At 37.5% G+C, this 288,358-nt stretch overlaps 1 long non-coding RNA gene across 4 annotated transcripts; it reads left to right on the forward strand.

Annotated features, from left to right (window-relative positions):
• The first annotated feature begins 14,372 nt into the window (after positions 1-14,372).
• Positions 14,373-134,813, forward strand: Gm39380. Of its 4 annotated transcripts, none has more exons than XR_001779238.1 (5): positions 14,373-14,473; positions 42,423-42,513; positions 43,446-43,489; positions 46,095-46,170; positions 134,539-134,813. It is a non-coding gene; the product is annotated as a predicted gene, 39380 (long non-coding RNA). The 4 variants fall into 4 exon arrangements; XR_870944.1 differs by lacking the exon at positions 134,539-134,813 and adding an exon at positions 112,588-112,735; XR_870942.1 differs by lacking the exon at positions 134,539-134,813 and adding an exon at positions 46,946-47,389.
• The last annotated feature ends 153,545 nt before the right edge of the window (positions 134,814-288,358 follow it).

Genomic DNA, 288,358 nt, shown 5'->3' on the forward strand with positions numbered 1-288,358 from the left:
ACTGACTGTTCTTCCAATTTAATTCCTGAGTTCAATTCCCAGCAACCACGTGGTGGCTCAAAACCATCTGTAATAGGATCTGATAACCTCTTTTCTTGTGTCTGAAGACAGTACAGTGTACTCATATAAATAAAACAAATAAATCTTAAAAAAAAAAAAACTACTCGTTTAAAGAATGTAACTCTCAAGCTTATTCTAAGTATTTGGGAGGTCTGTGCCAATTTCTCTTCTAATCCTCACTTCTCCAGTTTTTGAAGCAGAGGCACATGGTTCCTATGCTTGTGCACGTTCTGTGAACTCCATGAGACATAGGTGTCCAATGGTAAGGGGGATGGTGCCAATTCTGCTTGCGACTCCAATGAAGCAAAGAGAAAGAGCATGATGTTTGAAGCAAACTTAATGATTTGGGGAGAGAGCATAATGTTAAATCGACATGTTTGTGCCTTGCTGTTTTTTTTTTTTTTTTTTTTTTTCTGTTGAGCAAAACATTAGGCCTAGTCAATGTCACCATACCCGGGTGCTGGTGGTGTTTGTCATTGCTTTGAGAATCTTGTCTGTGCTAGCTTTTACTTATCTTTTTATTTATTTTTTTTAAGTCAAACTACCTAAAACATAAGCAAACTTTCCCTTCTCTGTACTATAAAACCTGACTTGAAAATGGGCACAAAATATATTGTGAATTATGTTCCATTATTCAGACATGGAATGTCATGTAATACTTACAATTTCCCAGTGAGATACTCCTAGACTTTGCAAAATGCCTTTGACAAGGTGCTTTTCCTAGGAAGCCACAAAACACAATGCTGTGTGACAGCAGACCTATGCCAGGGACACCCTGACATCAATTAGGTACCAGATCACGATCAATACTCCTCTCTGAAAATATTTTAGAGGAAAGCTGAGAGTCCCAGCCACCTTAAAACATAGCTGGACTCTAACTTATCACATAATTTATTTAACTTGATGGAGTAAGCTATAGGTATTTGAATGTATATTTCTCAAGGAAGGGTCTGGAATTCTGGGGCAAATGGACTATTTAAGTTACATACAGAAAAATATAAAATTGCTATATGAAGTCTAGAAGCAATGGTCTGCGATGTTCTTTAAAGTCATTGCTTTTCATTGAGAAAATTCTTAAAAAAACAAAAATAAGCATCACTTGGCTCTCTGCCAGTGAAGGAAGCTGGCTTGCAGAAGTCATTAGGGGGCTCCCTACAGGTTGACAGATGGAGCTGAACTGTCAGACCACGTCTCAGGACAACCACACACTTCATTGTTTCCAGTATCCAAATTAAACCTGACTTTTTTTTTTTTTTAATCCCAGGTGTCTTCATGTAAAACCAATACATTCTCTGCAAATGTGCACTTTGCAGGGATTGATGGATGGTTAAACAGTCTGCAGAAATTCTCTAGAGTTGTGGCACACAGACTTCCTGGAGACCTTGTAGTAGAAACTGCCTTCGAGGACAAATGGCATTGTAGGGTGTGCACTGGTGTAATTAGTCATAATGCAGAAAACAGCAGCAGATGGAAGTGCAGCGTTCACTGGACTAAAGCAGCACTGAAAAATGATGTCAGGAGTTGCCCAGTGACAGGATGCAGGCATGTCATCTTACCCAGCCATTCTAAGAGGCGGAGGCCTCATGTGCCTGTTTTCTTACTCATTTAGGGGCAATAAACCCAGTTTCCTTCTGATAGTCATAAAAACTAAATATGAAGGTGATGAATCTTAGGAGCCCTATTCAGTGTATGAAGTAGGTCTTGTTAGTTGCTTCACAAGACTAATCCCAAACTACAAAACATGTATTATTATTATTATTATTATTATTATTATTATTATTATTATTATTATTATCATTATCAATTTATGTATGTAAAAATAACACTCATTCTTTTAGGTTTTCAGAGTACTTGGTGTACTAAAGTTATTTATTATAAGCCTTTATATCATATATGTTAATTAAAAGAGAAAATGGAGAAGCAATTTCCCCTTAGCTCTAATAATGCAAAATGTTAATTTACATATTTGTACTGAGAAATAGAACTTGAGATACCTAAGAACCCAGAGCAGATGTGTGAAGTAATCATTTGGATTTGGGGTACAAATCTGGGACTCACTGTCAAGGACATAATGATTGAATGAAATAAACTCGATTATTCCTTTTCTTTCCCTACCCACATTCTGTGGCAGACAGAAACCTGGGAAGCATCAGTGGATCCCAGAAAAGGAGACTGCAAACGGCTCTGAGAAATTGTCCAGGTTAGGGAGAGGGAGTCCTGAGACTGGAGTAGTTCCTGTAATTAGGGGTGGTAGAGATGCTAAAGAAATGCAAGGTCAGTGACACAGGAACTGAGAAGTGTCATTGGGTATGTCAAGAGGCTGGTCCTGGCATGCACAGCTCACATGAGATCCGGGTTGAGATGTGTCCGTGTGTGGAGGCTGCAGGGAGGAAACGAAGGTGACGGGATATACAAGCAGTCCGATTATTGTATTACTACTGACATGGGCGTTACAGTTCTTTATATTAGTGTTAGTATTCAGGGCAGGGGAGAAGTCAGGTTCAAACCTCATTCTCAACAATAATCAAGATGTTAGAAGAAATCAGTGGCAGTAACTGACTAGCAAAGTCAAGCTAGGGACTTTGTGAATGTTGTAGAAAGTGGTCAACGGCCCAGCTATGTTTGTTAATTTTCTGAGAAAAGCAAGCAATTTTAAACAGCCAGCTTCCTTTGTGCTTCCCCCCCTCTTAGGTCACATTAGGGATCCTTTCTCCTCAGATCTTTTTTTCACTCTATCACCCTCTTTCATATTATTTCTGAATAGGCTATTCTGTATGAACGAGCTCTATCATTGCGTGTCAGGCCTTCTAAGTTGCATTCACTAAACTCTGAGATCTGCAATCTACTCATATGGCAGCTTACTCCCAAATAAATCTCTCTCCAGGAAGGGAAGGAGAATTTCGAGCCCCAAGAGAGAAACACATGCTAATACATTTGGGAAAGGAGAAACTTGGGATACTCTAAGGCCCTGCCCCAACATTGAACTGCAGAGAGATTATCAGATTTCTAAATCTACCTGCAAGGCAGCTTTTGGGAGTAATTACCCATGTTGAGAGCAGGTTTTTCAGTGATCCAACTGCTTTAATTTTTTTTTTTAATTTATTTACAACCCAGCCTTTGCCCCCTCCCCTGTTCTCCCTCCCACAGTTCATCATCCCATTCCTCCTTCCTCCCATCTCCGAGAAAGGTGCCCCCCCCCCCTCAAACCTCCCTCCTTCTGGGTCCTCAAGTCTCTCAAGTATCAGGCACATTTTCTCCCACTGAGGCCAGATCAGGCAGTCCTCTGCTATATATGTGCTGGGGGCTTCAGAGTAGCTTGTGTACGCTGCCTGGTTGGTGGCTCAGTGTCATCTCTGGAGTGACCTGTCCAATGGGGTCCTGGAAACTTGACCAGGAAAGAGGGGGAGATTAAGAAAGAAAGACACAAATTACATAAAGTTAAGACTGGGTGGGCCTTGAGCTTAGAGTCTGGTCACCAGCATGTTTATTATATGAGAGGGGAGGTGGTTTAGCTAATCTTGGTAGAGGGTCTCTGTGTGGAGAGGAGCAGTCTTAAGTGGCCATGACTATGTAATCACTGTGGAGGAGGACGCTGTGGTCCTACTTTTTGCAAGTGCTGTTTTATCTGATGGTCAATTGTTTACCAATGCATATAATTCAATCTGTGAAAGTTCTTGTCATTCCCATGAGTATGAGGCCCTGGGAACCTGGACATGGCTGTGCTCAATCATGTCAACAATACACATTCACTAAGGATTTCATCTGCTCTCTCCCACCGCTGCATTTGTGTTGATAACTCCAATCAAAACTCATTGTTTCACCAAGCTGGGTTTTTCTGGAACCATTATTTTGGTCTGTTCTGCATTACCTATCCATAACAAATAGGTGTGTGTGTGTATATGTGTGTGACTTCCCAGGGAAAGTCTCTCATACAACTGTACTTCAGTACGAATGGATGGAGGGTGTGAGAGATAATGAAACTGGCCTTTGAAGTTGCTGTCAAGGACCTAACTTCCTGGTTTTGATGGGAGTAGGGGAATAGTTTCTCTTTACTTAGTGAGTTTCAAGGAAGCTGAAGTGTTCTCATGTAGAGTGTGAGAGAGTGATGCACTCTAGCTTCAGAGATGTACTCCAAAAGGGATATAAAGGGCAAAGAGAAGGCTTGGGCTGGAGTGGGAGGAGCTTGTGTCATTCCTCAATTCCTTTTTCATTGCATGTTTCTGAAAGTCATTTTCCATCCTCAACTGGACTGGACAGTGTCCTTGAGGGCTTAGACCTGGAGCTCCTGCTTCTTCTGCACCCCTGCCATTCTCCTCAAAGAGTGCACAGTGGGGTTGGGAATCTACACTCTTCTTTGAAATGTATTTAACTATATGTATATATCCCATTAATGACTCTAGCTATTGTAAGTGGACTATCTTCATAACTACCTTATTTTGGAGTACTAAGTCTTGCATGTGGTTTGAACATACTGACATTCAAGCAATGGGAAGGTTGAAGTTTGAGAAGACTTAGGGGTGAGAAGTTAGAAGTTGACCCAATGGGCTTATAGTTCTAGAATGACACCGAATTAACTCATTGGCTATAGAGTTGATTAATATACAAATTCAGAAATCTGGCAGAAACCTAGTTAGTCAAATTATTGATATTTATAACTTTTAGTTTTTCTTCATCAAAATTTTACAGGAGTTTCAAGAAATTTATTTGATAATGCCTATTGTGACATTCTGATATTATTTACTGTATTCGTAATTCTTGGAATCAAAGGCACGTCCTAAATTATGACCTTGTTTACTCCCCAACATGCTATATTGATTATTTCATGTAATCAGTGACTCTAAGTTTGCTTGTGGGTTGTATTGGATCCCCTCTGTAAATTATATAATCTTTTCTTAAAAGGCCTGAAATATTATAGTGAGGTAGGATACAGCATTTCTACAGACTATATTCACATGTCTGGACTCCTCTTACATTTTTTTGGTCATACCATATACAGGACTAGCATTTAAATTCTGCTGATGTTGTCCTCCCAGGATAGGCAGTACCTTTGATGAATTGACCTTCAACCTGTCTAACCTTTACATATTGACATAGTCAGCATTTTTAATTAAAGATAATCACAGAGATACCATTAAATTATGAATTATAACAAAATACCAACACTTTATCATCAAACACATTGTGTTTGCTTGGTGCTGAAATCATAAATTTTTAATGAAAATTATGTGTTGTGTTCTAAAAAGCACAGAGCGTGCCGCTCAGTGACCTTTCTCGCTTGATCTGTTTTCAGATGTGAGAGTGGAAGGATTTCTATGGAGAAGGAAATGAAGAGACTTTGGAGAAAACTGCCAAGTTTATTTCCATAATATATTTAAACAAGAATGACAGAAATATAACTTATTATTCATCTATATGAAGAAAATAAAGAGAAAATTTAAAAATTAGCTAAAATTTAACCCTGATCCTTCTCTTGTGTGTGTTATGTGAATGTGTGTGTAAATGTGTGTCTGTGTGGGGGTAATGTCTGTATTTCTTTGTGTGTGGTATATGTGTGTGTTTATGTGTGTATGTGTGTGTTTGTGTCTGGGTGCATATGTGTACATGTGTGTTAGAGCAAATATATGTATGTTTATGGAGTCTAGAGGGTGATGATAGGATTCTTCCAGTATCACTCCCTACCTGAACTTTTAAGATAGGATCTAGAGGTCATTGATTAGCTAGCAATCCCTCAGCAAGCTCTGCGGATTCACCTGTCCCTTTCTTCTCTAGTGTAAGAATCACAGACAGACACTATACAGATGCCCAGACTTTACATGGGCGCTAAGGATCTGAGTTCATGACTTCGTTCTGGTGCAGCAGGCATTTTATAGATGGAGCCACAACCCCAGCCCTTTGAAAACATTTTTAATTAAAAACTTTTGTTTGATGAGAATTTCATATGTGCTTTGATCATATTCAAATCCCACTGCAACTCTTCCCAGATCCATCTTCCTAACTTCTACACGTAAAAAAAAAAAAAATAAATAAACCAACCAACCAAAACAACAACAACAACGACAAACTAACATCGAGATAAATTTGTGCTGCTCAATACTCTTTGATGTATTTTTTTCCCCTCTGGAGAGTTGTCAACTTACCAGGGAATACACTCTTAGAGCAAACTGTTTCTCTACCTCCCAGCAGCTAACAATCTTCAAACATGGCTCCAAGGCCTGAGGTGTGATTTCTTGCCAGAATTCCATTTCTGTTCTGGGAATGGGTCTGGGTTGTGCTTGAAAGGTATTCTGTATTGTTGAGCACCAGGCCGATACAAAACTTTCTCAGAGGTCTCATGAAAAGACTAGGGGAAGCCGGGTCTGTGTCATTACCCAAGGGCAAACTCGGCACAGTCCAGTCTAGGGCTTGGGCCTATAGGGTCTAGAAGGAACTAAGGTTTTGTTTCTGTGAACTTGATCCCCCCTCCACCCAGAATGGAGTTATCAGTTCCAAGGCTTCTGTGTGCTCAGTCTTGGATGCTCTTGACTATTTTGTGTTCCCATTGTCCACTGCTGCTTGATTAGCTCTCTGTGGACTCTATCACATTTCTCCCCTAAGTAACTATATATAAGTTGCTGTTCTTTGGCCTACAATTTGTCTTGCCTGCAAGATGTGCCTGGGCAATAGTGATGGAGAACTCTGTGTGTATGGCCAACCAATATCTGTTTTAACTTGAGACCCATGCTGAATACTGCCTGGGTTCAGGCAAACACAACTGGCCAAAACAAAACAAAATAAACAATGAAATAAATCCTAGTGATATTCTACCATACTCATAGATTGGTGTCTTGTCTAGTTCCCTTCAGAGAAGCCTCCTCCAGAAGCGCCATACATTATATGGAGAGAGAGAGAGAGAGAGAGAGAGAGAGAGAGAGAGAGAGTAAATTAGAGGTCTCCAGTGGGTCCCTCTCCTCAGAGATGGGGAACCTCATGGAGAAGAGGAGGAATACTATAGGATTCAAGGGGCATGGAGGACACCAGAACATGACACACTGAGTCAACTCAGCAGGGTTCATATGAGCTCACTGAAACTGACTCAGCAAGCACAGTGTCTGAAATGGTCTTTACTGGGCCCTCTGCATATATGTTCTGGCTGTTAGCTTGGTGTTTTTGTGAGACCTCAGTCTCTGAATTTTTTTTTCTGTACTTGGGATTCTTGTCCTCCTATTGAATGGCCCTGTCTAGCCTCTATATGAAGATTTTGCTTTGTCTTACTGTATTTTGTTTTGTCATGTTTGGCTGTTGTCTCTTGGAGACCTGCTCTTTTATGAAGGAAAATGGAGGGGATATGGATCTGGGATAGGTGGTGGGGAGCTGGGAGGAGCAGAGGGAGGGAAAATTATGATTGGGATATATTGTATAAGAGAAGAATTTATTTTTAGTTGAAAAATGTTGTACTCCTTGGTATGTTTGCTTGGCATAAGCCATAGATATTCAAGTCCCCTGAACACAACCTTTTATATCTTATTCATCTTCTCTTCTCCTGGAAAACTTCCCCCTAGGCCCCCATCACTGAAGAATGGCCTACTGATCCAGGTCAAGGCATACCATTGAGAACACTGTCCAAAAGACACCATTTCCTTGTAGTCATCTACTAGTTCCTGAACTCAACACTCTTTTTATTCCCTTTTCCAAAATGATCTTTATGCCTTAGGAAGAGGGGTTTTGGTATACATGTCCCATTTCGGGCTGAACATTCTATAGTCAGTTACTCTCTGCACATTGGCCAGTTGTGGCCTTTATATTAATCACTATCTATAAAGAAGCTTCTCCAATGTGAGTTGGAAGATGTACTGATATATGGATACAACAACAAGCCATTAAGAGTCATTCTATACGCGAATTTAGCCACATAGTAGTCACAGTTTTACCCTAGGTCTTATGCCCTGTCTAGCCATAGGTTCAGTGATATCCTGATAGTGGTGCCAGGTATGGATTTCATCATGTGGAGTAGGCTTACAATTCAATTAGAAATTTGTTGGTTACTATTATGATGTCTATGCCACTGTTGCACAGCGCAAGTGGCTATGTCTGGCTTGCAGGGTTCACAGCTGGGTATGATTGATGATTCTATTTCTCTACTGGCAGTGTGTGTAATACCTTCCAGCATTATGAAAGCTAGCCAGGAAGGTTGAAGTTTCCAGGTGTGCTAAGTTAATTTTCCAATATTCTGTGACTGTTCAGCAATACCATCAACTTCTGGAGGGTAACAAACAGCATTGGCAATAGCCTTTACACTTTGGCAGTCTACAGGACCTCATTGGCCAACAACTTCAAATTCAGAAACACATTCTGGAGACTGGGATTTCTATTTGTTAGCTTATTGTGCCCAGTTGGGGACATTGTTACTTTAGTATATGGCAACTCTATTTAATGCTTATTTTATAATATAAATAGAATCTTTTCACCTAAAATCAGTGATCTATAGAAAGTAAATTTCCTAGATATTTTTGTGTGTGTTATTTGAAATAGGGTACTTTCTATGCAATGGTTTACAGCATGAAGGAAAACACAAGTGACTTATTGCCCTTAAAAACTGGTAGCCATCTTCTCCCATCAGTTTTAAGAAATTCTATACATGTTCCCATCATAGAGTAATAAATTTATCATTTGTAGAAAAATCATATGTGTAATACACACAGGAAGATAACACTTTAACATTGCCCTTATTTTAGTCCCCAAAAAACTATGTCTTATCACAAAGAGAACTAATAACTTTCTATGTATCAAGAGTTGTCAGAGGTAGGGACACATAAATGAATGAACTGAATTTTTTTAAAGATTTGTTTATTTTATGTATGTGGGTACACTGTCACTCTCTTCAGACACACCAGAAGAGGGCATTGGATTCCATTACAGATGGTTGTGGACTACTGTGTGATTGCTGAGAGTTGAACTCAGAACCTCTGGAAGAGCAGCCAGTGCTTTTAACCACTGAGTCATTTCTCCAGCCCCTGAATGGACCAATTTTAACTTAAGTGAAGAAAATGGTATTTTTCCTCATTTCCAAAACTCTGTCTAAAGTTATGGATGGTTGTTTTTATATTCATCTTGGTAGTTAGTCCTCATGATCAATCTTATATGTTTGCTGAACAAAACACCCATGGAAGGAGTTACAGAGACAAAGTTTGGAGCTATGACAAAAGGATGGACCATCTAGAGACTGCCATATCCAGGGATCCACCCCATAATCAGCTTCCAAACGCTGACACCATTGCATACACTAGCAAGATTTTGCTGAAAGGACCAAGATATAGCTGTCTCTTGTGAGACTATGCCGGGGCCTAGCAAACACAGAAGTGGATGCTCACAGTCAGCTATTGGATGGATCACAGGGCTCCCAATGGAGGAGCTAGAGAAAGTACCCAAGGAGCTAAAGGGATCTGCAACCATATAGGTGGAACAACATTATGAACTAACCAGTACCCCGGAGCTCTTGACTCTAGCTACATATGTATCAAAAGATGGCCTAGTCGGCCATCACTGGAAAGAGAGGCCCATTGGACACGCAAACTGTATATGCCCCAGTACAGGGGAACGCCAGGGCCAAAAAAAAGTGGGAGTGAGTGGGTAGGGAAGTGGGGGGGGGGGAGGGTATGGGGGACTTTTGGGATAGCATTGGAAATGTAATTGAGGAAAATACGTAATAAATAAATTAAAAAAAACTGTATTAATACAACTAAAAAAAAAAATCTCAGAGGACAGAGTCTGTCAAGTCAAGAGTTCATTTGTGGCAATACTAGGATTCAAAACAAAGTCTCTATGGATGCACCTTTAAGAGACCAAACAACTCTAAGAAGAACAAACTACAATAGAAACATCACAATACATAACATAAATCTTTGCTACTGAGCATACTTAAAAAAATAAAGAAAATCAGCATGAGGTTGGCACAAAAAACAAACATGTAGATCAAAGGAATAGAATAGAAGACAGAGAAACAAACCTATAGAAGTGTGGCCACTTGATTTTCAACAAAGGCATCAAAAACATACTCTGGAAAAAAGCTTCAGCAAAGGGTACTGTAAACACTGGATATTCTCCTGTAGAAGAACGAAACTCAATCCATGTCTATCACTCTACACAAAGATCAATTCAAAATGGATCAAAGACTGAAATGAATATAAGACCTGAAACCTTGAAACTGCTAGAAACAAACAAACAAACAAACAAACAACTATGGGAAACACTTCAAGACAAAGGCAAGTACTTTTAGGTAGAGCCCACCAGCACAGGAACTGGCAAGTAGAACTGGTGCCTGGGATTCAATAAAATTAAAAAGAGCTTGCACAGCAAAAGAAACAACCAGATCTGACATGTAAGAAGTACGAAAATTAAACACTCAATCAACAAAGTGTCCAATCAAAAACTTGTAAATGAACTGAACGTACAGTTCTCAGAAGAAATATAAACCACCGGTATGTATTTAGAAAAGTGCTTCACATTCCCAGCCATCAGGGAAATGCAAATTAAAAGAGCTTTGAGATTCCTACTCAGTCCAGTCAGAGTGGCTATGATGGACAAAATAAAAGGCAACAGATGTAAGCTGGTACAAGCACTATGGAAACCAGTGTAGTAGTTCCTCAAAAATCTATAGAAACCAGCAGTACCACTCAGGTATACTCAACTTACCACAAAGATTTCACACACTATGTTTATTCCTGTACTCTATTCACAATGACCATAAATAGAACCAACTTGGATATATTATATATATGATAAACCATATATATATACACACACACACATACACACACACACACACACACACACACATATATATATATATGATGGAATTTTATTCAACCATGAAGAAATATGAAATAATGACATTTGGAAGGAAGTGAAAAAATTTAAAGTTATTATGTTAAAAAATAAACCAAATTGAGAATAAAATTTCATATATTTTTCTCATATTCACTCTAGATTTAGTTTGTATACACACACATATATACATATAAAAGCAAAGATGGGACTATATAAGAAAAGAAAGGCATCTTGAGGGAGAGAGGAAGAAATTATAAATATAAAGAGACTAATGGGATAACTGCCAGGAAAACACTATTTTGGGGTGGATGGAGATCTACAAGAAGAGAACGGAAATACTGAGGAGAACAGTGGGGGGGAAGTATAAAGAGATAGTAAGTATGAAAATGTCATATTGAAACATTCCTTTGCATACAAATTCAAAAGTAAAATAGAAACACATTACTTTGCATGTAAATTAAAAAGTAAAATAAAACCCCTGACCGCTGAACTCTAACATTTATGATCTTCATTGCATTAGCTTCCTTTAAGAGTGTTAAGTAGAACACTACCAATTTTAAGTCTCATCCCCTAAGGATTTCCTACTGGTGAAGACTGAGAACATCTGTAGGAGTATGATGCTTGAATTTTGTTTAATCAGAATGGCCTGAACATTTTCTTATGGAATCTTTTCTTTATGGATTATGTTTTGTGACATTAATAATTTTCCACAGGAGTTTTTAACTATGATCCTCTGTTCATAAGAGCTTGGAGTTATTTACATTTTGAATGCTGAGCTGGGCATTGCTTTTGCACATTTCATGTTAATTAGTAAATCTAACTGTCTATGGATTCCATTGTGGTAGATTATAACTATGGTGATAAAGTCTTTGTAGCTTTTTTGATGATGCCCTATAGAAAATGTAATGTGGTTAAGGTAATATATCAAGCCTTGCTCCCTCTTGGAACTTTAAAGGTGGTCCATCATAAAAGGAATCTCCTATTATGTCTTAAAACACTAGTGGGCACCTGGGAGGAAATTGAGTGATCTTTCCTCTTAGTACCCACCAACTGGGTGACATAGGACTGAACCCCTATTTTAACCTTCAGCACATTCAAGCCTTTCTATAAACAACCCTGTGAAGAAGCCTGCAGAGCTAAAAACTTGGGGAAGAAGACAGTGGTTTTCTGTTTTTTAATTACCAAATTTTAGGTTGATTTGATTATCAGAGGTAAGCACTATACACACGTAAAAAACATACCTGATAATTTATGAACATCAATATTTCCAGGTTTAAGTTATTTCCAAGTTATAAGAATTGCCTGTGTTTTTTATATTATTAGTTACCTATTTTTATTATTTTATTTTAGTCACATTAACCCTCCATCCTTCCTCTACTCCCCCAGATCCACTCTCTCCTTGCTATCTACCCCCCAAGCATCTTTTAGTTAGCATTATTTTTTAGAAGATGATCCAGCAGCAGTTGTCCTGGTTTTCCGGCTCTTACAATCTGTATGCTTCCTTTTCTACAATATTCCTTCAGACTTAGGTATAAAAGTTGCATTGTAAATGTACCAAATTAGGGTTGGGCACCCCATCATAAGTTGTTCTTTGCATTTTGAACAGTTGTGCCTTTCTGTAAAGGTCTCAGTCAGCTGCATAGAGAAGCTTCTTTGGTGACAGACGAGAGCTACACTAATCTGTGAGTATAAATAAGGCTTTATATTTAGGATGTCATCAGAGTTAGATTTGTCTAGCTGAATGACACTAGTTGGTTCCTCTCTGGGTTCTATGGCCTCACCTGCCATGAGTAGCTGACTAAGTTTACAGTGCCAGGCAAGAATTTGCTACTATTGAATGGGCCTTAAATGCTGTTTTTAAGGTGGCTGTTGTGCGTATATTTCTTATTCTACATTTAGTCTTACATTTGTTTAATGTAAAGTGTTAAAAACATTTATGTTTTGCACGTTGTGTGTGCTGTTTGCTAGGTAGTTCCTCCTGGGTCTCCCGTGTTTCAGCATGGACTTTGAGTACTATGCCTTTTGTTTCACAAAATTTTCAAAGATATTTGCATAGACAGTATCTTGGGATGACAGAAGTAATATTTCCCAGTGGGACAGAAGTGAGATATGCTTTTGCCTGGGGCAATAAAGTAATGCTCTCATCTGAAGCCATGATTTGCTTTAAAAAGATTTTTCAGCTCAGAATTGCCTCATTTCAAGTTTCTCAGTGGTGATGGAAACCCACTTTGTGAGCAATATTTACCTTGTTTTGAGCAATATTTACCTGTTTTTCTCCCATACTTCCAACCCTTTCCAGGACTTAGAAACTGTGGGGATTCAATGCCAGTTTGGAAACCATGTCGCCTCGTGTCCAGGAGTGGAAAGTTCTTGTCTGTGACCCAGGCATCTCATTGTCTTCTGATTCCATCAATGAAACTGAACCAGACTAACTTGTCAGCTTTAGCACTTAGAATTTCATGCTTCATAATTGTTGACATCTACTTTGAGCTTAATACAGTACACAAGATACTTTGTGAAAATTGTATGACCTATTGTCTCTTTCTCAGGATCAGATTTATTCAAGTCTTTTTATTCCTTCATAAATGTGTATTTTTCATAAGAAGATATATGTGGGTTTCTCCAGAATTCAGTTATTTGACTCATTAAGAATTATACAGAAATGAAATGAGCTTATGTTTTATTAGTGGCTATTAATTCAGAACACTGAATATTCTGCTAGGTATGGCTTGCTTTCAGTAATTATTTGATATTATTTGTCTCTCAATATATTATATGTACATTTCAGCCTTCCTTTATCAGTCCCTACCAGCTGTTTCTCTTTTATTTTAATTCTAGCTTTATGTTTAGATTAAATGCTTAATTTGTACATTGTTTTTACTCTTTTGGAGAGATTAGTCTTATAATTCTTGCTCTATATTAAAGGTTTAAATACACAGTAATTTTTTAGTTACTAAAAAATTCTGTTTACAATTTTTCATAGTGAAGAGTTATGTGGATTTTTTTTTTCAGTTTTCCTCACAGTGGTTTTTGTTTTTATATCCTTGGAGGCAATGTCCTATGATCAGGGAGTCCAGTTGTCATTGTTATGAAGTTTTGGACATTTTGGAGAATTTCTCTATGCCTAGTAGATGATCAACATTTGAAATTATTCTAGAGACCTTTAAGAATCAGTACTTTCTCTGTGTTCCATGTGAAGTTTCTTAATGCAGGATTTCACATAGAATAGGCCCTAAATCTCGAGTCAAAGGATAATCTATTACAAAGCATACTGCTATTTCAGTTTGAATGTTCCCATTAAAACACATGTTGAAGTTTAATCATCTCATGAGGTAATAGATGGAAGCAGATGGGACCACTAAGGGATGACTATGTCATGAGGGTTTGTGCTTCTATCCCTGTACATCCATTCATGGGTTAATGATTAACAAGTTAATGAGTTGATAAGAGTTTGTGTGCTATGAAAAATACTTTGGCTCCTGTCTCTTGGTACATTCCTTCATGCTATATGGTGTCATGTGCTACCTTAAGACACTGGGGAGTCTCTGCCAGGAAGAAGGTCAAAGGATCGGGCCTGCAGACTTTGGTCTTGGTATCATCTAGAACCAGGGTAAATAAATCTTTCTTCTCTATAAGTTATCTAGCTTTTAGTTACAGCAACAACAGCAATGAAATTTGCGCCAACCTCCTATGAAACTTTTGTGCATATGTGAGATGTATAAAATGGCAAGGCTGACCTTTAAAGCAGCTTTACTATAATTGGTTTAAAAGTTGTCACCTGTGAAGGTGTAGCACTATACTGGTTCTGTTTTCCATCTGGAATGCAAACTTAGATGAGAGGAATGTTTAAAATACTCAGTTTATCTTCTTATAACAAAGTGTTTGGTAACTAATTTTGGAATCAGACTCTTTACCTAATTAGCTCACTGCAGCATTTATTGTTTAAATTATCCACACGGGAACACGGATGTCCTTGCTCAGTGGTAGCATCTTGGGAAGTTCTATGAGGCAAGAAGACACTGGTGCTTTGGACTCAAACTACTAAATACAAAGCCCGGTTTTTTGTTTGTTTGTATTGATTCTTTTTTTTTTTTTTTTTTTTTTTTTTTTGAGATAGGGTCTATTTATGTAGCCTTGGCTGTCCTAGAATGTGCTATGAAAACCAGACTGGCTTCAAACTTGTAGCAATCTGGCTGCCTCTGCCTCCCTAAAGCTGGGGTTCAAGGCAGCCCTCTTCTGCTGTTCAATTGTGTGGTGTTGGCTGAAGTGTCTCCCTCTGCTTTTGCTCTTTCTTTAAAACTGGAATAATAACAGCACGTTTTTTGGGATTATTGTGAGAACAGTTTCAGTAGGTATGGAGGTGACAAGTGAGTGCCAGACAGGAATGTCTCTGAATGCTTTGCTTGCAATAATATCTGCAAACATTCATCATTAAAGATTAAAAGCAGCGTTTAGATTTTAGGGGAGAAATATTCCCTCTGGACTGAAAAATACTTTTTCTTTTTTGTTTCAGATTTTGATGATTATTATTTCAATTAAAATGTATAATTAAAGTATTTAATTAAACCACCACACAGATATTGATGTGTAGCCTGACACTGAGGCTTTGCACTGGCAGTTATGGCTGCCTTGGAATTCATACATAAAGTTTTATTCTGAGAATTCCAAGTGTTGACAGGAAATGCTAAAAATGAGATAGGGGAGTGCTAGGAAAATGCAGAAAACAAACTGCACCCCATGCATGGCTGTTGGTGAGCCACAGGGCAGCTTCTGAATGGCCCTGACTGGAGTTACTCCTCAGCAAACTACACAGACCTGTGGCTTGAATTAGCATGGGCAAGTGCCAGGCTAGAGATTTCCCTTCAAGAGGTCTTCAGGTTCCAGCTGTTAAACTATCAGGAAGCCTCAGACTACTTGAAAGACACAACACAGGAGGCAGAGTCCCTTTTTCTGAAGATTACAAAAACTCGCCTGTTCCTTAAATAGAAATAGCAGATTTATGTGAAGCCACTGATCAAAACCTCCTTGAGCATGAGCTCCAGGAACACCCTGTGTCAACACGGTGAAAACACCCTGCGGATGCCTCAGGATCAAAGTCCCCTTTCACAGCCACGCTTCCCAGAATGACCCAGATCCCCTATTCCATGCCGTCCTACCTGTTAGGTTATACAGGTGGAAATTGAGAGTAATGTAATCCACCTCAGCACACAGAACAGAGCCAACTTTCATTCCTCCAAAGAATACAGCTTGTGTTTTGTTTAAAGGTGAGATTCTAAACCACTGGTAGATGGCTGAAATATAGCTTTTTTTTTTTTTTTTCTCTTTTGAGTAAGGGTGGTAGTGAGAGGTTTTGGTACCAGTTTCAAGAATAGAGTCCTTTATATTTAAACGTTCTCAGAGGATCAGACAAGCAGTAACAATTTGTTCAAGGTCAACTTTTTTTCTTACTTTGTCTTAAGTCTTTCTTACAAAGCAACTATAAATATGAAATTTTCTCTGAGTTAGCTTTCTTCCTATCAAATCCATCTATGGTAGATACAATGAATTCTTGGTTTACAAAGCTCCATGATTCTGGGTAAATCTGTTGATGTCCAGATAGTGGACTGTACAAAGCTGATGTAAGGGGCTTCATTTCAGAGCAGTACCTGAGCAGTGAGGAAGAGAACATAGTCTTGGGCCATGGCTATGGGGACTTTCAATGTAGATTACCCAGTTTTGAGCTACATAGCCCATTCATAGACACCCTGAGCATCTTCATAAGGCTCACATTATAAGAATGGAAAGTTAAGGAGCAGTGGCAGAGGCTGGGGAAGCAACTCAGTGGTGCAGCACATGCATCATGCTGCCAAGACCATGGATTTAACTGAGTTCTGAGATAAGACAATTATAGTGATTATGGTTAGGTCATAGGCACCCATCACTCTAGGAATTCTGGATTGGGTCCTTATGCTCTATGGAAAGCCAATGGAGGGTTTTAACTGATGTGCTAACTGATGATTTTGCTCCTTTCCTATGAGCACATTGTGCAGACCAAGTCAAATGAGAGAGATATAGTGGAAAAACGTGAGAAATCTGAACTAGACATTTCTGTCTTGAACAGCTTAGCAGCACTTGTGAACAGTTGGTGGCCAGCGTCTTTGCTTCCACATTTAAGCTGATCATTAGATGCTTTTAACATTCTGCATCTCCACCTTAGCTATATTCATTAGGGAGTCAGGTCAATGTTTTCTATCAACTTTTACAAATATCAATTAGTTTTGATTTTTAAACCCTTACCATTTTATTTTGATAAGTGCATAAGGTTGCAAGGCAATGACTGTGTCGTACTAAGAGCAGACTGTGGGGGAGGTGAATCCACTCGGCCAGACATTGAGATTTCATGGCTTAGCCTAGCAGACGAGCCTGCTGAATGCTGCAGGTCTTGAACCGCACTCCAGCTTAGACTGTTCTCTTCCCCTGGTGTGAGATTGACTGTTATGGAGTTACTAGCCGTGCAATTCAGAAAGAAAATGTGCCCTAGGTGGTTATCCTCCCGCTTCTGTTCCTGCTTCTGCTCCTCTTCCTGCCTAGCCCCCCCCCCCTTCTCTCCCTCTTCCCTTCTCCCTCTCCCTCTCTCTTTTCTCCTCCCCTTTCCTCTCTTTTCTTCTTTTCTGGGCTTGCTGTGCATGCATGTCTAGAACTGAGGTAGTTTACAAATGATTTTTCAAAATCTCAAGTGCATAAATTGTTGCTGAGAACCAGCACTGTTCTTTGAAAGCCACACAAATAATCTCACGAGCTTATTGCACCTTATCTTTGTTAGAACTAAGTCTAAAAGATGAGTTACAGATGACTGAAATTAATGATTTACTAAACAGTGCTTTACGTATTTTGCTATATATTTGATCTAGACTTTAAATTTTTCATATATAGTACCATAAGAGATGTATTCTTGTTTCTACTGTTTTATTAATTATTATTATTATTATTATCATTATCATTATCATTATCATTATCATTATTATTAATTTGGTTTTTTGAGACAGGGTTTCTCTGTGTAGCCCTGGCTGTCCTGGAACTCACTCTGTAGACCAGGCTGGTCTCGAACTCAGAAATCTGCCTGCCTCTGCCTCCCAAGTGCTGGGATTAAAGGCGTGTGCCACCACTGCCCGGCTGTTTCTACTTTTCAAATGAAGTCAAAAGAAAATTTGAAAATGTATTCAAGAGAACGTGAATATTTGCTAGTAAGAGTTTTTAAAGTTATCATTGTATATCTAAACTGGTATGAGAAATAAAAAACAATCTGAATTAGGGTGTAAAATAAAATAAAATCTATGAAGGCAATGAACTGCACTTCAGTTAACAAGAAAGGAAGGTTGTGTAATATCACAATATCACGTGAGGTAGTATAGAATCTGATCTTATACAAAGGCCATGTAGACAAGAGATGGAATACAGCTATTAAGTGGTAAGGTAGAGATTTTGTATAGTGAAATAGTTGTAATTTGCACAAAACCTTGGTTTACATGTTGAAATAAGTGGTAAATAACCTATCCTATGTAAATATTTTACGAACAATATACTGTCTTAAATTATTAAATCAGGATAATAATGCCTAAGATGTGTACCAGTATCAGCAGGAGCATGATTGGAGTATCTGTTTATTACCTTCTTGAGTCCAGGTTTATAATATGCTTAAGAATATACTCACATAAGAATAGCTAATAATTTTTGAAATTAATATGTTTGGAATAGGCTTCACTCCTTTTGAAGACATTCCATTGATATGTTATGATTAGAAGGCCTTTTCTTTCACACTATTTTCAAACGTGGCTTGGCCGCACTAACAGCATGCAGAGTTTCAAATGAAAGGAGCCTATCATTGACTATGTTCACCATATTATTAGTTGTGCCCCCAGTTCTTTAGAAGCTCTGTTAAAACCTCACTAGCCATAATTGTTCCTGTCTGAAAGAACTACAGGGATGGAAATGGAGAGAAGCTTGAGGAAAAGAAGGTCCAGTGACAGATCCAAAATGGGATCCAGCTCAAGGGGAGGTCCCACGGCCTGACACTATCACTGAAGCTATGAAGAGCTCACAAAAAGGGATCTATCATGACTGTTCTCTGAAAGACCCAACAAGCAGCTAAAAGAGTCAGATGCAGATATTTGTACCCAACCAATGGGCAGAAGCAGCTGACCCCTGCTGTTGAATTAGGGAAGGTTGAAAGAAGTTGAGGAGAAGGGCGATTCTGTAGGAGGACCAACAGTCTCAATTAATCTGGACCCCTGAGATCTCTCAAACACTGGACCATCCAACAGACAGCATACACGAGTTGATATGAGACCCCCCAACACACGCACAGTAGAAGACTTCCGGGTCTGTGTTCATTCAGAGATGATGTACCTAACCCTCTAGAGACTGGAGGCTCCAGGGAGTTTAGAGGTCAGGCGGGGTGGGGGGCATCCACGTGGAGATAGGGTGGGTTTGGGAGGAGGCTTGGGATGTGGAGCAGTCAGAGGGTGAATGGGGGGCATTGGGGAATGGAATATGGAGTGCAAAATATGAATTAAAAATTTAATTTAATTTAATTTATAAAAACCTCAGTAGCAAAGTGAAATCCTTTCTTATATCAAGGTTGGTTCTACAAAAAAAAAATTGGAAGTGAATTGAGTTGCTGCACATGCACAAATGCGTGGAAACCACCACCACCTCCTCCTCTCTTTTCTCTTCCCCCTTTATACTTACATATTGAAAATAAGAAAGCAGTTACATACTAGACACAGCCACTATAGTCCTGTAGGAGTATCTGCATTGACATGCATAGTAATGTCTTCCTTTATACAGTGAAAAGTCGAAATAAGGAAATCAATAGAGGGAGCCACTTGATATTCTCCATACAATACATTTACACGCAGCCATCAAATTATATTAAAATAATAGTTATATGTATATTTATTGAATAGTTACTATATCCCACTCAATGCACTGAAAAATATGTTTAATTTTAACACTCAGAGCAGCCCAATACCTTCCACAGCACACCTGAAAGCCATAGGTTAAGTTGATGGCTGAAGTCAGATTCAGTCTGACTCAGGTGTGACTCAGGTGTCCACTGGTTCCAGCCTATCTGAGCTTATACATATTTAATTGCATAGGAAAATGCATAGAATTTGTTAAGAGAAATCTCAGGAGGTTCTAGGCATAGTGTTATCATGCTAGACATCTTTATGTGTGTGAGGAAAAATAAAAACCAAAATAAATAAATAAATAAATAAATAAATAAATAAATAAATAATTAAAAAAACAAACCACCTAGGGATGGTGAGAAAGTCTATACTTATAATTAATGTTTTACTTTGTTTTCTGACTTTTGTGCAGAGAACATTTAATAATTTTATAGTAGGAAAATAAAGTTTCTCTCCCCCCAGTCCCATGCCTGAAATGTTAATTGTAACATTATTTCTAATATAATTGGGAATAGTTTGAATGTCAAGCAATTGTTCAATGAAACACAGCTCACCAATGCAGGGAAGCAATTTAAAATAAGCGATGTATATTAAGCATACCTAACAAATAGAGATCAAGTTAAAGTAATATTCTTTGAAATAAGGGGAGGCAGTAAATGTTTCTCGGAAAAATTATCACATTGGCTTATACTATGGTTATGATGTAAATCCTTGTGTGCAGTGAAAGGCCACAGTGTGGGGGATAAAAATGATTGAAGAGTTTGCAGGATGAGGAGTGATAAGACAATTTTCTTTTGTGTTTTATGTGTGAAAAATACTGTCAAGTATACAATCTCCGTGTGATAAACTGCTGGATTTATAAAAGCAGAGGTGTCTAAGTGAAATGCTCGATTTCCTTTACTATGATTCAAAGTTGCGCACCTCTCAGGCAATCAGATGGGTGTGGCCTTAACTTTCAAAATTTCATTCTCAGTATCTTCAGCATCATCGGAAGGGATATGTCGGGCACGGCTCCCGCCGGTTTCCTTTCTCCAGATTGCTGCCATCTCAAATTAGAAAGCAACCTGAGTAAAAGGTCCCCAGACAGGTTGTCTCGGTCGTTTTGACAAATACTGCATATTCTGTCCCCCCGGGGTCATGGCGAATGACAGGATGTGAAAAGTGAATAGAAAATGCTTCTCTGGTGCTCTCTCTTCCCTGATTTGCTGAGTAAGGCAAGCAGTGCAGAAAGCCTGCGGCTTCTAGCTACATAGTTCCAGAGGGCGTCCACAAAGGCAAACTGTGTTTCCTGCCCAGAGGTGGACGTGCCAGCTCAGCATGTGTCATGCCTCTGGGGCAGCAGAAGGAAGGTTGGCTATTTGCCCAGTTTTCTTTCAGAGCCCAGGTACAGAAGGAGGCCAAATATCAAGCTGTCTGTTTCTGAACCAAGTGGCTTGCCTGTCTCCTTTCTTCTCTCACCGATCTCTGATCCAATGCAAAGATTGTTACTGGTAGATAAAAACGCATCACAGCAGTAACACAGCCGGGTTCTGTAAGAGTAACCTTAGCAAGCCATTCAATGTCAGCCAGTACTGCCTAGTTTGTGTGTATGCTTTTACACATTTTAGCACTCCACTGACCTTTTTCATGAATTATAATTGAATCGTAGAAATGTTAACTTCTTTTGCTTCTGTGACAAGTCAAGGAAGGGTTTTGATGATCTTAGGTCTCCTAAAGAAAAAAAAAAAAAAAAAAAAGAAATGTACTACACAAGCCAGGTGCTGCTTACTGAGAAATTTCGATCTAGAAGTTCAAACCGTTTTGCTAACTAGATCTTACCCAGGTGATCATGATTTCTCATGCCTGGAGTGTCACATGTCTGAAGTGGAAAAATGATTGTCCTAAATATTTCACTGTCAAATCTTCAGGCTGCAAACATCCTTAGGAGCTCTGATCTAAGTGTATGGGTTTGGCATCTAAGGTTAACAGGCAAAGTAGGTGACTCAATATTTGATACTCTTCTATGGCCTTAAGAGTGGTATTGAATTCAGTACTGTCAAGTGGAAGTGCCCATAAACATGTGAAAGTAGGTTTAGGGGTTAGGAATGGATGCTATCACTGGAAACCCTTCAATCCCATAAAATAAAATAATAGCTACAGATTTTAGTGGACTGTGTAATTCTAAATCGTTAAAAAGTTGAATGGCTATGAATAACTTATGCAGAAAACCCAAACCAATTCATGACAAGCTTTTGTCATTTGTTGTATTAAACTGTCTTTCTTAGTTAAAAAAAAAAGCACTATTTACATTAATTAATTTATTTATTCACTTCACATTCTGATTGCAGCCCATCTCTCTCCTCCAAGTACCCCCTCAGATAGTCTCTTCCCCATCTCCCTTCATCTTCTCCTCTGATAAGGGACAGACTCTTATTAGGAAGGTGGGTATCAACCCACCCTGGTCCTTCAAGAGAATGAGGCACATCCTCTCCCACTCAGGTCAAACAAGAAAGCCAGTCAGAACAACAGGATTCATAGGCAGGCAACAGAGTCAGGAACAGCCCCCACTCCAGTTGGTGTGGGACCGACCAGAAGGAAGACCAAGCTGCACATCTACTAAATGTGGTAGTGAGGGCAGTAGGTCTAGCCCATGTATACTCTTTGGTTGGCAGTTCAGTCTCTGGGAACCCCCAACTGCCCAGGTTAGTTGACTGTGTTCATCTTCTTATGGAGACCCTATCCCCTCTAGGTCTCTCAATTCTTCCCCCTATTTTTTCACAAGATGCCTGAGCTCCACCTAATGTTTGGTTGAGGGTCTCTACATCTGTTTCAGTCAACTGCTAGGAAGATTCTCTCAGAGGATAACTATGCTAAGTTCCTGTCTACAAGTATAACAGAATACCATTAATAGTGTTAGGGATTGGTTCTTGCCTACGGGATGGGTCTCAAGTTGGGCCAGACATTGATTGGCCATTCCTTCAGTCTCTATTCCTCAATCTCTGCTCCATCTTTGTCCATGACATGTGGGTTGTTTCCATTTTCTGGCTAGTATGAATAAAGCTACTCTGAACATAGGTGAACAAGTGTTCTAATGGTATGGTGTATAGTCTTTGGGTATATGCCAAGGAGTGGTATAGCTGAAAAGTTCTTCAGGTAGAACTATTCCCAGTTTTCTGAGAAACTGCCAAATTGATTTCCAGAGTGGTTGTACAAGTTTGTTCTCTCAACTAGGAATGGAGGAGTGTTCTCCTTACTCCATATCATCACCAGCATGTGCTGTCTCTTGAGTTTTTGATCTTAGCCATTCTGACTGGTTGTCAAGTGGAATCTCAGAGATGTTTTGATTTGCATTTCCCTGATGACTAAGGATATTGAGCATTTCCTTAAGTACTTCTTAGCCATTAGAGATTCCTCTGTTTTGAATTCTCTGTTTAGCTCTGTACCCCATTTTTTAAATTGGGTTATTTAGTTTCTTGGTGTCTAACTTCTTGAGATTATCTATCTATCTATCTATCTATCTATCTATCTATCTATCTATCATCTATCTATCTATCTATCTTTTTCCTATCTATCTATCTATCTATCTATCTATCTATCTATCATCTATCTATATAAAATTTGGATATTATCCCTCTGTCTGATGGAAGGTTGGTTAAGATCCTTTCTCAAACTGTAGGCTGGTATTTTGTCATATTGTCAGTGCTCTTTACCTCAAGAAGTTTCAGTTTCATGAAGTCCCATTTATTAATTATTGATCTTAGTGCCTGAATTATTGGTGTTCTGTTAAGGAAGTTGTCTCCCAAACTGTTCACTTTGCTCTACATTTCTCTACATTAATTTTGGTCAAAACATTTAAACAATAAAATATTAACATCTGTGATCTCAAAATATGATATTCTAAATTTAAAAAGGCATCAGTACAACTGATGGAAAAAATGTGAAATATGGCATAGTCTTGAGTTTACAGAGATTGGCTGGGAATAAATAGCCATTTGAAATGTCTTTACTTTCTTAGGATTTATTAAGCAAAAGACTTGTCAACCTCAAACACAATAGTGAATGTTTTTTTTCCCCTTGTGGAGAGTCTGTAAGGAAGGCCTCTACTGTTTTATGAAGCAACATTAATCTTAAGTCCACATGGGATTAAAGATATTTTAATTAAGCATATAGCCTGGCACTTTATAACCTCAAATTTGAAGATGATAAAGCATTTTATAATGGTCATTGAATTAAGCACTCCTAGGACTTTTACAGACACAAGTAGAGAGGATAATTATCCAATTAGTCTAGCTCTAGACCCAAAAGATATGCAATAGACAGTATGAAAGTTGGGCCTCTTAAAAAGCTTTTCTTCCTGGAAATGTGGTTATAAATTTGCTGATCCAAGAGGAATCACTTATAATGTTGGAGCAGGACTCATATGTAATCATTCATTCAACAAATCTTAATTCTACACTTATTCTTTTCATTTTTCTAAGCACTGGAGACATAAAAGTGAAAGAGTTGTTGTACACATAGATTTCTGCTGGAGGAGGAGAGAGAACAAAGCAGCAATGCTCTTGACTAGAAAGGCTAGTATTGGAAAAATGTGTTCCCCTGCAATTAGATGACAGTTTAGACATATTTACACACACACACACACACACACACACACACACACACACACACACCTACTAGAAGTTATCGAGATACTAATACATAAGTGAAAATCACAGGGTTAAGATGAAGTATAGATGTCTTGGCAGTAGCCTTGTATTTAAGGCCACTTGTTTCCCCTCACTTTCCTTGTGTGGGGATGTTTACTGATTCTAAACAGGTAGTGGAGAGTGGAGATTTTGATTGCTTCACAGCCTAGGGGTACAGTTGGTAGATAAAAAAAACTGTCAATAAGCCCAAGGCTAACCTTGATAGCACACATTTACAACAATGTAATTACTTTGGGTTTAGAATACACACTCTTTTCCACTACATGTTGAACACTTGCATATATTGGTCCATAAAAACTACCAATGTCTTTGAAAGGATTGAAGCATACACATAGTGTGATGCTTTGCTATAATGAATTTGTGTCAAAAATCAATAGTATAAAGATAACTAGAACATTACTAATATACTTGAAATTAAAAAATGGATATTTGCCAGGCAGTGATGGTGCCTGCCTTTAATCCCAGCACCTGGGAGGCAGAGGCAGGTGTATTTCTGAGTTCGAGGCCAGCCTATTCTAAAGAGTGAATTCCAGGACAGCCAGGGCTATACAGAGAAACCCTGTCTCCAAAACAAAACAAAACAAAACAAAAAATGGATATTTAAGAGACCCATGGTACAAAAAACATACGCGATGGAAATCAGAAAATAACAACTAATAAACTCTTGGTGAGACTAGTCACCCAAGGGATCACCCAAAATAAGATCCAAGTGCTCAAATATCCAATGTAAGAACATTAAAAACACATCTAAGCAGAGCCTACAGATTTTTAAATAATATGATAATGTTGGGAACAGTTTAATTAATTAATTAATTAAGGTCAATTTAATTAAGTTTAACATTTATGTTAAATTAGAAAATGTAGAAAAGGCATTTCAACAAAACTATTTCTAAAAGGAAATATAAAACCAAAGCGTTTAGTAACTATGAAAGTAGTTAAATCTATGATTTCAAACTTCCCACAGGGAACTCTTTCATCCACTATTGGCTGGTTATAACATATTCCCTTCTCTTTTTGAAAAATTTATTTTCTTTCCTTTTTGAAATTATAATATAATTACATAATTTCTTCCTTCCCTTTTCCCAATTTAAATTTTCTCATGTCCTCCTTGTTCTTTTTCAAATTCATGGCCTCTTATATTATTATATATATATATATAATATATATAATATATGTATATATAACTAAAAATAATCAGTTCTGTCTATATTATTTATTATTTCTATGTTTTCAAGTCTGATCCTTTGATATATATATACTAGTCTCAATCAAATTAATGTGCTTTTCCCTGGAGAAGACTATCTTACTATCAGCATTCCTTAGTTGACTGAATTTTTTGTGTGGTATTGAGGCCACCTGGGTTTTCTCTGGTCCATTGTGACATGTCTGTTGTCCTTGCTTACCTCATGTTTAGGCAGTCATGTTGGGAGACTTGTGGGCATAGCTTCTGGCATTCCTAGGAGATACAATCTTACAGTAAACTCCCTGATCCTCTAGATCATACAGTCTGTCTTTCCCCCTTCTTTTCAATCTTCCTGAAGCCTCAGTTATGGGAGTATTTTGTAGCCATGTGGGAATATATATATATATATATATATATATATATATATATATATATGAAAAATATTTAAATGGAGTTACTACATAATGGTGGAGGCAATGCCACTATACCTAGTGTGCTAGGTATGTATGGGTTACATCTTCTTGACCCACAACAGAGGTTTATCTGCAAGATATATTGGTGCAATAATGACACAAATGTTATGGGAGTACACAACCATGTTTACAATTGCTATTATTGGATTTAAAGGCCACTGTATGAGATGAAACCCATTCTTGACACCACTGAAGTGACTAAGAACCAGAGACTAGGTAGGTCATAGAAAATGACTTCTAATCACATATTGCTATACCCACAGATCATATATCACTCAACTTCATCAGAAAGGCTTCTTTTTTCAGTAGATGGGAACTAACACGGAGGACCACAACTGGGCAATATATAGAGAATGAGAGACTTTGGAGCACTCAGTCATAAATAGAATGTCTTTATCAGACCCCTCTCCTCAAGGCTCAGGAATCCATGTGGAAAAGAAGGAAAGATTATAAGAGTTAGAGACAGTAGATGTCTCCAAGGAAACAATTTCTTATGGACACAGCAGGACTGATATGCATATGAATTCATAGAGACCAGGACAGCTGAGAAGGTTTAAATAATTGTCCAAACTCAACTGCAAAATGCTTGTCTCTCTGAAATGAACTTGGCCTCACTGCCATCCCTTCCTTCAGTTTTACTCTTCTGAGCTGCAAGCATCAACTGGTAAGCCACAGGGAGACTCGCCCAGACCCTTGGGCTTTGCTCTTAGAATGCTTTGTCCATATAGAGTGTGCATGCAAAGCTAAAGGAGTTTTTTTCCCCCCCATGTCAGCTATGATGTTGAACAGTTCCTTGATTTTTTTTTTTAATCTCATGTGTTTTAAAATCTACAGGGATATTTGTCCTAGTATTTCCCACAGAAAATCATCATAAGGATTCTTTGAAAGTAGGCCATTCGATGAATGGTCTTCTCCATTCTTACTGTCTGGTGTTCAGTCAGTGCTTTAGATTCTTCTTATGTGAATGAAATGATATAACATAAGTATGCAGACTGAGCTTTGAACATTTTCTTATTGTTTTTATTTATTGGTAAGAACTCTGAATGGTAGCTCCTGAAATACAGGCATTTTCTGCTTTTCTAAAATGATCGCCTAAGCTGCATGATTCCCAGCAAGGGAAACGTTCATCTTGTTTTTAATACTGACATCACTATGGGCCCCTAGATGCTAATATGATAAGAGCCTTCGAAATAAGCATTTTAGATAGGACTTTACTGCTTTAATAAATGTTTTTCTTATGACTCCGATTTCTCATTTTGATTAGTGATACAAGAAAACACCTAGATGATATTGTCAAGTCTCATCCATCATCAAATATGAAGCAAGTAATCTGAATAAAAATCTCTAGACACTTCCAGCAAATCCATTTCTTTAATCATGCTGCTGGCTTGGTTTCTAATATCTTCAAAGTTTCTTGCTGACGCACTCTCTGCAAGTGATAAGGAGGCAGTTGACTCTCCTAAGTGCTGCTGTGGAGAGCTCCACCAGCCCTCAGTCTATTGTTCTGTGTGTTCCTTAGTATTCACAGCATTTGTGAACCCAAGGGAGGCATCAGCAGTGGGAAGACTCCACAGCATGTGATTAAAGGAGTGGGAAGTCTTCAGCTGATTTTCACCGTGAATCACGAAAATCTAATCTTTTAGTTTTTCAGGATGTTACATGTGGGAGAGCGTTATTTTCTCTTAGTGTCAGAGTTAAGTAAATGTGCTTATATTTTCATTGTCCTGGATAACAGGCCAGAGTAAATCAGCAAGCATTCACACTGATTGTTTCTCTGCATACATATTAAAGAACTACGTATAAAACTAATTTTATAAATTACTGTGCTCATGAAGAGAAATAAGTGTTAAGGTCCCAGTTCTTACAGATTCTGATTTAAACGTGTGAAGCCTCAGTTTCTTCTAGAGTTCTGGGAATCAGGAGCGCTATCATTAGGCCTTCAGTTAAAGTGGCAGACAGTGACAGGACATAGTTACCCTTTCAGGTCCTCCATAGCCTGCAACCTTCCTGAAAGACAATGCCTTTTCAGCCTCCAGACCAGGGAAAGAGTCTTTGAAAGTGGGAGAACTTTCAGACCTTCAAAATGCTCTTTCAGAAAAGGAATCTATGTTGTCAATTTCTGTAGCGAGAAGTTACATCAAAGTAAACAAGAGAATTCAAATCAGAATTCAGCTCTTACACGAGCTAAATTGAACTCCCATTTTATACCCCATCCCATCTCGCTTTGTCTGTTTCTCCCTTGACAGAAGCACAGGAAAATAATTTTCACTTTTTGGAATTCTAGTTGTTTAGAAGAGTTCTAAGAGCTTTATGAATTCCATTTTGAATTTTAACCAGTCTGCTCTGAATTAATCAGGATGAAATTGAAATGTGTCTTTTTCTGTTTTTTGAGTTTGATTTAAAGATCATTATTAGTATTCTAAAGAATTGTGGACAGTCCTCTGATTTACTGGAAACAAACACACGAACAAAAAGTTTAAATAGCATGCTGTGCTTTTACAGAAAGTTTTCTTTATTGGCAAAGGGTTGAGATTTGTTTAGGTTCTCAACTTTCTCCCAGCGCTAGCTACATGTTTGCTAAAGGGTCCTTATTAATATAGCAATACAGGAAATATAAGTTGTATCATTACCCATTAAGTGACAGTGAATATTAAAAATTTAACTTTGCTCAGTGGCAGTATCACAGCCAATAAAAATTTGTCTGAGACATAGTCATTGCTAATTATTGCTAATAAATATTAAAAATTTAAGGAATTCATTAGAGTTATAGATTATGTTCTTTACAAATTTTAAATTCAAGCGTGTTTGCACAATCAGCTCATAATTTGAGCCCATGCCTAGGTCTTTAGGAGTGAGGGAGGATCGGTGCAGAAGCATTGCTGAGAGCACTCACATCTGCTTCATTACAGCTGAAATTTAGACTCCTGCATCTGAACTAAGCCCAAACCTCCAAGAAATCACCCATTCTCGTTCTCAGCCACCCTCCTTTACCTGTCACTCTTCCAGGCCACAAACAGTTTGTGGTTATTAACTTTTGTGTGCAGTGAGTTTAGCAGGTCTGTTGTACTTAGGTGTACTCATGCAGGAATGAGCATGGACATATATAATGGCAGGGTAGGCTGCTTGATGTTGCCCACTTAAGGATTCATTTCAAAATATGGAAACAACTCTTCAAATGAATGAACTGATAAACTGGAAAATTCATACATTTTAGTTAATATGTAAATATTTGCCCTGTATGGACACTTGCCGGACCTTATGAATAGGGTACAGGCAGTGAGTGACAAGAGACATTTAGTGATCATTAATAGATGTAAACACGGCTTCCCTCTGCACACAACATGGAGCACACACCAAGCTGGAATATCCAAAACATATACCTTTCATGAAAAGGTAAACTTTACATACTTGTGCATTTATAGGAAATTGTCAATGTATGGTTTTGGTGGAAATAAAATATATTTCTGAGAATTCATAGCTGAACAACATCTTGAGAGAGATTTATAGCCAGGATTGATGCTAGTTCTATGGTTTGAAGAACAAATCATTCATTCATTTAAGAGGAGTCTGAGTTGACTTTCTCAGAAACTGGCAAAGGCAAATACAATTACTTGTAGAAGAATCTATCTTCAACACAGGCTTTAAGTCATCTCAATAGCCTGGCACGATGCCACACATCTGTTATCATAGAACTATGAATGGGGAGGCAGGAGACTGTGAGTTCCAGCCAACCTTAGGTTACACAGTGAAACTGTCATAAGTCATTATGTTAATTAATAGTTCTCCGTATATGAAGTTACACAAAATACACACTCTCAGTAGCTCTTTACAAAAGAACTGATAGAGTAGAATGAGAGAAAATCAAAAGCAACAGAAATTAATAGAGTTTGCATGTTGACATTTTAAGATATACATTATATAAGTTAGAATGCTTAAAATATTTAAAGACAAATTGAAATGAAGGAAAAAATGGAAGTACAAAACAAAATTTTTGAAAGTGATCAACAAGTCTCTAAGAGACCTTAATAGAATTTCTAGAAATAAAAATTATTTCCAATCAGTATCAGTATCTAGTAGATATTTGATATATATATATATATATATAATGCAAATTTTGAAAACAGAATTTAAGATTGTTCATACAGAAAGGAAATAAGTACATGTTATCATGTGTAAAAAGGAGAGGAAGGAAAATAGAGTGTAGAAACATCTGGAAAGTTTTCTTAAATGGATGAAGACCATTAACTCAGTGAGACTCTCAGATACAAAGCAAGATAAATCCACATGTAAACACATTGTACTAAAATTGTAAAACATCAAAAGAAAGAATGTAGCTACAGAGGTAGAAAGATCTTTAGCTGCGTGACTGTGACCTCCATCACAATATAGAAAGAGGGAATAGAATATGTCAATAGGTTGAGATACAAATGCAAATGTCAGTCTTGCATTTTACTCACAATGAAAGTATCTGCCAAGCACCAGGGAAAAATAAAATAGGTCGGAACAAACAATCAGTCAAACAACAAAATAGAGCACACACAGCTAACAGACAATGACTCTGAATAAAAGAAGATCATCTTAATTAGAAGAACTATGCTGAGAGAATGAATTGTAAGGATATTAAATTGAAAAGAAATGTTGACTTTATAAAATAAAAGCATGAATAGTAGCTTTGCAGATAATACCTTCTGTATGGAGCTTCTGGGGTCAAGGTGCTTTAAAGTACTTGAATTGCTTGAGTAAACACAGACTTTAATATGTTTTGTAGTTTGATAAACAGATAGGATAAAATATCTATACTTGTAACTATGAACAACTATATAAAATAGAAACTATATATGTGATTATTTACATAAGTCAGTATCCAAAATAGTAGGAATAATAAATAATTAAGAACAGAGAATTAGTTGAAAGTGGAAAGAAGAGCAAAGACCATATTGAAAAGAAATGGTAAGAATCAGCATTAAGAGTGCCATTAAAATGTGCTAGGGATCACAGTAACATTGGCTTATTAGATTTAATCAGTCAGAGATCTTCTTTCACAGAGAATTGAAAGATGATACACCTGGAACACTGAGGAGCAGAATGGTTTTGAATAGGAAAGAATGTCAGGTTTGGTCTGTGTCTTAGTTAGGGTTTTACTGCTGTGATAAAAAAAAAAAAAAAAAAAAAAACAACATTTAATTGGGGCTGGCTTACAGGTTCAGAGGTTCAGTCCATTATCTTCAAGGTGGGAGAATGGCAGTATCCAGGCAGGCATGGCGCAGGCAGAGCTGAGAGTTCTACGTCTTCATTCAAAGGCTGCTAGTGGAAGACTGACTTCTAGGCAACTAGGGTGAGGATCTTATACCCACACCCACAGTGACACACCCATTCCAACCAGGTCGCACCTATTCCAACAGGGCCACATCTTCAGATGGTGCCACTCTCTGGTCCAAGGATATACAAACCATCACAGTCTGTGAACACTACCAAAGCAAGTTGAATTGCTGAGTTTTCTCTTCTCATCTGCATATTTCATGATGTCACTTGTTTATTTAATTTTTTCACTTTTACATTTAGAAGATGTAATGAACATAGTTTTAAAAAAATGTTTTTTTGACATGCACACATAGCTTAAGATCCTTACTACATCCAAGGCTGCATCTGAGAATCAGAACTCAAGGACATCACTCACTCAAGATAACAAGACACAGTCCCAGAACCCTATGATGCCCACTGGATAGTAGATAAAGAGAGACTGTGAGCAATGCTCTACTCTGCACATCTGGAGAGATGCCACCTTGATCTGCCCAGTGCCTGAAGAGTCTCCTCAGGGACCTGACCCTCACATAGAGAGTTCTATTAGAAACTGAACCTGACCTTCAGCTAAGATACATTGCATAGGTGAGGAGCTTTGGGGAGATAGATAGGCTTATGATCATAGTTAGGAATTTAAAGTGTGAATCTTGTATGATGACTCTCAGCATAATAAAATACAGATTTTGTTAAACTAAATATGTGTATCTATCTGCTTGCTCGTAGCAGATGGTGTTTATAGTTTCTCTGAGAATTGTGTCTGCAGAACCAGACAGGTTTCTGGGTTTTGTTTTGTTTTGTTTTCCTTACTATGTTTTTCAATTTCAGGTATAGTAGCTCCTTCTTTGACTCCACAGTTACTCAGGAGTACACTATCAGTTCTCCCTCACTTGTTAATTCTCTACAAGCCTTCATGTTTCTAGTTTTATAAAATTATGGTTGGAGAAAGTACTTGTCAGAATTTGAGAAAGAATAAAACTTTTTAATTTTATTTCTTAACTCTTATTTTATGCTCCTAACGAATGAGCTGTTCAGAGAATGCTCCATATGCAGTTGTAAGGGATATATAATCCATTGCTGTTGTGTCTCTGAGATACATTTGATGCATTGATAAAGTCCAATGTTTCTTCGCTGATTTTTATTCATTATCCAGTGTTGAAAGTGGGATACTGAAATCTGTTATGATTGGGATGTAGTCTGTCTTCCTTCAGGCATTGTACTGTTTCATGTATTTAGTTGTTCTGAAGGTATCCCCTCACCACCACCAACAGAGTTGGCATACTTTCTTGATGAACTGACTCTGACAGCACCACATAATCATACCTTCTGTTTTACTTTGTATCTTTTTTTTTTTAAACCTAGGGTCCACTTGGTCAATGATAATCTTGGCTCTCTGGGCTCTTTTGTTCCATTTCCACAGGATGTCTTCTTTTATTCTTTTTAAAATATCTATTATCTATCTCTCTATCTCTATCTACCAATCAATCTATCAATCAATCTATCTATCTATCTATCTATCTATCTATCTATCTATCTATCATCTGTTTCTTCTCTCATCTATTACATCGAAGTTTATCCTCCCTCCTCTCCTACTATTCACCCATCCCTACCTCTCCTTTCCCCCAGATCCACTCCTTCAAATGTAGAAGAAAAGAGAAGGCTTCTCAGAGTTATAAACTACACATGACATAACAATTTACAATAATATTAGCAATGTACCTCATATCAAGATTGGATAAAGCAACCCAGTACGAGGAAAAAGGTCCCAAGTAGGCAAGGGTGAGAGGCAGCTCCATTTGAGTCCTATACAAATACGAAACTATACAACCATAACATATAACCACATAGAGGACCTAAGTCAGACACAAGCTGGCTCTCTGAGTATTGATTCAATCTCTGTGAGTCTATATGAGGTTTTATTAGTTGATTCTGTGGGCTGGATACTTATAGTGTCCTTGGCACCTTTGGTACTTACAATTCTTAGTTTCCTGGAGCTGTGCCTAATGTTTTGATGTGGGTTTCTGCATCTGCTCCTATCAGTTGCTGGATGAAGTCTCTCTGATTACAATTATGCTAGGCTTAGGTTTGAGTACAAGAAAATGTCATTAGGAATCATTTCATTAACTTTTTTTTTCCAGTTATGTTTAGTTCTATCCTAGGTTTTTGGGCTATCCAGTTTCTGGTTTCTGAGATCCTCCAGGTAATGGCAGATTTGGGCTGTCTCTCTACGTTGGGCATTCTTACAAGTTCTGTGCCACCTTTATCCCAGTGCATATTGCAGTCAGGACAAATTGTAAGTTGAAGGTTCTGTGGCTCTGTTTGGTGTCTCAGCCCTTCTACTGGAGGCCTTGCCTAGTTACAGAAAATGGCCTGTTCAAGTTCTGTATCCTTACATTACTAGGAGTCTTAGTTAGCATCACCCTTGTTGATTCCAGGGGAGTTTCTACTTCACTGCTAAAATGGTTCCTTTTCCAGTCATCTCTTCCAGTATGCTTTCCCTTCATCTCCCCCAATCAAACAAGAGTACATAATAATCTACCTATCCCTGAACTTAGTTCACAGCATGAAAATACATAAATCTTGAACAGACCAAATACAATATCAAAGGCAATGTTGAAATAGTACTTCTTCATTTTAAATTACATTACAAATATATGTAATGAAAGCATGGCACTGGAGTAAAAACACATACACTGAGCAGTGAAACAGAATAGATGGCCCCAAAATAAACTCTTTAAATATAACCAAGAAAGTTTTGAAAGAGCCACCAAGAAAATTCAGTAGGGAAAATATTCAATAAATGTAATTGTTTTAGGAAAATATAGAAACATATGCAAGAGAATTAAGCTAGATATTTTTTATCTTATACTCAAAAAAAAAAAGCAAAACCTCAAAGTAAACTAAAAATTGAAGTGCTAGATTTTAATCATGAAACTGTTTAACAAGAGCATAGGGAAAAACTTCCATAATATTGAGGTAGGCAGTGATGTGTTTTATATGAACCTAAAAGGAAAGTAACCAACACAAAATGGACAGATGGCATTGCATCAACTATAAAGAAATGTGTAAAACAATGGAAATGATATACAGAATAGATAATCTGTTTAATGCATATAATTTTTGCAAATCTTATACCTGCTAAGAAGTAAATCTCCAAACTACCTAAGGAATCTATACAACTCAATATTAAAAAGTCCAAATACATTAGTTTTTCAATGTATAAAGTACTTAATACATTATTTTTAAATACAAGTAAGTGTACAAAAGATATATATGAGAAAATATTGACTTGATATTTGGAAACTCAACTCAAGTCACTATGGGACATAACCAGACATGTGCAACAATGACTGTTATTAGGAAGAAAAGATATAACAAAAAATAAAGAAAATTTCATAACCCTTGGTGAATCTATACATTTTAGAGCCATTTTGGAAAACAGGATAGAGTTCCTCAAAAAATGAAAAGACAACTATCATATAATTCAACAATCTCTCATCTGGGTTAACGCCCAAGTAAATAGAATTGGAATCTTCACTCCTACATACAATGTAGCATTATTCATGAAAACCAAGAGATAGAAATAATCTAAGAGTTAAGAAAATGAATGGTGGTTAAACTTGTGTAATCCAACTACTCAGAAAGATGGGGCAGGTTGGTGGAAAGTTTGAGCTTAGCTTGTGCTGTATAACAAGAGCCTACCTCAACAAATCAATTCAAAACAAAACAACAACAAAAAGGGTAAAGAAAACATGGAAAATATATCTAATGGAATATTATTTTGTCTTAGAATTGAATGAAATCTCAGTGTTTTAACAACATAGACAAATGAACTGATCAGATCATACTAGGGGAAATAAATCAAATGTCAGAAGATAAATGCTGTATATTTTCGTTTGTTATAAGATCTAAAAATATTGATTCATAGAAGTAAAGCGCAGAATGGTTGGTATAAGTGGCATAGCAGTGGGAGAGTGGGAAGATGGTCAAAAGATATCAGGCTGAACTTTGAGGATGCCCTTAATGATATAGATGCAACATGGGGACTGATGTTATAACATGTTATTATCTGCTGGAAATTTGTTACAATAATACAATTTAGGTGTTTCTACCACGAAACAAACTAACATAAAACACAACCAGGAAGGTACGAGTCCTGGCAGGCTTGTTGATTTGCATAACTGTAGCCATATCTTCATTAATTACATGTCTATATCAAAGCATGTCCTACTTAATTCTTTTTTTAGTTTTTAAAAGACAGCAGAAAGTTCTTCACAGCTTTGTGAAGTCTGAACTAATCATTTAGTGCTTATCATAGTTAGGACCTCCATAATTCACTGGGCAGACATCACCATAAAATGATGGGATTCTACAATTACGTGTTGGATGCTCAACTGACAGAGCTGTAATTCTCTGTGTATGTTTTCTTTATTTCTAGTTAATGGAAGATAGAAACTCCATCCCAGTCTCTGAACACATGGTACTTTCAAAAGTACGGAGCTCAAATAAAGAGCTAAAGGAACCATAGACACTGTGAATAAAGCAGGAACTTGGATCCAGAAAATAGGTTAACCCACAGGGCTGCTCCACAGGGTGCAGATTTAACTCTCTTTGGAGAAACTAGATGACATCTAGGTGGTCTTTTTTCCAAGTAAGTTTTATAGTAAGTGGTAAGTGAAACAAGACAATGATGTTCACTGAAAAGCCAAAACACTCAGTCTGTTAGAGGTGAAATGATATTTGTGTTTTGAAGCCATTGGTGTAGAGGATATTAGAGTATATTCCTGGCAGCCACTTCCTTGTGGGAAGATGTGATAACATAAGGAGGCTCAATGATACTTTAAGAATTATTGGTCTCAGTTATCATTGGAAGGCCAATGATTCTGGAGCTGTTCATGGTCCACACTGTCACCAGAAACCACGTGGAACTCTGTGATCCAGGGTCCCTGTGACTGTAAGCGGCAAGGAACTGCTTTTGCAGTGATATTGATGACTGCAGGCTCACAGTTGAGAAAGAGGGACATAGCCCTATCCCTGAAAAAGAGACAGTCTAGATAGAAAGCCATCGAAGAGAACTCTTTAAAAAGTGTGATAGGGAATGTAAAGTGTAGCTCTTCACAGTTAATGGCTTCTGTCAGGAGTAGGGGTGGGGAAGGAACTGGCCATTGAGAGTTCAACTATGCTCCAGTGAGTATATGGGCAACACTAATTGGACTTGACTTTCTTCTTCCTTTTTTGGGGGTGGGGTGGAGTGGGGGTAAGGAGTCACACGGGTCTGAAGGGTAGACCAGAGAGGATTGAGAAGTGATGTGATTGGTGTTCTTTATGTCAAATTTTCAAATTTCCAATAGAAATATTATGTAAATAAAGATCAAGAATGTAATTCTCAGTGCAGGATGGTGTGAAGTCATCAGGGGAAGATCATCCTGTTCCTGCAGGTTCACTGATGTCCCTGCACATATACTTTTAAAATTCCTGTGCCTGTGCCTGTGCCTGTGTCTGTGTCTGTGTCTGTGTCTGTGTCTGTGTCTGTGTCTGTGTCTGTGTCTGTGTCTGTGTCTGTGTCTGTGTCTGTGTCTGTGTCTGTGCCTGTGCCTGTGCCTGTGCCTGTGCCTGGGGCTGGGGCTGGGGCTGGGGCTGGGGCTGGGGCTGGGGCTGGGGCTGGGGCTGGGGCTGGGGCTGGGGCTGGGGCTGGGGCTGGGGCTGGGGCTAGGGCTGTGTCTGGGGCTGGGGCTGTGTCTGGAGCTATGTCTGGAGCTGTGTCTGGGGCTAGGGAGATAGCTGTTAAAGGCTCAGGCTCATATCTAAAATTCTTAGATTTTGGACCTTCAAATGTGTGCTTTCACTTTAGCTCATTGCCTCATTCCTATTTTCTGGAGGGCTTTCCCTTTCTTAAAAATTACCTCCATTTCTATTTCTAAGAAGATCTTATATTTTAATAAATTTAACAGTTCTTTACTAAATAGCTTAAATCATCATAATAGCAAATGTCTTAAAATGCACAAAATACACAGCTACAAAGAAAAATTTTGGTATCTAAATTAAATAATTTCTAAATACTTGTACTATAAGAGAAATGTATTAAAATTAATAGGCCAGATAACTAAATTAAGATGAAGAGCAATGGGATCAAACACAAAAGAAATAGAAGGAAGGAAATGACCAAGACAATAGATATCACAGGGAGTGCAGTCTCCCATGTCTTTAGAAGCTTCTACATGTAGCAAATGAAGACGAACACAGTGACATAAGATTGGTCAATACACGGAGAACAAAAGACTGAAGAATACTTAACTGTAAAGGGAACATATATCTCTCAATCCCTAGACCAAAGCTCAGGAACTGCAGTGGAAGAGAATGTAGAAAGAGGGGGTAGATTATGCCAAGGAAACATTTTCTTTTAGAAACAGCAAGGCAGCTATATTTATGAACTCATAGTGGTTGTGACAGCATGTACCAGGCTGTGCAAGTCCCTGCCAAGTCAAATTCCAGTGATGAGAGAGGAGTTGGGTACACAGTCCCTCCTCTAGCCATGGGATTCTCTAGTCATAGGGATCATGAAGGATTACAAAAGCACTGGTGAGTAACTTCATATTAATTCACTCTGAAAATCTTGAGAAAATCAGACAAAAATCCATTCAGAATATTGTACTCAACGAAAATAACTTAGAAACCCCCACAGTATCTATGTAACAAGAGAAAAAATTTAAAAAACTGAAAAATAAAACTTTAATTTTTCTTTTTCTGTAATTAAATAATAAATTTCCTTTTTAAAATTTTATTAGAAAAATTTTTATTTACGTTTCAAATGCTATTCCCTTTCCTAGTTTCCTCTCCAAAAATCCCCATGTTCCCCTCTTCCTGCTCCCCAACCTACTCACTTCTGCTTCCTGGCCCTGAAGGAGTTAGAGAAACTACCCAAGGGGCTGAAGGGGTTTGCAGCCCTACAGGAGGAAGAACAATATGAACTAACCAGTACTCCCAGAGCTCTCTGAGACTAAACCAGCAATCAAAGAAAACACATGGTGGGACTCGTGTCTGTAGCTGCATATGTAGCAGAAGATGGCCTAGTCAGCTATCCATGGAAGGAGAGGCCTTGGTTTTGTGAAAACTTTAATTTTTTAATTGCTTATTTTTAACGATGGTTCTTAAAAACACTTTAACATCTCTTTTAGCCTACCACCTACCAGAGGTAGTGGGAAAGAAAAAGCTATGGGGGAAGAGGACCCATTTAGAGAGGTTTTTTTGGAGAACCTTCTCTGTTGTCTGGAAATAGGCTGTTCAGTTCACAGGTTAGCAACAGCAGCTTGATCTACTTGCAAACACTTCAGGGATACACCAGCAGTCCAGTTTTGGAGAGTCTGGATAGCAAACATGAATCAGCAGTGGTGACATGACCTAGCAGAGACAGCCCGGCCTTAGCTTCAGCACTAGTCAGTAGGAGGGACCAGCAGAAATGCCAGGAGAAGTTCTTGGCTGGCCTGTCTCAGTGAAACAAAGATCAATGAAGACTCAAGACCCACAAGCTTTGAACAGCTAACTCTATAAGCAAGCCAAGCTTAGCCTCTCTCAGTGTCTATTTATACCTTCCAATCATCATGTGTCGACCATGTGTCTTGCCTCAGCACGTGTTCTGCCACAGCAAGCATCTTGTATCAGCAGGTGCATCTGTCTCAGCTGATGTCACTTTGCCAATCTGCCCTGAGTCCAAGAAAGTGGCAAGAAACTACAGCATATTACTACAAGTTTCTCTCTACAGAGTCCCGAAAAATGCAGCTCAACTATGAAATGTAAAGTGGACCAATATCTGAGTCATTAGCGAAGCATCACATCCCTCATCACATATCCTTTCACATGCTTGCTTTAGCAGAAAATCCTCTCTCCTATGACTGATTCAGCCAAACGTTCCTTCATGAGTCTGCTTTAGTCTTTCACCTAAGTGTGCCCACTTCAGAAAAGGACCCCTTCATGTGTTTGCCCCAGTAAAACACCATCCAACACAACTGACTTTACAAAAAAAAAAAAAAAAAACTCTTATGTTTCCACTTCAGTAAAATAAGTTCACAGTGCAAATATAAGGACCTGAATTCTTACCTGTGAATTCTATCAGAACTCAAGAAATGACTATATTGTAAAACTACTGTACAATATAATCGAGGAAAATTGTGTGGTGCTCTACTCCTCTTAAAGCTAATATTATTTTGATGTGAAGCCGAATCTGGGACTGTATGAGCATGGTGATTACAAGCAATTCTATTAACAAGTATAGGTATAAAATTAGTAAAATAATCTATTAGCAAACTGATTCCAACAGTGTATAACATAATGGTGCACAGTATGTAATTTTAGAACCAGTGTTGAAGAGTTGGCTTGATGCTATTATGTAATTTAAACCACCACATTAGCAGGTTAGAGGAAAAGAAACATTGCATGATCCAGTGAAGACAGGATAATTGTATTAAAATTCAATGTGCATTTATAAAAGTACCCTAGGCCACAAGCAAAAATGTAGACTTCAATTCAGAGAAGATGCTCACAGAAAAGCTACAGCAAACATTATAGTATTGTTAATGACTGACATCAATCCATCTAGGGTGAAGATAAAGAAAGCAGGGAACTGGGTAGGTGGTTCAATGGGTAAAGTACTCAGAGCATGAGGATGTGAGAATGTGAGGATGAGGGTTCCAACCTCCCCTCCCCCTGAATAAATGTAAAACTACTATGTATTATGCCATATATCCATGATGACATGGCAAAACTCGCTATGGAGAGACCACCTGACATAGAGTTTTTTTCTATAGTATAATTGTAAACTGATCTATAGAGTTGATGAAATCCCAATACAATTCTCAACAGGCTCCTTGATGGAATTCGGTGGACTGATTCAGGTATTTAAAAGTGAGTGAGTCCACAGGGTGCCAAAATACCCTTGAAGAAGTACACCATGGAAAAGCTTGCCTCTGATGAAAGAAAGTTACCATAAATTAGGGAGGATAATGTCAGTGCAGAAGGAGAGAGAAAAAACAAACAAAATACAAACAAAGAACAGCAACAACAAAACAAAATCAGTACCAGTGGCTGTACTGCCTGATCATAGATACACATAAACACATCAGCTTGATTCAGTCAAAATAGCATAGCAACTAAACTGAAAATAAAGGGGTGTGTGTTTGTGTGTGTGTGTGTGTGTGTGTGTGTGTGTGTGTGTGTGTATGTGTGTGTTTGTGATGATGCCTACATGTTCACTTGGAGGCCAGAGGCCAGACAATTTCAGGTGTTGTCAGGAACCATTTACCTTGTTTATTCTTATAGACCTTTCATTGTTCTGATGTTTGCCAAGTAAAGTTGTGCTGTCTAGTGAGCCCAAAAAGTCTGCATGCGCCTCCCCCAGTCCTGGCATTGCATATGCATGCCATTATGTCTGGGTTTTTTATTGTAGACTGTGGAGATTGACCTTGCATTGTAGTGCTTGTGTGGTGAGCACTTTACTGACTGAAATGTTGCTACCTCAGACCAGGACATTTTCAAAATGACACTGAGGTAGTTGAGAAGACTATGAAAGTTTAAAGACCTAATGTGAGAAGTAAGACTATAAAAGTTTTATAAGACGAGATGGGAAAACATGTTTATATCCTAAGGGTAGCAAAAAGTTGCCTATACAGTGCACAAAATTTGCAAATCAGAAAGGGAATGTCAGATGAATTTCACTACATTGAAATTAAAAAGCTTCTGTTCATTAACAGATTGTGTTAAAACAAAGAGAAATGGAATCCACAGAGGGAAGGAAAATATTTACAAGCATGGAACCAATAAAGAATTATAATTCAACTCAACCACAAAAAGATAGCATAATAAAAAAGTGAATAAAATATATACATGAACATTTCACAAAAGAACAAAACTGAATGGCAAATGATTGTGTGAAAATGTGCTCAGTCTCAAAGACTATGGGAATGCAAATTGAACTGAGAGGAGGCACCATGCCCTGGCACTTTGTGAAGAGACACTCCACTGCAGAGAGTGGAGGGAGTCGTCCATTTGTACATGCTTTAGGAGGTAGGACCAAGAATGTTCTAGGCAGAAAACTCAGATAGTTTTAAATCTCAACAACCAAGACAGATAAGCAAATGAGAACTCATTCACATGATGGAATAAAGAGGAGGTATATCTATTAAGTCACAAAATTGGTGATTCTCAGGAAGATATATGTGATGGAACATGCACATGATTTTATCAGAATACCTTCATGCATATCAACTTATAATGAGCATGTTAACACTTTAAAGAAAAGCCAGGCACTGATTTTTGTGAACAGTAGTGAGTCCTCTCAGACAAGTACTTGAACCGTTGCTTTTCACAACTCACAAGCATTCAGTAAATAGCTCCTGTATGTAGGCAACACTGAATAGAAACAATGAAGACAAATTGAAACTGGAGAAGCATAGATGGTTGTACAAATCTTGATTTTTGGGATACTCAGATATGTACCTTGGTGCAGAATACCTAGTGTTGGTTTTGTGTGATTACCTTCTCACATCGGCTAGGCACTGGAGAGTCTTGTGCCTATCCATGTGCTGTCTTGGAATAGTTAGGGATCTTGTCTTCCACTCAACTATGAATAATAACTTTATGGCAGTCTTCTTCCTCTATCTTCTCATTTTATTTAAATTTTAACCCAGAAATAGGGAGACAACAAATAACAACATGAAAAAAATACAATGGAGAATAAGTATCAACGGAGAGAAAGCAACACTATCCATGAATGAGCACCCCTCTGATTGGAAGACCTGGACTCTGGCTTCTGCTACATTGATAATCATTCTTGTGTAACATTGTCTAAGACACAGATCTCAGGAATCAAAGGTCCTTGGCTCTTGAACTGTCCTTGTAGATTAAGTGTTTTAAATAACTTATCTTTGTTCTTTAAAAAGAACTTGAAATACAGTAACCATGTGCTTTTCCTACTCTGCAGATCAGGTTAGTCCAGTGTCTCAAGGACAAACAGCTGCACAATGGCAGAAACAGAAGCTCAGCCCATTTTCCATGACTCCAAAGTCCTACAGGTAGGTTTGATCTTTTGTTACTTATTCCTGGAAACCAGGGCTCTGGGATAAAAGCACCACTTCCTGTGGTTTCTTACAGCTCCCAACATACAGAGTGGCCAGAACTATCCACATTTGGCACAGAATAACCCATCCTTATGAAAAGCTTTCAAGCCTATAACACTGAAATTACTGATGTATAGGAGTTTGTGCACTGTAGAACTCAGCTTGCCCACTGAGCTGTAAATAATCAACCAAGCTGGTTACAACTGCCATTTAAGGTATTTCCTTTTTCCTCTGCTCTAATCATTCTGAATTTGAAGAATCAATAAAAAGTCTATTATTTCTAAATCAAGAAGAATTCTTATGGTTTGGTTTGGGGAAAATGAAAGCAAAGTGAGAAACCAACTTTCATCATGACAGAGTTGCTATTGCTAAGGCATGTCAATATTTTACTGAGGGAAGTCAAAACATTTGAAATTAGGGTTTCATGGTTGGATACTTAATTCAAATGTGTTTTGGTTTGGAAAAAAATGAGGACTTACAAGAGAGAGGAAAATCATTTTGACTAATAAAAATCTATATCTCTGGATGTTTGGGAGCCCTGCCAGTATGACATATTTGTTATATAAAATATACTACAAAATTTTTCTACTTATTGAATTTAATTTCAGTTTGCATCAATTGCTTAGAAATGTTCCTAAATATTTATTTAGTTTTCTAGAGAGTGGAAAAGTTTGACGCCAGTTACCTGTCTCTGGAAATTCATTTCTTAAAATGTAATTTTTAAATACATATTATGTATACTATAATTATGTCCCCTATTTCATACACACACACACACACACACACACACACACACACACACACACACACACACACTTCTTTAACAGTAATCATTTAAATGGTACTTTTGAACATGAGTCTACACTCACATCTCTGTTTTTTGACAGGTCAAGCTATCCTCCCTCAGTCTTCCTTTAAATCCATGATATGGGTAAGCTTGTTTCTGCTTTTCAGTTTTTTTCCCTTAATAAGAGGACTAGAAAGCATTTGCAAGGAGATTTCTCTGAGAAGCTGCCATGAAGGATTGATGCTACCATCATCGTCATATTCTGCTATTATTACTCATTGTGTTTCTTCTCTATGGGATGACAGTTTTGGGTTCAATGTAAATGCCAGGGCTATGTTGAGCCTCTGGGTCATTAAGGCTTTTCTCGTCTAGACAATTTTCAGCAATTGGTTTTCAATTCTTATATGGCCCTGTATCATAGAAAAGGAGGTGTCAGAAGTGTCAGAGGCTGTGATCCTCCCACTCCTCCCACTCTGGGTTTAATATCAGTTTTCAGGTTAATTGAAACAGAAGCAGCCGCTTCTACTGCTGCTTAGTTCTGGTGACTGGGCAAAGTCCCTTTGTCTAGTCCATGTGATGTAAAAGTCACATTTCTTTTGAATTTGACTAAAGGAGCAAAAAGATTATCATTATAAAAATTTTGGGTGATGTCTATAGTCTACTCTGTTATTATTCTTTTTCAAAGTAATTTTTTTTTCTGAAGGGAATGGTCTGGTTTTCAATTCTGTTAGCAAATGGGTGGTAGATACATCTGAGAGATAAAGAGTATAAAAGTCTTTAATGAAATATAGAACCATGTGCTATGTGAGTAGAGAGGGGACTATTGGAGCAAGAAAGGAGAGAAGAGAAGTGCAGGGTGGGGAGAGGGATGGGAGAGAGTAGGGTAGGAGGAGATCATTAAAGCAACAAGCACATGAGAAGGGCATAATGAACACCATCACCTAAAATGAGTCTAATAAAGCTTTAAGAAGAAAAAGGACATACATAAGCATATCTCTATGTACATAAATAAACACACACATACATACATACATACATACATACATACATACATACATACATACATATCAACCTATGTAAAATACCTTTGATTCCTTTCATACTATGGAGAATATGATCACTGTCCTTTAAACATCACATACAAAAAGGGAAGAGGCCATTTCACAATGATTGCAGTCTAAGAGTAAGGAGAGCATAGTAGAGATAAGGGCAGTGGAAAAGGAAAAGGGAAGAGCTGAACAGAATCCAACTCAATCAAACAAGTACTTTCTAAGTGGTTTCCAGGGATACACAAATACAATGCCTTCATTTAGAGGGTGTGAGTGTAAAATAAACAATTAAAATTGAATGAGTGTGGCAATCAAAAAAGACATCTGCTGTTGTGCTCACTGTAACTTAGGAGTGATCAGAGTATAAGTGGTCACCTCAGGATGGATGAAAGAGAGGAGAGTTCCAATCTTCTTCAAGTGTGGGCATTGGACCACTGGTGTGCAGGGTAACCACTGAAGCATCCCAAGAACTTACTGTCTCTAGGTAACAACTGGGTCATCTGCACAATGAAAAGGTACAACCAAATGAGACTGAAGTTCATTTAATAAGAGAGTGAAAAAAAGTGGGTGACTCATTAATTATGTTCAGAAGATAATTCAGCATAACTTTCTGCTGCTTAGAATTCCGATATGAATCCATAACACTTCCTTTATTAATTTAACATAATACTTTAAACATGAAATTGATTCTAAGTTAATATCAAGAACATTTGAATTCAAAGCCTTTACACTGGGATTTCATTGGTATAATGGAAAGAGTGTAACATTAGAAGTAAAAACCATCAGGGTTTCCCTCCTCTTGCTACCATGTGCTAAAAAAAAATAAATGAACCTCAGGTGGGTTCCACAGACTTGTAAAGCATTGCCAGAGAATTTTTAAATTAAGGATGTTCTTAGCTCAAATCTCAGACTTTCTAAATTAAAAATACTGTGTGCGGAACTACTATGGACTACCTGCCACTCTCCACATCCCTAATAGTGATATCAGCGTACTTTAGAGTTTGTAAGTGGGCACATCATACAGGATTAGTTATGTGTCTTTTACTTTTTGTGCAGTGATTGTCAGGTTTTCATTCCCTGACACACTGGTCTTCACCGCATCATTACTCTTTTTCTTTGATATAAGCACCATGTAGAAATAAAAATCACATCCAAATTTAATACTCACTCTATTACTTTCAAATTTAAGTCTATGCTTTTTTTCTTAGCTATATTTCTGGGGCAGAAAGCATCATGTCACGTGGATTACATAACAGTTTTCTAGACAGTATAGCTCTTTTACACTAACTGTTGGCCTTTTTACTGTATTGGTGCTGGGTCCTGAGCATTTATGGAGGTTTGAACACCTATGATGTATCTGTTTCCCTTTGGTCTGCCACGTTTCCTTGAAACATGTGAAGATTCACAATTGATTGCCAGTACTAAGTGACTATGCATTTAAGCCTCTTGGGCGATAGTTTTGTGCACTGCGTATTCAGATGCTGATTTGTAAGCCCAGAGATCTGGTTGCAATCTGGGTATTGGCATAGTCAAGTATCTCCTGTCTAATGGGTAAAATTTGTTTTCCATCACCTCTGGTTGGTTAATAAAGAGCCGACCAGACAGGAGAGAATAAGATGAGACTTCTGATCCCAGGAGAGGGATCTCTGGTGGGACAGAGAGAGAGAGAGGAATTCACCATGAGTATTTTCCATGAACAGGTGGCCATGAGAGAATTGAGGAGGACACTGATTGATGGATGGAGCAGGAACAGTAAGGACAAGACTACGATGACAGGTAATGCCATGTGGATGGGAAGTAGGGCATGGCAGCATAATCAGGTTAGAATAGCTCAGTATCTGCCCATCCAGAGTACAAGAAGCTCATAAAATACCAGGTCTCTGCCTCATTATTTTAGAGCAATGTCAGACATAGATAAGCCACGTACATTTATATAAGCCAGTCCTGGAACTGCAATGAACTTTCCTCAACTATTAAATTGTACACATAATATCTCCTTGTGGGTGGCTGGCAATCAGATGAGAGATAAATTGGATAATTTGGTCTTTGAGAGCCTGCCTTCACTGAACATATCTACATTCTTGTTCTGTAGAATAGAATCCTTATTTACTACATTGACAAGTGTTTATTGAAGATCTTTCAGCAGGTTCTACACTGAAACATTGCAGAGACAGGCAGAAATTACCCTCTCAGTTATTTATAAAATGTTTATCTAATACCAAGGGACCAGTTGTGGAATCATAGACATATAACTTATGTTATACCAGCTGAACACTGTGTGTGTGTGTGTGTGTGTGTGTGTGTGTGTGCGCGCGCGCGTGTGCACGCACACAAAGCAATAAAGTAAAAAATGACACAAATTTGAGAAAGAGCAAGGTAGGAGAGACTAGAGGGAGGAAATTGAGGAGGAAATTATGTAATTATATTTTTAGTTCAAAAAACAGTAACAAATGATTAGAAGCTGCCTTTAAGAGAAGTGATTGAAAATGTGACCTGAACTTAGTTATGAGGGCACTGAGCCCTCTACTGAGACACTGTATTCTCTCCTTAGAAGCTTAATATTAAAAGGCTTAATATTTGCTGAGAGTGACAAGAAATGACAAATCACAGATATAACATGGTACATCATTTCTGAAAAATAATTCATCAGTAGGTGTCTGGGCCTTCAAACTACATATTGCCAACCTGTAATGGTTTGGATAAAGGTTTGACTACTGGGACAATTGATGCTGGTTAGTTGGAGCTAAGAAATTAGTGGCAATTAAGAAGAGCCCCGCATCACAGACGTAAAATCTTCTGGGAAGTGTTTTCTGAGAGCACAAACTGTGTTCCAGCGATAGCCAAAGTTGTACCTCATGCTGCAGCTGGACTTGGTAATGTGTAAGAGTGATCCAGGTGGTATTGGCTTTGAAGGCAAGAAGGGTCATTGGGAGCAGCTGAGGCTTGGCACTGTGAGAGGCCATGGAAGGCCATTGGTGAAGGTATAGCCTCAGTCGAAGTTGATGGCCCAGGACTGAAGGGGTCATGCAAAGGAGTTGAGACTTGGCACCATGAAGAGAGCCTATGAGAGGCTATTGGTGAAGGTAGTTGCAGCAAAAAATCCCAGTGCACTGGAGATGCCAGTACCATGGAATGATCACCAAGAACAGCAGCAGCAGTGGAGTGGATCAACCTGAGCTTAGAGTGCTACAGAGGACAGAGCTGGAGAAGTGATGACAACCCTTTGGAGGAGTTCAGGAGGTCATGTGTAGATTCCAGACATTGAAACAGGAAGCTGCAGCACCAAAGTTGCCTTGGAGACCCCAAGATGTTCGAGATGCCAGAGCTGTGGGCTATCTGCTGGCAGGGATAGCTGCTAACAGGGAGTAGAGCCAGTCCAGGAGAAAGAAGTTTGTTGTAGTCAACAAAGATGAAAAAGGAGTTGGAGATCTGAAGACTGCTTTGACACCAGACATGGAGATGTAGAGTTTTGGCTTTGCCCAGCTGGCTTCCTGCCTTTCTTTGGAATTTCAGTTAAGTGATAAGATGAATCTCAGAAGAGACATTGAACTTTGGACTTTTAACATTGTTGAGACTGCTATAGAATATGGGGACTTTGAAAGTTGGACTAAATGTATTTTGCATTATGGTAATTTAGGTATGGCCCCCATGGACTCTTATGTTTGAACAAGTCTATGGGGGCCAGGAAGTAGAATGTGATGGTTTATACATGCTTGGCCCAGGGATTGGCACTATTAGGAGGTGTGGTCTTGCAGTAGGTGTGTCACTGTGGGCATGGGCTTTAAGTTCCACTTCTTAGAGGCTGGCAGATGAAGATTTAGAACTCTCAGCTCCTTCTGCACCATGCCTGCCTGGATGCTACCATGCTCTTGCCTTAAGGATACTGGACTGAATCTCTGAACCTGTCAGCCAACCCCAATTAAGTGTTGTCCTTATAAGAGTTGCCTTGGTCGTGGTGTCTGTTCACAACAGTAAAACCCTAAGACATGATTAATTTCAACCTATGGTCTTTGATGATACTCTAAGAAAACAGGGATATAACAAAGATTTAAATAAACTCACTTATCACTCTGTCTCAATAATGAGATATCAGAAACAAATCAATAACAGCAAGGAGGTGATGAGTGAGCTGGGTTGTTAAGCTCAATATTCATTGCTGGCTTTTGATATTTTGTAGACTGTTAACAATCTTCACAGCAGAAAACTGGAAAATAGGTAATGATAGACACATCCTAGGACTAAAAGTAAAAAGGTCTGTATTTCCAGTGCAAGGCAAATCTCTAAATAGTGGCAGGTGTGAAGTGGATTCTTGGAGGAGTATTTTGTTCCTTGTTCTTTTCTGCATTTTCTGATGTGGACATAGTTTTCTTTTCTAAGCCTTCCCCTGATCCTCTTCTGTCGGTTGTGCAATCAGAGCACCAGCTCTCTCCTTTCTCTGGCAGCATTTATAGGCACAATCAGGTAGCTTCTTAGAGATGTCAACTATTAAGCATTCAGCAATGATTGTTTGAATGGGAGAGATTTCATTCAGCAATTGAGGTCGTGACTCAGAAACAGGGTTACCCATCTTGACAAATGTCATCCACACTTTGCAAATACAAAAGGCCCCCATAGAACCCGCTTTAGACCAGGCAATCCTTTCTTAGGTCTTAAATAAAATGACAAACTTCGCATCTTGGCCTTCTGTGTGCTTTTATGTGCTTCAAGGTTATTTGCCAGGGCAGTTTGTGAAGGAATTTGGCCTCTGGAAGGGTTGTTTGCATGAAGCTGATAGGGCAATACCATTTTAAAGATACAGTCTCTCAATTAAAAACATTAATTTAAAAAACTGAGATGTACTTATTAATTTTTAATTTTGTTTGTGTATATGTGTGTGTGTGCTTGTGAGTATATACCACATTTGTGTGTGTGTGTGTGTGTTTGAGAGAGAGAGAGAGAGAGAGAGAGCGAGAGAGCGAGAGAGCGAACACATATGTGCATTCACAGAGACTAGAAGAGGAACTTGGGTTCCTTGTTGAGCTGCTCAACATAGGTGCTGGGATTCAAATTTGGGTCCCCTGGAAGAACAGTAAATGCTCTAAACTGATGAGCTGTCTCTCCAGCCCTTTTTATCCTCAATTTTCAAAATGTACATTTTATCTATCTATCTATCTATCTATCTATCTATCTATCTATCTATCTATCTATCTATCTATCTATTTATCTATTTTATCTTTTATTTATTTGTGTGTGCGTGCTTGCACGTGTGCACATGTTTAGTCAGAAGACAATATGCAGAAGTTGGTTTTTTTCTTTCTAACTTGCTTCTACCATATGATTCCTGAGGATTGAGGATTAATCTCTAGTCTTTAGGCTTGGTGGTATAAGCAGTTTACCTGCTGAGCCATCTTGCTGGTTAATCCCATACATTTTTTAGCACTCATAACTGTAGAAGGAGGATAGCAGAAATGGTCATTTGAAAATATCAGAAATTTTTAAAGTAAAAAGAAGCAACCTTAGATAAAAACAATTGTCACCTAACAAATATCACTAAATATTTTGAGAATCATCTGGTAAGAACATACATGTCTGAGTGTCTATAACATCATAATACATACTAATGACTGAACATGTTAGAGATGCCATAGTCACATATCTACTTAAGCTGAAGCCACTCAGTTCATCACTTCTAGTCTTCCGGAGGTGGGTGAGGGCCTGTATCAGTATCGCAAAAGCTGTCACACTAGCTCAGGCACAGCTATTCACAGGAATTCACGTCTATGCCATCGTGGTCTGCCTTACCTCAGAGGTCTTGGTGTTCTGTGTATTCCACAGGCTGAGTTTATTTGTCTTATCTCCCCAGAACAAACACACAAAAGCAAACACACAAGAAGTCCTCTATGTTCTATAGCACAACCTACAATTTTTATTAGCTTATTCCTCAAGAAAACCTTAGGCAGAAACCTAGGAGAGCCATGATATCTGTGAGGTCATATGGGTCTCAGTAGGTACCACCTCTTGTGTCTACTCACTACTCTTTCCTAATGTGTCAGGTGATGAGTAACCCCTATGTTTTCACCGTCACTTAGGGACCATGAAGCTGGTAGTATGAGTTTCAGGTTGGATTCCAGTAAACAGCTTGCCTTTAAACTGTCCAGCCACGATTTTTACTTTGAGGCTCAAGGAGTCTGTGACCAGAGTTTTGGATGCTTTGGAAAGCAGCATTTCTAGTGTCCATCCATAGAAATGAAAATGAATGACAAAAAGAATGCTACAAAAAATCAATTTACCCAAGGAAGACACTTAATTCTTTCTCTATCCTTTATGTTAATGAACAATTATGTTCAAAGGGAGTCAGGGTGGGGTTTGGTGGCAGCACCAGGTTCTGAGTACAATGTGAATGTAGACACCAAGCTTTCTAGTATTCAATGGCGTAAGACCACTGTTTTGGGTCCTACTTGTCTGTGAAACTGAATGTTTCTTTTGATCTGATGCCTTGGCTAAAACAAGAAACACTGGTTGCATTTACCAGGCACAGGACACACAAGGTTCAACTTTTATCCTTTGCACAAAGGACATATAAAAGCTGAATTGCTGTAAGTAGAATTTCCTTTTCTGACCCCTTTAGAAAACATCAGAAAACTATTTTATCGCCAAGTCCTAAAACTAGTAATGATAATAGTAATGTTCATAGTGAATATTACAGAACTCGGAATTTAAAGTGCTGTAGGCAGATGGTTTGCACAGCAGTAGCCATTTCTCCCGGTACCCACTTGAGAGCCTGGCACATTTTGCTCTTCACAGTAGGACCAGAGAACACAGGAAGGATGTTACAGCTCTCCAATGAGCAAGCTTTAGGGATGGCAGTTTTTCCTTCTCATGAATAATTCCAATGATTCTTGTTAATACCCACCACCTACCTCTCCTCATAAGATTTGCCAGTCTGCAGATTTCCATGGATACTTGAAAACTGGATCTCTCTTCGGGTGTCTTATTAATTTCAAGCACTGTGAAGACTCTTAAACTCTGCCTGATCAGGGCGGCGCTTTCATGGTCTTGTTCTTTTTCCATGCTCCATTTATTGAATATCCTGTCTTTTATTTTAACAATGTCTCCTGGTTTCCCCCTTCTTTTCTTTATTCTCATTGTCCTCGAATAACTCAGGTCACTTCCCGCTGTATTACACTCAGAGCAACCACCCTGGTGTGGCCTGAACCAATGAGAAAAGGGTATCATACTTTTGTACTCAGACGCAATTACCCTTGATTGTAGGAAAATACTCTCTCCCAACGCCAAGGGGAATGGGTGTTTCTCAGAAATAAAGGATGATGAACTAAAATGTAACCTTGACTCAATTCTTTCTAAATCCTACGCGTTTATCTTTAATTTCTTATAATGGGGCATAGCTCATTGCCTCCCTGTTTCTTCCCTGAGACTTGGTGCAGATAATGGAACAACAGACTATTCAGTAGACGCCCTTCCTATGGCTTTCTGACCTCCCTTTCACATGCTGTGTAACCCAGAAGGCCAACCAGTCTCTCTTATTCTGCTTGCAAGTGGACAAAGTCCACCATTGCTTTTCTTTGCCATGTTCTGAGAGGTAAGACTGTAAGAGGGATACTAGGAATCAAACTTTTTGGAAAATATTCTCTAAAATTTTTTGTTTAGCAATATTTATCCAATTTCCCTCTAATTAATAAAAGACATTATTTGGTGTTTACCCTATGTGCATAAATCACCATATGGTTTTTCTCTATAGAACATGTAATCTCTGTGACATAAATCACAGTAGTTTACCTTTAATCTATCTTGGGTTATTGTAAGTAATGTATTTGTCCCAGAAAGGCATGCTACTACCTAATTAGTTTTCAGTCTTGAAGTTTAAGTTATCTACAGAACCTAGAAAAATCAAAACCCATTTTTCTAATGCAATGCTGTTGTATTTGAGTGAACAAAAACCCCATTTAACAACTGTGAATCATTTGTAGTAGGAGCTGGAGGCCACACTGCTTTTTACCTTCGCAGCATCTATATAGACATCCTTTAGCATCCTTCTTAGAAAACAAGGACTGACAGGATGATTCATAAGCCCCTGACCACAGTATTCTATCTGGAGCCCTTCGATACTGAGAATATTTACTGATCAGATTTGAGGTTTATATTTGCCCTCATGTAGCAAATATGTCACGAGATTTTGCCTGGGAAGTACTTTAGTTATTATTTCTTAGACTGCGAGTCTAAGATATTAATCAATCCATTCAAAGGACAACAAACATTTGCTCTGTGTGAAGTAACTGAACTCATCATACAGTCCACTAAGTTCATGTGGACAATGGTGCCTGTATCACCCCACGAGTGCTCCTCACCATTGTGTGCTGGTCTCCATGAGAACTACAGCTTGCTGATATGGCCTTGGGATGCTCTCCATCCCTTCAATGCAGCCTTATCTTCTTCTCTCTCAGCACAACTGCCTCACCCACTGTATTTGTTGCCCTTACTGTTTTTCACACATATGGAAAACTCTCATCTTGCTGCATGCAGAGGACATTTCAGCTCATCTAATACCCATCTTTCTTCTTCTTCTTCTTCTTCTTCTTCTTCTTCTTCTTCTTCTTCTTCTTCTTCTTCTTCTTCTTCTTCTTCTTCTTCTTCTTCTTCTTCCTCTTCTTCTATCTGTTTCATTTCAAGTCTTAGACACACAGTATATATGGCCCATGGTCTTCAACTCCATTTCATAACTCTACAGTGTCTTTTGGCTAGAACAAATAAAACCTAAGATTCAAGTATCCATTCCAATTGTGATTTATTAGCTTTGGAAAAGCTAGAGTTTGAATTTTTTCAAACATGTATAAGACAACCTGGACCTGGTGGTGCATGTCTGTAATTTCAGCTGTCTGAGAGTAAGGCAGAAGCAATATAATTTCTGGACCTTTCCAGGCTATAGAGAGAGTTGAAGGCCATCCTAGGAAACATAACAGAGACCTAGCTTCAAAATAAAAAGCAAACATTGGCCAGGTATACAGATCAGCTTGTGAGAGACCTGGATTTAATGTTATGTTTAACAAATATAAAGAAAAATTTAAAAAAGTATTCAAAGACCAACATGGCCAGATGTTGACAGAGCCATCACTGTCAATGGCTTTATAATTTGTGGTTCTCTTTCAAGGCCCATACCTAAACATGATAAAAGCAATCTACAGCAAACCAGTAGCCAACATCAAAGTAAATGGAGAGAAGCTGGAAGCAATCCCACTAAAATCAGGGACTAGACAAGGCTGCCCACTTTCTCCCTACCTTTTCAACATAGTACTTGAAGTATTAGCCAGAGCAATTCGACAACAAAAGGAGATCAAGGGGATACAAATTGGAAAAGAGGAAGTCAAAATATCACTTTTTGCAGATGATATGATAGTATATATAAGTGACCCTAAAAATTCTACCAGAGAACTCCTAAACCTGATAAACAGCTTCGGTGAAGTAGCTGGATATAAAATAAACTCAAACAAGTCAATGGCCTTTCTCTATACAAAGAATAAACAGGCTGAGAAAGAAATTAGGGAAACAACACCCTTCTCAATAGTCACAAATAATATAAAATATCTTGGCGTGACTCTAACTAAGGAGGTGAAAGATCTGTATGATAAAAACTTCAAATCTCTGAAGAAAGAAATTAAAGAAGATCTCAGAAGATGGAAAGATCTCCCATGCTCATGGATTGGCAGGATCAACATTGTAAAAATGGCTATCTTGCCAAAAGCAATCTACAGATTCAATGCAATCCCCATCAAAATTCCAACTCAATTCTTCAACGAATTGGAAGGAGCAATTTGCAAATTTGTCTGGAATAACAAAAAACCTAGGATAGCAAAAAGTCTTCTCAAGGATAAAAGAACTTCTGGCGGAATCACCATGCCAGACCTAAAGCTTTACTACAGAGCAATTGTGATAAAAACTGCATGGTACTGGTATAGAGACAGACAAGTAGACCAATGGAATAGAATTGAAGATCCAGAAATGAACCCACACACCTATGGTCACTTGATCTTCGACAAGGGAGCTAAAACCATCCAGTGGAAGAAAGACAGCATTTTCAACAATTGGTGCTGGCACAACTGGTTGTTATCGTGTAGAAGAATGCGAATCGATCCATACTTATCTCCTTGTACTAAGGTCAAATCTAAGTGGATCAAGGAACTTCACATAAAACCAGAGACACTGAAACTTATAGAGGAGAAAGTGGGGAAAAGCCTTGAAGATATGGGCACAGGGGAAAAATTCCTGAACAGAACAGCAATGGCTTGTGCTGTAAGATCGAGAATCGACAAATGGGACCTAATGAAACTCCAAAGTTTCTGCAAGGCAAAAGACACCGTCAATAAGACAAAAAGACCACCAACAGATTGGGAAAGGATCTTTACCTATCCTAAATCAGATAGGGGACTAATATCCAACATATATAAAGAACTCAAGAAGGTGGACTTCAGAAAATCAAATAACCCCATTAAAAAATGGGGCTCAGAACTGAACAAAGAATTCTCACCTGAGGAATACCGAATGGCAGAGAAACACTTGAAAAAATGTTCAACATCCTTAATCATCAGGGAAATGCAAATCAAAACAACCCTGAGATTCCACCTCACACCAGTCAGAATGGCTAAGATCAAAAATTCAGGTGACAGCAGATGCTGGCGAGGATGTGGAGAAAGAGGAACACTCCTCCATTGTTGGTGGGATTGCAGGCTTGTACAACCACTCTGGAAATCAGTCTGGCGGTTCCTCAGAAAACTGGACATAGTACTACCGGAGGATCCAGCAATACCTCTCCTGGGCATATATCCAGAAGATGCCCCAACAGGTAAGAAGGACACATGCTCCACTATGTTCATAGCAGCCTTATTTATAATAGCCAGAAGCTGGAAAGAACCTAGATGCCCCTCAACAGAGGAATGGATACAGAAAATGTGGTACATCTACACAATGGAGTACTACTCAGCTATTAAAAAGAATGAATTTATGAAATTCCTAGCCAAATGGATGGACCTGGAGGGCATCATCCTGAGTGAGGTAACACATTCACAAAGAAACTCACACAATATGTATTCACTGATAAGTGGATATTAGCCCCAAACCTAGGATACCCAAGATATAAGATATAATTTGCTAAACACATGAAACTCAAGGAGAATGAAGACTGAAGTGTGGACACTATGCCCCTCCTTAGATTTGGGAACAAAACACCCATGGAAGGAGTTACAGAGACGGAGTTTGGAGCTGAGATGAAAGGATGGACCATGTAGAGACTGCCATAGCCAGGGATCCACCCCATAATCAGCATCCAAACGCTGACACCATTGCATACACTAGCAAGATTTTATTGAAAGGACGCAGATGTAGCTGTCTCTTGTGAGACTATGCCGGGGCCCAGCAAACACAGAAGTGGATGCTCACAGTCAGCTAATGGATGGATCATAGGGCTCCCGATGGAGGAGCTAGAGAAAGTAGCCAAGGAGCTAAAGGGATCTGCAACCCTATAGGTGGAACAACATTATGAGCTAACCAGTACCCCGGAGCTCTTGACTCTAGCTGCATATATATCAAAAGATGGCCTAGTCGGCCATCACTGGAAAGAGAGGCCCATTGGACTTGCAAACTTTATATGCCCCAGTACAGGGGAATACCAGGGCCAAAAAGGGGGAGTGGGTGGGCAGGGGAGTGGGGGTGGGTGGATATGGGGGACTTTTGGTATAGCATTGGAAATGTAAATGAGTTAAATACCTAATAAAAAATGGAAAAAAAATAATAATTTGTGGTTCTCACTACAGAGTCTTAGGCACTTTGTTCTCATCAGCTGTATAGTTTGGCTACAATCCAAAAAAAAAATTGGCTTAAGCCATGTCTGGATATAATCACAATTATGTTTACTTTCAGATTCACTTCCTGTGTTTACTGTGGTGAAAGTACAGGCTTAAGCATTTTCTCATAGTGACAGGCTGAGTCTCAGTTCAGTGAATTCTAGCAATGTGCATATATTAGAGTGGCCATGTAGCATACCTGTGATCTTGGATTTTGCTTATTAAGTAAAGATTTTATTGCCTTCTGTGGTTTCATAAACATTTACAACTTCAATTTAGTTACAAATCTTATATAAGCAATATTATGTAATAGACACAATAAAGATAAAGAATGATATGTTTACAAATCGATGAATTTGCATATTATCTGCTTTCAAATCTTTGTATACATAAGTCACACTACTATAATCATGAACATATAATTGTGGCCATTTTTTTTAATGTTATATACTTCTATTGTCTTCTAGAATTACTGTGTTTAATGACTGCAGCATATGCTACCCAAAACATGAATAGCATTTATCTGAACTTGTTTTGCTAAAACACTACCATTTTACTTCTTAATCTGAATAATTCTACAGAGAACCTTGTTCTAGATATTACTATTTGCATGTTTCAGATGTTTCTTTCTTGTGTCAGCCTGTTGCAACAAAGCAATATTATCTGTATATTTGAATCATCTGGAGACTTCTTTTTAAGGTTTGCCATAAAGATTCTGGTTAAATTTGATCATGTTAAATCATAAGTATCAGGATTTAATAATCTTACCAGTGTCTAGAGATGGGGGAAGGAAGAGGTATTGAAGGAAATAAGGATCCACGGGAAGGGGTTTATTGTCAAGTTATTTCACCTTTGTCTCATGTTCATATGTCATTGTGTCCACTCCAAACCCAGTCAAATTGACCAGCTGCTGGTTTCGGGGCAGGGCATATCTCTCACATGTGTTAGGGCCACAAACATTTGGGCAAAAACCTAAGCCTCTTCAGTCACACCTACATCACAGAGTCAAAATATATGTGTTTAAATAGTACTACAAAGTGCCTGTGAGCTCCAGGGGAATACTGGTTTCACTTCTACTGGCTCCAAAAGGAAAATGATTCTCTGAGTTCTATTTCCCCCATAATGGAGGAAGTAGAGTAGGGGTATCCTCAGGGAGCCTTTCACAGACCATGTTAGTAGCCAGTAAGATAGCATATCAGAAATGTTTTATAAAGCATAATGCTTTATCGCCATGTATACCAAGCACTATACATTAACATGATGTATGTGTATGGATTCATATTGGTCTAATATTCTTATCAATTTAAAAATCTGTAGACAGACCCTGGCTCTTTCTTATGCTGGTGTTCGAGTTCTGCACTGACTCCATCTTCAGTCTCTTTCTGAACCTGTAATCAATCTCGGAAAGTCCTGGGAACTGGTTGATTGAGAGTACAGATACTAACAGGATCATTCTTCACTGGAGTTTCATTTCCTGCAAGTAGTTGACAAACTCTTCCTTGCTCTTTAGTCCCAGGTGAATACAAATGATTTTCATTACTTGAAAGTCACAAGAACCAAGGGAATTCAGAAGTGAAGTCTGCGCAGCAAGTATTCTGTGTGTTTATTCAGGCTGGGACTTTAAGTCACTCACTCTATACAAATAAAACCCAACTATTTATTGTTCTGCCATCACATAGAGTTATAGTTTGTTGGGTTCCTTTCTGACAGGATGAAACTCATGCATTTGACTGAAGTGCATGACATATTTTCCTCTATTACCCACATCTCCACATTATTTAAACCCTGCTATTTCTGGCTCTCCAAGGTATCGTTACAAGGAACGAGGGGAAGAATTATTGCAAGGCATAGTTCCAGGGAAAATGATTTGTCAGTTTATAATATATATTACCCTGGGCACATTCACCTGATAAGAATTTACATAGCCCTGGGCTAGACAGAAGATTATCTCTTTTTGTTGTAAAGGGCTCAGCATCTATTAGCTTCAGACAGTTTTCTGGTATTTCTCGAGCGATGGAAGATTGGTATATGCTTTTAGGTCTGAGCTAGATGTGCGAAAGACTGGCATGCTTATATCACATTAAGTCTATAATCTGGCAAACTACTTCTAGTACAGTTGCACCTCAAATTCTGTTAAACTAGAGTTAAAAGTATTCTGAAGAGAAGTAGGGGGAAGTGTAGGTTGGGGGGGGTAGAGGTGGGAGGGAGGGGCTTGGAAAAGAGGAGGGAGGAGAAGTAAATAAATAACACAATCAATTAAAAAACAGATTAAAACAACAACAACAACAATAACAATAACAACAACAACAACAACAAGAATCCTTTACAGTTCTGGTGTTTAAGTGGCCAATAGTGCCACAGGTTTGGCAGATTTTAGACTTTGTCCTTAGGAAAAAACTACTTTAGAATTCTTGTTTTCCTCAACCTTTTCAATAAAATAGTATATATTTAAGTTAAATAGAATATATGAAATACCATTCAATGCATGCCAGTGTTTGACTGAAAGAGAGGCTTTGAACAAATAGTAGGCTCCTGTCCTTAGGGGGGACTCTTTCTAATGTGATGGTTACTGTGAGCTTTTGAGAATAGATGAGAAAGCCACATACACAGTAGGAATCCTGGAAGGCAGAAGAGCCTGTCCTGAGTGACCTGCTGAGGTCACTTGCTGTGCTGGGAGCAGCCATCAGCAGCCATTTCTCCCAGAAGCTGTGAGAGATTCTGGTTTCTGAACCCACGAATGCTCCTGCTGTATTGTTGCTGTATTCTCACAAGCAATATAAGAAAGCACATGATCTAATATTTTGTCAATCAGAAAATCCAACTGTGAGGCTGTGATTCCAAGTCCACCTAAGAAATATTGAAATATCAGATGAAAATGATCCAATGTAATGCCTTAATTTAAGAACTCATAGTGACCAAATTAAAAATTATCCACCCCAGGGATATGAACAATGAATAAAACAAAGCATGAGTGTGGTCTAAGTCTACTATATGCCAATGACACTGCCAGACAAGAGCAAAGAACAGATCTGGAGAGAGATGGTTGGGGAAGCACGTGAGTGTCTTGTCTTCTCACTGAAATGTTTACACACCCACTGTATAGAAAGCCTCCGATGCCCCAATGTATGGGAGTGCAAGGGCAGGGAGGCAGGAGTGGGTGGGTAGGTGAGGAACACCCTCAAAGAAGCAGGTGTAAGGGGGATGGGATAGGGGATTTCAGGCAGGCTGGGAACAGTAAATGGGGTAACTTTGGAAATGTAAATAAAGAAAATATCCATTAAAAAAAGTTCCAGCATCTAACTTTAAACTAAGACCAACTGTAACAAGGAGCGAAAAGTAGCAGCTCTAACTTCAGCTGGAGGCTGACCCATTATAACCAGGAGCTGTCTTTGAGTTCTAAAACTTTCCTTCCAATTTGTGCTGCAATATACAGGAACAGGGTAGTTTTCATGGCAGTGTGTGATATTTGCCAGAGCGTGTGCACACATGGGGCACATCTGCTCTCAAATGTTTAGTTCTGAGTGTATACACGTCGAGATGGATAAAACCGGAAAGATATCCACTGAGAACTCTATAACAGACTCCTTCATTTGTAAAACATCAAGTTTGTAAACTAGATGATAGGAAAAATTAGGGCTATTGACTCAAATCATCCAAAATGCTTTCTATGTCTTGACATATTTTAGAATCTGTCTGTCTGTCTATCTATCTATCTATCTATCTATCTATCTATCTATCTATCTATCTATCTATCTATCTAATTTTTTGAGACAGGGTTTCACTGTATAGCCCTGGCTGTCTTGCTCTATAGACCAGACTGGCTCTGACCACACAGAGATTTACCTGCATCTGTCTTTTACATACTGAAATTAAAGGTATGTGCCTCCATGCCTAGCTTGTTTAGGTCTTTTAATAGGCATTATTTTTAAATGTAAAAAAGTATGAAGCACATTTGTGATAAATTCATAATCAAACAAAATAGGAAGCATGACAGATCTGAGAAAGATAAATGTATTTTTAAATTTTTATAACACTTATATTTTGTGGGACATACAACATATTCACCAGTCTGTCTGAGACCTCCATTCCCTTCTCAATGGCCACTTTCACGTTTAAACATAGTAACGGAATCCTGACTTTCCCAGGTGGTAATGTGCTCAGGCAGATTGCCACATTTCTCACTTTTTCTTACAGCTGGGTTGGTCAGTTACACTTTAGAGATTTCCAAAGGTGTCTAAATCTGCAAGAAAGCAGGAACCTGTTACATTGTTTTCTCCTTTCCCCTTTCTCTCCTTCTGATGCCTGGTGAGTAGCCACATGAAAGGAAATCCAGCAGCCTTATTGGACCAAGAAGTAGCCTTGCAGTTGAAAGCTATGAATGTCATGTAAAGAAAAACACAGGTTAGCATGACCAAGACTATCTTAAACACTCAAACATTATCTAATACCAGCCTTTGATCTCTTCTAAAAACATGTAACTTCTCCACTCTGTTTTGAAGAGATCAGCAATCTCCTCTTTTGAGAGAGATGAGTGCTACGCTAATTTCTACAAGAAGTATTTAGTGCATAGAGATGATTTTCCACATTGTCAGCCTCTTTCTGCATCTTCCACTGACTCATCCCAGAACGTTGAATCCTCTTGTCTTAACATGTGGCATGAGAAAGAGGGACAGCAAGATAACACGTGATGAAAGTTACTCAAATGATGAAAGACTTCAGGGGAGGTGATATGTAAATTACCTAGGAGGCTCTGGTCTTGTGGTCCAAAGCTTTTGAGGCAGAGCTTTTCCATCTGCACTTTAGCCCATTCTCTTCTCTAGAATTTATTTCATTTTCTTAATATTCTGTCTTTATTTTACAAAAAGAAAAACATAACCTCACATTATCTAAAATGGATTAGAAAAAAATAGTCCCTTTTCTTAAAATATTTCTAGAATTCAATTAGACCACATCTGGAAAAGATAAAGGAAATGGTTATGAAGGGACTTAGGAGCTCTAGGAATTTACCATCATTGGACCTGAGTGGGTTATACCTGGGGACCTACACAACTTACCTTCTAGTCTTTTTGGAGGGATGTATTTTATCTTCTATACGTAAATTAATATAATCACTCTGCATGTATGGTCCCTCTCATGATGTTGTGTTATGACCATGGTAAATTCTAAAGAAGCAACTATAATTAATGTTGAATAAAGTAGAAAGAAATGATTTCATACAGCAAGAATCCAATTAGCTCAACCTTTATCTTCTTTCTCCACTGCCTTGTAATTCAAATGCTTGTTATTGAACACCATCTATGAGGACAAGATTTCTGTATTTTAAAATTCAGCTTTAATAAATAATTAATTCTTATAAATAACATCACCAAAATTCTGCTTTCTATACTCACAATTTTATAATTTAAATTTTTGTAATGGTTTTAAAGCACTGCCCTAACTCCTCATTACTGAATATGTAACTGTATAATTGTGCTAAAATTTCCCACGATCAAAAGTTCCACACACCTAGACAAGGCTGCCCACTTTCTCCCTACCTTTTCAACATAGTATTAGCCAGAGCAATTCGACAACAAAAGGAGATCAAGGGGATACAAATTGGAAAAGAGGAAGTCAAAATATCACTCTTTGCAGATGATATGATAGTATATATAAGTGACCCTAAAAATTCCACCAGAGAACTCCTAAACCTGATAAACAGCTTCGGTGAAGTAGCTGGATATAAAATTAACTCAAACAAGTCAATGGCCTTTCTCTACACAAAGAATAAACAGGCTGAGAAAGAAATTAGGGAAACAACACCCTTCTCAATAGTCACAAATAATATAAAATATCTCGGCGTGACTCTAACTATGGAGGTGAAAGATCTGTATGATAAAAACTTCAAGTCTCTGAAGAAAGAAATTAAAGAAGATCTCAGAAGATGGAAAGATCTCCCATACTCATGGATTGGCAGGATCAACATTGTAAAAATGGCTATCTTGCCAAAAGCAATCTATAGATTCAATGCAATCTCCATCAAAATTCCAACTCAATTCTTCAACGAATTAGAAGGAGCAATTTGCAAATTCATCTGGAATAACAAAAAACCTAGGATAGCAAAAAGTCTTCTCAAGGATAAAAGAACCTCTGGTGGAATCACCATGCCTGACCTAAAGCTTTACTACAGAGCAATTGTGATAAAAACTGCATGGTACTGGTATAGAGACAGACAAGTAGACCAATGGAATAGAATTGAAGACCCAGAAATGAACCCACACACCTATGGTCACTTGATCTTCGACAAGGGAGCTAAAACCATCCAGTGGAAGAAAGACAGCATTTTCAACAATTGGTGCTGGCACAACTGGTTGTTATCATGTAGAAGAATGCGAATCGATCCATACTTATCTCCTTGCACTAAGGTCAAATCTAAGTGGATCAAGGAACTTCACATAAAACCAGAGACACTGAAACTTATAGAGGAGAAAGTGGGGAAAAGCCTTGAAGATATGGGCACAGGGGAAAAATTCCTGAACAGAACAGCAATGGTTTGTGCTGTAAGATCGGGAATTGACAAATGGGACCTAATGAAACTCCAAATTTTCTGCAAGGCAAAAGACACCGTCAATAAGACAAAAAGACCACCAACAGATTGGGAAAGGATCTTTACCTATCCTAAATCAGATAGGGGACTAATATCCAATATATAAAGAACTCAAGAAGGTGGACTTCAGAAAATCAAATAACCCCATTAAAAAATGGGGCTCAGAACTGAACAAAGAATTCTCACCTGAGGAATACCGAATGGCAGAGAAACACCTGAAAAAATGTTCAACATCCTTAATCATCAGGGAAATGCAAATCAAAACAACCCTGAGATTCCACCTCACACCAGTCAGAATGGCTAAGATCAAAAATTCAGGTGACAGCAGATGCTGGCTTGGATGTGGAGAAAGAGGAACACTCCTCCATTTTTGGTGGGATTGCAGGCTTGTACAACCACTCTGGAAATCAGTCTGGCGGTTCCTCAGAAAATTGGACATAGTACTACCGGAGGATCCAGCAATACCTCTCCTGGGCATATATCCAGAAGATGCTCCAACTGGTAAGAAGGACACATGCTCCACTATGTTCATAGCAGCCTTATTTATAATAGCCAGAAGCTGGAAAGAACCCAGATGCCCCTCAACAGAGGAATGGATACAGAAAATATGGTACATCTACACAATGGAGTACTACTCAGCTATTAAAAAGAATGAATTTATGAAATTCCTAGCCAAATGGATGGACCTGGAGGGCATCATCCTGAGTGAGGTAACTCATTCACAAAGGAACTCACACAATATATACTCACTGATAAGTGGATATTAGCCCAAAACCTAGGATACCCAAGATATAAGATACAATTTCCTAAACACATGAAACTCAAGAAAAATGAAGACTGAAATGTGGACACTATGCCCCTCCTTAGAAGTGGAAACAAAACACCCTTGGAAGGAGTTACAGAGACAAAGTTTGGAGCTGAGATGAAAGGATGGACCATGTAGAGACTGCCATATCCAGGGATCCACCCCATAATCAGCATCCAAACGCTGACACCATTGCATACACTAGCAAGATTTTATCGAAAGGACCCAGATGTAGCTGTCTCTTGTGAGACTATGCCAGGGCCTAGCAAACACAGAAGTGGATGCTCACAGTCAGCTAATGGATGGATAACAGGGCTCCCAATGGAGGAGCTAGAGAAAGTAGCCAAGGAGCTAAACTGATCTGCAACCCTATAGGTGGAACAACATTATGAACTAACCAGTACCCCGGAGCTCTTGACTCTAGCTGCATATGTATCAAAAGATGGCCTAGTCGGCCATCACTGGAAAGAGAGGCCCATTGGACACGCAAACTTTATATGCCCCAGTACAGGGGAACGCCAGGGCCAAAAAGGGGGAGTGGGTGGGTAGGGGAGTGGGCGTGGGTGGGTATGGGGGACTTTTGGTATAGCATTGGAAATGTAAATGAGCTAAATACCTAATAAAAATGGAAAAAAATAAAAAAAATAAAAAAATAAAATAAAATACAAGTACATGTTGAAAATAAAATAAAACATTAAAAAAAAAGTTCCACACACAAAGCAAATGGTAACTTTTAGCTTAATGAAATTTGTAATTATAATTTTCCTGTTGCCCTTAAGAGGAATGTGAATTATCTGTTTTGAGTCCATGTTAAGGATCTTTACAAACATTCTTAGACAAAATGGTGGGCATTGCAGCTGAGATACAAAGTGCAGTCTCGTGAACACAATGGCTATTGTCTCTGCCTGCAGTATTCCTTCAGTATTTACATGCTGTGTATCTTCATTTGCCTTAGGTGGGCCTGTGCATTCAGAATGTGGAGAACAAGTTGTATCTGGTATACACCACTGTGTGTACTGTGCTGCAGGAAGTAAACTTAAGAGTTATATTCACATGGTAAAACCCTCAGACCTTCACCACTTTTGTGAGAATCTTCTACTAAAATAGAAACAAGAAAAATAAAATGGAATTATATATACGTTTGGAGAAATATTACTTTTTTAAAATTTGAGGGCCACTGCAAAAAGTTTAAACTATTTAGTTTCAATTATTTCAACTAATGCAAGAAACTTTAACTATCTAGACTCTTTTCACATTGGATCAATTTTAAAATGTTAACATAATGATTTAGTCTCTGCTGATTTATGAAGAATAAATGACATTTAATATTCTAGGTTGGGGATCAGAATTACCTGTAAACATCAGTCTAATAAATCAGTCCCCAGAGTGTGAACAATCTTTTATGGGCATTGTAGTAAGACTTATGTATGTAAAGTGAGTATTCAGAAGGTATAAAACCCCAAATCTGGTTGCAGAACTCAATGAATGCTAATGCATCTTTACTCTACTTACCAGAATGCTGACTTTATTGCTATATCTCTACTATAAAGTCAAGGAATCTAAGAAGTTGTTACTAATGGGCAATAATGGTGCTATGGATGTCCTCAATAGGATAACTGGAAAAAAGCTGTGCATCAGTATTAATTGATTATTGAACTAATTTAAAATAGGGCTTTGTACTTCTACAGAAGTTGTTTCTTACAGGCAATAATCAAAACCTTATGCTGATGGTGGTTGACATTTTAGCAATGGCAATGTTCAATGTAAATAACAATATAAAGTATTATTTAGGGGGCAGGCAGTTTGCCTTGTTACATTTTTTTCTATTTCCAACTAGGATGGGAACAAGGCTTTTTACATATTTATACCAGCTCAAGACTAAATTGCTCCTGAAGCACAACAGCCAATTGTGACAAATTACACTCAACTGTGTGACCACTTGCCACAGAGATAGAGCTAAGTGGAATTTGTTCTTAGAAACTGCAGCCAGTGCTTAGGTCAGCCAAATAGCTCTGCACACTTTGGAATGGCCACAATGGGTTTATTAATCTTTTACTGTATTTTTATGGACTATGTTCTCTGCAAATGCTTCCCAATGCAGGCATCCTTATGTCAAGAATCGTCATAGTTTACACCCCAGAGGAGCCAATGCTCTGAAGGAAAATTAATGAAGCCAAACCAAGGTACTCCCAGTTAAAATCTGGCAGGAGAGACAATATCAAAATACAGAGACATCTTTACATGCATTTACATCTGAAATAGTTTTGGATGAGCTGGGGAATTAGGTCACCCTGAAACAGCAGTCCCACTCCCATCTATGATAATATACATAATATTGAGATGCAGTATATAAAGGGCACATCATCTTTTGCAAAGGACAGATGAAGGTAGAGGGATGGGAGGGGGAGAAAGGAAGTATAGGAGGAAGAGGAGAAGGCAGACGGAATAGGAAGAGGAAGAAGAGAAAGAAAAGGAAAGAGATTTTAGATATCCAGACTTTTTACATCTACTAGTGTAGATTAATGGCCTGGTATTTGTCCAAGAACTCTACCCCCACCAGGTAATACTGACACTTAAATCTGTTCCCTGAGGCAGATGGTTGGTCCACCTGAGAATAAGGTTAAATTTTAAAAGCGAGCCTTTACATTTTCAGATGAGTTTTTTCAGACTACCAGACCATGTCAATTGTTGTTTTGAGACCCAGTACTCTTCCTTTGAGGGTGATTTCTAGCCCCAAAGATGTAACCACTTCTCTGACATCATTCAGTGTTTTACATGGCAGGGAACAATTTCTCTTCTGCTAGAGAGCAATGGATCACACATGCTTCTATGCTAAAATGGGAGAATCCAAGTGGAGAGGTGTCAGGGGTAGGAAAATTGTGAATACAAATTGGGGCCATTCAAAAACTAGCATTAATTGATGAAGAATAAGTTCTATAGTGCCTTCTAGTCTTCAGAAAAAATTCTCTCTGTTTCTGTCTCTCTGTCTTGTCTCTCTCTGTTTCTCTGTCTCTCTCTGTCTCTCTCTGTCTCTCTCTGTCTCTCTCTGTCTCTCTCTCTGTCTCTCTGTCTCTCTCTCTGTCTCTCTCTCTGTCTCTCTCTCTGTCTCTCTCTCTGTCTCTGTCTCTCTCTCTCTCTCTCTCTCTCTCTCTCTCTCTCTCTCTCTCTCTCTCTCTCTCTCTGCTTTTTTGGTAGTATGCCATTTGGTCTAGAGTGTCAGGGGGTTAGGGAAACTAATGCTACTTGTGAAAGTCTTTGTTTCTAAATGTAAAATGGTTGGCTTTGAAGCTTGCTACTTCCTGCTTTAATGTTTTTGTATTTGTTTTAGTATTGATATTGGCAGCTGAGAAACCCATTTGAGTGCTGGGCTCAGACTCTGCCACCTGGATTCTGGGGGTAGGGAGTATGTGGTAAGAAGAGCCAGTAGCCTTCTCTCCAGGATATCCTGGACAATGATTATACTCACACTGTGCTGGAACCAAAGGCTAGGTCTGAGCAAGAGTATTGGATGCACTTTTGTTCTACTACTTTTTCTTCTTGCCAGAAAACTTGGTTTCCATGTGGTAAACCTAGATGAGATAAATTCAGAGTCAGGTTTCAATTTAATAATAATAATGATAATAACAATAGATTTAGAAATGCTCATCCAACTCTTCTTGGCAAAGAAAGAGAAGCTTTTCTCTGTTTTCTTTTTATGATTATGTATATTTATCATCCAGGCTGCATCCTTTGTCTTCCTAGTCTCAGATGAGAGCCCCTGTCTTTAAATAACATTATTTGTTTATATAACCCATTGATGTTCCTTACACTTCTAATAGCAAGAATGCTTAAAATTACCAGCAGAGGTTTTGAGTTCCACAATTAGTTCTTTTTATATATTTTATCACCTTATGCTGTTTAACTTGCTTTATACTTTGTTAGAATTTAATTTGCTTGCTTATAAACTATTAAGATATAGTATATCTTTTTTTTAAGATTTATTTATTTTTATTATATAAATACACTGTAGCTGTCTTCAGACACACCAGAAGAGGGCACCAGATCTCATTACAGATGGTTGTTGCTGGGATTTGAACTGAGGACCTCTGGAAGAGAACTCAGTGCTCTTAACCTCTGAGCCATCTCTCCAGCCCCAAGATATAGTATATCTTATAGAACATTTTATAAGAAAAATTCTATACATGTATAACCATTAAAATCCCAATATCTGAAGATAAATAGTGGCTTGGTGTATTTTGTTCTTTTTTAAATACATACATGTGCACATGCACATTTGTTTCAGACTATAAAGATCATTCTACATAAACAACTGTTTTGTGTTTGATATTTAATATATTTATTTTGGTTTCTACTATAATAAATTGCATCCATTATAATTTAATTTTTTATTTGTTTTGATGTGTTTTTGATCTTTGGAGACAGGATCTTGTACATAATGCTGGTTGTTCTGGTTAACCTTGAACTAGTGGAAATCTTCCTACTTCCAACTCTTGAGTGCCTGTGGCTTTCACTATTAACCATGCTTAGTGTTTCTTAAAAGTATGTTTTTAGCCCTTCGGGTGGGGGCCAGCACCGGGTCACCTTGGGCACAGAGTCTGCGGACACCTCCAAGGTCCCCTAGAGGACTCTCCATGCAATCTTAGGACCACTGGTGAGTGGAACACAACTTCTGTTCCAATCCAATCTCGCGGGACCTGAGACAGCGTTAGGGAAGGAGGAAACCCGGCCTGACCAGGGTCACAAGTCCCTTTAGTTCGGTGCCAGCACTGGGTCACCTTGGGCGCAGAGTCAGCGGACACCCCCCAAGGTCCCTAAAGGACAGTTTCTGAGACAGACCCCATTTTGGGCTCCAGAGATCTGGGCACCTTCCCCACCAGAGGAGAGGTGTCTGCCCTGCCTGGGAGGGCTTTGCCAGAGCACCTGGGGGAGCCATCTTGGTTCCCAGATCCCTCCGAGTATAGTCTGTGCAGGTAAGAGTGGGGACTACAGAAGCTAACAGCTTGTGTCACAGGCCGAAGCAACACAGCTTCTGGGACAGGACCTGTTTCGGGCCTTCATCTTCTGCCAGGAGGGAGGTCTGAACACCAGATATCTGTGTACCTTCCCTGTAAGAGGAGAGCTTGCCTGAAGAGAGTGCTCTGACCACTGAAACTCAGAGGAGAGATATAGTCTCCCAGGTCTTCTGATAGAGGATAACAGAATCACAAGAGGAACAATCTCTAACCAGAGACAACTATAACAACTAACTCCAGAGATTACGAGATGGTGAAAGGCAAACGTAAGAATCTTACTAACAGAAACCAAGACCACTCACCATCATCAGAATGCAGTACTCCCACCTCTCCCAGTCCTGGGCACCCCAACACACCTGAAAAGCTAGACACAGATTTAAAAGCATATCTCATGATGATGGTAGAGGACGTCAAGAAGGACTTTAATAACTCACTTAAAGAAATACAGGAGAACACTGCTAAAGAATTACAAGTCCTTAAAGAAAAAGAGGAAAACACATCCAAACAGGTGATGGAAATGGACAAAACCATACTAGACCTAAAAAGAGAAGTGGACACAATAAAGAAAACCCAAAGTGAGGCAAAGCTGGAGATAGAAACCCTAGGAAAGAAATCTGGAACCATAGATGCAAGCATCAGCAACAGAATACAAGAGATGGAAGAGAGAATCTCAGGTGCAGAAGATTGCATAAAGAACATTGGCACGACAATCAAAGACAATGCAAAATGCAAAAAGATCCTAACTAAATCATCCAGGAAATCCAGAACACAATGAGAAGACCAAACCTACTGATAATAGGAGTAGATGAGAATGAAGACTTTCAACTCAAAGGGCCAGCAAATATCTTCAACAGAATTATAGAAGAAAACTTCCCAAACCTAAAGAAAGAGATGCCCATGAACATACAAGAAGCCTACAGAACTCCAAATAGACTAGACCAGAAAAGAAATTCCTCCCGACACATAATAATCAGAACAACGAATGCACTAAATAAAGATAGAATATTAAAAGCATTAAGGGAAAAGGGTCAAGTAACATATAAAGGCAGGCCTATTAGAATTACACCAGACTTTTCACCAGAAACTATGAAAGCCAGAGAAGATCCTGGACAGATGTTATACAGACACTAAGAGAACACAAATGCCAGCCCAGGCTACTATACCCAGCAAACTTTCAATTACCAGAGATCGAGAAACCAAAGTATTCCACGACAAAACCAAATTCACACATTATCTTTCCACGAATCCAGCCCTTCAAAGGATAACAACAGAAAAAAAAAATACAAGGATGGAAACCTCGCCCTAGGAAAAGCAAGAAAGTAATCCTGCAACAAACCTAAAAGAAGACAGTCACAAGAACAGAATGCCAACTTTAACAACAAAAATAATAGGAAGCAACAATTACTTTTCCTTAATATCTCTTAATATTAATGGACGCAATTCCCCAATAAAAAGACATAGACTAACAGACTGGCTCCACAAACAGGACCCAACATTTTACTGCTTACAGGAAACACTTCTCAGGGAAAAAGACAGACACTACCTCAGAGTGACAGGCTGGAAAACAATTTTCCAAGCAAATGGTCTGAAGAAACAAGCTGGAGTAGCCATTCTAATATCGAATAAAATTGACTTCCAACCCAAAGTTATCAAAAAAGACAAGGAGGGACACTTCATACTCATCAAAGGTAAAATCCTCCAAGAGGAACTCTCGATTCTGAATATCAAAGCTCCAAGTGCAAGGGCAGCCACATTTATTAAAAAAACTTTAGTAAAGCTCAAAGCAAACATTGCACCTCACACAATAATAGTGGGAGACTTCAACACACCACTTTCATCAATGGGCAGATCATGGAAACTGAAACTAAACAGGGACACAGTGAAACTAACAGAAGTTATGAAACAAATGGACCTGACAGATATCTACAGAACATTTTATCCTAAAACAAAAGGATATACCTTCTTCTCAGCACCTCATGGTACCTTCTTCAAAATTGATCATATAATTGGTCACATAACAGGCCTCAACAGATACAAAAATATTGAAATCGTCCCATGCATCCTATCAGATCACCATGGACTAAGGCTGATCTTCAATAACAACATAAATAATAGTAAGACAACATTCACATGGAAACTGAACAACACACTTCTCAATGATACCTTTGTCAAGGAAGGAATAAAGAAAGAAATTAAAGACTTTTTAGAGTTTAATGAAAATGAAGCCACAACACACCCAAACTTATGGGATACAATGAAAGCATTTCTAAGAGGAAAACTCATAGCTCTGAGTGCCTCCAAAAAGAAATTAGAGAGAACACACACTAGCAGCTTGATAACACACCTAAAAGCTCTAGAACAAAAGGAAGCAAATTCACCCAAGAGTAGTAGACAGCAGGAAATAATCAAACTCAGAGGCAAAATCAACCAAGTGGAAACAAGAAGAACTATTCAAAGAATCAACCAAATGAGGAGCTGGTTCTTTGAGAAAATCAACAAGATAGATAAACCCTTAGCCAGACTCACTAAAGGGCACAGGAACAGCATCCTAATTAACAAAATCAGAAATGAAAAGGGAGACATAACAACAGATCCTGAAGAAATCCAGAACACCATCAGATCCTTCTACAAAAGGCTATACTCAACAAAACTGGAAAACCTGGACGAAATGAACAAATATCTAGACAGATACCCGGTACCAAAGTTAAACCAGGATCAAGGTAACGATTTAAACAGTCCCATATCCCCTAAAGAAATAGAAGCAGTCATTAATAGTCACCCAACCAAAAATGTCCAGGACCAGATGGGTTTAGTGCAGACTTCTATCAGACCTTCAAAGAAGATCTAATTCCAGTTCTTCACAAACTATTCCACAAAATAGAAGCAGAAGGTCTTCTCCCCAATTCATTCTATGAAGCCACAATTACTCTGATACGTAAACCACAGAAAAACCCAACAAAGATAGAGAACATCAGACCAATTTCCCTTATGAATATCAATGTAAAAATCCTCAATAAAATTCTAGCTAACCGAATCCAAGAACACATCAAAACAATCATCCATCCTTACCAAGTAGGTTTCATTCCAGGGATGCAGGGATGGTTTAATATATGGAAATCCATCATTGTATTCCACTATATAAACAAACTCAAAGACAAAAACCACGTGATTTTCTTGTTAGATGCAGAGAAATCATTTGCCAAATCCAACACCCATTCAAGATAAAAGTCTTGGAAAGACCAGGAATTCAAGGCCCATACCTAAACATGATAAAAGCAATCTACAGCAGGCCAGAGACACTGAAATTTATAGAGGACAAAGTGGGAAAAGCCTTGAAGATATGGGCACAGGGGAAAAATTCCTGAATGAACAACAATGGCTTGTGCTGTAAGATCGAGAATTGACAAATGGGACCTCATAAAATTGCAAAACTTTTGTAAGGCAAAAGACACTGTCAATAAGACAAAAAGGCCATCAACAGATTGGGAAAGGATCTTTACCTATCCTAAATCAGATAGGGAACTAATATCCAATATATATCAAGAACTCAAGAAGATAGACTCCAAAAAAATCAAATAACCCCATTAAAAATGGGGTGCAGATCTTAACAAATAATTCTCACCTGAGGAATACTGAATGGCTGAGAAGTCCCTGAAAAAATGTTCAGCATCCTTAATCATCAGGGAAATGCAAATCAAAACAACACTGAGATTCCACCTCACACCAGTCAGAATGGCTAAGATCAAAAATTCAGGTGACATCAGATGATGGCTAGGATGTGGAGAAAGAGGAACACTCCTCCATTGTTGGTGGGATTGCAAGCTTGTACAAACACTCTCGAAATCAGTCTGGTGGTTCCTCAGAAAATTGGACATAGTTCTACTGGAGGATCCTGAAATACCTCTCCTGGGCATATATCCAGAAGATGTTCCAACTGGTATAAGGACACATGCTCCACTATGTTCATAGCAGCCTTATTTATAATAGCCAGAAGCTGGAAAGAACCCAGATGCCCCTCAACAGAGGAATGGATACAGAAAATGTGGTACATTTACACAATGGAGTACTACTCAGCTATTAAAAAGAATGAATTTATGAAATTCCTAGCCAAATGGATGGACCTGGAGGGCAACATCCTGAGTGAGGTAACCCAATCACAAAAGAACTCACATGATATGTACTCACTGATAAGTGGATATTAGCCCAGAAACTTAGAATACCCAAGATATAAGATACAATTTGTGAAACTCATGAAACTCAAGGAGAACGAAGACCAAAGTATGTACACTTTGCCCCTTCTTAGAATTGGGAACAAAACACCCTTGGAAGGAGTTACAGAGACAAAGTTTGGAGCTGAGATGAAAGGAAGGACCATCTAGAGACTGCCATATCCAGGGATCCATCCCATAATCAGCCTCCAAACGCTGACACCATTGCATACACTAGCAAGGTTTTGCTGAAAGGACCCTGATATAGCTGTCTCTTGTGAGACTATGTCAAGGCCTAGCAAACACAGAAGTGTATACTCACAGTCAGCTATTGGATGGATCACAGGGACCCCAATGGAGGAGCTAGAGAAAGTACCCAAGGATCTGCAACCCTATAGGTGGAACAACAATATGAACTAACCAGTACCTCCCGGAGCTTGTGTCTCTGGCTGCATATGTATCAGAAGATGGCCTAGTAGGCCATCAGTGGGAAGAGAGGCCCAGTGGTCATGCAAACTTTATATGCCTCAGTCTAGGGGAACGCCAGGGCCAAGAAGTGGGAGTGGGTGTATAGGGGAGTGGGGTGGGAGGGTATGGTGGACTTTTGGGATAGCACTGGAAATGTAAATGAAGAAAATACCTAATAAAAATTTTTTTTAAAAAAAGCATGTTTTTATCACAGTTTTGGGATTGTTAATCAAAGCAAATTTCTTAGGATCTAATTGTTTCCTTGCTTCTTTGTTTTTTAAAACAAATGAAATCCTAAGGTAATCTACAACAAATAAGTATAAAATTAAAGAGAAGGGTACTTTAAATTCTTGTACCATCCCAAAAATACTTTTTACAAGTATTGATAAAAAAGAAATTTGTTTAAAAGATAGCCTTTAATTAATATGAATACATTTTAACTGATATTTCCTCCTGGAATCTATACTAACACTGAATAAAGTGTCAGAGCCACTGAAAATTTTCTATCATTTCAATAGTTTGTTATGATTTTGTTCAAGTGCTTTGTGAAATAATTCATAAATATTAACCTGTCAAGTATATAACTAAAGGATATAATTTCCAAGAGAATATTTAATGATTTATAAATTAAACTTACACTGTGATTGGATTAACAGATTTGTAGATTTTCACTAAAATAATTTTTATCTATCAAACTGATCTTTTAAAAGACAAGTGCTTCCTTTGGGGAGATGGCTATGCAGGTCAGAGCTCATGGTGCAGGCTTGCGAAGCATAGTGCAGATTCCTAGAACTGTGTTGAAAGAGGATATGAATTGTGTGTCTATAAACTAAGTATGTGGGGATGGAGAGAGTTGAGTTCTGGAGCCTCCTGTCCATCCAGTCTTGTCAGTCAATGGGTTCCAGATGCCCTGAGAGACCTATGTCAAACTAACCAATTGTAAAAGAATAGAGGAAGTCACAGGCATTCACAGAGATACATTCATATGGCCATGAATCCACACTCATATCCATATACCCATATGAACCAAGGTGTACACTATATATACAAATGCTATGCATACATACAACAGAAATGTGCAAACAAACAGAAACAAATAAAACTCAAGTGTTTACTAAGTGCCTAGAGTAAAGGAATATTGTATGCATTTGAAATAAATCAGAAAATGCATTGAATTTTATTGCCATTGTTGTTTTGGACAATGTGTGTGTGTGTGTGTGTGTGTGTGTGTGTGTGTGTGTGTGTGTGTGTGTGTGAACTTTAATCCATCAACATGGTTGCTCTGATCATATCCAAAGGCCTTTGAGGTCTGATTGATCTGTCTGGAGTTCAGCTGGCTGGAATGGAGCCATGTTCTTAGTTCACACCTTTAATTCCTCTGGCTGGAATCCTTCACTCCACATCTTTAATCTCAAATAATGATGTCTAAATTAGGGAGAGACAAAGTAATGAATGAGAGAAAGATATTACACAATGATTAAGGGATAGGATAAGCCCAATTCTCACAGGAACAGACAAGAATGAGAAAGGAGTTAAGAGAGCAGCAGCAGCAGCAGCAGCAGCAGAGAGAGAGAGAGAGAGAGAGAGAGAGAGACAGAGAGACAGAGAGAGAGAGAGACAGAGAGACAGAGAGACAGAGAGACAGAGAGACAGAGAGACAGAGAGACAGAGACAGAGACAGAGAGGAGAGAGAGCAATTTTACCAGGACAGTTATACAGAGACAGGTTGCAGGTGAGGATAGAATGAGCCAGAGAATGAGAAGGAGCCAGAAGATTAGAATAGATTGCCAGGGTTAGTTTGAGGCCAAGCAAAGCAATTCAGGAAGAAGCAGAGAGAAACCAGTTTTAATCAGTCGTCTTGGAGAAGAGTTTGGGCCAGAACAGCTGAGTTGGAAAAGCCAGGCAGAGTTCTGAAAGAACTTGGAAGCCTGAGCTTATTTAGCAGTAAGCCTCCAAGATGGCAATTACATTTGGTGAATAAAAGCTACTTTCACATCTGACACCAAATATGGGGCTGAACTTATTTCTGATCAGAATTAACATCATTACTTTTTACAACTGCAAGAGACTGCAAAGTAGAAATTATCCATTATATATCACCCATATTCGATCTCTTATGGGATTGCTGGTCCATTGGCACAAGGGAATGAAGAGATTTTCCAGTGATTAATAGAAAATATGCTAAGCCTCAGCATTTCACAAAAACCATCATGTTAACAGCAAAAGGTTTAAAGATAAATTTTTCCATTACTTGGCAACAAGCCAAAGAATTTTTTTAAAGTCTTACTTGCTCTTTATAATCAAGTTCTATTACCTGCTGGAATTAATCCAAAGTGAACCCAAAGAAGTGAAATTTGGCAGATGGATGATTATCACTTTGCAGAATTTGGAAAACTAAAATGTGTACACCATATCATTGACACATATTCAGGATTTAAATGGGCTTCTGCTTTGAGTTCTGAAAAGAGAATTTTGTAATTGCATATCTATTGGGAGTGATGGCTATCATGAGGACATCTTTGCAAATTAAGACTGATAATACCTCTGAATATGTTTCCAATAAAACTTAATAAAACATATTACAGGTAGACCATACAATCTTACAGGTCAAGCAGTTACAAAAAGATCTAATCATACCTTGAAAGAAATACTTAATGAACAGAAATGGGGAATAAGAACTATGAAGGACTGACTGAATAATGCCTTATAAACTTTAAAACTTTCAAGAGCCAATGAAGCAGGAGCCACATCTGCTGAAAGACACTGTATTGTAGAAAAAAAAACCTGCTGAATTAGAGCAACCTTTATAGATGTCTTAAAATCATAATGGAAGTTGGGGAATATGTTAAATGGAGAAAGAGATTTTGTTTATAATTCCATCGCTGATGAAAATTATAGGTTGCATCACAATTGACAAAGATCTGATCTTAGTAAGAGAAGCTTCCACATGAAAGGCATGACTCCAGGAAGTAAGAGATCGAGAAAACAGTAAGGGATGCAGAATGTTGATATCCCCTGCATGGAGACAGTTCAACAAACCATCTGAAGAAGGACAAAATGACAGATCACTCACCAGCTGGTAGATTGGAAACAGAGTGACTTAAAAGAGCAACAGAGAGAGAGAGAGAGAGAGAGAGAGAGAGAGAGAGAGAGAGAGAGAGAGAATAAGAAGAAGGAGGAGGAGGAGGAGGAGGAGGAAGAAGAAAAAGAAGGAGGAGGAGGAGGAGGAGGAGGAGAAGGAGAAAAAGGAGGAGGTGGAAAAGGAGGAGGAGGTATTTTTGCTAGGATAGTTTTACAGAGACATATTGCCAGTGAGGACAGATGGAGCCAGAGAATGAGAATGAGCCAGAAGATCAGAACAGATTGCCAGAATTGTTTGTGTCAAGCAGAGCAATTCAATCAGAAGCTGAGAAAAGCCAGTTTGATGTAGTCAGCTTTGAGAGGAGTTTGATCCAGAATAGCTAAGTTAAACTGGCCAGCCAGAGTTTAGAAAGAACTAGAAATTGTGAGTTTATTCAGCAGCAAACCTCCAAAACTATATGCATATGTATATGCATATGCATGTGCATATGCATATGTATATGTATATGTATATGTATATGTATATGTATATGTATATGTATATGTATATGTATATGTATATGTATATGTATATGTATATGTATATGTATCATTGATGACAAGTACTTGATCATTGAAGACATCTGTGAGAATGGAATGTTTGAGTGGATAGATTTTTCTAGCCATTGATAGCAAATGTAGGCAGCATTTTTCCCACATAATTGCTTTGTAAAATAATCTACTTGAGACTGCAGTCAGTAATCTGTTATTCTTAAAAATCAAATTACATTTGAAAATCTCTCAAAGCAAATCCTACAATATCTCCTTAGTATGTAGAAGAGACGTTCTGCATACCTGCTGGTAAGTTTGACAATACTCTGCCATTTACTCTCCTTTCCAGCTTCATCTTTTGCCTGATCCCATTAGGTGAGTTCCAGGTGAGACACAGAGATGTTTTTAAGCTCTTCCCATGCTATGTTCCTGGTACCATCAGTTTCTTTTCCAGGTTGGGGAAATTCCTTCCTTTTTACAGTTTGAATTATGAAAATGATTTTCTTTGGTAATTATTCTAAAGATATTTAAGATTCTATCTCTGTGTATTACATACACAGAAGCCCTTTTCAAACATCTAGATCAGTGGTTCTCAACCTCCCTAAAGGTGTGACTTTCTAATACAGCTTCTCATGTTGTGGTGACCCTCAGTCATTAAATTATTATTGTTGCTACTTCATAACTGTAATTTTTCTATAATTATGAATAGAAATGTAAATAACTGATATGCAGATGGTCCTAGGTGAACACTGTGAAAAGGTTGTTCTACTTTTCCGACCAAAAGGTTGTGACCCACAGGCTGAGACCACTAATCTACTTTCTTACATCCTTGTATACTTAGCAGTAATCACCATTTCATCATCTAGTCACCCTCATGTCTTTCCTATTCATTTGGTAGTCAATCTGTTCATCTATGTACATTCCTCAATCAATTCTTCAGTGTGTTATTCATTCATCTGTCTAATCTTTCCAAATCTTCACCCATTCTTGTCGTGGATCGCTCTCTGGTTTCAGCTCTTACTTTGGTGTATATCATAGTAAATCTCCACTCCATATTAACCGATGATGGAAATCTCACGTTGAAGATATTAAATATCTAGTGAGGAGACTCTAGAGTACAAATGAATGCTTTAGCCCAGTTGGTGTTAAAGCATAAACAAAACAACCATTTTAGATCTGTGAGTCAATGAAACCTCAGCATCCAGTAAAAGATATACTATAATCTTCACTTTTCCATCCTTCTTCAAGTCTACTTGTAACATAGAAAACAACATTTTTCAGACTTTGTCAGAGATAGAAGGGTAACATGCAGGGAATGTACCAGACACTAGCTCCAAAGTCTCCAGTAAATGGTGTTCTGAAGACACCAATGGTTTCAAGCCTGAGCTTTGCTTTCACTTTTCAAGTCAATTTGTTCTAAAGTCATTTTTTCATGAAGGACCTATAAGGGCAACTCACGAAAGGTAGGGCTTGGAGACTGACTGCAACTCCCATCAATACAGTGCACACTGTGTGTGCTTATGACAGAGTCTGAAGTGTTTAATTTCTCTTTTCTATAAAATTAGCAAAATAATGGAGGACTACACTATTGATTGAATAATTATAAATGGAAATCTTCAGGCCATGCCTGGTATGTGGGATTGGGAAATGGGTGGTGGCTATTACTATTGTAGCCACAACAGCTTTACCCCATTTGAGTCTCAGTCTTTATGGTTTTGGAAGTTCATTTGCAAACTCTGGGAGGTAAGCTCCTTAATTCAAAGCTTGCCTCCATTTAGTCAGATTGTCACGTCATACTAGAAACTCAGCATGTACTTATAGCAATGAAACTTGTTAAATTTTCTTTTTCTTCCTCCTTGCCTGCTCAGTAATAATGAGCCTAGTCTGTATCTGTGCACCTTTAGTTTTTCCTAATGGAGTAGAGAATGCGTATGTCAAGTAGAATAGAGTGGTGCCTGTTTAGATCATTCACATGTATTCATTTTCCTGTGTCCCTTGTAGATTCACTTCAAAATAGGAAGTCCTTGGTATGGAAAATATTGTAGCTATGTGATAAGATTGTGCTTTTTATTCTGTAACACACTGACAAATTACCACAGAGAAAAGTTTTAGGAACTCAGAACTTTTCCACTTGATTTCATACTAAATTTAAAAGTTACCAGCATTACTAATCAAAGCTTGGATAAAAGCAAAGATACTTGAAAACAGGTTATACAGTATATACAATGTCCGTCTTCTGAACATGCCTGAAAAAAAAAAGAGTTGTAAAGTTATGTGTGAATACATCAGATTTTGCAAATTGAGTTATTTCATTCATCTTAAAAGTAAAGGAACTGTTGCAATTTACAGGGAATGAAGACAGAAGTCAATCCCGGAGAAAGTTCATGCCTTTACGTAGATGAGAAAAAAGAATCTGCTAATTAGATACTTGACTCCCAAAGACCAGTCCATCTGATTTTCAGGATTGTGAGATCACACAGCCCTCCCATAGTATTTCTTTGCTAATTCCTTCAAAACGTCTTTTGAAAACTGAAGAGATTTCATTCTACATCGCCACACCAAACATAAATCTTGAATTATTTGTCTTTGAATATCTAGTTAGAGTCACACAAGCCAAATCTAATTTAAAAACTCATAATTAAGCCTATCATCTAGTTCCGAAATATTTGTTCTTAAAAGCAAGCCACCTAGAAGCTGCTGAGTGATGAAGTGACACATTGACTGAAGGATGTTTAATGCCTGAGGGGACATCATTCTGTGATAATACTTTCAGGTACATGGCCATATATATAAGTAAACTTTCTACTAAATGTTGGGGTAAAGTTCATTTGTGTGGAAAATATAAAGAATAATAAAACATAGAAACCTTTATCTTCTTGCCCTTTGTCCTAGGCTTATGTTCTCTTTCCAAATGAGATTGACCTGTTCTGTTTCTTCCACAAATCAGCTTAGTATTTCCACTTAAACAACTGTTTCCTCCTACTCCTGACTTCAGGCACAAATTATAAAACCTCTGTTGCTTTTGCTATAGGTTCTTGAGGAGGGAATAAATGAAAAACATGTCTGTGCTTTCAAAATGCTACACAAACTTGGTAACTATGTTAGCAGAAACCACGTGGGACTCCTTACAATCTGTCTATCAAACATCTAGGATGAGCAAGAACCAGTCCTGGCTCGAACATGTCCAAACTGCTACTGCTACCAACATCACTCTGATATTTGTCAGATCAAACAAAGCTCAGCCAGGTACAAGGACAATCTGTGAGGGATGGATATTATTGGTTTTCTGATTTTAGGGGCTAGAAGTCCTTTACCCAAGAACTTCCAAGCAGTATGCAATATGCTTTGAAAAAGTCAAACATAGCCCAAGACCAGTGGTGTCTGAGGCCATGTGCTCTCTGTGCTGCTTCTGAAGCACCAAGTTCTTCTTGAAAACTACACATAGTTGATGGAAGAAAGGATATGTGACTCTGAGTCCATATGGGGGCATGGCAAGTCAATGTCCTGTGGTCAGCATGGGCTCTACTGCCCTTATCTGACATTCTTAGATGTTGGTCCAGCTCAGAGTTTGTAATGCTCTGCTGGAGATCAGATCTTAGAGAACCAAGTATACTGACCAGCATGGAATACAACAATAACAAAATTGAATATTTGTCAGGATTAAATGTACCAACAGGTCAATCCATTGGTTTTCTGTAAATGAATTATATATTCTAGCTATCCTGTATTAAAGACTCAGAAACTTGATATTTTATTCATAAGCTGTAAGCCTAGGTTGAGTAGATTCTATGCTACTATCACCTACATCCAAATAGTATGCCCCATGTTATTTGCTGTCTGAGTCTCACCTGATTTATTTCTGCTCTACCAGTCTGTCCTCAGGGGGCTATGAGGCTAATGTTGACCATGAATTTCTGATTCTTCTGTCTCTACCTCCCAAGTGGTGGGATCACAGAAATCACCATACTCAGTTTAGGGTACCCAGGGCTTTGTGCATGCTAAACAGCACTCTTCCAATTAAGGTTCATCCCCAGCCTCATTTTCTTTTAGGAACATATTTTAAATGTACTTATATGTATGTATGTGTGTCTGTATTAGTGTATGCCATCTGTGTATGAATGCATAGAGAGTACAGAAGGTACCAGATCCCCTTGAGTTGGACTTGGAGGTGGTTGTGAGCTATCTGACATTGCTAGTGGGATTAGAACTTATGGATAAGAAGTATTCTTAGCCACAGATCCCTTGTATGTCTCCTGAAAATATTTATCTTAAAATCTTATTATTATTTTGTTTACTATGACTTCTTTACATATTTTGAATATGACCATTTGGCATATCTATGTTTGCAAATAATTTCTCTTATTCGATAAGTTATGTTTGCATTTTGATGATATTTTCTTGTCCAGTAGAATTTTTTGTTTTAATGTTTTTTTTCCTTTTTCTTTTCTTTTGCGTCCAGATCTTCGTTGTGATATTGAAACAAGTCATTGGCAAGTCCAAGAGCAAAAAAATTGTCCTTGTGTGTTCTCCGAGAAGTCATGCAGTTCAAACCTTTTATATTTAAATCTTTAGTTATTTTGAGTTGATGTTTGTGCTGGATGTAAAGGTCCAACTTCTGACTGAGCTTTGCTTTCCTGTATCTAGATGCTAATGATCTTTTCTCGATTTGGAAGATTTTTGTTTTCAGTACTCTCATCTGAATCCCAGTTACATAAACATTTTTATTTAAGTGCTTTCTCAGAGTGTCTGGAAGCTGCTTTTGCTTCTCTTCTTTTAATTCTTTATTCTTTTCTTATTCATTGCATTTACCTATGGAGGCCTGAAAGGCTCATTAATACCTACGTAATAGCTTTTCAGAAGTCAAGCTGCCTAGGGACCATCTCAGTTTGTAGAACACTCATCTCTTCTAGGCTGCTATGACAGGAAATCTGAGAAATGACATGGGTTGCCTGAAAAAGCACTTTATTTCTCACCATTTTCTGAGTCTTGGCTAGGAACATCAAAATTAAGAGCATTTCCTGGCTAGTGAGAACACTCTCCTTAAAGCAAAGAGAATACAATCGATGGGAGGGAGATAGGAAGAGACAAGTAGGGAGGGGGACAAGAGTGGGAGAGGGAAGAAAATATACAACACTGGGTTAAGGGCAAACGATACTCACAGTTGTGACATGATAAAGGTTTAACATTTTAACACTGGAACAATAGCCAGTTCTGCCTCCTGGCAATTGCTATATGGACAGACCTTTTCAGACCACGTCTACAAAAGATTCATCTTTGGGTGTCACCATTCTGGCAGACAACAGTCTGATATTTCGTGACAGATTAAATGAGCCAGGCACTATCTTCAGCACTATATGAACTTATTTATTAGTGAGCTCAAGTTCTCACAGCTGACAATGTGGAGAGTAAAGACCACTCCCAGAATCTCTCCCCTCAATATCTGTGCTCTTCTGCAATTTGCTGAATTGACTTTGTTACATGATGCAAAGAAGCTAAACAAAATTTTAAAGCAAGAACTAGCTAGATTTATGATGAACTAAACTATAGTGGTAGATTTGTGTAATATTTATTTCACTGTCTAGATGTTTTACAGAGAATCTGAATGAGTTTAGAACATGGAGAGCCAAACCTTTGGAATGTGTGGCTATTATTGAGAGATGACGGTTTAAGTCAGCCAAAGCAGGGATCTTGGATTCCAATTTTTACTGTATGCACGGATATTACTTTAAGAGTGGAAATTTAGTAAATATTCAATAGCCAATAGAAATCCCTTCATCCCCTGATATCAGATATGATTTTTTCCTAGGGTATCTACCAACTGAGCTCTCAGTATCTAATGATTGATTATGATGTTTGATCACCACAGTTGTTTTACATGAGATAAGCTAAACTCTAGCAGCATAATGGTGAATCCTAGGCTGCAGTTGACATAATCATTGGCTTCAGAGTATTACATTTAAGAACTATAAAATGCTGGACCAGTTCCTTATAAGAATCTGGCAGGTTTTTACATTATGTGATGTATGCACAGAACATATCATAATAGATTGTCCATTATACCCTGGTTTCCAAGCAGAACTGTGTTTTGAACACAGTTATGAGTATTCCTTTGAATTCTTTGTTTCAAAGTTGTTTCACTTCACTGTCCTTGGGGTCTGTTACTATGTGCTCAGTAATTTTTGGAAGGGATCTTTGTCTTTGATTTTCATGTTATTTTTGTGCTGAGACTTGTATATGTGGGATGAGATGGAAAAACTTTTCCATTCGTTCTGTTTTTAAAATCTAGTTTTAAAATGTCATCAGTCTCTATCTTTAAAATGGACTGCAATAATATGTTTGCTAAGCAATCATGCTTTGTGCTAGGGAGGATGGAAGGAGATAAAGGACAGATAAATGGAAGAAACTGGATGCTGGGATTCCCTGTTGTTTGAATGCCCCCTGCTTAAACTCTTGTTGGAATTTAATTTCTGCTTTTTAAATTTTGTTGTGGTTTGGTTTTGAGACATAGACCTACCATGTAACCATGGTTGCTGAGACTTCAGGTAAACATCACTATGCCCAGCCTCCATTGCTAGGTTTTGAGGCAAGGGAAACAATCCAGCTATGCTGTTAGAAGTTGGTGCAGTTTTAATCTAGTTTAATCAAGTGTGTTCTGCTTCTCTATGTGATGCCCTGCACTGCCTTCAACTCTGGAGGCAGTGGCTGCTAGCAAGAAGGACCTAACTACTTGAACTTCTCAGCCTTCAAAATCATGAACAAATAAACCTCCAGAAAATTAACCTTTGGTATTTATTTGTTACAACAGACAGACATGATAAAATCCGTTACAATAGAGACAGACATGATTAACTATTACACATGATAGCACAAATTGGCTTCATCTTATTGGGTCTTCTTCTATTCCTTGACAAATATGTTAAGATAAAACTCATCAGTCACGCAGTCAGTTGGCCAAAGCAAGAGAAGCAGCTGACATGCAGTGTCAGGAGCCTGCATCCCACAGTAACATGTGGAAAGAGATTAAACTAGATTTAAAACATAACAACTCCTAACAAAACAGACTCAATTGTCAGGATGTCGCAATGTCTACCTATAATCTTAGGAACCAGGAAGCAGAAGCAGAAAAGTTACCATGAGTTCCAGGACAGCTTAATATAAACAGAAAGTTCTAGGTCACTTGGTATTATATGGTGGGTTTCTCCCTGTCTCAAAAACCAAAATAAAACAAAAATTCTAAAGTGGAGATGAAATTTTAGCAGTACACCACTTGAGCCCTTCCCATAGAGTAGATAGAGCTGTCTGAGTGAGTAGTTTACTCATAGCTTTTTCTTTGCCCAGAAAGGACAATTATGTCATTAACTGTCATCAGAATTTAATTTGCTTTAAAATCAAAGAAGGAAACTTTTATAGATAAGGTAGCTTTAGAAAAAATTGCTCTCCCAAGAGTGATTATTTTATAATCAGTGAGCTTCCTGACTAATGTGTGCTGCTTTCTATGTATTATATGGCCAAGGTCTTTAGACAATGTCCGTCAGGCTTGGCTACAATAGGACAGTTGACTTTATTTGGTATTTTATATAACCCATTTATTTTTATATATTTAAATATAGAAAATGGGCCCCCAAATTTAATACTGTGGAAAGATTTGTTATTGACCATCTTGTCAGGTACCCGAGTGGACGGCTACAATTATGTTGCTTTCACGATGTGAGAATTATGGATAAAACAATAACTTGCTCCCACAGTCAGCCCACTGATAGGAGCAATGAGAACATGTGGTGTCAGCTTCACATAGCATCTACACTGTTCCCACTTCTGAGATGTGTTTCTGAAGACACCCATCATTTCATAAGCAAGTACACTGATTGGATGGGAGGCATAGCACATCTCTAGCTAATGTTTATGTTCCCAGAGGATTTTAAAATATGTTATTGCTTAGCCAGTATCAGATATAAAAGCAAAGCCAGGCTTTTCTAGGATGTAGAAGAGCAGGGAAAATTGATATATTGGTCATGTAAATTAGCAAAATCTCTTTGGAAAATTGTGGCAACATCTGTTAAAATTTAAAATGTTCATAATCTATGGCCCATCAATTTTACAGGTATATGTCTATCATAAATGTGTGGAAATGAGTATGTATGTATGTATGTATGTATGTATGTATGTGTATTTTCACCTAATGGCACCTGCTAGAATGTGTATAGGTGCATATTTCTAAATTGGAAATTATCCTAAAACCGATTAGCAGTAGAGTGGATAAATGCACTAATGTATCTTCACACAGTAGACAGAACTATGCATGACTAAACCACAACTACAAAATATGTATAAATTCCAAGCATGATATCTAACAAAAGAAAGCAGGAATAGAAGAAAATATATTTTGTGACCCCCTTTATGTAAACAACAGCAAGCAGAGCTAAGCTGTGTTGTTGGAAGTCAGATTAATGATTATCTTTGGGACAGAGCAACTGGAAAAGTGTGAGGCTCCAAGCCAGCTCTGTCTACATGGTAGTCTAGTGTGCTAAGTTGTCATTGTCATAGTTCCCAGTGTGTGTACAACATTCTGATGCTAACAATAGTGGTGCCAGATGTTGATGTTAACAGTGATAAGAAATGTTTCTGTTCATATCACTGGGTGAGACAATACATAGCTCTGAGTCAGCACCAGTACCTCTGAAACTTCTCAAACCCTGCGCACTGTAACAAGAGAGGCTTGCCTTTCTAAAACCAGACACTTGACTGTGCAGGAACTTGAATATAAACCCAAGATTTGAACTACATTTTTCTTTTCTGTCTTCATTATTTGACTGACATGGCCCCTTTAGATTTTATGGTGACTTGAAATGAGAAGACAATGGTTAGTCTGTGAGCTAAGGATTTAACATGTAATGTATCATGGTAGCATGCATTGTTCTAGCTTGATGCTGAAGAAAGGAAATGCTAGCAGTCATCTGGCTGATACTACCAGTTTTGTTACATACAACTACACAATCTCTCAATCCAATCTTTCTCTCATGCCAATGTCTGCAATTATTAGTAAGTTATCACAAACCATAGATCTAATCACCTTTTTATTGTTATTTTATTTATTTACATTTCTAATGTTATCCCCTATCTTTGTTTCCCCTCTGCAACCCCTTATCCTATACCATCTTACTCTGCTTCTATGAGGTTGTTCCCCCACCTATCTACCCACCCCTGCCTCACCACTCTAGCATTCCTCTACACTGGGCCATCAAGTCTTGATAGGATCAAGTCCCGCCCCCCACCTTGATGCCTGATAAGGCCCCTTCAGCTCCTTCATTCCTTATCCTAAATTCTCCAGTGGAATCCCTGTGCTCAGTCTGATGGTTGGCTGAGAGCCTCCGAATCTGTCCTGGTCAGGATCTGGCAGAGCCTCTCAGGAGACAGCTATATCAGGCTCCTCTCAACAAGCACTTCTTGGCATCAGCAATAGTGTCTGGGTTTGGTGTCTGCATGTGTGATGGATCCCCAGGTTGGGCAGTCTCTGGATGGCCTTTCCTTCAGTCTCTGCTCCACTCTTTGCCCCTTTATTTCCTTTAGACAGGAGCAATTTTGGATTAAAATTTTTCTAAATTGGAAGTTATCCTAACACCCATTAGGAGTAAAGTGGATAAATGCATTAATGTATCTTTACACAGTAGATAAAACTATGTCTAAAACACAGTAGAAAAAACTATGACTAAACCACAACTACAAGATATGTATAAATTCCAAGCATGATATTGAACAAAAGAAAGCAGGCATAGAAGAAAATATATTTTGCAACCCCCTTTATGTAAACAACAGTGAGCAGAGCTAAAGAAATGTTCAACATTTCCTTCACCTGGGCGGGGGTAGGGGTGGAGGTGGGGGTAAGCATGCCTAATCTCAGGATATGGTCTCTACAGGTTCTCCATCCTCTTTGTGGGGTATTTCAGCTAATGTCATCCCTTTGGGGCCCTGGGAGGCTCTTTCTTTCTGGGCATCTGGAACTTTCTGGTGGCTACCTCTAGTTCCCCATCCCCCCCTCTATTGCTACGGACCTCTGTTGAATTTCCTGACCCTCTGTACATCTCCTTCATCTCCTTCTATACCTGATTCTTCCCCTCTTTGTCCCTTCCCCCTCTTCTCTTTCTCCCAAGTCCCTCCCACTCTCTACTTCCCTTGACTATTTTGTTCCCCCTTCTGAGGGCTGGAACATCTACTCTTTGGTCTTCCTTCCTCTTGAGCTTCATGTGGTCTGTGAGTTATATCATGGGTATTCCCCGTTCTTTGCCAAATACCCACTTATCAGTGAATACATACTGTGTGTGGTCTTTTTGACTGAATTATCTTACTCAGGATGATATTTTCTAGATACATCCATTTGCCTGCGAATTTTATGAAGTCATTGTTTTTAATAGCTGAGTAGTATTCCATTGTGTAAATGTACGACATTTTCTGTATCCATTCCTCTATTGGGGGGCATCTGGTTTGTTTCCAGCTTCTGCCTGTTATTAATATGGCTGCTTTGAACATAGTGTAACATGTGTCCTTATTACATGTTGGAGCATCTTCTGAGTATATGCCCAGGAGTGGTATTGTTGGGTCCTCAGGTCCAATTTTCAGGAACCACCAGACTGATTTCTGGAGTGGCTGTACCAGCTTACAATACCACCAGCAAAAGAGGAGTGTTCATTTATCCACATCCTCACCAGCATCTGCTGTCACCTGAGTTTTTGAACTTAACCACTCTGACTGGTGTGGGGTGGAATATCAGGTTTGTTTTGATTTGCATTTCCCTGATGACTAAGGATGTTAAACATTTTTTCAGGTGCTTCTCAGCCATTCAGTATTCCTCGGTTGAGACTTCTCTGTTTAGCTCTGTTCCCCATTTTTCATAGGGTGATTTGGTTCTCTGGAGTCTAACTTCTTGGGTTCTTTGTATATATTGGATATTAGCCCTCTATTGGATGTATGATTGTTAAAGATCTTTTCCCAATCTGTTGGTTATTGTTTTGCCCTATTGACAGTGTCCTTTGCCTTACAGAAACTTTGCAATTTTATGAGGTTACATTTTCTGATTCTTGATCTTAGAGCATAAGCCATTGGTATTCTGTTCAGGAAATTTTCCCCTGTGCCCATGTGTTCGAGGCTTTCCCCCACTTTATTCTTTATTAGGTTCAGTGTATCTGGTTTTATGTGAAGGTCCTTTATGTACTTGGACATGAGCTTTGTACAGGGAGATAAGAATGGATCAATTTGCATTCTTCTACAAGTTTACCTCCAGTTGAACAAGCACCATTTATTGAAAATGCTGTCTTTTTTTCCACTGGATGGTTTTAGTATCACTGTCGGAGATCAAGTGACCATAGGTGTGTAGGTTCATTTCTGGGTCTTTAATTCTATTCCATTGATTTACCTATATATCACTGTACCAATACCATGGAGTTTTTATCACTATTTCTCTGTAATATATCTTGAGGTCAAGGATGTTGATTCCCCTAGATGTCTCTTTATTGTTGTTAATAGTTTTTGATATCCTGCATTTTTTGTTATTCCAAATGAATTTGAGAATTGCTCTTTCTAATTCTATGAAGGATTGTGTTGGAATTTTGATGGGGATTGCATTGAATTTGTAGATTGCTTATGGCAAGATGGCCATTTTTACTATATTAATCCTGCCTATCCATGAGCATGGGAGATCATTACATCTTCTGAGGTCTTCTGCAATTTTTTTTCCTCAGAGAGTTGAAGTTCTTATATAGATCTTTCACTTGCTTGATTAGAGTCACACCAAGATATTTTATACTATTTGTGGCTATTGTGAAGAGTGTCATTTCCCTAATTTCTTTCTTAGCCTGTTTATCTTTTGATTAGAGGAAGGCTACTGATATGTTTGAGTTAATTTTTTATCCAGCCATTTTGCTGAAGTTGTTTATCAAGTTTATGAGTTCTCTGGTGGCATTTTTGTTAGTTTGGCTGGTTTTTGGTTTTTTGAGACAGGGTTTCTCTGTGTAGCCCTGACTGTCCTGGAATTTACTCTGTAGACCAGGCTGGCCTTGAACTAAAAAATCCACATGCCTCTGTCTCCCAAGTGCTAGAATTAAAGGCCTGTGCCACCACTGCCCAGCTTCTAGTGAAATTTTTTGGGTCACATAAGTATACTATCATTTCATTTGCAAATAGTGATAATTTTACTTCCTCCTTTCCAATTTATATCCCTTTGACCTTCTTTTGTTGTCTAATTGCTCTAACTGGAACTTCAAGTACTATATTGAATCGGTAGGGAGAGAGTGGGCAGTCTTGTCTAATCCCTGATTTTAGTGAGATTGCTTCAAGTTTCTCTTCATTTAGTTTGATGTTGGCTACTGGTTTGCTATATATTGCTTTTACTATGTTTAGGTATATGCTTTGAATTCCTGATCTTTCCAAAACTTTTAACATGAAGGGATGTTGAATTTTGTCAAATGCTTTTTCAGCATCTAGTGAAATGATCATATTTTTTCTTTGAGATTCTTTATATATTGTGGATTACGTTGATGGATTTCCATATATTGAACCATTCCTGCATCCCTGGGATGAAGTCTACTTGATTGTGATGAATGATGGTTTTGATGTATTCTTGGATTTGGTTTCAAGAATTTTATTGACTATTTTTCATCGATATTCATAAGGGAAATTGGTCTGAAGTTGTCTTTCTTTTTTTGGGTCTTTGTGTGGTTTTGGTATCAGCCTAACTGTGTCTCCTTAGAATGAATTGGGTAATGTTCCTTCTGTTTCTATTTCGTGGAATAGTTTGAAGAGTGTTGGTATCAGGTCTTTTTTGAAGGTCTGATAGAATTTTGCACTAAACCAGTGCAGTCCTGGGGATTTTTTGGTTGGGAGATTTTCAATGACTGCTTGTATTTCTTTAGGGGTTATGGGACTGATTGGACTGTTTATCTGATCCTGATTCAAATTTGGTATTTGGTATCTGTCTAGAAACTTGTCCATTGCATCCAGATTTTCCAGTTTTGTTGAGTATAGGCTTTAGTAGTAGGATCTGATGTGTGTGTGTGTGTGTTTTTTTTTTTTTTTAATTTCTTCAGTTTCTGTTGTTATATCCTCCTTTTCATTTCTGATTTTGTTAATTTGGATATCGTCTCTGTGCCCTCTGGTTAGTCTGACTAAGGGTTTATCTATCTTGTTAATTTTCTTTAAAAAACAGCTCCTGGTTTTGTTCTTTGTATAGTTCTTTTTGTTTCTATCTGGTTAATTTCAGCCTTGAGTTTGATTATTTGCTGTGTTTACTCCTCTTGGGTGTATTTGCTTCTTTTCATTCTAGAGCTTTCAGTTGTGCTGTCAAGCTGCTAGTGTGTGTTCTCTCCATATGAGTTTTCCTCTTAGGACTGCTTTCATTGTCCCGTAAGTTTGGGTATATTGTGCCTTCATTTTCATTAAATTCTAAACAGTATTTAATTTCTTTCTTTATTTCTTCCTTGATCAAATTATCACTGAGTAGAACATTATTCAGCTTCCCTGTGTATGTGGGCTTTCTGTTGTTTTTGCAGTTTTGAAGACCAGCCTTAGTCTGTGGTGATCTGATATAATGCATGGGATTTTTTCAATCTTCTTGTATCTGTTGAGTCTTGTTTTATGTCTGATTATAGGATCAGTTTTGGGGAAGGTACCATGAGGTGCTGAGAAGAAGGTATATTCTCTTGTTTTAGGATGAAATGTCCTATATATATCTGTTAAATTATTTTGATTCATTTTGGATAGTTTCACTGTGTCTCTGTTTAATTTCTGTTTCCATGATCTGTCCATTGATGAGAGTGGGGTGCTGAAATCTCCCACTATTACTGTGTGAGTTGTAATGTGAATGTGTGCTTTGAGCTTTAGTAAAGTTTATTTTTTGAATGTGGGTGCCCTTGCATTTGGAGAATAGATGTTCAGAATTGAGATTTCGTCTTGGTAGAGTTTTACTTTGATGAATATAAAGTGTCCTTCTTTATCTTTTTTGATAAATTTTGGTTGAAAGTTAATTTTATTTGATAGTAGAATGGCTACTCCAGCTTGTTTCTTGGGACCAATTGCTTAGAATTTTTTTTCCAGCCTTTCACTTTGAGGTCGTGTCTGTCTTTGTCAGTGAAGTGTGTTTCCTGAATGCAGCAAAAGGCTAGGTCCTATTTACATATGTAGTCTGTTAGTCTATGTATTTTTATTAGAGATTTGAGTCCATTGATGTTAAGAGATATTAAGGAATAGTGACTTTTGCTTCCTGTTATTTTTGTTGTTAGAGGTAGAATTAAGTTTGTGTGGCTATCTTCTTTTGGGTTTGTTGAAAGAAGATTACCTTCTTACTTTTTCTAGTGTGTTGTTTCCCTCCTTGTGTTGGTGTTTTCCAACTATTATCCTTTGAATGGCTAGATCTGTGGAAAGATATTGTATAAATTTGTTTTTGTCATGGAATATCTTGGTTTCTTCATATTTATTAATTGAGAGTTTTGCTGGGTATAGTATCCTGGGCTGGCATTTGTGTTCTCTTAGGGTCTGTGTGAGATCTGCCCAGGATCTTCTAGTTTTCATAGTTTTTGGTGAGAGGTCTGGTATATTTCTGATAGGCCTGCCTTTATCTGTTAATTGACCTTTTTCCTTACTGCTTTTAATATTCTTTCTTTGTTTTGTGCATTTTCTGTTTTGAATATTATGTGACAAAGGAATTTCTTTTCTGGTCTAATCTATTTGCAGTTCTGTAGGCCTCTTGTCTGTTCATGGGCATCTCTTTCTTTAGGTTAGGGAAGTTTTCTTGTATAATTTTGTTGAAGATATTTACTAGTCCTTTAAGTTGGGAATCTTCACTCTTTTCTATACCTATTATCCTTAGATTTGGTCTTCTCATTGTGTCCTGGATGTTTTGAGTTAGGAGCTTTTTGCATTTTCTTTGACTGTTGTGTCAATGTTTTCTATGGTATCTTCTGCACCTGAGATTCTCTCTTCTATCTCTTGTGTTCTGTTGGTGATGGTTGCATTTATGTCTCCTGATCTCTTTCCTAGTTTTTCTATCTCCAGTATTGTCTCCCTTTGTGATTTCTTTGGTGTTTCTATTTCCATTTTTAGGTCATGGATGGTTTTGTTCAATTCCTTCACCTGTTTGGTTATGTTGTCCTCTAGTTCTTTAAGGGATTTTTGTATTTCCTCTTTAAGGTCTTCTACCTGTTTACCTGTGTTCTCTTGCATTTTTTTAGGGGAGTTATTTATATCCTTCTTAAAGTCCTCTATCATCATAATGAGAAGTAATTTTAGATCTGAATATTGCTTTTTCAGTGTGTTGAGGTATCCAGGCTTGCTTTGGTGGAAGATCTGTGTTCTGATGTTTCCAAGTAGCCTTGGTTTCTCCTGCTTATGTTACCCTGCCTCTAGCCATCTGGTTATCTGCAGTGTTAGCTGTCTTGCTATCTCTGACTGGCTTTTCCCTCCTGTAAGCTTGTGTATCAGCACTCCTGGGAGACTAGTTCTCTCTGGGAGGAATTTGGGTATGCAGAGCTATGGCACAGGGTCAGTTCTTGGGTGCACAAAGTAACTGAAAGGATCCTATGTTCTGAGACTCTGGGCATGTCCCTCTTGGGTCAGGAATTTGAGCAGATGTGGTGGTTTCAGTTGTGCTCTCAGGTGTGTTGGCACTTTTGGGAGACCAGCTCTTTTCTGGCAGTACATGAATTTGTAGAACTGTACTCTCAAGTGTGTCAATACTCCTGGGAGACTTGCTCTCTCCCATCAGGATCTGAGTAAGGAGATCTGTGGCACAGGGTTTGCTCAAAGTGCAGGTGGAAACTGGAAGGATCCTGTCCCAGGCTGCTTCTAGGTTCCTGTGTCCTGGGGGATCTGGGCAGGTCCCTTGAAGCAGAAGTGGTGGTCCTACCTGTGCTCACAGGTGTGTAAGCACTCCTGGAAGACCAGCTCTTTCCTGATGTTACCTGGGTATGGAGAGCTGTGGCACAGGGTCAGCCCCAGGGTGCAGATGGAAACTGCAGATCTGATCATTTTATCCTCCTCTTCAAAACTGCCTGGGAGTTGCCTTTGTTTCAGCCTCTGTCAACATAGTATCCATAATTCTTTTCTCTACTCCTTCCTACCTATATGTCTACTGATGTTGAGCTTTAAAGACAGCTAGTCTGGTTGCCATACCAGGGTTAATACATCAAGTACTCCATACACTAGGAAAGATTTTTTTTTCTGATCTCCTGAGGTCTACTTCCCATTCAAGATGTTGTTTATAGTTCATCTTTTCTGGGAGACATTCCCTGATTCCTGATTTTTGAAATACAAAATGCAATTATCTTAGTTCTGCAATTGCTTATTATCCATTATTCACCTTCTCTTTCTTGCAATAGCCGAGAGACCAAAGAAACCATCACTTAATGTCCTGTAGGATTCCAAGTCCTAGATAATTAATACAGAGTCAGTGCTTAATCAGAATATACTAAGTGCACAGATACAGGATTCAAACACTTACCTATTTGTCCATTGGGAGCTTTTCTTACAACTTTGTTTGGATTATGAAATTTTCTAGATCTTCAAACACCTTATGGATAAATGCAAATTTTTCAAGAACTTTCATTGGGATGCACCCATATGCCAATATATACTAAAGAGTATTATTCTGTCTTTCTCCCAATTATAAATGTGTTTGCAAGAAGTAAGAACAGACCGTAACACAAAGGACTCTGTATGATATTGAGGTCTTAACTGAAAGAGAGGGAATATATTAATCTAGTCAATGGCTAAGTTCTCAGAACAAGTTTTTCAGCACAGTTAAATCAGAGATATATTGATAATATAAAAGGATTTTCAAAATGTTGTGATACAAGATAATCTATAAAATGTCTTTATCATTAAGCATTCATTCAAATCTGTTTAAAATGCAGAAAAATATAGAACATAATGCTCTCAGTGTCTTGGCTTTATATTGGTTTTTAATTCTTCCATTTTAATTTTTCAGTACCACTTGTTGGATGACCAGTACTGTACTTTGTTTTGGAGTCAGAGGTGTTGGTAAATGTAGACCATGTAAAATATATGGCTCAGATTAAGTAATAGAATATGCCTTTGCTGAATGACCAGGGTCATGTAGTTTGCCTTTTTGATTGTTTTTTAAGTTGTGTCTTCAGGATTACAGGCAAAGAATTCTTTAGGACTCTGCTTTATTTTTAAATATTTTACATGATTTAAAAATTATTTTTATTATTTTAAAATTTTGTTTATATCTACACATGTGTAATGTCTGTGTAAGCTGAGTATAGGCACATGAGTGCAGATGCCCACGTAGGCCATAAGAGGATACTGTATTCTCTTATACTAGACTTTCAGGTGGTCACTTCATGAGCCACCTGAAGTGGGTGACGTGACCTGAAGTTGGTACTCTGTAAGAACAGTATGTGTTCCTCAGTATTAAGCCAGCTTTCCAGGCCCAGTGTTCAACTTTTTGAGCCAGTGAAATGTAGTATGTTCTCTGGCCTCTAGCATTATCTCTTGGCTCACTGACCATTTTGTTGATGGTCATTCACTACGAAGTGGGAGTACTCTAGGATCAAACATAGTACAATAAAATAACACACTCATTTTAGTCAAGTAAGTGAAATTTCTAACATTCAAGTTGGGACAGGTCAATCACCTGGCCAAGGGACCATCCTTAGGAGGGTAAGCTCACCCCAGTGGGGGAAATAATTTTTCCTTTAATGAGTTACTGCACACTTTTCTTCCTAGAATTTTTGACCTCAGTACAGTCCTACAAGCCAGCATGCAGCTGGATCTGCTGACCTTGCTCTTCTGAGGCTCGACTCAGAAAGGCTCAACTTTCCTGTCTTCTTTTTTCTGTCTCTTTCTTCTGGATGCTGGCCAGAACCTTAACATGCTTTTTCTGATGCTCTGTGCTTCCTTGTTCTTTTTAAAGGTGCCCTCTCACAGCATATGGTTGCGTGTCAGCCATGCATCTGACCTCCGCACAAGCTTAAGTGGCGAGGCTTTTGTCTTCTCTCCAAGCAGCTGCCAATATAATTCTTTTAGCTCATCTGAACTATAGGCTTGAATAGGAGGTTTTTATTTTATACTCTAGACAACTGTTATTTTTTTATTATTATGTCTTAAATTATTTTGTGAATGAGACCACAAAGGGACTCAGGCTTCCCCTGTATCATCTAGCAACTACCAAAGACCCCAGAGTTCCAGAAACAAGACTGTCCTCAGAAGACATCCCCTTTCTCCAAGTGAGAGCCAAGGAGAGGAGAATATGGTAGCTACTTGTGTATTGTCCTTGTTGCACCAATACACTCAGCTGATAGGTGTATCAGGCTTCCCTGACCAGCTAGGAAGACAAATGAGAACTAATGCTTGCATAATGACTTTTGTGACAGTTTCTGTGTTAAAGCTATTAACTTAGGAATTTCTCATAACAGCTCTATCATTAGGAAACATTATTATACCAATGCAGTAGCTGCAGAAATAGAGCCCAGGAAGTTCTACAGGGCTTCAGATTGTGATAGCAGTGTGCAAGCCCATTATGATCTGTTCCCATAGAGTACAAGGATGTTTGACTAAGGTGGGGCTTCACTCACATTATGCTACATTGTTTAGCAAATGGGATTTTCCAATATCAAGCTCCTGATTTTGGTGCTGTTGATGCTGCTAAGTATAGGGTAGCCATTATGGTGAAAGAGAGAAGATTTCATGTATCCATTTTCTCATTCTGCATGGAAATTTGTATAGTCATGAGATGTATATCTTGTAAATGAGCCTTCTAACCTTGTTTCTGGGTACTCTTCATGGAACTCCTTATAGAATTAGTAGGTGCTTTGACCTCTGCTGTTCAGTTTCCATGTTTTCACTAGCCTCACCACTAACTGTCAGGCAGCTTCTCCCTCCCCGCAAATGTGAATTCTTGATCAATAATTGACTCACCCCTAGACATTCTGATACTTGTTTTTGAGATAGTGAGACTTAGCCATGGAAATTATGTGCTTTTATTCTAAATTGTCCTGATGACTCTACTGTGTAGCCATTGTGGGAAATCCATGGTATAGAATGACATATGCCTTGTGATGTTCCTGGCTAGCCTGTGTCAACTATGAGTTATGCTATGTCCCAGCCACTTGATGTAGTGGAGGGCACATGGAACCAGCAGCTACTCAAGATGTGGACACTGCTAGGAGTCACCACAAGTGAGGGCTGAGTTTCAGCTGCTCAGAATATTCAGAACCTAGAAATGGCATGAGACCAGAGGATACAGTTCAATTCCGTGAGACAGCATAGTCTAAAACTAGCAGAAGCATATTTTCCTAACAGTAATATGAAATGAAGGGCTGTCTCACTGTAACACAATTAGTTCTCTGTGTTATAAAATAACCGAGTTCTGTTGGGAACTGTGTACCTTGAGTTAACGATGAGTCACATGGCTTTAAAAAGAATTGGGTTATATGCATAAGAACATAGAAAGAAACTTTAAAGTAATTGCTTATAAATCATTAATTTTTGTTTTGTAAAGTGTGCTTAATTTATTTGGCAGTTAAAACAAAATGTCATGCATCGAATAGCATAGAAACAGCAGAAATGTGTTTGCTGTTGGAAAGACCAACAGCATGGATATAGTGTTTAAGGAGAATCCATTTTCTAGCTAATTTATAGTGTTCTCTCGATGTTTTCTTGCATGGTAGAAGCAATACAGACCAAAACCTTGGGAACCTTCCCATGTGAATTTGGGAGAGGGGCTAAAAATTATGTCTGCAGCACAGAGTCACACTTTTTCCTATGCTGTATGTATATACTGGGGTGGAGAGAGAAAACATTATTATTCTAATGTACAGTGTAATATACATTGATAGTATTGTGATTCTCATGTATTCATATGTTCACAACAATGTTTATGTCATTCTGGAGAAAGTACAGATTTGCCTATTTTGCAAGATGACCTGTGCTTTGGCCAGTTCTTTTGAAAGCAAGCTATATCTAACAGTCTAAAATTCTTTCCTCAATACAACTAATTATGGAAGACTAAGTAAACAGGTGGAGATATATAGGGATACCACATTTCAAGTTTGAACTACTAACTCTTGGAATAATGAATTAGGTGAGTACTTTTTCCTATAACTGATAGAAACTGATCTATAACAAAATCAGTGTGGTTCTCTCTCTCTCTCTCTCTCTCTCTCTCTCTCTCTCTCTCTCTCTGTCTCTCTCGTGTGTGTGTGTGTGTGTGTGTGTGTGTATGTGTGTGTTTGTGTTCTGCTTTTCTTTGGTGCAGAGGCTCTGTTATTATTCAAGTCAAGAGAGATAAAGATCCAGATGTGGTCTATTTTATTGATTAAAACCTACAGCTGTGATAAAGCCTGGGTTTGTGGAAATAAAAGAGTAAACAAAAGTAATGAGGGCTGCCAGGTAGGAATGATAAGCACTGTCTTGTAGGGGCTTATTCTCACCCCAAGAGCCTCAGGAAATTAAGATAAAAGAAATACAGAAACACTGCAGCCATATTGTGACTGGAACAATCATTTGAGTTGTAAAGCAAACATGCTCTGTGTTTAGGAACACATCTGTGATGTGTATAGTAGAGATTTGCATGGAAATAATGAAAGCATACCAAAAATATTTCCATCATTAGTGCTGCAAACCATTTACAGTTCTTTGTTTGAGTATGACAGCAGGACAAGGTTATGTGCTTTTGATAAAGTGATTAAACCCTAAACCTGATGTTTGGCAAAAGTTTCTACTACAATTAACTGAACTTAATAGGGAACATGGAGCAAAGGAAAAGGCCTTCAGCAATTTGTGACTCCAGAACTAATCTAAAGAGGGAGATAACTGGCCACTCAGGCTGCAGTTCCATGCAGTGGGAGGCTGCCATGGGATACAATGAGAACAAAGTGGATTGTGGGGACATTTCAGCTTTAATTGGCTGAATTACATAAAACCGACAGGTGAGTAGAAGTCAGATCCAAACCAGTGGGACTGGTTTGAAGAGGAGTTCAGGAGGGCAGTGTCTCAGGAGGTAAGGTCTTGGGATCATTGGTGCTTCTCTCTGAATGCATGTTCCTATATAACATATATTCTCTTTTATTAGCACAAGGTTGAATAATTCCTGTTGTCTGAGCAGCTGTGGACTGAAAGGTTTCTCCTTACTTATGACCAGAGCTTGTTTTCATAGCTTTGTTTCTTTGCTTCCCTTTGTTTATAATTGCTGAAATTACTCTTGCATTTTCTGTGTGTACAAGATGACTGGTATATTTAAAAAACAACTTAGTAAAATAATCGCTTAGTAATTTGAGTATTTGGAAAGAATAAATCTAAATCCAAATTGCTAGATCAAATGGAACATTTTTAAAAATTATTTGTTTTCAAGATTTCCTTTTTATGATTTACTTTTAATTTTATGTGCATTGATGTTTTGCTTGCATGCATGTCTATGTAGGGATGTTTGTATGTGGTTGCTGGGAATTGAACCAGGTCCTCTGGAGGAGCAGCCAGTACAGTGCTCTTAACTACTGAGTTATCTCTCCATTTCCCTCAAAGGAGATCTTCAAAGCCATTGTGTAAGCCCCATTTGAGTGGTATGGGAACAGAATTAGAAGAGTTACATGCTTTGTGTAAGGCCCAGTAGTAATGTAATGTATACTAAATCAAACAACCTCAAAAGTTGTACCTGGGACTACTTTGTAATTTACGACCAATAAGAGAAATAACAGGGGGGCTGGAGAGATGCCTCAGTGGTTAAGAGCACTGGCTGCTTTTCCAGAGGTCCTGAGTTAGATTCTCAGCAACCACATGGTGGCTCACAACCATCTGTGATGAGATTTGGTGCCCTTTTCTGGTGTGTCCAAAGACAGCTACAGTGTACTTATATACAATAAATAAATCTTTTTTTAAAAAAAGAAAAGAAATAACAGGATTTAAAGACAAATTTAGTTAGTTTCAATAGAAACTGAAACTCATGATTATATCACATAAACAGCCTTCCCCATTTTCTTGTGTTTTATGGAGCATCAAAATTAACATCGCATGGGACATTGTTATCCAGGACAATTAAAATATCACAGAAGTCAAAGCATGGTCAGCACTCAGTCCATGGAAACAAAGGACCGAGGCGGTTTTTCTTGTTTTCTTTTCTTTCTTTCTTTAAAGATTTATTTTAGTTTTAATCATGTGTATCTGTGAGAGTATATACCATACACTGTGTGCCTGAAGAGGCCATGTTGGAGTCACGGGAGATTGTGAGCCCTATGACTTGGGGGTTGGGAATCAAACTTGAGTTCTTTAAAAGAATAATATATGAAAGTGCTGAGCCATCTCTCCAGTCCTGACTGAGGAGTTTTTCAGGGCTAGAAGGGAAGGAGCTCTGCTAACTGGTCTTATACAAATGATAGTAAAATACTTTAGATGTCTATGATCAGAGATAGCTTCCAAATGTAGCCCAAGGCTTGTACCACCCACAAGAACGAGGTGGAATCAAGGATTGGGGTTTGCCTCCTTGTTGATTCCCAAGCAGCCCGAGGGACTTTTTTAATCATTCTCTCAATTTGGAAAAAAAAAAAAAAAAAAAAAAAAAGCTAACAACAACAAGATTCTTGGCCATTGTGCACAAAAGGAACTAATTAATGGAAAGAATATACATGCTTGAGAAGATACATGTGGGCTTCTCAAAGAAGAATAGCTTAAGTGGGTTTGTATTGACACATGGGACATTTTTGTTTTTCTCAAGTTACATTGCAATGTGTTTGCTAAAATTTTCTCTTTCTTCCTTCTTTTCTTTCTTTCTTTCTTTCTTTCTTTCTTTCTTTCTTTCTTTCTTTGATAAATGAGATTTTAGTGGAGATTTAAAGACATGTTGGGTGGGGGTAACAATCTAATAAATAAAGTCAAGGACCACCAGAGTTGCAGAAGAATAGGTTGTGCCCATTTACTGTAAGTCAGGTTTCTGGTAAGGCTCCCAGACAATTGCAGATTTACATCTCTGATGGGAGAAGGCCTGAAGCAAAGGTTAATTGTGTTGGAATGCTCAATTCTCAGCTATCAAATGCTTCCACCAGATGTCAGAGTAACAGGGCTTCTTACCCATCCCATGTCCACTCAGCTTTCTGTCCTTCTGTCTTGCCCCTACTCTACTTCATCAAAATGAGGACTGCGATTTCTTGATGTTTTCAAAAGCATTATGAGGGCAGGGGAGTGGAGTTATGCAGAGTACACTCATGCTTCATGTTTGGGAAGATTGAGAGGGAACTTGGCACATCCATCATTTAACCAAAGAGTTGTCGGTTTGCTTTATGCCTTGAACATTTCTTCTACCAGGCATTTTTTTGGGGGAGGGGGGTAGGTTTTTTTTCCTGATGGTAGCTGTTTCTAGAAAATCTCTTTAATTTTCTATTCATATCTCTTTATTAATGTCTTTTTCTGGATTGTTTTTGTTGACCAGACATATGGAGAAAATCTCAAATTACTTGTAATATTAAAAAATGCAGTGTTATCTTTCTCTGCCCAGGTTTCCTACTTACTAACAAACTGGCCTGTCCTACATGGAGAACACAAATGTGTTTTATTTATTCTAGTTATCAACAGACATATGCTTTGATAATCTGCACCAGCCATGGCAACAGTGCTCTATATTTACCCGATTCTTCCATCCACTGTCCAATAAGGCAAGTTCTCTTTCCAAGTCTGCTCTCTCTGTGTCTGTGTCTGTGTCTGTGTCTGTGTCTGTGTCTGTGTCTGTGTCTGTGTCTGTGTCTGTGTCTGTGTCTGTGTCTGTGTCTGTCTGTGTCTGTGTCTGTGACTGTCTCTCTCTCTCTCTCTCTCTCTCTCTCTCTCTCTCTCTCTCTCTCTCTCTCTCTCTCTCTGAATCAGTGCTGCTTAGTGGGGATGGACCCCTCACTGTTTATAATATGTGCTGAAGGGTCGTTTGTACTTGCTGAAATTCAGGAAGAGTTTACATCCTTCTGTGCTGCTGTTGGAGAGGAATCTGAACAGTACTCTTACCTCCTAATGCCTTCCTGAGGCCTGGAAGAAGGTAGTCACAAGCCATTCATTTGTGTTATTTTGCTCCTAGAGACTCTACAGAATGACTCTCTGTCATTCTGATGTCCCTGAGTCTGGTAGCAAGCATGTGTAGCTCTGTTTCCCTCCTAATTCATTCCCAGGAATAATGCCAAATATGTTGGGAACAAAATCCTGAATATACTTCCTACAACTTCAGTAATTCCACAGCATATCCTGGAAATGCCAAAGTACTGATGGCAGTTAATCACAGACATGTGAAAGAAATACATACATCAACTTCTAAGAGTGGCAAATGATCAATAATTGTAACTTTCTCTTTTTCTCTATCTTCATGCTGTTTGTAATAAATATCTACTATTTTTAAATTAAAATAGTTGATATTTTCTATAACTAATTTGAAGTATTAAAAGTATTTGAAATATACTATAAAAGCACTGTAATAGTTTAAGACAGATTACTATATTCTTTCACTTGTAACAAAAACTTATCAGAATACAGTGTCCTGATTTGTCAAGGATAGTCCATTTTGTGCAAATACTTGTGGTCAGCTTTATCAATAACTGTTAGCAACCAGGTAGTGTGAGGCTGTTGTTGCAGAATTTTACACAGAGGATCTGCTGGCTGCTTTCAGTGGAACTGCTCCTGTAGATGGGTACCAGCTTGTTTTGCTGTGATATATGCTGATGACTTCTTGGCTGTGGGATGTCTTGGAGCCATTAACACCAAGGTTCTGGCCATTGTGGTTTGCAATGTTTGTCTGGCAACAACAGCTGTGTTTGCAGTCTCTCCGAAACCTACTGTGCACAAATTGAATCTTACATTCATAGGGAACTCTGCAGCAGTCTTTATTAAAAACCTTAATGATGAAATGGCTGAGATATTCATTTTTTGGGGGTGGTGACAAGAAGACAAGAAGGACATTTCTAGTTTAGCAAGATGTTAAGTTAAATCTTATCAATTCTATTGTTAAAAAAACACATGATATTATTTTCTACTCAATACAGGGAATGTGAGATATCTTCTTTATACTAAATTCATCCATGCCTCTATTATGGTCTTGAATCATATTGGACATTTCAGCTGTAGAAGGTAAAAATATCAGTATCTTCAGAGTAAATGTATCCTTGCACCACGCATTGTTGTAAACAACAATGCTTTGAGTGTAAGCAAAGATAGATGAAGTATTTGATATTTCTGTTCTCCAGAAATTCATGAATTAATTAAAATGTATACTCATAGTCTTAGTTACTGTACTAGAGGTATGTTAGAAGTGCTGTTAAATGCATACACAAAATGGGAAGGCTAAAGTAGATGCCTATCTGATTGTGACTGCCAGGAACAGAATGACTATCTGATTTTTTCTAAATTATACGCCCATATCCAGCAGTGTCTGGCTCACAGTAAAATAGGTGGTAAACAAGCATCTTTTTAAAGGGGTAAGACTCTAGGCTTCTTTTTACGTGATGCTATAATGTAGGACAGAATATAGATTAGTGATGTTGTCTAATGGTGGGCCCTTTTACAGTAATGACCATTCTGCAAATTGCTTTATTTTTTGCCCACACCATTAATGTATGATATTTCAGACACATTACTCCAAGCATATGGGGAGAGTATAAAGAGAGAAAGCCATGCCTGGATAAAAGCTTAATGGGAAGAAAAGGGAAGAATTCTTAGTGTAGACAAAAACAATGCTCTTTGGAATCAGAAATGTCTTGGCTCACATCTTTTATCTTGCTTTTTTCAACCTAGAGTTATTCAGCTCTGAGCTTCAGTTCACTCATTTGCATAAAAATAAAGACAAAATTATTATCAATCTTAATGAAATACTTAAAGAAATAAAGGAATTCATTATTCAAAGAAAATGTTGTAGAACATAGCAAAAGTTTAATAAACAGTAGCTTTTATTATATTGTTCAAGAATTTCCTGGATATATTGGTGGGAATTTAAACAAAGCAACTTCAAGTAGGATGGACATTAGATACAAATTAATACATGTTTAAAAAATATGATATGAAACAAGAAACATTATGGAATATGGAAGAAGATACATGAATAGAATGGAACCAGTTTATTGGAAGGAGAGAAGATGGCATCAGGCAGAAACACAATTTTGCTATTTTGAGGAAAACACTTAAGACTTTAAGCCCCCAGGAGCTCTATCGACAAGTATCTCTTCTCTACAATGGCATCTCTGTGTTGTTCTCAACAAAATGTCACAATGTTGACTTACTCAATACAAATAGACTGTCATGTACACAGACTCTCATGAATAATTGTATCCTATTGGGGAAGCAGAACTCAAAATACACACAGGCTTCTGGGAACAAGTGAGTCCAGAGTGGGAGAGATACAGTTGCCAACATTACCCACAAGACAATAGGTATGGGAACTGGTTCTCTTTGTTCTGTGGATGAGTAACCTGACTCTTACAATCAAGCGAAAATAGAAAGGTCATAATATTCATTATGTGCTAGTCTAGAAATGCTTTAAAATAGCAATCCTGGAGGTCACAGTGCTGTTGCCCTTGAAGTCTCCTTCTTTCTTGGGACTACAGCAGAGTCTTTAAAACCCCATAATTGTTGAAAGCACTGGAGGAAAGGGTGATGAAGAGAAGATGAACTCAACCTCCTCATCAGAAGACCAGCATGCTTGGCTAATTTTCATAACAGCCATTTTTTCTTACCCTATAGAGGATATCTTATTGGTGTTTGTCATAATTCTAACAGGATATGCATTTTGATATTGGATTTTATGTAATTTTCATATATGAAGGATATAGGGTGTATATATTTATACCTATGTAGATGGTGTGGTCTTAATTTTGTCCATGGGGTTTTAGGATATATAGCTATTAAAAATTTAATATTCTTTAATACTCCAGTGCTTTCATTTATGGCTTCTGCCTGTGGTGCCATGTTTAGAAAAGCTTTTCATTCTCTCTGTGTGCTTAGGAGCTCATCTGCATTATCTTCAGACAGTTCATTAAAGAGAATGGGGTAGTTTTTCATTTCAGGTCCCAATCTATCATTCCTTTAAACTTCATGCAATTTACTACACGTAGGCCCCCTATTTCTGCTCTGTTACCCATAAACATTGAGGTGTTGTCAAGTTTGTAGAATGTTAATTTTGTAGGTGAAAAGAACTGGTTTGAAATATCTATGTGTGCTGCTTACACTGACTGCTTTAATGAGTTCTTTATGCAAATATTTTTCTTTTGATCATCTAGGACTTTTCAAAAGGCAATCCTTTTACTTGAGCCATCTTTAAAACGTCCATCCTTTTGTTACTGGAGCTCTGGCTATTTCAAGAACTGTATGGATAAATGAAAATGTTTATTTAGCATTTTGACAACAATGGGGGAGACATATTTTTCATCTACCGTAGTCTTGCATATTGCAGTGTAACAATTTAGTTAAGTATTAGTTAAATTAGTTAAAGATAAAATTAGAGCTATAAGACACACAGGTGTAGATTTAGTTGTTGGCTCAAGTTTTCAGAACATTTTTTCTTTTTGGATGTGGGGCTAGGACTTTTGGAGATGAATTTTCTTTTCCAAGAAGCTATTTTCAATGGACTCCTAATCACCTTAGTTCCTCCCCTTGCCACTGGGTATTCTTTGTATCATTAAGAATGATTCTTTGTCCCCAATTCTAAGAAGGAATGAAGTATCCACAGTTTTGTCTTCCTTCTTCTTGAGTTTCATGTATTTTGCAAATTGTATCTTGGGTATTCTAAATTTCTGGGCTAATATCCACTTATCAGTAAGTGCATATCATGTGTGTTCTTTTGTGATTGGGTTACCTCATTCAGGATGATGCCCTCCAGATCCATCCATTTGCCTAGGAATTTCTAAAATTCATTGTTTTTAATAGCTGAGTAGTACCCCATTGTGTAAATGTACCACATTTTTATTCTTTGACATTTCTTTATGTCTTTTCTTGCATCTTTATAAAACTGTCCCAGTATATCTTTCTCTCCCTCTCCTTCTCCACCCCCTCTCTTTGCGTGTGTGTGTGTGTGTTGTGTATGTGTCTGTGTGCTCTAAAGTCACCTCTCTTTCCTGTCTGTTCTCATGAGAGTTGGACATATACTATCTAGGAATCATTATGTCAAATCTTTTTCTGACTCTCATCTTTTTGTGCTCTTCAATTAGACATTATTTGGGGGGAGGGGGAATTAAAGGTGTGTAAAAACAAGGCGTGTTTGCATTCCAGTCACATGACACAGACCTAGATACTTGCTAGAATAACCATTTCACTAGATTAAAATTCCTGTACACATCAATGTTCATCACTTTCAAAAATAGAATAAAACTAGATTCATCATTTAAAAAAGAATGATTCTTTGTATCATATCCAAGGATGTTTGGAAGCTTCCCATGCTTGATATGCAAACATTTGTTCATTATGTTTTTGTTTTTTCTACTGTATTTATTCTCATCTACTCATTTACTACACCGGTTATCCATGGACTGAATCTCCTTTGCCCATAATTCTATCATTCCTTTTTACAACTTTCCTGTCTTTGCCACTTTTATTTAGAAAAATAAATGGGTACCTTTTTTATTTTCTTTTTACATTACATACCAGCAATTTAAATTTCTGTAATGAAAACTTCACAGTGTTTAGGTGAAACATAGGGTTTGTTTTGTTGTTCTTTTTTTTTTTTAATTTTGGTTCACATTTTGAGAGTACCATTCATTATGTGAGGAAATCAAGGTGGCAGGAGTTTGAACAAGCTGGGTCATCGCACATTCATCATCAGGAAGAGAGTGATGAGTGATTGTATTCAACTCAGTTTCCCCTTAAAATGTTTCTTTGAAAATATCTTTTTCCTATTTTTCATATAGTATGCTTTATCACCGCTTTCACCATCATTTCCTCCCAGATCCTCCCACCTCATATCCCATCCATTTCCATGTCTAGGCCAATAAACAAACAAGTGTGGAATAAACCAAACAAAGGAAAGGAAAGAAAACAAAAGCAAAACAATAGAAAAATCAGGAGAAACATATATGCAGAAACACACACACATGTATACACACACAGGCACACAGACAGACAGACACACATACATACACACACACACACACACAGAGCCTCCCCACAACATACATACTTAAAAATACTCAAAAACAAACAAACACCTTCAAAACATAAAATGAACCTTCTATTCTTCCTACTAGGTAACCACACTAGAAAAAGAAGTGACAAGATTTTTAAAAAGATTATGAGACCAAAAAAAGAAAGAAAGAAAGAAAGAAAGAAAGAAAGAAAGAAAGAAAGAAAGGAAGGAAGGAAGAAAAGACAAGAAGAGAAAAGAAAAAGAAAAACCAACCAACCAACCAACAAACCAACCCAACCTAAACCAAATCAAACCAAACACTTCAAAAGTACCATTGAGTTTGTTTGGGTCGGTCATCTACTGTGGGGCCCCTAAATTTTGTTTGTATGCCCAGCAAGACTTGGTTGGAGAAAATGAATTTTTCCTTTATGAGGGTTATCAATTGGAGATAGCTTCTTGGTTAGGGATGGGGCTTTTGTTCATTTCCCCTCTCAGTGCTGGCATTCCATCTGGCTTGGACTTGTGCACATTTCACGGCCCCTGTGAGTTCATGTGTGTGGAAGGTCCTGCTTCCTTGGTGTTCTCCATTTGCACTGACTCTTACACTCTTCCTGGCTCCTCCTGTGTAGAATTCCCTGGCCCTGAGAGAAGGAGATCGATAGGGACCTCCCATTTACAATGGAATGCTCCAAGATCTCTCACTCTCTGCATTCTTTAGCTGTGGGTTTCTGTATTTCTTCCCATCTACTATAGGAGGAAGCTTCTCTGATGATGGCTGAGAAAAATGCTGATCTATGGGTACAGCAGAGTGGTTTTAGGAGTCACTTAATTGCTATGCTTCTTTAGTGAAACCATAGTCTTTGGTTTCTCCTAGGGTAAAAAATGGTTTAACATTTTCCAAATGAATTCTGTCTTTAATATTATTCTTAACTAATTTAAAAATAAAGTTTCATTTTTTTCACTGAAGGTCTAATTATACTATTAAGCTATTCATCAAGAGGAGTTATGTCCTGTGGTATTATTGAGGAAAGTTCAGCTAAAAGAAATGGCCTAGTGGGAAGAATAGAAGGTTCATTCATTGCAATGATGGTCAATTTATTGTAATTACCAGTTAACAAGATGAAATCTGTTCTCAGGCCTCTTGTCGCCATGGGTACCTGACACTTCCTATTAGACATCATGCTGGCTGATGGATTTATCCTTAGAGTGACAGTGTCAATGAACATGTGTTGAATGTGACTCTTCCAGACTCAGGACTAATCAGTAGCTGGTCATCTTGCCAGGGAAAAATGGCATTTGTTCAGGAATGATATAAAGGCACTTGCAGTTCTTTCCTTATACCATTCACATAACAATTAAATTCATTTTGTTTTTTCTTACCAATAACTTTACCTCATGTGTTTTAAGATACTGTTGCTTTATATATATACATACATACTTTTTGATGTGTCTTGTTATAATGGGTTGTCAGTGTTAAACTGAAGAAGGAAGGAGTGACAGTTGAGAGTGCAGGGGCTCAGGAATGAGTCGTAAATGATTCTGCTGACTTCTGGTGTGCATACAGACAGCTTATTATCTTAATTTTAAAAATCATGTTTACGCTGGCAGAACCTCCCAGGAAACAGCCACACCAGGTTCCTGTCAGCAAGGTGGGATTGGGGAGGGAGATTTTGTGGAGGGGTAGCTGGGAAGGGGGATATCACTTGAGACGTAAACGAATGGAATGATTAATTAAAAAAATGTTTGTGTGTATATGTACATGTTTGTGCATGTGTGAGCTAAGGCATACATGTGATTGCACATGGTGTCTTTCTAGCATGTGCAACCCTGGTGTCAAATTCAGGTCATTAGACTGAGTGGCAAATGCCTTTATCCTCTGAGTCAACTTGTTAGCTCAGACAGGTTTCTCCAGTGTGAAAATTGCACTGCCTTGTCTCTGAGAAGTGGGTACACACAAAGGGTAAACAGATGGAAATCTTTTCACTTTACTTTCTGACTCTAGCTGAGTCTCTGGAAGAATTCCTCTGTAGTGGAGTAGTCAATAATCATCAAGATACCTGAAACCTGTCTAATATTCCCAACATTCTGTGTTGTATGATTCCCTTGTGTAGATGTTTCATTTGTATGTTAAGGATAGCATTAGAAATTTGTATTAAATGCTTTGTGAATTAAGGCTGGATACATATTATCTTTAAACCATAGAAACAAAGAACACATTATCTTAATGCAACCCAGTACATTGGGTTGGTCAACAAAGATACACAATGGAGCTCCTATTTTTTCAACAATAAGAACTTCTTGCCCACATGGTCAAGCTCTTAGACCTTGCTAGGACTTTCAGCCAAGTAGGGCATTACATCTTTAGCTACTCTTTTCTGTGCCATAAATAAACACAGGGTATCTCTGCCTGCTGGGTCCCAAATAAAATAGCAACAGCTCTCAGGATTCGAACCAAATTGTTCCTTGTGTCTGCCCAGCTTTCTCTGAAGGAATGTGTAGTTCCACTTGTCACATTTACATTCTCCTCTCTGGCTTTGTTCATCTCGGTGGATTGCATTGAAATAACAGGTGTGGGTAGATATTCACTTGCCTTCTAGAGTCCTGGAGATAATTTTACTTCTCAGGAAAACTACATAATAGGAGACTCCTCTATCAAGCTCCCTAGGTTTGTGTACAGAAGAAATGCTGCTCCTGAGAGGGACTCAGAGCTGTGGTAAGATGTGCTGTTCCTCAGAGGGTTTTCCTCTTTCCATACCATCCATGCTCTCAGTTTGTGTAACAATCAATCCACTCTTCTTTCTGCCTTGCCCTAATAATACAGAGAGAGAGAGAGAGAGAGAGAGAGAGAGAGAGAGAGAGAGAGAGAGAGAGAGAGAGAGAGAGAGGAGGGAGAGGGAGAGGGAGAGAGAAATGTTTTATCAACCTTTTATAAGCATCTCTGTAGCAAGTTGCATTTTGAGGCAATGACTAATAATTTTAGAGACCTGACACATTTTCATGACTGCAGATCTGTTGTGCCAGTTTCACTCAGTAATCAGGTGATGTACATTCTGCACTACTTTGGCAATTTCCAGGCTCTTAAATATTAGCTCATAAATGCCTAGACTATCCCGGCTGCTTGAGAATTTTTGTTTGTTTGTTTGGTTTTGTTTTTGATCATAGAGCTTTGGATCATGTCAACTAGTGTGTACTACTGATGTGGGATATACTTGAACTCTTGGACCACACAGCCTCAGTTTTTCTCTCATATATGTTTTTATAATGATCTCTAAATAAAACTCCAGAACCATTAACACAGTTTGTTAATATTGTTACAGTGTCAATTAAACACTCTCCCTGTAGCTTGTTTCTCTGGGCCATGGCCTGCTGTGTCATTTCAATTGCTGATCTTAGCTTGCACTCTCCTGCTACACTAAAGCTATAGCCATGCTATCTCATCGCATGCTGGGCTCAGACCACCTGGTTTTAGCATTGTTTCGGGTCATATTTAGCTTCCCTTCTATTTCCTATATTGGGCTACTATGAGAACTGAGCCTTTACAACTGTTTCAGGTCGCACTAAGACGCAGGACCCTCACTGTTTTCAGATTTTTAAGTATGCTCTGGCTTGTGCTTTTTCCTGGTTGGCCTTAGCCTCAGAAGGCAGGACAAAAGCTGACTTCTCTCCCTTCATTCCCTGTCATATACTCCTGACCTCAACTAAGGGACAGGCAATGTGACTTTTTCACCTGTTTTAAACAAATAATCTGTTTTCAGTACAAATGTTGTGCCCTGAAACCTTTGAAACTAAAAGTCTCTTTTGGATTCCACAAACAAACGTCTCAGCCAAGAATGTCAAAGGCCCCTGTTCTTCCTTGACCCAGGTCGCTCCCTGAGGCTAGAAGCAGAAAACATCCTAGCTGCTACCTGCATCCAGGAGACACAGAATGTTTTTCTCAAAGTAGTTAATAGCTAGCTTATTGATGGAAAGTGCTCATTAAAAAACCTCACACACTGGCACTCGCTGTTCCAAAGAATGCTGCGAGGGAAACTCTGAGAACACCTTTGTCTTATAAATGAGGGAAATGGCTCACAAGAACAGTGATTTGCTGATGGGCAGGCAGCTTAGAAGGGAAACAACAGAATTTCAAACTAAGTGTTGACTTGGTCAGTAAAACTTCTTGGTTTTACTGCTGAGAGGGGAGCCTCTAAGAGAAGACCAAGGATTGCTGATCAAATGCTGAATCAGATGATGCAGTCAGTAGGTGACTGGAATGGGCAGCAGATATCCTAGATGGGTAGTGTGTGTGTGTGTGTGTGTGTGTGTGTGTGTGTGTGTGTGTGTGTGTGTGTGATGTGACATGCAGATTAAGAAAAAAGAAAAGAGACATGCTTTTTAGGTCATGTACCATATACTTTGGTTTGCAACTATGATTTCTGATAAATTAGTACACAAATACTTCATAGTTAAACAAAAGACCATAATTAAGAAAAAAAACAGAATAAGTCTTAATTTGATCCAATTAGCAGAAACATTTTTTTTTGTTAGTAATATTCTGGATATTTCAAATGGTAAAAATAGCTGTATAAACATTGTCTATTTTCCCTTTGCATTGCCCTGGCATCAATTCAGTTTCTTTAAAAATATTTCTATAAGAAGAAATTGTATTGTCAGTAAACCAGGAGGCTCTGAAGGCCTGAGAATGAGGGAAGTGTTTATGGTAGTTAAAGAAACAAGTGCTTGATGGGTAAGAGCGTGACTTTATTCTTTCTGTCATTGGCAAAGCCTATCAGAGGCATTCAACATGTGTTTCAGAAAAATCTAGGTGAAAAGAAGATCATTTTACAGAGACAGAGGAACCATTAATCTATAAACCTTAATTGCATAGATGAGAGATTTCCCAAGAAGATGTGTTCCTGTCAGAGTTGTGTATGACAGGAGAGTGGGTATAATGGAGAACACATTTGTTACCTTGGCAACTCAGAAAAAGGAGAGTGTGTGAGAAAAATTTTGTTATTGCAGATCGAGGCACTTTTCAGAGAATAGACTGTCCTTCTTCCACATCTCAGGTGATATCATAAGGAGACTGGAAGAGGCCCAAGTGATGGAAACCTAAGATTATCAAAATATTTGACTAATGTAATTGAATCCTTCAGTCTGAGTCTCAATAAATACTCTTGACTATTTTGACTCTAAGTTGAATGGATGAATGCTGCAGTCACCAGATGGACAGTCAATGAGACTCAGGCTTCCAATTCTCCTGACAGAAGTCACAGATGTGCCTTAGTTATCATTCTGATTTTGTCATGCTATCCTGGGCCTCACTTCCACGAGTTCTGCTCTACGGGATAGATAGACCGTACCAACTAGAGAGACTCCCAAGATGCAAGCATGAAAACAAGTTCATGGCTCATGTAAAATGCATAAGGTAGTTCCAACCTGGAAGCAGCTGAAGTTTTGGCAGAAAACAGAAAGCATGCTGAGTGCTTCAAACAAAGATCATTAAGGAGTAGCTGGCCAGGTGAGAGGCAGGGTTAATGCTGAAGTTCTCAAGGAGCCTAAGGAAGCAGAATCCTTATCCTTAGGACCAATTATAGATATCAGAGTCCAGTGAAAGCTAAACCTTGAAGAGGGGTTTGCTCACAGGACTATCATTGTCAAAATAAGTGGTTTGTTTTAAAGGCTGGAAGAAATGAGACTAAAAAGTACAGAAAAAATCTCTACCAGCCTTTCCTTCCATTCTTTATCTCCTACCTGTGAACTTTACCTGCCTGGATGAAGCTGAAGGTACAAACAGAGCACCTAGCAGATGTAATGCAAAAACAGCATCTCTCCTGGGCCCCCAGAAGAGGCAATGGGGATTAGGGATGGTCCAGAGCAAGCGATAGCATGTAGTAGAGTTGAAGGAAAATGAACACAGACTTCTAGAGATGGACCAGAGAAGCAAACCCTCTTTGTCTCCATGTGGACGCTGCTAATGATTTTGTAATTAGACTTGATTTTATTATTTTGTTTACTTCTGTAATTCTGATAGGAAAAAAAGATGAAGTATAGTATGTACTTTTATAAATTTGTGATGAGCTGAAATTCTTAATTATAATACATTTAGCCAGCTTTCTTTCTGAGAGCAGAAGCTGGACTGAATTCAAAATAGAGTAATTTTCTCAAATATCTGTTTCTCATTGAGATGACTGAGGAATGGGTCAGGAATAACACCTTCTCACTGAGCATTTGATCCACAAACAAACTACCACACATAGGGGTGTGTGCAGGCTACTCTGGGCCAAGTAGTAGCTTTGTCCATTGCTGAAATTCATTACTATCCAGGAAGTGCAATACCATGCCTGCTTAAAAGCTGACAGAGAGAAATCAGCTGGCCTTTCAAGCACTGAGACATCTTTGCCCTGTGTGATCCACATGGGATGTCTGAAGGTCAATCATGGTCATATAATTTCATTGTGTCTATAGTATTCACACCACGAAAATTATCAAAGGAAAAAAAAACCTTTGATGCTTTCAACCAAAATGCAATAATGGTTTTAAGGTATGAGGAACAAATATAAGTAGTTATTTCTGTTTGTATTATTTTCCTAATACAGAGGCTGTAATTCTGATCCATAGGTTACAGAGACTTTGAGCAGGAATTTGATGGATAGTGGCGGTTTGCAGAATTCCTGGAAAACAAAACAAAACAAAACTGGAGAATCTGTTAGAAAGGATTCATGTGAGGAGAAGCTAGAATATTAGAAAGGATGCCATCAGGATGCCTACTGCCACTCCTGGACAGCGGACATGGTGCCTACAAGACTTCGTCCTGACTCTGTTCAGCCCCATCCCCCGTCATTGCTGCAGCTCACTGCATTTGATCATGGCCAGTACTCATGCCTGCATCCTAACTAGAAAGGTATAAGGTCTTGAGGACTATTTTTTTTTATATTTATAGGAAAAGACACCTGACTCCTATTTATAAGATCTAGAAAAACAACAAAGAGGTATCATGTAAGTATAAGAAAACTCTATTGAAACATAAGACAAGACAAAGTCCAGCCACAGTAATATAGATGTGTGGTAAAGCTTTGTAGTGAAAATGAAAGGGGTCTAAGTTACAGTATAAAGCATTTAGACCAACACACACACACAAACACACGCACATACACATGCACACACACACACATACACACATGTACACACATATGTATGTATGTATGTATGTATTTTAGGCCATCAAAGGGCAACTTACATGGCTATTGAATTTCAAATATAACTTACTTAGCATCTATGGAGTGCCCTTTCTAGAGGTCATCTAAATTGAAGTTCTAATTTAAGAGACTCAAATTCTTGTTCTATGTTATCTGTTTGAAGTTTCAATATTTAATTTAGTGAATACTTCTAATTTTGACAGTTGTGTTATTAACAGTGGTGAATATGATAACAATAAAAATAAATACAAAAATAAAATGATAAATATAAAAGGACAGTCAGGAGGATTTGCTGAATCATAAACAAATGGTCCTTTTCCTTTTTAGCAAAAGCACCCTGAAGATTTGATGACATTGAATACTGTGAATTCCTCCAGTGTCTTAAAAACTTAAGTGTATTTCTCTAAAAATAATCAAAAGAAGTTGTTAAATTTTAACACAGTCTAATTTAAATTTGCAATAAGTTAGTTTCAAAGTGATCTATCTTTTAACACATATATACTATATATATATATACACACATATATACACATACTATATATACACTATATATAGACAATATACATACATATACATATATATGTATGTATACACATACACGTACACACACACACACACACTCACTCATAGACCTAAAATGCTCTCAAATTTGGTCTGTGCAGATTTAAATCAGACTATGTGAGTGATGCATGGTCACTGTAGAGACACAAAAGTGATCAGAGTTCTGAGAAGAGTCAGTGCTCATCCAGTAAACACAACATCTTTATCAATTGCCTTTTCTCCAATTGTATATATGTATATGTATGTATATATATGTATGTACATATATACATATATGTATGTACACATATACATATATGCATGTGCACACACACACACATATATATATATATATGTACACATATACATATATGTATATATGAAAGCATATATGTAACTGTATGCAAGTGTATGTAATACATCTGTGACTTTTATGTTTAAATAATTTATGATTGAATACATCCCCATTTTCTCCTCTAACCCCTTTGTATCCAGTCTTGCCCTTCCTAACTTCATGTTTTCTTTCCTTACTATTTCTTTATAAGCTACTAAGTCTAATTATTGTTGCCTATATGCAGAAGAGTGCAGGGTTCTGAGGAGAGTATGTGAAACTTAACAGTGAGCACTTCAAAGAAGAATAATTCTCTCTCTCCAAGCAGGAATCAACTCTCAGTTGCTCCTCAGGCACCGGCCTAGAGGTCATTTCCTCCATCTATGCATGACTTTTGGCTGGCTTGATATCATGTAGGTCTTGTGTAGATAACCATAACGTGGTATTTATGAATGAGAGTCACAGTCATACCACGTCTAGAAGACAGAAGTTCACAGACGTTCTCTCATCTTCCAGATACCGGCTCACCTGTGATATTCCCTGAACCTTGGAATAGAGGCAGTTGATAAAGTTGTGAGATGTTTAAGGCTATGGGTATAAACTTAATATTTATTCAAGGTGTAATTTGATCATTTAGCAAAGTAACAATAACAGACTCTATACTACGATTGATGAACACCTATCTGTGGCCTTTTGACCAAAGGTAATTCCGTCCTGTGGAATAGGTCTCAAATCCCACTAGAAAGAAAGGGTAAGACCACCTATGTGTTTTCTTCCTCAGTAGCATGTGCAGTACCTTCTGGTTCCATGGAAGCGATCTAGAGGGACAGAAGTTTCCTTATATTGTTTTGAGATTTAATTCTCTATGCCCTGCGGTCAAAGTGGGAGATGTCTTTAACAATAGAGTCTTACCATATGCAACATGACAAGTCTTGGTGTATATTTTCACATTTCGTTAAGTGGCTTTTATATGAATTTCTCAAATGTTTATTAATACCGTTACATCTCAATTTGTAGGACTCATCAAAAAGGTGAAAAACAACACCGTTTCTACTTTCCAAACACTTTACTTCAGATTGAGAGGTTGACTGACATGAAATTTTAAGTACCAAATAGTGACATTACAAACCATGGCAAACTAGAGAGAGAAGGAGTGGTAACAGTATTTGGAATGAGTTTTGAAAAAGTAATCAGGATTTGGAGAAAACAGGAGAAATTTAGTATACAGTGAAGAGAGCCAATCTTCAGTTTTTAGATGATGAACTTGGAAAGAAAACAGGGGGAGACTGAAAGGAGGAACCAAAGGTTCACACGGCAGAGGTCTTGGATTCCAGATTGCACTCTTTGGAAAGGGCGGCACACTGTTGGCTGCATATGCTGCAAGGATTCCACTTTCATTTGTAACCAGAATCTTTATTTTACTCATTACCCTCAACCTCAGAGTTGAAACCTTGTAGTCCAGACCAGCTAAATGACCCCTCTGCTCTTTGCCATGAGTGCTTTAAGAACAGGTGTATAAAACTCCAGTTAGTGGGTATAAGGAGATAGATATTCCCTGGGGGACTTCTGGAAAAGAGAGCGAATACAAGGTGGCCTTCCAGTATGTTGTATGGTGTTTTCCTCCCAATTGAAGCATCCCTCCAGGAAGGAGGCTCATTAGACTTAGGAAGAAAACAACATTACAAGTCTCAGAGAGCTGAAATTTACTAGGATGTGTAGCCCTTGCCCAAACTCATAGACATAGCAAGCAGCTGCCAGAAGAGGAGACTCTATAAAGTGTTGATTTGCCTGAAGGACCTATAAGAGAGGTTTCTAGGATTGCAGCTTTCACCAGCAGTGAGCAAGAAACCGCCTAGCCAGGGGTGAACTTCTCTGTGATGTAATTGCCTTTGAGTCACCCACACTTTTCCACATAACCCAAATTAACTCATTGGTTTGCAAGGTTTGACTTTGATAGAATCATTACTTCCGTCTGTTGTTAGTTATCCATTTACAATGAATAAATGTGTCATGTCTCCACAGAAAGTCTCACACAGTATAGTGTATGGAGAGGAGTTGTTTGGGCAAGTGAGCATTAATCTATGTCTTTGTCTGCAGAGAAATCAATGTGAACATTTCCCTGTCCTGGGCTGCAGAGGTGGCCAGCTGGGAATTATCTACCTGGATATCTGTAAGGGGAGGTGTCATTTATTTGTCCCTTGTGGCTCTTCTCTTGACATTCTGACTTGTGATGGCATTGACTTGGAGTCAAAACTGATCTCTTCTCTGACCCAATACTGACTTCTCCTTCAACAATCTGTAGAAAAAGAAAATGCTTACACTTCTGTCAATTGCTATGTGCAGGAAGCCTTTTCTTTTTTTTTTTTTCTTTTTTAAATATTTTTATTAGGTATTTTCCTCATTTACATTTCCAATGCTATCCCAAAAGTCCCCCATACCCTACCCCCCACTCCCCTACCCACCCACTCCCACTTTTTGGTCCTGGTGTTCCCCTGTACTGGGGCATATAAAGTTTACAATTCCTTTTCTTATTCATCAGAATTTCTTTGTAATCATACTTTTTCTCCTTAGGAATAAGTTTGCTTTCTGAAGTTTTGCTAATATTTATCCAGTTAGTATTTCCAGAAGCAGAGGAAGAGATATGTGAGTATGGAAGGTGTTCCAAGAGTTAAATGTGTTCAACACATGTGCTAAAATGGGCTTTTATGATTCATTGAGAAATATAATTCTTCTACATGAATATTGAACTCTATGCTATACTACTTTGGAGAATGGCATAGCAAGTTACAATAAGTAATTTTTTATAATCATTCTCAATTGAAAAATACAAAGTTTTGGAAAATTCTTCATGAAAAAAAAATCCTCTCACTCTAGGGAGCATTTTAAAATATGTGCTGTGAATAAGAAAGCCTAACTAAGAAACACAGGAGCTAACTTTTAAAAATTCTACCAACACAGGTTTTGTTAACCCACTTTCTTTCTGTGGATTCTTTTATTAACTCTTTGTTTGTAGAAGGCATCCCTGCCTTTCGAGTTATTCAGATTGACTTACTTCTCAGAGTGAATTCTCTGATCAGTTTCTTCTTCCTTCCTTCTTTCTTTCCTTCCTTCCTTCCTTCCTTCCTTCCTTCCTTTTTTCTTTCATTCTTTCTTCTTCTATGATACATTATATCCAACCACAATTTTTTCTCCCTCCTCTCCTCCTTTCTAATCTCCTAGTCCCTCTCCCACCTCCCTGCTCCTCTAGATCCACTCCTCTTCCATTTCCTGCTTCCTGGAAGAGCAGGCTTTCCATGGTTATCAACTGAACATGGTATAGCAAGTTACAATAACACTAGGTTTATAGCCTCAGATCAAGGCTGGATGAGCAACCCAGTAGGAGCAAAAGGGTCCCATGAGCAGCCAACATCATCAAGGATAGGCCTGTCCCAACTGTTAGGAGTCCCATAAGAACACCAAGCCACACAACCATAACTTATATGCAGAGAGCCTAGGTCAGACCTGTATAGTCCCTGATTGTCCCTTCAGTCTCTGTGAGGGACCCCATGAGCCCAAATTGGTAGATTCTATGGGCTTTCTCATGGTGTCATAAACCTGTTTGGTTCCTACAGTTCTTCTGTCCCTTCTTTGTAGTTCCTGGAGATCTGCCTAATGTTTGGCTATGGGTCTCTGCATCTGATCCTATCAGTTGGTGAACAAAGCCTCTCTGATTAGAAATCATTTCACTGACATTTTTAAAAAGTTATAGATGCCTCATGCAACTTGAACATAACTTCACCTGACCAATTGAATTCCCAGAGTTGATGTCACATCACAGGCTCCTTGGTCAGTCAAGGGAAAAGCTCAATTTTTTGATCAGCAGCTAAGCTTAGTTGAAACCCAAAGCTATGTCTATAGTCATGTTTTTATCTAATCTTGGACTTCATAAATTTCTGAGTACTTAGATTTCAAGTTCACTTTATAATGAACATTATTTTAAAAAAACTTTATTTGAAATTTCTACTTAAATATGAGGATATAATATGAAGTTAGAGCCTAAAACCATTATTTATGCAAAACATTTCATACAAAATGGAATTTTGTATAGTTGATGTTACTTTCCTGTTTGTATATGGTGTTGATTTGTGGCTCAGGGTGGCCTGGGATTCACTATGTAGTAAAATCTAGCCTCAAGTTTGCTGTCCCCCTGCTTCAGCATCACTAGTGCTGGAATTACAAGAGTACAACTTCACAGGGTTCTTAATTATGCTTTGGAATTGCCTATATTTCACTTTAAATCTAATTGATTCTTATTTAAAATGCTGGACAGTATAAGATGCAACCAAAAATGGTTATTCCCAATTTGCATTATTATATATGGTTGTTCTAGATTGACAAGGATATTGGTAGCTTTGATCAAATTGCCAACTTAAGGAAGAGAACTTGACTCTGGATCACAGTTTCAAAGGATACAGCCTTCCATCATGTTGGGGAGGGCAGGGTAGCAGACACAACGGAAGCTGACAGATGCAAGCGGAAGCTGTGGTGGTGAGACTGCTTGCTCACATCTTTATGTTTCAGGAAGCAGAGAAAAGGACCATGTTGAAATTTAGCTGACTTTCTGATTTTTCTCTTATCAGTCCAGGATCTAACCCACGGGGTGCTGACACCCCCATTCAATGCAGTTTCTTCCCTCTAAGTTAATTCTGTCTGGCAACACTCTTACAGACATGCATAAGGGTATGCTTTAATAATGCCATCGGTATTTCTTAATCCCATTAAATTGATAATAAAAACTAATTATCACAATGAGATAGCTTAGCTTTTCTTCCAAATATTTCTATGGGTATATATGATATCATGATATCCCATATTTGTATCACCATCTTGGGATAGCTGATAAAATTTAAAGCTTGATTTATAAAGTTGATGTAATGAACTCTGGTATATCTTCTTGTCAGATTCAGCAATTCTTTACACTCCCCTCATCCGTGTATAGCATTTTATAACTGATTCCCTTACTTAGCACGGATAAGGCAATTTGACTACTAAATAAGGTTACATTCCACTACTCTAATGAAAATGCAGATGCTGACAAAATAATAATGATCACTAAAAAGAATTGAACCTTTCTTTTTTTTTTTTTTAAATGGGCATGCATTAACGTAACTCTTTACTTTTTGTTTAAAAATAGAAACGAAACAACATAAGCTTGGGTGTTGAAAAGCAAGAAACTGCTCATATAAAAAGCTTAACCCTTTGCCAGAAGTGAAAGCAGATTATTCACTTAGTGAGTCAGGGCAGTTCATGGCTCGGGAAACAGCGGGAACAGCAGCATGGTAGTTCTATCCCACGTGGCCCTATGTCCCATAGGGCAGTTTGGTGACCTAGAGCTCAAGGAGAAAACACACTTGCAATGAGCAGTCAGCAATGCCATAATGGTCACAACTGAATTTATTGTATATATGTCCACTACAGAAATATCGCTGAGCCAGGGTAACTTGGGGCAATGACCTAGTATGAGCAGATTTGCTTGGGGGTTCTGCAGTTTGCTTTTCCTGCTTGATGTACAGTCAGGTAAGCCGATCCACAGGAGTGACTTATATACGATTACTTGTGTCTCATTTAAAAGTTTACTATATTTTACTTGACTCACTGCATTGTTTGGGCTTTTACTGGCACTTATACATGTTTTAAAAAGTGAAATAAATCCATCGTAAACACCTGTCAGCAGACTGGGAAGTATTTGAATGACTCCCTTAAACTGTTTGTATAATGTTTTTATTTGTACATTAATTAATAAAAAAGTAAATTTTATTAAAAAACTAAAAACTGTCACCAAAGGATTTGAGCACATTCTGATTATTTACTTCAGGTAAATGCTTGAACTTGAGTACGACATGAAAGAGGCAGTATGTTTCAAGTGGAGCTTCACCGTGTCACCAAATCCCAGCCCTGGGATATTGGGCAGTTGAGTCTTTCTGTAGTATTTTCTATACTAAGCTGTCCCGTTTTCCCCCAAGATTTATGTCATGCTATGTGCAATGTTTCTTTCTTTCTTTTGGGGGGATGTAAATTGAGAAGAAAATTAACAATTTGATATTGGGCATATATATATGCCCAATATATACTCAAAAATATTTTAATGGAACTTATTGAAGTATGAGGGGTCAATTGAATCCAGACCCTCACACGTGCCAGAGAAGCAAGTCTACCACTGACTACATCCATACTCCCACTTTAGTGGCATTTTTATGTCTTGAGATGATTCTTTCCCTGCCTACAGAAAAAGCCTTGCTAAAAAGCCACATTCATTTCCTTCTAAGTGTCAGATCTTTGATGAAATACAGTTAATATTTTATAACAAAATAAAAACCAGTATCTTTTATTCTTTCTATGTGACATGAACTATACACAGTGAACCTGGATGTGACCCAGGGTAACAAATGCTCTACAACTATCCATTCTCAGCAGCAGGGTCTCTCCTGTATTCTATTATTTTATTTTTTGAAGTGGAAGTGGTGAAAATGGGGACACGAGACTGGCCTGTTAATCCTCACGTTTATACCCAGGTCTTGTTGGCCATGTTCACTGCACTTTATTCATCTCCCCTCTTGGTCCAGGCTCTTTTCCTGAAACTGTAGTGTGGGTAAGACTAGGAGTTTTTAGGAGTTGCCTGCCTGTGCCTTAGCTGGGCTTTTATTTGAATTAGTATTCTTACATAGCTTTACCAAGGAGTGTTTGCTTCAGTCCTAAGTGCTCTGTAAAAGTTGGCTCTTGATAATTCATTCCTGTGAAAAGCTTTCTCTGCATGCTGCATGCACGGTTTTTATGATCTCATTCATAGTGCTATTATTGTTCTGTTGGGTTTGAATCTCCCATGGTCCATGGTGGATGGAGAAGGTCAAAGCGGTCATGTGACTAAAATTACTGGTTGAGCACCAACTTAAGATGACACTAATCTGTTCTTTTAGTAGATGGCAAGCTGTGTTGATCTGCTTTTTATTTTGTATTTAAAATGGTGTTGGCTGTATATGTTTCCAGGGTTGGTCATTTGCTATTGAATAATCAGTTTCTGTGGTCTTCCCTGGAAGAGATTATTTCTCCTGCTCTCAGCATTCCTTTGTTACTTGTAGCTCTTTGTGTCAGGTTGAAGCCACCTGGTGACATTTCTTCAGTTCATATTAACATATATATTATTGCCCTTGTTCACTCCATGTTCAGGTAGCTGTGTTAGTAAGACTTTATGGTTGTAGCTTTTGAGGTTCCTAGGAGGTGAAGGCTCTTACAAGCTTTCCACTTGCTTTTCTACAATTATACAGACTGAACACTTGTACTTATGTATTTAGAAACACACACACACACACACACACACACACACACACACACACACACACACACTAAAGAAGAAAAAGGGCTCCACTACTTTTAGTTTTTCCTTTCAGCTTTTTATAGCTTTTCAGACAAAAGTTCTCTATGTAAGAAAAAAATTACCTCACAGATTAAATGTTATACAACATGATGTTGATAATAAGTTGAGAGTAGTTGGTTTATTGGTGGTGTCTCATCCTATAAGCTCATTATAAGTTCAAAGCAATAGTTGTATTTATTCATGGCCTTTCTATGTCATAGTGCACACCTGTGGCCTCGTCCTTGGACCTGACCTAGAAATGTTGTAAAGGTGTCCCAAGCCTATTTCTGTTTCTAGTGAGGTTTACATGCTTGTAATGCATGAAATCTCACTGTGCTCCTTCCCACGCATCCTTCACTTACTATTCTATGAGGAGGGAGCACATTCTTCTTGATGCTTCCTTCATTATATCTTTCTGGCAAAATAGCTAAAAAAAAACTGCCTCTTTAGAATTTTTATAGATTATTTTAGCTTTCTAAAATTTATTTGAACCAATCAGGAATTCTATAAAATCATTAATTCATCTGCAGCTTCCTAATTTCACCCCTACTTTTCTTTCAAATTCTGCCTCCTGTGACTCTAATATTGTAGCTGTAGTTGCCCCCAAGTTTTTTGTTGTTGTTCATTTAAATGAGTGCCTACCCATAATTTCTCTATCATTGAAAACTCTTGCTCTCGTCAGACTTTCTCGTGTATAATGAAACAGGTAAGTTACATAGCAATAAAGTTGAATGTTAAAGCTTGAAAGAGAAATAAAGTCATCATAATGGGCTTTCAGGCCTAGCTAAACATGAATCAAAGTAGCACTATCAAGGGATATACAATAGCTGTTTGATTGAGTTGCAAGATAATTAAATTTAAACTCTGTAATTATGGATGATTTTATATATTTGCCATATTTCCTTATGACAGAATTGGTGAAAATAAGAAATTCTATAGAGAGCAGTACAATGCGACAAAGTCTCCAGGGGAGAGCAATATGACTGTATAGATAAGATAAATAAACAACAGTCTAATTAGAGAACTACAGACAATGAATACTGCTAAAAGAACATCAGTTTTCATTTACATACACATACACATACATACATGGACATACAAATACAAACACATACACACACAAACACATACTCACACAAACACACACATACACACATATACACACAATTAAGACTTGCTTTCTAAGTTTGTGGGCAAGCATGTGGAGTTTATGTTTTAATGGCTAAATGCATGCAATTTAGTTGCTTGTATAGGATATGAAAATATTTTTCTTAACTGAATGTCTGAAATAAAGTTTTACATTGTTTTAAAATTCACTGATCTTAATAAACATGCTAGTAGTTCATGTTAACACAAAAATTTGAGTATAAGCTGTGCAATGCACCCCAAGTTTTGTATAACCATTTCAACCTTTCCTGAGGTGCCCCTCCTAGAGCTTCTAGTGTTTGACCCCAACAGGAGCTAAGTCTAGAAAGGTGACAAGACTCCCTTTCTGGAATTTTCCTCCTTGCCTTTCTGTGAACATCCCTGTTTCCTGCATCTCCCACCTTCTTTATTTTGCATGCTCTCAGCTTTGCCAAGACTTGCATTCTCGGGGGCTAATTTCAACAGAATATAGTGGACTGGGGTTTTGAGAGCTTGTATATCTGAAAGTGCCTTTGTCCTTTCCTCAATCCCAATTGATAATCTGATGGAGTATACATTTCTGGGCTAAAGTTCCCTTGACTTTAGAGTCTGGAAGCGTTATGCTACTTGGGTCCTCAAATTGCTATGGAAAAGTCTGACAAAGTATGGTGTCTGTATTTTATCAAGAAACTTATGTGGTCTTTCATTGCCGTTAAAAGCTTTTCCCCCACCTGGAATTTCATCTTCTGATGCTTTTCTGTATAAAGTTTTGCTTAGAAGTTTCTTTCAATGGGTATGTTCATATACAGGTCTTGAAAACCTGTTGTTTTGTGATTTATTTTAGAGTGTTTAGCCTGACAATTCTCTTTTCTCAGGCTAAAAGTATTTACTTGAAAACTAAGCACCATTAACTACCATCCATTTTCTTCTGTCACTTTACTTTCACCTGATGTGAAAAGCCTTTTTTAGAGATTTTTACAAACGTTTGAAAGTAGATTCTGCAATATTTTTTTTAAACCTAGGAACTCTTATTTTTTGGATGCTTCTTTTAAAATAACATCTACATGAAGCTAATAAGATAAATATAGAGTATTGTGATTTTAATATTACAGTTAACATATAATAGATGTATATATAGTTATCTGTGTGCATATGGGAATATGCATATACAGAATTTAGCTTAGGTCTAACTATATATTAGGTAAATATGCATGGTATAGTGTGATCAAAGATGTATTTTGCTTCTAATATTAGTCTCTGTTAACTCTGACTGGTTTGTTTTAAAATCTAGGTATTATGTCAGGTGTCAGGGCATTCTTCACTGTCACTTCATGCTGTAGAGGGAAATTCTAAATTCTGACAGTGCATTGTCTGGCAAGAGCAAGGCATGCTACATCCAGGTTTCTCTGATGAGTCGGGGAGTGCGGCCGTCTCATTACAGGCTCTGCAGTAGTCAACACTGGCTGACCTTTTCTCATAAGTCTGCTTCTCCTAAGAGGACATCATTAATCTCAAACCAGCAATATACACCAGATTTCTAGCAGCCCCAGGGGCTCAACACTTCATCTGTCATCTCTTCTTCAACTTCCTTATGGCTGGTACTGTAGCTGCTTCTCTGTCTTAGCTCATAGCTCATATCGTCTGCCCAGAGACAGTGTAGCCTCAGTGGAGAGTAATGGCTTCCATCTCAGAGTTGAAAAGAATTACATGGCTATTTCAAATGAGCCAAGGGTTTAACTGCATCCCATAAAGCTGTGTAGACAACCTTTCTGTTTTGAAATTACACAGTATTTCTGCTTTCTGGAGAACTCTAAGTCTTGTGCTTCTTGTATCACTGCCTGATTCTTGATATTTGACAGGGCACAGAAATGTGCATTTTCTAACTCTTGGTTCCAAACACTTTAGCTCTTATAACATCTCTTCTGCTTTGCATAGTCAGTTAATGATGTAACCTTACAATGTTGTTTCTTGCTTGTTTTTGCCTGTGTGTGTTTGTGTGTGTGTGTGCATACATGATTTAGTCTTAATTTCCTTGGCATTCCAGGGTGACGTGTCATTAACTCTTTCATTGTAACTTTAACAGGATTTAAGGGAAGGTAAGTGATAAATGCTCATATTCAGACCACTATTTCAACAGACAAGCTTAGTTTCGAACAGATTATTAAAACTAGGGAACTTTCCAGGTCTACTGTAAAATAGAAAGATTCAAGTACTTCCCATTAGGAGGGTGATAGTTTTGCTTCACTATTCTCAGACTAACCTGCATTTATCAATTGATAATAAGAATTAAAATAAATCTTTCTTTGACAATAGACAGTTATATATGGCTCTTCACTAAACTACTATGACTCTCATCAAATGCTAACTGACAAAATCTTTCAGCGTACTTAGAGTCAAATGCAGTAGAAGCTCAGGCCAAGAGGGTAGAGTCATAGACTGTGTCTCAACTACACCTTCTTAGAACTTCTGACATACTTGCATTTAAGATCATTCACAGACTTTAACTTGGGAGGGAACTTCATTCATATTTGTTTTATAACTTCATGGAAAAATCCCTCAAATTTATTTAGTTTTACTTCATAGATAGCTGTTAGAAATTATTTCATTGTAATTTTGCCCTCCCACAAAATCATTTTTTCTTCATTTTGTAAGTATGAACCTTAAAGATGATTTTAATGGTGAATTTTACTGGAACTAATTTGTGATATCTTTATTAGAAATCATTAGTGAATAAAAAGAAAAGGAAACGCTTCATAAATATTAATGTTAGAAAGATCCTTGAACATTTCATAAATATTCAGATGTGAAAACAATCCCAGAGTCACTAAAATATGATAATTTATGTATATATTAACCACCATATGTGAATTATTAGTTCTGCCATCAAACAAGAGTGGCATATTATCATCTTATCCTTCCTATTAAGTAACGGCAGTGGTCACTTTTATAAATCTGAAATATAACTTTCAAGTATTTCAAATAAGAAATTTCTTATTAATATATCTTCATATTCTAATTGTTCTTCATTTGTGTGTATATTTGTACATTGTGTTTGTGTTTGTGTGTGCACATTTGTGCACTTGTGTACATGTAGAAGCAAAAGGTTGTAGAACTGGCCTGGAATTTGCCAACTAGGCTGTGTCTGCCTCCCTTGCACTGCGATCACACAGTCATTTACCACACCAAGTTTCTTATGTGCCACCTGGATTGAACTCAGGTCATTGTCCTTGCAGACAAGCAATGACTGAGCTAGTTCATTTGACCTGTGCCTTTCAAAGTGTATCATTTGTAAATGTAAGTACCTTATATTTGAGTCTTTCTTTCTGTCTCTCTGTCTGTCTGTCTCTTATTTTTCTTTCTTGCTTTCATTTTGGTTATTTGTTTTGAAGCAGCTTCTCATGACTGACAGACTAGGTTGTTTCTTGAACACACTTTGTATTCAGGCTGGTCTTGAACTTTCAGTTATCCTCCTGCCTCAGTATCTTAGTACTGAGGTTACAGGTGTGCATCTCAAAGCTTTCCTTTTTTTGTACTTCTCATAGGAACAGACAAACCTATTCACATTGCTACATCTTTTTCTTGCAATATGACTAGGGAATCGAGTCTTTATCCTTTCAAGGGCAATACCTTTATAAATTCAGATGTTTGTATAATAATAAGTTGAGTGCTTTGGAGGCATCTGAAAAGTGGTCAGAGTTCGCAACCTTTTTGGAATTTTGGGATTTTCCCATAATTTTTATGTATTTCTACTACATTTAATTTCATGACACTTCTATTTTAGTAACTCATCTTTATTAGCTTTTCGATTTCGTTTTTATAAGAACAGCTAATTTCGCACTTGTATTTATTCAACTCATGTTCTAATTAAAATAATGTGTATAATGGCATAAGCTTGTTTGGCTGAAAACATAACTGATTTCAAAATTGGAGGAAGCAGATCATTCCCAAGGGAATGTACCTGGACGTTTTCTAGTTTGTAGTCTAGCACTGTGATTGTCTTTCACATTTAGTGGGGACTTTGGAAACATTATTGGGGCTGATGAGTCTGATGTGCAGTGGTCTTTAAGGAGATCTCTTGCCTTACCAGGACTCTGAGCTTCTTTTAAAAGTGACAAAGAGCGGATGGAAGTAGAACTCTGGTATAATTCTGTAGAAGCAAGGGTACTTTCTTGAATTAATATACATCAAATATTACATAGATCTAAGTTTGTGTTATGTAAAATTTCCAACTAAAACAAGTTAGACAAAATAATTTTATTTAAATTATGCCAGATGCTACTACTATTTATAGAGTGTGTGTTCTAAAGCCTATTTGAGAATTTGAAAAGAAAGATTGCCATGTGCTTTTGGGCAGTGTGTGATTTCTTTTGTGTGCCATTGTGTCAGATTAACTCCTCTAAGTGGGATTACAATGGCTTCATGGAAACACACTCTCTGCTCGTTAAAATTGTGCTTACTTCACAAGAATATTGCTTACAAAATGCTCTGGAAAAGGAGAAGTAAAAATAACCTTTGGTATTTTCTATTCCTTTTGAATGTGCCTTTATTTCTTCCCTAATCTAGTCTTTACTGGGATGTAGAATTTCTTTAGTGTCCCAAGTCTGTCCAATTCAGATTATCCATGGAAACAATGGAAAGAGATGGGCACAGGATAGAACCCATGATGCCCATGTTCTCCTTAGTTTAGTGACACTAATAGCATTTTTACACATATTCGTTAGAATGATTTGCTGAAGTAATGAATATAGAAGTACTTAGAGTTTTGTTTTGCAGGTGGTACACATTCCTTATGTCTGTCTCCTTATCAACAGTATTGTTACATTGTTATTGCTAGATTGTTAGTGTTACAGAGCATGCCAACTCTGCACACACCTAAGCTTTGCAAAAGGGAATACAGACCCAGACCTAACTATGTGCCAACAATACACACCCTGTGGCTATGCAACTAGGAAATAAATACTCAGGCTGGGGAATGGAGAGAGCGCCAACTAAGGAGTCAGAAAACAGACTGTGAACCTTGGCTTCAGGTATTGCAGATATGTGCTCTTTGTTGAGTTGTTGCAATTCTCTGTTCTTAAAAACATTATTCTGTAAAAATGCTACTATCGTAAGCTATTACATGATGGTTATATGTGGTATTCAGCAATGTCTCGCTCATTCTCCCATGCCAGTTAATATCAGCATCACTTCTGATTTTCTCTGCATGACCGAATAACTCAATTTCTTCTCTTCCCTTCTTTCACTGTCTCTTTCAGTCCTTCCTTCCTCCCTCCCTCCCTTTCCTTCCTCCCTCCTTCTTTCCTTCCTTTCTTTGTTTTTCTTTCTTTTTTCTTTCTTTATCTTTCTCAGTTGAGGTCTAGATGTCACTCCTCATCATTTTAATTGCATAACACATTCTCAGACTGTTACTTTTTAACACACAGTTGTGATGAAATGTTCCCATAATGATCATTATAAGATCTGAGCTTCTACCTATAGAGAATAAACATTCAGAACTATTTCTTTTCATTCTTGCATGATCTTCACAGATGCAAAATTAGAGCATAACTTTAATTATTCATCTCTGCTTTGATGGTTCCATTCATTTTTTATGATTTTGGGGAATCATTTAGGAAGGCTAATTCACTTGTTACCCAAATGAGATTTCTGTTGCTGTTATATTACTAATAACCTTCAAATTGAGTGACATATCTCAGTATACATTGTAGCATGCGAAAGTGCCTAAAATTTTTGAGAATAAATCTTTTTGTTTATTATTAAATAATATAAAAGGTAATCTGGAAAGTGAAGTTAAGAAAATTGAAAACTGGCACAATTGATAGAATTTTATATATGTTTCAACTGTCAATATATTTAAATAGTTATACATTTTTTTGGCATGGAAACAGTCTTCTTAATGTCTCTGTCCTGTGACCCTATTGATACCATGTGTAGAGATACCCTCAGCCTTTTACATTTTGACCTCAAGCATTAAGTTTTATGTCACCTGTGGGAGGAAAGCCCAGCTATGTCTTGCCTGTTGCCTGTTGAAGGCCCTCTTAATAAAAGAGAAATTTAAATTCAAAGGGAAAAACTTGGATGCAAATAGAAATTTTACATAGATGAACAAAATGAACTTAAAAATTAAGCAGCCTTCATATATATTTTTTTAAAAGTTCAAAAATAATTTGCTACCTTAAATAACTGACTCATAGATTTCTGCAATATTCTTGCATGTACTTTAGTGACGTCATTATAGGACAAGCTGTTCTCTTTTAGTGTCTATGCAGATCTCAGAAAGGTAATCCAGCTTCTTCCTAGAATGGTGACTGAAACGTGTTGGTTAAGACCTCTGGAGGGTGTTCATGTAAGATTTTACTATAAGCTATATTTTTAATACTCCTTTTCATTTGGTGTATATGCTGGCTAGTTTTTATGTAATTCTTACACAAGCTAAAATCATCGGAGAGGAGGGAACTTCAATTAAGAAGATACCTTTGTTAGGGGTGGAGCTTGAGGGACTGTTCACTAGTTAAGAGCACTGGCTATTCTTCCTGAGGTCCTGAGTTCAATTTCTGGCACCTGTACGGTGGCTCACAACTGCCTTTAACTGTCTGTAGTTCCATTGGATCTGATTCTTTCTTAGAGTGTACAGTATTACACACATACAAAATACCCATATACATAAAATACGCAAATACAATTTCAAAAGTAAAAGAAAATACCTCATAATATCGGGTTGTAGGCAATTATGTGGAACATTTACTTAATTGATAATTGATGCATTGAGGGCCCAGCCAATTGTGGGTGGTATCATTCCTGGGCTGGTGGTGCTGAGTTCTACAAGAAAGCAGGATGAGCAAGCCAATAGGGGAAAGCCAGTAAACAATAATCCTCCATGGTATCTCCATCAGCTCCTGACTCCAGGTTCTTTTCCTGTTTGAGTTACTTCCTTCCATAATGGACTACAGATGTGGAAACCTAAGCCAAATGAATCATTTCTTTCACAACTTGGTTTTTGTCATGGTATTACATCATAGCAATAGTAACCATAAATAGCATAGTTTACGAATACATGAGAGTCTAATGAATTCTACTTTGAGGGCTTCTTATAAACTATTGTGTTGTGATAATAATTATATGTATAACATAATCAAAATATTTCTGTAAAATAGGATTTGTATTTTTAAAAAAGATTTATTTGTATTAATTTTAGTTTTGCGTATGTATGTATGTATGTATGTATGTATGTATGTGTGTGTGTGTATGTGTGTATGTATATGGGAATTAGTGGATGTGCTGTGGACGCTGTCATCATCTTATACCCTGGAGCTAGAGATACAGGCTGTTGTGAGCCACATGCTATAGGAACGGAATGCCTGCAGCAACAGTTTGAATTCTTCTGAGAATCTCCAGCCTGCATCATAATTGGCATTACTTTGAACATTACTCTCATCTTATAATCTTATACATCTGATAGCTAGCAGAATTCTCCATGTGTCAGTTGCCCCTTTTATACAGTTTTAACCTAATATATGTTTAAAACCATCCAGTGTAAAAAAGACAACATTTCCAACAAATGGGGCTGGCTCAACTGGCGGTTAGCATATAGAAGAATGTGAATTGATTCATACTTATCTCCTTGCACAAAGCTCAAGTCTAAGTGGATCAAGGAATTCCACATAAAACCAGAGACATTGAAACTTATAGAAGAGAAAGTGGGAAACTGCATTGAAGATATGGGCACAGGGGAAATATTCCTGAACAGAACACCAATGGCTTATGCTATAAGATCAAAAATCAACAAATGGGACCTCATAAAATTGCAAAGCTTCTGTAAGGCAAAGGACACTGTCATTAGGAAAAAAAGGCAACAAACAGATTAGGAAAGGATCTTTAACAATCCTAAATCCGATAGAGGGATAATACCCAATATATACAAAGAACTCAAGAAGTTAAACTCCAGAGAACCAAATAACTATTGAAAAATGGGGTACAGAGCTAAACAAAGAATTCTCAACTGAGGAATATTGAAAGGCTGAGAAGCACCTAAAAAATGTTCAACATCCTTAATCATCAGGGAAATGCAAAACAAAACAACCCTGAGGACCCTGTATTTCATCCAATATATGACAGTGAGCATCCAGAGAAAGGACCCAAGGAGCTGAAGGGGTCTGCTGCCCTATAGGAGGAACCACAATATGAACTAACCAGTACCTCCAGAGCTCCTTGGGACTAAACCAACAATCAAAGAAAACACATGGTGGGACTCTTGGATCTAGTTGCATATGTAGCAGAGGATGATCTAGTCAGGTTCTATGCCCCTGTATAGGGGAATGCCAGGGCCAGGAAGTGCGAGTGGGTGGATGGGGGAGCAGGGGGACAGGGGATGGGATAGGGGATTTTTGGAGGGGAAACTATGAAAGGGGATTACATTTGAAATGTAAATAAAGAAAATAACTAAAATAAATAAATAAATAAAAAATAAAAGACAAAAAGCCAGGTGGTATTGGCACACTCCTTTAATTCCAGCACCTGGGAGGCAGAGGCAGGCGGATTTCTGAGTTCAAGGCCAGCTTGGTCTACAAAGTGAGTTCCAGAACAGCCAGGGTTATACAAGAGAACCCCTGTCTCGAAAAAAACAAAACAAACAAACAAACAAAAAGAATTCTCCATGGCTCAGTTGATCCTTTCATACATTTTAACCTCCTTAATTATCTGTCACCTATAATACCCGTTTATGGGACAGTAGTGTGCCTGTGACTCCCCTGTGTAGGTAGGGCCCTACATATGCTGATTCTCACCAGTGATGACAATTTAACAATAGATATAAAAGGTAATACATAAATCTACTATACCTAAGAAAATACATCTCTAAACAACTTTTCTTTAACCAGATTCTGAAATGTCTGTGGTCCCTTCTTTTATCCTTGGCTCCAGATGATTTGTAATCAGGAGGAAGTCCAAAAGGCAGGAGATAGTAGCCTATCTACCTAGTTAGCAATAATATTCACTGTTTCTAAACATTTTAGAAAAAATAGTGGTATATGTATACATTGCAAGAGCAAGACTAGAATATTGCAGGGCTCTGTATAAGTGAGGCATCCAAGAGTCAACCTTCTAGCCTGTAATCAATTTTTCCATTGATTATAAGAACTGTTGAAGGCCAGCTTTCCCTAATTTTCTCCAAATTTATATATTCATCATTTGACTATGTGCCTGTATACATGTGCATGTACATGTGTGAGTGCTCTTACTCTGCCTATTTTTAAAACTGAGTAAGTTAAAAACTGAATTTGTGACCTAAGGATTGTTCTATTTCTAAAGCATCGATTCTTTGTGGAGTATAAAAATCTGAATGGTTTCAGTAATTTAGACAACAGGGAAGTTAGAAGAGTATGTCTGATTTAAGAAACAAAAGGGAGAGCCAGTCCAAACTGCAGAAGAAAGAAAACTGTGTCAAAAGCCTCAGGACACAGTGACTTTAATGATAAGTCTTCAATAAGTCAAAGCTGTACAGAATATACATCTCCTAGACCAGGAGACTAATGTTTCACAGTCCCATAGGGTTAAGTGGATGAAAGAATCAACTTAAAATAAGTAGATTTCCAAGAGACTGAAGTATAATTCTAAATGTCTAATGATCAACATACAGTAATATTGAACTCTCTTCAGCCATATCTCTTTCTATAAATGGGCATGAAAGGCATGAGGGTGTGATTTTAAAGGTGCCTGGTGAATGTGAATGAGAGCATGGAGCAAAGTGCCCAGTCAGCAGATGTTGAAGCATCCTTTGCCATGTCTGTTGGCCAAGCTATGCTTTGCTGGATATAGTGATTCATTTGACATAGATTGTTCTTCTGATTAACACAGTTACTCACACATGTTCATCACATAGCTATGGCTAAAAACACTGCACTGGATTTGAGAGTGGTTTTTAATCCTTTAGATAATACAATATACATTCTTTATATTTTAAAATTAAAAAAACATTACTTAAGTTGTAATACATGTAGTTGATAAACAAGAAGGATTTGGTCAGACAAAGCAGGCTACCTGGCCCCTTCACTGATATTACCAATACTTTTTTATGGCACTTTCCCACATATGTATAAATAATCTCTTTAGTAGGATTTCTTGATTATCAGTATTCAGATATTAACTATTAAGTTTTTGCCAAGATAAAGATTTAACATTTAGCTAATCAGTGATTTTCAATGTTCCTTCCTTCAAACTAGTAGATAATTCTGCTCTTAAGGTCTAGAATTCAAAATACCAAATAGTATTCTTGTGTAATTTTGTTCTGAGAATTCTAAGTGAGAATTTTACATCCTGATTTGTACAACACAGATACTATTACTTCTTACTGTTCATTTGAGCTTGTCTCTCTTCTTGTTTCTGTTATTTGTATTTTCATTTTTCATTGTCAAGACTGGCCAGTTATCTACTACATAGTAGGTGGAAGAAAAAATCCATTAAGCCCAAGACTAATAATGTACACATTTTCTCTGTGTGTTGACTACTAAGAAGAAAAGAATAGGAGCTGAAGAGATAGATCATTGCTTAGGGCCACTTGTTCTTGCAGAGACCCTGGTTTGGTTCCCCAGTTCCATCAGTTTGGTAGTCCACCTCTGGCCTGTGATTGCACCAGACATGCACATGATGGGCAAAAATATATGCAGACAAAACACATTAAAGTTAAAATTTAGAAATAAAAGATTATATCAAGATAAAAAGTGTGCCCAGTCCCTGTGGCACTTCAGGACCTGTACATTTTGTTGTTCATAACCTCCAGGAAAGATGTTCAACTTCAGGTGCACTTAAATACTACTTTGCATGTGCATTGCGCCAATCTGCTCTAAGCATAAATGTGAAAGTCTACCAGGTCATGACAGCCCATACTACTGTTTTATTTTGGTGTCAGTTAGACAGTGTGATGTTATTTTCAAATGAACACAAGTCCTCACTGACGTAAGCATAGCAATACGTAGTTTCATACCAAAGTGAAGCTAGAAACATATATGATTCAGGTAATACCATTTTGTAAACCTTGCTAGTTGTGGCATCTAATAAAAAAGACACTATGGTTTTGTAATTATACTTCGCTGACTGCTATTCTTTCCCCCGTTGGTTCAATGCTTTGTCTTCTTGCTGCTTCCTGTTCTCCGTGTTATTTGCTCTTATTAATACTCTTTCCATTTTCTAGCCCCATTTTATATACTATGGTTGGAGTCAAAAAAGCAGTATAGCTTGAGGAATAAAACTTACTCCACTCTAAAGCACAGGAACTCTAGATCCAACATGTGTAGTCATCAGTTTACACCCAGCCCAGCTCCTCCAGTGCCTAAATCTCAGAACATCATTCTCCAAGCTGAATTTTCAGATTGCATTCCTGCTCTTGGGTTTCTTCCTTTACTCTTCTTCTTTTGCCTTTTGTAAAGTATTTCTCTGTTGGGTTTCATAGAAAGCAGTATATTATGGCCGTTTCCTCTTTCTTTGTGATGGCTACCTTGGTTTGAACTGACCTATTCTAACTCCTGTGACTGATAAATTACTAATTATTGCTCTTTATTTGCATAGGATTAATTCTTACTCTCAGATAAAATAAACTTTCTTATTAGACCTGGTTAGATATGTTTTTTTCCCTTGTGTAAAGCCTTATTGCCTTTTCAGGGTCTATATAGAAATGCCCCAAAATACTAGATATTTTTGTAGCGTTTTACTGTTTTATTGTATAGAATCTGTTTAATTCACCAAGTCACTGTCTTTATACGTATGCTGTTTTTTAAATAAAATAGACCCAAACATGAATCATATGGCAAGAAAGAATATCAATTGCCTCCCTCAGATTGCATGGGTAAGCAACTCTGTAGGGCATGTTCTTAATGATTGATGTAGGAGGACCCAGCTCACCATGGGCTGTATAAGAAATCAAACTGAACAAGTGATGGGGAGAAAGCCAGTAAGCAACATTCCTCAATGGTTTCTGCTTCTGTTCTTGCCTTCAGGTTCCTCCTGCCTTGATTCCTGCCCTAAACTCCCTGGATAGTAAACTCAAGTAGTAAGATGAAATAAACTATGTGTTCTAAGTTGATTTTGTTCAATGTTTCATCATGTCAATAGAAAACACACTAGAACAACACTTATCACTCACTGTCCCTTCACTGCACTCTCAGGTTTCCCAAACCATGTGGCCATTGCTTGTAATAGTCAGGCAAATCTAGTATAAGTTTGCTGTGGGAAGCCACATGTGCCGTTGCAGAGTGGCACTGACTACTGCTGGCCACCATGCATAAGTTTGGACAAACAACCAATGTGTACATATGCAGTAAAGTTTTTTTGCAAAGACACTGCCTGGCCCAGGCATGATAATGAGGCTTTGGGAGTATAACCAATCAGATGTGAGACATGCAAATGAGGTATGATAATGAGGCTCTGTGAGGTACAGAGAGAGAGAGAGAGTAGCCAATCAGATAAGGAACATGCAAATGAGGCTTAGTGCATAACCAATCCGGGTGTGAGACACGCCTCTCCTAGGCCTATATAAGCAGCACCAGTTCTGGGCTCGGGGTCTCTTTGTCTCTGCAATCAAGCTCTCCCAATAAACGTGTGCAGAAGGATCCTGTTGCAGCGTCGTTACTGCTGGCCAGTCCGGCGCGTGCAGAAGTGGTGCCGAAAACCTGGGACAAGAAACATCTACAGGCACTAGCAAAGACCCCCTGCTACAGGGAGGATTCAGAACTGCATCACGGGGAAGGAGCAGTTAATAAAGGTTCCCGTAAAACAGACTGCTGAGAAGGATCCAGCATGGATTCAGAACTCTTCAGCTGGGGAACGGTGGTAATGAAGTGTTCCTGCAAAACAGACTGCTGAGAAGGATCCAACTGCATGGATTCAGAACTCTTCAGCTGAGGAATGGTGGTACCGGTAAGTCTCCCAAATTGATCCCCAGGTTAAAGGGGGATATGTTTTTTAAGAAAAAGAAAAGGGAGGAAAAATAAAAGGAATCAATGATAAAGAAAAGGAAATAGTAAAGGAAAGGAAAAGGGAAAGGAAAGGGGAAAAAAAGGAAAGAGAAAAAGGAAAGAGAGAAGAGAAGGAAAGAAAGGATTGAGACGATAAGGTTCCCGGCTTTGGGACAAGTTAAGGTTCATGAGTTATGCCTTTTTCTCCCATTGACCCTTTGTGGGTAGGTCTGATAGTTTTGGTCTTGTTTGTTCTGATATATGGACTCTGTTACTGTTTGAAACTGTGTGTAGAGGTAGTCGAGACAGGTCAGAAAATCCTTACAGAGCAACAAGAAAGTATGTCGGAAGAGGAGAAGGGCTTAAAAAGAAAAAGGAAAAAGAAAGGAGACACAGTGTTATCAGGTGGACCAGAAGAAGAAAGTATACAGCAAGCTTATGGCTTGCTTAATGAAACTTTAAAAAAATAATGGCTTGATTATTGCACCAGAAAAAGTACAGCAGTCTAATGTTAGTCATTTTTTAGGAACCACTATTACTTTACGGTGTGTCACCCCACAAAAGATTAGTATAAGAAAAGATTATCTAAAGACACTAAATGATTTTCAAAAATTATTAGGAGATATAAATTGGATTAGACCTTATTTAAGGATCCCTACTTCGGAATTAAAACCTTTATTTCAAATTTTAGAAGGAGAATCACATATTACCTCATTGAGACAATTAACACCTGAGGCTTCTGATGTTCTTAGGAAGGTGGAAAGAGCTATCCAAAAAGCACAGTTAAATCGTATAAGTGAGCAAGAACCTTTGTACCTATGCATATTAAGAACCATAAATTTGCCAACTGCTGTGTTATGGCAAGATGGTCCTTTAGTATGGATACATCCTCATATATCCCCTAATAAGACTATAGAGCATTATCCCACCATGGTAGCAAATATGGCCCACAAAGGTATAAAATTTCAATTACTCACTTTGGAAAAATGCCTGATAGCATAATTATTCCATATACTGCCGCACAAATGCAAATATTGTGTGCGACTATAGATGAATGGGCCATTCTTAGATGCAGTTATTCTGGTTTAATTGATAATCATTATCCTAAACATCCATTATTGCATGTTATGTTATTACATCCAGTAATATTTCCAAAGGTAATGGCTAATACCCCTATAAAGGGAGCCATTGATATTTATACAGATGGATCCAAAACAGGAATTGGAAGTTAGTAATCAATGAAAAGGCTATAAGGTTGCAATTTACACCAGGAGCCCCTCAATTGGTAGAATGTTTGGTGGTTTTAGAAGTTTTTAAAAGATTTCCTATGCCCATAAATATTATCTCTGATTCTGCTTATGTAGTTAATGCAGTACTAGCATTAGAGACTGCTGGAAATCTTAAGCAGTCTAGTCCAGTATCTGAAATTTTGATGAAAATACAAGATTGTATTTTGATGCGTGAGCATCCCTTTTATATTCAACATATTAGAGCACATACATCATTACCTGGACCTATGGTTAAGGGAAATGCAATTGCTGATTCAGCCACCAGAGATATGGTTTTCCTATCACAAAACTCTATAGACAGTGCTAAGAATTTTCATCAGCTTTATCATATCCCTGCTTCTACATTACGACAAAAATTTAAACTCACATGAACCGAAGCCTGAAATATTGTCCTACAGTGTGGTAAATGTGTAGAATTTGTTAATGCACCTTCCGTGAGTGTTAATCCTCACGGATTGCGACCCCTAGATGTTTGGCAAATGGACGTCACGCATATCCCATCTTTTGGGAAATTACAATATGTACATGTATCCATCGATACCAGTTCTGGTGTCCTACATGTCTCTCCCTTGACAGGGGAAAAAGCAGTTCATGTCATATCTCACTGCTTAGAGGCTTGGGCTGCATGGGGCAAGCCCCTAGTGTTAAAGACAGATAATGGTCCTGCATATACTTCTTCTAAATTTAGCCAATTTTGCAAACAAATGCAAGTGAAGCATATTACTGGATTGCCCTATAATCCACAGGGCCAAGGCATCATTGAGAGAGCCCATCACACTCTGAAACAATATTTGCAAAAAACTTTACTGCATATGTACACATTGGTTGTTTGTCCAAACTTATGCATGGTGGCCAGCAGTAGTCAGTGCCACTCTGCAACGGCACATGTGGCTTCCCACAGTTTGCTGTTCCAGGAGATGATCCGGGGCTGTGTAACAGCAAATAGAGGTCTAGGGCATAACAGCTATTACAGCTGATACACTGGCTTATGGAAAGTTCTAGATATTCAGCCAAATTTTCAGAGCAATTTAAATATGGAAAGTTTAACTAACTAACCAAGCTGACTTTGAATACTAACGGTGCTATGACAAAACAACAGAATTTGTCCACATAGGCAAATTCATTGTAAACCAGACTGGCTGGGAATACCATGCAGCTGTAAAGGGAAGGGAAATCATGAAGTTTGCAGGTAGTAGATAGACCTAGGAAAGATTATATTGCATGAAGTAACCCACAAAGATAAATGCGTCAGGTTGTCTTTTAACTGCTCTTTCTAACTGCAAATCTTCAGATATTCATGTAGCTGCCACCTCTCTTCAAGGAAACTTCTTTTTCCATCAAATGGGACTGTTACAGAAAACCAGGAGAGAACATAATGTAGAAATCAACAGATCATGGGGGCCCAGTATGTATCTATACTGCAACTCCTGATTTATATCTCAGGGGATATCGCAGAAAATGGCGTGGAGAGATTTTAAGAGTCAGAATTCCAAGAAGTCTGCAAAGAAACAGTATCTCCCAGAAATGGAAGCATGAACAAAACCAGGAACGTGGCAATGTCCGTGTACATGCTAATATGGAAGGGGGAACATTTCATGGAGTCCCACCAGTCACAACAGAACTAAAAGCAACTAATGCCTGCTGAGGGAGGGAGAATTAACCTCTCCTCAGGGATGAGACCTCTCATAGGTTGTCAGATGCAAAATGCTCAGCCCATAAACCATAGAAACAGCAAAAATGAACTCAGCAGGTTGACTTTTATATATTTGTATTATGTACACACATATGTATGTAATAAATATAATCAAAGTAAAAAATATAACCAAAGAAAAAAGAGGCTGTTAACTTGGGAGAGTATTGGGAAGTAGAAGGTACAGGGTGGCAGAAGGGACTGAGGAAAGTGATGCGAGTTATTTTAATTAAAATGTATACAATTTTAAAGAGTATAATGTAAAATATACTGTTAAATTGAAGGACGTGCTGCAATTTTGGGAAAAGATTTAGGCACCAAGTCTATCCCTTTAGGAAAAACCAGACTGTCATGTCTGCATTACAGAGTTAAAAAAAAAAAAATCATTGAATCTTAGCAGCAGCAACCAACAGCTCCTGAGGCCATTAAAAAAAAAAAAAAAAAAAAAAAAAAAACTGAAGAACAAATTTCCCATTTGGAAAGTTTTAGGTTTTGTTCTGAGAATGAGTTTCAAAATAATATTTCAAATATATCACTGAGAAAAAAATAAGATGAGCTGTTAGATTTAAGTTTAAAACCTGGGATAAATTTATCATTATGTAGTTTGTCTGAGAATACCCACGAAGCTCATTATTTAGACTCCCCCAACCCAATGATATGTTTCACGATTTTGGAACATGAGAAATTAAAGTTTACAGGAAAGAAGCTTTCTTGGCCTCATTTCAATTCCTAAAAGACATAAATGGTGACTGATAGTTTGTAGAGGGTTTAAAAATACTGATAATTTCTGAAACCTATCCGGAGTAATTAACATGTAAAACCATTTTAAAATGTCCTCTTTTACAGATGTTACTTGAAACTTTTGTAACTCTCTTCACTGTGTGCCCACTTTAGCAGCATCAAATAAATATGACATTTGTTGAAAAAAAAGTAGTGATAAAATATTATTTATTTCAGAATTGTCAAAGACAACAAATTCAGAATGCTTAGAATGCTCAGAATGGCAACCAAAAGAAAGTGTTGTTGAACTCATTCTTTAGAACTCATTCATTACTTTAAAAGCAGAAGTCTATTTACTACATCCTACCAGACATTCATCGGTTCCATCGAAAATTCTTTCAGAAAATTGAGTGGGGATTCCATGAGAAAAGATATGTCATTCATCCTTTTAGCAAATAATTATCAAGTAGTGTTGGCATCTATACTGGGCACTAGAGACACACAGTGAGTAAGATATATCCCTAAAGAACGCACAGTCCAGTGGTCCAATGGGTAGGTATATCTATATCTACATCTACATCTGCATTTACATCTACATCATCTACATCTACATCTACATCTACATCTACATCTACATCTACATCTACATCTACATCTACATCTACATCTACATCTGTCTTTAAGAAGCCATCCTCCTGAGAAGAGGGTGCATCTAAGTGCTTCTTTCCTCTATTACATATAAGTCACAGAGCATTCCTTTAGGCTTTTATATACTGGTTTCTGGGGTAATTCTTCTTCTGAAAATTTTAATTCAGACTATTACTACAAAGCTCTTTCTTTAAAAATCTTTGTTCTACAACCCTGGTAAGGTGTAAGTGGTGACTATAACACTGAACTTTGTTTAAAAAAAAAGTTTCCTTTTAATCTGGAACTAGCAGCTATGGTCTAAGTATCATGTCTACCCAGGTCACAGAGTTCTAATTGGTCAACATTGTATTCAGATATGACCCATCACACCCAGAGTCTTCCTAGGACAATTCCATTACTTCTGAATTGCTTCAGTGCTTCCTCTCAGATCTCATTGTCTAGTAAGTATCTCTGAAATTTCCTTCCTACCACTGGCAAAAGAGTATCGGATTCCTCATACTAAATCATATTTTCCCCTTAATAAAGTTACTCAGATTGGCATAGCATGTGTTGATTCCAGTTATTTTTATATTTTTAAATACGTAGAAAATTGTTAAATGTTTAAAGTATGCAAAGACAATAGAGAAGTGAGTCATAGCCTGTTTGTGTCTTTTTTCTTCATTCATAGCTCACTTGCTGTTTGCAGAAGATGCTCTTTGTAGGTTTCTATCCATACACCGCATCTCCCCCTTTGCACTAGGACAACTATTTCCTGTAGGGGAATGCTTTCCCCCATTTCTCTGGATTCCATGTAGGAGGGTCAGTGCAATCCTTCTGAGACCTCAATGAGCTGAACCACTAGGTCCTACTGGGTGAACAAAATCGCTCCTGTGGAATTTATACTCCAGAGAGAAATAAGTTCTCTTCCCCTCAGGCTCTGCTAAAGTGAGATGAGGAAAGCCTGGGTAATTGCATATCATTCTTTGTTGCCAGTAGGTCTTCTCAGTTTTTGTCTGTGTTGTGACAGGAGGGATGATTTCTACAGGCTCATGGTAATATTGTTAGGGTGGCAAGAAATCTCCCCACATGAGTGGAATGTTCTAGAATAACTCTACTTGGGAGAAAGACAATTTCTCCAAAGTACAGATTTCTGAGGTTTTCAAAGTTATACTTGTCCCATTTCCAAGTATTGCCATATCTTGTTGCTGCAGAATAAGTTTAGAAAATAAAACTAAAGTTTCTGACACACTTCTCTTCCTACAGAACAGCAACTGTTCTGTAGTTAAGGTAAAAAGCAAACAAGCACTTTGCAATTTTTTCCTCCTCACACTTTTATTTCTGATGACATCATAAATACATACATATAAATTGTTTGTATTTGAAACCTTCAAAATATTCCCTTCAATTTTCCTGTTGTTTGTTGACTTTGCTGGTTTCAGGAGCCTCTGTGACACACCTCTACAGTTAAAAGAAATAAAGCAAGGATCTCTGAACTATTTAGATGTGCTGTCTCTCAGTTGACTGTTTCCTGAAAGCATCAATAATTGCCCTGATGCTCAGAGTCATGCTTCCCAATTCTTATGCACTAATTTTTCTCTTTCCAGACATTGTACATTCAATAGAGAATGGGGAGGACAAGTCTGAGCTAAGAATCATACTGAAGTCACCTGCTATCCAGATGAGTCAAAGACTAAAGAAAAATGATAATCACTTTGGTTCTTAGTGCTCAACTTGTTAACTGCATCCCACCACTCTTAATCCTTAAGAATACATACCACTATTGGTGTAGCTTGGGCCCAGGAATCCTGAGTAGAGAAGAGTGAGGTGAAGAAGAAAAGATAGACACACAGGCACGTGTACAGGAAGACTAATGCACAGGATGTTTGCTTTGGTAAAGTGGCATCTTATTCAAGACTTTGCTCACTTGGAGCTCTATCTGCTCCCTAACAGAATGGATCTGTTAACAAAAGGTATAATTTTAGCCAAAGCACTTCATTGAAATTGAAACACAACTTTTGCCATAGAAACCTAGTCGTTCATTACTTCTCTGCTTTCACAAGGGTAGATTATCATTTGCAGTACAACTACCCTTGGACAATGACAGCTCTGTGGTAATTGTCTGTCACTCAGATAAATGAATACTGAAAACTATAAAAGCATTTTTAAATCTTGTGTCATGTCAATAGATTTACGATTCACACAGGGATGCTGGAATCTCAATCACAAATGCTTTGAACGTGTCATATGAGCTAGACTAAGAGGTTGTAACATTTTTCCTCGATTGGGGAAGGTTCCTTAGACAACATGTCTGATCTCAATTAGGCTTACTAATGCAAAAACATCTATGCTTACATTTCAGGAAATAATTCAACTACCAATGAGTTTAAATAACAGGTGTTTGACACAGAGATTGAAAATATTAAAATGCCTAAAAATGTTTATATATCATACTCTGGAGACCACAGTGCAGGTCTTTATTAATATTTACTTATGTAAAATCAAAAGAAATAGCTCTGAAACAGAGATACCTAGCCGTAGGTAAAGGAAGGTTCTCATAAATGATATAAAGGAAGAAATAATAAATATTTAAACTACATATTTTTAAATAAAACATAGAAATCATACATATTTATAGGGAACATGTTATATTTTGGTATATGTATATCATGCAATGGTAAAGTCATGTTAATTGACATTGCTATTAATTTAGAATATTTTTATTCCTTACATAGGAAACATTCATGACCCCCTCTCTGGGCTATGTTGAAATATAGAGTCAGTGTTTTCTACTATAGCAGAAGTTTTCTTCCTAGGCCCTGTAGCTTCATATTAACAGACACACTCTCTCCATATCCTTCTTCTCTCTTGTTTTCCCATACTCTCTTAACTATTTGTATTTTGAAGAAAAGTAATAAACCTTATCTTTGTAACCCAAATGATAAAATGACATGATTGCTACTAAAAACCTAACTGTGGTATATATTTTGAAAGTGTTCACATGCTATTGTAATGTAAGGCCATGCAAAGTCACTTATACAACTTGTCATGTAAGTGCATGTTGAGGAAGCCCCCAAGGCTTTATCTCATTAATAACAGCAACAGTGACAATGGCAACCAAAACTGCATATACTAATATTAGTTGTTCTTTGCAACATCATTAATTGCTCACTGGAAAACCATTTCAGGACCGTAATTATCATCATGTTCATATACATTGAGTTCATAATGTATAATTATCTTTGCTCTCTAGACAAACATATACTTTGAAGCATTTAGAGTTGCACAATGGAGATTTCTTGAGTACACAAAATGTACTAAAATGTGGACAAATGCCATGTCTATTTTTAGATTTATATAAGATATTTGAAATGATAGAAAAAGACAATAGTCTAAAAGCTACCTATTTTTAAAATAAAATAAAGTCATACCTGTGGTTTAAATATGTATTACTTAAGCAAATCAGATTTAGTGTTTGGATCCTGAGGAGGGATGCTATGAAACAAAAAAATTCTATATAGTCCATTAACTATACTGATGCATTTTCTACTTGTGAGAAAATCTATTTGGTAATTTCATGGGCCATTAAAATATGAGAGGAACTTATATGCTATATGAGTTTTGAAGTTCTTTGATATACTCTTCATGAAGAGAAAAATGTAACATGTTTTCTACAGTGAGTTCAAAAGAATTCCTTTATTTATTCATTTATTTATTTATTTATTTTTAAATTTTGTCAGGCATTATATTTGCCTATTACTGAACATTGGGTGAGATGTTATACCACCTTTGCTTAAGAAATAACCCTTTGCAGGTGACACTAGTTTGCTTTTGTTTATTAAAAATCTCAGTCTGAATTCCATTTCCAGTTTGGTGGAGTTTGATGGTCTTAAAGATGAAATCGGACTTTTGATTCACTCTGTCATTTGCTGACATAACTTTATACAGTTTTCTACCCAACGTGAAACTCTTATTTCTTCTCAAAGCTTAAGTAAAACTCCATTATGTGCATACACCACATATTTTTCCTTTCCTCGGTTGAGGAACATCTGGGCTAATTCCATCACATGGCTTTTGTGCATAGTGCTGCTGTGACACAGATGACTGTGCAGGTTTCTCTGTGGTATGTTGACTCGGCATTCTTTGGTATACATCAAGGACTGCATAGCTGGGTCATCTGGCAATTCTATTTTGCTTTTTGTTAAATCCTCAATAGTAGTATCTGTTCATTTTTAATGTTCCCGCTAGCAGCATAGACGTGTTCCTGTTTCTCTACTACTTTGTTTTTGTTTCCTTAAAGGAAGTCATCTTGATAGGAGTGAAGTAACTGTGTTTTCAATTTAAGGTCCCCTGATAGCTAACAGTATTGAGAGTCATAATATGTTGTTTGCTAGAAATTCATGAAACTGGAGATCATATTAAATTAAATAAGTAAAAATGTAAGACAAATATTGCACATTTTCTCTTGTTTGTATATGCTGGAATCCTTTGTAGATAGATTAAAAAATGCTCGATCGATCCCACAGCAGATAAGATAACTGGTATGATACCTGCCAAGACTAGGCATAACAACAACTTTTCATGCAGAAGAGAGATCCCCTGCCCAATAACTTATTTTTACATAACATAGGTAGAGGAGAGGGCTTCATGAGGCCCTACTCCTTCCTAAACATTTTCAGTAGCTGAGGAAGAGAAAATTAGTTTCTTCAGTGGTAAAGGTAAAATGTTCCTTTAAACAACCCTTCTCCCAGTATCCTGTAAGTAATCCTAATACAACCCAATGGTTATGCAAATAAAAGCACAGAGGATAGACAGGGAAGTAGAAAGTGTTAGGTGGGAGGGAAAGGGGATCAGTGGGAGAGAAACAGGTAAGAGCAACAGGAGGTAAAAGAGATAAAAATATACTATTTGTATTCATGAAAATGCCACCTGAAGCCCATTTTATTTATAAAATAGAAACAGTCCGATGTAAATTTACACATATATAGGCATGATAGGAAGGAATGAGGGAACTTGGTGGTGGTGGTGGGGCTAATGAGGGAAAGGCAGTAGAGTTTAAGGAGAGGAATGAGAAAAGAAGTATATAGGCTAAACACATTCATGTTTGAAAGACATTGCTTTAGAGAACCCACAAATGTTTTGGGTTTGATGGGTTAGTGAGAAACGACAATGAGTAGCTATGAGTGTTTGAAAGATAGACCCTGCTCAGTTGTTTCCACTGTATAAAAATGTATGTAATCTTCACTTTATCTTTAATTGGTAAAAGAAATACTAATTCAAATGAGAAGTGTAAGAGAAATATAAGAATGAGAAGTAGAAATTTCTGGTTTCCTTGGAGACTCAGTTGTGTCATGTGATGTTTTTCTGGAAACTGTCTTGTAAGAGGGTATTTTTTGCTGTAGCAGACACATGGGAAGTTTTCCTAAGAGACACAGTGTTTTTCTTGAGACAGCCTGGAAAAGGGGCATGTGATGTTTTGCTAGAGTGGATGCTGAGGGAACATGTGATGTTTAGAAAGGATATAAATATAGCCCAATGAATGGAGGAAAATGCTAGGTTGTCTTAGTATGCCTTGACATTCTTTGCTGGTCATCGTTGGGTGTTGCTGATGCTGGTCTTTGCTAATGATTCTTGATGCTATTGTTACACCTTACCATTCTGCTTTAGTCATCATTTGTTGTGACTTCATAGAGAGAAATACACCAGAAAAACTTCTGGTGGAGTTCTGGCAGCTTCTTGCTGCTTCTGCAGATTTGGGCCACTGGTGACTTCTTGCCACTTCTGAGGATGCAGGACAATTGGCAGAGCCTTGTGGTTTCTTCTGGATGGACCTGATATGACTGATTTGTGAATGGTATTTGCAAGAGGTGCCACTGCTGATTCATGTGCACTGAACTGCTGATATCCTAACAACACAGATTGGAATTGCTTCAAAGAACTCTTTCTGAGTGTGTTCATATCCTTCTTTGTTCTATCAACCTTTCCTTTCCACTATCTCTGGTGGGTTGGTGGGCTAGAAGTAATGTTAAAGTATTTAATTACCCATATTAAAAGCAGGTTTTGGAAAATCTATACCCTCACTTCATGGTCATGTGGCCTTCTAGCTACAATGAGCATAGAAACCTCACAGCTTTTGTATTATTGATATATACATATAAAATGAGAACAACTTGGTACAACCTTGAGAAGGATTGTGATACTTTAAGACAACTGTGGTAAAATGGTCACTTGAAATGGAACACAGGTATTCAACTCAGACACCTGGAGGACCCCAAGAAGGAGCCCCCCACTCAAGTCTCGGGGCGCGGGGTTACTCAAAGAAACAGGAGAGACCTCCTTGTTGCAAAAGCACGAGGTAGCTTTAATGGTGGAGCTCTGGTCGATATGTATCTCACGCAGGAGACAGAGGAATCGACCCTGAGACTCAAAATCTCGGGATTTTTATAGGGTAGGGTTTAGGGGCTAGGAAGAATTGGCGCGGTTACATACGATTGGCCCATTTAAACATCAGCAACATGATTATGAGTCAGCAGAGTAGTACGTGCAGGCCGGGGCTTATAAGGATTCTAAAGCCAGGGGCTTATCTGAGTCGACAATGCATCTGGTTAATGTTTCAGCTTTTAACTATGCTCTCTATAGAAAGGGGGGTAAGCAGGAGGCACCTGGCTGCCAGATGGTCAATGAGTCAGCCAAGATAGTCAGAACCAGTTTTTGCATTCTTTCCCTTATCTTTACGACCGGGTGACCTAGCTTCAAGAAGGACTCGGGCATGCCCGGGCTTGTTCTGGCCTGTTCTGCTATGTTCTCAGCCCCAGGTTTCAAAGCTCACAAACAACTCTTTGGGCTATTTGACATACATTACATGAATCACAGGTCTCAAGTTTTATTTCCTTTCACACCCAACTTCTGAGAGCTGAGATAGGAAAAGTATCAGTAGATACAGTAATGACTTAAACAATAATAGCAATTACTTATAGGTTGGTTTAATTGTGGCATGTGGTAGTGTTTCTGTGTGTGTTCATGTGCACCTTAATATGTTCGTGGTATTCAGAAGCAGAAGTAGGTGTTATTCTTCACTGTGTTGGTCACAAATATCAAAGCAAGCTTGGCAACAGGTCCTTACCCCACTATGCTATCCTGTAAATCCCTGTAATGACTTTTGATTTTACTTAGTTTCTCCCCTCTGCTTTCTTTTCCATTAATAGAATTCCAAAGTCAGATTTAAAAGAGTTATTCTCGTAGCTGAAAATGATGCCATACTTTCTCCTTAAGTATGACATTTCAGGCTCTTCATTTTCTCAGCCTTTAGTACAGTAAGGTTCTTGTAATTACTCTATACTGATAAGTAAAGATAATTTCCATTAAAATAAAATGCAATTTATACAGCATTTTCTAAAGAGATTGGTGTGGCTTTCAAGTAAGATATTCCAGTGTATGAGTCATTGGAATTTTGAGACAGAATATGTCTTGACATGTTTTAGTTGAAGAGCTGTCTTTTGAGTTAGGTCATGTAATTTGTGAGACTCTTCTATGAGTTATTCTGAATAAGTTGAGAAATTATTCCCACTCAAAGAAAGTTAAGGACCAAATAATGGAGAAGAATCAGAAATAAAAGTTTCAAGTATGCCCCGGGTTTCTTTTTATGTTCATTTTAAAATTCACCATTTAATAAAGTGGTTAATTAGTGAGGTTCCTTCAGGCTCTGGGGGCACTTGAGGATTTGACACTGTCTGTAATATCCCGGTGAATTACAAAAGGACACTAGATCCAGGGCAGTGGTGCATACTGCATGAGTCCTGGATCCTTACACTGTGTAAGATCTGAGCAAAGCAAATCTAGGGTTACTAATGAGTAGTAGCTCCACTAGGGAGTATGAGGTAGTCATGGGTCCTGGACAGCAAGGTGACTGTCACTTCATAGACACAAGGTATAGTTCTATACCCTGGAAGCCCCATCTCTCCTGACATCTGGTGATCTGTGCCCAGCAGATATACTTTAAATTGTAACCACAGAGCATCTACCCTGCTGTGGACCTCTCTGTGCATGTGTCCCACACCTGCTTTTTCCTAACATTAAATAATTGGTATGGGGAAAACTTGTGCTATCTTATGACTGATTATTAATCCTTATCACACCTTCACACTGACCAGTGAGTGTGTCAGGCAAGCTGACAAATCCTAAGGTCCTTTTCAGTTTTGAAAACAATTTTATTTTATTTTCCTTTGACTTGAGACAAGGTCTTATCTTACTCTGTAGCATAGGCTGTCTTGGAACTACTACAACCCAGGTGGCCTCAAATTTGTGATATTCTACTTACTTCAGCCTCCTGCGTTTGGGATGATGGGTTTAAGTCACCAAGCCCAGGCTCTGAAATAGCTCAATGGCTAAAGGCACTGTGCCACAGAAGCCTGGAGACCTGAGTTTGATACCCACCTAGAAAGAGACAAGGTGCTGACTACTTTGTTAAAGCAGAAACATTTCAGACAGTCCCTACCACAGAGGCCTATAAAATAGAAATTCTTCCCTTTTCCCTTGAAAGGGAAAACTGCACAGGCCCTGCAGGGTTCTACACCAGGTCCTCTGTGTGTATGTTGTGGCTGTTAGCTTGGTGAGGGAGCAAATATTTAACTCTTTGGTTTTTCTTGGGACTCTTCCTCCTGTTGCTTTGCCTTGTCCAGTTTCATGTGAGAACTTTTGACCTGTTTTATTGTATCTTGTTTGTTTTGTGCTTGTTTTTTTGTCTCTTGGACTTTTGCTATTTTCTGGAGGAATGTGGAGGGGGAATTGATCTGGGTGAGTGGGGAGGTGTGAGGGGGAGCTAAGAGAAGTGAAAGAAGGGAAGGATAAATTATATGAGAGAAGAATCTATTTTCAATAAAAATATAAAAATTTTAAAAGGAAAAACCATTTTTGACACCATCAATCAGTGAGTTGAAAGGAATTATAATATGGATTTTGTACATACAGTTTTCTACTTTGCATCTATATCTTCACCTAGCATTTATAAAGAATATGGTAAGATGAGATATTTCTATACAAACTTGGAATGTAATTTTATAGGAAAAAGTTGTTCAGAGGCATTTTTACTTTTTTTCTTTTTCTTTTTTTCTTTTTTCTTTTTTCTTTTTTTTTTAAACCTCTGGTGCTCTGTGGGAAAATTATAAAGCACTGTCATGAACCACATCTCTTTTTTTCCTGTGGAGATTTAAGTATTTTCCATGCTTTCCACTACTTGAATTCATGAATTGGTAATAGATAAATTGAAAGACAGGTGTGTTTAGAATGCATGGCACCTAGGTTGCTCATAATTTGAAATTTCAAGGCTTGATTTTGTGTGTGTGTGTGTATGAAACATTTTTCTTAATTTTATAAGCTTTAGTTTTAACTTTATGGAAATGGTATTTTGGGAAATATCTAGAACAAGTAAGATTTTTAGAAAAATATCTAACTTTAAAATTTTTAAATCATACTTGGCAAAGTCTGTTTTTAATGAGCAAGAAATAACACGTAATTTCAACATCTATATATTGAACTTTAATTAAAATATTTTGTGTATAAATTACTTCTCCAGTGAAAAGTATCAAATTAGATATGCAAATGAGAATTTTTAGCTTTAAATTTTATGAGCATTCCTTGAGGCTGGAGCCAATAAGGTTTACATACAAATGAAAATATTCTTTTTTTTTTTTCTTTCTTTCTTCTTCTTCTTCTTCTTCTTCTTCTTCTTCTTCTTCTTCTTCTTCTTCTTCTTCTTCTTCTTCTTCTTCTTCTTCTTCTTCTTCTTTTTTTTTTTTTCGAGACACAGTTTCTCTGTACAGCCCTGGCTGTCCTAGAACTCATTTTGTAGACCAGGCTGGCCTCAAAGTCAGAAATCTGCTTGCCCCTGCCTCCCAAGTGTTGGGATTAAAGGTGTGTACCACCACTGCCTGGCAAATGAAAATATTCTTAAGTAAGTTTTCATAGTAGCAAACTGTCTTAATTTTGACACATAGAAAACACCAGTTTCAGTCTCTCCAGTTGTGCTATGGGACTCAATTGGTATTTAGTTGATTTAATATCTTAGTATTTTTGCACAAACAGTATCCAGAAATGAGAGAAAACATTTCTTTGAAAAGAACTAAAGCTGCCCACCATGAAAATGTTATAATTTTGTCCATGCAGGGATTCTTGATAGAAGTTTGAAAACTCCAAAACTCATGGAGTGGTCTCTAAATTATGCAGAGATAGTTAGGGTTAATCACACATTTATCTTTGAATAGTTTCTTGATTTTCTTTTCTTTTCTTCTGTTTTTCCTTTTTCTTATTTTATATTTTCTTCTCTAACTTTTTAAATCCCAGGTCTAGAGATAATTTATTTTCCACCCTAAGATGGAATTTGAGCAGTTCCTTAACTTTGAGGTGGTTACAGGGAGCACGGCATTGAAAGCTCAAGTCAAGAGACAGTTGCCAAGAAGGTTGAAAGCACACAATAGCTGAACCTCAATGCTGTTTCTCACTTATGTTCTTGGCATGCTAGTGAAGATGTGTTTGAAACCCAGGCTCTCTTCTTTACTGCATATTTTGGCTTTGGCCTTTATCAAGTTGCTTGTTCTAGCACATTAATGGAAAAGGAGTTTCAGTATAGAGATGAGAAAAGTCAAGAAGATGCTTTGGCTACAAGGCTGAACTTAGGACCTGTAGGAAAGCATCATTCAGTCATCCCAACAGCTGCTCATTTGGTGTACTAGCCACTAGACACGGGCAAGAGTAGGGGCTTCTCTGATGGCAGAGGCTCACCAGTGGCTGAATGTTGGAATTTCCAAGTTAAAGGCACTGAAATATGCTTTAGTACAGAACATTATGACTGAAATTAAAGACTAAGCAATCCCTCTCTAGAACAAATAGAAAACAACGATTATGTTGTCATTTGTCATAAGGTATAAATCTACAACTGTAAGTTTCTTTTGTTCCTGAATACATATTTCATTTACCAATATTATCCATCACCTTCAATAAAGAAAATAACATTTAAGAAAATAAAAGTTAATGTCAAAGTAAATATTGTGCTCTGAATTTCAAGGAATCAACAGCGATTATGTAACTTTCCCGTAATATTTATCAATCTCTGCATTCACTGATAGCGCTGAACTGATTTTTCCAAACCAGTCATATACAAATCAGAATACACAAAACACGCATTAGTGTCTACTCAAATGTTAGAATCCATCTTAACAGAACTAAACATAAAGATGCAGGTTTTCCACATTTAGTTGCAGAAGGTGGATTTACACAATAATCCTGGAGGTGGGACTTCCTTCACACACCTGTCCTATAATCATTTACTCGATTTTGTTTCCAGTTTTATGTGTAGATGTGTAGCTTTAAATGTGTTTTTTCTCATTAGGAGCTGAGTAGATTCAAAAATATGTAAATGATAGTGGCCTTATAGCAGTGTCATAAGAATAGACCTCAATCAAAAACAAAAAGAAAATCAAATTTAAAAGTTAGTTAATTCTAGCAAAGTTTCAAAATTTCCTCCCAAGGTGTGTGAACAAACACATCTGAAATTCTGCCAAATATGAAATATTTGACAATTTTATAATTTCTATTCTTTATGTTTAACTTAGATCAAAAATAAATGAGAGTCAGCTACTCAGGAGATCTAGTCAGAAAAGTATAAGTTGAAAGCTTTTTTGTGTGTGTGTGGACAAGAGTGAACTCAAGATTAGATTGGGTAGCTTAGCAAGACCTTGTCTTCAATAAAAATCAAAGAAAGAACTGGGGACTAAGTAGCTCAGCAGTGGAGTGCCTGTTCAACACACATGAGCCCTGGCTTCAATACCCAGTGAAAGAGGCTGGGGAAAGCCCAGCTTTTCTGAACATGTTGTTTAAAATGCTGTCCAAGTACACCAAGGTTGTCTACAAGTGAAAGTAACACAGGAAGTGGAAAAAGTCTAAAAACAATGTTCACATAAGCAGAAATGGAACTGCAAAAATCCTGGTAGGAGAACAGAATATACTTTCTACACCTGCCACGTATTGTCTCAGATTTAACCACAAAATGTTAATTAAAAAGGTTAATTGATGATTACATTGGATATTTTGATAAATGTGCAAAGTTAGTAATTATTCCAAGTTGCCTAAAATCTATTGGAAATCATAAATCAAAATAGTCAATACATAGGAGGCAAAAATTTTTTGACCTTTTTTTAACCAATATTGTTGGTAAGTTGTAATTACTGAACAGAAACTTTAGAAGCAGGAAAACTCAATTTATAAAGTCAAAGAAAAACTCAACCAATAAATAAATAATAGAAAAATAGATAAGGAGATTTTTTTAAAAAAACATTTTATTGGATATTTTCTTTATTTACATTTCAAATGTTAAACCCTTTCCCATTCCCCTCAAAACCCTCTATCCTATTTCCCCTCCCACTGCTTCTATGAGGGTATTCCCCACCCACCCACTCTTGCCTCCCTGCCCTGGAATTCCCCTAAACTGGGGCACTCATTGAGCCTTCACAGGACCAAGGGCCTGTCCTCCCATTGATGACCAACTGGGCCATCCTCTGCTACATATGCAGCTGGAGCCTTGGGTTCCTCCATGTGTACTCTTTGGTTGGTGGTTTAGTCCCTGGGAGCTCTGGGGGGTCTGGTTGGTTGATATTGTTGTTCTTCCTATGGGGTCACAAATCCCTTCAGCTCCTTCCGTCCTTTCTCTAACTCCTCCATTGGGGACCTCTGTGCTCAGTCCAGTGGTTGGCTGCTAGCAGAGCTGAGGTGATTTTTAAATATTAGAATTTTGTTTCTTGCCATTGTAGAAGTTGGCAATACCTAGAGCTCAAGGTTGGCTTTGAAGGCAGCTTCCTTTTTGCTGAGTCGTTCTTTATTAGATGACAAGTGACAGCTGGAAAGGAGTTGCTTTCCTTTTTATAAATAAAACCACAGCACAACCACAGCAAACCACTAGACAGTTCTCAGTGTCTAGCTGCCTGCTCCTGTCTTCTCTCATAGCACCGTTATGATGGAAATTATGCTGCACCATGAATCCGAGAGGGGACAAGCTGCCACAGCATAGTGGTCCTATCAAATGAAATCAGGAAAATCAGTGGGGCTTTAGTTAAAAAAATCAGTTTTGCTTCATAAACTGAATGAACATTTTAGAAAATTTATTAAAGATGTTTTCTGAAAAGAGATACTTAGATTACAGGGAAAACCTAAAAAATACATTTACATTTTTAAATAAAAATATATTTTAAATATTTTTTTTGGTAAAATTTTATAGGACTTACCAAATACATTGTTACTCACAGGTGTTTTATCATTAAAATATGACATACTACCAGGTGGCCCACACCTTAAATCTCAGCACCTGAGAGGCAGAAGGAGACAGAGTTCTCTGAGTTCAAGCCCAGCCTTGTCTACATAGAGAGTTCCAGGCCCAAGAGGGTTACATAGTGAGACTCTGTGTCCAAGAAAACAACAAGAAGAACAAAATGACATACCAAGAAGAAGCCACTGAAAATTTCAGCATGTGCAACGTTAATCACATAATTCAACTCGGACTAGGACTGTGGGACATGTGTTTTTTTTTTTAATATTTTTATTACATATTTTCCTCAATTACATTTCCAATGATATCCCAAAAGTCCCCCATACCCTCCCCCCCCCCCCCACTTCCCTACCTACCCATTCCCATTTTTTTTTTGGCACTGGCGTTCCCCTATACTGGGGCATATAAAATTTGTGTGTCCAATGGGCCTCTCTTTCCAGTGATGGCCGACTAGGCCATCTTTTGATACATATGCAGCTAGAGTCCAGAGCTCCGGGGTACTGGTTAGTTCATATTGTTGTTCCACCTCTAGGGTTGCAGATCCCTTTAGCTCCTTGGATACTTTCTCTAGCTCCTCCATTGGGAACCCTGTGATCCATCCAATAGCTGACTGTGAGCATCCACTTCTGTGTTTGCTAGGCCCCGGCATAGTCTCACATGAGACAGCTATATCTGGGTCCTTTCAGCAAAATCTTGCTAGTGTATGCAATGGTGTCAGCGTTTGGAAGCTGATTATGGGGTGGATCCCTGGATATGGCAGTCTCTAGATGGTCCATCCTTTCGTCACAGCTCCAAACTTTGTCTCTGTAATTCCTTCCATGGGTGTTTTGTTCCCAATTCTAAGAAGGGGCACAGTGTCCACACTTTGGTCTTCATTCTTCTTGAGTTTCATGCGTTTAGCAAATTGTATCTTATATCTTGTGTATCCTAAGTTTTGGGCTAATATCCACTTGTCAGTGAGTACATATTGTGTGAGTTCCTTTGTGATTGTGTTACCTCACTCAGAATGATGCCCTCCAGGTCCATCCACTTGGCTAGGAATTTCATAAATTCATTCTTTTTAATAGCTGAGTAGTACTCCATTGTGTTAAAATATTAAAATAAAAAGATGTTGCTTAAAACTACATTTTTCTGCAAAGTGCATGCAACATGAATTTGGAGAGACATGAGATTAGGAATCTGATTAAAGGGTATAGATCTATGAAAAATCATCACTGCTGTCTTTAGTTTCTTACAATTAATGCACAGACTATCTTGTTCTATGTATATCGACACACATAGATTTGTGGTGCTACAATTTTATGTCTAATGCCTTTTTTTTAAAACCAGTATCTTTCTGAGTGAAACTATAGTTTCTGAGTAGAGCCATCAGCCTTTTAAAGATAACATTGTAGGAATACCGTGTGTGTGTGTGTGTGTGTGTGTGTGCATGTGCTGTGTGTCTCTGTGTGCGCAATATATATATATATATATATATATATATATGTATGCCTCATACTTTAGTTATTTAGTACCTTTTTTTAACCTTTAAAATATTCTACATTGAACATTACAAAGTTCATTGTAGCCTATTTGATAGAGCTACAGACTGTATCACTGTGATGTTTTTCTTAGAGAACATATTAAATTCCTTGAGATTATCATGACAATATTACCATGGTGATTTTATAATCAAGCTTCTATTTTGGCAAAGTCATGTTTTCATTGATTTACATTGGCAGAGATTATTACTTTTTTGGCTGGTTGGTCCATATCATCTCAAACCTTTGATCCTTGAAAGCAATTTTGCAGTTAAACTTGGGAGGTGTCAGTAGTATCTGTAGGCTGCAGAGCAGTAATTCTCTATTCACTTTCCTTTTAAACATCCTTGAGGGTCAAAAATAACATGAGGACAGCCATTTTTCCTTAGCATGATGTTAGACTCCAGCAGCACACGGTCCTCAAAGGAAGCTCGGCTGTTAAAGGAGATGCCACTGGGATTAAATGAAAGGCCACTTATTGAAGGCTTGGGTCTGGAATAAACATCCTAGATTTTCCCTTTCAGCCATTTAATCTTCTCACTCATGTTCGGCCCAAGCTATCCATGAACAAGACAGAAAATGACATGGGAATGGTGGGAACAATAGGTATATAACCAAAAATTATATGTGTCCCCAAAGAGAAGAGTTCACTATCTGCTGTAAAATACTACAAATGATGCAACTACCTGGGAACCTCAAATAAGGGGGAAGAGCATCCACCAGTTTCCAAAACAAGGGACAACAGTCAACCTCCTATTCATATGCGCTAGTCTCAAAACATTGTTGACAGGGGCTTTCCCCATAATACATTTTTTTTTTGTAAAATTGAAAGTAGAGCAAACATGTCACATTTTAGAAGGAAAATAAGCTGGCAGGTGATGTCAAACATGACGTTGAATATTCAGCAACCAGACATGGAGAGGATTCGAATAAAGCATAAAATTCTGACAAAGTAATTTAAAAGTTTTTGTTGGTTGTTTAATATATATATTTAAAAACACAGTCAAACATATCTGAAAAACCTGCAGATATATCCCTAAGGCTTGGACTCTTTCATTTATTAATGTGCTAAAGCTGAACATGAATCACTAGGAAAAGGTTAAATTATTCACATTTTTCACAATATATGGGAGAGAATATGTAAAAGTTACTGTATAGATCTACACAGGGAAGTGGCATTTACCTCCCTACTGGGACAAACTAATGTGTTTTGAAAACTTCTTATGTAGCAAATACCTGTGGGACCCTTAGAATATGGTAGATGAAAACAAGAACGTTGCTGTTAAAGAAAAAGATAAAAGATGGCACCAAACTTTTGTCACACACACACACACACACACACACACACACACACACACACACACACCTCACAAGCAAGAATCCAGAGCCTGATTAATCCATTGATTCCACAAATAACTGTAAAGTACCTATTAATTTGTCAAACACATTTTTATAGATCTTCTTCTTTGCAAGTACCTTCAAATCTCACCCCATGGGATAATTATGTAATATTTAAACTGCCAGATGAGGATCAAAGTGCTATCAGTGCTTATTTTGAGACTGAGTGCTTCTTTTACTCTTCTTTGTGGGGCAGGGCCTCTCTAGGCAGACCTGTCTAGCTTAGAAATGCTGATCCCCTTAACCCTACCTGGCAAGTGCTAGCATCACAGGCATACACCATCAAGTCCAGCTTTGAGATTGACTTTAAACAGTAGCTGGTCACATCTAGATATAGAAATGTTTATTTGTTCCCTGATATCAAATAGCTGGTTCAGTGCCATTGTGTTTAGTAGCCAAAATGAAGTAATTATGCATTTTAAAGATATGGGACACTTAGCAAAGATTTCAAACAGTTTTTGAAAAAGGAGAGACACCAGGCCCTATAACACACCTATAACGATGATGGGATACTTTGAAAGAACAGAGAAAAGATACAGCTCATGAACAAAGAATTCTCACCTGAGGAATACCGAATGGCAGAGAAACACCTGAAAAAATGTTCAACATCCTTAATCATCAGGGAAATGTAAATCAAAACAACCCTGAGATTCCACTTCACACCAGTCAGAATGGCTAAGATCAAAAATTCAGGTGACAGCAGATGCTGGCGAGGATGTGGAGAAAGAGGAACACTCCTCCATTGTTGGTGGGATTGCAAGTTTGTACAACCACTCTGGAAATCAGTCTGGCGGTTCCTGAGAAAATTGGACGTAGTACTACCGGAGGATCCAGCAATACCTCTCCTGGGCATATATCCAGAAGATGTCCCAACCGGTAAGAAGGACACATGCTCCACTATGTTCATAGCAGCCTTATTTATAATAGCCAGAAGCTGGAAAGAACCCAGATGCCCCTCAACAGAGGAATGGATACAGAAAATGTGGTACATCTACACAATGGAGTACTACTCAGCTATTAAAAAGAATGAATTTATGAAATTCCTAGGCAAATGGATGGACCTGGAGGGCATCATCCTGAGTGAGGTAACCCAATCACAAAGGAACTCACACAATATGTACTCACTGATAAGTGGATATTAGCCCAGAAACTTAGGATACACAAGATATAAGATACAATTTGCTAAACGCATGAAACTCAAGAAGAATGAAGACCAAAGTGTGGACACTTTGCCCCTTCCTAGAAATGGGAACAAAACACCCATGGAAGGAGTTACAGAGACAAAATTTGGAGCTGTGATGATAGGATGGACCATCTAGTGATTGCCATATCCAGGGATCCATCCCATAATCAGCCCCCAAACGCTGACACCATTGCATACACTAGCAAGATTTTGCTGTAAGGACCCAGATATAGCTGTCTCTTGTGAGATTATGCCGGGGCCTTGCAAACACAGAAGTGGATGCTCACAGTCAGCTAATGGATGGGTCACACGGCCCCCAATGGAGGATCTAGAGAAAGTACCCAAGGAGCTAAAAGGAACTGCAACCCTATATGTGGAACAACAATATGAACTAACCAGTACCCCGGAGCTCTTGTCTCTAGCTGCATATGTATTAAAAGATGGCCTAGTCAGCCATCACTGGAAAGAGGCCCTTTGGACTTGCAAACTTTATATGCCCCAGTACAGGGGAACGCCAGGGCCAAAAAGGGGGAGTGGTTGGGTAGGGGATTGGGGGGGTGGGTATGGGGGGACTTTTGGGATAGCATTGGAAATGTAAACGAGGAAAATACCTAATTAAAAAAAAAAAAAAAAAACTCAGGCTGTGTGAAAAAAAAAAAAAAAAAACTCTTAGGCTGTGTGAAAAAAAAAAAAAAGATACAGCTCAGAGGTAACACTAGCATTGACTCCTAGACTTCAACCTCAGGGTTCAAAGTGCTTGTTAAGTGTCTGTCTTCAGCTGCTCTGAGGCTGGAGAGAAGTCTTTGCTTGCTTGTTTGTTTATTTGCTTGGTTAGTTGGTTTTATCAGACTGATGCCCCTAAACTGTCAAGTACTAGGAACTAGAATAATTCCAATCTGTTCTCTTAGTATCACAACAAAAGGAACAAAGATTCACTGTTGAGAAATAACCTCATTTGTGAGTTGCTTTTTTCTATGTCCTGGTTGGTTTGTCAGTAATGATAACATCATCTTTGTTTTCCCAAGTGCATCAGATGAGTGTTGGTAAGTGGCTGAAACAAAAATCACTTTGATTTTTGTAATATCGTATTTGCTCTTGATACTAAAACTTTCTATTAATTAATAGGAAAAGTTGAGTATAGCCCTTTGGGGAAGGATATGAAAATATGACAGATCTTCATTTGTAAAAGTTAAGTGGTGGAAAATAGAATTGCACTACTTAATAAATTGTAATTTAAGCAACAGGAAAGGAAAGAGATTTATCAACTCACAGAAAAAATAATTTATATGTTTAATTTATAGTTTTCATGAACAGTCTCAAGTCATTAAATATGTAAACAATTCCCTTTTGCATAGTATTTAAAGTGATAAAATTAAAGAGTTTGAAAAACAGTAAAGGCCAAATTACAAATGGCAAATGTATTAAAGTCACTCTCTTTGAATTTTCACTGTCTACTCTCATTTCCAAATCTGGACCTCATTTCTATGTTCAGGCTGGAGTCTTTGTAAGAGACATGCAGCTCCCACTACAAAACCCACAAGTTTTGAGCATAGTTTAACTTCAACATGTGTTTTACCACATATAGATTTTTAACTGCCTTCAAATGAACAGCTAAGCTACTTAATTTAATCTATACCCATGAATTTCACTTTGCACCTACAGTGATAAATTGGGTGGGCTAGAATTACCATGAGTCTGAATATTTTTGTTCCATACACCATGACTGGTTAAAATATTCAGATATATAATTAATGAAGCCATATATATATAATCTTGAGCCTTCAGATCTATCCATATGAGTGAAGATACCCTGCCATGTATCTCAACTTTTCCCCACTTCTCACCTTTACCTTAAATTTTTATTGACAGCTCTGTTCCTAGATTTCAGACCTTCCTGTTAGTATTTTGTTATTATGGCTTGACACTTATCTCATTTCTATTAATTTATTTCTATATTCAAATGTAATTATTAAATATATGTATACATTCCATATTTATTTATGTTATTTTTATTTCAAAAGATTTATTGTATTCATTGCACATAGAAGAATTTTTAATATTCTATACCAAATATTTAACAGTAATATCATGTGCACATATATGTGTATATTGTATATACAAGATTTATATATAAGTATGTACGTGTGACTTTATGTGTATGAACTATGGGAACTAAGAATGAGAGGAGACATATTTGTCTGAGACTGGCTTAATTTCTTAGTATGATTATCCTATTTGAATCTATTTCTTGATAATGGCATAAAATCATTTTTCCTTGTCTCTGAAAACACTATTCATTACACACACATACACACACATAGGCATGCATGCTTGCATGCAAGTATACACATTCACACACATTTAGCTATGGTGAATACAATCTGTAATACAAATGACTAAGGTTTCTTTAGCTAGGCAGGACTCCCAGTAGAAGAATAAGGACAGCAACTCACCCATAAAACCTTCGACCTAAAATATGTCCTGCCTACAATATGTGCAGGGACAAAGATGGAGCAAATACTAAGGGAATCGTCAATCAATGACTTGCCTAAATTGAGACACATTCCATGGGCAAGAACTAATACCTGAAACCATAATAATACTCGGTTATGCTTCCAGACAGGATCCCTGCATAACTGTCTGCTGAGAGGCTCCACCCTGCATCTGATGGAAACAGGTGTAAAGAATCACAGCCAAACATTAGATGGAGCTCAGGAAGTCTTGTAGTAGAGTTGGGGGAAGGACTGAGTGGTCCCAAAGAGGACAGGGACTCCAGAAGACCAACAGAGTGAACTCATTGGACTCTTGGATTCTCCCAGAAACTGAACTACCAATTAAAGAGGAAGCATTGGCAAAACCTAGGCCCCCTTACGTATTTGGCTGGTGTGCAGCTTGGTGTTCATGTGGGTCCCCCAATAACTGGAACAGAGGCTACCCCTGAACCTATTGCCTGCCCGTAGATCCTGTTCCTCTAACTTGTCTGCCTTGTCTTGCCTCAGTGGGAGAGGATGTGCCTAGTCCTGCAAGTGAGTTGATACCTGGAGGAAGCGTCCCCTTCTCAGAGGAGAAGAGGAAGGGGAGTGGGAAAGAGGAATTGGTAGGGGGGCTGGGAAGAGAGGGGGTAGTGCCATTAGGATATAAACTGGATAAATAAATTAATGAAAAGAGAAAAAACATTGTTAAGTTTCTTAAAAGAATACAAAGGGAAAAAAGGCGAGAGGACCTTAGAATTGTTGCTGGAAATGTAAATTTGCCCAGCTACTACGGAAAACAGTATGGAAGTTTCTCAGAAAATAAAAAAAACAAGACTACCATATGATCCATATTTACCATTCTTGTGTGTTTGCCCAAAAGAACCACCAGTCATTTGTGTCATTTATGTTATTAAGCATCCAGCCTTTGGACTTTACGCTGCATGCATCCCAGGACAGCTGTTGAATGTGGCCTAAGATATTTGTAGATTACAACATTATATTGAAATGTCAAAAGGTAAGATACACTTTATGGTAGTTAGGTTACCTGTCAAGACAGCCTAGAATTATTAGGGAGAGTCTAAGTAAGGAGTTACCCAGATCAGATTGGCCTGTAGTCATGTCTGAGGGGGATCATCTTGTTAATGGAGGTGAGAAGACCCATCCTGAATGTGGGGAGCACCATTTCATGGAATGTGTCCTGTTTTGTGTAAGAGAGAAGAATGCTCAGGCAGGAGGTGCTGGCACATTCATTTTCTTTCTGCTTTTGACTGCCATTGGCTGCTTGAGTTCCTACCTTGACTTTCAGAAAATGATGGACTGTAATCTAGGATTGTAAACTGAATAAACCCTTCCATCCCTAAGTTATTTTTTGCCAAGATATTTCATCAGTGAAACAGAAATAAAACTAAGATACCCGTGTAAGACAGTGTGGGAAAAATGCTCTACAGACTTTCCATTATCCTTAGTGACTGTCAGTTCTCTACCTGATATTATCAACGAAATTTCTGTATACTCATATTTGAGGTTTTTTGTTTTTGTTTTTGTTTTTGTTTTTTTTTCAGATCTGGGACTTTGGATATTGCTAAAACTAAAGCAGTCCTAGGAAGACACTGGATCTCATTTAAGAGCTTGTTGTGATCTCAACTCCATTGAACCAAGTTTTAAAACATCTTTATATGTAGTGAAGTCACTTTTAGTGACAAACCTTGACACATTGATTGCATACCTATGTCTTCTCTAAGTGTGCCCCTGAGGATTGTATTCTGCTAATAACGTGATTAAAATAGTGCAAAGAGTATATTATGAACTTCAAGTGACGTTTCTTTTGAAATAATTATAATTGAGGTACTTTCAATTAAACTAGCAGGTGCTCTAGAATGTAAAAAGGATTAATTAGGGACCCAAGTAGTCCCTTTTACTAATAGTGTCATCATAATAGTCTGTATAGGTGGATATTATACTCTCTTAAGCAAATTTAACTTAATATAGTAAGAGTAGTTAATCTGAGAGTATGAGAGTATGTGATTTATTCAACTTGCTTCCAAAAGGATTCTGAGGTTGAACACTGGGTGAGGGATTTGATCAGGCCTGGTTTTTGGCTTTTTAGAAATGCCCATTTGAGACATTCGGGTTTTTAACAGTTCAGTGCTCCATAAGTGGCTTTCCATTTCAAGGCAATCTATCTTTGCTAACAGGCTCTACATTTAATGTTGTGTGAACTACCATGTAGTGATCACTACTAGTGCAGTTAAATGCTTTTATAATTAAATCTATAGTGAATGGATTTCTTTATCTTTGTGAGGCAGCTTCCTGCTGTGTGTTTAAACGTGTGGCAAGTTGGAGTATTGTCATAGAAAATGTGCAGCACATGGCTGAAATTCTATTCCAATTACTTTCCTTGAAGGTGACTATGGCTTTTGTTAAATAAATATGTATGGGGTTGCATTGGTTTACTTAGTAATGTAACCTCTGTCATCATTTACAGCCTTGAAAAGCTTTTGTAAAATCCATGAGAAATATAATTAGAAAATAACCTGACACACAGCACAGAGATGTGTATCATGCTTATTTTTGAGTTGAGAACTTCTGCCTTCCCTATAGGAAGCTTGGTTGGTGAAGTTTGGACACACCAACTTAGGATAGCTTGAGTTAGACTTTTAATGGCTTATCTACTCTCAGTATGACTGGGATCATTTATTAATCATTGATAAACTTATAAAATACATAAAACAGTATGATGGCATAGAGTTAGTTCAATTAATGTGCAAATATATATTCTACTCAGCATGGTGTTTGGTGCCTACTCCGTGCTTCTCGTTATATTATTACCAACATCCCAACAAGAAGTTGAATTGACTTCTCCCTTAAGAAAACTACAAGGATGGACATTATTTCAAATTTACCCTACAAAGTAAGGGAATGGGTGCTTGTTAAAAAGCACTTTTTAGTTATAAAACTCTTTATATTTCTGGTCTCACATGAGTTCTGTTGAACTGTATTAAATTATATTGATTTAATAGTTTATAATGAATCCAAAAATTGACAATTTTAGGAACAGTGCTTTTCCTTTAAAGAAAGAAAAAAGAAAAAGAACAAAACTATAGGACAAAGCATGTGGAATTGTTACTGGGGAAACTGAGAGTTGTGTTTTGGGTTCCTTTTACAGTTTGGAAGAAAAATAACAGAGCAACCAAGCTGTAAATCCTAGCAGTTGCCTGGAGTAAGGAAATAGAAAAGAGAGAGAAAATCAGACTCTTTGTTAGGAAGCAAACAGTCACATGGAAGAAAGGGAGGGGAGACCAGATAAAAAGCAATAAATCCCTGAATATCAGGAAAAGCATACCCATGTCTCTGGCTTCCAGCAGACACAATAAAGAAAAGACACTGGATCACAGCATCTGATTCCATGTACTTACGTCCCCTTGAGAGGGATTATACCTGCACACATGATTGGAAACATAAGTGGGTGCCAGTTTATTAAGAAAGAAAAGACAGGGTTGGGGTACAGTGGTGCATACCATTAAACCCAGCACTCTGGTGGCAAAGGATCTCTGAGGTCAAGACTATCTTGGTCTACAGAGGAAGTCCCTTTATAGCCAGGCATACACAGAGAAACTCTGTCTCAAAAAACCAAAACAGAAAAGAAAAGGAAATAAAAGAATGAAAGAAACAAAGAAGGAAACAAAGAACAGTCCCAAGAATGCAAGTGAATTTGTTGCTCATTATAACTAGGTGGTAAAGTCATATAGAAAGACATCTTAAATTGACCAAGAAATTCCATGCCGACAAGCTTTCACAGTGCTGGACATTTCTAGCAAGATGCTGGGGAAGAAAGATTTCAGTGGTCTTATCTAGCACAGGTCTTTGCATGATACAATACTGACTACCAGGTATACCCACTAGTACTATAATAGCATGACATTTATAGAGGCAACCAACTTGTCTATTCACTTGATTTTATTTCTCCTCCTCAGAAATAAATTTATCCCTGCCCAATATCCATGGCTAGGGAAGTCATAGGCCCTAAAGCAATGTTGATTTTCTTAATGGTCACACTGTTAAACTGCCTTCTAAAATATTTATGTTTGCATCCACAGATTTGTGCTGCTTGCAACCTAATTCTGAAAAACTTCTTATCGCACTGGTAGTAGTTATACTACTATGAGAAAGTGATTGTTAGTGGTCAGCCACAGATGGCATATCTATATCATCTTTCTGAAAGGCTCAGGGAACATTGTGAAAGAAAGGTCTGAAGAAATGTAAGTTCCAGTAGATTGGCAGCAGGGGCATGCCATGTCCTCTTTTCATAATGTGGCTGATGTATAATGAACTCATAGTAGCTGTGTGGTAACCTGCACAAAATTATCAGACAAGCTTAAGTTTCTAGCACAAGGATGGAAATCTGGCTCTGCGGTTAAGATCGTATACTGCTCTTGCAGAGGACCTAAGTTTAATTCCCAGCATTCGTGACTGGTAGCTCACAATCATGGTACCTCCAGCTGGAAGTGGTTACAGTAGAATCTAACACCACTTGCCTCCTCAAGCTGAGAACCTGTGCGCATACACATGCCAACATACAGATGCACACAGAAACATCATTTTTTAATCTTAAAAAGAAAATTCTAGTGTGAAGAACTACATGCAATGAATTGATGGTTGCTGGTAGAATCAACTTTAAATCAAGCTTTTGTACAACACACCTCTCACACTTAAAGTTTGCAAACTCTTCCTGTTTAGATTTTGTTGTTAGACCAAGTTCAAGTGAGGAAGGCCTACAAATATTTCTTTGCAAAATGATTTCTTCTATATATTAATGTTGATGTTGCTCCAGTCCCTCCTCACAAGACGGTGCATTTGGTAAAAGCCCTCCCACTTTGCCTTGCAAAGCTGAAATCCTAAGTTCAGTCCCTAGAGATCATGATAGAAACAGAGAACCCACTGCAGGAAATTGTCTTCAGATCTCCATTCCTTATGACACACACACAACTACACTTTTATACATACACCTGCACCTATATGCACAATAATAAGAAATAAAAATGTAAAAATGTATAGGTTAGTCTTATTAACTTAAGAAAGATACTATGAATATTTTAATAAACATCTAGACATTTAATTAAGCATTTCCTTCCAAAGAATAGTTTAATACAATGTATGGCAATATTTTATAGGCGTGCACAAATACATGTTTTCTAATTTTTATCCAGTGCTAGTATTTATGTAATTTTGAATGTTCAAACAACTTTTTTTTCTAGCAGACTACTAGGATATAATGTTTAAGGAGTTATCTCTAATTAGCTTATTCTTCACCTTGCACCTGTAGATGTCACTGTGGACTCCCTGCTTCCTTGGCAAAGTCACGTTTGTTCTAGAAAAAGAAGTGTGGGAGAAATAACCGGGCATAAGTACCTACAACTTGGTTTGAATGGTGTGTGCACAATGAAAGAGGAATGTAACCTCTCTGGGTCACGGTCTTCTTTTCAGTGAAATGAAAATCGCAGGTCCTTCTTTGTCTCATAAGATGTTATGAAAATGAAATCTGAGATTACTCGAAAAATGCTTCTTAACCTGAAAAACAGCCTGCAGATGAATCTGGGCCTTTGTTCAAGTTTCCAATTTTGTGGCATGATTGAATATTGGTTATTTTTTTTTAACCTTCTTGGATTATTTTTGTAGTCACCCAGTAGGATTTTTTTTCCTTTTGAAAATGGCTGGCAGCAGTTAGGAGGGCAGTCGGTTGCTTAGCAACAGTGTCTCCTTTATGCCCTCTGTATAGCTTTTGGACACAGGTATGCACTCAGCCTATGCCTCCCATCCTCTAAATAAACATGTGTGATTTGTACAGCTAATCACATGAAGGACTATTTGGTGACAATTACTGAGGACCACAGCTAGACTAAGAAATCTAACAATTCTTTGCAGAAATTGGATTTTTTACCTGCTTGCTAAGTGTCATTATTTTTCTAATGGATACCCTTATCATTTACAATAACCTTCACTGTTTATTACTAAAAAAATGGCCTTGAATTCCCAGTCATTGGGGAACACATATTGTATGTTTTCTATGTAATTGACAAGAATTCTTTTATTCTGGCAAGGTGACTAATGCTTTGGGACTGTTTCTTGCTCTTTTCCAGATTCTCTAAGACAATCATAGTATCCATTTGCAGAACCTATCATATTATCATATGTGAAATCACAGAATTTTTATAAAAGTCAGCAAATAATTATTGTTCACAGTAGACCTCTCAATAGGCTGTTTCACTTACCAATTTGTTACTGGTTGCTGCTAATGAAAATAGTTACAGAATGGCCTTGGGTTTACTAAATGCCATATTGAACAGTTCTGTTCCCATATAGTATGTTGAGTCCTCTCAGATTTGGGAGAGGGGTAGTCAAAATTTGCAGTTCTCAGATTCTAGTATGGAAATCACTGAAAGTGTGCAGGCATCTTGTGCAATCAGACATGGCTCACCAAGCAGCAGAAAATAGTTATGATAATTCATATTGTAGTTAATTAGTTTGTAACTATATTAACTATGTAACTATGTTGCTACAGAACTGATTGTTGCTTTGGGATATTTTCTCCCTCCCCTCAAATCTATGCACCAATCATAATCCCGTTTGCAAAGCCTGATGTCATGCTAGAGATGGAGAATGCCTTGAGTTTTGGTGTTTGCACTTTAGCACCTATCCTGTGACATTTACAAGATGGATGGTTCTTGGAGGCCTAAAATCAAAAAGGCAGGGGGATGGGGGATGGGATAGAGGGTTTCCGAAAAGGAGACCTGGAAAGGGGAAAGCATTTTAATTGTAAATAAAGAAAACATCCAATTAAAAAAAAATAAAGAATAAGCCAGGCAGTGGTGGCACACACCTTTAATCCCAGCACTTGGGAGGCAGAGGCAGGCAGGTTTCTGAGTTCAAGGCCAGCCTAGTCTACAAAGTGAGCTGCAGGACAGCCAGGGCTATACAGAGAAACCCTGTCTCAAAAACAAAACAAAACAAAACAAAACAAAACAAAAAAAAACCAAACAAACAACAAAAAAAAGATTTTTAATTTTAGTTTCTAAACAGAAAATTTAGTTAAGAATGAAACTATGTTTTTTTTTTCTTTTCACTTAAGCCCTCATGACTTTTTAAAAATGAGTTCTGATTATGTATGGAATCTTGGTTTTCATAAGGCGCTTGACCATATGTGTACAAGTAATTTTTCCTACCACCTACTGTGACATTCCTTGGTACAGTTTCAAAAAAACAAAACTGTTAAAAGGAATATAGATTTGGATGAAGAGACTGAAAACAATGTTTCTTAGCATCCCTAAATATTTAATAATGGTTGTCACAAAGCAAAACCTTTGTGACTATGTTACTTCTATAAGACATGCACATATCTTTCCAGCCAATAATGTCAGACATGAGTTTTCACTAGAAATGTCAATAGAAAAATGATACATTGCTGTACTAATATCAAACATTTTTTCTTGTTTTGGAAAATTAACCAAAGCTATAAAAGCTATTTTTGCTTATCAACTTTTAAAACAGTATGATCTACTGTTGTGATTAGAAAAATACAAACAAAACTAGTTATGCAGTGATTTTATAACCCACAGCATTGGGGAAAAAAGGTAAAACTCTACCAGTATCAAGTATTGATGTGATTTTCTGAAAACAGCAACAACAACTAGGGTTTTACACGCTTAGTGCAAAGGTGATGCATAGTATTGTGTCAGAGTTTACATAGGAGAAATGTCCTACTATTGTTAGGCATATCAATGCTGGACATCTGCAAAATACCATAGCATGTTTTCCTAAGCATCATGGACAATATGGAAACAAACTCAATGCTCACCAACAGAGAAAAGGACAGGTAAACTGCAGTACAGTAATATAAAGAATAACCAATGGCTAGCCAGATTCTGCAGAAATAACAGGCTATATAATCAGATATTCACAGGCACTAGAGGAAAAGGAGGCATGAGATGATCCATAAAAAGTGAGGGTACTACGTTTAAAGAATAAAAGACCAAACTGAAAGTATGCTGAGGGAGTAAGAGCCTGTCACAATTCACCAGGCAGACTTATTTAGATTAAAAAAGGAATCTAATATGCCTTTCATAAATCAAAACAATAATATATAGAAATTAAAACAGAAAAAAGTTATAGGTATAATTATTAAAATGGAAAAGAAAATGGGGAAGAGTATTCAGAATGAAGCAATGAGAGACAAATGCATGAAAAAAAATTTCCATTGTGATTGTAGTATGCAATGCTCACAGAAGACAGATTAGTCATGTCTAAAAGGATTTCAGTTAGTGACATAATGTCTTCTTTATCATAGAGCTTATAACACTAGTATTTAGGTCCAGAAAGAAATGCATTTCTCAAGTAAGCATTGGAGACATTTCTAAACTTAGACAAACTATAGTAAAATCAATGAACTCAGGAGACAAAAGAGAATATTTTAAAACCCTCTAGAGAAAGAACACTGATTATCTTAAAGTTATTAACTGACTATTAATGTCTCACCATGTGTAGAGGCAGAAAGATTATGATGCACATATCTCTGATGTGCTGAGAAGATATTCAGCTCATAACAGTTTCAGTAGTGACACTGAAATAAAAGCACTGACTGAAGCCAACAAATGAGTGTTTAATATCAATGGACAGTCATAAAAAAGTTTCCCATTTTAGACAAATACTATTGCCTTATAAACAAGATATTTAGTTTTTGGAGTTAAAAATCAAACTAGAATTGAAATACTAAAAAAACAAGTTGTGAGGGTATTGGGACTGGTTAAAAACATTCTAAGTAGCTCACATTGTTTTTCCAAGAAAACAAAGCCACTGATTACTTTTGAAATTTATGCAGACTTAAATATATCTTTGAACACAAGTAGGATAACCTGAAGGAAAATAGAACAATGGAATGTGAAAAAGCAAATTCAATTCACATACGGTAGGAAGATCAGCTATGAATAAAGGAAATAGCGAATCAAAGAGGAAGTACAAAATGAGAAGCTAGAATGAATACAAACCCCATCTCATCCAACAAAGGGCATTCTTTGTCAAAAATCAATTAAAACTGCTTTGCACAAGAGGTAGTTCTGAAACATAAAGACACAAAAGGCAATGGGGCACAAATGAATGGGAAAACCTGTCAGAAATATATCAACTAAGACAGCTCTTAAAGCCAATCCTTATAAAATAGACTTGAAAGCACAAACCTAAAAGGAAAAGGAAAAACATCACTGAAGTTTTGCGGGAAATATTCAATTCAACCAGGAAATGTAGGTTTCAGTTAACATGTACCTCATGATAGCTCTATTAAAAAAGGTACAATTATGCATCACTTGAAGGACAAGGGCTCTCTACCATTACATTTTTAAAATCAAGCGTAGATTTTTTAATTTAATATATTCTCATTAAGGTTTCCCATTCCTCAATTCCTCCCAGATCCTCCCCAGTTTCCCACCCACTAATAAAGTAAAATTAGAAAAATAAAAACAAACAAGGCAGAATAGAACAAAACACACAGTAGAAAAAGAGCCAAAGAAAAAGCTTAAGAAACCCATGTATCTGTATCTGTATCTGTATCTGTATCTGTATCTGTATCTGTATCTGTATCTGTATCTGTATCTGTATCTGTATCTGTATCTGTATCTGTATCTGTATCTGTATCTGTATCTGTATCTGTATCTGTATCTGTATCTACCTGTACCTGTACCTGTACCTGTACCTGTACCTGTACCTGTACCTGTACCTGTACCTGTACCTGTACCTGTACCTGTACCTGTACCTGTACCTGTACCTGTACCTGTATCTGTATCTGTATCTGTATCTGTATCTGTATCTGTATCTGTATCTGTATCTATCTGTATCATCTGTATCTGTATCTGTAGCTGTAGCTGTAGCTGTAGCTGTTTATACATATTATATCTATATGCATATATACATGTACATGTATATGCAGACACACACATTTGCATATAGAGAAATATCATAAAAACGGAAAACAGAAACAACAGAATCCTTTGGAAGCAGAGGCTGCAAGATTGTAAGAGCCAGAGGGGATGGAAGACATCAAGAAAACAAGGCCTACACACAGGTGGACTGTTGCACATATGAACTTAGAGAGACTGTGGTAGCAAGCACACACAAGGCCAGCGCAGATCCAGGCTTGACTGGGGTCTCAGCACTGAGAGAAGTAACAGAAGCCAACAAACATCTCTACTGCAAACACTATCTCCAATTGATAAAAACCACTAACAAATCACAAGTTAATTTTCTCCAGTAAGTCTCACTGGATATACAAACTACTATTCACCATTCTTACAAAGAAAAAGTTACTCCAAAAATTAGGAAGAGTTTAAGATATTAACATTTCCAGAAGAAGTTTGATCTATGATTATTTAATCAACCATGTACTTTAAAACTGAATAATCAAAATACTTAAAGTTTTATAAAGATTGAAAAAAAATGACTATCAAAAACTATATGTGCCACTGTTTAGGGCAAGAATGTTTACACCTGTAGTATCCTCTTGGTGGATACTTCCTCGAATCAATATATAGTTGTTTTCTTTCTTCTAATTTTGGTGTGAAGTCAGTTTTGTGGGAAAGTAGAGTTGCTATAAATGTTTGCTTTGTATTCCCAGTAGAATGGATTATCTTGGCTAATTAGTTCACCCCAAGACTATTTGTCCTTGGTAGATGGGTCTTGTTCCTTAATTTAGTCTGCTGTTTTGTGTCTTTTGATTGAGAACCTGAATCTCTAACATTCAGAGGCATCACAGAAAGGTTTCTTAATTTTCATGTCTTTGTAACATTTGGTTCTTTCCTAATTTCAGTATTCTAGGGTAGACAACTCTTTCCTGTGGCCTCTCGAATGTGTCTCTCTTACTGTAGGTTTTGTAGTTCTGACTTAATTGTCATGAATTCTTTCCATTTATGTTTATCAGAGAAGATTTCTTTTCCTCTTTACTTATTGAAGGACAGCTTTGATGAACTCAGTAATCTGTGTCAACAGTGGTCATGTTTCAGAATTTATATTCAATGAGCTCCATCCCAGCTTTTGGAGTTCTTGTGAAATCTGCTATCATTCTCCGAAGGCTGAAGTATTTTTATGTGATGTGGTGTTTCTCATTTTGTTCAGCATTCAGGATAATAGTCTGTATATTCAACAAGTTATAAAATATTAGACAGCTTCATTCTGATGAAACCATAATTGTAGATTGAACTGTATGCAATCTCTTTTGTGTTACCACTCTAACTATATTAATGGAACTACATGGATATGCATTAAAATGTTATAAAATAACCATATAAAAATATATTTTTGATATTTAAAAGCCATGTATAATAAACTCATAATTCAAAGTAAAGTAACATAGAAAACAATATTGAAGATGAAATATTTACTTATTAAGGCACACATAGATGGATAATTTAAGTAATCAAGGTCTTATATGAGTTATAGTACAGTATTTTCTTATGGGGAAAATGTGAAGGCTGAAAAAAAATCAGAGGCTAAAAACCCAGTTTAAAAATTTAGGAAGGGAAGACCGTAATAAACCCAACATAATATGAAAAAAAAATTCAAGCATGATTAAAAAAAAAACAATAAACAGAAATCAGAGATATTATCCTTGAAAGGATCAATAAAGCTAGGACAAAGTATTCTTGAAACCATGAATAAAGCTCAGACTGATTTATTTTAGGATCTAATAATAGTATCTTCTACTAAGAGCAGCCAATTAAAGACAGGAGAAAAAAAAGTGTTAGGAATAAAAAATAAGACATTTTTAGTAAACAGCAAAATCTTAGTTGAGGTTTCTATTGGCTTAATAAAGCACCACAGCCAAAAACAACCTGGGGGGAAAATGGTTTGTTTATTTCTTCTTACAACTCTCAGGTCACACTCCATCAATGAGAGGATCTAGGGCAGGAACTGTAGGCAGGAACTTGGAGGCAGGAACTGTAGGCAGGAACTGTAGGCAGGAACTGTAGGCAGGAACTGTAGGCAGGAACTGTAGGCAGGAACTTGGAGGCACGCACTTACACAAAAGACATAGAGCTGTGCTGCTCACTAACTTGCCCAGCTTCCTCTCTTATACAACCCAGGACCACCTGTCCAGCAGTGGCACCACCCACTTCCCACACCAATCATTTATTAAGAAAACGGCCCACAGATTTTTCTGCAAGTCATCTAATAAAATCAGGATCTCACTTAAGGTTCCTCTTCTTAGTTAACTCTGGTTTGTATCAGGTTGATTTAAAAACAAAAACAAAAGCAAAAAAACCAGCCAAACCAACCAACCAAACCATAACCATTTAGGACAAATGAGTATTTAAAATATGACAAAGCTAGAGTTTGCTGGAGCCATGTCAGTACCACATTGGCTTGGGAGTGGTGGTATGCAGCATTTGTTCAACCTATATCGTGTAGTCTTCTCAATTCTCTCTCATAAACTTCTGACAAGGTGACTACAAAGGGCACCCACTGGGCAACTGAGCTTCATCAAGCAATGAAAGAATCTGGTATTTTCCTGTCCTCCCCGCCCACAACCTGCCCCTTCCCCTATTTGTCATTTCATTGTTACCAGTAGGCAAATGCTGCTGTCTGCTAGACCATGTATTTATTAAGTTGCCAGATACATGATCAGGTTTTGGTTATTTTGTTTGTTTGCTTTTGTTTTAGATAACAAAGGATAATTATTGTCCTATTCAATCCCTGACCTATATAGTACTAGTAGGAGAAGTTAAAAAGCTATTGACTTCCTTTCTAAAAATTTTTAGCAACTGTTTTGTTTTGAGATAGTTTCTTTCCTTGGGTTCTTTCATGTGGCATTTGGAAGGCAGAATGAGGTGTGGATCACGTGTTGACACCCATGAGATTGTTGCTGACCACCTGACTCTAGGTTGTTTGCTTCCTTCCTTCCTTCCTTCCTTCCTTCCTTCCTTCCTTCCTTCCTTCCTTCCTTCCTTCCTTCCTCCCTCCCTCCCTCCCTCCCTCCCTCCCTCCCTCCCTCCCTCCCTCCCTCCCTCCCTCTTTCTTTCTTTCTTTCTTTCTTTCTTTCTTTCTTTCTTTCTTTCTTTCTTTCCTTCCTTCCTTCCTTCCTTCCTTCCTTCCTTCCTTCCTTCCTTCCTTTCTTTCTTTCTTTCTTTCTTTCTTTCTTTCTTTCTTTCTTTCTTTCTTTCTTTCTTTCTTTCTTTCTTTCTTATGGTTTTAGCTCAAAATTCTACCAAACTTCCAAAGATGTAATTTTTTTCCTGTTCCTCCCACCCCCTGAAACTCCCTAGTCCTTCCCCCTTCCCCTACTTTTATGAGGGTGTTCCCCCATCCACCCACTTCTGCTTCTCCACCCTCAAATTACCCCAGTTGGGTCAGTCTCTCAATGGCCCTTCCTTCAGTCTCTGACCCACATTTTGTCTCTATATTTCCTCCTGTGAGTAGTTTGTTTCCTGTCATAAGAAGCACTGAAGCACCCACAGTTTGGTCTTCCTTCATGTGGTCTGTGAATTGTATCTTGGATATTCTGAGCTTTTGAGCTAATATCTACTTATCAGTGAGTGCATACCATGTATGTTTTTTGTTTTGTTTTGTTTTGTTTTATGATTGGGTTACCTCACTCAGGATGATATTTTCTAGTTCCATCCATTTGCCTAAGAATTTCATGAATTCATTGTTTTTAATAGTTGAGTAGTTCTCTATTGTGTAGACGTACCACATTTTTCTGTATCTATTCCTCTATTGAAGGACATGTGGGTTCTTTTCAGTTTCTGACTATGATAAATTCATGTGTCAGTAAACAGTCACGGCATCGCTGAGGTGTTTTGCTCTTAGTTCCTAACTCTGGACCCTAATTTAAAATGTAATTTTCTTCTAGCATACGAGGTATTTGTAGATATATGGGCTCTTGGTATCAGTTTCTGTTTGGTAGAGACATCAGACCCGTGTCTCATGTGTTTGGTATAGTTTTACAAGGTCCACCTATGAATATGGTCCTCCCAATAGCCAAGTTCCCAAATTCCCCATTAAATTTTCTTGTTTTACAACACAATATCTTCTTTTAAACTTTTAGACAAATGTACATACTCTATACATATTTTTTAATCATCTAGAGACTATCACAGTGTTGGATTATGCCTGTGCTTTCTAACCATAGAGTTGACAATGGAGTCATTGACAACTTTGCATTGATTCATGATTGTCACATGGATCTTTAGGTATTAGCGCAGAGACAGCTAATCAGTCAAGGTCTACAAACTGCACTGATTTGGATTTGACAAATCTCCCTGTCAGAATGAGTTCTGATATATTACTTTCTGTAACACTACTTCCATCTAGATTTTTACCAGTTAGATCTGTGTAGTATAGGTGATAGCTGCTGCCTCAGAAAGATTTCAGTGTTAATATATGTTTCTTCAATTAATCATAAAACGTACTAGAAACACTTTTCATTTCTATTCCCCAGTAGGGAACTAACTGATTATGTTTTCAAATATCAGTAGCTATAATTAGGCAGTATTTACTCATATTCATAAATTGATAATTTAGTCAATTTATTTATGGCATAAATGAGTTATCCATTCAATTATAAAAGGCAGGTTTTACCCTTGGGAATGCTTAGGGACATCAACAGACACATGACCTTTAGCCTTATATTGCTCCCTGGAAGAATCAATGGGTGGCATGTCGTCCCTTATCAAAATCTATATACCTGTCAATTTTTTCCTCAGTAATATCCAGATCTTCATTTTCAAAACAAGCCCACTATTAAATAATCCCAGGGGTTTTGACTAGTTAAGTCCTAGGGCACAGAGTTTCCTATCTACTCCTTTGTCTGCACGTGTCATGCTCCTTTTAAAAATTATTGTTATATTGAATGAAATAAGGCAGAAATGTTTTACTAACCTGCATAATAACTTCCACTTTAGTATATTACAAGTTGAACTGCATTTTATTAATAAAATATCTACAGATAGTTTTCTACTTTGAAAATGAATTTGATTATGTATATCTATGTGGCGGTTACAGTATAACACTTGAATTAGGAGAAGTGTACATGATGCTGCTTTTTCAATAGCTATAACATATGGACCCAAGAGTAAAGTAATATGAAGTGACCTAAAATATTTAATAAGTGTTGGATTTATAGTAATCAGAGATCTTAGTAACAAACTTACAAATATATTCTAGGTCACAAGCAATTGAAACAGGCAAAGCTGGAGACCATGGGACCTCCTTGATGCTCCAAAAGTCTTTCCTTCTTATAGCTGGAATATTCTAGCCTAGAGAAGTAAGTGAAGTTCCCAATTAGGTTTACAGGTCACAGGAAGTATTTAGGACATATGCTTCTATTTTTGATTTCAGATAGCACTAAGATTTACACGTCATTCTTCTGGTAGTTATAACCCAGAATCTCACAGACTGGTTGGTGTACATAAAGATTTCTAAACCAGAGACAGAAACATTGTGTTAAAGTACCCCCAGAGCTCATGTCTCTAGCTGCATATGTAGCAGAAGATGGCCTAGTTGGCCATCACTGGGAAGAGAGACCCCTTGGTCTTGCAAACTTTATATGCCCCAGTACAGGGGAACACCAGGGCTAAGAAGTGGGAGTGGGTGGGTAGGGGAGCAGGGCGGGGAGGGGGGGAGGGAATAGGGAACTTTCAGGATAGCATTTGAAATGTAAATAAATGAAATATCTAATTAACAAAAGGCAAAAAAAAGAAAGAAAACTATTCCAAACTTACCAAAAAAAAAAAAAAAGAAAGAAAAGAAAAAGAAAAAGAAAGAAAGAAAGGAAGGAAGGAAGGAAGAAAGAAAGAAAAAAGTACTCTCTGAATAAAAAGATACTCTCCCTGGTAAATATAACTACATCACTTATTGTGAGGATGAGAGAATAAGAGGTCAGATTATTTTAAAATTGATCAGACCTCAATTGTTTCCACTATTTCTTTACCTGTTATTCTGATTATAGTTATTCATGGGTATTTGTCCCAGGGTACTTACTTCCTCTTTCCTAGGATGGAGATGGAAATGGCTCCTTCCATTAGTTTACTTAATAACCTATTTGTAGGGCCTTCTATTCCCACTACAATCACCCTTAGATTTGCAAATTAGACAGTCTTAATTCTTCAAGAAAAACACAGCACCACTCAGGGATACATGATCATCCCATTTAGGACTCCCATTTGAAAATCGAGATGACAGCTGTCTACCTTAGGAAGTTACCACATCACCTGAGGTGTTTGTTTCAAGTTAGTATTGGAATTCGTGTTGCTACTACACGGTGGGTATGTTGAATCTTGTCAGAAAACAGGACATCTTGTGGGTGGCTAGAGCTGTTAATGAATGTCAATGGCAACTTGCATCACTTCAAAGTGGGTGGGCAGAAACACTGAGGTTTCAGATGCTTCCAGAATTCTGAAGGCACTGGCCCTCATCAAAGAGAAGGGAGGTGGCCTTTAGAAAAGAGAAATGACAAATACCAGCTAGAGATGGATAGTTTGCTGTGGAGATAAATTCTACAGCTGTAGCTGTGCATATTTCCTTCTTTGTTACGTGCAAACAAATAAAATAAAAATTGTCGTTTTATTTTTACAGTTTTATGTGAGGATTGCTTCTAATGGTCAGCTTTACAATTTGGTGCATCAGTTATTGGAAGTTATGAGGAGCTAGTGCTTGGACTTGAGGGAAACTGATGGTGCCTAGACTTGCCTCTGATGTGTCATTCAGAGATGAAAGGGATGTTCATCTAGTGGCACCAGCCTTTATGCAATCCTTTGTACTTGGGAGTCAGGGCAAGAGTTTTGAAATTTTGAGATCAGTCTTGGGGGCTCCACATTTGAAAAAGTTAAAACCGACCAAAAAGTATATATATATATATATGTGTGTGTGTGTGTGTGTGTGTGTGTGTCTCTGTGTAAAGAAATAACAAAATAAATGTCAGTTGAGATTTGTGTCTTCGTTGTAGGAAAACATTGCAAAAATGGGACATAGCCTCATTCCTGAAGGCAGATAACTGACATTGCTTTATAAATTGTAAAACTGTTGTGTGGGGATCAAGATGTTCTATAGTCAAAAAGATACACTGTTGCCTGGTAATAGTTGAATTTCTGTTCTAAATTACCGATCCTCACTTTGTAATGCTGAGTCTGGGGCTTTATGTAATACATTGTCTCAGTCTTTAGTGAATTCCTGTTAAATTTGCCCATAGAAATCTGTAAGAGAATCTGGAAAACACAGATAAATTGAGTTGTTTGAGCTGACAACTTTTGAAAAATAATACACTTTAGATATCTCTTTGAAAATGACTGGGAACTCTTAAATTGTTCATCTAGGTCTGTATAAAAAGAGTAAAAGGGGTAGAAGTGATGGCTCAGCAGTTAAGAACACTTGCGCTTGCAGAAGCCCAAGTTGTAATTCATGGTATTCATATGCCAGCTTATATCCACCAGTAACTCCATTTCCTGGAAATCCGACATCCTTTTCTGACCTCTGTGGACACAAGGCATTCTCTTATATAGTGTGCAAACACAAATGTAAGTAAAATACTTCTACACATAAATTTTTAAAAAATCAAATCTTTAAAAGGAATAAAAAGGAAAATACTAATATTTTCTCTGGAAACTTGAATTCTAACACACAATAGTATGAGCTAGAATAGTTCTTATACTAATTTAAACACTAATGGCTTAATGGAGGGCAGTTGGTGATTTAGTCCTGCTGTGAAATGAAGGAATACTCTATATTACTGAATATTGAATAAGGACCCTTGGTTTCTTTCTTCACAATCCACTTGTTAGTAAGCTTAATGTTGGTGGCACAACCCCTGGTTCCTTCAGTTGAAATTCTCCTTCGCCATCAAAATTTTCCAGCTCAGTCTTAGGCACAAATTAGTCATAATAACATCAATAACTTCTGACTATTCTAATTATGACACAATTGATGCAAACCCATAGTCAAGTGTCATTAAAATTCTGTTCCCAACATTATTCTAAAATTGTTTCATTTACTTACAATCCTATATGAATCAGCTGCCTTTACTCTTAGAAGCATTAACTTTTATTTACTTAATATCCTTAAATATTACCACACTTTACCTATCTAGCCGTGTCTGAAGACTATGCACACTTGTATGGTGCGTTCGGGTATCATGAAGCTAATTCTCAAAGAGGAGGCTTTCAGATTGGTTCCTACTCGGAATCCTTTGGTCTCTGTGTCAAAGTTCATGGGATCTTCAGCAATAGGTACTTGGCCTGCACTTTTGGGGGGCAACCAAGCACAATCAATAGTCATGATGTTGTGGAGCTTCTTGGACAGCACTGACCAACAATACAATAAAGCCTCTCATGCCTGATGTTGGTGGTTTTGCTCTGTGACTTTTGGCTCTTGGAGGAAACATTGTCAGTCCAGATAAGAAAAGTTTATTTATGAATTTGCAAATTGCTCTTTCTAATTCATTGAAGAATTGCCAGGCAAATGGATGGACCTGGAGGGCATCATCCTGAGTGAGGTAACCCAATCACAAAAGAACTCACATGATATGTACTCACTGATAAGTGGATATTAGCCCAGAAACTTAGAATACCCAAGATACAAGATACAATTTGCAAAACACACGAAACTCAAGAAGGAAGACCAAAGTGTGGACACTTTGCCCCTTCTTAGAATTGGGAACAAAACACCCATGGAAGGAGTTACAGAGATGAAGTTTGGAGCTGAGACAAAAGGATGGACCATCTAGAGACTGCCATACACAGGGATCCATCCCATAATCAGCTTCCAAACGTTGACACCATTGCATACACTAGCAAGATTTTGCTGAAAGGACCCTGATATAGCTGTCTCTTGTGAGGCTATACCAGGGCCTAGCAAACACAGATGTTTATGCTCACAGTCAGCTATTGAATGGATCACAGGGCCCCCAATGGAGGAGCTAGAGAAAGTACCCAAGGAGCTAAAGGGGTCTGCAACACTATAGGTGGAACAACAATATGAACTAACCAGTACTCCCCCCCCCGCCCCCCGGAGCTCGTGTCTCTAGCTGCATATATATCAGAAGATGGCCTAGTCGGCCATCATTGGAAAGAGAGGCCCCTTGGTCTTGCAAACTTTATATGCCTCAGTACAGGGGAACGCTAGGGCCAAGAAGTGGGAGTGGGTGGGTAGGGGAGTGTGGGGGAGGGTATGGGGGACTTTTGGGATAGCATTGGAAATGTAAATGAAGAAAATGCCTAATAAATAAAAAAAGAAAAGTTTATTTAAACTATATATGTATATTTGTATACAGACTTAGACATATTATAGGGCTTTTAAGGTAAACAGTAACAATATGTGTTTTTAAGATTTTTCAGATACTTTTACTGTTTTTTACTCTCCTCTTGCTGTATTTATCTTTCTCTCACCTCTAGTCTAATTAGAGCTCCTCCTTTTCCATTTCCCAAATCAGATGTACATTGCTCTTCCCTTATTTATTGGCCTCCCATCCCCATACCCTGGAAATCGATTTTTTTCCTGGTTTCTCTATTTACTCAAGGATATGTACTCATATCTGAAAAATTCGTTCCAGAAGACTCTGAAGAAAGAGAATATGCAATGTTTGTCTCTCCAGATCTGGGTTACCTCAGTCAATATAATTTTATCTAGTTTCATTTATTTACCTGCAAAGTTCAAGTTTTTTATATTTTTTCCTTAAAGATGAATACTATTCTGTTATATATAGATCACATTTCATTATTTATTAATTGATGAAAGAGTACTTCAATTATTACTTATTGCATAATTAATGGAACAAATATTCCTTTAAATTGGGAATTTTTCCAGTCATTTAGAATCATTACATTGTCCAGTCTTCCATGGTATTTATGATTTAGTAAAACCTAGCAATATATGTTGGTATAGTCAAAGAATAGGCATTTTGATTCATCAGATTGCAGGTGTTTACAAAGAAACACTGCATTCAATGGTGTGTGTTAAAGTTATGCCTGGTTCTTCCTCCCAGCCCCACGCTCCCAGAAACAAGACTCAGACTCCAAATATATTTACCTTGAACATTTACCTAGGGCCTTGTCTGACTAGATATAACTTAAAATATTCCATTTATTTTAGCCTACGTTCTGCCATGTGGCTGCTTATCTGTGCTCAGGTTTCATGCATCTGTCTTGTCATAGATTTCTGGCCACTCTCCCTGCTTCCTTCTTGCCCAGAATTCTTTCTCCTCCTGATGTCCCACCTTTTATTTCCTGCCTAAGCCACAGGCTATAGGCTTTTTAATTGATAGGTGATGCATCCATACAACATACAAGATATTCTTTGTACAGGTACGATTGCCTTGGGATGCCTCTGCATGGTGCAACCTATGGCTCCAGCCACATATGTAGCAGAGGATAGCCTTGTCAGACATCAATGGGAGGAGGGACCCTTGGTTCTATGTTAAAGAAAATTTCCCTACATTTTTTTAAAAGTCCAGTTCTAGTGTTTATTTTTCTGACAATAGCAAAAATGGTGTATATGGAGGGAAAGGGGCAATATGAGTCCCCAGTGGGCAATAGCTGAATTTCTTCTTGCTGCCTTAGCCTCACTGTGCAAAAGGATTCAGTTAAATAGCCATCAGTGTTGTCCTTATACTTTCTGAAACATTCCTAGACACCTTGAGAAGATAATAGCTGATTGTCCTAGGTCCTGTAAATGCCCTCTCCACTAGACAGTTAGACTAGACTTTTTGCTATCAGAGAACTCAGTGAGTTCACGGAGAACCATCCCACCTAGAGCAGAGAAAACCATTAGCTTTGATTGCTGCATAAATGTAAATAAACCAGTGATTGGTTGAATTTACAAGGCTATTATTGGTATAAGACATAGTACTGTGATTGGTCAAATATATAAGCTTTAATTTTTGTACTAAAAGTTAAGCCTATGATTACTCCGAAACAGGAGAGTCTAATAGGTCTAAAATTCCAGCACAATGACTAATTTGTACTCAGGATCTGATCGACTCAAAGAAGAGGCTGGGATTGGTCTAAATAAATGGTATTGAGTGATCTAAAACTCCCCTTTCTCCACTCAAGTCACTGAGTAAATTGGCTCAAAGACATTCTTCTACCCTCCTTCATCTGGTCTTGCAGAATTAGACTCAATACAAGACTTGTAGGTCTAATTGTCTTCACAGCTCAGTCCTGCAGGCAGACGCCAGCACTAGCAGGCACCCCTGATGCTCTCACATTCCTAGGGCATAGTTTCCTGCCACACTGAGGGAAATGAAAACTGCCAGAGAGCAGTGTTTGAAAAGCTTCTTTCCCACTGATGATTTTGTTGAAAACAAAGGACCCCAGCCAGTTAATTGGAAAACTGAGACAGATTTTCTTATTTTCTTCAAACTTCATACACTACTGTGTATTGCGTAGCCACCTAGCCCTGTCTTGTTCTTAAGTTGATTGAGCAGAGTGCTAATAGTGAAGGATGTTTTCAAGGCTTCTGGTGGTTTGGTGCAGGACCTGTTACACTGCCACTGTTACTGATATAGGTATATATGTATGTATGTATGTATGTATGTATGTATGTATGTATACACACACAAACACACACACACACCATACACACAAGTTTGGTTGCAAAACACAGACAAGAAAATTGTTCTGTAATATGCATCAGAACATTGATTAAGATATCGACTAATTATAGGAATGGAGAAAAGAAGATTCCATTTAAAACATCCCCTAGGTCATTATTAGCTAGTACTGACAGCAGAGGCCAAGCTTTTACCCAGTTCAGATGATTTCAAGCTCATGGGAAATTACTACAAGTGTTTCTTATTTATAATTGAATTTCATATATTGGACCGCAAGCAAACCAGGATTAAAAATGGGTTAACACAGAGTTCAGAATTGTATGCTTTTAAAGAGAATGGTTAATTGGGAAAACATCAGTGGATTTGATGAGCAGAAGGGATATGAGTAGTGCTATTGTTTCCAAGTTAAATAAACCAATCTCTGAAGGAACATGGGTGATGGCCCCTCTATAATTCAAGTTTAATGCATGCTATTTCTGGAGAATTACATTTGACTATAGAATGCTTGGCCACTACGCGATAATCTTACAACAACAAGGAGGAAATATATTTTGCTTAAGTTTTAGTTAGATTCAGTCATCTAGAGAAATCAGAGAAAGTTTCTTTTTCTTTCCTCAGTAAAAATAAATAAATAAATAAATAAATAAATAAATAAATAAATAAATAAATAAATAAATTACAGGGCCTGAGAGGTGTCTCAGAGTTTAAGAGCACTGGCTGTTCTTCCAGAGGTCCCGACTTTAATCCCCAGCATCCACATGCTGGCTCACAACCATGTATAAGAAGAAACATGATTCCATCTTCTGGGATGCCCATGCATATGCCGCAGAGCACTCATCCATTTAAAAAATATGCTTGGAGGATTCAGTTGAATTGTCATCATTTAAAACATAGTTAAGGTGTGTGCATTTTGTCTATTGACATAATTGAGCATATCAATTGTGGGGTACTGCTTTTTGAACACAGAGTTCGAAGCAGGTGTGAAAACTCTTTTCAATCTTTTTTCTTTAGTTTTTAAATCATTGCTAGTCTACTCTTTAAATAGGTTCTTTGAATGTTTCATAAAATATGTTTTGATCATAGTCACTATACCCCTTACAACTCTTCCCAGATCACCCTGTTCCCTACCTACCCAACTTGGTGTCTGTTAACCCTATTTAGAGTGACTCCTTTTTTTAATTGCACATGCATATATGTACATAAGCACACACAAACACACACGAAGCTTCTAATTATGTTGAGCTTGTTCAGGTTTTTCATATATTTGAAGCTTCTCCATTTTATTGAGGGTTCAACCAGAGTGATTTGAATCTAGCTTTCAGTAGCACATTTATTTTTATGAATTTCCTAGACATAAATATGACTTAGCTTTCAAAGCCTAGCAATGTTAGTATCTGGTTCTGAGTAAACATGTTAGCTAATTCAATTCCATTTTTCTATCAATATCTTCAAATTTTGAATAATTGTTTTAAGTTTTGCTAGTGAAGAAGTTCCTTAAAAGTCAACAAAACTTTGTTTAGACACACGGATTAACCACGACATTGTTTAAAAGTGTCTCAAGTTTAATATCTTATCAAAACCAGAGTTAGAACATATTGATATTGCTTATTAGCCTGATATTACCTTATGAATTGCACTAGAACAATCTAGTCTGAAACACTAATCCATAGCACTATAAACAGTGAAACAGAAAGCACTGTGTTAAGCCATTAAGACTTCGGTGAACAATCCTTCCAAGTGAAGTCTGTGGTGCTGGAAACATTTTATATATTTTCTTAAGTTCATACAATTATTCAAACTTGTTATTAAAGTTATCAATAGTATTTCATGTGAAAGAGAAGGGTATTTTCTATTTTAGTATCTGTATTTCAATCCTCATATTTTATATTTTATGTTAAGTCACTGAACTTCTGTGGGATCATTGTGCCCATTTGTATACACTTTAGAGACTTTTTCTGAGCGTGGAAACTAACCCATTTAGGCTAACATTGTTCAGCGGCCTAATGGGACCCCACGGAGCAGTCAGTCCTATAATGGATACTGAATGGTTTGCCCTTTAGACAGTTTCAGCTGGCTGCTCAAGGTATTTGGTGGAATGTTTTCCTTGTCAGCTGCCAATATAAGAGGGTCTGATTTAAAACAGGAAAATTCATAAAACTTAATGTTAAGGTGTTCGTCATCTTCTTAAGCAAATATTCTTTCTTGTATTCCAATGGAAATCAAGTGTTTTCCTTTTCTAATTTTTTCAAGGTTTGCTGAGGGGTGTAAATCTGTAAATATGAAGTCTACTGTCCATGTGACAAAACAGCTGTTCTCAGAGAGTAAGTAATGACTATCTCTGTCCTCTTGGAATACTTAAGGCCATGGTCTGCTGAGCTGGGGCCAAGAGTCCCCATCTAAGAACATGACAGATGATGGGTAGATCAGATAAGGTTCAGTGTTCTTAGAAACAAAACTCGCTAAGGCTAAACTTAGCACAAAAGAAATTTATCGAAAAGCTGGAGAACAGAGCTTAATGGAGAGTGTTTATTAGGTACTTAATAGGTCTAATGAGCTTGCCTCAGCACTCAGATTGTCTCAATTAATCCTTATCATAGCCCTGTGAGGATGTAATTATTGCCTTGTTTTATAGCTAAGGAAACAGGGGTATAGAGAATTGAGTAAATTGTCAAGGTTACACAGCTACTCTACTAGAGACCTCAGGATAAGAACAAGGGTTGCTTTGTGGTACTGTACATTATACCAATATAATCAACCATCCAGCTCAGAAGAGAACCTAGGATAAGTGCTCTCAAGACATCTCTTAAATGTGTGAACGTCTTTATTCAAAACCCATTATATTATTAGAGTGACCCACTGATTTAACTGCAACCCCAGGAAATGAGAGCAAAGATGTTGATAGGCTTCTTACCTCAACACAGAACCTAAGAGATGCTCAATTCTCCAAGACAGAATGGAAATGCCATTAAAATGGGAAATTGATGCAATGTATTTTAGTCTGTTGGGGATATTAACATGATATTCTAAACTGAACATCATACAAAACCACAAATTTATTGCAATTCTAGTAGCGGGGAAGTCTACCATCAGGGTAGATTGATACCTGGTGGGAGCCAGTGTCCATTTATGGTTCCATCTTATGTCCTCAGATGGTGTAAGAAGCACTGAGCAACTTTGGTCCCTTTCTCGGGGGCGATAAAGTCATGTTGGAACACTAATACTTTGCCCTAACTTTCTCTAAAATGCCCCATCACTGAATCATTTTTCTTTGGGAATTAGAGTTACATCACATGATTTTAGGGGAAATACAGACATTTGTGGCTAGAACCATGTGATCTTTTAAGACTCAGTTCCCTCCTCCACTGTGGGACAGATAAAATTAAAATGAAATCTCTCTTACAAAGAGGGGGCGTATAGAAGACTGTCAATTTCAGATGAACCGAAAGAAGGCATTGAAAGGGATTTTGAGAATTGAGAAGGTGAGAGCAGGCAGCAGCTTAAGAGTTTCAAAGCATCAGTGGTATTTTATGAAGTTATCAGACATAAATCTGCATTACAGACTGGGCTCTCTGTCTACTTCATGCCAGTTATGGCCCACATGCAGTAGCATTCAAACAGCAATAAATTTATATTGCTGTTCACTTAAAGCAGTATATCCCTTAACGACTTACGCTTTCCTTTTTTAAGTTTAGGTTCTGTGATATACCAACAGACATCCTTGCTTATTTCTTGAACCATCTTTCTTCTGAGAGGGGGAAATACAAATCCCACATGCACTTAGACACATTTTGCATAAATGAATGCCTATTACAACTGATACCATGCTCTTGGAGTTGAGCATGAACATTCCATCATTTCTTGACACCGATTTGCCTTGCTTGTGTTATTTATAGGACTTGGTAGCAGGCTCTTAGAGGAAGCCTCCAGGAGGGATGTGGGATCTAGTCACTTCTCTGCTTCCAGTTCAATTTTTTAGAGCTGCTGAAGACAAGAGATGGCTGAGGATGCCCAAGGGGACATGGACTGCAGAGAGTCCTGGGAGGAAACAGTTATGCAGGCCTTGTCACTTCAAGGAGAAATGCATTCATCTGTAGAGTTGTGGTCAATTATATGTGTTTTGGTGAACTTTATTTATGAATTCGTCTGCTGTGGTTATTTTACTGATTTTTGCTTGCTTTAGCCTGGTATTTACATCCTTAAGGATAATTTTTGGCTAAAAATATTACTAGGGTGATTTTTTAAATATTGTTTTCTATGCTGTCCCTGTATTTGAACAGCTGATATCAGACTGGCTTTATTTATTATCTTCTGCTTATTTTTCTTTCTGTAGCTGGTCTCCACATGTAGTTTAGGTTTTTCTCTAAGTTGTGATTCCTGCTTTAGTTTTCTGATTAGTAATATTAGCATGTGTGTTACCACACTCAGCTCTAGATATTTTTTAAGACGTAGTGTGATTTCTTTATTATAAATGAACACTTATCATTTGATTCAAAACAAAGACTTAGTATCTTCTGTCCCACCTCCCTGAAGTCCTTCATTTCCCTTCGGCAAGGAAAGCAAACTGTGACTGAACCTTCAATGGCTACTCTGTAGTGTAATTAATTTTGTTCAAATTAATTATTTAAGTTATATTTATTTATGCATACATTATCCCAGATAAGTATGGGTGGCTTATTTGGGTAAGCGAAATTTAATCCAATATAATATATTCTGAACAGCCACCGAGTTTCCAATATTTTTTAAACTAATTTGCCGAAGACTCTAATTTTATGTTCAGGTGAAGTAATTACAAAACTTTCACAAAGTTTTCTAATATCTCAGTCTCTACATCAAATAGTCTTAACTCTTTTCTCCAGTCCCTTGGTGAGGGGGATAAATTGCAAACACTAGGAATGAGTGTTAGGGATAACAGGGACTGTGCCTGGAGGGCAAGCGGGAAGGGCATTGAAGCTCTGGGCTGAGTTTGAGAAGACAGGCCTTACTATTGGCATCCTGTTTTAGACTGCCCTTTTACATTGAGAGAACTTACAATGATGCTGTAGAATTCCAAAACAAACACACAAAACCAAAACCAAAATAACCCAAAAAACAAAACAACCCCCCCCCCCAAAAAAAAAACCGACCCAAACCAAACCAAACCAAAAACCCCTGAGAGGGTTTCTCTTTCTCCTGGAGCAGTGAGTGAGTTAATCTGCAGCCCTGGCCTTCTCAGTCAGACTTCCTGGAGGAGCTTGCAGCCCCATCTGCACTGTCTGTCACAGGTTTCCACAGCATCCCAGCAGCAGTGCTGCTATTAAGCCCTGCTGTGTGCTTCTCTGACATCATCAAACCCTTCAGGACTTTCACACTCATGCCTATACTTGTACCTCAATCCCAGTCTTCATTAAAAACAAAACAAAGCAAAACACCTCACTTATAAAAATCAATTTGAGGATTTTATTCTATTATTTTTTCATTGCTTACATATGTGTTCATAAGTGTATGCATATGTGCCCCCACGGAGACAAGATTATGGGCTCAGATCCTTGGAGCTGAAGTTAGAGACAGTTGTGAGTGGCTTGGATATAGGTACTGGGGACTGACCATTAGTCCTCTGCTTGAGTCATGCACAGAACTGAACCATTTCTCTATCCCTCAAACTTAATTTTATTAAAACCATTTCCTTAAAATGTTATTGTGTTCTAGAGACATCATAAAACCTAAAAACCAGAAGGCAAAAACCATTCCTAGGTAGCACCGATCATCACACTCCCCAGGAGCAACAATAACTATCTGTTCAGGGGTTCTCCTATGCATAATGTCATAGTTGTAAGTGGTATCCCTGGATTGTTGCTGGATGATTTAGCAATTTCAGGCTTTATTCCTTGTTTTTCTTTTTATGTTCTAGGAAATGTTTTAGCTCACAGCTCTTCTGGAAAACACATCATTTCAATATAATTACTTATATTGTTGGATAGTAACTTATTCAGTGTCTCCACTACTAAAATTTTAATATTACTCAATTTCTGTGAAAGAGTCTCTGTGATCTTACTTTCTTTCTTATGAGCTTATAAAAATAATATCTCTTTATTTGATTAGACTACTTACCTACTTCTGTAAACATATTTCCAGTTACAATTTTCCATCTGGATCAATCTGTTAAATAACTGATCAGTTCAATTATTTTTGTTTTTTCGTTTTTTTCTCCTGGAGGTTTTTTTCCCCCTTTGAGCTTCCCTACCTGCCCTTCCAATGTAAAGTAAATGCCCCACCCCCCCTTGGTAAAACATACTCTGTTACTTCAGTGATGCTCCCATGCAGCAATAATTAAACTGGGTGGGTAAAAGTCACAATGTTTTGTGGATCTTAAATGGGGGAGAGGTACACCTGGGTGGAGTTAGAAATGGGCAGAATACAATCAAAGTACAAGGTATGAATTTCTGAAAGAATTAATAAAACATGTATATATTTTTAAAAGTTTTAAAGGGAGGAGGTATCCACAATGCTCAGCTGAAAAACACGCTTGTCTGATAACCTGAACATTTGTTGTTTTTCTTCCACCCCGACTCTGGCACCTGTGCTCTCCTCTCTAAAAAGTGCACAGAGATTGGTAATTCAGGGGAGACCAAATCCAGTTATCAGAAATGGGCCAGAGTGTGAAAGGAATGAACTTCATGGGAAAGGGAGCCCTGGTAACAAGATGACCCTGGTGGCTATATATGAAGGACTGGAGTTTTTGTGCTTAAATGAATCTTCACAAACAACTACAAGATGTAGCACTTTCTGGCCTGGAGGGGTCCCAGGAAGCAGATGTGGGCTTTCATGAGTTTGAAAGCTTATTTAGAGGTGATGCGACTGAAGTCTGGTCTCTCATGTCCTGGCCTAGTACCCTGGGACCCCTCAGCTGTCTTTATCTGTTTTGTTTTCCCTTGTCTACATCAGGGAAGGTCTGCATTGGGTTTCCTTGTAGCTCAGAATCTTGAAAGCATGCCTTCACTGTCTCTCACATCCAGTGGAGCTTTTGAAACTATGAAGTTGCATCTTTTTTCCCCCATGACCTTGGTTCTTTCTTGGGAAGCTTTTATGGCTTCCTTTTATCTTTTATTTTGAGGTTTTCTAATAATATATCTCAGCATAGGGTCATCTAGTGTGGGATTTTTTTCTCACAGATATTTGGACCCTTGAGTAGAATGGCCTTTTCTTAGAGATTGGAGGGCATTCGTGTTTGAGAATATTTTCTTTCTTTTTTTCTTTTTTTTTTTTAGGAGTTCCGTTTCCTTTCACCTTTACTTTGTTCAGGAATCTCCAAGTAGTTGGATGTTTTACATTCTTTATTAGTGTTCTTTCTTTTCTAGTTTTCTTTCTCCCTCCTATATATTTGAAAACCCACATTAAGTATACATGCTTACCAGTTATCATAGTTTTCAAATAGATTTCTCTTTTTAAAACTTGTCTGAGAATTTTACATATAAATGTAAATGAATTTTTATCAAATCTACCTCTTGCTCTACCCCAATTCTTTCTATACCCCTCCACCTCTTTTCCCTTCTAACTTTGTGTTCTGCTTTAAAACCCACTGGGTACATGTAGTGTTGCCAGTATGTACTTGGATATAGGGCCATCCACTGGAATACACACCGTTCATCAGGCACCAAAATTCCCAAACAAACTCGACTCTCCCACTTCCCAGCACCCACCAATTGCTAACAATTCCTCAGTTAAGAGTAGGACTTCCTGAGCTCCATCTAACGTTTGACTCTGGGTCTCTCCATCTCTTCCCATTGGCTGCTGGGTGGAGCCTCTCAGAGGACAGTTATGCTAGGCTCCTGTCTTCAGGGATAATAGAGTATCATTAATAGTGTCAGAGATTGGTTCTTGCCCATGGGATGGAGCGGGGGGGGGGGGGTTACTGAGAGGAGACGGGAGGCTGGTATTGGAATGTAAAGTGAATTTTTTAAAAAGCATAGGACTTCATGAGTCCCTCCCTCAATCACGATGTCATTTTGTCTTGCTTAGTCTTGTGCAGGTCTCATGCATACAATTATAACTCTTGTGAATTTATGTGTGTAATATCCAAGTTATGTACAGAAAACATTGTGTTGCTGTAGTCCTCCACTCCCTCTGGGTCTTACACTCTTTTCCTACCCTCTTTCACAATGACCTATGCACTTCTAGCAGAGGGAATGTGATAATGCCTGAGAAGTGTACTAGTCTCTAGGTATAAAGGTAAGAATTTAGAAGGCAGTTATTTGCTATCTCCCTTTAGCAGAATACTAGTACTAGTTCCTCCCCCTGGGATCATGACATCCATCCATAGAGTTTTGTTCCAGTTAATGGAACCAGGCAAAAGTGCTATCTTGTGAAGTTGAATTAATTATTAAAGCAGACAGCTTCACAGTTGAGAGAGACTGAGGATTCAATTCCTCACCTTCTAGCACCTTCCAAAAATGTGAAAGCTATTGTAAGGAAGCTTTCAGGTTTGTGACCGCTTGAGTTCTTCCTATCTTATGATTCAGCTGTGTGGTATCCTCACCAATAGGCTATTGTTATCAATTTGTGGAGTGTAACCAAGAACAATGGCAATATCTAAGTAGTTTTGGGGACTTATGGGATCTCACCAACCAATAACTGTGTGGGAGAAACCCCAGACCTGGCCCTGAGCTTTTAATTTGACACCCAGGAAAAGCATTGCTTCTTCTATATAGGTTACTCCATTTAAACTCTTTCTGTACATATGTATTTCAGGAAGCTTCTACAGAGATATGTTTCCATACGACCTTTTCAGTGGCTTTTAGTTAACCCTCCTGAGAAGTCCTCTTCTAGTCTCCTACCCCATGACTTACACTTTTTAATTTCAAATTTTACGTATACTTTTATTTTTCCTAATAGTTTCTACTTTTACCGAGTTTTGATGTCATCCCCTGTATTGCATCTTTTTTTTTTTTAATCAGCAGTAGTTTCTGAATGGAGTCATTTATGTATATATCAACATCTGAAATGATTCCTTGATTTCTTCCCTTCCTATTTATAGTCTCTTGTTCTCCTTCAGTTGTCTTATTGCTCTAGCTAAGACTTCAAGTACTGTGTTGAATAGGGATGAAAAGAGTGGACAGCCTTATCCCTTAATTAATCTCTGGTTTTAGTAGAAATGTTGGGGAATTAGCAACTCCTTTATAAACATTAATACACAAACAGCAGTAGCTAGAGAAGGCACTAAAAGTAAATACCATACAACCCAAATTCATGAATTACCTAGGTGCTAGCACTAAAAAAGGTTTAAGTTCCACAGAGATAATTCTAGCATTTATTATTCAATATAAAATTCAGACATAGTTAGGGTATGAACTCAGGGTACCACTAGTATTTCTGGCAATCTCTTCTATCCTTCTTTTTATAAGCTATTTCTATTTCCAGGAGGTTAAGTCTGTCTAGTCTCAGTATTCTCTGTTCATCTTGAAAATGACTGTTAATCTCCAAACACCCAAATTATTGGTCTCCAAAGTCTTGGTGATATTTACTGTGTTGGAGCTTAAAACAAGCAAGAAAACAAACAAACACACAAACAACTAAAAAATTTGGGGGGTGGCCAGAGAGGTAGATAAGCAGTTAATCACATATAACTTTTACTGCTCTTGCTGAGGGTCTGATTTTGGTTGTCAGAATAAAAGGTGGTTCCTACCTACCTGTCACTTCAGCATCAAGAGGCCCTAATGCCTCTTGCATTGGTGAGCAACTGAACTCTCGTGCACATAACCCCCTTACCACAGATACATACAATAACATGTATTGTTAACAACCTTAAAGTTTCAATCTTGTAATAGATGCTAACATAACTAGCATTTTTCTATTTAGACTGTTAAAAATTCTACCTAGGTTTCTTATCCCTTTTTCTAAATGATGTCTCTTTCAAATTTTCTACACACATTTGCTGTTATTTCTGTTTTGTAAACAATGACTTTATCCTCTCATTTTATATCTAATATGAGGGCACTGAATTTTAATTAAGGCACTTAGTATACATATATTTACATTACTAGTGCACTTAATGTAGATACTCAATATTAACTATGTACATAATATGCAAATAGCATGATCTTAGCCATTATTCCTCCATTTTACCTCATTTACATTCTCTAATCTCCTATTTTAGCTTTGATTTCTCTTTGCTATGTTTCATTGCTCCATTCTCAAGTGAATTCATTCAAAGTAGCTTTGAAAAACATCTACTTGTTTTCTGGAAGCCTTCTCTTACTTACTGAGATTCGTGTGTACTTTGCTCTATTCTCTCCTTTTCTAAAACCTGTAAGTAGTCAGAGTTTTTATACAAAGGAGGCAGAGACATTAGCATATTGTGTTTTCTGCAACCCCAACCTCTTTCTCTCCCATTCTCTCCAATCACTTGATCTCCCTGTTTTCCTGGCAGACTTTCATAGTCCAATTTAGTTGACGGTATAGTGTTCCAAGTTTATTTATTCCAGTTTCTTTCCATTATAAATTTTAATGATTTCCTGTATTTATTTATTTTTCTCTTGAAGTTCTGCTTCCCAGAATGCTCTAAAGAGCATGTTTGTGTGCTTAGAATGTCTGAGGCATTTGCTGCTTGAAAGGGTAGTTTACTTGCAGAGAAGTGGTGAATTTTCAAGTACTTCCTCAAACCTTTTTTTAGTTAATTATTTTATTTATTTGCATCTCACATGATTTCTCCCTTCCCTGTTCCCCTCCCACAGTACTTCATCCTAGTCCCAACCTCTTTGCCTCTGAGAGGATGCTCCCCTTCTCCTCCACCCCCCAACACTTCCCTCCCCTGGGGCCTCAGGTTTCTACAGTATTTGACACATCATCTTCCACTGAGGCCAGACAAGGCAGTCCTCTGTTATACATGTACCTGGGGGTTTGGACCAGACAGTGTATGGTCCCTGGTTTTCTTTAATGTTACTCTTTAACATCTAGTGTCAATCTGCCTTTTTCTTCATTATAAAGAGCACATAGCTTCTTTCTTAGTATTCCTATGTACAGGCCCTTTATTTTCCTCATACTTGTCTTACCTATTCATTTCATAATCTAACACTGTTCTTCAATTCTAAGATATTATCAGACATACTTTAAAAATACATTAGGTAAATGCAGTGGCTCACTCCTCAAATACCAGAACTTGCAAAAGCAATGGGTTTTAAATGATTTCAAGACTAGTTTTACAACAGCCTAGGATTGTGAGGTTGAAGGTTGAACTCTCCAAATTACCATCATATGCTTAGCAAAATATTCTGTCTGTCTGTCTGTCTGTCTGACTCTCTCTCTCTCTCCAATAATCTCAATGATAGATTAAGAGATTGCCAGAACCTTAGTAAGTGTTTGAAAGTGTGAGAGTTAGACATTCAAAGGGGCTTAAAGTTGCAAGTAGATTCTGTTGGCTGTTTACAATACAGGAACACATATGAATAGTCAATAAATGTTTAGGTTTTTATACACTAGAATTTCAAAGCAATGTGATAGGAGATTTTAGAAAACCTTAGCATGGTATCCTAATACTGAAAAGAAGAAAAAATTGAAGTCCAAGGAATGCAAGCTGACAGTGTCTTAAGTAACAGAGTCAGTAGCTGCTTAGAATAATAGTGTTTGGGGTTTTGCTTTGTCATAAATACAATGCTGAATAAAGCTCTACACAGCCAGACAAACTTGAGCATGGCAGTGAACATGGCTGCTCACTGGTCCTGTGTCTTGGAAAGCTATTTGTGTAAGTGCTTAAGGGAGTAGAGTCATTGTAAACAATACTAGGCATGAGCAGGTAATACAGTTGTTACAAAATAGGCTTTAAATAACCAAAGGCAACTAAGTTACTGCAGATTTAGTTTAAAAGGTTTCTTCAGAAGTAACATTCACTGTATCACTTTCCTCTTATATATCCTCCATCATTGATCATGGTTTTCTTTCTTCATTTTTAAAAATTTCTATTGTTTGATTCTTGAGACAAGGTTTCACTAAATAGCCTTTGCTTGACCTGTGGCTCACTATACAGACCAGACTGGCCTCCAATGAGCAGATATCTGCATGTCTCTTGCGTTCAGGTGTTGATAGTGATGGCTTGCACTACCACAGTTAGCCTTATTCCTGGCTTTCTGTTGGGTGCTTTAATTTTTTTTTTTTTTACATCAGTGGTCTGCTAAAATATGTAACTTTTGCTAAAATATTTAGCTTTTACTAAAATATGTAACTGTTAGAAAAAGAAAAGAAAGAAAATAGGCATTTGCTCACTGGGCAATGTGTATTCAATTTTCTAAGCTTAGAAATAGAATGAAAATCTATATCCTATTATATTTGTGAGATGATATAATGCTATCTTTTTTTTCTGACTGTGGATGATTTGTCTAGAATATTAATTTTTAAGTATAAGAAAAATTAGAAAAATAACTTTAAAATTTGAAATCAGCATATTAAAAGTATGTTTAATGTAAGATAGTCACTTATGTAGTCATTGTTAGCACTAATTAAGAAAAGCCAACTTTTAAGTGCAATGTTATATGAGAGTAGTAGGAACTGTAAAAGAAGAGTGTAATGTGAGTTTTTAAATTCTGCTTAAATCTTTTACTGTTAGTGATTAAGAGTAGTATTCAATTTTATAACATAAAAATCAGAAAAACAGCTTCTTAAAATGTAAATTCAAGGGGGTAGAGAGACGGCTCAGTGATTAAGATCACTGGCTGCTCTTCCAGAGGATATAGGTTTAGTTCTCAGGGCTCTGTGAATGCTGACTAGTGTCTGCAATTTCAATATCAGGTGATCCAGCCTCTCTTATGGGTTTTGCAGGCATCAAGCACACATGTGGGCACATTGGCATGAAGGCAAAATAGATATCCATATGCATTAGAAAGGACAGAGAAAAGATAAAAATTCATAAGAATAGAATACCCACAATGCTTTGAGAGTCTATGTAGCTTTAGTACTGCTGGGCTTAGGCAATGGCTGTGTGAATATTGCTTCTTGCCTTCTACAGGCAGGACATGTCAGAACACTGACATTGCTCTCTACTTGATAGGGTTTAAAGTTTACAACAAATACCATAAATGGCATTAGCTCAAAACATTTATACTGATACTGTAGCCTTCAGGATTGGATTGCCAGAAACAGACATGATGCACAGATAAAGGACTGTCTTAGTCAGGATTTCTATTCCTGCACAAACATCATGACCAAGAAGCAAATTGGGGAGGAAAGGGTTTATTCAGCTTACAATTCCATAGTGCTGTTTATCACCAAGAAGTCAGGACTGGAACTCAAACAGGTCAGGAAGCAGGAGCTGATGCAGAAGCCATGGAGGGAAGTTCCTTACTGGCTTGCCTCCCCTGACTTGCTCAGCCTGCTCTCTTATAGAACCCAAGACTACCAGCCCAGAGATGGTTCCATCCACAAGGGGCCTTTCCCCCTTGATCACTAACTGAGAAAATGCCTTACAGTTGCATCTCATGGAGGCATTTCCTCAACTAAAGTTCCTTTCTCTGTGATAACTCCAGCTGTGTCAAGTTGGCACAAAACTAGCCAGTACAATTGACCCCTTGTCAACTTGACACACAAACACATCACTAGTAAGCCTCAACCCTTACATTCTTATTCATCCCCGAGGTCTAAATAACTTTAAACGTCCCACAGTCTTTACATATTCTTAAATTTTCAATCTCTTTAAAATATCCATCTCTTTTAAAATCCAAAGTCTTTTTACAATTAAAAGTCTCTTAACTGTGGGATCCATTAAAATATTTTCTTCCTTCAAGAGGGAAAATATCAGGGCATAGTCACAATCAAAAGCAAAAATCAATATCCAACCGTCCAATGTCTGGGATCCAACTCACGATCTTCTGGGCTCCTCCAAGGGCTTGGGTCACTTCTCCAGCCATGCCCTTTGTAGCACATGTGTCGTCCTCTAGGCTCCAGATGCCTGTACTCCACTGCTGCTGCTCTTGGTGGTCATCTCATGGTACGGGCATCTCCAAAACATTGCATGGCCCCTTCAGTTCTGGGCTGTCAATTGCAACTGAGGCTGCACCTTCACCAATGGCCTTCCCTGGCCTCTCACAGTACCAAGCCTCAGCTGCTCTGTATGACCCCTTCATGCCTTCAAAACCAGTACCACCTGGGTGACTTTTACACATTATCAAGTCCCGCTGCAGCAGGAATACAACCTTGGCTATCTCTGGAACACAGCCTCTTTGTGCTTTCAGAAAACACTTCCCAGAAGATGTCACCTCAATGATGCTGATCTCTTCTTAATCACTGCTAATTTCTTAGCTCCAGCTAACCAGCATCAATAGTCCCAGTAATGCAAAGTTTTTGCTTTAGTAGTTCTGGTATCTTGTTAATCACAGCTGATTCTTCAGCCCCAGCTAACCAGAACTACAGAATCTTCACAATCAAAACAGCAATGGCCCTGAAAAGAGTCTTTAATTTTCCCTCTGAAATTTCACAAGCCAGGCCTCCATCTGCACTGTTCTCAACATTATCTTCCAAGCCCCTATACAACATCTGACAGAGCTCTTAACAACGAATGGATCTTCAAGCCCAAAGTTCCAAAGTCCTTCCACAGTCCTCCCGAAAACATGGTCAGGTTGTCACAGGAATACCCCACTATGCTGGTACCAACTTCTGTCTTAGTTAGGGTTTTACTGCTGTGAAAGGACACCATGACCAAGGCAAGTCTTATAAAAAACATTTAATTGGGGTTGGCTTACAGGTTCAGAGGTTCAGTCCATTATCATCAAGGTGGGAGCATGGCAGTATCCAGGCAGGCATGGAGCAGGAGGAGCTGAGAGTTCTATGTTTTCATTCAAAGGCTGCTAGTGGAAGACTGACTTCCAGTCAACTAGGGTGAGGATCTTATACCCACACCCACAGTGACACACCCATTCCAACTAGGTCACACCTATTCCAACAAGGCCACACATTCAGATGGTGCCACTCCCTGGTCCAAGGATATACAAACCATCACAAGGACCTTTCAAATCCTTAACATGATGAAATTAATTTGTCCTTTTTTTTTCTAAATCAGTAGATTGATGAATTTACTGATACAATAAGCTGATGAATAATCTTTCTCTATCAGTACAAAATGATAAATTTGAATTCACATTTAATATAAAAGTAAGACACTGGTTTTATGAGCAGTTCTTCTGTTGGAAGTTCAGTGTGACTGTGTCTAACATGGAGCTTAAACTGCATCAGCAGTGTTTGTTCCTCTCAGTTTGGTTTCATATTTTGAAAAATTTATTTTAAAAGAATATCCCTAAATATTGCTTGGTTATAGAGTTTCTTAAAGCAAATGCAGTTATGATAGATGAACCGTGAAGTATGTTTTTATCTTAATTTTCATTCAGAGTTGGAATAAATGTGTTTATGGCATTTTAAGAAAGGCCAACACCCTTTCAATTTAAAACATTTCCCCAGAGAATCTCATAGAAAATATTGAAACATGGAACATAATAGAATAAATAAATTGAATATTATCATGAACAAAGATGCTATTCAAGGCTCTCTTACTCTACAGTTTTTCATTTTAATGTTAATGTATTATTTTGTTTTCTAAAATGAAAATTATTAGAATTTCCAACAAGAGAGTACATTTTATTAACAAATCAAAGTTAATGATAAGCGAAATCAAAGTTAAAGAAAGGCAACAAGTATAGTCAGAAGATGATTCATTTGTGATGATTCAACCACACTATCATACCAGAACTTGGTTCTATAGCAGAGAGCAAACTGCCACTAGCATTTGTCCAGGCATTTAGTGAATGCCTACTTTTAATGGAAGAAAATCTTGCCATCTAACTCAAGTGTCTGTGTAGTTCACCAGTGATAAACATAGAGGTTCATACTTTTATGTGGAAATACAGTTAAATTAATGGCTCTCTCTTTGCTTCTATTCCTAGGAGATGACAGCCTTTGTCCATGGACAACTAAGTAGATAGCACGTCAGGGATGGATGAAATCACATGCCACCTGATTAGAGCTCCAAAGTTACTCAAGCCACTCCAGAGATAATGAAATACATGTAGCAGTAACAAAGCAATGTGGTCAGACCCCAGTTACTTTAGCAGATGTCAGGAGGGTGAGGAGGAAACTACCTGTGTTACCCAGCTCTTTACTCTGTGTCTACCTATCAGGGGTCTGTATTAATTCATCATATTTTCCCTTAGTGAAATTCTACAAAGCACTTCTGTAATCAAGCACAAGTTTCTGTACATTTTCATACCCACCATCACTGTGGCAGTCTCCACAGCAAGTAATTAAGCAACTATACTTAATGTGTAAACTCTGCCACCACATTGAATGTGTGCACTAGCTTCTGCATCTTTGTCTCCTACATTTTCTTGTTCAGTCATTGAGAGAAACAGGTCTGTAGGTGAGTTTTCCAATTTTTCCTTACAAGGACATGGTAGGATTATGCTTCATAATATATTTTTTAAAAAACATAGTCAGGCTCTTCTTTATCTTGCCTTTGATTATGAAATGCTGAGTGAACAAGATCACATCTCCCCTTCTTCATTTTCTAGTTATGGAATTCATTAGAAAGCATGAGAGGATATTTGAATAAACAAAAGAACAAAGCTCTCTTGCAAGCCTGCACTGGATGGAAGTCAGTAGGTTGCTAAAACTTAGATGCTTATTTTCCTAGTTTAATGGCCCATTCTGCCTGACTTTATACTCTCAGGATTTGGTGATTTTATACTGGCTTTACTTTTTTCTTTTTTGGGGGGCCAGAACACTTTTATTAAATAGTACAATAAATTATGACTTTAAAAATTTAAAAGCTATTTGATTATTTTCAGAGTAAAACCACTCAATTTCTTTTTTTATTGTGTTTAAAATTTACTGTCAGAGAGGCCTCCTCCATTAGCTGATGGGGCAAATGCAGAGACACTTAGCCAAACATTAGGTGGAATTTAGGAAACCCTTGCAGAGGAGAGCGGTGAAATGTTGTAGGAGACAGGAGGGTAGAAGATACTAGGAAAACTCAGTCCACAGAATCAACTAAGAAAGGCTCTCCTAGAGACCACAGATACTGAAGTGGCAGTCAAGGAGCCTGCATGGGTGTATACTAGACATCTGAATAAAACTTATGGTTGTTTAACTTGTGATTTTTGCGGGAGTCCTAACAATGGAACTGGGGATGTCTCTGACTCTTTTGCCTGCTCTTGGGACAGTTTTCTTCCTAACGGATTGCCTTGTCCAGCCTTGTGCCCAGTCTTACTGTATCTTGTCATGCCATGTTCAGCTGCTATCACTGGGAAGCCTGTTATTTCCTGAAGAGAAAGGGAGGAGGCGTGGAAGAGATGGAAGGAGGCAGGAAAGGGTGGAGGGAGGAGAAACTGGTTGGGATATGTTGTATGAAAGAAAAATCAATAAAAAGAAATGAAATAAAATGTATCACAGATTTTGTCATGACCAGTCGTCTGAATAATATCTTCCCAGAAATGATTCTTTATAGCATTCGCAAAAAATAGCCACTAAAGTTATTTAAAATACAAAGTGTTGAGATAAACATATATAAGAAATTCCTAAAGACAGAGTGTACCTTATCCCACTTTTGTCTTAGAAGTATCATATTAGCATAAAAGATGGAGTGGGCACTTGTATAAATCTGAAAATTTCCCACCATTTGGAAGGGTTTGGTTTTCCTCATTGAATTGATGTCTGAGTTTGGTTATGAAGCAGAACAATAGGAAGGTGCAGCAGCTTCACACAGTGGCAGGTGAGTTGGGCTTTAATCATGTCCATCTTCTCACTCTCAAGTTTTCATTTTCAGTCACCTCTGTTACTCTATAGCATCTGACCTCCAATTCAAGAATAACTCCTCATAAGTAAAACAGTAAATTATAGTCAGGTTAGCTTTTGTTCCTCCTGTCTACCTGTTTTCCTGCCCCTGTTTTCTGTCACTTTCTCTCCTTTCCTTTGTGAGTGTCACATCTGTAAGCAGTCATGGTTCATTCCAAAGTCCCCCACCAGTGGTTTGTTGCCTTGCCACAAAGAGAAACCTGTCATTTTCCATTCCCAGAAGGGAAGCCCACCTGGAGTTTCTTTGATGGCAAGAAAGTTTCAGTTTATCCTTTGAAAACATGCAGTTCCCAGTCAGGAGGGAGTTTTGAGGAAACAATGGTTCCTCTTAGGACCGCTCAGATCATACTCAGGTGGTCCACTTTTAGCCAGTGGTAAGGAGCAGTTAGCTTTGATGCTTAGACAAAGGCGGTTGGGAATAAACTACCTCTACTTGAATTAATAGTTTTATTTGTATTCTACGACATTCCACCTGACTTTCTAACCTTTCAGAAAACAATATTTTGGATTCTTGGCACCACACAGTAGCTTTGTGTGAAATTCGGAGTAATTCAAACAGAAACTCCCTCTAGCTTCACAAGACTGAACATTTGATTAAAATTACAGAAGTTGACTACCAGGCAACTCCTTCCAGCTATGTATGGAACATCTGCCGAAGAAAAGCCTTTAGAAGTCAGACAGAATTGAAATGTCATGCTCCAGGGGGAAATGCACACAAAACAAAATTAAATTATAAGAATGAACTGGAGTGCTTAAAGGTGCAGCAGTGTGGAAGCTGCTATGTTACTGGCTGAATCTGGGGAACTGGGCACCCGCTAAGACAGGGTTGATAGCTTGCTTTCTTTGATGCCATTAGTCTAATAGAATGCACTGCTGTTCAGATCTAGGAAGGATAAAATCACAGTTAATATAAAAATAGAAAAAAATTCATCCAAAAGCTTATGTGTCCAAGGTTCAAAAATAGAAAAAAAATTCAAGAAATCTATAAGAATATAGCTAACAAGGACAAGTTGTCAATAAATGTTTTTAAAGATAGGTGTGGCTATTTGACTGGTTAAGCTAGAATGTTTTTATTAAAATAAAATATGTTTATATTATATCTCTTGAAATTAAGTGAATAGCTGCTGCTGTTTTCTTACTTGCATGGGAAAAAATGTTACCTATGTCAGCATACACCAATATCACATCTGCCAACATTGTTTTAAGGTGAGTTGCAGTTGGCAGGACTCAGGTCAAATCCTGTTCCTTGCGTACTCCTCTGTCACAGGCTACCTTCCCAACCATTAGCACCTAATTAATCTAATTAAGCTCAGGGTGGACATGATTGTTTTGACTCAGCTTTCAAAACAGCTTCAGATGTTAAGTTTTTGACTAATCAAAACTTTTTGGTAATAGATTTAAAATAGTTTGATTTATATTTAATATTGAAATACTGTTATTTCTGGCATGGTCTATTCAATAGAAAAAGCTGCCTCCAGACTTATGTTTCAGGCACTAGAGATGGTTCAGTGCCTAAGATTGTATACTACCCTTTCAGCAGATTAGGGGGGTTTTAAATTTTAAATTAGAATCCTTTTTTCCCTTTGAACAAATACTGTATTTATATCACCACCATCCACAAACCCTCTTCAACTCCTCCAGACACTCTTCCTTTGTCTCTCTCTCTGTGTCTCTGTCTCTCTGTCTCTCTCTGTCTCTGTGTGTCTCTCTCTCACACACACACATACACACACATACACACACTCACTCACACTCGCACACACATTATAAATAAAACCTGCTGAATCTGTTTAGTTTTTCTTGTATGGTTGAAACTTGGGATTAGACAACCTATTAGAGGTTGTTCCTGGATCTCAAAGAGTCTCCTTCTCGGTTGCTATTAATTGGCTATAGAACTTAATCCTTTCCTCATCTACCTTGGGATAGCAGTTGGTGCTTCCATTTAGTAGGTCTTGTTTAGATTTCATGAACACAGCTCCCTGTCATAAATAAAAGATGACATTTCACAGCAGATGCTCTGTTCCTCTGGTTCTTACTCTTTTTCTGTTGTCTCTTCTGTGTTTTTATTTTTGTTTTTGTTTTCCTGAGCTTTCATTTTAGGGATTGCATTGTAGATATATAAGTTTGAGCTGAGCATCCCATGGCCAGTAGTTCTTTGTCTTTGAACAATTGTGGTTCCTGTGTAGAAGCTCCTTAAATGAGGGATGAGAGCTTCACTTAGTGGGCATGAATTTAAAACTTTCAATCACAGTTAGAAATTGTATTGGTTTAGAAATGTTTCAGTAGCAACATCTCCCATAAGGTCTATGACCTTTACCACCTATGGGTAGTTAGTTAGCAGTGTTTATAGTACCGGGCATGGGTTCTTCCCTACTGAATAGATCTGAAGTCCAATTGTATAACTTTTAGCTACTCCCAAGACACAAGTGCTGCTCTTATACGTTGTGAGATCTCACTGTGCTGGTCCTTGTGTGGTCTGCAGGCTTTAATACCAGGTGATACTCTTGTTTGCTTTTCTTCCTTAGCATCTTGCATAGAACTTTCTATGAGACAATCCACAAGGTTTCCATGACATTGCCAGGTCAGTTCTTCCAAGAAGAGAACCCCCGAGTTTGTTTCCTGGCACTCACAATGGTGGCTCACACTGCCTCTAATTTCAATTCCAGAGGATCTGAATGTACCTGTGGTCTCTGCACTACACACACACACACACACACACACACACACACACACACACACTCACACACACTTAAAAGAACACATTCAGAACTACTACTTGCAATGGACTGGGGAAAAGAAAAGTGTAACTTTGAAATTTGATAGATAGTATAATAAAAAGACACACCGGAGAGAAAGTAGTATGAGTTTAAGATGGCCCGTGTTAGCTGCTCATTTGTTGAAGTTCATACAGCTCATTAACTTCAGATAGAATAAAAGCAAAACAGAGATATAGAGATTATAAAGACACAAGTAACCCTCTAGGTCAAAGCAACTTGTTTTTATTAATGGTTATATTAGCAAATGTAAGTATAAACATATGCTTTACTGAAAGTACTGATATGTGTTCATGCTGAAATTCATACATTCTTGGGAGAGCTTTCCATGCCTTGTAACAACAAAAAGGTTTTGTTGGGCATTTTCATAAATGTACACAATGAATTCTAATATTTTTCACTCGACACTTCCTTCTCTACCTCATCCTCTTCCACTAAAGTCTTTCTTCTTCCAAGCACGACCACATCTTACTATCATGGCTGCTCTGTGTGGAGTGACCCAGTAGATCATGGTTGTCTGTATGAACATAGGTATGAGGATATTTCTTTTTGGAGTGGAAAATGCATTGTGAATGTATCACTAAAGAAAGTGATTCCCCTACCTCCACCATCATTAACTGTTGATAACCACCCAGGGAGGGATAGACCTCTTGGATCCTTCATTGTCCTATGATAAAATGTTGACAGGCTTCATTTTGTTCAAGTCTTCTTCGGATATCACAGCTAAAGGGAATTTATGAGTGCACACCATGTCCAGAAAGCATCTTTGCAGAAATCTCCTTTCCATCCTCTAGCTCTATACTCATTTGGGACCTCTTCTCCAGTGTTTTTCTTAATAAAAATCCTTTTCTTTCTATTTATAACCTTGTCCCTGGTATTATCCTCGGTACAAGAGCTTAGAAACATGGGGCAATTCTGAGACTCATCCCCTATAATAGCTATCTAAGTTGTTGCCATTGTAGCCCATAGGATTAAACTTTAGGACTCTGATGTTATCTGGTAAAAAGAACCTTACACTAATATTTGCAATATATTTCTGAATATAGCTTAGGTAAATTCATGTTTATGGAAAAACTAAGGAAATTAAAATTCCAGCCTATGTGTTACAAATGTGCTAATAAAGTATAGGTCAAGATATATTAATGTAGGCTGTAGAGTTGTTTTTTCTCAAGAAGGGAAATGCACACTAACTAAGAAAAGTCAAGCATAGTCATGCAAGACTATTGGGGACAATAGCCCAAGTTTTTAGAATTGAAAAAAAAAAAAATGAGTTTGTGTTTGCTGTAACCATGCTTGAGGCAATGTGGAGGATGCTGGGAATTGGAATTAAAAATGAAGGTTAGGTATGGGAATACGTGCCTGCCTTTTTAAGAGCTAAGAGAATAAAGAAATGAAAATGTGGAATTTGATTTCAAAGTACATTAGGAGCTTGGGTTTTGACTTCTTACTGAGGTTGAAAGGTATAACTCTATTTATTTATTTATTTATTTTTGCATAGAACATTCCCTCTACAAAACAATTCATAAGGCTATGAGGATAATAAATATAATAAGCAATTATCATTATAATATATTCCAAATTGCATCTAGCAGTTTGAGTTAAAATGTACTTTACAGAGAATAGATAACTGCATTATATAACATTACTCCTGATTTGTATTAACTAGGAAGTTTACGGAATTTGGAAGACTCGATCCACTTGTTAACTTTTGGTTTGGTTGATTCTGTAATGAAATTAATGGGCCTACAAATTTATGTGGTGTATTTGAGAAAGTTCAACAATGATTTTTGTAGACTAACTCCAAATTAGTGATTGTATTTTCACAGGCAACTCTTTGTTAGATATCAACCAAAGGAAACAAAACATTGTGGTTTATAATTTTATCATTTATCTAAGCTATTCAATCAACACTACATATCTATTCTGAATTTGATATTGCTATTATTGCAAACATCGCTCACGGCAATTATGTTTTGATAAAAGAAAATAAACTATAACAAAGCATCCCCATGTGAATTTTTATTTGATTGTAAATGCATCTTCCTTCTATAACTGTGGAATTCCTTTTGGAGAACATACAATTTGATAAAAATGCATCCATTGAAAACACTACAAAATTTACCTTATTTTTCTGGAAAGACAAAATATATATTTTAAAATTCCATATTTAACTTTGCTTTTTCAGGTATAAATATTGTTGTTGGTATTACGTTTTTATGATTCTAGTTCTTTTTAATAGAGAATGTTATGAAGGGTAATATTATGGATCCCCAAAGGTCTTTTTTTTTTTCATCTCAAGATCCTGGAGGTGAATAAATTTTACTTGAAGTTTATGTTTTAGATTTTGTGAGATTTTTAGAGTCTGTAGTTGTGGGAAAATAATCACAATTATCCTTCAACTTGAAAACAGTCATTTATAGATAATGGAGGCCAGAAAAGAATATTTTGGTTTGACTTCAGGTGTCAATGGAAAGTTATCGGGCACAAAATGAAGAGTATATTTATTAAACTGTGTAAATCTGAGAAAAATAAAGAGCCAAGGTAAGACTCCCTAGTAAGTGTTTCAAACATTTTTTATGTGCAAATCATTTAATTATAATAACAATGGTTAGAAGAGATCATCTCCCCATGTTCTTATCTTTGTACAAAGCTCAAGTCCATGTAGATCAAGGGCCTCCACATAAAACCAGATACACTGAATCAAATAGAAGTGAAAGGGTGAAAGAGCCTCGAACACACAGAGGCAAAGGGGGAAATCTGTACAGAACATCAATTGCTCAGTCTCTTAGATCAACTACTGACAAATGGGACCTCATAAAATTGAAAAGTTTCTGTAAGCCAAAGGACACTGTCAATAGGACAAAATGTCAACCTACAGATTGAGAAAAGATTTTTACCAACCCTACATCTGATAGAGAGCCAATGTCCAATTTATACAACTCAAGAGGTTTGACTCCAGAGGAACAAATAATCCTATTAAAAATGGGGTACAGAGCTAAACAACTCTTAGCTGAGGAATCTTGAATGGTTGAGAAGCACCTAAAGAAATGTTCAACATCCTTAGTCATCAGGGAAATGCAAAACAAAACAGTTTTGAGACTCCACCTCACACCAATGCTGGCAAGGGTGTGGAGAAAGAGGAACACTCATCCATTATTGGTGGGATAACAAGCTGGTAAACCACTGTGGAAATTAATCTGGAAGTTCCTCAGAAAATTGTACATAGTTCTACCTGAAGACCCAGGTATACCACTCCTGGGCATATACCCAAAATAAGCTCCAACATATTACAAGGACATATGCTCCACTATGTTCATAGCAGTCTTAATTATAATATCCAGAAGATGGAAACTACCCAGCTGTCTCTCAACAGAATTATGGATACAGAAAATGTAATACATTTACACAATGGGATACTATTCAGCTATTAAAAAGAATGACTTCATGAAATTCACAGGTATATGGATGAAACTAACAAATATCTTTAGTGAGGTAACCTAGACATCAAAGAACACACATGGTAGGTACTCACTGATAAGTGGATGTTAGCCCAAAAGCTCGGAATAACCATAATACAACTCACAGACCATATGAAGCTTAAGACAATGGAAGACCAAAGTGTGGATGCGTCAGTTCTACTTAGAAGGGTGAACAAAATAATCACAGGTGATAGAGGGAGAGAAGAACCTGGAAGGGAGAGAGAAGGGGAGGTAAAAAGGGGGGAGGGGAGTTGGGAATCAGGCATGGGAAGAGACAGGAGATAAGTACAGAGGGTCAGGGAATTTAACAGAAATATGTAGAAGTGGAGGATGACAAACTGGGGGTAGCCACTAGAAATTCCCAATGCCAGGGAAGTGAGAGACTCACAGTACCTAACAGGGCTGATATTAGCTAAAATATCCAACAAAGAGGAGATAGAACCTGTGGATATCATCTCTAGTAGATAGGCACAACCCCTAGTTGAAGGATGGGCCACCCACCCATCTCAAAAAGTTTAACCCAGAACTGATCCTATCTAGAGGAAATGCAGAGACAAAAAAAAAAATGTTGGAGAGACTGAAGGAAAGGCCATCCAGAGACTGCTCCACCTAGGGATCCATCCTACCTGTAGATACCAAGCCCTGATACTATTGCTGATGCCAAGAAGTGCTTGTTGACAGGAGCCTGGTATCACTGTCCCCTGAGAGACTGCCAGCATCTGTCCAATTCAAATGTAGAGATACTCACAGTAAACCCGTGAACTGAGCCATGGGAATCCAATGAAGAAGTTAGGGGGAGGACTGAAGGAGCTGAAGGGGTTAGCAACCCCATAGAAGGAACAACAATATCAACTAACTTGACCACCCAGAGCTCCCAGGGTCTAAATCACTAACCAAAGAGAACACATGAGGGACCCATGGCTCCAGCTACGTATGTAACAGAGAATTGCTTTGTCTGGCATCAGTGGGAGGGGAGGCCGTTGATCCTGTGGAGGCTGAATACTCCAGTGTAAGGTGATGCTAGAGTGGTAAGGCAGGAATGTGAGGTTGGGTTGGGGAGTACTTTCATAGAGGGAGTACCTTCATAGAGGGAGTACCTTCATAGAGGGAGTACCTTCATTAAAATGTAAATTTTAAAACAAACTAGAATGTGGTAGATTCCATCTCCATGTTGTAGTAAACCAGTATGAATATCTGAGAGAATGTCTGGGTGCTTCTTCTAAAGCCATGTACTAGATGTTTAAAACAAAGCTCTGAAATTTGTCTTTGTACAATTATTTAAGTATCTTGGTCCCTAAAACTTTATGGTCCATTACTTGTCTTACAGATGAGCATAAATGAAATCCAATGTCTGTAAAAAGCATGTAAAGGAGCTGGTAAACTACAAATGAAACTAATCTAAGAGTCAATGACAGAACAGAACAAACTTCATCAGCAGAAATGGCAATGGTTCACTTGCATTCAGAACACTGGGTGGGGTGCAGAATGTCTGCTGGCAGGTATGGTATAATAGATAAATGATTGCATTGAAAAGTGGCTTTTCTTCAAAATTTGAGATATTTATTACAATTCTGATAACAAATATTATTTTATTTTTTCTAGGAGTAAACTGACTCTCAGAAACGTTGATACTTTGTCAAAAAGTCATAAACTGTGTCAATATGCTTTAAATTTAATTATTTCTTTTTTTGATCACATTACTTTATTGTTAAAGTTATGAATACAACTGAAAAGATGCTGGAGATGGGCTTAGAGCCATCTTTGCACATTTTGTGTGAAGATGATTGGGAATGGTGGTGAAGGATATCTCTGTATCCTGCTGAAGATATATCTCTATATCTCTATGCATAATTTTGACAAATTTTCCATAAAATCGAAATTTGAAATATTCTAAAAAAAAGTTATGACTCTTAAGAAGTTCTTGTAAGGCCTCCATCAATTTATATACAGAAAGATGTGACCATGAGTCACATCAGCTGACTATGGTCCATGAGTGAAATTTGTAGAAAAATTTCTTGTTATTGCAGCTTTCTGCTTTTCTGTTACCAGTTTATTGACAAGATTATAGTGCTTTTTCTGAAAGTCTGTACTGGAGAGTGTTAGAAAAAAATGAGGAAAAATCAGTACCAATAATAAATCATAAAAGTACATCCTCACCTATATTCCCTGGGAATATAACTTGTCCTGTTATTTCAAAGGTTACCTTCAACTAAAGTTCAAACACAAAAGACAAAGAAAAAAGAGAACCACTTATGTGCCACTAAGGGATACTGTGAGCACCAATCTTGGAGGATGCTGACTCTTAGAGGACATCTAAGCATAAGGATAACTTCTGGGGTTTTGCTGTGGGGAATATTACCAAGCACGGCGTGTTTATATCCTTCTGTTTTGCTGACTATTAGTGAACAGAAAGCTAACTTTTTTCTTCAAATGCTTTTGCAGGTAGGAGCAATAATGAACTCTGCATCTTCCCCCAAACTTAAAACAGTACTCACTGAGACATACACAAGGTCAGACCAGAGAAAGCACTCAGGTTTTCAGGCTTCACCAAGCTGTTGTGTTTTATATTTATTATCCATGTTTAGTCATTAGCAATAGGATGATAGGTATGTAAGGCTTCAAATAAGCTACAGACTTCGATGAGCTTCAAAGCTCCTCAAAGTGAGGAAGGTTAAAAATAAGTAAAATGTAACACGTATGTATGATGTAATACATATATAATATAATGTAATAATATGTATGATGGTCTAGAGGAGTCACTGATTGATAGTAAAGGGCCTAATTTTTGTAAGAGATACTTTATGAGTGATTAGGAACAGTATTTTTCATAAAAAATTAAAAACAAATGTAATAAAGAACGTTGATTTACAAAAAACAACGATCATAAAAATGGTTAAATATTTTAAAACAATATGGTTATTTTTAAATTCATTTACTTGATCATAGGTAGTAATAATTGCAAAATTTATTGATACAAATGATGATGACATTTTATTAGTAAACCATGAGAAGAAGTTAAAAATCTCTAATAATATCATTGCATAAAAGCTATAAAGCCTGACACAGTGGCTTATGAATGGTTATCATTAATTACTACTGACTGAATGGACAAATGAGAGTCATAGCCTTTTGTTATAAGATGATCTTGAAATTAGCAATCCTGGGAACTTCAGAAAGCAATAAATACCTTATTTATTCAATATCTGTACTGTATCCTCAAATTCTGTGGAAATGTTACCTGTTATCCTTATCACAGGATAAAAGGTAAGAGATGATTCTTTGCTCTATTTAAAGGTGTACAAAATATAGTTCAAAGATAGTAACTGTCTTGCACAATTTACACAGACAAGAAATGAAGAGTCCACATTTGAAGGTAGTCCAGTTCTGATGATAGAACTCACAACACTGCTGCTCTATGCATTTCTACATTCAGAAGAAAGACAATAGTTAAATTCAAAGTCATGGGCAATGTTCACTGATTCAAAGCACACTTAGTGGGCTGGGGCGCTAACTCATTTGGGAAAGTGCTTGGCTTAAAACATGAGGACCTGAGTTGATCCCCTAGAACTAATGTGAGAAAGGGAGACAACCTGGAAACCTGTGAAGATGGAGGCAGATCCCTAGGGCTTCCTTGCCAGATAGCATAGCCTACTTGGTGAGTCACAGTGCCAGCATAGCCTACTTGTCTAAGAAGTTTTCTTTCTTTCCTTTTTGGAGTTATGAATTCTAATCTTATGATGCCTTGGGAAGTAAAGGTGAGCTGATTTAGGTTAGGAGAAGATTATAGGAGGAGAGAAAAGCATCTGAAATTTGATGCCATCATAGAATGAGGAAGAAGGACAGATTATGGGCTAGGGAAATAAAAAGTGCAAAGCTTCCTCTACTTGGGCAATGGAAAATGACTAAAAGATCTTAAACACAGGAGCATGATGGATTTTTGATATTGACCTATATCTATAATGTTTAACTGACAATTGTAGAGATAGGACACTACTACAATATTATAAACAAGCTATCTGGCTACAGGAGGTAGCCTCTTCAGATTCCATATTCCCACTACTATGAGAACCTGAAAAGGCCACCTCTTGTGGTCAGGGAGGATACCCAGTGGAGAGATAAGGACACCAACCCACCCATAAAACTTTTGGCCCAAAATTTGTCCTGTCTACAAGAATGTTGGGACAAAGATGAAACAGAGAATGAGGGAATGGCCAACCAATTATCAGGCCAACTTGAGACCCATTTCATAGGCAAGCACCAATCCCTGACAATATTAATGATACTCAGTTTTGCTTTTAGACAGAAGCCTAGCTTGGCTGTCCTCTGAGAGGCTCTACTTAGCAACTGACTGAAACAGATGCAGAGACCCACAGCCAAACATTGGATGGAACTTGAGGAGTTTTATGGAAGAGTTGGGTGAACAATGATTGGTATTTTTATGCAGTTACTATCCCCTTCAAATCATTCAAATAACCAAACCCCATGGCTTGGGATGTCCTAGGGCTTGGGGAGAACCTATTCCTATTTTTTTTTTGCTGAGTTGACTTAGTATCAAACTCTATTATAAACACTTATCATTATATCTCCTAGGTTTGTGCAGCTTTCAGTCCCTTTAGAGAAGAGTCCATTTTCAGTGGTCAGCAGTTATTATAAAGACTCGCAACTGGTCAAAGCCTAGAGAATAAATGAATGTAGAGTGCTTGTCCCTAAATGTGACTTCTATATCATACACTGTTCCCTACACCTGTCCATCATGACTTGTGGTCCATCACAGAATTGTGTGCAGAGAGATGATAAAAACCATAGGTTGGATAGGACTGCTGAGAATGTGTTTTCTGGATATGGCACAGATGATGCAATCATGAATTTATGACATCTGTAGTTACCTGTACAAGCCCTACCCAAGACTGCCTTACAGAAGGGACTAGAGTTCACAAGGACCCACCTTGTCCAGAAGCACTATCCACTATCAACCGTTAGGAGTAGCTAAAGAAGTGTCACTTAGTTCTTTGGTGTACCAACTGATGAGTTTCCTATTCTCCAGCAGCAACCTCCTTCTCATGCTCATATAGAAAGCAGGAAACCCTATTTAAACTCAATGGTCCACACATACTTGGGTGATATGAAGTAGGACACAAACTTGTATGGATGAAAGAGCTCAGGAGAAGATACTCAAGGAGGGGGTTAAACAGACTATATTCATTATAATAATGTTTGAAACTACCAAATCACAAAAAACATCCAATCCTCCTTTATATTCCTTTCACCTCCATCCACTGACAAAAATTGCGACTTTTGATGTTTGGGGTTATTTAATAAACATACGTCTCTATCATTCTATAAAATTTAGGAACCTATCCAAGTCATGACATCTCTTACCTCTTTCCCTGAATTATTTTCCTTCATAACACTGGACTTCTCTGAACACAACACATTTGTCCTCTTTACTCCTTGTCGTTTTCATCCTCTGGGATTTTTCTACAATGGCAGACCCAGAAGAGTAGATATCTTTGTTTATCCACTACTCCATTACTAGTGTCAACACATGGGAACCTCACAATACATATTTGCTTAATCAATAAACTTACAAGGACATCTGTTTCTTCACGTGGAAAATTTTAATAATGAAAGTACAAGCCGTTTTTATTAACTGAATTATTTTCATCTGCCAAGAATGTGTGATAGTAACTTCCTGGATAATGAAAGCCTGAGCCTCATAGCTTATAATGGGAGAAATTATAAGATTATCTCCAAAGACCAATCAAGATATCGATAAAATAGTCTTTAATATCTCACTAAAAATTCACAAATGAAGTCTTGATGACATTGAGCATTCAAACCATGAACTACTAAATTAAGCCATTGGTGAGGATTACCCTGTACAGTGTATACTACTGTTGGCTTTCTTTTTCTACTGCAATGAGTGGGTCTGCCAATGCAAATAAATAACAAGGTAATGTGTCCAATAAAAAAGAATCAAATTAGATAGAAACATGTTGACAGCGTCCTTAGGCATCTAATAGAAGCAAATAGCAAGATAAATTTATAGATGAAGGGAATTAAAGACAGCAGCAACAATACATACTAGACTTAGAAAAATTTAACAAAACTCATTATTAGAGATCAGAAGAGATAGTAAAACATTTGGTGTGAATTTTTAGGACCAGCATCCCAAACAAATATGTGTGTGAATTTGCAAGTGTATTTACATACCCTTTTGATTTTGATACTGATTTCTTATAAAATCTTTTTACAAGTCACAACTGCAAACAGATGGACAGGTACTGAAAACCAAAAGTTTTATTACACATACTTTGAGGATTTTTCTTTCTTTAAAATTTTTTATCCAAATATATTTTCCCATCCCTATTCCTCCCAGTTGATCCTTGCATCATCTCCGATCTAGATCTACTTGGTTTCTGTCTCTCAGAAAGAACAGACTTCTAGGAGATAACAACATGACAAAATTTTTTTAAAAATCGTAAGATAAATTGAAAATCATAACAAAGTTGAACAAGCCAACAGAAAAAAAAAATAAAAGAACCCAAAGAGAAAGCACAAGAATTTGAGGTCTACATTTTTACACATTTAGGGTTCCCATAAAAATAGAAATCTGAACGTTATAGTATATATGCAGAGGACCTGGACCTGATGCAGACCTGTCTAGGCCATGTGCATGCTGCCTCAGTCTCTGAGCTCTTAAGAGATTTGCTCAATTATTTTTGGAAGGCCTTGTTCTCCTGGTATCCTCCATCTCCTCATTAGTTAGAGACTTCATTAGCATTGCCTTCCTGTATTATAGGAAGTTTTCACTAGACTCGGTTTCAATATGGCCCCTCAAGTGCTCCCCACATGTTCCCCAATTCTAGTTGTCTCTCACCATTTCTTTCCTCAGTCCAGTCTTCCATTCCTGTTCCCACTAGATCCCACTGAATCTTGCCCCTGTTCCCCTTCCATGGAGATTCATGTGTTTCCCCAGGTCCCTTTCGCTATGTCTAACATCTCTGGCTGTTGCAGTATATTTTAATAACACCGTGAGCCCAGAGATTGCTTTATTTACTAGAAAAAAATTGTTTTTAATTTTGTTGTGTTGCAGCCTTAGCATACACCTTTAATCCAAGATCTCTCTGCTTGAATATTGTAAACAGAATTAAATAAACCATGGGTTAAGAGGCAGAGCAAGCAACCAGGAGACAGAAAGTGAACATAGGAAATGATAGATAGTAAGAAGTCATGCCGATAGATAGAGATGCTCACAGGAAATAGAAAGGAGGGAAATTGGTTTGAAGTTATTTATTTATTTATTTATTTATTTATTTATTTATTTATTTATTTTAGATGTCTGGATGATGGGGAAGGTCAGCTGGATGTTTTCTCAGTCATTCTGAGCTAGCAGGCTTTTACCCAGCATCTGGCTTTTGGATCTTCATTCGTTAGATTAAACAACTGAGATTTGTTTTAAAAAAATTAACATCTGACTCTATGGATTGTAGCTTGGATATCATTTACTTAATGGCTAGTATCAATATATAAGCTAATAAATATCATATTTATCCTTCTGGGTCTCAGTTATATCACTCAGGATAATTTATTCTAGTTCCATTCTTTGGCTTGCCAATTTTATGATGTCATATTTTTTTCAAGAGCTGAGCAATATTTCATCATGTAAATGTAGTACATGTTCCTCATCTGTTCTTCTGTTGAGGAACATCTAGGTTGTTTCCAATTACTGGTTATTATGGATTGATCATCAGTGAACATGGTTGAGCAAGCATGCCTGTTGTTGATGAAGCATCCTTTGGGTACATTGCAAAGACTAGTACAGCTGGGTCATGAGATAGATTAATTCCCATCTTTCTGAGGAACAGCGATTCCCATTTCTGTAGTTGTTGTACAAGCTTTCAACTTCACTATCCACACCTCCACCACCATGCACTGTCATTTGTGTTATTGATTTTAGTGATTCTGACCATTGTAAGATGGAATCTCAAATTAGCTTTGATTTGCATTTCCATGATGGCTAAGGATGTTGAACATTTCTTCAAGTATTTCTCAGCCATGTGAGTTTCCTCTATTGAGAATTATCTGCTTAATCTGTATGGCATTTTTAAATTGGGCTATTTCATTTCTTTGTCTATCAAGTTTCTTGAATTCTTATGTATTTTGGACCCTGTTATGTATTTTTAACCCTATAAAGAATGTGGAGCTGGGAAAATCTTTTCCCATTTTATAGGCTGCCACTCTGTGCAAATGATGACTTCATTTACCTAACAGAAGCTTTTCAGTCTCATGGGGTCACACTTATTGTCAGCCTTCCTGGTCTGTTCAGAAAGTCTTCTGTGCCAATGTATTCAAGGCTATCCCTGACTTTCCTTTTACTTTCTTTCTTTCTTTCTTTCTTTTTTTTTTTTTTAGTTAAATTCATATGGTTAGGCTTTGTTGTTAAGTTTTTTTTTTTTTTTTTTTTTTTTTTTAGTAAGATACTTAATTTACTTATATTTCAAATGTTGTACCTTTTCCTGGTTTCCCCTCCAAAAGTCCCCTATCCCCTATCCCCTTCCCCCTTCTCATAAACCCATCCACTCCTGCTTCCTGGCCCTGGCATTCCCATATACTGGGGCATAGATCCTTCACAGGATCAAGAGCCTTTCCACCCTTTGATGACTGGCTAGGCCACCCTCTGCTACACATGCAGCTGGAGTCACAAGTCCCCTTCTTTTTTATCAGGTTCTGTGTAGCTGGTTTTATATTAAGGTCTTTTATACATTTTGGAGGTGAATTTTGTGCAAAGTGATAGGTTTGGATTTATTTGAGTTCTTTCTCTTCCTTACTTAGTGAAAGAGTTTTCAGACTATGTTGAAAAAACTCCCAAGATATTCCTAAAATCCAGGTAGCATCATTCCTTGGGCAGGTGACTTAAAAGAGAAGAAATTGCAAAGCACAGGGATTCATATTGGCTTTTTGTTTGCAGCTGCTTCATCTTCTCTTTCTGACCATGATGGACTATATCCACTCCCAATGGGAGCCAAAATAAATATTGTTTCTTATTAAGTTTTTCTGACCAGATATTTTGGTCATAAAAATGCAAGAAAATGAGCCATGACTGGCTGTCCTCACCTAGAATAATATCTTCTATTGTTACTCCTATGTCTTCTTGTGTCTAAGTGATTGTTTCTCTTGATACTTTCCAAACCATCTTTGACAATTTACGTTTAGTCTGTTTTGCTGTCTATCTGTCTATCTACCTACCTACCTATCCATTCACCTATCTATATGTATCAATATTATTATTGTTATTAGTTAAAGTGATATCTGTAGCTATTTTTTCTTCTTAAGTGTATTTGCTTGGCTACAGCATATAAATGTTTTGGGATTTTAATATTTTTTGTTTTATATAATTTTTCCTTCTTTGATTTGATAATTACATGTGACTAGTCTTCCAATTTTTGTATTATTGTATTAAATTCTATGTTCCAGAACTTCTATTTGATTCTTCAAGTGTAGATATCTTTGTTAATGTTATAATTTGGGGTATTGTTTCCCTGAAATTTTATGGTACCCTTGCATTCCTTCATAATTCATTAAACCTCGTTAACGTAATTTCTTAGACTATTCATTTTGGTGGGGTTTTCCATGACCAGTTTTGTTTTCTGTCATTACACACTGAGCAAACTTGCATTAAGTATACCAAGCACATCAAAATGCTTTCCTAGAAATTCCCTCCACTAAAATTTTTCCTATGGTTATATCTTCTCTATAGTTAGGACAGCCATGGATCAGGACCTTGGAACAATGCTACTCTCTTGAGTTCTGTGCCTCAAGTAATCTTAGTGAGCTTGAGTGGGAATGCCAGGGCTATTATTTGCTTTTGGCTATCTTTATGAATTTCTGAAGACTCTCGCCAAACTTCAGGTAAGATGAGACAAAAATCAGAGCATGGCAGCTCACTAAAAACGGAGACAGTAGGAAACCATTGTGCTTCTCCCACTTCTTCCAGGGGCAGTAGCTTGGGCATCTGCATATTTTCTCTCTGTTATAGAGACTTGGTGACCATGGTAATTTTACCCCCTCCCCTTTTTTTTTTCATTTGAGTCTTGCTAGCTACATTAACCGTCCTGCCTAATTCTTCATTTCCAACTACATTAAGCCATCTGGTTCAGTCAACACTTCATTTTACTCTTGTAACAAATTATCTACATGACAGAAAAAGCAGAAAATTATGCACCTACAAGTCTTTAATCTATGAACTAAAATAAAAGTTATTATGGAAATAAACATTTTTAGTCATATACTAGAACCCAAAGAAGAATATTAACAGATAACACCTAATATGTATTAAAAATATTTTAAAAAACCAAACAAACAAACAAAAAAGATAAACTACAGTTAGAGTAGGTATGCTTCATATCTGAAGGAATGGTTGCATTTTAGGAAACATAAGAATATAATTAAATATATTAAAAATAAAAAGTCAAATCATGTTATCCTATCAGTTGATAGACAAAAGTATTTTCTAAAATTCATTCTCAGTAAAATTATAAATTTAAATTAGAATTTAAAAATTTACCTAATAAATTGATTATATTATTAAATACTTAATTCTTATTCTAAATTTGAAACAGTGAAGAAGTTTATTTGCAGTCAATACTCATAATTTGTACATATTAACTTCATGTTAAACTAGGAAAAGGATGACTGGGAAAGAAAAATTGATAGCCACACATGCTATATTTATTTTTACAGAAATATCTTAAATCCTACTGATAAATTATTGGAGATAAAGAATTTGTCAAAATGAATAAACATAAGCTTATAGGGTGAATCATATTATACCTTGGAACATTTTAACATAAAAATCATCTTATGCTTTAGTTTCACATAAAACTTATTTTGAATACCAAAATGAATAATAAGTAGTTTATCTGTAGCACTTATCATATTAATAAATAACATTAAACATGTCTAAATGCAGTTGACAGTGAATATAATAGTTAGTGTTAAGTATTAACCTAAAAGAGTTTAGAGTCACTTAAGTGATAAGCCTAAAGGCATGCCTGTGGAAGATTATCTTGTTTACGTTAATGACTGTAAGATGACCTCTCTTGATTATGAAAGAAACTTTCCTCTGGATAAGGATTCAGAATTGTATAAAAATAGAGAAAGGAAGTGAGCAGCAGTATGCGTGTATCTCTCTCTGATTCCAAGATCACATTTATATTAACATTTATCTCTTCCAACAATAGCTAAGAAATGTTCTTGTTCACACACAGGATATCTCTACATCATTCTATATAAATGGCACAACAAATATTGTAAATGGTCTGGTATTATGGACATTCCCATTATCTACGGGGTCATAGTCCAAGCTCTTCAGTGAATGCCTGAAATCACAGATGGGATCAAACATACATGTGCTGTGCTTTCTCCTTTGAGTAAATTACTTAGTGTTCTTATTTCGGAGAAACCTATGTTAAAGATTTTTTTAGGCTTAACCTTTTGGGTGCATAATGTTAATAATCAGAAAACATTGTTCATTTTATTCACACAGAAATTTAATGCATTCTCTATGCCAACTTTAACACTTAATACGCACTGGCTATGACTTTTGTATTGTGTAATGTAGTTTGACTAAGAATGACCCCATAGGTTCATATATTTGGATACTCAGTCACTAGGGAGTGACACTATTTGAGAAGGATATGCAGGAGTGGCCTTGATGGAAGAACTATGTCACTGGGGGTGGGCTTTGAGGCGTCAAAAGTCTATATTGGGACCTATTTGTGCTCTTGTCCTGCTTCTTGAAGACCAGGATACAGTTGTCAGCCACTGCTTCAGCACTATGCTCCAGGCTGCTTCCCTCCATGATGATAGTAAACTAAAACCTGTAACTCTAAGCTTATGCCAAATTAAATACTTTCTTTTGTATGACTGACCTTGGTCATGGTATATCTTCACAGAAACAGAACAGTGACAAAATAGATATAATACAAAAAAAATGCACTTTTTATTTCTTCTTGACAATTTTGAAGATAGGGGTTTCGTCCTTACCATGGAGCTTAACAAATGTTGCATTCAATTTGCTTTTTAAATATAAACTCAAAACTTCCACCTTCTCTCTTAATTCTCCTGTTCTGCAGGTTCCCTTTGGCACACCTAACTCCCTGTCATATTTACCTGAGATATTTAACACCAGCAAGGAAATGGTCATTACTTGACAGAAGCATAGCAATGCTGCCATGTAGCTCTGATGGTTAAATAGCTACAAAAAATTCTTTATTTCTGGAAATATCCATTTAATATTTTCATATTGTGACTCATCATCAGAAACTAAAAGTATTGGAAGCAAAGTGTTAAATAAGACACACATGTTACTTCATGTCAAAGCTTTAGATGATCTCTGACCACATGAAGTAATCAACAGATATATATTCAAGGGAAAACTTGCAACTATAAGGTATAACAGCTGCCTTCAGAGTGACACATATCACAGTCCCAGCATTCTGCAAAAATAGAGAAGATACGTGAGCTCGTCAGAAAGATTTTGGAGATTTTATTTAGATAGGACAGGGGAAAAAAACAACAACCAAGATTACAATTGCTGCTGTTCTTACTTTTAAAGGCTTCATACTTTTATGAAAAAGAAAATAGGTTTGTGAATTTTATCTTGGGTATTCTGAGCTTAGCCCAGAAGCCCAGAAGCTCAGAATACCCAAGATACAATTCAAAAAAACCACATGAAACTCAAGAAGAAGGAAAATCATAATTTCTATCCATCTTAGAAGGGGGAACAAAACACCCATGGAAGGAGTTACACAGACAAAGTGTTGAGTAGAGATTGAAGGAATGACCATCTAGAGACTGACTCACCTGGGGATCCATCCCATTTACAATCACCAAACCCAGACACTATTGTAGATACAAACAATATCTGCTCCTGCTGACAGGAGCCTGATATAGCTCTCTCCTAAGAGGCTCAGCCAGTGCCTCGCAAATACAGAGGTGGACACTCACAGCCATCCATTGGACTGAGCACAGGATCCCCAATGAAGGAACTGGAGAAAGGATCCAAGGAGCTGAAGGGGTTTGCAGCCCCATAGGAGGAACAATATGAACAAGCCAGTATTCCCAGAGCTCCCAGGGACTAAACCACCAACCCAAGAGCACACATGGTGGGACTCATGGTTCCAACTGCATATGCAGCAGATGATGGCCTAGTCAGACATCAGTGGGAGGAGAGGCCCTTTGTCCTATGAAGGCTGTATGCCCCAGTGTAGGGGAATGCCAGGGCCAGGAAGCAGAAGTGGGTGGGTTAGTGAGCTGGGAGAGGGGGGAGGGGTTGGGGAGAGGGTGTTTTTTGGAGGGGAAATCAGGAAAGGGGATAACATTTGAAATATAAATAAGGAAAATATCCAATAAAAAATTAAGTAGGAGGAAAATCTAAAGTAATGGAAAACAAATTAATTGATATTGACTTTCTGTATGGTTTTCTTAATAAAATTTATTTAAAATTTGAAGGTACTTCCTAAATTTGTGCCCCTACAGTGATCATGAAGAATGCCTAATTACATGAATTAGGGTGAAGAAGTAGTTTATATCAGGTTTTCAAAATATTTCTGTTGAGCTTATGATCAATATTCATTAAGCTGGTTAAAGTATAAATCTACCTGGAATACTATCAAAACGTGGGACTTAAAAATGATTTATAAATTATGAAAATACTGACATGGAAAAAGAAAGTTACTCAAAATCATTAGAGATGATACTACAAACAACAGTCACAGTGACTGATGGGGTAGAGGTGTGGTTAGTAGGAGAGCTTTTGCTGAACATACCCTGGTTCAATATCTACCCCGTCAAACCAAAAACCTTTTGAAATGTTTCCAATTGATGTTTATTTACATCATAAATGCTATCCATGATCTCTCTCTGTCTCTCTCTGTCTCTATGTCTCTGTCTCTCCCTCTGTCTCTCTCTCTCTCTCTCTCACACACACACACACACTATATATATAGCATGTATAATATCACATGTATAATATATACCATAGTTATTTACCACTAATATACATTGTAATTTACTAATATAAATTAAGAAGTAACATGTAATGATCCACTCACTGTATGTTGTGTGTCATCATTTTTATCAGTTTTCTGTTTTTTCCTAAGAGGGAATTTCACTATATATTCAGGCTGCCACTGCATTTGCTATGTAGCTATGCTGACATCCAATGTGTCACTCTCTTGCCTCAGGCTCCCGAGTACAGGTGTATGCCACCATTCCTGGCTGCTTTGCTTTTAAAATCAGTTTTGTTTTAACTGACACTTTTATTATGAAAAATGCTATGATGAAATCGGATTATTTGCACATATTTTATTTATTTATGTTTATGTATGTTTCTGTGTTGTACATACATTATGATGTTGTTTCCCTAAATTTTTCTCAGCCTGTTTATCATTTGTATAAAGGAGGGCTACTAATTTTTTCAGTTAATTTTGTATTCGGCCACTTTGCAGAAGGTGTTTACGCGTGATAGGAATTCTCTGGGTCACTAATGTATAATACCATATCATCTGCGAATAGTGATACTTTGACTTCTTCCATTCTAATTACTATCACCTTGTTCATACACAAGTGAATGCAAACTTGTGAAGATCAGAGGACTCCTTCCACCATGGGGGTTCCAAGGGTCGAACACAGAACTCAAGACTTGGTAGAAAGTGTACCACCACAATGGTCCCCTTCTATGTTAAATTTCAAATCACACAAACTTTGAGGATTGCCCCCAAAATTGTAAAATATACTACCCGGTAGTAAAGAAAACACAGTTTGTGGTGTAACTCAAAGCTAGTGCCCATGCCCCTAGATTGACCTTTCTTATTAACAATTGTCATTTCAATCTCTCTTGACAATAATAATTCCATTTGTTTATTTTGCTCTGCCATTTTTTTCAGTCTAAAAGAGACATTTGATTATAACACTGATACTTTCTTAAAGTTTATGAAATTATTTTAAAACACAGAATTGGCTCTTAGCCATGCATCTAAATTTTAGATTATAGTGACTTTGTCTTAAGTTGAAGATTATATATATATCCAGGCAAAAGAAAAATGTTTTCATTCAATATATATAATCTATATCTTAGAAATATCAGACTCTAACTATATTTATCTAGAACATTGAATACAGAAAACCTCAAGGAGTCAATTAAGCCGAATGCAGGGTTTGCAACCCAACTATGTAATTATCTATTTAGACTGATTAATTATTTATTTTGAAATAATAACTCTCAGGTAAGATTATTTTTTATAATTACAGGCTATCCTTATTTAATGATAGCTAGTTTGGAACTTGCTATGTAGAGCAGGCAGGCCTTGCTCTCCTAGAGATGCCTTTGCCTCTACCTCCTGAGTGTTGGGATTTAAAGGTCTGCTCCACCATGCCTGGCCTCAGATACAAAATACAGTAGAAGGTAGAGAGGTTAGGAAATGGACACTTTATGAATATTCCAAATGAAGAAAGAAAATACAGAATTTGACTACTATATTTTATTTTAAAAAATTGTTTTTATCTGTCGGTCCCATTCTTTTGATACAGAAAAAATATGTATCCCAAGGTGTCAGATATCTCATGTCTTTTAGGTAAATATGAAGGAATTAAATGCATGTTAAATAATGTTGAATATTGAAAATTATAAGCTGTTCTTTAAAAATATCTAATTACCAGTGTTATATAAATGGAAATATATGTAAATATCTAAATGACAAAGCATATGACTGCATGGCAGTGGAATGCAAGAATGAATGCTTAGTGATTCAACTGCTAATATTAATAGATCAGCCAAGCATGATTATGGGAACTTTTCCATTTGGTAGAACTGGAGCAAAATTTGAATATTACAGCAGACATTTATATAGGAGACAGACACAGCCAACAAAAGAAATCCTTGTTATCTTATTTGAGAAAAAAAAAACTAAGCAATTTGATAATAGTGACTAAAGAAATAACATTGGATGAATAAAGAATTGATTGCAGTCAATGGTTTTATATACCTTCCATGTATGTATTAAATATGTGGTATACACACCATCATATGATATGTTAAATTAAGAGCAACTGCTATGATATGTTTGGAAAATATAAAATGTTTATTTTGTAGGTGTGATTTTTTTCCTTGGGCTAGAAAGAGTTCTAAATTTATTCAGTAGATAATGAAATCAGATAAAGATTGCAAATAATTTTTCTTGGACACCATAAAATCTGAATCTTACCAATGATAGTCCAAGGAGCTGAGATAAAACAATGCATACAAAAAAAATGAGAAAGCAAAATGGAGATGTTGGATGTTTATGTCACAAATTTATGTTGCTGCAGAAGGGTTTAAATAACACAAAAAACCCTGCATCATTTGATATGTCTTGCTTTGTAAATGCTTAATCTTCTTTCTTAGTGTTAAGTGCCATTCACTCTCTTTGGAAACCATCAATTTTCTTTGTGGGAACATTTTGTTCTGCAACTACATTGGTTCATGTAACCTGTTGTTTATGATCTTCGTAACATGGCAATGACTGATCATTTTTCACCATGCCTCTAAATTTTAGATAATATTCACTCTGACAAAAAGTCCAGAATCTGCTTTCTGTTTCTTCATACTGGAGTCTCATGATTTTTTTGTTTTGTCTCATTTTCTCGAGGTTTGTCACATTTAGAATGTGCCCCTGTCACTATACAACTGATTTGTTTTCATTCTGAGTTTACACTGAAGAACCATTGTGCTGGGTAAAAAAGGAAGATCCAAATCTGAGACCCGGAGAATAAAATCACTTCTAGTCAGAATGAGTAGGCGAGCCGTGAGGCTCGGAAGGACATGTTGTGGGAGAAGCGAGTAGATCTCTGTGAGATCAAGGCCAGCCTTGTCTACATAGCATGCTCCGGACTAGCAGGAGTTATATAACGATAGCCTGATTTAAAAAGCAGAGAGTTCTCACTGGCTGTCATCAGCATGGGACCTTATCCCCCAGGAACTCACGAGTCCAGTACCACAAGAGCCTATCTGGCACTTCTAGCTCCACGAGGGACTGTGCATTTATATTTTGATTGCTCTTATATCTTTTGTGACCTCTTTGGTGAAGGCAAAAGAAAAAGGGAGTTTGCCTTCTTCCTGGATAGAAAACAGGAGACATCCAACAAATGTTCAGAGAGTTGTTTTGCAAGCTGAGGTGGAAGAACTGGTTCATCAAACCTAAATCCTTCAGTGCCTGTGAGAGCCCATTGGGATTGAAGAAGCAGAAAAAAAAAATGTGTCGTGGCTTCAATCTTCCTTCTTAGCTCAATCAAATCAGACCGAGACTGTGAAGTTCCCACCTGAAACAGTGTCTAAAGTAATGAAGGAATCAGGCAGAATACAAAACTGCAGAGCAGGGGGAGAGCTGCTGAGAGCACGCCAGTGTGCACTGCCTGGGGGGGGGGGGAGGGCTTCAGTTTAATTTTTCTAAACAAACAAACAAACAGAAAAACCACTGCATCTGCAGAGACATTTTGTGGAACAGCCATATGCAGACTGCTCTATCTCAATTTGAAACCCGACCTTTAAAGATACTACAGATGTCCTTAAGATCTGCCATTTAAAACTTATCAAAAAAGGCAAAATTAGCTAGCTGGGTCCCAGGATCGCCATGAATTTTTGTCTGCATGTGCAGAATGGGCAAGATATCAGCAGTACAGAAAACCAACTTTTCAACCTAATGTTTGCCCTTTTTCAGGCTCTGTTCATGTGATCCTAGATACCCTCTGCTGTCACACTGCATTGTGAAGCCAAGTGACATCCTCAGTTGCTCCGCTCTGTTGCCTGCTGCATTTCCTCACATCACCCTGCACTCTCCCTCTGGCTCTTGAAACAAGATAATATAGGTAATTTACTTGAGAGAACAGCAGAGGTTAAGTAAGGACAAGAGATGATTAAATCTGCCAGTAAAAGCTGGGACCAAAGGCTTCCTTCCATTTCCATACACTTCTCCATCACTGTTTTCAAACACAATTTAGTTCTTTCTACCCCTATGAGCCTCCTGATGGCCTCTTATCACTTTCTAATGGACTGTGAGTATCTAGTAAGTTTAGTTTCTGTTCATATTGAGCCCGCAGTGAACACGCAATAAAAGAGAGATGGGAAAACCCAAGTAGAGGCTAGAGGCAGAGGAGATTGCTGTCCTCAATAGCATCCCAGTGATACAGCAGAATTATGAAGGACGGCCAAAGGACTGGTACCTCATAACTGAGTATCAAATTGGGATAAGGCAAGGAAACATTTAGTGGGGATGTTCCTGTCCCTTCAAAAATAAGGACAGGATTTGCTTCAGTTGGTTTTGATCACGACACAACTGGTCATGACCTTGGTCAAGTTTTGTTTTGTTTTGTTTTCCTAAACTTACCATTCCTTTATATGTTTTACATTTTAAGCAATTATTATAGTAAACACCAAATAGGAAAGTAGTTCCTTTGTAAAATGTTTAATTTTAATTGTCTATTTTAGAGAATTAGAAAGGTAGTCTAAAGACCAGGTCCCGTTTTATAAATGGAAGGGAGAGAGGATATTATTGCTATATAGTAAATGAAGAGTCTGTTTTCTCAGCTGTTAAAGGAATCACTTTGAGATATATACAGAAAATGATTTATTATGATTAATAAGGTTTTCCCTTAGGGAAAATACAGTGACTGATATAGTTTATTTTTGAAAGCTATGCTGGCATAGTGTTTTCTTTTGTCTAGTTGCTCCTGCTTTATTTCTGCTTCTTTTGTGCAGAGTAGCATTGTGTTGAAAAACATTGTCTTAGGCTGTATTTCCTCAGCGTCATGAATAACACAAAGCTTATTTTCAGAACATGCTTTACCATAACTGGGTATACCGTAGTTATAGACAAATGTGGGATGCTCATGTGGTTAAAATATGTCATTGTGCTTACACAGCCACAGCACCAGTAAATTAGACAGGACTTTCAGCATGTTAGAATCCAAAAATGCTCTTAGATGGTTCCCAGTCTGATTTTAAAGAGTGAGGTCAGAATGAGTTTCCCTGGTTAAAGTATCACTTAATATAAAAACTACTCGGAAAAGTAGGACTCTGTATAATGGAAAACAGAATAGCAACATTCGTTTCTTCCCCAAATATGTGATCGAAGGTCGCAAATTTTATGACACTACTGTGAGAAATTTTAAATGAAGTGTTTGCCTTTCTTCTTTTGTGTTCACTGTACCTGACTTTATCTTGAATACTTTTGAGTCAGTAGTTACAAGCAGCCACCTTCTCCCTTCAACAGCATTTAATTTGTTACCTGTAATGGGGAGGCATTATCTGGCCTCTGCACAACCTTATTTTCCCCTGTGTGATAAAGAAAACAATTAAACCATGTTTATAATATGGCAATCTGTTTTTGGTACTGTTAATATATATGTTAAGGGTGACAAGTTTTATAAGAATATCTAGATACTTTATAAATATAATCAAAATTGTTTTAACTTGAAGTTATATTTTCCTCCCCCAAAATATATTCCTCTGGGCCTGTAGTATTAATATATGGAATCTCTTTCTATCTCTACTTCCTCTGCTACTCTCCCTCTCCTGCTGGGTTCTGACTTGGGGGTTGCTTCATCATTAGACATGCATGTTGTTGCTTTAATGAAATATTATTATAGGTGGGGAAGAGTTCTTGTCAAGATCCACGTGCTGTCCTTTTGAAACATCCACAGATGCCTCTCAGGGAGAAATACTTTATCTTATCTCCATGCATGCATCTTTGTCTTCCTCACAACAGTTCTCAAGACCATCTCCACAGAGACACAATGAGCCAAGTTCAACGCTGCCTACCAAATGAAACCTTCCATTGCTGCCCCATCCTGCAACTATAACAGCCCATGTTTGTCCTTTGGCATTCTCTAGGCTCTGCCCCTCTAAACATTTCATAGGATAGAAGGGAAGGGGAAATGATGGAATTATGTTATAACCTCACAGACTAAACCAATTTAAAAAGTAAATACAATCAAAGTGAGGAATACTGTTTGTAAAGCAGGAGTCTTCATCTGCAGAGATAAATTTTAAACTGGATTATTATGAAAATTTAAAAAATTGATAGAATGAATATATTTAGGGTTGGGTGGAATAAGGAAAGTGACCTCAAACACGTGGCTATGTATAGCTAATGAGATAGCAAGTAAATATGAAGCATGATGATGTTGAGTGGATGGGGAAGATGTGGTTAACTCTACTGAATAGTGAAAGGTGGCCCATGGAAGCATGGAGTCATTGTCACTGTCTTTGGATGACATGGAAGTAACTGATGACCTTGACAAAAATAGTGGTACTTGCAGTGATAAGAATATATTATACAGCCAGAACTTTGATGATATCACTTGCAAAATGTCTGCTACTATAGTTGAAATCTGTTAATAAATCCTCTGAGTCTAAATTTATTTATTAATGTTTGTCCCAGGTTGGTTTCCCCATGATATTATTCAATGTTTGTATTCATAATTCTATTTAATTATAGATATTATAGTAATAAAACACAAACTGACTTCACTAAACTAGGAGAAAACCTCAGACCTAAGTTATCCTATTAAATTAAACATTTAACTTGTTAGTTGTAAAATTCATAGTTAAGAAGCCAACTGCTTTAAAAACAAATCAGACTGGGGGAGAACTGTGTTTTTACCTGATGGTTTTATTAGCATGTATATTGAGATGTATACTAGAACACCAAATAGTTATTTTAAAAGATGCTGTGAAGTTATAATATCTGGAGGGGATACTTGTAATTTATTCTTTCAATACTTGGCAGATGGCAAATGTAAGTAAATAACTTTACTTGAAGAAAAAATTCATTTCTTTAACAGCATGCTTGATTTTTGATCAAGCTCAGTTTAAATCTCCCTCTTGCTATGACGGGCAGGGTCCCTCTACTTCCTATGGGTGAAGACCATTGGAAGAGCATCAACACAGTGCACAGTGATGCTCTGAGAAATCAATATTTACTGTTTAACTGAAGGTAGAGAGACTCAGGTTTGGAGCTCATCATGGTAGGTGAATACTTCTTTAATGGTGGACAAGAGATAAGAGGAAGCCATCATGAATTAATTCAGCCCATTAAACCCGCCTGACATACATATATGCACAATACAACCTGCTGCTTCAAGCGTTTGCTAGTTTCCTGCCTGCAGTGTTCCATCTGTTCAGGAAGGGCTCTTTTAGTGCTTTAGCTAAGGGGTAGAGAATGTCAGCACACTTCCTGAAAGTTTTCTTTAAGGTTTTGTGTACTGTATAATGGTGTTCAACATAATATATTGAAACAAGGACTTTACAAACAGAACTCATTTTTTAAAATGTCTTTGTCTTTTAAACATCACAGCTTGAAAATGCTCAGAACATAGAAAAATACAGCATAAAGTGCTTTATGGAAATGAATTGTGTAGGTGGCAAAATACCCCTGCTCCAGGGGGCAGATGACTGCTGTGGACTAGCCAAACATAATTACAATTCATCTCTCAATTATAAATATGTCATTTTTTCCTCAAAGGGGGTATGTTTGTAAAGTGTTTTTAAATATCTTAAGAACAAACAAACCTATTCAATAGTGAACAATGGCTTCCAAAGTGTGAATTATAGCACTAGGCATATAATACAAATTAGAGGAAGATAGACAAGGCCTAGTGTTCTTCAGTCTTGGATTGTACATATAGTGATTTCTATACAATTTAATAAGCAATTTCCTTTTTCTCAAAATAGAACCTATAACTGTAAAACAGGGTATGTTTAAGTTAAGTCCAAAAAACATCCATGCAAAACTTAGTGTTCAGTTTGCAAAGATAAATATGCAAAAGTAATTTGATCACTACAATTTCCTTCTCTTTTTCCATTTAATTTCTTTTTAAGACATGTTTTATTTTATTTTGTATGAATTGTATATTATGCATGTTGTATGTATACATGGTGTATGCCTATGAGTGTAGAGTTGCCCATACACATGTGTTCACATGAGGAGGCCAGAAATGTCTTCAAAGAAGTCTTCAGTTATCTTCTTCATCAATTTCTTCTTTATTACCACAAGAAGGGATTCTCACCAAACTTGATACTTACTGTTTCAGCTAGTCTAGCTACTCAGCAAGTTTTGGGTATCCAACTATCTCTGTTCCCCAACACTAGAGTTAGAGGCATTCACAGCCATTCCCATAAAAGCCTGTGTTTTGGGACTTTGAACTAAAGTCCATATGCTTGCATGAGAACTCTTACCCACTAAACCATGTCTCCAGCTCCTCATCCATTTAAGTTCTAGAAATACTTGCAGAAAGTTTTTTTGTAGATCTGCACACTATCTCTAGGCCTTGTTCCACATATTAAATTTAACAGACAATACAGGGAAGTTGCCTCAGAACGGCTGTCAGTGTTTCACTGGGATCTATTATTCTTGCCAAATATGCTTATATAATGGAAAAGTTATTGCAAAAAGAATACTATTTCAAAGGTTTTGTCAACAAGATGTAACTCTCCAGCCTTTTTCTTATCCATACGTCCCTCTTAGTGTTTTTTTCTAAGTCTCTGGCTGTTTGATCGTCTACAATCTCATTCTGTGATCCTCTTCAGCAGAAATAATCCAAAGCAGTGAAATAATTAATTATATTTGTTTTCAATAAAAAGTGATTCATGAAGTCACACTACTATATCTTTTTGAAATGTCACTGCAAATAGAAATAGAAAAGGAAAAGTTGTGCTTAATTTGTAAACAAGTTGCATAGAATTGGTGAAATGTATTGTACTGAGAATAATGATTTATATCAACAAAGATAAAAGCGTTCTATGCTAAGCAGAAAAGGAAACTCTGATCCTTTCATAATGGAAAACCTGTGACAATTTTCTGATAATATGAGTATCTCAGCACAAAATTGCATTTTCTTAATCCTTATTTTATTTCCATTTCTTTTAAACAGTTTTTCATTTCAGCATTTACTTTTATATATTTGCCCCAAAAGATATGATCTACAATTTACAAATGTTCAGTATCCATGATGTCTAGAAACTTTTGAAAAATATATATAAACAGACATTTTAGAAATTAAAATTGCCATATATAGTCAAAAGTTTTAAATTATTTAAACAAAAATTTGTCATGTACACATTGATCTTTAATTAAAAATATAAATCAACATCTAATATAAAATATGCTTATTTACTCATGAAAAGAAGTGGTAGGTGAGTATTCTATAAAGTATTAGTATACAGTTGCTGATGAGGATGGGGCATCTGAAGCTACCTCTCTACAAAAAGTGAATGAACAAGGAATAGAGAGATAGCCCAGTGTTCAAGAGCAGATGACAAACCACTTATAACAACTTAGAGTCAGGGGATCTAACACCATCTTCTGGCCTCCTCAAATACCTACACTCAGATGCACATACATAGTCTCATAACATAAAATAGGAAAGTCCGTTTGTTTGTTTGTTTGTTTGTTTGTTTGTTTTTAAAGTAGAACGATATAGGGGTTCATCAAGGCTAAAAAGTGCAAAGAATAAAAGAAGACTTATTAAGAAAGGGCAAGTAGCAATGTGATTCCCGGTGGTGTGGTGGGACATAGGAACCCATGCAAAAGATAGATCAGGAAGTCCTGATGAGAGAATGGTAGGTGAAACCTGACAGGATAAGCAAACTGTTTTGAATGCCTTCAGTTCAGCTAGTGATACTATTGAGATATGGACTTCTCTAGTATGGATAGTGAAGAAGAGGAAGAAGAAGAAGAAGAAGAAGAAGAAGAAGAAGAAGAAGAAGAAGAAGAAAGATTTTGTTACTCCCAAATGTTTTGTAGGGCTGTAAGTGGGTGCCGTTCTGAAAGGAAATCTACCGTTTACAACTTTAACTACCATGGGGTAAATTAGAGTTAGGAAACCTAGAGTTAAACAGCCATGGTCCTTGAGTAGGAGTGGACTGAACAAGGCAGTTAGGAGTTAACAAAAAGGCATCAATTGAGACATACAAAAAAGGTCAGGTGACAAGAAGCCTAGGTGATGAAAGCTTCAATGGTAATATCCCTAACACATGGCCACCTTTAGCAAGGAGATGGATAACCTTGGAGACTGATAACATTAACCTTATAGCATCATGTAATACCATTTCTGAGGAGATGAAAATAAACATCTACTCATCCCAGATAGGGAACAAATGATGGACCAAGGGTAAAAATGCTACCAAAATCTAACTTGCACCAATGCATTTTATCAGGGTAACTTGCAGGAATATGGAAAAGGATTACTTACAAAAACGGGAACTGCTCAAATACATCTTTATCATAAAAAACCAACCACAGGATGGGTATAAGTTCATGAAAACCAGAAATCCTGATTGATAAATATAACAAAGTTATCTATTAAAGTCAGCACAGAACTAAACATATCTTAAGAGAAAGTAGACTAAAAGTTCATAGTACTGAAGAAAGTTTGTAATTATATGGAAATTGAACAATACACTACAACTGACCAGTAGGTCTTTGAAGAAATCAATGAAGAAATGTAAAAATTCTTAGAATTAAATAAAATGCAATTACTACTTTTGTGGTATATCAAATACAGTTTTCATAGGCAAGTTTTTAGCCATGAGAGATTATATTGAAAAATCAGAAAGATCTCAAATAAATATCCTGAATAATGCAAGTAATAGCCTTAGAAAAATATAAACAAGACACACTTCAAACAAAGTGTTAGAAGATAACAGTAAAGATTATGATAGAAAACAAGTAAGTAGAAAAGTTTAGTTAGGGTTTTACTGCTGTGAACAGACACCATGTGCAAGGTAACTTTATAAAGAACAACATTTAATTAGAGCTGGCTTACAGGGTCAGAGGTTCAGTCCATTATCATCAAGGAGAAAACATGGCAGCATTCAGGCAGGCATGGTGCTGGAGGAGCTGAGAGTTGTACATCTTGTTATGAAAGCAAATAGGAGAAGAATGGCATTTTCAGGTAGAAAGGAGGAAGCTAGGAGGAAGCTCTCTAAGCCCATCTCCACAGTGATATGATTCCACCAACAAGGCTACACCACCTCAAACAAGGCCATGCCTCCTAACAGGGCTAATCATATTGAAAATACCATAGAGAAAAAGGAAATAAAAGTTAAAAACAAGAAACTGAGTTGGCTTTTCAAAACATAATGCATAGTACAGTGAAATCTTTAACAAACTAACTAAAAGAAATATAGATAAGTCAAACTTTAGTGGACTAGAGACAAAAAGAGTTGTTACAACCAACTTCAATGAAATTCAAAGTACCATTAATTTTAAACCTTACTCCCAAATACCGGAAAAAATTGAAATTTCTATATGCATATGACTGAAAATAATTAAATCAACAAGTTGCAAATGGCTTAATCATACTCACATTAATGAGACAGTGCTAAAGAGTTCTCCAAAAGAAAAATCTGTGATGAATACAATGCCAAATTCAATGCCAATGATGAATCTTGCCAAAATTTTAAGGAAAGCTTAATTTCTATAATTCTGAAACACTTTCACAAAAATAGAAACAGAAATAATGCTATCAAACTTATTCTCTGAAGTCATGATTACTCTATCTAGGTAAAGATACAAGAAGGAATAAAGATTGTGGTCCAAAATCTCTGAATAACTTAGATCTGAAATTTCTGAACAAAAAAAAATTTCAACTTGAACTTAAAAGAAGATTAGAATCATACTTTGACCAACTTGATTTAGCCATAGAGATGTTACAGTTGTATGTAACTTATGGAAATCAATAAATGTAATATAATATAGAAATAGATTGAAAGACAGAAAAAATTCACATGATCTTCTCAAGAAAAAAAAAAGGTAATTGACAACATCCAGCATAACTTCATAAGGAAATAAACAAATAACATAAACAAAACAACAAAAAGCACATTAAAGGTCTAAGAGTAAATGGAAGACATATCAACATAATAAAAATTATAGACAACTTATAATTTAAGAAATTTTAATTATAATATCATTATATCATTTCTACCAATTGTTTTCTTTCTTCCAACATCTTTCAACTCCCATTTCTAACTCTCAAATTCACGGCCTTTTTTCCTTTAATATTTTTCTGTGTATGTGTTGTGTACACACATATCCACACCAGCAAACACCTGTAACTCACATAGATATATAAATGCAACTTACTAGGTTTTTTTTTTTTTAGTATAGCTTTCATGTATAGGATTTCAGGGATGACCGTTCGCTATCGCATGACTAAGGATTTCATCCACGGAGAAGATTAATTCTTCCTCTCTTTGCTAGATTTAGTTCTCTTTCCAAGGGTGGGTCCTTCCTGAGACGTACTCCTTTTATATAGGTATGTCTGTTAGTGCTGTGTGACTTGAGACTTTTAGGCAGCTATATTATTAAGGTATCATGAATATAGTAACTTCCCTGTCCATATCATGAATATAGTAGCTTCCCTGTCATTTCTAAGAGCCACAACCTCACTGCAGATGTCCTGATACTCTGACTAATATCTTTTTGCCTCCTCCTCTTCGATGTTCCCTGAGCTTTATGCGCAGGAGTTGTTTATCTATTTGGGCTAGGCATATCATGAATTAGTTTTCTCTGTATCTTGACTAGTTGTGGTTTTCTGTGATGTACTCTTCTGTCTGCAAGTTTCTCTGATGAGGGTTGGGAACTCCATTTATCTGTTGATAAAAGAATAGATATTTAAAATGAGGTTAGGAGTTATTCTGGTCTAATGACGTGACCGTAGGAGGTTTTTCTCTAAGATCCATGACCTAGCTGAGCATAGGTAGCTGGTTGACTTCCAGTACCAGACACAGTTTTACTCCTACTGATCAGGACTTAAATCCAATTTAGACAGTGTTAGTCACTACCATGATATGAATGCCAGTATTTCAACTTTAGGGATGTCTTTGCATGGTGGCCATTGCTGTGGTTTATAGACATCATGGCTGCATAGGATTGTTTACTGCTTACGTGATTGGCAGCTTACATAAAACTTCTTGTAGTATGAAAGGTAGTGCCCAGGAAGGATTGATTCCAGGCCAGATCCAGCTTGAGTCTCCTGAGTCCTGTTGCAGAAATATGTAATTTTATATCTACTTAAAAACACATAAAACACACACACACATATTTGTGAAGTTAAGCCACTTAGGCTTACAATTTGTCTTCCAAGAGCCATAGACTATCTAGCATAAATCTAGCACAGACATGCGAGACCTCTTTTTGTGTAGTTGGTCAGTGTAGCCACAGACTTCTAATACAGTCTAGGCATTGCTGTTGTTCTCTGCTGCCTCCCAGACATGCCCATCCTAGGCAGTATTATTAATAGTAAAGATATAAAACCAGCCGTAATACTTACCAACAGATGAGTTAATGGAGTGTGGTATAAATAAACAGTAGAAATCCCTTCAGCAGTAAAGAATAATAAGATTATTTCATTTGAAGGAACATGAATGCAACTATAAAATTATTATCTTATGTGAAATAAATCAGACTTAAAATTACATGTCATTTTTCTCTCTTATATAAACTATAGATATCTTCTTATATGTTTGTGTGTGTGTCTCTTTCTCTTCATGTCTGTCTCTGTCTCTTTCTCTTTGTGTGGGAATGTGGTATACATATGACATGGAAGTAGATCCAGAATTGTTTGGGGTAAGAAAGGAAACCACTGGGGTGTGTGAGCTGGAACAGGTTATGGAGGGAAGAGCCTCTCCCACTCTCAAGGTTGCAGTTGTAGAGCTGGGCACTTGCACTGTCCACAAGCCACGTAGGAGTCTGGAAGACAAAGTCTGCTCCTATGTGCACAAGAAAGCAAAATAACAAGCAAAGCTGAAGACAGAGTCTGTGTTTGTTTAACTTGGTTTCACTATACTGACTACTGAGCTACTGAAGGAAATGGCAAGAAAACAACAGTGCTGTGCCTATGCAGGCACAGGGTCCAGTTATTGTCTACATTCCCTTAGTTTGGCTCCATCTTATAGTATCATTAGGGGAAACCTTGGCTAGTCTCATATTTAATCAATGTGAAAACTCAACTTTCTTTCTCCTTTGGTAGAGAAAAAAAGATGATTTGCATCATTCACACTGTGGTTAAGTTCTGATTCAAGCCACATGACACCAGGAAGTCAGCTACCACCTGGATTATTTCCTTTAGGTAATAAAAAATGCTTATTATTATTATTATTCTCTTTCAAAGTTCTTTTTACATCTCATATCACATAAGAAATAAGCAGGGTGGGTATGTCTTACTGGTGTCAGTCACTAATAGACCTCTGAAGACTTGAACTCTGAATTCAATTTATCTTCCTCATTTTTCTCAAATGCACACACACACACAGAGACAAACACACATACATATGCACATGCACACATGCACACATACATGCATATATACACACAGAGTATGTGACTTGAGACAGTCTTTAAAGTAGAAATAAATGCACTGGAGACTTCCCTTACATAGGATTGCAATATTTTTGAGAGCTCAGTTGTAATCAATGGGCCTCAGGAGGACAGAATGCAGGCTAGAAGGAAGGCCTAAACTAACTGTACCTTTTCTCTTATTTCTTATGATAGTCACTTCCCAACGGTACAAGAACATACTGATGCTATGACTTTTCTTTGATGATTTCTATATACTATAATCTGCCCATCCTTAAATAGGATTTGGCAGGTACAGAAATTTGGGAAAAATACTTAACACAGTGTGCATCTGTTCTAAGCAACCTGTTTACATTCTGAGCCTGCTTCTTGGGTTTTGATGTTTCTAAACATAATGTAGGTTATCTTTTGCTTTACCTGAAAAATAAGCAATGTTGACAATAAACTTTGTGTTTGATTATGAGATTTTTTTTATCAGACAATCCCTGTGAGATATGCTTAGTAGAAATGGCTCATTTCTTCTACATACAATCTTGGCAGAATCTCTTATTTACCTATCAGAGCCCAAGAAATATTGTAGTGTTTAAGTATCATTTCTTTTTGCGTTTTGTATGAGTAAAATATTACACTATCAAAGCAATCTATTATAGTCACTGAGAAGAGAGCAAGCTTCAGGTGGCCTTGACAATCAGCAAAAGCTGAGATTGTAAGTATTTTTCTCTATGAAAAAGGAGGGGCTGGGTCTGTTATGTAGGTCACAGAGCATCTCAGCTTTTTAAACAGAGGGGGTGTGTTCAGTCCACATGAGGCAGAATGGTAATGTGATTCACAGCTTCCACACTTATATCTATGAGGATTTAATTTTTAATCTTTTTAACTTACTACATGGGTGTTATTGGGCCTCTCTAAGTACCAATGTATGTACACATGCAATTCATGAATCCCTATACATTAAAAAAAAACCCAAACAGGTCAGGTATTTACATATTTTAATAATTAAAAAGTGTGTAAACATAAAATTTAAAAATTGTATCCTCACCATTCCTTTTCATTGCATTTAAAATATAATGATGCATGCTTTGGGCTTCTTAATGAAAATGAATATTCAAATATATTTTACCTCCCGAGTATCCTATTAAAGATAGCCAGTCTCTTCAATAGATTGAGCGTCTTAAGTTTTATTTACAGTATCTGTAAAATGTAATAGGTTGTTTCCCCTTATCCTAAGGAAGGATTTGTTTCATGGCAAAAAGGATGCTTTGCACGTTCAAGGCCATGACTTAAAAGGCTGCCATTTCTTTCTCATTCCTGTGATATGCTGCCCTTGAACTCATTAGTAATACTGAGAATGCTCAAGATTCCAAACAGAGAAAATCTGGGACTCAGGACTAGAGACTTCAGTGGGTGGTAGTTGACAGGTAACAAACACCAACTAGACAATTGTTTGAATAAGTCAAATAGAAGTATCTGCTTAACTTGAAGGAGTCATAATAACAAATGCCCTTGCTATTATTGAATGGGCCAACAATGATCCATTCTTGCAGATTTATATGAAAAGTAAAGCAAAATGAGCACAGTCATTCACCTTTTTCTCCTTCCTGGCTGAAGATTCACTGTGACAATTTGTCTCAATTGCACATATAACGACAACCCATTGAACCCATTTGGTGTTGCCTGAGTTTGTATGATGGCAGGCCTGACCATTTTGTACTGGATTATCACTGAGGTGTTTCATCCCTGGGAGGGACTAATTCTCTCTTTCTCAGCAGTCTTTAGTTGTCTATAGTTCTTTAGTTTAAGTGTGAGGTCCTATGAATTTTCCCCTTCCATATTAACATTGTTGTCAGTTTGTTTTCAACTTTATACAAGTCTAAACATATTGGAAAGATGGAATCTCAATTGACAGAATGCTACAGTTAAAAGGCATTCTCAAATTATAAGATTGACCTAGAGCAAAATAGTAGGTCATTTTCTTGATCAATGTTGGATATAGCACAATCCCATTGTGGGTTGTGCTATACTCTGGTCAGGTGGTCCTGGGTATGCAGGAAAACAAACTGAGCAAGCTCAAATGAACAAGCCAGTAATCAACATTCTTCCATATTGTCCAACTTAGAATCTTCCTCCCATGTAGTCTTCGATAATGGTATTTTATCACAACAATAGAAATACTAAGTCCAACTCAGCTCCATCCCCTTGGGACTTGGCCTCGTGGATCAGATTCAAGCTCTCCTAGTTTATATCTGTTGTTTTTTCAGTCTTTCTGTGTAACATATCTCCATTCCTTTGTGTCTCCTACCAACTTACATAACAGATCTCTACAAGGAACCTCAAAGAAAACAAACTTGGCTGGTGCACAGGGAGTGCACATACACTATATGTGGCTGGATCCAAGAGTAGGCAATAGCAACCCAAGAACAGAACACCTACACACTGAAGACAAGATTATATATATATATATACTTAAATATAATAATTCCAAATGCCTACTTCTCAATGCAAAACATAAATATAAACAATGAAGACAATATGCCTCCATCTGTTGTATTAGGCCTTTTAAAAGCAATTTAGCAGAAGTCAAGGATTTCAAAGTAACAAGTATGAATACATTCAAAGGCTGTAATAAGGATATGAGTAAATGCTCTAATGAAGAGCATGGAAACCGTGAACTGATGATGAATGAATGAAATTAGAAAAACAATTCAGGATATTGATCCAATCTTTTGTCCCCCACCCCCTCACCCCCCTTTCAGCACCTGAGCTTTACCTGCAGGAATTGCATTGTGGATGTAAATGTTGTTGCTGGGCCCTTCAGTATCAGTTGATCTCTCCATTATAAACAGGTATGGTTTCTATGATGATCTCTGTTTTTTGCAAAGAGAAGCTGTTTTTTTGATGAGCACTTATTCAGTTCAAGTGGCTCAGGAACAAAATCCATCTGTCTTAGTGTTGGCAGAACTCTGATGAGAATCACCTCCAAATCAGGAGGTGAAAATGATTCTCCCGTGTTCCGTTTTCTCTATTTGCTACATACTTGATCACATCTCCCTTCTAAAAGCCTACTAAATAGCCACTGTTGTTATAATTGCAATTGTTATTGTAGGTAGATTATTTTAGGTATTAAGGTGGACATCTCATTCTTGAACAATCCTTGCTATTTCTCATGCATTTTGCCATGTGATTAAGTTGTGGATATAAATGATGATGATGTTGTCCTAACTACTTTAACCGCAGGGAAGATCAAGTATGTTGATGCATAATTAAATGAAGTGCATCACACAAAGCATAGCATTTGCATGGTTTGTGACAGCAATGACAGTGCGTGGGACTGACACACAAGAAAATCAAGTGCTATAATGTTCAACTGATTGCTTGAAATGATTTTAAATCCTTTCTCTTTTCAACAGTAAAAAGAAGTGATTTAAAGCTAATTTGACTTTGATTGTTACAGAATTTTTCACTAAAATTGATCTTGCCTATTGTAGTCAGGGATGACTATATGGAATGAAGGAAATTACAATGGTGTATGTCCATAAAAATCTTAGGGAAATTCTTGCTTATTTTGAGATGGCCAGATTGGTAACAATCCCTTAACTTCAAATAGTTATAAGTGCATCTTATTTAGTGTCATGCTGAGAAATGTAAAAAGATATTTTTTCCAATACTTTATTTCTGTTTCTGTGATTTCTGACATAGATGGTACATTATACCAACACCCTGAAATATTCAGGTGACCTGGTCACCCCACTCAATTTTTTTAAAAATTAAGACAAATATAAAATGTTCTGGCTAGTGTTGTCGACTTGACACAAACTAGAGTGGTCATGGAAGAGAGAATCTCACTTGAAGAACTGTTTCTCTCAGATTGTTTGGTAGCCATGTCTGTGGGGTATTTTCTTGATTACTGGGTGATATGGGGGACCAGGCCACTCTGTGCCATGCCAATGTGGAGCAGGTGGATCTAAGAGGAGAAAAGATGCTGTTCAAGCCACAAAGAGCAAATCAGTAATCAGCGTGCCTCCATAGTCTCTGCTTCAGTTCCTGATTCCAGGCCCCTGCTGGAGTTCCTGTCTTCTATTATTGAGTATGATGAGGAAACGTAAAGTAAAACAAACAGATAAACAGACACATAAGAAAAGCACACAACAAACAACATTAAAAAATGAACAATAACAAAACCCTTGATTCTTCCAAGGTGCTTTTGCACAATATTTATCAGAGCAGCAGAAATCAAGCTAATAGAAGTGTGATGCACATGAGGGAAATTGTCCATCAGCAGATCTTAAACAGAGATGAATTTCATAAACCTTGTGATGATTCTCTGGTGTAGTGTGAAATCAAGGACTCTTCCAGTTCCCAAAGAGTGTCACCACATAAATCAAGGATATTTTCAATACCCTAGGAAAAAATAATCTATTTTTTGTTTCTCCACAAATCCCTTCGCAATATGTGAGTACTAATTTCCACTGACTTTATAAGTTGGTTTATTCTGGGATTTTCATACAAATGGAAGACAACAAATTGACAGTTTTGCAACCAGTTTCTTTCACTTATCAAAATATTTTCAAATGTTTTCTTTTGCAACGCAAAATTGGATTTGTAACAAAAGTCAGTACTTTGGAAGGGGATGGGGGAATACATTGCTATTCTGAATATAAAGCATTTTATTTATCTATTCAGAAGTTAATATGTGAATTATTTCTCTCTTTAACTGTTATGTATAATATTCTTGTGAACATATATCTGTCTACAAGTTTTAGTGTTAAACTTAGGCTATTTTCTCTTCTAAGCTCAAAGTGATTGCCTTAACTGTGGCATTTACAAACATATTTGCAGTTAGATTTTGGAAAAGAAAGTTAATTTTTCTCTTAGTTCTTTAGCCTGTTATACTGAATAAGTTAATCTACTTTTAAGTTCCTTGTGTTTCTTTTTTAAAAATAAAATTTAAATTTTGTTCTGTGCTGTAACATACCCAGTAAATTTTTATCTTATTTATTCCCAGTGTATTCTTCAGATACCCAATTTCTTAATTACCACATTTGACTCTTCTGAAAGGTTATTTCTTTTTTTGAGAACTTTTGTCTTTTTGTTTATTTAAAGTATTTCATTTTATTGAGGATGGGTACAATGTTTGCTGTAGAGTTCATGTCTGGAATTTGTACAATGACTGTCTTGAGGCTGAGGTCTGGAACTGCTCTTAAGAACTGGCCTTTGCTGCAAGTGTTTCAGTAGCTTTCTTAAACTGTGTGATACTTGTATCCATGGCTTAATTAGAATAAAGTAATTTTGTAAAAGAATAATTAGCTCAACTCATTATTTTTCTAAAAGAAAAAATGTTGACTAACCTTACATTATATCCAGAATATCCAAGTATTATGCCCAAAAGTTCTATTCTATATCATGTTGAGATTTTGGAGAATAATTTATCACATCTATTCATGCTGTTTCAGCTCCAAGAGTAATCTTTTCTGCAGATGAGAGTTCCAAATTCAACTCAGGTATCAAGGCCAGTTTTGCATTTTTCCTATACATGTCAGAGATGAACCTATTTCTTTTGTCACATCATAGGAGAGAAGGGAACATTTCTGTCTGTATACTATCTCTGTAGTATCCCTGACAATTTGGTTGTGAGGGCTTCTATTACAAATCATCTGTGTAAGAGATAGGATTATCTGACTGAGCCACTCAAGTTACCTCACAGTTTTGTCTGCATAAAGTCTTGCTTGGGTGGAGCAATGAGAAGGAGGGAAAGGAAGGTGGATGGACAGAAAGAGGGGAAGAGATTTATTTTACCCTTTCATGCCTTTCACCCTACAGAAGCCTTACTTTAATATTTTTCTAGATTATCTCTTCAGAAAGATGGACTTTTGTGTTTGGGATACCTATGTGTCTACAATTTCTTTCTTTCTTTTTTTTTTTAACATTACCTTTGGGACAGTACAAAAAGAAAAATAATGGCACTTCATCCCATTGACCCCAGCTTATCAGCCTTTGTACACCAGTGTTGTAGACATGAAGACAAGGTTTTTCTCAGTACATTTTCTGCCTGTGCCTTTTGTGCATAGCCCAGACTTTTCAGTTGCAGTCAGCAGGAGACATAACCTATAGTTGACATTTTACCAGGCAACCATCATTGAATTTTGACTAAACCTGCTTCCTAGGGGTAAAACAAGTTTGAGACACTAATGTAGTCAGCTCCAAAGCCCTTATCTTAATCAGGTTCTCCTATAGTTTACATATGATTAGAGCACTTTCATATATTATAGAAAAATTTAAATTGGAGCCTATTACTTCAGCTGTGATAATGGGAAATAAGAGAAAACAAACAGGGGCAAGTCCAGTATAAAGAAAAAAAGCTTGGAGCACATTCCTCTCATCTCAACACTGAGAAAGGTGAGGCAGAAGGATCATGGGTTCAAGTCCAGCCTAGGCTACATAGTGAGAAATCTTCATGAGAGAGAGAGAGAGAGAGAGAGAGAGAGAGAGAGAGAGAGAGAGAGAGAGAGAAGGAGGAGGAGGAGGAGGAGGAGGAGGAGGAGGAGGAGGAGGAGGAGGAGGAGGAGGAGGGAGGGAGGGAGGGAGGGAGGGAGGGAAGGAGGGAAGGAGGGAGGGGAGAGAGAGAGAGAGAGAGAGAGAGAGAGAGAGAGAGAGAGAGAGAGAGAGAGAAAGAGAGAGAGAGAGAGAGAGAGAGAGAGAGAGAGAGAGAGAGAGAGAGAGAGAGAGAGAGAGAGAAATGGTGGGGGAAATAGGAAGAGCAATTGCTAAGAATCCTTCCCATATCTGAATCTGACTGAGCCAATGAAGGGAAAATTATTATAATCTCCATAATGGAGGCTGTAATAGTGAACTTATTTGGTTAATTGATACCTACAGACACTGATAGCGATATAGGCACCTTTACATAATTGTCAGAGAAGACTTGGGGAGTAAAAATCCTGACTTATTTCTCATTGTGCTTGCTAGTATCCACCATTGTGTGAACTCATGTATCAAGGAAGCCTCCATGGACAGTCAATTATTACCTCAGCGTGCAGAGGACTTTAAATGAAGGGGCAGAGTAGCTCACTAAGACAAAGGACAAATTACCAGCACTTTTTACATCAAAGAATGACATCAATATAGTCTATCTCATATTTTACTTTAACATAGTAGAACCACATGTCCTCCTTATAAAAAGTAAAAGGGGGACAAATAAAAACCTAAGAAATCATAACATTTTATGATAATGACTTCTTTTGTATTTTTCTTATGTCTACTCACACATTGGTTGGAATTTTGATTTGTTGTGATTGGTTAGAGTTTATATTACCAAATGATTTGAGTTTGAAAGCATTTTATATTATTTTTAATACTAAAGTTTTACCATTAAATATCAAGCATAGAAGCAATTCTATGTGACCTTATGAATCTTCTTCATATTATAAAAAATTTCTTACATAATTTGTAAAGTATCCCTGGGATAAAAAGAGTTAATCATTGTTTTTTTTTTTAAATCCCTTTGTTTTCATATAATTTTTAGTAGAAAAAATTTCAAATAGCCAAATTATTCTGTGATTACAGAATAATAATCCCTAAAAATATCCACATCCCATTCTTTAATCTTTCACAAAAATATTTTTACTTATATTTATGAATGCTTGTGGGCATGAACACATGTGCTTGTCTGGTACTGTAGATACAGGTATCAGATCTCTTGGAACTAGAGTTACAGATGAGTGTGAACTGTTATGCATGTGTTAAGATCCAAATCTTCATCATCTGTAACAGCAACAAATACTCCTAACTGGCACTCCATTACCCCAGCTCCATCCTCTCCAGGGTTATTTTTATATGATATTTGTTAGATTGTATGTTAAAGGCTAATGATGTTTAAGGAAGTAAGTTCTCTTATGATTTTTGTGATCATGTAGTGGAGATATTATCCTTGGTTATTTAATGATATTAACAAAGTGTTTGGACTGTAGAGGGAGAGGTAGGAAGAAGCGAGGAAGATGGACAGCAACTAGAGAGATGCAGCATTGTTGAAGGTGGAAGAAGATAGTCATCAGAGAAGAATTGGTTATAGCCTCTGGAAATTATGAGCATCAAAAAGGAACGTTCCATTTGAGTAAATAAAGGAATGCAGTTATTAGGTCTATTTTGATTTGGCCTCAAGTAAACTTGGATGGAGTACTGACTTACAAAATTGTAAAATAAAATGTGCCCATTTTTTTTAAGACACTGTAGCCTAGTGTTATAGAAAAACAATTGGTTTATTCTCACTTCCAATAAATAAGCTGACTGTGTTCTTCAGTTGAAACATTTCCCTCCTGAGGCATATGTACTCTAAATGCACTGACCCTGGGTGCATTTAGAATAAATATGAATTTGCTCTATTTCTCAGTTCCAGGATCCATGTATTCTAGCTACGAAAGACTAGTGAATCTCAAATACTCTCTGTCAAATAGTGTCTTATCAGTTGCGAGCTCAGGTGGTTCTCTAAGCTCTACTATACTTCAACTAGTCAGTGTTGTTTGCTAGCTGACAGCTGATTCCCTTGTGATTCCATTGTTCTCTTAACCTAGTTGTTTTTAGTGATGGTTCTCCTGTGACCAGTAAACACAGTAGTCATGAGGCCATCACCATACTTTCCCCACTATAAAACTACTTTCTGTTTATGAAATTCCTAGGCAAATGGTTGGACCTGGAGGGCATCATCCTGAGTGAGGTAACCCAATCACAAAAGAACTCACATGATATGTACTCACTGATAAGTGGATATTAGCCCAGAAACTTAGAATACCCAAGATACAAGATTCAGTTTGCAAAACACATGAAACTCAAGAAGAATAAAGACCAAAGTGTAGACACTTTGCCCCTTCTTAGAATTGGGAACAAAACACCCATGGAAGGAGTTACAGAGACAAAGTTTGGAGCTGAGACAAAAGGATGGACCATATAGAGACTGCCATACCTGGGGATCCATCCCATAATCAGCCTCCAAACGCTGACACCATTGCATACACTAGCAAGATTTTGCTGAAAGGGCCCTGATATAGCTGAGCTGTCTCTTGTGAGGCTATGCCAGGGCCTAGCAAACACAGAAGTGAATGCTCACAGTCAGCTATTGGATGGATCACAGGGCCCCCAATGGAGGAGCTAGAGAAAGTACCCAAGGAGCTAAAGAGGTCTGTAACCCTATAGGTGGAACAACAATATGAACTAACCACTATCCCCCCAGAGCTCGTGCCTCTAACTGCATATGTGTCAGAAGATGGCCTAGTGGGCCATCATTAGAAAGAGAGGCCCCTTGGTCTTGCAAACTTTATATGCCTCAGTACAGGGGAACGCCAGGGCCAAGAAGTGGGAGTTGGTGGGTAGGGGAGTGAGGGGTGTAGGGTATGAGGGACTATTGGGATAGCATTGGAAATGTAAATGAAGAAAATACCTAATTAAAAAAATTAAAAACAAAACAAAACAAAAAGCCACTTTCTGGTTGAGTGGTAACCTTGCCATAGTGTGCCAAAGAATTATATAAATATGGAAATGGTGGTGGTGTCATAATGTCCTGCAAAGCATTCTCCTGTAAAAGAAACTCATTTCATTAGTATTCTTTCAAAGTCTGTTATTTTGTGCCTGGAATGCTTCCATAGCAGAAGTGTTATCATGTCCATTGCATTCAGTAGCTTTGGTACTGACCAGGCTTTTTTTTTTTTTTAAATATATGTGTGATTGTTTTGCCTGTATGCATGTGCACCATACACAGAAGCCAGAAGAACTGGATCTGGTCTTAGTTACTTTACACTCTTGTGAAGAGGCAGCAATCTCATGAAAATATAAAAGAAAGCACTTAATTGTGGTCTTGCTTACAGTTTCATATGGGAGTGATTATCATCATGTTGGAGAGTGTGGCAGCAAGAAGGCGAGCATGGTGCTAGAGCAGTAGCTAAGAGCTGACATCTGATCTAGAGGCAACAAGCAGAGACAGTGAGATACTAGGAATGGCATGGGCCTTAGAAATCTCAAATCCCAGACCCAATAACACACCTCTGATCCCAAGGCCACATCTCTTAATACTCCCCAAACATTACCATCAACTGAGGACTTAGTATTCAAATTGATTGAGCCTATTTGTGTCATTCTCACAGAACCACCACAGATCCCCTGGAGATGCCACCATGTGGGAACTTGGAACAGAACCTGGGTTCTCTGGAAGAGCAATCAGTGCTCTCAACCACTGAGTCATCATTTCAGACCTCTGCTCAAACTTTAAACCGGAGCTTTCATCTCTGCTTGTGCCTAATGATTAGCCTGAAGCCTAGATGGGAATTTTGATGCTGAGGAATAATACAATAATGAGAATCACATTTTATAACCTGTTCTTCACTGCTATTATGTTTGATCCACAAGTTAGGTACTGACTCTGAGTAAGTATGAACTAATACTCTAGGGCCTCTCTCTGTCTCTCTCTATCTGCCTCTCTGTCTTACTAATTAATTTATTTAAACATCCTGATTGCAGACCCCCTCCCTCCTCTCCTCCCAGTCTCACCCTCCCATCCCTTTCCCTCATTCCTCCCTCCCCTTCTCCCCAGAGAAAGGAAGCATCTATCCCTTATCACTAAACCACCCAGACACATCAAGTGGCATCAATACTAAGCACATCTCACTGATACCAAACAAGGTAGCCCAGATGGCAGAAAGGGATCCAAAGGCAGGCAGCAGAGTTCAAGTCAGAGACAGCCCTTGCTCCAATTGTTAGGGGACCCACAGGAAGACCAAGCTACATATCTGCTACATATGTATAGGGGGCCTAGGTCCAGTCCATGCAAGTTCTTTGGCTGGTGCTTCAGTCTCTGTGAGCTCCTGTGGGCCCAGGTTAGTTGGCTCTGTAGGGTTTTTTTGTTTTTGTTTTTGTTTTTGTTTTTGATTTTGTTTTTGTTTCTTTGTTTGTTTGCTGTCCTTAACTCCTCCAGTCCTCCCAATCCACCCCTGACTCTTCCACAAGTCTCCCTGAGCTCTATCTAATGTTTGGCCCTGGGCCTCTGTATCTGTTTCCATCAGATGCTATATGAAGCCTCTCAGATTACAGTTTTGCTAGGCTCCTGTATAGCAGAGTGTCACTAATCCTGTCATGGGTTGGCTCTCTCCAATGAGGTGTGTCTCAAGTTGCCCAGTCATTAAATGGCCTTTCCCTCAATCTCTGCTTCATCTTTATCCTTGCATATATTGCATGCAGGACAAATTTGGGGTTGAAGCTTTTGTAGATAGTTTGGTGTCCCCCTTCCTTTAATGAAAGTCCTGACTGGCTACAGGCGGTGGCTACTTCAGGTTCTCTATCCACTGCTGCTGCTAGGAGTCACAGCTAGGGTCACTTCAATATCCTCCCAGGAGCCTCTCCTGTTCCAGGTTTCTAGCTTGTCTCAGAGATGTGGCCCTCCCCCCACGGATTTCTCTTCTCTCTCACAACCGCACCCCCACTCTTTCTACACCTTAACCCTACTCTGTTTGCCTTTCCATCCCCACTCCCACCCAATTTCCTTACTCCATCCATTTCCAATGTTTATTTAATTTTCCCTTCTGAGTGAGATACAAACACCCTTTCTTGGCCTCTTCTTGTTACTTAGCTTCTTGTGTCTCTGAATTGTAGCATGGTTATCCTGTACTTTATGGCTAATATGTACTTTTAAATGAGTACATACCATGCATGTCTTTCTATGTGTTATTTCAATCCAGATGATATTTTCTAGTTCCATTATTTGTCTGCAAAGTTCATTATTTCTTTGTTTTTAAGAATTGAGTAGTATTTACTGTGTAAATGTACCACATTTTCTTTATCCATTCTTCAATTGAGGGACATCTGGGTTGTTTCCAGTTTCTGGTTATTACAAATAAGACTTCTATAAACATAATTGAGCAAGTGTCCTCATGGTATGGTGGAGAATCTTTTGGGCATATGTCCAGGAGTGGTACAGCTGATTCTTAAGGTAGGACTATTCCCTATTTTCTGAGAAGCTGCCAGATTGATTTCCAAAGTGGTTATACAAGTTTGGAATCCCACCAGCAATGGGAAAGTGTTCCTCTTGCTCCACATCCTCTCCTGCATGTGCTCTCTTGAACTTTTGGTCTTACCCATTCTGATAAGTGTAAGATGGAATCTCAGAGATGTTTTGATTTGCATTTTCATGATGACTAAGGACATTGAGCATTTCTTTTCATGTTTCTGAGCCATTAAATATTCCTGTTAAGAATTTTCTGCTTAGCTCATTTTTAATTAGATTATTTAGTTTGTTGGAGTTTAATATCTTGAGTTCTTTATATATTTTGTGTCTTAGTCCTCTGTTGGATGTAGGGTTGGTGAAATCTTTTCCCATTCTGTAAGGTGTCTTTTTTGTCCTAATGAAGGTGTCATTGCCTGACAGTTTCATGAGGTCCCATTTATTAATTGGTGAACTCGCTACCTTAACTGTTGGTGTTCTGTTTATAGAGTTGTCTCCTGAACCAATGCATTCAAGGCTATTCCTCATTACTCTTCTATTAGATTTATTGTGTCCTGTTTTATGTTGAGATATTTGATCTGTTTGGACTTGAGTTTTGTTCAGGGTGATAAATATGAGTCTATTTACATTCTTTAATATGCAGACATCCAGTTAGACCAGCACCATTTGTTGAAGATGCTTTATTTTTTCATTGTGTGATTTTTGGCTTCTTTGTCAAGACCAGGGGGTATAGATCTGGAGAGAGCATTTCACTCCAGGGAATCTCTTTAATAGCCATTCCAGATGGAGTGAGGGCATAGCATATTTATGAGATGAGCCATGATTGAGGAGTACCGTCCTATTAGAGGCTGCTTTTCAAATGAAGAGTAGCTATGTGACAGACACGGCACAACCTTATTATAAAATTACAGAGTTTTACACTGTTGTATGCTTAAGAGAACTGAGTTTTCATAAATATGGCTATCTGTGTTAGATGCTATCTCTTTTATCTTTTATTAAGTTTTAATGATTGCTTTATATGTAACACAGTAAAGGATAAATATATGAAAATTTTGTATAATTTGTTTAGAGGTTGACAGACTCTTACAAAGGACTTCTGCCTCAGAGGTAGCTGTTCCTAGTTGTGGCCTTCTCTAACTTCTGGTAACAGTTTGGTATTCTCAGATATAAAAGGCTGTATTTCTAATAAATTTTATAGTAAGAGATCATTAGAGTTAATATTTAGATGAAATAGAACATTGAGATTATGTTGCTATTACCCACATTAGAAGACAAGGTTATAAAATGAGATAAGAAAGAAAATCCCATATATGCATGTTTGTGTGTGGGGTGTGTGTGTGTGTGTGTGTGTGTGTGTGTGTGTGTGTGTGTGTGTGTTTGGTAGCCAGAAGTTGTCATTGACTATCTTCCCTTGTAATTTTTCACATTACTTTGTAAGAGAGTGTTTCTGACTGGCTCTGGATCTCAATGGCTTGCTAGAATGTCTGACCAGTGAGCATCCTAGGATGCTCCTGTCTTTTCCTTCTATCACTGGACTTTCAGGTGCATGCTCATGCTCTGTATCTTACATGGGATCCATCATCAGATCCTTATATTTACACACCAACCACTTTGCCCTAAGCTATTTCTCCAGCCTTATGTTTTATTATGTGGCCCCAATTACCATCACTACCTTATTAGAATATCAGTGTTTCACTAGTCAATAAATTACCACCTTTATATTCCATGAACTGTTTTTCTTTTTTTTTCATTCTGTGAACACCATTCTCTTAAGTTCCCATGGAAATACAGCCTTGTTTTGGCCTAATGTGTCAGTGATGTATGTGATGATGACATTTTCAGGTATCCTTATGACTCTTCCCTTAAAAACAAACACCACTCAGTTGGTTCTGGACTCTTTGACTAAATGTATCTGTTCTCATCACAAATGTCTTGGATAATAATACCAGGAATCATCCAGTCTCACTGAACAGAGACTCCACCTAATTCCCATAAGCCCTAACTGTGACCTATAACCTTTGGTAGGTTTTTGTTTTCTCTGGATATTGGAATCTGTTCACAGTCAATATCAAATATCTCTTGAAAAGTCTTTTTTTTTAACCACCTTGTAATGTTCAGTCACCTTGACAAGTATCTACAGTTCCTCCTAGAAAAAACTTGTAAGAAGGGTTGAAGGATTTATATTGCAGGGCCATTCATCAAATAGACATGACTTCTTTTTCATTAAAGTGGCTTTTAGTTTGTGAACCGTAGAAAACCTCACAAGTGGCAAATATTGCAGCTAAACTTCTCTCCTCTGTATTTGTTTTCTACACTAATATTTTTTGTTATGAAATACTTTCAAAAAGTAGGTTGTCATTCCTTTCTTGTCATTCTGATTATGAGCTATTGTACAGCTCTAATAATTCTAACTATTCTGATGACCATTCTCTGTGTAGCCCTCTCCAATCTTTTAGGGTATGATGACAATGACTATGAGCTGGTCTCTACCATTGTAGGCTCTTATCATCATTGAAATCATTAGCTTTTTTTCTCAAAGTATAGCTAACCATCACCACTATGATTTGTAATTTATATATCTCTTGTAAGACCCTGGGGGTCCCATTGTTATGTGTTTTTATATTTTAACAGGGGCAGTGTCTATGTGTCCTCTAAGAGGAATATAGTTTAGGGGTTGGTTCATCAATTTCAAGTAATATATCCATTCTGATATGTGAGGTAAATTGTGGCACCTCAAATGACTGTGAGCTCTACTGAATTCAAGTTTTATTCATTCAACACAATAGAACAGTATATTGGCATGGTAAGGTGCTAGCAATAACATAATTAATTCTGAATAATAAAGGAAAATGGTCTAATTTAATAGTTAATCTGTTTTCTTACTTTAATACCTGAGGAATATATTGTTTTACATTCATTGTTTGAAATTGACAAGGCCTTACCAATTTTCTCTTTTTATGTTGCTTCTATAGAACTTGTCTTGTATATTTCTTTCTGAGGCAATGTGTGTCAAGTTCTATTTATGGGCCTGGAAGCATGGAAGACAACTGTTAATTTTGAAATATAGCTTTAACAAAAAGTTCCCCTTTTATGCTTTATAAAGAGCAATAATGGTAGTCTCAACATTGCCATCTTAATCTCCAATAAGCTGCAGCCCAGAATTTGACCCATGGAAGCTTTCTACCTGTTTCTATGGAATACATTCTAGGAAATCAGTGCTTGCATGGGTGGCAATTGATTTGTTAATTAATTAGATTACCATATCATTTCATATTGCATACATCAAATCAGTATGTCATATACCATAAATATGTGAAATATTTTGTCAACTAAATATTAAAAATTAAAACCCATAAAAACAGTACAGAAAAAACTCAGACATTAGAATTCATGTAATGGAATCTATTAGCTCAAGTCAAATGGGGTGAGGCTTTTGTGAAGGCCTAATACCTAGGGAGATTAACAGTAAAAGAAACAGTGTATTTTAGGTAACAGAGTTTCTTTGTTGCCATGACTCTCATTGAACAACTAAAGAGATAGAATCACAAAGTTCATCCCTCCTAACTGCTGTTCCTAGGAATTTCTAGGAATTCCTGAAGCACATGCTGAGAAACCAGGGAGAAGCAAGCTTACAAAACAAAATACATGCTTCTAAGATCCCTTCCCAAAGAAGGGAGGGGCTATGTGCAGTGGGACTGCATGTTGAAGGTCAAGTTGAGAATATAAGATTTTCAAGAATCTAAAAAACCAATGAGTAGAACACTCATTTTAGCATCAGGCATATCAAAATGGAGAAAATATCCTCTTAAATTTGTCTTTTAAACTTAATGAAGTCCCATAATAAAAAAAAAATTGATAAGTGAGAAAAAAAGAAGAAGAAGAAGATAGAAGAAATAGAGGAGTCCCTTGAGGAAGTTATTTATTTTAAAGAAACATTAAATTTATTATGTCTTCCAACAGCAGCAGTGAATTTGGTGCTTTTCAGACAAGAGCGGGGAAAACTCACCAGTAATAAAATGTTAATTGTTTGATAAATATGAAGCAAACAAATTAATCTGGATTTTTGGGCCAATTACATGAAGACTACAGTCTATAACCCTTTGTTTTACACTATTACAACTCTAGTCTTGATATGAGTAAAATCCTTTAAATGGCAATCCAAAGATGGGGACGTTTTCATCGGGAAAAACTTGGCCCTGGGCAAGGTGAAGGAGGCGATTCTCACATTGACTTTACACGTTTTCATATATTAGAGATGGCTTGTGTCTTCACTGTTTTATGTCTAAATGAAGATGAAATTGAAAAAAATCTGTAGTTTACACTTGAGACCTAGTTTTTCTTTTTTCCAAAATATTCCATCAATATATTGTACAAAGTGGTAGCTTTCATAAAGATATTCTTGTCAGAGTGCATCCGTGTGCTTTTACCTCATCCACCATAGCTATCCATTCCTGTTTCTCCTCTCCATTCCCAGAGCTTTTCTTAATTTTGCATTTCTTTTTTCCTCATGACAGTTTTATCCCATTAAAAAGCAGATTAAAAATACAAGGCTAGCCGGGCGTGGTGGTGTACACCTTTAATTCCAGCACTCGGGAGGCAGAGGCAGGTGGATTTCTGAATTTGAGGCCAGCCAGGTCTACAGAGTGAGTTCCAGGACAGCTAGGGCTATACAGAGAAACCCTGTCTCAAAAAATGTATTCTTACATCAAAATTCAAAAATCCTTTTAAAATAGCAAAATTATATTTTATATAGAGATAAAGTTCTTACTAAACTTCTTACTAAACTTAATCAGTAAAAATAATATAATAATGTTTTAATAAAAAAATGTAGTGGAGGGGGGTCTAAGCAGGCATTTAGTGAATTACAAAGCCCACATCTACTGAGAGATGAGTCAAGACATTTACTTATAAAATTTATAATCTTACACAAGTTGAACAAAGTACAATTTAGAGAGAGGTGACATTCATGCCATCACATATTGAGCAAGAATGATGCCCTCTTGTTTTAAACAATGACATTTTTTATCTAGAAACACAAAAATGCCTTCAGGAGAAGTATTGAAATCAGACAGTAATTTCAAACTATAATACCTTTCGCTTAAAAAATTGAGCCACATCTGTTCATTCATTTTCAGAGTATAACAGTAATTTATCATTTCCATTCTATAACTCTGCTCCCCACAAAGAAACCTCTACACAAATATACAGGCATGTCAAAGCTGCTATACTGAGGTAGCTTGCACAGGGTAAAATTTAAGACTTGTGCTTCTTGGTAGCTGATAGGTAGTGATGATAAAGTTAGTAGGTCAGAAGGCAGAAATAACTACAGACATAGTTCTACATGAGAATTTTAATAAAGGCAATCCTGTTTGAATATATGGCTAATATTTTGAAGTGTTATTGTCTGTGTCTTATCTTATGATCAAAATTGAATATCTAAAATTATTTAGGCTTAAAGTTGGCCAAATCTTGTGAACTATTTCTTCTGTTTGACAGACAACAACAACATCATCATCAACAACAATAAAACCAAAGATTATCTTATGTATGCTCAACTCTATGTATGTCTATATCAGACGTTTAATTTCTATTTATGGCTTCTAATAGACATACTCTTTATTTTAGTGGTTCTAAGATGCTTTTTGCTGCTAAGTTATATGACTGTATCTCTAATTGGTTGTTGTTGTTGTTGTTGTTACTGTCTCAAGCAGTATATCCTGGCTGCAGTTTTTCTTTCTTCTACTCTTTCCAATGCCTTTCCCTCCACTCTGCCCCAGATTCACTCTTCTGTTTCCCATCAATCAAAGAGCAGGCCTTTCAGGATTATGAACCGAAAACAGCATAACAAATTACAATAAGACTAGGCACAATTATATATATATATATATATCAAAACACATGGGTCCTGACTTTTCATACATGAGGCCACAAAATCATTTTGACATTCCAATTCTGAAAATCTAAATTCTCTATTTTAAGAATTTCTTTAGAGGTTGTAAAAATGGGAATAATCAGAATTCAGAAAAGGTTTCTTTATTAGTTATTTGATTTGGATTTGACAGGCTTGTTTACACTGAAAGGGATTTACATTGTTTGCTATTGTTCTCAGCTTCCTATCATGTTAGTAGCATTCTATTAAGGAGATCATGAAATACAGTTGTAAAATATACTTGTAAAATAATCTCTCTCTCTCTCTCTCTCTCTCTCTCTCTCTCTCTCTCTCTCTCTCACACACACACACACACACACACACACACACAATTGTCTTTACTGAATTGTGTGTATTCTGCTAGTTTCTCTTTGACCTACTATCTTCATTTCTCTTGGATAGGTTCAGAGGTGAGATAGCTACAGTTCAATGTTTTTGTTTTGGAGGAAAATCCAAATTGCTATGCTAATTTGTAATCCTAGCAAATGTATATGAATTCCTTTTCTCACTATCTTTGGTAGCATTTAATGTTTATTGCTTTCTTGGTAGTAGTCATTGTAAGCTGGGCAAGATGCTATATTAATGAAGTTTTATTTGCATTTTTCATTACTTATTATATGGATAATTTTTAAATTTTATTGTTTACTCACAGTTTTGAAATTTTTTCAGATTAATTATTCCATTTTAACTATATTATTTGAATTTTTGTTTTTGAGGGTGTTGTTATTGTTGTTATTGTTATTGTTGTTGTTGTTGTTGTATTCTGAAACTTAGTACTGTGTCAGATGATGAATAACAACATTTTCTCCAACCTGTAGCTTGGATATTTATTCTGTCACAGAAATTTTAATATCTTCATTTCTCTGTGTTATGATTTCTTTGGAGTATGATCTAAATAAGAATCTGGGGTTCTCATTATTTCTGCATTAATTAGTTTTTTTCCTTATATTTTCAATAAACAGAGCTAAGTAACATGTACTTTAAATATGTAAATATATTTATATTATATATCATATATATTAAATTAATACTAATATTTAAAATTTAAATTTGAGTATTTTTGCTTGATTTCATTCTTATTTAGTTCAATTAAGAGATATTTTCAAATGAAACACACATAAGCATTTATTTGTCTCACATACATGCATTAGACAAAAAAACAATTTCAAGTATATCACTTTAGATATAATTTTTTAGATTCACAGAAGTGATTAAACTAATAGTTATTTTCCTAACCCTTTCTATAAGACAAGAAGGACCTTGGTGCTTTCCTCAGATAACATTAACTCTTGCTTGCTACCTTTGGACTCATCTGGAGGCCACAATGCCTTTGAACCTGTGAGATGGAAAAGGCAGGGTCTTGTCATCTATCCTCCCCAGGAACCTCTTCTACCATGTGCTGTTTACTTTCTACCTACGAACTGTTTGTTAAAATGATTCTGCCTCATTTGTGTATCAGCCAGTTAACCTTTACCAATTTTTATGGTTAGATCTATAAAAGAAAAACAACTCAAATGTAGTAAAACATTGATAGCAGATTATCATTGCTTTGCAGAGGCAAAGAGCAGCAAAAGCCTGGCCTTGATATTTATTAGCGAAATTTCAAGCACTCATTACTGTATTTAGTGTGATGAATTCCATATTAGAAAGAAGTAGGTTGATCCTTTAAACTTATATTAGCTATAACATTAAAATGATGACATGTTTCTTAAAATATGAACTAAATGGCTTCATGCAGTTAGTTCTCAAGCTGGTGGCTTTATTTCCTCACTGTCGTATACATTAGAATTGACGAATCTAGGCAAGATGTTCCGTTCAGCCACCCCAGGCCCATTATTTTGATGTTAGGAAGGTTTTTCTTTTTGGGTGGTTTTGAATTAGCAATTATATAACCAAGGATAATGATTGCTGTTTAATCTTAGGGGCCATCATTATGAAATTAACAATCTGTTTCACTGCTTCGCTGTTGAACACTCTGCTTCACTTCCTGAGGGAGAAAATAAAAATCACAGTATGTCCAGTACTTCTTGTCTTCCACATTCCATTTTCGTTTTTCATGGCAAAGAATAAGTGCATTGGCTTAACTTGACTCAATTTTGACTTCTGGCAATTAAACATTAATTACTGAATGTTCTTTAGTATGCTTTCATTATGTCTGATGTTCCTCATGGGACTCTGGAAGCTTGGATTTGGATCATGTGACTTGTGTAGGACACAGGAAAATAACACTAGGTAGACACATTGTTGCTGCCCAGGATATTTCTTTGGACTTTATTTTACTGAGTAAATTTGGGCTCTAGATTTTTCTTTGCCAAAGAATGATGAAAACAAGTTAATTAAGTATATAAGTAAAGCTAAAGTATTTTAAATATTTACATTGGTCCCGTATGCAACAATGACTGTTCTTTCTGATGCCAAAACAGAAATACCAATCATTTCAAAATTAGATCACATTATCTTGCCTAGTCCTACACAATACCACGAATGTACCCAAAATGCATATTCTCTTACCCTAAAGTTCATAGCTTAATATTAACTCAAAATAATTATCCAGAAGTGTTTCCAGAATGGTGAGGGTACCATGTGATGAAAATATTTTATTTTAGTAGAAGGTAGAGGATCAGATTTCACCAAAATGGAATTCTCATTTTGGAATTTAGGATAGACACCTCTAAGGGAGGATCTTCTCAGCTTCTAGTGAAATATAATATAATATAATATAATATAATATAATATAATATAACGTAAAAACAAAATTCTAGGCCTTTTGGCCCAGGCTTGGGAATGTGACCTCTGTGACTCATTGCTCCAAGGTATGCTAATCATAAAACAGATAGCAACATTCCTTCACCCACCTGCTTCCTGGGTTCAAAGAGTGTTCATTCAAAGAAAGTCACCCTGACCATTGAAAGTCACCCTGACCATTGCTGGAACCCGCTATGCAAATGTGCTATTGTTAGGGGCTCTTAGAAACTGTCTTGAGAGATAACCTGCACAATTACCAGGTATTCCTTGAGATTCTTGTGACTTTGCACTTCCTTGGGACTCTTAACTGGTATTTTTGGTATTTTCCAACAATGCCCTCCCCACTTCTTTGAGTTGTGGTCTCTCCCTTTAAATACCCCCTTATCCAGCTACTCGGGGCGCCACGGTCCTCTACCCTTGCGTGGTGTATGACCTTGGGCCCAAGAGCACTCTTGAATAAAAATCCTCTTGCAGTTTGCAGCAAGACCGTTTCTTGTGGGTGATTTGGGGTGTCGCCTCTCCTGAGTCAGAATGTGGGGGAGTCCTCACGTTGTGGGTCTTTCACTAGATGATACAATCTCAGTACAAAGAAAAGCATCTCTCTTTAGGATTGACCAATTTTTTGGGGAAAAAATACTTATTTAAATAAAATAGCAAGGATTTTAAACTATCCTTTGTTTCATTCATTTAAAAGTTTATGTTAATTAGCTTGATTTAGTCACTTTACAATACACATACATATTAAAATTCCACACTGTACACATAGATACAAGTATTATTTGCCAAGGACCAGACTCAACTTGGAAAGGGGTCCTGAGGAAGAGGTATTTGGGTGCAGCAAAAAGAATGACTCCAAGTTGTACAAGTTGACAGCCTTGGGTTTTGCTTTTGCTGGCTCTTCAGACAGTAAATCTAGATAGCTCAGCTATTAGAGGCCAAAGCCCAGTCTTTTATTTATGAATCAATCCGATCATTTACCCAGGTTGGCTTTTGATTATCCAGTGAATCAGCATTTTATAATCTAACCTGCTTGATTCTTAGAAAAGAACAGCAAGTACATTTTTTTTTTAGCATTGCAAATGAATTCAGAGATCTGCCTGCCTTTGTAAACACAGATAACAAGCTAGTTGGGTGGGATCAGACTCTAAGATCATCATTCCCACCATGCTTGAGTCTAAATTCTCTCTGACTTGGAGTGAACTTGAACTCAAAAATCTGCCTGCCTTTGTATCTGCATGCCTTTGTATCTTTCCGACAAGATGGTTCATAGTGTAGCTGCCTCTGTTTTTATAGATCCTCAAATCACCTCATATAATTCATATTTTCAGAGTTCTTTCCCACAGCCTGGGGTGTCCAGAAGCTCACAGCACTTGCTATTTTTGCTAAGAACATAGACATACCCTTGCCTTACTGACTTGTGTACTATCTCTAATTATCATAGAGTCATTAAACTTTGCAAAAAGGATATTCCCTGGTAACCTTGTCAGGAAGAATATTTCTCGAAGGAGGAACAGGAAGTAAACTATGTATTTTCATACAAACAAGCCTCATATCAGGCAACCATCATGTCAACACTCATGGAAGCCTGCTGGCTCAGTTCCATGAGTGGGAACCTTGTCACACCATTCCTCCTATGAACATGCAGGACTCAGCAATTATTTGCCAATTAAATTCAACACTAAGTAGGTAATAATAAAGAATAAATTTAAAAAGAAAGTATCCTTCTTTTCATGCTGTGTCGTCACTAGACCTTAGGAATTTAAAGAAAATTTTGTACGTGCATATGACTAACCTATTTTATCAGAAATGTACAATAATAACTATCCTTTTATTTCTTCTTCATGTGCATATTTAAAGATAAAAAAGGAAGGAGGAGGAGGAGAGAGAGAAGGAGGAGGAGGAGGAGGAGGAGGAGGAGGAGGAGGAGGAGAATCTTCATCTAGAGAGTTCTATAGATGATCGTGGTCAAGGCTGGCATTTCTATTGGAGTAGCTGGTGGTTTTGTATGGTACTTAGAGATGAAGACACAGCTGTGGTGCCATGTGAAGCAGGATAGTTTATATGTAGATGGGTCTTTATAGTACAAGCATGGAGTGTGAGATGAGAATGGAGGTACATGATTGCTTTCTGTACACCAATTTTAGATCAGTTTAAGTGTAGACTCCTTTGAGGTCCATGGACACAAAAATCACTTATTATTGTTTAATGCATAAAAGCATGGAAAACTGGGAAAGAAAGCCAATGTAATCTGTTAGAAGGACAAACCAGAAAACAAAATTGTTCAAAATATTTGAAAATATGTGTGGACACACAGAAGTCCCAAGAAGTTTAAACTTTTTTATATGAAATGAGCAAAGCTGGACTTTATAGTGTTTGACCTCAAACTTTATAATGTGTTATACAAATCTCAGCAGAATGGGAGTTGTACCAAACAGATTCAGGGCAATAAAACATTATAGAACCTAGAAATAAATATACCTGGTCACATATTTCCCACTCACAGTGGTGTAGGAGATACATTTCTATTCCAATTCAAAGGAATCAGGCAACAGCAAGGAAATATTTTACAACTAAGAGATCACCTTGAGACTCACAAGTATCCTTAGACTTATAAAAATGTAAAATATCCAATGTTGAAAATTCACACCCCTTCTCTCAGAGCTCAGGGAATTCTGAGGAGCTTGTAAGAGCCAGAGGAGATGGAAGGCAACAGGAGAACAGGGCCCTGTGAAGAAACTATGCAAGGCATATATGAGCTCATAGAGACTAGTGCAACAAGCATAGTGCCTATACAAATCTGCACCAGCACCTCTGTACATATTGCAACTTTTAGCTTAATACTTTTATGAGACGCCTGACTATGAGAACAAGTGAGACCTCGATTCTTTGCCTGCCCTTTGAACCCTTTTCTGCCTGTTGGGTTGCCTTGTCCAACCTTGATATGATACTCTTGCTTTATCTTATCATATTTGATTTTGACATATTTGGTTATTATCTCTTGGAAGCCTGTTCTTTTCTAATTAGAGACATAAGAAGAATATATATGAAGGGTATGGGTGATGGGGAGGAACTTGGAGGAGGAGAGAGAAGTGAAACTCTAATGAGGATGCATTGTATGTAAAAAAAGAATCCATTGTCAATAAAAGGAAAAAAGGTTAAAAGTAAAATAAAACCCAGAAACATGCCTAGGAGGAAAAGGAGCCAATCCAATTTTCATACATAACCAGACTACCGAAGTATTAATTCCAAAACACCATAAACTGGATATTGTTTGTTTTTTAGGGGGCAGGGGGATGAGATGAGCGTTAAGGCTTAACTTTACTCAGTGTAGGATTTACCAGTGTTTGAGATTCAAGTGGATGAGAGTAAGAAAACATTTATATTGAAATCTGTGCAGACATTGATGCTATTTTTTAATTATTTATTATTTGAGGACCACAGTGTGTCTGGGGGTCAGACACGTTTCCTCTTTTAGCAGCTTTAAACTATTCATGGAAGACTGTGTTCAAGATCTAACATTCTCAAAGGAGGCAAATGCCAATATTTAGATTTGAAAGTGATACAGAAATAACAAATTTTTATCCTTTTGGAAGTTTCTATAGTTATTCTAAAATAATTGCTGCTTTGTGAGCTGCATCTAGGTAAATATTCTTTAAATAAAGAAGAAACCTGCAATTCACAAAGATTAAAAACCAAGTACAGAAAGAGTAAAGCTTTGATTAAGTAAAGAGTAAAGAGATGTCTGTAAAAATATAAGCATATCTGAATCTTTTCCAACTGGACATGAAACGTATATGTACTTAACCTGGATCTAGAGAAGGAAAGAAAAGACAGAGAACTGTCTGGCTTCACAGATGGCTTTGTGTAATTGTACTCACTGTCTTTGGTCAGTGATATTTCTAAGCTATGGGTAATAGACATGTAGGTAGGCAAATCTGTCTAACATACAATGCTTGCCAAGACCATGGATATATTTAAGAGACCTCTGACAGTAGGATGATATAACTAGAAATCACTGAATTGTTTATTGCCAAACTCTGATAATTTATGTGTTACTCTAAAAAGACTTACTTTTATGTGGACCCAAATAGCAGCTCGCAGTGAGGATAACGTATGTCTCTGGGCAATCTGTTCCTCAGATTTTTCTTTTGCTTCCTCCATTCTTTTGTCCCCAAATTTACCAAATTCTGCAGCCTCTTCTTTATTTTTCTTGGTGAATTTTTTTTATTTGGTGAAATATGGAGACATTTATGTTGTAGAATCATGGAATAAGAAGACATTGAATCATTGGGGCTTTGGTCCTAGGCTTCTTTAGGCTTCTTATCTTTTTGTGTTTAAAAGATTCCTTCCTTTCTTTCTTTCTTTCTTTCTTTCTTTCTTTCTTTCTTTCTTTCTTTCTTTCTTTCTTTCTTTCTTTCTTTCTCTTCCTTCCTTCCTTCCTTCCTTCCTTCCTTCCTTCCTTCCTTCCTTCCTTCCTTCCTCCTCCTCCTCCTCCTCCTCCTCCTCCTCCTCCTCCTCCTCCTCCTCCTTCTTCTTCTTCTCTCTCTCTCTCTCTCTCTCTCTCTCTCTCTCTCTCTCTCTCTCTCTCTCTCTTTCTTTCTTCCCTGGACAATTTTTAAATCAGATACTTTATTTATTTACATTTCAAATGTTATCCCCTTTCCTGATCCACCCCCAGAAATCCTCTATCCCATGCCCCTCTTCCTGCTTCTGTGAGTGTGTGCCCCAACCCACTCACTCCCACCTCTCTGCCTTGAATTCCCCTACACTGTGGCATCAAGCCCTCATGGGACCAAGGGACTCTTCTCCCATTGATGCCCAACACAGCTATCCTCTGCTAGATATATGGTAAGGGATTTCTAAAGGCACGTTGACAGACATCATCTTCTTTTCAGAAGACTGAAAAGTTTAAGGAATCTGATAGCTTCTTTTGTCCCTAGGTACTTATGCACAATAGTACCTGTATGTCCAGGAATGTTCACCCACAATCTGTCTCCTGACTTGAACAGTTCTCATTGATCTATACAAGAATGTCCCTTACTCAACAGCAAACACACTTTGCTCACTTTGTCAAGGCCACTTACGTTATGAGAAAAACTTGTTTGTTGATCCTACCACTGAGTCAGACCACAGAAACCTTTCGCTCTTCACCCAGATCACCAGCAGTGACTTCTGTGGCCATGTGCATCTCATAAAAAGCACTGAGTTAGCATGTATTGTTCAGTTTAATACATTTCTGACAGTCAATGTCTGGGAAGGAGAGATTCAGCTTCATCTTGATTTAGCTGATCACCTAGGAGACACCACACAAAAGGAGCAATGGGACTATTTTTAAATGAACAAAGAATGGTCCTTGGCGATCATGTTAACGCTTTTCTCTTTTTGTCTGTATTAGGAAATGGGACACATTCTTCTTTATGTCCTTAATATCTGCAAAATCTGTACTCAACATCATCCATGGCAGACAAGTCTTTTTCAAAATATGTTGTTTATTATAAATACCTTTTGTTATTTAATCCATTTAGTTTCTTGATTCATTAGCATTAGGATTGAGGGCAGACATAATTTCTGAAACTATTTGCCTTCCTGGCTTTAGAATGATGATAATTTGGGTAAAGAAGACTTTATCTGAAGTTCATTTGAATGTGTTTGGTTTCTTTAAATAGCAACAGTTCAGATACTAAGATGCTGTAGAACATGCTTAGACCTTTTGTCAGAAATGTCCCAAAGCCCAGAGCACATCTGCCATGCCATTATTTGCAAACATTGAGCTTAGAGTTAAGTCGTGTTTTTACCAAATAAAGGATGAAATTTAAAAAGCATCAAGATGTGCTGCACGTGTTTTCTTAGTGTGTGTAAGTGCTTAGTAAGCTACATGACATCTATTTCAACCTATGATTTCAATTCAACTAAACACAGAGGTCTTGCTTGTGATGTTTTATTTAGCAAGCCACCAGGAACTTCTGGTTTTTGCACTATTCCTGTTATCTCCCTTGCCCACATCTCCCTGAAAACCCTCTGTAAATGTATTTGTTATCCTGAAAAGAAAGGAATAATTCTTGAGAGGCAAATATATAGCCAAAGCAATATAATCAGAGAGGTTGACGACAGAGGTTTAAGGCCACCCAAAGGAAATCTTCTTATCCATAACTAGTTCCCTTAGCTTTGTTTGTATTGTTTCCTAGGACTTCTAGAATCAAAAGACACAGCTTAGTCCCTGATCATCTCTAAAATTTAGATCCTCTACATAAAGTCTCACCAGGACTAGCGATACCCTCTTTGAAAAGGTTCATAAGGAATACATGCTTTTTGCTATAGCTGTGGGTACATAAGAAAAAGTATACCATTCCTTCAGAAAATATAACTAAGGTTAATCACATAAGGAAAAGTATACCATTCCTTCAGAAAATATAACTAAGGTTAATCCCTGTGGAAAATTGTAACCCAAGTCCTCATATTAAACTCTGAGATTATCCAAGACAAAACCAAATTTGAAACATTCAGAGAAGAAAGTCGAGTTAAATATAGGAAAACAGATGACATTTAGGTATTTGAACTTCTTCTCAGGTTTAATAGATTTTGAATGTGTGACATGAGAATAACTGTTAAACTAGAGCAACATAATTATAAAGAGAAAGTAAAGAAATTTTCAGAAAACCCCAAATTGTGATGACTTACTGTAGAGAAATTTTAATCCACTTACATGGCTACTCTGACTGGACTACAGACACATCCTTAGTATTCACCTTTAATCCCGAACAATGAAGGCTACGTTCATTTGTTGAGGGAAGCAGCCAGGTTCAAAAGTGGTGTCTAAATGAGAGGCAGACAAAATAATGAATCAGAGAAAGACTTGACTGAGTCAGATAGAGGATATGCCCAACTCTCGTAAGAACAGTGCAGGAAAGGAAAGCTGAGATGGACCAGCCAGCTAGAGTTCCAAAAGTGCTGGAAAGGGGTGAGCTTATTCAGCAGCAAACCTCTGAGACAATAATTGCATCGGGTGAATAAACAGTACATTGCCAGCTTACTATTATTAGCTTCTCATCAAAGGTATTTAAAGACACTCTCTGGAAGGCTAGGCAACCAGCTCATGATCAAAGGAAGTTCAGTAAACTATTTGCTAAAAATGAATGTATTTCAGGTTAGATAGATGGCTCAGAGGACAAAGGCACTCGTCCCCATGCCTGTTGATATAAGTCAAAAAATTGACGTAAGTCCCCCAAACTCACCTGATAGAAGGGGATAGCTGACTTTTGCAAATGGTCTCCTGCCTTACATACACAGGCCATGAGTGCATATTCCCTCAGTGTCTAATAAAATTAGACATAACAATAAATTTCAGAGGATGTTGTCTGTGAGCCAAAGAGTAAGTAAATATGATTGTCAAATATAAAGTAAAACACTTGAGAAATATTATGTAAATCAGTATTGAGATATTACAGTCAGGTTATGCTGTCAGGATTAGTACAAGTGTGACTTGTTTTGGAATAATTAAATATATTTTTAATACTTATGATAAGCAATAAAAATGACTTCTAAGATTGCAGAGGGGTAAAATGGAACACAGAACAAGATTCTCAATCAAATCTAATGAATGTAAATCAGAAGGACAAGGTGTGTAAACCTCACACTGCAATGCAGTACATGCTATGGCTCCTTCTCTCACTGATAATTACCTGTCCTATACCCCTGGTGTTGGGCTTGGTCTTGCAACTTGCTGTGATAAATGTCATGTTAGTATAGAGGTTTTCTGGTCCATATAAGTGCCAGGAAATCTCCCTTTCCCTCTGCTGTGAGATTGGCAGAGTGTGGGAACTGGTATCTATGAAATGGTGAAGGAGGCAGAGTCACTATCCAAGAAACAGACTCAGGAGACCAGCATGGGTGCAGATCGACTATATGGAGCAGTAACAAACATTTTATATAGTCTTTGGACCAATGGGGGAATAAACAGGAGCTCTGGAGTAGTCAATTATCTCACTGTCATTATGGGTAGATGCCTGGCTGCCAGTACCTGAAGGAGGTTCCATAAAGATGGGAAAGGAGCCACGACTCTGTACTGGGTCTAATGTGAGGCTCACTAATTTGCTAGGATCCTCTTATCTTATGTCAAGTGGTATGCCAGCAGGGCATGGGTACTTGGACTTTAAGAGCAGTGTGGAGCCTCCCTCACCATCCACCAGGCCCTACCTAGGGACTGCAGTTTCCATAGCAGAGGATGCTTCTGAGACCTGCAATAGATTGCCATGGAGACCAGGAGCACCTATAATGAACTTAGAGCATGAGTGATAAACCCTCTCTGGAGACTTCGTACATTAAGTATTTCTAAGAACACAACCAAACATATATTCACAGATAATTTTTGAAAGACTGTAATAAAATATGTGGCTAACAGCAGTGTAGTTGGGTAAGTCACTTCATCTCCCTGAATTTTACTTTCTGTTTATGATTTTTAAAATCATATATTATAGACAATACCATCTCCGAAAGACTTAAAGCAAAAATGCAAATCAGGAAACGTAGTAGAGACAGCACAGAAGAAAACAAACTAAATTGCTTGCAGCAGTCCTAGTGAAGTGTGGAGGAGATGAAGTGGGAAGTGTTTACAGTTTTAGAATTTGTTTTTACATGATCAATCAGAAGTCCAGTCACAAAATTTGATAAAATAGGTTAAAGTAAAAAAGAAAATGGGACAGGAAAGGACAGTGGTGGGGGGAGGGGGGAGGAAGAGTACAAAAGGGAAATAGAGGGAGACAAGGGGAGGGAGATAAGGGAAAGTATGAAGAGATTGATGAGATGTCTGAAAACTGCTTTGAACTTACATGCAAGTGATCTGGAGTTCAAGTGGATAATATTTCCTTAGAAGTTTAGCCAGCCATGGGTGACAAGCCGTCTTTGACAGGTGTTGCATGAAATAACATGCATGCACGGCTATTTCATAAAAGCAGCATGTGGCCATTGGAAACCCTCTGAGAACTTATATGTGTCCAAACCTATTAGAGTAAGTGTGCTAAGATCATGGGCACACTGATGTACACTGAGGGATGGGTGCCTCTTACAGAAGAGATTCTCCTTTCTCACCTTATGTGAGGAAGCCTCACATCACCACACCATTCTTGTGGCAATAATTTGATTCCTGTTCAACCTTAAAATTTTAGCTACTGTTTGAAAACAATGAAACAAAACAACAGAAATTTATAAATGGGTTTCAGCATTCTAAACAGACCATAAAGCAGGAAGAGACAGAGAATGTTATCCCCATCATTTGGTAGAATTTTCCCTTAGTTATTTCCGTGACCTGAGTCAACTAAATTCACTCCATTTGCATTTACTGATACAAATAAAGGATTAAACTGCAATTTTCTTCTTTCTTTTTCCAATCATATTTTTCTCAAATACGTCTTCAGAGGAAAAGTCATATTCTGTTTAGCTGCTTACTTATTAATTCTTCCTAAATCTATTCAACTTTGTGAGGGTCTTTGATGTAACTTAGAAAGATTTTTATAGTCAATGGAAAATTACTTCCGTAAGCTAACTTTTGAGATATTTTTCTAATGTAAACATTGAACAAAGCCTTTTAAAAGTCGTGCCTCATTGGGTACTCCCCCAGGCCATTTCTATGGTGACTGGCAGATGTAGACAGTCAGCATTCACAGCGCAGAAGCACCTGCAAAGATAGTGTGGCTGATGGGAAACCTTGGTGTGACAACTAAGTTAACTTAGCAGCTCTGTCATTCTTATGCTCATAATAAGATGAGTCAATATCATATCCATAGGTCCAGTGCCTGAATATAATAGATACGGTCTTCAGATTAGCTTTAAATGCATGATGGAAAAGCATTTCTAGAACCTGTGTAAATGTAAATTATGGAAGAGGGAGCAAATAGAAGCATACAGTGTAGCAAGATCTGAGGGACTGACAGCAAGGGAGTCCAGAACATTCTTCCTTTCCTTTAGTCCCCCAGAAATACTTTTATAATTTCACTTAAAGGTTTTTTGTTTGTTTGTTTGTTTAGTATTATATGTGCACACACGCACACTCGCATGTGGTTCACACCCACATATATGAATGTGGATACTACAGAGGCCAGAAGCTTCTAATCTCCCTACAGCTGGAGTTATAAGTGAGATGTAGTCTCTGAGCACATCACAAACTGTTCGGCTCCAGGATCCCTGAACCATTGATTTGAGTGCTACACTCAAGTTACAAGTATCAGCTCAAATGCTGGAGGCTGGAGGTACAAATTCTCCATTTAACGGTGGCTTAGTCATTTATGTCAGATAATAAATTCATGAGGAGTTGATTCTAGCGGTTGCTCAATAACCCACTGAAGGCATTAAAGATCCGAATGTTTTCTGTCTTTCTACTTTGTCATTTGTGTGGAGGACATCTTCCCTGTGTTCACAGAGGGCAGCAGAAACTTTTAGGGAAGAAAACAATTCTTTCTTTTCATCAATAAGCAAAGTGTATTCTTCTATCCATTCTCAGTTGAGTTTTTTCCCCTCTTTGGTCTCAATGGCTAAAAATAAGTATTAAATAAGTACCCCTATCCCGCCTTGGTGAGGGAGGTGGGATTTTGTGATAGATTGAAATGAAACATGATTTAACTGAGGTTGCCTAGCTTTTGGGAGCACAAGGCTCTTGACTTCAGAGCAAAGGAAATGTAAGGAAGATGGAGTGGCTCCCCACTGAGTAGACAGACAGAGCTGTGAGACAGGAGAACTCCTGTGATGCTTGTTGCCCTGTGGCTTTTTTTATTGTCAGGATCGATCCCTTTGTTGTGACTTTTTTCCCCCCATTCTATTTTCTGGTCACATAGAACAAGTATCTCTCTGGCTGTTAAAGTGGCCTTTAACATGACAACAGTCATCTGCTGCTCCCAGTGTTTCAGAATATAAATTCCTGGAGAGAGCAATTTGGTGTGGAAGAAGCCAACAGAGAATGGGGGAGGTGAGCCTGTGCTAGCCCAGGTACTGTGTCCACAGGTTGGTGCATACTGAGAACTCTCCTTCAATCTCCTGCTTTTGTCTTTTGTATTAGAGAGAACAGTGAATTCAATTTCCGTTTTCTTAAGGCTGTGAGTAATCATGGGACATATGTCCAGGATGGAGATGTGAGCCCAAGTATCTGGGGACAATGTCCTGAATAGGAAGATAAAATATCCAGGCTGCTTCCGTTTACCTTTATTCTCATTTTTTGAATCTGCTCAGATACCAATGCGTGACTGCAAGTGCAGCTGGCAGCATGTGTACAAGCTATGGGGGACAAAAGAGGAGGCAGAATAGAATGAGCCCCTGGGAAATATCAGAGCTCAGGACTTCTGACAAACGATTTAAAAAGAAACACATACACAATGAGGAATTGGGTAACCATTTAAGTTAGTATGCAGTAGAGTGTAGTTGTGCAGAGCTGCTAATTGATATCTTAGCAATCCAGTATATCTGTTTCTCAGCTGGTCTTGTTTACACGAAATCCGTGGTTTTGTTTTCAAAGGTATCCTGGGACCAGGTACAATTAGAGATAGGAAGTTGTTGCTGTGCCTAAAATAATTTGAAGATAATTTAGCATCGTGTTTCTGCCTCCTGGAGTGTCTGCTAAAGGGTCCGGATCTGCCTCTGTCTTCCTCCTTAGGAAGCAGCCTGGCCTGACTAGTCTATGCTCTCTCTGCTGATTTTGTCTTTTGTTTTTCTCCTTGCTCAGAGCTTCTTTCAATGATGTCTCAAACTGTTGACTTTTTTTTCAATCTTACGATCCATTTCAGGTGGTGTCTTCTCTATACAAGTCTTTTTGTGCCTTCAATGTATATTGCATAATGGGTGTCACATTTTCATATGTAATTACTTCTGCGATGAGATGGAAAACTCTCTGAGGATAGATTTAACCAACATTACAGATGTTCAGTTGATAAACTACACTCTACTTAGACTGATGGGAGTTGGATAATATCACTATGCTGGGATCTTATTTTAGGAGGAAGATTGGAATTAATTTCCAATGTGGGAATCATTAGTAGGTTGTACATGCTGAGATTAATCTCAGAACATTTTTTAACATAAAGCATATAATTACTCATAATTTTGGGAACATCTTTAAGATTCAGTTTCCTTTGATTCTTCCAGTTCTCTCTTGTTCTTCTTACACAGTTTCTCTTCTCAGTTCTTAGATAGTATTTATTTTGAAGACAATTAATCCAAATGACAGTGATAACTGTGATGAACTAGAAATTGTTGGTTATTTGGTAAACAAACAGAACAAAACAGTATTGCTATTTAATTAACTGACAGTCATGTGTACATTTATAACAGAACTAATTTGTTGAATTATTACTGAAGTCATACTAAATGATCATCAGTAACATGAGGTAAAGATTATGGAGTATAATTTAAATGTTTTTAATCTTATTTCTATGCCTATGAGTATATGTGGTATCAAACATACATATTTAGTGGATCCCATTTGAAGTGATATATTTGTTAATTAATGAGTTGTTTTCTGTTAATTAATGAGATGTTTTTCTGGATCCTGTATGTGGCAGGACATAAACTCTATGTTATTTACATTCAGAGGTACTGACCTAAAAACTTAGGTTGAACAACATGTGCATTTATTCTCTGTTCCCAATAATATGGCACACACCTGAGGTTATTATTTATCTCTGGAAAAGTCAGAGTCTATTATGAGAGTTGATGAGACCATAAGCAAGCTGATGCTTTTCCATGGAGCAGAGGAATGCTGTTCTCAAGAAAAATGACCTGGCTTTCTCCCCAGTAGGTTTGACTTTATCCTAAAGCTCTTTATCCTTTTCAGTAGTGCTTGGGTAGCTGCTGTCATCCTTTCTTGGAAAGCATATGGCAAATGAAAACTCTTATACCAATCCAACATCGAATTGAAGTTTCCCTAAAGTGTCCTTCCAGTCTACCTTCTGTCCTTCAGTGATCACCAACATCTTCCTCCAGGCCCAATGCTTACATTCCACTCATTTTGGGATGTGTTTAAGTTCTTTCCAGCACTCACTCCTGTATTATTATTCTGTTTATAAATAGAACATTTGCTTAATTCCATTTTCTGTGAGTCTCAGATTTCTGCTGCCTGCTCCTAAGGCTTGAATTCTTGCTATAGTAACCCCCCCCCCCCCCACACACACACACACACTCTGCTGCTGCCTTCCACAGACATTGTGGTTTTAAAGAGTGATCTAGATTCCCAGTTTTGTTCAGTTCCCATATTACTTATGAATACCAACCAAACTGTATCAAAACAGTCATGTTTAGCCTTTTTCTTCTCCTTGAAGTAACAAAATAATCACAGATCCTAATACTTTTTTTCTGTATGCTTTTATGCTTACAATGTGGCACCAAGGAGCTGGAGAGTTTAGGGGCACTAATTTCTCTGTCAGTCACTTCAGATTCATTTCATTTTTTTTAAATTATGTGTATCGGTATCATTGTCTGTGTGTGGCTATGTATTCAGATGAATGCAAATGCTGATGGAGTCCAGATGATGGTGTTTGATACTCTGGTACTGGAGATATAGGTGATATCTGAGCTGCCCAATATAGATGATAGAGCCGTCTTCATATCCTGACTAAAGTAACACATACTCTCATTTACTAAGTCATAACCTAGCCCCTTCTCATGGATGCTTTGGAATAGGTACAAACCATAAAGGAAAGTACACAGTGAACTTCTGGCCCCTCTTCTTCCCTTAAAAACATCAGCTTTTCTCCCAGAGTTAGTTGAAATTCATGAGTTATAACAAGGCCAAACAAACAAAAAACCAAAAAAAGGAAAGAAAAAAGAAATAAAAAGAATTTCATAGAATAACATAAAAATTTCCTACATGTTAGCCATACCTATTTTATTAACCCAGAGATCATTCTATACATGTTGACAAGGATAAAATTATAGGCTGTGATTCCATTCAAGTTTATTTGCATTGAATTGTATTATGGCTATATTCTCTTACTTTGCACATCCTGGATAAATTTGTCGATAGCACAGAGTGAAACTGTGGATCTCTGTGAAACTATGACATTTGGGATCTTTATATTTTTTATTAAAAAGCTTATTGAATGGTTCTTCACATTCATTATGTAGAGGGCAATACTCATTTTCTCTATGAATGGTGAGACTTGCCATCCGTTCTTCACTGCTTTCTGAGCTTTGTCTCATTGGCAGATGGTACAAAAGAATTTTCAGTGCTCAAGTATCCATGGCTTCATATTTTCTGCTGGATATTTTTGCAAGTGTGGGATATCCAAAGGGTTTTCTGGTATGATCCAGTCCAAGCCAGGCCTATGGTGGTCAATGCTAAGCATAAAGAACTTGTAGAGCTCTAGAAGTTACTGAAGATAACTTTGTTTTTCTCATATTAGCTATAGATGTGATGTATAACTAATGCCCTTGATTTTTTTGGAAAAATACACCTGAGCCCTCCCCAATTTAATCTTAATACCAGAATAAGTACCTATTGTTGTTAATGAAGAATTCAAAATAATGGGATGATGCTGGTGACTTCTTTTTCCACATTCTATCACATCTCCCACCCTTTCCACCTTTCCTCCCTTCTTCTACGTTCCCCTTCCCTCACCTCTCTCCTTTCCTTTCTCCTTTCTTCCCTCTTTTTCTATGTTTATTTGCCATTCCTCATTCATTTATTTTAAAAATGAGCCACATTGACACTAAGATATTACTGAAAATATTTTATACTTAGCTTGCCATGTCAATGCTTTCAGCAATAGCACATATTTTTCTATATTACAACTGTCCTTGTTACAGGATTTTCTTAAATGTTTAGGGTTTCTCTTTGATATTGTTCCAATGAGGTCAATTATATTCATCAAGGGCAACTAAACTTCTGGTTTTTGTATAACTTTTAAATCATTCAGGTAAAGATTAGTATTTCTGTTGTTAATTTTAAGTGTTAATTTAATGAAGTCTGGAATGCCTGTGAGGTGAGGTGGGTGTGTGGGCATAAATGTGAAGGACGATCTTGACTAGGTTAACTGAGTGAGAACATTTATCTGCTGGGGATGACACCATTCCTTGATGAGTTAATCACATCATACCTTTTAGTCCAGTAATATTGTGGGATCACTTTTCTGGTTTTAAATATTTTATGGGCCTCTTATTAACCCTCAAAGCGGTAATACTGTTACTACTATACAATTTTATTTATTTATTTGTTTATTTATTTATTGAAGTTTTTATACAAGATATATTCATAAGAAAGTTACTCATGAGCTTTATAAACAATGGGATACACATATTTATTGGCTTTTCTAAGCAAAGTTTTATACTTATATTTCTAGTATGACCACAGACCACATTGTGACAGATCACTCAGTGTCATTTGGATTGTTTTTTTTTTTCCACAATTATTCTCTCTCTAGTTGTAATGTCAGACAACATAGACTTAGGTATGATGGAATTCCCAGACTAGTACAAAATTTTCAGTGGGTTTAAGTGAACAATGGTAGTCAAATTAGTACAGCGATTTTTTTTTTACTTTAATTTTTATTAAGTCCTAATAGAACTAAAAACTGTCCCCCCATGAACTAAAAGCTGTTATAGGAATGTAGCAACAATGCATAAAAGTTAAAGTCTTCTTGAGGACTTAAATATGCAAAGGTATATGTACTTACTTTGTCTTGAAGCTAAACCCCAAAGGAAGGCTATTGATGCAATAGCTTGATCAACATCTATCCTCCATTTAGCAAGAAGGAACTCTGCCCCATTTCCAGTTATCCTTATGATGTTTATTATATACAAACACACCTCTGCCAAACTAGTGCTTATAGGCTTTTCCTACAAACTTCAGCAACAAACAGTAGAAGTTGTAAACGGTTAACTTGGAAGAAATTATTATCCTGAAGTCATTTCTTCCAAGTTCAGGGACTGGCATCTCAGAAGACATTGTCAATCACCAGCCTTTGCCTTTTGCAGCCCTGAGCTTCCCACTGAGGTCTCAGTCGTCCACCTTCCCCTCTATTCCCCAAAGACAGAGCCAATAAATAGCTGTCTACTGACTAAAGACAGAAAAACTCCAAAACAGTTTTAAATATTCAGAAGCTTTTGTCTGGTATCTGATTTGTCTTAAGGAAAATGTCTGACATAGCATTTGAAAGCCAAAAAGAATAGAGGAGAGAGATCCAGGCTCTGATAAAAGAAAGTATAACTAATAAAGTTTATACTTTTCATGCCTGTGAGATTCTTCTCTTGAAGGTTTGGATCCTTTGAAGTCCTTTGAATGTTATTTTTTCTCTTTCAGCTGAATCAATGTAACATGCTTATCACAGATTGTACTTGATTTTGACCTTCAGTTCCCATTCTCCTTGAAAATCTACCACCTCTCCCTGCTCTCCTCTAAAATCCTTCTCCTCTGCACATATCTAAGCAGGTCCACCCATCCCTACTTTCCCTATCATCAGTCAGATTGTTGTTGAGGCATCTGGACAGAAGGAGGTCAGATGCAATGTCCTTTGAGTCATATAGAGAACACAGCATGGGAGGTTTCTTCCTCTTTGATGCCACCAGCTTCTGTTATTTGTTCAGCACAGATGCAATATTAGTGTCATCCCCTGTTTGTCATCACACACACACCTAAGTTATCAGTTTGTCCCCTACACATTAAGACTCTTTGTGAAGGCTTCTTTTTGTGCTAGAAGCTTCTCCCCATCTCAAATAGATTCAGCACTTTTTTTTTGTCCCTTCAATTTCCTGCTGCAACTACAGTATAAATTCAAACTGGGTGAAAAATTTAGTTCTTTTGTGAGCTGCTCCCATTGTTAGAGGCATGATATCCTTAATCCTCTTTCCCACCAGGTACTCCTACTGGAGCAATGTCAGTTCCCTATCATCTTTTTTACTTTTATTTGTTTTTCTCTGAGAATACCTGAGATTGTCTTCTATTTTTGTGGAGAGTATAATATTGGTCCACACATTCCAAAAGACAGCCCTTCTCATCACACAGACAGCCATATTGACTTTCCTTCTGTGAGAATCACTACCTGTCTATGATACTCTCATCTCCACTTTTTTTCTGCTGCCTACAAATAACACAGTTTTTCTTCTTCTAAGAAAACTTTTACGGTTATTATCATCCTATGCAGCACGAATTTCACCCTATGAACTATGCTTAGTCACTATATTACGAATAAAACCTTTATTTAACACATTGCATTTCCTTAATCAAAGGAATAGAATACTCATAGGTACTTTGCATTTTGTTACAACTGCTTAGGGCTTTTCAGAGACATTAGTTGGAGCTGTATAAAAAAAATCTATTTCTTAAGCAGAGGCAGCCAAATTGATCTTCATAATGTTTTCCCTTTAAGGTTATATATGTCTGGTACAGTAACCCAGTAGCTATCCTTATTGTCAGAAATTTATATTACTTTTCCTTACAATGCTGTGCAACAAGAAAAAAATAAACTGTATCAAAGTCTCCCTCCTCCTTTCTCTCTTTCTCGTCTCATATATACACACAGTAATTAATTTTATATGTATGTATACTTTTAATATATTTTACACATACACACATTGTATCTACATATATGTAGATAAATATGTGTATGTGTCTGTGTCTTTCTCTGTGTAGTTTCAAAGTACAAATGCAGTAGCTTCTTTTCAAAGCTGAGGATCTTAATCCATGTGTTAAGTGATAAATTTAGGAGTTTGAAGTACTAAATGTTTTGGCCAATAATTACAAATCCTTTGGTATGTTAACAAAAGTAGGTAGTGTGATCCTCAGAGGTCTGTCTAAGAATCACTGGAGAGACCAGTTCTCTCTGCACCTTCCAGGCATTGCCTGCTGTGGTCACTCAGTCTGACAGGACACATAGCTGTCTGGTCATTCTTGTGCATACATGTGATAGGAGACAATATCTTAATCACTCAGTAATTATGTTATATAAAAATACTGTGAGAAACACGATGCTCATCTTGAGTTAGCCTTCTGTCTTACTGATATAATGTTCCAGGAAGGTGGAAGGACTCGCTGGAAATCATGTTGGACTTAGAATCAAAAGCTTTACCACTGTTTTGTTTTATTTCGAACTTCCAGACAGAGAAGCAGGAAGAAACAGGAGACATGTTGCTTGAAGTGTTCATGGCAGATGTCCAGATGTTCTCCAGACAACGAGGAAGTGTTCCATTCCAACAATGATTTCAGACTTATCGAATTCAGATGAGCATGAAAGAACGCCCTTAGGAAGAGCAATTTTACCATAAATATGACTAAAATGAGGCTCATCCACAAAACATCTGACTTGTCCTTAACTTGCCTTTATGTCTGTTCACTTATGTCTGTCCCCACTGCTGTGCTCTGAATGTCTGTGCCTCCTGAATTCCAATTTTGAAAACTAATCATTAATATAAGTGTATTACAAAGAGGGACCTTGGAAGGAAATAAAATCATAAAAATTCATTATTTGCCTTAATTTTTGTCCCATTAGAAAATAGAACACAGATAACTTATTCCTTTTACCATGTTAGGCCTTAGAAGTATCTAATAAGGAACCAGAAAAATCCTTCTGAACTTGGCCACAGTTTGGTTTTTGAATTTCCCAATCATTGAAGCTATGTGAAACATATTTTTCTACAGTATTCTGAAAAGTATAAAATAAAAGAACACGATGAAGGAAGGGGACTTGTATTTGGGCCAGTGCTATGTAACCAGGGAAAGCTTTACAGGTGACATTGACAATGATACCTAGATACCTTGGGAAAAAAAACCAAAATCATATCCAAGTATAGCAGTAGCAGCAGCAGCAGCAGCAGCAGCAGCAGCAGCAGCAGCAGCAGCAGCAGCAGCAACAACAACAACAAAACAATAGAAAAAAATAAAGTTTCCCAAACTGGTGATGAATAAAAACCATGGAAAATAGAGAATAAAATGCACACACAGTGGAGAGTGAGAAAGATTGATGGGGGTTAATCTTATTCGGACCCTCATACCATACATGGCTAGGGATTGGGGGGTTACTTTATTTACAAAACAAAACTACATGTGATTTAAAGCTAGGCAAGATATGCTTTCTGTTTTCCAAAGGGGCTTTGCTTCTGAGGTAAGTAGGACTGTAGGAGGCAGGAGATCAAGCACAAAGACCACCTGGAGGCACAGACTGTAATCCTGCAGCTTTATCTTTGCTTTGGAGAGGCCATGGGGTCCTGCAATCCAGGCGTGTCTTGGAAAAAGAAAAATTCCGTTTCATGGAGAGTTAGTGAAAGGGGATTAGAGAGCTGAGTGATGAATGACAGGTATTAAGGGAGAATTCTGGAATTTTTACCCCAGAAATGAGCAAGAGAAAGCCCTAGGGTGAGAAGCTAGGTCAGGGAGGCACACAATATTTGTGTAATGCTAGTGATATCTATAGAATGTAGAGATTTCAACAGGGCAACTTAATCTTGCTGTGGTTTGAATCTTAAATGTTCACCCAACAGCCAATATGCTGAAGGTTTAGTCACCAGTTTATGGGGCTATTAGCAGGTGCTAAAACTGTTAGTGGATGCCATCTAGTAGAAGGAAGGTAGGTCACTGAAGGCAAAAATATAGGGACACTATTCCCTTTGTCTCCGACTGCTTGCTTGCTAGCAGCCACTAAGTGAGCAGAATTGTTCCACTGTGCACCTACTCCTGCAATGATGTTCTGCTTTGCGATGAACTAAGCTGTTTAAAACCACAGCCTATGTGTGAAAATGGGAACAGAAAGTTTCAGAAGCCATGTGGCCAAATGAGCTGTGTAAGGTACCCAGTGCCACCATGGAGATAAAAAGATCAAAGGTTAAGGCTAATGGAGCAGAGAGCAAGCAGAGAAAGCAGACTAACCTTTCCCCATTAAAAAGGGTGGCATATATCCATGGGAACACTAGTTATTAACTAGGAGACAGGACCACAGACCTTTGACATATTTTTCTCTAAAGGAAAGGTATGCAATATGTTTTTAGTGTGGTTTGAGCTATGGGCATCTAAGGTATCTGGTATGTGGTTAATTTAATGGATAGATACTTGCACACTGTTATGGGCTATAAAGTATCCTTCAAAAATAAATATGTTTGAATCCTACCCTCGATGTAAGGCAGTATCTAATGATATCCAGAAAAAGGGATTTTTAGAGAGGTAATTGGGTTAGAATGTGCTATCCAGTGTGCTTGCTATCCTCATCTGAAGTAGAACACGGATGTGTGGGCTCAGAGGGGAAAGTCACCATGAGGATGTAGTGAGAAGGTAGCCATCTAAAAGCCAGGGAGCAGGAGCTCAGTAGGATACAAACCTGCTGACTTGAGGAGCTTGGGCTATCAGTCCCTACAACTGGAAATTTAAATTTTGTTGAAGAAATTGCCTGTCTTTGGTATTTCCAAAACATTCCACACACACTATGATATGCATTCCATCTTCAATTTTGTGTAAAATCTGTAACCAACTGTTCATTTAAAAATGTCAGATTTTTATTAGTTCAGTTATAATTTGAGACAGTCTTAAAATGACAAAGATGAAGTAGACATTTCTTATAATGAGAAATTCTGCACTGGGCTTGAGGACTATTTGGCTATTCCTTGGTGTCAGAAGCCCAGGTTGATGGTACCATTTTGTTTTGCTACCTACCTTTGGGATTTTATTTATGTCGTTCAAAAGATGACCAGAGAACTGGGCATACTGCTGCTCATATTTTAGCTAGACCTTAGTCACATAGCCATACTTCTCTTGAGGGAAAACAGACCAATGATAAAACCACTTGAAAATAGAGATTCCAGTAATGGAGAGAAGAGGAAGGTTATTTTCCAGAAAAGCTTTATATATAGCGCACATTAAATATATTAAATCAATATGCCACCTTGATTTTTATCTTATTACTATCATATTGGAACTTCTAAAAATCCATAAAGTTTCTAATGGCTAAGATTATTTATCCTATATTTTTTATTTTCTTTTCCTTACTTACTCAATAATGGCATCGTAGAAAAAACAGTAAGGCAGTTTTGTTACTTTACTTGTAAAATTAAAATACACGATGAGATAATTCCCTTCTCCCTTTCATGATACAGTCTCTGTGCATCATGCCATACAATGTATGTATTCATTTCTGTATCAGTAACCGAAATCAGGTCTGTAAGTGTAGCTACTATGTATATAGTTTGCTCTGTGTTGGTATGTAATATCATGCAATCCCTAACAACTCTTTTTGTAAGAAAACAATCAGATGTTATGTTGTGACAGTTTCAGGTTTGGTCATACAAATTCAACCACAAGGTGGCAGCAGGGGAGAAAATGCTCTATATTCTCAAGATTAAAGAAAAAAAAGGCCTGTTTAGAGAAATGGCTCACATTTCTAACACTTTTCATCCCTTAATTTCACACATACATTTTCTATATCCTTATAAAGAAAGAATGACAGTAGTGTTGATTCGTGTGCACTTAAATTTTAAAACAAAGAAAATGAAAACCTCTTACTTTTGGGTAGTTTTTAATACCAAATTGAGAATCTCAATATTTCAAAATAAGAACAAAGTATAAGCTGATATTTATAAAGTCATGGAAAACTCAAATTTAGAGTTTCCAAATATCCTCACTTCTCATATGGATGTTTAGCAGCATCAGTCTATATCTTGTTCTTTGCAAATATTATAATTTTGAAACAAGTTGTGAATTGAGTTATTATTTTGCCTGAGTTGGAATGATTTTTCTAACTATGAATTAATGTTAGTCATGTTTCATAGATCATAGTAACAAAATAGGTTTTCTTTCAGAGATTAAAACCGTGTTATAGTTAGGACCAACAGTCAAAAAGCAAATCTTTTCTCTACTGTTGGGGGGATGTAAGCAGTCTCAGGAAATGGATGACCAAATAGCAATAACTGTGAGACATCCGTAAACAGCAATTTTCTGTGTTAAACTTTCCATTATAGAAATAAAGATTGAAAACTAAGGTGTGCTGTGTCTTTGACAATCACATGCAGTCAAAATACGAAAACGCTGATTTTACTGATCATAAAGGTTGCTCATGAGTGGTGAAGAGGGAGCTCATTTGCCACCACAGCTCTTCCTTTCCACTGTCAGAGGCATGAGTCCTCGCTGGGTCAGAACTGACTTTGTGATTACCCAGTATATCTCCATGTGGGTGAACACCCTCACTCCCTGTTCCCATATGCCCTGGCCTTGGATGCTAAGCTCTGAACCACAAGTGATGCTTTTTTGTTTGATAAAAGAGTCTCTTAGGAACTGCAGTCCAGTCAAGCAACCAGGATTTCCCTGAAGTGTGTGCTCTATGATTATGCTATCTGACCAAACTGGTGGTCACTCTCATGTATTATTATAAACATGCTTTCTGTTCATGACAATCCTGCTTCTGCTGGCACAAGAATTCTTTCTGTCATCTCTCTGTAAGTGGTTTCTCATTCCTTGTTAAAAGGGACATCTAAAACCATTATTTTGAAGTGCTTCTGGTTCTGAGAGCCATCACTTCTTTATGGTGGTTGTTTTCAGTATGAGTGAAAGATTATGCATCTCTTTGTAGACATCTTGCTGCGGAACTAATTTTAGTAGGTCCTAGAGAAACTCATTTCTCCAATCTCACATTCCTAAGTCATATCTGTTAGAGAGAAAAACTAGCGCCTAGACTTGAGAAGCTTCGCTATCAAAGCTCTCCTGTGAATGCCAAACATTAAGTTCCTCACTTTTTGTTTGTTTCCTTGGTTTTGTTCTTTTGTAGTTTCTATTCTTTAGTTTCCCTAATGATCATAATTTATTCGGCAGCCAAATAATCCAAGGGCAACATTTTTTTTTTCATTCTGTTTGACATCTCCATCCAGTAGACTATTTAGTAAACTTTAATGGAAAATGTGCCTACCGTGCTTTAGTTACTCATTATTTTATAACACACCACCTAGAGTGGCCTTTCCTAGGTCAGCTTATCAAAGTTTAACTATATTCTCCACATTGTTCTGGATGGATCCTTGTTATAAAGGGTATTTACTTGAGATTGGGGTAGAATGAAGGACAGCCACTCGGTGTTGGCCAGGTTGGTGTCAGGGACTCCATACAGATGACTGATTGGTATACCCTCTGTCTCATCCTCATCTGTTGTTTGCATGACAGCAAAGCTCAGATATCAGCTCCGTGACAGAGGTCATCATGCTCTATATCCTACACACATGTAGATGCATGAAAATATGAGTTACTGAAGTAGATTCCAGGCTATCCTTGTAAAATTTTCATTCTGATTCCTGTTTTTCTTGATTCCCTTTCTTTTTCGTGTCTGCTTTATCAAAACTGTATATATTTGTCATTAAAGCCATTTGTCCTTCTCAAGTGCCTGCCCTATTATCTTGAGGCTGTTTAGCCCATGTGCAGAAGCAATAATCATGTATGAAAACTAAGCTCTCACAATCCAAACATCATATTAAATCCATTATTTTATATAATTTTAACAGCATTTATTTTTATTTCATTTTTTATTAGATATTTTCTTCATTTACATTTTAAATGCTATCCCAAAAGTCCCCTATACCCTCCCCTCGCCCTGCTCCCCAACCTACCCACTCCCACTTCTTGGCCCTGGCATTCCCCTGTACTGGGGCACATGATCTTCACAAGACTAAGGGCCTTTCCTCCCATTGATGGCCGACTAGGCCATCCTCTGCTACATATGCACCTAGAGACACAGTTCTAGGGGGTACTGTTAAGTTCATCTTGTTGTTCCTCCTATAGGGTTGCCGATCCCTTTAGCTCCTTCGGTATTTTCTCTAACTCCTTCTTTAGGGGCTCTGTGTTCCATCATTTCTTTTTTATTGAATACTGACCAGGAAGTGAACCGATGCAACAAAAGATTCCAGAGAGAATGAACATTGACTCTGAGATCTCTGGCTTATTTTTTGAATATCTGTAATTAGTTTTCTGACTTTTCCAGACTTCAACACATACATGGCATTTTACTTTTGGTGAAGGTAATAGTAGATGACATGGCATGTAATGGAACAGTGCACTACTCAGTGGCCATATTTATAAATTTAAATTAAATATATATGTCTATTTTATGTTAAATTTAGGATGTTAACTAAGAATTAAGAGGGGTTATGATGATTAAAAAGAGGTTATTGATTATATTTTGATGAAGCTGACCTCTTTGAACATTTTTTTTTTTATTCTTCCTTTGCTATAAAAGAGATCATTTCTTTCCTGAGACAGGTCGTGCAAGAAATTTCTCCAACTGACCTACTCTCATTGTTTCATGTTTATTTTTAACTCATTTTAACATACAATAACCATAGAAAATAATGAGTCTCATTATGATAGTCTCATATATGTACATAATTGACTTTGATCATAGTCCCCAAATTAATTTTGTATATTCCTCCACTACTGATTTTCTTTGTCCTCATTGGCTCTTCTTTCAATATATAAATATAAATCAAATATAAATAGAACAATTTTAAATATAAATATATATAAGTATAACAAATATAAAGACAAATATGAATAATATAAAGATACACACACACACACACAAACAAGTAAATGAAAACTGTAAATTTGAGTTTCTCATTGCTTTTAAACCTATACGTAGGCTTCAGTCTCAATGAGTTTCAGAGGATGATGGTGAAAATAGACAAACATATATACACACACATGCACATGCAAACCTCTACTTTTTAATTTACTTATATACATTTCATGAAAACAAATGTGAGAACTATTCTAAGTGTACATATTTAAAGGGAACTGCAGAGATGGTTCAATGGAGAGAGCTTTGTTGCTTTTCTTCAGGATGCAGGTTCAGTTCCTATCACTCACATGGCTGCTTGCAGTCATCTGTAAGTCTACCTCCAGAGTTCCAGAACCTTCTTCTGACTCCCACAGGCACCAGGCATGAACACATGGGCAAAATGCTCATACAGATAAATGAAATGAATAAATCTAAAACTAAAATTTAACTTAAAAATCAAGGTTGAAGGAAAATTAAATTGGATGTTGACAACTTTATTGAAACTGTTTCACCAGGCATGCTAAAATATAATTTTATTGCTAATTTAAGGAACTTGGAATTGCTCTTAGACTTGATGCAATTGCTGGATTTTGAAACATGGATTTGTTGGTGTCTATAATAAACAGCTCAAAGGGCTGGACTTCCTTGTGATGCTGGATAAAGTGATATCCAAAAGCGTAAGAACATTGTGATGATATATGGAATTAATCTTTCATGATAGGCATTTTTGATTTTTTGTTTGTTTGCTTGTTTCTTCGTACGTTGTTCCCTCAGACAGGGTGCATTCTTTTCTAAGCTTCTGGGAAATATATTCTGTAGTGTCAAACTTCATGAAGATTTCTTCAATGTACATAAGCATGCAATGAGAAATACACCAGTAACTAGAATGGACAAATCGTCAGACATCTTCACCTCTGATTGACTGTATTCTCTGTAGAAGAACAGGTGGGCAGCCAATCAAACTCTTCAGTGATTTGTATGTACAAAAGCCATCCTGGATCTGGTGTTCAGAAACACAGGTCTTTAGCTAATTTTCACATTGATCAAATGTCCATTCTGAGAGATAATTAATGAACCCCCTCACTGAAGGATAAGCCATTTCCTCTTGATGGACAAAAAAAGATGTAGGGTCTGTGTAAAATGCTGTATAAACCAATAGACAAAGATGACGGCAACATTACTTATAAAAGATAGAGATGTTCACAACTCATAGTACCAGCAGTATCACATGGGGATGGCCCTATTCCCTGATTACAGAAGAGAGTGCTTCAGTACAATATGATGTACTGGGCAGGATCAGTACTGTAGCAGCTTTGTGTAGTATTAACTATGACATGCTAAGGTGAAGAAAAATATATTTAATGTAGTAAAAAAAAATCACACACTTGATTTTGTGCTTCATTTCACCTGAGATGTAGGGTAGCTAGAAATGTACATATAATTTATGATCGATAGGTAATTGTTTTGCTCACTGCTACCCAGAATAGTCTGTGTATTCCTGATTAGTCCTCTACATATGTTCCTTGACAGTTTAACCAACTTTTCCTTCCTCCCTGTACCTTCATTCCTTTCTGCCTGCTAAAATTTAACCCACATCTGACCCACCCTCCATAGCATCTTTCTCAATTTTTATCAAACACACCCTCAAAAAAGCCCATTTCTCTCAGCATATAAATTCACATCTGTTAAGGTATAGAATAGGTACATATAGAAATGAGAGAGGAAATAAATTTTCAATGCTATGTTTGTGCTTCCACTTCTGGGGGTTTGACTGCTCAGCTAAAGGATGCTTCTCAGACATTCAGAGCTAGACAATTAAGAAAGACAAGCATAACATTTCAATGTCTCATACTTCAGTTGTCTAGAATCTGTCATGGACTTGTTCTGTAAATGGGCCTTTCTTGAGAATACAGACATTTGAGAAAGGGCGGATTGCTGAGTATTCCTTTCTGTGTGCAATTGATGAACAAATGTTTTTAACTGGATCAAAGGTCTCCTTTTGCACCAAGAGCATTTAAGAAAAGAAAATACATCAAACAGGAGTTAAAGTATAGGAGCTTCAGCTTTGATTATAGAGATTTATTGTACCTGTTTATCCTGCTTGGCTAGGGAAATTTTATGGGCCTTCTCAGGTGCTACTTACGTTCTTATGGAACTTGAGAGTTTAAAATATCTATACAAAAGACTTCTTGTAAGAATCAAATGACCTAGATAAGTATCTGTATTTATCAGCAACTATCCAACCTTAGTAGGTGCCAAAATGACCGTGAAGACAAACTCCAAAGCCACCAATGCTTTTACCATAGAGTCTCTGCAATTTTCCCATCAGGTTGAGTGGTGCATCTGCTTAAGGCAATCCAAAAATGGTGCATGACAAAATGACCGACATGGGAGAGTGTTCTCCTAAGGATCACTATGTCTGTAACAGCAAGGTCTTTATAACTATGTTCATTGATTATCTTTCTGAATATTTGTGAACTTTTTATTGTGGAGGTTAATTCTTGATGAACATTATTGGGATTCCAGATCAACACCGTTGAGAGTAGGGAGAAGTGGAGATGTATATCAACTTGGAGGATAGTTAAAAAAAACAAACAAACAAACAAAAAAAACAAAAAAAAAACAAAAAACAAAAACAAAAAATAAAAACAAAAACGAAACCAACTACAGGCTGTGAAGGTTTTATTGGATAGCCTAAGTTGGAGCAAGGAAGGCATACTTTTGTACCCTGTAGTGTCAATTCAGTTATTCAATGTTGTTCACTGTGGGAAAGGCCATACTCTGGATGAAACCGTTATTCTCTGCTGAGATCATGATGGCAAGTGACTGATAGGTAAGAGCAGGCTTACAACCTTGGCAGATGCTCAGTATCTTCTATCTCAGAAGGTCCCCAACCTTATTTTGACTCCCATCTGTTGCTAAGTTTTAATAATATTTGAACAGGAAGGCTTCCCATTGTAATTGTCACTGGAATCAATAAATTCTGTGTATTGACCATGAGTTATCAATTTGCAGTACTGATAGAAGCTGTATGGTTCCAAGACTTCATTTCATTAAGAGGGTTGATTATTCAGATATATATGTGTGTGTGTGTGTGTGTGTGTGTGTGTGTGTGTGTGTGTGTGTGTCTGTGTATGGAGTACCATTTGATTTAAAAAGTGATCAAATAGGACAATTAAACTAATTAAAAATGAAATTCAATTCTAGTATAATAAATCAATTCCTGTTTAATTTCCTGATATGTAAAATTTGATCTTTTGGGTCACAATAAGCCTATTCAAATTGCTGGGTAGAGCTTAGAATTTCAGCAAACAGAAACAAGACCAAAGAATTGTTAATGTCCCAGAATCTCCACTGGGAAGACTGCAGCCTTAAGTTACTCAGTAGTTTGGCTAAAGGTTAGCAGTCAAGAACTCCAACTAGATGTGGCAGGCTTTTAATGTTCCTGTTAGTCAACTTGATAGACTTACATTCCATTCCCAAGTATGAGAAGAATGCACACAATAAAAGAAATCTTTGTCCTTATCAGCTAAGGACACTTTTTCAAGATTCTCAGCTTTTTTTTTTTTTTTTTTAATTAGGTATTTAGCTCATTTACATTTCCAATGCTATACCAAAAGTCCCCCTTACCCACCCACCCCCACTCCCCTACCCACCCACTCCCCCCCTTTGGCCCTGGCGTTCCCCTGTACCGGGGCACACAAAGTCTGCGTGTCCAATGGGCCTCTCTTTCCAGTGATGGCCGACTAGGCCATCTTTTGATACATATGCAGCTAGAGTCAAGAGCTCAGGGGTACTGGTTAGTTCATAATGTTGTTCCACCTATAGGGTTGAAGATCCCTTTAGCTCCTTGGGTACTTTCTCTAGCTCCTCCATTGGGAGCCCTGTGATCCATCCATTAGCTGACTGTGAGCATCCACTTCTGTGTTTGCTAGGCCCCGGCATAGTCTCACAAGAGACAGCTACATCTGGGTCCTTTCAGTAAAATCTTGCTAGTGTATGCAATGGTGTCAGCATTTGGAAGCTGATTATGGGGTGGATCCCTGGATATGGCAGTCTCTACATGGTCCATCCTTTCATCTCAGCTCCATACTTTGTTTCTGTAACTCCTTCCATGGGTGTTTTGTTCCCACTTCTAAGGAGGGGCATAGTGTCCACACTTCAGTCTTCATTTTTCTTGAGTTTCATGTGTTTAGGAAATTGTATCTTATATCGTGGGTATCCTAGGTTTTGGGCTAGTATCCACTTATCAGTGAGTACATATTGTGTGAGTTCCTTTGTGATTGTGTTACCTCACTCAGGATGATGCTCTCCAGGTCCATCCATTTGGCTAGGAATTTCATAAATTCATTCTTTTTAATAGCTGAGTAGTACTCCATTGTGTAGATGTACCACATTTTCTGTATCCATTCCTCTGTTGAGGGGCATCTGGGTTCTTTCCAGTTTCTGGCTATTATAAATAAGGCTGCTATGAACATAGTGGAGCATGTGTCCTTCTTACCAGTTGGGGCTTCTTCTGGATATATGCCCAGGAGAGGTATTGCTGGATCCTCCGGTAGTACTATGTCCAATTTTCTGAGGAACCGCCAGACTGATTTCCAGAGTGGTTGTACAAGCCTGCAATCCCACCAACAATGGAGGAGTGTTCCTCTTTCTCCACATCCTCGCCAGCATCTGCTGTCACCTGAATTTTTGATCTTAGCCATTCTCACTGGTGTGAGGTGGAATCTCAGGGTTGTTTTGATTTGCATTTCCCTGATGATTAAGGATGTTGAACATTTTTTCAGGTGCTTCTCTGCCATTCGGTATTCCTCAGGTGAGAAATCTTTGTTCAGTTCTGAGCCCCATTTTTTAAGGGGGTTATTTGTTTTTCTGAGGTCCACCTTCTTGAGTTCTTTATATATGTTGGATATTAGTCCCCTATCTGATTTAGGATAGGTAAAGATCCTTTCCCAGTCTGTTGGTGGTCTTTTTGTCTTATAGACAGTGTCTTTTGCCTTGCAGAAACTTTGGAGTTTCATTAGGTCCCATTTGTCAATTCTCGATCTTACAGCACAAGCCATTGCTGTTCTGTTCAGGAATTTTTCCCCTGTGCCCATATCTTCAAGGCTTTTCCCCACTTTCTCCTCTATAAGTTTCAGTGTCTCTGGTTTTATGTGAAGTTCCTTGATCCACTTAGATTTGACCTTAGTACAAGGAGATAAGTATGGATCGATTCGCATTCTTCTACATGATAACAACCAGTTGTGCCAGCACCAATTGTTGAAAATGCTGTCTTTCTTCCACTGGATGGTTTTGGCTCCCTTGTCGAAGATCAAGTGACCATAGGTGTGTGGGTTCATTTCTGGGTCTTCAATTCTATTCCATTGGTCCACTTGTCTGTCTCTATACCAGTACCATGCAGTTTTTATCACAATTGCTCTGTAGTAAAGCTTTAGGTCAGGCATGGTGATTCCACCAGAGGTTCTTTTATCCTTCAGAAGACTTTTTGCTATCCTCGGTTTTTTGTTATTCCAGATGAATTTGCAAATTGCTCCTTCTAATTCGTTGAAGAATTGAGTTGGAATTTTAATGGGGATTGCATTGAATCTGTAGATTGCTTTTGGCAAGATAGCCATTTTTACAATGTTGGTCCTGCCAATCCATGAGCATGGGAGATCTTTCCATCTTCTGAGATCTTCTTTAATTTCTTTCTTCAGGGACTTGAAGTTTTTATCATACAGATCTTTCACTTCCTTCGTTAGAGTCACGCCGAGATATTTTATATTATTTGTGGCTATTGAGAAGGGTGTTGTTTCCCTAATTTCTTTCTCAGCCTGTTTATTCTTTGTGTAGAGAAAGGCCATTGACTTGTTTGAGTTAATTTTATATCCAGCTACTTCACCGAAGCTGTTTATCAGGTTTAGGAGTTCTCTGTTGGAATTTTTAGGGTCACTTATATATACTATCATATCATCTGCAAAAAGTGATATTTTGACTTCCTCTTTTCCAATTTGTATCCCCTTGATCTCCTTTTGTTGTCAAATTGCTCTGGCTAATACTTCAAGTACTATGTTGAAAAGGTAGGGAGAAAGTGGGCAGCCTTGTCTAGTCCCTGATTTTAGTGGGATTGCTTCCAGCTTCTCTCCATTTACTTTGATGTTGGCTACTGGTTTGCTGTAGATTGCTTTTATCATGTTTAGGTATTGGCCTTGAATTCCTGATCTTTCCAGAACTTTTATCATGAATGGGTGTTGGATCTTGTCAAATGCTTTTTCTGCATCTAACGAGATGATCATGTGGTTTTTGTCTTTGAGTTTGTTTATATAATGGATTACATTGATGGATTTTCGTATATTAAACCATCCCTGCATCCCTGGAATAAAACCTACTTGGTCAGGATGGATGATTGCTTTAATGTGTTCTTGGATTCGGTTAGCGAGAATTTTATTAAGAATTTTTGCATCGATGTTCATAAGAGAAATTGGTCTGAAGTTCTCTATCTTTGTTGAATCTTTCTGTGGTTTAGGTATCAGAGTAATAGTGGCTTCATAAAATGAGTTGGGTAGAATACCTTCTACTTCTATCTTGTGAAAAAGTTTGTGCAGAACTGGAATTAGATCTTCTTTGAAGGTCTGATAGTACTCTGCACTAAACCCGTCTGGTCCTGGGCTTTTTTTGGCTGGGAGACTATTAATAACTGCTTCTATTTCTTTAGGGGATATGGGACTGTTTAGAAGGTCAACTTGATCCTGATTCAACTTTGGTACCTGGTATCTGTCCAGAAATTTGTCCATTTCGTCCAGGTTTTCCAGTTTTGTTGAGTATAGCCTTTTGTAGAAGGATCTGATTGTGTTTTGGATTTCTTCAGGATCTGTTGTTATGTCTCCCTTTTCATTTCTGATTTTGTTAATTAGGATTTTGTCCCTGTGCCCTTTAGTGAGTCTAGCTAAGGGTTTATCTATCTTGTTGATTTTCTCAAAGAACCAACTCCTCGTTTGGTTAATTCTTTGAATAGTTCTTCTTGTTTCCACTTGGTTGATTTCACCCCTGAGTTTGATTATTTCCTGCCGTCTACTCCTCTTGGGTGAATTTGCTTCCTTTTTTTCTAGAGCTTTTAGATGTGTTGTCAAGCTGCTAGTATGTGCTCTCTCCCGTTTTTTCTTGAAGGCACTCATAGCTATGAGTTTCCCTCTTAGAAATGCTTTCATTGTGTCCCAAAGGTTTGGGTACGTTGTGGCTTCATTTTCATTAAACTCTAAAAAGTCTTTAATTTCTTTCTTTATTCCTTCCTTGACCAAGGTATCATTGAGAAGAGTGTTGTTCAGTTTCCATGTGAATGTTGGCTTTCTGTTATTCATTTTGTTATTGAAGATCAGCCTTAGTGCATGGTGATCTGATAGGATACATGGGACAATTTCAATATTTTTGAATCTGTTGAGGCCTGATTTGTGACCTATTATGTGGTCAATTTTGGAGAAGGTACCATGAGGTGCTGAGAAGAAGGTATATCCTTTTGTTTTAGGATAAAATGTTCTGTAGATATCTGTCAGATCCATTTGTTTCATCACTTCTGTTAGTTTCAGTGTGTCCCTGTTTAGTTTCTGTTTCCATGATCTGTCCATTGGTGAAAGTGGTGTGTTGAAGTCTCCCACTATTATTGTGTGAGGCGCAATGTGTGCTTTGAGCTTTACTAAAGTTTCTTTAGTGAATGTGGCTGCTCTTGTATTTGGAGCATAGATATTCAGAATTGAGAGTTCCTCTTGGAGGATTTTACCTTTGATGAGAATGAAGTGTCCCTCCTTGTCTTTTTTGATGACTTTGGGTTGGAAGTCAATCTTATCAGATATTAGGATGGCTACTCCTGCTTGTTTCTTCATACCATTTGCTTGGAAAATTGTTTTCCAGCCTTTCATTCTGAGGTAGTGTCTATCTTTTTCTCTGAGATGAGTTTCCTGTAAGCAGCAAAATGTTGGGTCTTGTTTGTGTAGCCAGTTTGTTAGTCTATGTCTTTTTATTGGCGAGTTGAGACCATTGATGTTAAGAGATATTAAGGAAAAGTAATTGTTGCTTCCTGTTATTTTAGTTGTTAAAGGTGGCATTCTGTTCTTGTGGCTGTCTTCTTTTAGGTTTGTTGAGGGATTACCTTCTTGTTTTTTCTAGGGCGTTGTTCCCGTTCTTGTATTGGTTTTTTTCTGTTATTATCCTTTGAAGGGCTGGATTCGTGGAGAGATAATGCGTGAATTTGGTTTTGTCGTGGAATACTTTGGTTTCTCCCTCTATGATAATTGAGAGTTTGGCTGGGTATAGTAGCCTGGGCTGCAGTTTGTGTTCTCTTAGTGTCTGTATAACATCTGTCCAGGCTCTTCTGGCTTTCATAGTCTCTGGTGAAAAATCTGGTGTAATTCTGATAGGCTTGCCTTTATATGTTACTTGACCTTTTTCCCTTACTGCTTTTAGTATTCTATCTTTATTTAGTGCATTTGATGTTCTGATTATTATGTGTCGGGAGGAATTTCTTTTCTGGTCCAGTCTATTTGGAGTTCTGTAGGCTTCTTGTATGTTCATATGCATCTCATTCTTTAGATTTGGGAAGTTTTCTTCAATAATTTTGTTGAAGATGTTTGCTGGACCTTTGAGTTGAAAATCTTCATTCTCATCCACTCCTATTATCCGTACGTTTGGTCTTCTTATTGTGTCCTGGATTTCCTGGATATTTTGAGTTAGGATCTTTTTGCGTTTTCCATTTTCTTTGATTGTTGTGCCGATGTTCTCTATGGAATCTTCTGCACCTGAGATTCTCTCTTCCATCTCTTGTATTCTGTTGCTGATGCTCAAATCTATGGTTCCAGATTTCTTTCCTAGGGTTTCTATCTCTAGTGTTGCCTCGCTTTGAGTTTTCTTTATTGTGTCTACTTCCCTTTTTAGGTCTAGTATGGTTTTGTTCATTTCCATCACCTGTTTGTATGTTTTTTCCTCTTTTTCTGTAAGGACTTCTACCTGTTTGATTGTGTTTTCCTGTTTTTCTTTAAGGACTTGTAACTCTTTAGCAGTGTTCTCCTGTATTTCTTTAAGTGATTTATTAAAGTCCTTCTTGATGTCCTCTACCATCATCATGAGATATGCTTTTAAATCTAGGTCTAGGTTCTCAGGTGTGTTGGGGTTCCCTGGACTGGACGAAGTGGGTGTGCTGGGTTCTGGTGATGGTGAGTGGTCTTGGTTCCTGTTAGTAAGATTCCTCCGTTTACCTTTCGCCATCTGGTAATCTCTGGAGTTAGTAGTTATAGTTGACTCTGTTTAGAGATTGTTCTTCTGGTGATTCTGTTACCGTCTATCAGCAGACCTGGGAGACAGATTCTCTCCTCTGAGTTTCAGTGCTCAGAGCACTCTCTGCTGGCAAGCTCTCTTACAGGGAAGGTGCGCAGATATCTTGTATTTGGACCTCCTCCTGGCCAAAGAAGAAGGCCCAAAACAGGACCTTTCTCAGACAGTGTGTTGCTTTGGCAGTT

The sequence above is a fragment of the Mus musculus genome, chromosome 9, assembly GCF_000001635.26.
Source record: "Mus musculus strain C57BL/6J chromosome 9, GRCm38.p6 C57BL/6J".
Taxonomy (NCBI): Eukaryota; Metazoa; Chordata; class Mammalia; order Rodentia; family Muridae; genus Mus; species Mus musculus.